This window comes from Bacillus rossius, chromosome 1, assembly GCF_032445375.1.
Source record: "Bacillus rossius redtenbacheri isolate Brsri chromosome 1, Brsri_v3, whole genome shotgun sequence".
NCBI classification, from domain to species: Eukaryota; Metazoa; Arthropoda; class Insecta; order Phasmatodea; family Bacillidae; genus Bacillus; species Bacillus rossius.
Window position 1 is genome coordinate 30,587,555 of NC_086330.1, and position 288,358 is coordinate 30,875,912.

The 288,358-nt window shown below is 38.4% G+C and overlaps 5 protein-coding genes across 15 annotated transcripts; 3 read left to right on the plus strand and 2 right to left on the minus strand.

Moving 5' to 3' along the window:
- Positions 1-9,845: 9,845 nt before the first annotated feature.
- Positions 9,846-114,067, plus strand: LOC134533765 (DNA (cytosine-5)-methyltransferase 1-like). Of its 5 annotated transcripts, none has more exons than XM_063371418.1 (25): positions 9,846-9,967; positions 12,126-12,264; positions 13,667-14,042; positions 15,108-15,226; positions 16,867-17,111; positions 20,561-20,742; positions 23,346-23,505; positions 24,275-24,405; positions 29,307-29,528; positions 32,087-32,236; positions 34,114-34,320; positions 36,342-36,416; positions 41,442-41,529; positions 41,991-42,113; positions 45,678-45,939; positions 53,527-53,717; positions 81,054-81,177; positions 82,954-83,105; positions 84,201-84,332; positions 88,690-88,892; positions 90,906-91,017; positions 99,917-100,066; positions 101,409-101,572; positions 101,837-102,200; positions 106,332-114,067. In XM_063371418.1, the coding sequence occupies exons 2-25, from the start codon at positions 12,141-12,143 to the stop codon at positions 106,422-106,424; spliced, it is 4,149 nt and encodes a 1,382-aa protein (XP_063227488.1). In that variant the 5' UTR covers positions 9,846-9,967; positions 12,126-12,140; the 3' UTR covers positions 106,425-114,067. The 5 variants fall into 5 exon arrangements, 3 of the variants coding, with proteins under 3 accessions (XP_063227488.1, XP_063227497.1, XP_063227480.1); XM_063371427.1 differs by having other exon boundaries at positions 9,872-10,113; XM_063371410.1 differs by lacking the exon at positions 9,846-9,967 and adding an exon at positions 10,127-10,412.
- Positions 114,068-114,308: 241 nt separating this feature from the next.
- LOC134527845 (uncharacterized) lies at positions 114,309-135,281 on the minus strand. 3 transcript variants are annotated; one of them, XM_063360804.1, is made up of 7 exons: positions 135,071-135,281; positions 132,062-132,152; positions 126,771-126,858; positions 125,000-125,174; positions 119,309-119,495; positions 116,876-117,070; positions 114,309-114,601 (listed from the first exon to the last, which is right to left on the minus strand). In XM_063360804.1, exons 2-7 carry the CDS (start codon positions 132,126-132,128, stop codon positions 114,534-114,536), a joined length of 780 nt encoding a protein of 259 aa, XP_063216874.1. In that variant the 5' UTR covers positions 132,129-132,152; positions 135,071-135,281; the 3' UTR covers positions 114,309-114,533. The 3 variants fall into 3 exon arrangements, with proteins under 3 accessions (XP_063216874.1, XP_063216883.1, XP_063216892.1); XM_063360813.1 differs by having other exon boundaries at positions 135,067-135,256; XM_063360822.1 differs by having other exon boundaries at positions 114,311-114,601; positions 116,876-117,089; positions 135,071-135,264.
- LOC134531021 (probable cytochrome P450 304a1) lies at positions 134,245-164,254 on the plus strand. The gene is made up of 10 exons (XM_063366903.1): positions 134,245-134,252; positions 139,039-139,154; positions 140,863-141,111; positions 146,400-146,701; positions 150,654-151,106; positions 155,935-156,055; positions 158,369-158,549; positions 159,706-159,823; positions 161,471-161,612; positions 163,085-164,254. The coding sequence occupies exons 1-10, from the start codon at positions 134,245-134,247 to the stop codon at positions 163,273-163,275; spliced, it is 1,881 nt and encodes a 626-aa protein (XP_063222973.1). The 3' UTR covers positions 163,276-164,254.
- Positions 164,255-185,628: 21,374 nt separating this feature from the next.
- LOC134533815 (ribonuclease P/MRP protein subunit POP5) lies at positions 185,629-199,756 on the plus strand. 4 transcript variants are annotated; one of them, XM_063371507.1, is made up of 4 exons: positions 185,629-185,783; positions 190,632-190,780; positions 194,191-194,360; positions 199,165-199,756. In XM_063371507.1, exons 1-4 carry the CDS (start codon positions 185,764-185,766, stop codon positions 199,285-199,287), a joined length of 462 nt encoding a protein of 153 aa, XP_063227577.1. In that variant the 5' UTR covers positions 185,629-185,763; the 3' UTR covers positions 199,288-199,756. The 4 variants fall into 4 exon arrangements, with proteins under 4 accessions (XP_063227577.1, XP_063227595.1, XP_063227585.1 ...); XM_063371525.1 differs by having other exon boundaries at positions 185,648-185,783; positions 194,191-194,341; XM_063371515.1 differs by lacking the exon at positions 185,629-185,783 and adding an exon at positions 185,890-186,121 and having other exon boundaries at positions 194,191-194,341; positions 199,165-199,357.
- On the minus strand, positions 199,655-252,480 carry LOC134533806 (protein sneaky-like). 2 transcript variants are annotated; one of them, XM_063371481.1, is made up of 15 exons: positions 252,281-252,480; positions 246,423-246,545; positions 244,377-244,486; positions 240,611-240,844; positions 233,099-233,230; positions 230,524-230,638; positions 228,690-228,830; positions 224,637-224,788; positions 220,573-220,706; positions 215,131-215,326; positions 211,203-211,329; positions 210,282-210,398; positions 206,480-206,622; positions 204,294-204,407; positions 199,655-201,707 (listed from the first exon to the last, which is right to left on the minus strand). In XM_063371481.1, the coding sequence occupies exons 1-15, from the start codon at positions 252,300-252,302 to the stop codon at positions 201,426-201,428; spliced, it is 2,142 nt and encodes a 713-aa protein (XP_063227551.1). In that variant the 5' UTR covers positions 252,303-252,480; the 3' UTR covers positions 199,655-201,425. The 2 variants fall into 2 exon arrangements, with proteins under 2 accessions (XP_063227551.1, XP_063227560.1); XM_063371490.1 differs by lacking the exons at positions 246,423-246,545; positions 252,281-252,480 and adding an exon at positions 250,465-250,643.
- Between the last annotated feature and the right edge of the window lie 35,878 nt (positions 252,481-288,358).

The following is a 288,358-nucleotide window of genomic DNA, read 5'->3' on the forward strand; positions in this document are numbered from 1 at the left end:
TTGGGATGTGGAATAAAGTTGCGGGCGCCTCCCCTGGAGTGACCGGCGGCGCGACTCCCCCTGGCGGCAACAGCCCCTCCCAGTCCTGGTCATCCTGAAACGTGTTGTGTGGGTCGGGATGGCGCGACAACTCGTCGGCGAACTGGTTGTCCCGTCCAGGGACGTGCTCGACCGCGAAGTCGAAGTTCTGGAGCATCAACGCCCACCTCGTGAACTTCGACTTGCGGCCCTGGGCGGAGTCCAGCCAGCGGAGACACTGGCTGTCCGTCCGCAGCGTGAACCGGCGGCCCTCCAGGTGGTGGCGGTAGCGGCGCATAGCCCAAACGACGGCCATGCACTCCTGCTCGTTCACATGGTACCGCCGTTCGGGCTGGCCGAACTTGGCGCTGGCGTACTCCACCACCCGGCGCACGCCTTTGTCCCCCACCTGGTATAGGACGGCCCCCATCCCCTCCTGACTGGCGTCTGTCTGAAGGAACAGGGGAAGGTCAGGCTGCAGACGGGCGAGCTGGTGGCACTCGCGGAACTGCCGTTTCACCGCATCCAGGGCGGCGTCCGCTTCGCTGGTCCACTGAAACCGGAGCTTGGGTGACAGCAAGTCCGTCATCGGGGCGGTGACGCTGGCAAAATGCGGAATGAACGAGCGCAGCCAGTTGAGAAGGCCCATCAACTTCTGCAGCTGCTTGCGGGTTCGAGGGGCGGGTTTGGACTCAATAAGGTTCAGGTGCTTTGGCAGAGGGCGGCAACCCTCCGCGTCCACCATGTGCCCTAGGTACTCCAGTTCAGCCGCGCCCACGTGGCATTTCTGGGGGGCACACGTGAGGCCGTGTCTGGCCAGCCGCTCAAGGACCAGGCCGAGGTGCCGGGCGTGGTCCTCCCACGACCGTGACCAGATGATGACGTCATCCAGGTACGCGGCGGCGAACTCGCCCGCGTACCCGTCTAACACACGCACCATCATGGCCTGGAAGGTCGCGGGGGCGTCCATCAGCCCGAACGGCATGGCACAGAACTGGAAACGCCGGCCGTCAGGGGCAGTGAACGCGGTCTTCGGGCGGTCCTCTGGACGTACCGGCACCTGCCAGTACCCGGACTTGAGGTCCAGGGACGTGAAGATGCGGGCGTCGCCCAGCCCCGCCAAAGCGTCTGTTATGTTGATGAGCGGTGGTGGGGCGGGTATGGTTACTGAATTGACTGGTTTGAAATTCACACAAAAACGCATGGAGCCATCTTTCTTGTTCGCCATGACAATCTGGCAGTTGTATGGCGACTCACTGGGTTCGATGACTCCATCGCGTAACATTTCCGTGATCTGGGTCTGGATGACGTGCCTTTCAGTGGGTCCGAACCCGTATGGTTTTACGAACTGGGGTTGGTGAGGTCGGGTGGGGATGGTGTGTTCCGTGGTTGTGGTACGGCGGAGCATATCTGTGGCCGCAAACACCTGTGGCTGTTGAGACAAGACATTGTTTATGAGCTCTACATGGGCAGCGGGCACACCGTTCCTCAAGTCCGCGAGCGTGATGGGTGTCCCCTGCTCGGCGGGTGGCCGATAGCCCAGGCTGTAAACTGTGCGCCGCTCGTGGTGGCCAACGTGCAACCTCCCCTCCCTGACTTCCACAGTGGCGTCCTCCTGCGCCAGCCAAGGCAGACCAAGGATCAGCATCTCCCGTAGTCCCTCTACTACTAGTGCTGTTGTGTGACTAACATGGTCCCTGATGGAGAGGGTGATGTTCGAGCGGCCAACAATACGCGCTGTCGCCCCCTGCGTCGCTAACTGTACCTCCTCCACATCTGAGACAATGTCCCGTACGCTCGAGCATTGAGCCGACACATACGTGTGGCTGGCGGCCGTGTCGACAAGAGCATGCACCGGCTGTCCATCCATCCTGACGGGAATCCGGAGTAAATGCCCCGCCCCAGGTCCCAACTGCCCTAATTGGAACGACTCACCACACTGCTCCCGGGGCGCTGCCGCTGCCGTCAGGCGGTCCGCAGGTGCTGCCGGTGTCGCCGGGGTCACCTGGTGTCCGGTACTGCTCGCCGACGACCCGGTGCAGGCCGCTGACGAGTCGGGTGCGCCGCGCCCGTCCGTCCTGACGGGGCGTGCCGGTGTATCAGCAGACACCGCAGGTGCTGCCGGTGTCGCCGGGGCCACCTGGTGTCCGGTGCGGCTCGCCGACGACCCGGTGCAGGCCGCTGACGAGTCGGGTGCGCCGCGCCCGTCCGTCCTGACGGGGCGTGCCGGTGTGTCAGCGGACACCGCAGGTGCTGCCGGTGTCGCCGGGGCCACCTGGTGTCCGGTGCGGCTCGCCGACGACCCGGTGCAGGCCGCTGACGAGTCGGGTGCGCCGCGCCCGTCCGTCCTGACGGGGCGTGCCGGTGTGTCAGCGGACACCGCAGGTGCTGCCGGTGTCGCCGGGGCCACCTGGTGTCCGGTGCGGCTCGCCGACGACCCGGTGCAGGCCGCTGACGAGTCGGGTGCGCCGCGCCCGTCCGTCCTGACGGGGCGTGCCGGTGTGTCAGCGGACACCGCAGGTGCTGCCGGTGTCGCCGGGGCCACCTGGTGTCCGGTGCGGCTCGCCGACGACCCGGTGCAGGCCGCTGACGAGTCGGGTGCGCCGCGCCCGTCCGTCCTGACGGGGCGTGCCGGTGTGTCAGCGGACACCGCAGGTGCTGCCGGTGTCGCCGGGGCCACCTGGTGTCCGGTGCGGCTCGCCGACGACCCGGTGCAGGCCGCTGACGAGTCGGGTGCGCCGCGCCCGTCCGTCCTGACGGGGCGTGCCGGTGTGTCAGCGGACACCGCAGGTGCTGCCGGTGTCGCCGGGGCCACCTGGTGTCCGGTGCGGCTCGCCGACGACCTGGTGCAGGCCGCTGACGAGTCGGGTGCGCCGCGCCCGTCCGTCCTGACGGGGCGTGCCGGTGTGTCAGCGGACACCGCAGGTGCTGCCGGTGTCGCCGGGGCCACCTGGTGTCCGGTGCGGCTCGCCGACGACCCGGTGCAGGCCGCTGACGAGTCGGGTGCGCCGCGCCCGTCCGTCCTGACGGGGCGTGCCGGTGTGTCAGCGGACACCGCAGGTGCTGCCGGTGTCGCCGGGGCCACCTGGTGTCCGGTGCGGCTCGCCGACGACCCGGTGCAGGCCGCTGACGAGTCGAGTGCGCCGCGCCCGTCCGTCCTGACGGGGCGCGCCGGGGTGACAGTGGAGGCCGGGCTAGGGTTCCAGGGACAGTGGCCAGCCATGGCACTACCCCCTAGCGGGCGTTTCCCGACGTAAGGCCGCCCGCCCCACGGGCTTGCCAGACAGCTGCCCGCGTGGGACAGACGTCGTGCCAGTGGTACCGCTCCTCACGGCAGTACTTGCAGCGCGGAGCCCCCTGGTTTGGTGCCCCGGTGTTCTCCCTGGGTGCGGTACGTCGGGACGGCTGCTCCCCCTGTTGCCTCGGCACTGGCTCCACGTACGGTACCAGAGCCCTGGAGACCTCGGGGGCCGCCAACATCGGTGGCGACGCACCTGGCCGTCGGGTGGGCGGCTCGCGGCTGCGACGGACAGCTTGCACGTCGCGCTCCACCTCGTTCGCCAACCGCACGAACGTCTCCAGTCCCTTGTCGGTGGCGGCCCTAAGGAATGGCCGCAGTTCGGGCAGCATCAGCTGAACGACTACCCCTAGCATGCTGCTGTCGTCCTCCCCTTCCGCCAGCCGTCGGTGGAGCCGCGCCTTAGACCTGATGAAGGCCTCCGCGCTCTCCCCCGCCTCCTGAGGCCGGCAGAACAGTGACTGTTGACACCGGGCCCGGGCACGGGCGTCGTTGAAACGCTCCTCCAGTCCGTTGGCGAAGTCACCCCACTCCATGCCGTATTCTCCGGCTGTGGTCCACCAGTCAAGGGCACACCCCCTCAGCTGATCGCACGCCTTCTCCGTCCACTCATCTGTAGGCACCGCGTATCGTGCCAGCCTGTCTCGGCATGTCCGCAGGAACTTTGCGGGGTCCTCGTGCTCCTGCCCTCCGAACTCCGGCAGCTTGAGGGTGCCGCCGGGGCGCGGTGCGACAGGGGCCGCCGGCGTCGCTGACGGTCTGTCCAGCGCGAGCTCGCACGCGCGGCACATGAATAGCCCATTCCGGAAGTTAAGGAACTCCCGGGCCTCGGTGCACGAGCGGTGCCTCACGGTGCCGCACTGGTGGCAGAACGCCACCTCATCGGGCCGCCGATGACATCCCCTCGCGCCGCACTGAATTGTAGACGTCGGCCCTGATTTTCTGTCGTCAAAGTCTGTTTTGTGCTTCCTATCTGTGTCGCAGGTACAGGTGGCGAAAACCCCTGCCGCGGCATGATTTATTGGCAACCCTGGCAGAAGGCATGCGTGGCATACCCCTTCCATGTCTATCTTTACCGCTCCGTCACGGCTCATGTTCGTGCTCCTGTTCGGCGCGTAGCAGCTGCGCAGCTGCGCCACCTGATCCGTGTGCGAGGCGCGCGGACTTCCGCTCCCACAGCCGTTATCTCGCCTGACGCGTAACTTGATGCGCGTCTGGCGTATAACTTGACGCGCGCCTATCGCCAGGTGCCCGCTCCTTTGGCTGTCTGCGCGTCGCGTCCGTTTCCGCGCGATTCCCGACTTCCTACGCGAGCCCTTACTGGTACACTAATTTGAAGTATAAAATTTGAAAAATTTGAGAAAAAATTTGAAAAATTTGAAACAAAATTTGGAAATTAATTTTTAGAAAATTAAAGCCACACTAGTCGGGCGCCAATTTGACGCCGTCCCCGCTACCTCTGAGTATTTAGACGTGATTTTGTTCAGTTCGTGATCTCAGGGAAGGTTCGGCCTTGTGGCTAGAGGTAGGGGTCAACGCAGTAGGGCCCCCCGAGCTGTTGAGGCCACTCGGGACGCCTGAATAATAACACAAAACCTCTTCAGATAGTTGGTGAATTTAATACAGCACAGCCCAATACATGGTGCTGCCCGTTCTGGCCGTAACGGTTTGCCCGACGCGACTAGTCACACGCGCAGCTCACTTCCTCAGTGGCGGCTCACGATTCTTATGCGCGTGAGGGGCAGACTCGTATACGTGACGCGAAAGTTACAAAAGACACTCTGACATGGCACACGATATTTTGAAGCACAATACACTACACTAATACCTAGCTCTGGATAAACTGGGCTAGCAACACGTAGGCCCGTGTCTCCGGCGACTCTACGTGGTGACTAGGTGTGTCCCAGGGACTGAATCGTTATTAAGTTTGGTGGCGCACTGCAGTACGACGGTGATACATAAGCCCTGACATGACGAATTACACTTAGGCGAACAACTATTCCGCTAACACATTACACTTGATAAACTGGGCTAGCAACACGTAGGCCCGTGTCTCCGGCGACTCTACGTGGTGTCTAGGTGTGTCCCAGGGACTGAATCGTTATTAAGTTGGATGGCACGTGTCGCCTGCTGGCTGCCCCGTGCGGGCCAAAACTAAGTAGCCTGTAGGCTAGGTTGGGCGTGAAGCGCCGACGTAAAAACACATACTCTCCCCACAGTACTTACGTATGACGTAAACACTCATCTCGGAGCACTGATTGAATTAAGTTAAGTACCTCATGGTAAATTTAGGCCGACCGCGGAACTGTACAAAAGGTTGAAAAGAAATTACACTATGGAAAACTACATGTCGGTGAATGCAAAGGTTGAAGGTTCCGCGTTGCGCGCAGGCTGCCGGCCTGGTTGAGCTCTCGAAGGACACTAGCGGTGTCGCCGCGCGCGACCCCCCTCCCCCGCCAGCCCTCCCGCGGAAACGTGTGAATTTCGCGGGAAACTGAACCGGCCAGGTTCGGGACAAATCGCACATTGAAACATGATTTTGCAAGGACTTAATTATTAATTAATAAAAAATAATGTTTAATAAAATCCTGTGGAAAAACATAATTATAACAATTTGTTGTAGTGCGGCGGAAGGATATGCCACACCCGGCCGGATCCTTGCGCCGGTGTAGCACTCGTTGTATGGCGTTCGCCTCGTCGCACGAACTGCACTTTGCTGCGCGCACGGGCGCGTTCGGTGCACACGCTTTTGCGAGACATTGATGAGGCATAGAGGTCTATGCGACAGAGGAGCATTGGCGGTCGGCGTCACATCATGACATTAACTTCTGTCATAACTGCAGTAGCCACAAGTCATCCAGAACTGTTTTTTTTTCCGCTCCACCGCCAGTCTCCACTCGGGTTTGCCCACCCAGTCAGCCGTTTAAAGTAATTATATTTCTCTAACACCTGAGTGCATGTACTAAGGGATCTTGCAGTTAAGGGGCCATATCTCGTGTACCCCTCCTCGATCTCTGTGGGCCTGTCATGGGTTTGAATGTTGCCCACACTGGGTGCTTTCTGGCTGAACATGTGAAATATCAATTTAACGTCGTCCCAAGTGCTCCTCCGGTTCTCTGAGGCCATTATTGCCCGTTGCTGCTTCAGGCTTGCGTGTGCGCCGGCGCCTGTGCACAAAAGTGTAACAAAGGTTTTGTTTATGTAATTATGTGAGGGTGTAAATATCTATTTGTCTTGTTGTGTACCTGTAGATGTGTTTCCCGGGCGACTGAGTCGCGTCTCCCCGCCTGTGACCATGTGGCTCCACGCACTCGCACACGAAGGGAAGAGGGGGGATTCATGTGCGCGCGGCAAGGGGGAGGCCGCTGAGACGTCGCGGAGCATGGGTCAAGTCAGTCGCCTGAGTGGCATGAGAGAGTGCGGTCGCGAAGTTGTGAGTGAGAGTCGATCGGACACTGTTAGTCGTGTCACCGTTGTCACGTCACCGTCATTCGCGTTGTCAGTCACATCACCGTTAGTCACGTCACCGTCGTTCGCGTCGGCAGTTATGTCATAGTCTTTCGTGTCAGCGTTATTCGCATCACTGTCAGTCACGTCACCATTAGTCACGTCACAGTCGTTCGCATCGGCAGTTATGTCACAGTCTTTCGTGTCATCGTCATTCGCGTCACTGTTAGTCACGTCACCGTCAATCACGTCACCATCAGTCACATCACTGTCGTTCACGTCGGCAGTTATGTCAGTCTTTCGTGTCATCGTCATTCGCGTCACTGCCAGTCACATCACCATCATTCACGCCACTGTCAGTCGCGTCACTGTCATGTCACCGCCAGTCAGGTCACTGGTAGTGTCGTGTCGCGCTCAAAGTGCATGGAGCCGGGCCTCGCCCTGATGGACTGTCACAGAGGGGAGCCGTGACAGCCCATGTACAGTGTGTGACGTGTGCATTAAACCCAGCTTAACATCATAAACTCTTTTATTTCACCCGAGTTAGGGTAGTTCCCTTGCCACGTGGCACGTACCCTCTCTACCGGAGCAGCTGGGCAGCGACTCCGAACCACGGGAACGGCCCTAACGTCGACAAATTATTAATTAGTTTTCAACTTGGGGCTAAGCTGGAGGGGCATGTAACATCACTGTAGGACGTATACCTAAAGGGGATCTCTGCCCAAGCATAATATGTAATTAATATGCTCAGTGTAAATGGTGCACTCAGCACTGCATGTCCATATCAAATGAGTTTCTTGTGTGAACTGATCATCTTTCATGTCCCCACTGTTGGGTAAACGTCCAAGTGCTTTTGTTAAGGACAAAATTCTCTGTGCTCCGTTCTTGTTGTCCAGTGGTGTGAACTTTCTTTACGGACTCCAATCACCATAGCTTACACCACTTTCAGGGTGAGAGTGTTACCACTAATATACAGTGCTTTGGAACGTGCTTTTGCACTCGCACGCGGAAGGCCAGACCCATGGCTAGCAATATGCACAGAGTTGCTGTATGCAGTAAAACAAACATACTAAAAACTAAGTTTACTGTCATTTATCATGGTACTTTTGTCCCCCATCCAGGTGGGCCATACACATTCCTTGAGATACATTGCATTAGCTAGCCGGTGCATGGGACTTGAACCCATGATTTGTCACCTATTACCAGGGTAACAGCCAGAGCACATTAGTGCATCGACTGCTGCCATTAGAAACACTGGAGCAGAGCACCAGGTCGTCGTCCTGGGTCATCGATCAAGAGCCCGGGCTCCGGGCTCGTGTACTGCAGGCTATAATGGCAATACCACATGAAGTGAGTGAGTGATAGTATCATGCTACATTGTGGGCCAGAGTTCGGCAGCTGCCCCTTTGTGTAACCCTACTTATAGTCTCTCAAGTACTCTATCATATTCGGGTAGCACCACATACAGAAGGGGTGACTGCTGTTACCGCCAGTATGTTATTTTATGGTGACATTGGATTGTCCAATTCGTAATCTTGACGTCGACCCAAGTGTCTCCCCGAATCCTTCAGGCCGTTATGCCTCGCCAGCGCCATCTCTTGCGTGTTTAGTGCGACGCAAGTGTAGGTGATGTGCGACGTGTTATTTCTTTACATGATTTGACATATTATTTTATTGTAAATATATTTTTGTTTTACGTTTTTGTATAAATTTTGCTTATATTTTTTATTTTTTTATTTTATTGTTATTAATTTTGTATTGAAGATTTATGTATTTGTGTAAGTTTTTATTTGTTCACCGGGCGCCAAGGCCGTGGCTTCCGCCTGTGACCAATCAGCGTGTTCCGCGGGCTCGCAGAAAGGGGATAGACGCGCGCGCTCATGCGCGCCAGGGGAGTGGGAGGCAGTCGTGGACCCGGCACGAGAGGTAACGGACGCATGTGCGACGTCGCTCCGGGACGGTGAGATTGGAACGGGTGCGGTATTAGCAGTAGCTCCGGACTGTGCCGTGCAGAAGTGATTTCAACTTTTCAGTCGCCTTGTCATTCAGTCGCGTTTCTCATCTTGTCTTTTTCTCACGTGTATTCTTCTCTTAAGTTTTGCGTGTCGCGGAGTATTTTTGTAAACTGGACGTTCGCCGTCGCATGTACTGTGTTTTTACGTGTCTTCCCGGTCATTGTGTTGTACAGTCAGACAGCTATCTTATTACACGTGTCATAACGAATTCAAGTCTTTGCTGCATGGGTAATCCTCGTCATGGGCGGGACGTCCCATATTTTCAGTACAATAAAAGTGCGTGGAACCAGGCTTCGCCCAATAGACATAGTCACAGGCGGAAACGCGGCAGCCCCATGTAAAGTATTCATCTTACTGTGCATAAAGGACCAGGAAACTTTATTCGAGTTGTTTTAATTTTAATTCTGGAGACTAAGTCCCTCGGCCACGCGGCCTGAACCCCCCTCTACCGAACCCTGAGTAGCCGGCAAAATAGTAACATTTCAGGGACAAGTCGACCAGCCTACGACAATCTCACAGGTAGACTGGAGCCCTGTGTATCTAGGTTGGATGTACTGGTGTGATTCTGGTCGTGTTTCTTGCAGACATGTCATCGGGTAGTGTAATGGGAAGCTTGACTTGGTGGCAATTTGTGGCTCAACAACAGATCACTTATGACAGTCACTCTCTGGCGAATAACATATTCTCTTTGTCTCTGACTCCTGGTTGGTCTGGCAACGCAGCCGATTCGGAATCATATGTTTGCAACGTTGATATTGTCTTTGTCTCCGGAACCTTTTCCTCAGAGTCTAGTTCCTCTACTGACATTGAAAAATGCAATCGAACCTAACAATTGCAACTATTAGGTTGTGAACGAAAACTTAGTACACAAATCTAATCAGAAACTTTTTAATATTAAAATGTTAACTTTTTTGTTGTTTAACTGATTTAATGCAATTCCCCTCGATGGCCGGGAGTATTTTGCACGTTTAGGTTTACTCCATGTATATAGGAAATATCTCATGTGTATACAGATTCTTTGGCCAATGTTTGCTTTGCTACTGCTGCTGCGTTGTCCTTGTCTCTATGCAGAATCTGTCTTTTTGCGCGGGAAACCAGGAGACTGGAATGCTAATGTTGTGTGACAAGTTTCTGCTTTCTAAAGAAATAACTGGTTTGTTGACATTCTAGTAGAAGCAATACGTAAGCGGTGAGGCACATCCTAATGTCGTTATTAGTTTTCATTTGCCTTGAATATTTTATGGTTTAATTTATTTTGATAATAATTTCAGAACTGTATGAGAGTGCATTTTTCTTTTGTTCTAGTTCTACAATAGCCGCCTTTTTGGACCCTCGGTATGGGGTTAATTGTTGTGTTTTGTTGTGTACTGTTTTCATGTGTGAGGCACGGAACATGGTGTTTTTTTTTCCGGAAGTGATCCTGAATATTGATTATTGTTTTCTCACTTATGCCCTGAAGAATAGATGATATTTTAGATTTAAAGAAAATATTGTGAATAATAAGTTAATATATTGATACAAAAGAAATGTTTCTGGTCTTTGTCTTAAAGCTGTTGACAGCTAAAAAAAAAAAATTATTTTTTGCTCTTTCATGCTCCAATAAATAATAAGAGACACAAAGTGCTCTTTGTAAGGTAAAAGTACATTAATTATATACACAAGTTTTAAAAAGGTGATTTCTTTGGAAATTGATACAGGGCTGCACTAGCAAGCATACATATGTGATGTATGTTCTTTAAAAACATGTGTATCTTAACACATATTGATGTATCCATAACATAGACATCTCCACGCCCTTAGCAAATGCAGCTACAATGTAAGGTCTCATTATCAAGGGATGAATGGTAAATTAATATTTAAGGGATCCATTAGGCTAGTATTCAGATGCTGCCAATGCCTTTGTAAATTGGGAGTTAAAGGGTAATTAAAAAAAAAAAAAATTCTAATAATGGTATTTTTGTCTACTTCGATTTTTGCTCGATTATCCCTTATAGGGATGTTATCAATTTGGACTGAATTCATAAAAACTCCATACCTAGGGAAATCATTGCATAAAAACCATTAAAAGTTAGAAAATATAAATGGAAAACTTTGAAACTCTTTGTTTGGAAAACCTTTCAAATTTTGAAAATCAACCATATTAAGGTCTTCATATTCACAATGTTGTAGCTGCCACCAGGGGCGGATCCAGGATTGACTCCTGGGGGTGTAGGGCACCGAGCCTGGTCTTTTTATAGTACTTAATTATTACTTCAGTAGTTGCATTATTCAGTTAATATTATAACATAATTTCAACATGGGACAAATTTGCAAGTTGTGTGTTCAAGTATGCACTCCTTATTTTGGGGGGAAAATTATGTACGTAGGGGATTGCGTTACTAACGGGGTCGGATGGTTCGCTTCCCATACGTGAAGTTCCAGGGTATGCCCCTGAGCTGCTGCATTAGGCAGGTGTGGCTAGGTGGTCTGCAGTGGTGGTCCGGGGCAGTTGCCTGGCTTGCCCTGCCCAAGTGCCGCTCCTGGGGGGTTTGGCCCGTGCCTTCACTGTTTGGGCTCCGGAGGTACATTCACTGCACAGTGTGCACAATTTTTAAATAAAAGTTTTCTCCACTTTTTAATATAATTTTTTATTACATGTAACCAAAAAAAAAAAAAGGTACTCTAAAGAATATTCATTTCATTTTGATTGCCCATCATGAATCTAGGCTTCATTGTGTTTTGCAATTTACCAAAAAAATGGTCATTATTGTCCCCTTCTGGAAAATAGTGTTCTGATTTTCTTAGACATAAAGACAACTTTAAAGGATTACTTAAATTCTATACAAATGGAACAAAATATTTTATGAAACTTAACTCAGATGAACTTGAAATATGCCAAACTTAATGTATATAATCACCACTTTTTGATGACCATTTAAAATGACTTGGGATTGGAATCACAAAATGAAAATGTTTGCGTTTTTAACTGTAGCAGCAGTATTTTCCAGCCATGATGATGATTTCAAGGTCTAATTTCTCAAAAGGAGGATCACATAAAGATTTCCTGTTTTCTTTACTTACCGAAATCTGTGAGTTTCATTGAGTGCTAGAATCTGGTTTACAAATTACTGGCTCAGATTCAAAGTTTCAAATTTTCACCAATTTTTCTGATTGTATTCAACTATTTTTTGTGTACATTTTACAAAAAAAATGTCAGATACAATTTAAAGTTTGCAAGTTAACAAGACTGAATAATTTCTTTGAAACTTCACTGTTGAGTACATAAAAATAGACTTTTTATCTGTATGCTAGCAAAATGAACTGTTCTTGATGTAGGCTTTTACGTGAATTATTTGTTAATTTTTCAGCATACGTGGTAAATAATGTCCAGCTCTGACAGACTGTTGAGAGTGAACTTAGAGCGTATTGATCTCACCAACCTAGAGAAGTACTGTAATGGCAGGGTGAGCATCGATGTAAAAGAATCGCCTTCCAGTATTAAAAGAGGTAAGTCATCATACTTACAGCTTCAAAAATTTTTTATCATTGCTGTGTTAATATTATATAAATTAAAAAAAATATATAATGTGTGTGTGCAGGTTGTTTTTTGTTTTTAAGTTGACATATTTATGCAATGCTTAGTGCAAAATTAAAATTTTTACTATTATTACAGTACTGTCCAATCATTTTTATCTAATTTTTTTTTCCGAACCACAATGAGGGTATGTTAGACTCCCAACTATGCATGCATAGGAGTCAATAACAAGGTAAAACATATTAGTGGTCCTTTGTGTTAAGGACACAGAAACACGGAGAATTCACACAGGACACGCTTTTATGTACCTAAATACAAAAGCTGAAGGAGATTACAACAGGTAGTTACAAGGGGATTCCGTCCCCAGCTATTCAGTCATGGATTTCGAACAATAGCAAAGAAGTCAGTAGTTAAAGTTACAATAAATCAACAATATTCATTAAATCGGATACAAGTTATCAGAAATGTTTAATGCCCGGGGGCATGATACCATCACAGCATCGTGCAATATCTTGGTCAGCAGCAAGCGCAGTGTATCAACAAACTTAATTCCGGAACCAAAGTAAGAGGCACGCAATCAAAATTTTTTATGTCAACACATTACTGACTTACTTGATACGAGATTAAGGCCTTTGACCACGAACGTCGGCAAAAAAAAAGTGAAAAAAAAGTGCAAAAAAAATTAGTATAAGTATTACACAATTAATATGTGATTACACAATCAATCATCCAGGAGGTTCATCAACCTTCATGTGTATGACAGGCGGAAAGTTTTAACACAAGGTAAAACATTACCCAGTTCTATAGAAATGGACAAATTACAGTCTCCCTGGATGTTGTAGTAATGGCAACCTCAGTTTGGGATAATGACCATTTTGGCATAGTAGATTAGAAAATGCAGAATTAGAATAATTTGCAATCAACAAGGAACATTATAGCTAGTCAGAATTTAGAACTAAACTAATGGCCACCATTGCACCCATGATAGTCTCCTAGACACATGCACCGTCGTCCCTAACTAGTTAAATGTTGCTAGAATACCACAATGATGAGGCCAGTAAAGGCGCTCACTGCCTTAAGTGCAAATTTGGGCATCTAGTCCACATGTGCTCTGAGCCGTCACAGGTGGGAGGAGAAGGGGTAGGCCAGTGAGAAACCTGCGACAAAGAAGGCGGGTAGGAAGAACATGTTTTAAACAACATTGTACTGTAAGTGTATACGTTTTGTTTTGTTTTCTTTTGCAAAAGTACGTTGACGTACGATAATCTGGCATGGCGGTGGTTCCAAACGTGGCGCATTAAGACCTTTCACTGTACTGAACATTTTTTTGCTTGGTTGTGCATGCTTTTGATTTTTCGAACTTGTTTTTTTCAGAGGGTAGACAAAGAAGGAGCGTGAATGGTCTGAAGGAGGTGGAGGGGATCAGTCTGGAAGAGCAGTTGCTGAGATGGGACCTGAAGAAGAAGCCGGTGGTGGTCCTAGACCGCGTCGACGGCCCGCCGCTCAGGAAGCGGAGCAAGGGGGCGAGCGGGGAGCGTCCGGAAGAGGACCGGCTCTTGAGGCACCAGCGGTGCGCCGAGTGCCGCCAGCTCCTGGGTGGGCCGCAGCTGCGCTGGTACCACGGCCACCCGCCCGGGGCCGCGGAGGAGTCCCTGGCCCTCATCGACCCCCGGCTGTCGCTCTTCACCGGCGAGGAAGAGGACATTGACGAGGAGGACGTCCGCCCGCAGAACAAGATCACACACTTCAGGTGAGCCCCCGTAGTGATGTTTCTTCTTGAGCATGAGTAAGGCACACAGGATCAGAAAAGACACGAAATGACGTGTCGCAACAAGGCTCGACACCATACAATGCCTCGTAACAGCTTAGCACGTCTTCTCGCTAAAGCTTTTAACATCTATTTTCATTTCTCACTTTCTTGAAATCAAACTGCCATAATACTCCTTCAAAAACTGATAATACAAAATAGGTCCTTTCTGTACTAAAAATACAGTAACTATCCCATATCACGTATCAAGATCATTCAAACATTGATCCAGTGGTCTAAACTTGTTCCTTCCGCTGATCACTAGGATCACGGTACTAATAAACCCCACACGCTCCCTGGAGACGTCCAGTATCTGAGCTGTCTTTGTGGTGGATATTTGCTGGATCTCAAGAATCAGCAGCTCATGGACATAGTAGCATGTTGCAGTGTCATTTGCGGTTTAAGGATGCCCACTGCTGGGGGGCTATTTAAATGCTGAAATGGGCAGTCTTGAAACAAGATTTCCAAGTTCAAACAGTGCTGTAGGAAGGAAACGTCTCTCCCAGTGTTGTGACATCTCAGTGGGAATGTCCTTTGCTGACTTTCCCGGGAGAAAAAAAAAATTTATAACAGCCTGTAAATCCAAAAAATGTGAAACTTGGTTGTGACTGTCATCCGAGATTTTACCTGTTATGAAAAAAATTGTATGAATTAAAAAAACATAAAATTTTAACTTCCAAATGTGCTCAAACTTGTTTTTCTATTTCAACTAGAAGGAATCAAAGCCATGAACTTTACAGCACCTCCTGGTATGCGGCTTCTTGTGGAAAAGTTACTATATTTATTGTTTAGTCTTTGATTTATCATCAAATGTACTAGTATTTGAATTACTTAATTTCAATTTCCCAAATATTTTTCTTAGAATCGTTTTCCTTGCATATACAATTTTTGAATACTAAAAATTGAATGGTATTGGAAGATTTGAGAATTTTATTGGCCCACCCTAATGGTTGTGTGTGTCGCGTTGCTAATGTGTGCTTGGCGATGTTTCACCTCGTCATGTTGCAGTGTGTACGACAAGGAAGGCCACATGTGTCCCTTGGACAGCTGCCTGGTAGAGGAAGGGGCACAGTTGTACTTCTCTGGTTACCTCAAAGCCATATACGAGGAGTCGACCCAGCCTGAAGGTAATGTTATGAGGAAATCATCCTTTTTGATTGTGTATTTTTATTATTTTCAAGTTCATGTTCAATTTAATGCATTAAAAAAACAATTGTCACTGTCCTCTGGTGACAGAGCGCAGTGACAGTCCCCACGACATGCTTGGAGCACTCGGATTTAAACGCAGCATCAATAACATTGCAGGAACGTGACCTGGTTCCTCTTATTTTAAACCTTGAGAAGAGTGCGCCGTCGGCGGTGTCTTGCAGTTGTTTCACGTCTCATTGTCCCTGTCTGAGGACTGTAGCCGGCTGCTCTTGAGACACAGTCCGCTGCATTTCACTTATTGTTGCAATGGACACCTGGCAGGTGTTTTGCTCCTCGTGTTGATGGTTGTGGCCCGAGCCCCTAATAACAGTGCCTTCCCCAACAGCACCTAACCCGGACTTCAACGGCGGTCGCGATGACTGGAATACCAGCTCCCAGTCGCGATGCAGAGTGCTGGGAGAAAGACTGGTCACTGGTCACTTCCCCAACTTGTTGGATGTCCACATCTTTCACACTCGTTCACAGTGGATCACCAACATGTATATGCAAACTCCTGTTCCAATGAGACACAATTGACTCAATAGGTCCGTCACGGTTTGGTTATGTCGACGTCACATCGCCAAAGTCAATATCAGATTGTGTTACACGGCCATGTCAGTCTGCCTATGTCCAACCACACTAACAATACCGCTTGTTGCTTACTGATGGCTTGTACCCTTCTTGCATTGATATTCTGACTTACTCGCTCACTCGTACTCGCCTGACCAATAAAATTATGACTATCGTTGGCGAGTGTTTTATGACCTCAGGCCTTATTTCCACCAACCTAAAGGTCCTAATTCTGCAGAGCGATTTTCTTCTAACTAGTCGCTTGATGAGTCCTAACTCGCTGCACGAGTTCCTTGAGCGAGTACACTTACTTTTTCACTTCAGTGTCACTTCTTTGACAGCCACAGGTCCCCCAGCACTGATCGTGCTAAGTCCAAACTGAGCCAGAAATAAAGTCCACATTACCAGTTTGTGAGGCCAAGTCCGTTTCGTAGTTCGGTGGTCAGTCGGGCAGAGTGATGTTTTTGTAGCGGTGGCTGGCAGGGCGACGGTCTTTACGGAGAGCAACTCTCACTCTGCTTGACTTTGGCCAGTCCAGGCCTCTTTATAGTCGGCTGGCTCCCTGCCCCCACTATCTAGATCGAAGCAGGAGGTCCACGTTACTCCTCCTCCGTACTGGTGGATGGAGGGGGTGGGCAGGTCGTGTGATTGGTCACATGGTCCCCTCCCCCCTTCATGTCAGGCGGCACGCGCACAACACAAGGAAGCTGCTGTGGAGTCCTCCTGGTAGAATAGGCAACCGGCGCACATCCTCATCTAGTGGTTGGACAACATTCAGGGGTAAAGTTACTCAATGTCTGGAAAACTGCCAACCGTTGTGGGCGGCAAAATACAACTGCAAGATTTTATTTATTATTTGATAATTTTTTTTTTTACCTCATTTGACTCTTCTGAAGCATATTTGTTAAAAACTATAACTAACTGGATTAACACACTGAACAACAATTTTTTCTGGTTGTGGTCAGCAAGGTAGTTCCTAATTCATGAATAATATTATTTTCGATTGCAGGAGGTGTCCCAGCCAAAGATTTGGGCCCCATCAACCAGTGGTGGCTGTCCGGCTACGATGGCGGGGAGAGGGCCATCATCGGCCTCTCAACGGACTTTGCAGATTACATCCTGATGGAGCCCAGCCCGGACTATGTGCCTTTCATGAATGCCATTCACCAGAAAGCTTTTCTCAGCAAACTGGTCATCGAGATACTGGTTGAACATCCCCAGACGTCATTCCCAGATCTGCTGGAAAAACTTGAGGCTAGTAGATTTTCGTAATCATAAGAAGGTAATCGTTAAGGTCAAAATTATATGGTAAATTGCAGTAAAACTGAAATAAAACTGCAAAGAATGTCCATATAATATAACCCCAAAATGTTAATTCACCAAAATGTAACCAAAAACATGAAATCAAAAACAGCAATTTGGCAAAACTTAACTCAAATTACAAAAAAAGTTAATCTTTTATCATGGAAAATTCATTGAATAGCATGAATTTTGTACGAAAATGTATAACGTAAATAGATTGGAAAAAATCACTATTATATAGTTTGATCTTGTATGTCTTACATAGTAACACATTTTACTTTAATGATGGCATATGTTTCAGACAAACAAAAAGTTTTATATTTATTTTTATTTTTCTGAGTAGTACTGTTCTAGACATGTTTTTGTTATTTCTAATGGTAATGATAGTTCTTTTGTCCTAAATAAAACATAAGTGTACTCTGCTTTGAAGTGAAAATTAAACAACCAATAGTGATCAACGTTACAATATTGTACCTTTGTAAATGATAGCATTTAACAAAATTAAATTTGGTACAAAGTCGTTGGTGGTTGAAACGGTTTTCACAAAATCAATACCCAGGGATAAAAAGAATAGAAATATACAGTAGAATCTCGTTATAGCGAGCACGGTAATAGCGAGAACACGGCTATAACGAGGTATTTGTGAGGAATTTACAGCGTGAGAGCTTGAAGCGCGCTTTTGTTATTTGTCTGCTTTATCTCCACCCCTCTCGCTCGCCACTAGACATCTTGCCGTTGACGCGTCTCATTCTTCAGCCGTGCAGTCGCCACCTAAGTGCGTGGCTTTAAAAATAGAATCCCGTCCTTTCTTTATTTTATCAAACTTCCGTTAGTTATCTGTACCGTGTGTAGACAAAGTTTGATATTGGAACAGAAACAACGTAAGAAAGTATTTTTTACAAATTAGAAATATGTATGTTTTTGTTTTTATAATCGCATATTTTCACGTTTTTTGTTGTTGTTATCTTAAAAGAGATAATATTAAAAAGCCGCTCTAATGAGATTTAATTGTTTCTTGGTTAACAAAAACTATTAATTATCAAATATTGTTAATTGTTTATATTCTATTTATTATTATTTACGCGACGTCATACTGTACGCGTACGCAATACGACTGGATTCGTTGCTGCAACATAACATAGAATGTTATGCGATATCAGAAGTAACGAGTAACGTAACGATAGTAACGAGTACTAATTGTTATAGTAACGAATACATACGGGTACACATTTTTTCGTTACTTTTACACCTCTAGTAGGCACTACCGTATTTATTTCCGAATCGCTAGGACAGTTTTCTTGTAACTTTTGTTTCGGTCAGTTGTTGGGGTATTTGTCCGGGAAAGGGGTGGTGATGGTTTGAGTTTAATCCCAAATATATTTTCTAAAAAAGTTGACAGGTTTCTTTAAATGAAAAAGTACAGTTTTCCAGCGACTGGACTATTTCGTTTGAGGCGTACGTGCTTTGCCGCAGCCGCACTCCTGCTATTTTGTAAGGCATTAAATTGTCGCGCTACACTAGCACCACCTGTTTGCAACATCCCGAACCAACATGGCCGCCAGCAGACAGCCCGCGTCGGCAATAGATAGCAGGACAATGCTGCGTCGGCCGCGGACTGAGATGCTATACTTACGTGGCGTGGTAGGGTATTCTGGTTATTTTGACGCAATCGGTGATCGCATCCGTACTTATGGGGTATCGTTTTAAAGAGAATTCACACATCTGCTCACAGAAATTAAGATTTCGTTAATATAACCTGTTATTTTCCAATTATACAGGTTTAAACACAATTTTTATGCTATTTTCGGTTAATTTTTATTTTTTGGGGGCCAAAATTTGTCCAATTCGGTTATAGCGAGGACACGGTTATAGCGAGGATCAAACCCGGAACCGCGACACCTCGCTATAACGGGACTGTAGTGTATAAATAATTACGAAAAGATAGAAAAATCATATAAATCACTTGAACTTGGAGAAAATATGGACATTAGACAAAATGCATAGTCTTAGCTATGAAGGATTCTTTCCTTTATAATAGACCCAAAAATCATTGTCAACTCGAAAGTGTGTGTGCATATACCGTATATACTCGTGTATAGCGCGCCCTTTTTCCCCCTCAAGTAAAGGAAAAAAATAAGGATGCGCGCTATACACGGAAAAAAAAAGTTTGGGGGGGGGGGGAGGTGGGGAGGAGTGGAAGTCGTTAACTGCCGGGTGACGGGTGACGTTTCTGGCCAGCCCCCACACATACGCACAAGCAACAAGGCCTCTCTTTCACACACAAACACGCACACGCGCGCGCAAGCTCGCACATCATGGTCTCTTGTTTATTTTTAGACCTCCCCCCTTTACAGAAAGCCAGCTCAGAAGCTAGTAAAAAGAGAGAGAGAGAGAAAGAGAGAATGTTGTCACCAGTTCCCCCCCCCCCCCCCCCCCCCCCCAGCCAACTTCTTCGCTTCCTCCATTCCTCACCGGTGAGTCATATAGTTCTCCGCGCCAGCTTAGCAACGTAGCGCGGCACGCCTCCCTCCCTTCCTCCCTCCCTCCAGCCCACGTACCAGTTGTGGCGATATAGCACTTCATTATCTTCCGTTTAGACAGCAGAGTTTATGTATTTTCCTGACGCATCACCACACATCAATTTAAATAATCAGGTACCACAAAATTTTAGTAAAATTTATTTATGGGAAAAAAAAAAAAATTTCAATTTTTTTTTTCTTTGGAATTAGTTGCAAAAATCGTGGTGCGCGCTATACACGAGGGCGCGCTATACACGAGTAAATACGGTATGTGTGAGTACATATATATATCACAATTTTATGGACACGACGATTGCTGTAATTTTTTACATATCACTTCTTAACATAAACATAAAATATAAAAATATAGTAAAGAAAAATCTTTGTCAAGTTAGTTAATGGGCAATATCTAACCAAAGGGGTAGAAATGTGGAAGGTATTTTGAAAAACAGAAAAATCGCTATTAAGCTATTCAATGCTGGATGCATTGAGTTAAGGACATTTAAAAATATTTTCGCTGCGTGGGATTTGAGAAAATATTTCATCAATCATTTTGGAATGCTGGAGAACATAACAGAATGTTGTGACCATTTAAGTTCTTGAAAAATATTCCAGAAGTTTATAGAAGTTTCCAAAACATTTCCAGAAGCTGTAGGCTATGCCGAAAGGTATTTTATCTTAATTTTCTATATATTTTTACCTGTATTATTTATTTTACTTTCATGTCTGTACTTTCACTTTTCCCATACTGTTGTGTGAAAATGCTTGTGTGGTAAAACGGGGGAAAAAAAAAAGAATGAACGAGAGGATTTTAAGAGTTGTCGAGCTTCGGAAAGTTTCGAGAAGCACTGACGTGATGTGGGACGGGCGCGATGCCTGCAGGAATGCGTGGTCCCCGACGGGATGGCCAGGCTGACGGAGGACGTGCTGATGCGGCACGCAGAGTTCGTGTGCAGCCAGGTGGTGGGGTTTGATGCGGCGGAGGCGGAGGACGACGACCCCCTCATCGCTGCTCCCTGCATGCGCACGCTCGTCAAGCTGTCCGGCTTCTCCTTCAGCAAGAGGTCAGCCACACGGTGTGCGCCTGGCCCGCGCGCCAGAATTCAACGCTTTGGTGTCGGGTTCACGACATTCTCGATTATTTTTTTTTATTTTTTTTATTTGGAATTTGTCACATCGCACCCTCAGTACAAGACTATCATAACTCAAAAATCAGTGCAATAATATCACAGCTCAGATGCCATAGTCTTGCACATATTCTTATATAATGTTTTCCAGAGTGCAACACTACATTATTTGCCATAAGTCCCGTAAAAGTAAATATAATATTGCGATGTTCTTGCAGTGCCTAGATAATGATATTTTCCTGCTTATGGTAAAAATATCTCATAAACTCAATTTTTTGAATAACGATAGTCTTGTACTCAGGGTGCGACATGCCCACCAACAGTCGTAGACTTTAGTGGTGGTGCACTACATGCAATAACAGGAACACAGTCATCAGTACCAGTGTATGGACTCCCACCCTCCGTCGGTACCATGGGAGGGAAAACATCTACAGATGGCCAGCAAACGAGAGCAAGAGTGCCACACACTAGCAGCGATAATAACAAAACAGACAAAACACCGACAAAGGTTAAAGAACCATAACACATAAAACATTTAGGTAAAAACATATTATTAAATGTTAAGAGAACAATTGAAGGGGGAAAAAATATAGATATGACAGACATAAATCAGAATTTATAATTAAACACTGTTGGAATTCAAGTATAGATTATTGTAGTTTGTTATAAGTCTATAAATAATATCATTATTAGTATGAAGAGTACACAGAGTAGAGCGTAAGCGGGAATTGAATTGAGGAATTCTTAAGGCAGTATTGTCAAGAAAATGACGGGAAAATAATATTATTTCTTATGTAAATAATAGTCAACTTTACTGCCGTACTGGAAGTTAGTACTAAAATAGTTGCTAGGTATGAACTTGTGATTATGTAAGTACCAACCAAATTTTTGTTAGAACTTGACTGCTATAATTTTGTCTTAAATAATGTTTTTTTTCTCTTTCCCTAATGAATAACTTTACTATCAAAATACATTAAATAAATTTATTATTAAAAACCTTTTTATTAGCATGTCAGAGCTGTATGAAAAGTACCAGGGATTTTAAGGTATCGTGTACCAGAATGTCATCTTCCCTATCTGGCAACACTGTCCATGCATTTAGCGGAGAGGGAATTACTTTCGCCACAGGTTTGTGTCTGTGATACATGTGTGTGTGTGTGTTAGTAACATATAAATAATCACTGTCCTTTATACAATTGTGATGCACAGTTTCTATATGAATATGCCATAATCAGAATTGGCCTTTTGAAAGAGTTTTCTGGGATAATAAAATTTTATTTGAATGAAGTACACTGGTTACTATAGTATAATACATAAAATACTGCTTGTTCTTAAGGTTAAATAACGACATGTTGCTCAGATGTATTACTTTACATTGTGTTTGAAATTATATACATAACATTTTTGTTTTGTTAATGTACTACTAATATTCATAAACCTGTTGCACTGTTTACTGTCCACTGAACTTGATACACATCGTTCTTTTCGAAAGTCTAATGACAATTTTCATAAGTGGTATCTATTTTATTTTATTTGATTGAACTGCCCAGTTATCTTAAACAGGATACAGGTCATATAACCCATTAGTTATGGTCTCACATGCCATGTAGATTTTTTTTATCATAAATTTTATTGAAGGGCTATTTCTAAAATTATAACTCGAAACTTTCCTTGTATTTGTTGTTCTGCCACAAATATATTCAACTGATACTCATTATTTAGGGTAATAATATGGGTGTAAAAAGTTGTGCAAGTCTTGGTAATTATCATTTGTGCAACTTTCTACATTCACAATATTACACTAAATGAATATCTGTTTGAAATATTTGTGGCAGCACATCAATTGCTAGGGAAGTATCGAGTTAAAATTTAAAATTTAAAAATAGTAATGACAGAAGAAACGAAAAAATTGGCATGGCGTCAAGAGTTTTCATTTTCTTTGTTCACAATTCATTGAGGTTCTGTACATTGGAATGTAGTAGCACGGGTAATAATTTGTTGTAAGACTAGATTGATTTTGTTAAAATTTAATCTGTGCTTGATCATTTAACCACATTACTTTTAGAGGAACAGATGTGACAAAATGTTTTCTGTTCAAAGAGATAATGTTGAATTAACTCTACGTATGCTTAGGTTTTACTTTAACTGTGGTGTTAATGTATGATAGATATCTAATTTACGAGCATCCAAAATTTGTGATGATCTGACTGTTCTCAGGTCATGCCAGAAATATATAATGGTACATTTATACCAGCATGCAGGCAGGAGAGAGAACATAGGGATATATTTCTTCCAAAAATTTATTAGATTGCTTGTGCAGTCCCACTTAAAATTTTGATTTATGTTGTCTTTAGATTATTTGTAACAGCACTTTTCAGGCTGTCAAATTACAAACATTTGGTCTAAAACATTATAAAGCTGTTGTAATTTTTTTACGAAGTTTAATTGAAATCGTCCAAGACTCAGTGTCACAATAAATATCATCATACATTGTATAAATTCTAGCCAGTGTTTTAGTACCTGTGAAATTTTTGTTGTAGAAGAAGTCAAGAAATTAATACAGCTGATGAAATGATAAGAAAATATAGGTCCAAACAAAGACCTAAAGCACCAACTAAAACCATTGTTACACCGCTTGTCCAGAATGTTTTCGAGGAATTCTTCAACGATCAGTTAGACAAAAAAGAAAATGGTGTCAAGGTAAAGTAACTATTAATGGATTGTGCATGTTTGTTATAAAAAATATATTTAAAGTGAAGTACTAAAAGAGCTCAAAAGAGGCATAAGTGTAAAAAAAATTTGTAGAGGACAACTGTTGACTGACAGTAAATACGTAACCACCTGTCTCCCGTTACGCAGTGTCATATTTGTCATATAAAATATTCGGTTGTAGAGGTCAAGGGTTTTTCTACACTTTTATATTATGGAAAGAATATATACATTTTGGAACACATTATATAAATTAGCCTGCTATTTATGGAGTCTAATGTTTCAGAATACACTTTCAAATAACATAAACATTTTTATGAATGCATTAGTCGGGCTAGTTGAGGGATTGGTGAATTAATTAGTTGATGGCAAATTAGCAGGCATTTCGGAAAACTCAAATTTATGAATATGAGTAGTCTATTATTCATATTTGATTCCACTTTGAATACTAGCATTTTGAAATGACAAATATTCAATTGGTTACGAATATTTGGCATGGCTTACTTCGTGAGTTTGTCATGTACCAACAGTTTATTGTTGAAGTTATGTCATTTGTGCAATATAAGTATTTTTTTTTTAAACGGGACCACCCGTAAATATAAACATGAACATACTTGGTGTTATAATCACGCAACTAGAATTCAAAGTATTTTCACTACTGTCTCGCAAAACAATAGCGAAAATAATTGCATGGAAAATTTAGAAACACTGACCTTGTTTAGTCGCATGTGCTTTATGATGTGATGTTTGTTGGTTCCAGAACAGAAGCGCGGCCGGCTGTGGCACTTGCAAGGTGTGCCGGCAGCCGGACTGCGGGGTGTGCATCTCGTGTCTGTACACGGCCAAGGCGAGCCCCAAGGGGAAACCGAAGAAAGTGTGCATCAGGAAGAGGTTCGTTTGTTTCGTTTCTTAACAACGGAAGGGAACTGCCCACTTCTTTGAAGCCTACTCTAAAGAAAATGGCAAAAATAATTTATTTTTTCTCCCTCTCCTCTCTTTACATTGTGTGTACTCAAATATTCAGTAGAATCCCGCTGATGCGACCCCTCACAGTTTCCGGAAAAACAGACTTATAAACGGAATGATCGCAATAGAGAATTCGGGCCAATTCCCCCCCCCACGGCCCCCCGTCACCCAAATATATCCAAACACATAAAAAAATCGCCTTTGTTCGCATAGATTTCACATTCAAATAGTCCTTGGTGTAAATAGACAACTTTTTAAATTCATATTACAGTATTTAAATAGCATGATGTCTCCCGAAAAAAACGATACCCTATAAAGCAATTTTGGAGCTCCTGTTGCCGAGAAAAAAATTTTTCAACACAGTGCAATGTGTCCATTTTCGCCATCTTTGTATAGAAAAATCATACGATTTAGTGTTGAAATGATAACTGTTTATTAAAGGTTTATTACCGTATTTACTCGCATATAGGTCGCCATCGCATATAGGTCGCACCCATAATTTGAGGTCTTGAATTTGGTATTTAAGATTCCCCCCATATAGGTCGCACCGGTAATTTAATGACGCGAACGGCCGGCGCGCCGTGCACGAAAGAGTTAACGGGTACTGTAAAACTCCACTACTATGAGAGCTGATAATGGCGTGATAAATTGTTGTAACCACAAGTACTCGTAATAACCGAATATAGAAAATTGAAGTCAAGTTAGATTCCTGACTTCTTAAAAAGTCTTAATTGTAGACTATAACTCGAAAACAGTGCTTTGTATTGAAAAAATGCACAGAATAAAAGTTGTAGTAAATTTAATTTCGAATAAAAAAGGCCTGTTATGATTTTTTATATCTACAGCGGTTTGCGTTTTAAACGTGCGAGTGGTCTGATGCGTGAGGAAGTTCCCGACACAGATAATATAGTGGCTGGGGAAACCATTGCTTCTCCCCTTCCCTTTTTCGACTTTATTGGTGCAACATCGCCCTTCGTTTACCATTTTTTTTTGGCGCTAAGTGAATTTGCGTCATGCGAGTTCAGCTATGCTAGCCGGCTGGTTGTTATTTTTGTTCAAAACGTGGCGAAGGAACTTAGTGTGGATTAGGTAGAAAACATTCGGCTATAAACGAAAGATAAAAGAACAATGCTATCCTGAAATGCTGTGACCTGATTTTGGAGTAGATAATCACAGCGACAGACCGACAGGATGCGCTGCCGCCCTTGCCGTCAGCGATGTTTATTTTGACAGCTCAAGCAATTATCTTTTCCACGACCCTTTACAGCATAAAAAAAAAAGAGAAAAAAAAACACGTTCGAATGCAGATGGAAAAGTAACTATGCAGTAAAATAAATATATTTACGGCCCTGCTCGATTCTTCTATTCAATAAAATTCGAGGTATTAGTGATTTTTCAGCAGAAACTGCTGTGTGACTAATAAACAAATTGTATCATAATAACTTAAACTTATAAAGTATTTATTAACGGCGAAGGACAGTCGTATAAGCCCATAAAAATATTTATTTGACCGAGAATGGACTATACAACCTGGCTTTTGCCGCACGCGGTGTGGGAGGGGAGGAGGAGGATGCTGACAGTTTATCATGCAGAAGGTTGAAATAAGGGAGAGAATGTGTTGAAATGTTAGTTGGAAAAGGGGGGGGGGGATGGTGTTTTTACATGGTTTGTGGCTCTGGGAGGGATGCGCCTTGAAGAATTAGTAGGGGATGGGAGAGGTAACATGGTTGCTACAGGACTAGAAAACCGGGAAAACCGGGAAATGTCAGGGAAATTAAAATGGTCAGGGAATTCCGGGAAATGTCAGGGAAAATTCTACGAATTCTGGAAATCTTAAAATTGCGTATAATTCAAACAAAGCTTTGTTGCACTAGTACCGCTACCAAACGACTCCGCAAAAGGCTGCTGCTTAAGGCACACGGCAACTGCAACTTTTTTTTACTTGGTCTACGATTGTCCGTTGCAATAGGCTGTTACAACCACCCACCATAACTTCTGGCCAATCCAGGCACTCATTTGTTCACTAGCGAACCCAGGCCTTCATTTGTTCGTGTTTTGCTCCTTTTTAATTTGCCCTTGAGACTTTGTATTATGTTCCGTTCCATGCAGTGAACTACAGAATGGGCATGGCGTTGTTTATCTTTTGAAGGCTATTTTCACGTGGAATAAGGTGAGTACAAAGCTTATTACGTGAATTTAAAAGGCGTTGTTTCAGGTGAAGTTAGTTTTTGATGCAATCATAAGAAAATTGCATTTTGATAAAGAGGCAATACCAATTCTCATTTTGAAGACTACCAAGCTGATACGAAAACACGTGGCTTTTGTGTGCGGTTATGTTTTTGCATTTTTTCTACCTATTTTTTTTAATTACTTCTTTTTTCAACCGTTATAATCCGTGAGTTCTGTTGCATGACATTTAGCTACATTGTGTATAAAAAAAATATGCATAACTGAACATGTTTTTCCCCAGAATCGTTAGTTAACATTGTAAGATTAAGAGTATTGCATGTTGTAATGCTGCTATTGTAATTATCTAAGTAGGCCCGTTATATTGCTAGATGTGAAACTGTAATAGTGTTTGTATTTGTGTAGTTATATTTTTTTAAGAATTCATAAACAATAATGTTTTAACCTAACCTGAAAATATTAATATGTACTTAGTTTTTTAGCTTAGAGATGTCGAAGAAAACTACTTTTAAGGAGAATTGGCTCAAGGAGCCACAGTTTCAGCATATCAAACCCTCTGCTAAAAACATAAATTTTGTGTACTGCACTTTGTGCTACAAAAGTATTCAACTCAGCAATATGGGTCGAAGAGCTCTCACCAGCCATGTCGAAGGAAAAAAACACATTCGCAATTCTGCCGTCAAAATAACACAAAAAAAAACTTATTTTACCCCATGTTGAAATTTTTATATTACATTTAATCATATGCACATTAATATTTATGGTATGTACTTCAAAAGAAAGTCAGGGAATTTTTCTCTTAAATGTCTGGAAAACAGGGAAAAGTCAGGGAATTCTAAGATTCTATTTCTGTAGCAACCATGGGTAAGCGTCACGTCACGTATGACGTCAAGTCGCCGCTACCGCCAGCCTAGCCGGACGAGTTTCTTATGCTCTCGCAGAAGCTACCTCAGCGGCTTTTCGTGTGGGCGGGTAAGATAACATGACAGCTGAGACGGCTTTTCGTGCGATAGTGGACGCGGCGAGCTCGGCTAGTCACTGCCCCCAGCTCTCGCCAAGATAAACGTGAACACATAGCGCCCAACAAAGTGTAACAGACTTGTTTTTCAGCTGATTTTACTCAAATTTTCTACTTTCTCTGCTCAAATTTTACACGGTTTCTCAAAAAACGGTCGTATAAACGGAATGGACGCATCAGAGTGGGGTCGCATTGGCGGGATTCTACTGTATTGCAAAAAAAAATTCCTCAAAAATTTTAAAAATTTTTTCTTCACATATAGGTCACACTTCCTTTTTTCCCCATCAAATCTGGTAAAATTGCCGCGACCTATATGCGAGTAAATACGGTATGTCGCTTGCGGGCTGTATTAGTGTGGCGTTTGAAAGGTTGCGTCCCGTGACACAATAGCAATACGTATGTACGTGACGGGTGGTATGGCAGCGCTTATCGCTCTGGTCCGTCCGGCTGACGTGCAGGAATGCGAGAAGTAGGGTAAGTATAGGAGGGGAGGGGTGTGGACAGGTAAGTGAGTGGAAGGAGAGCGTAACTGCTGGCTGTGCACGCATATACTCGCCAGTCGCCACTGTCTAGCGACACAGACACTTGTATTTTATTTACTGGCTGACGATGGAACGTAGCAAAGTAAATGTGTTTGCCGACTTGGGCAGGCAGTAAGTTGTTTAGGCACTAGGCCTGCGTGTCAGTTAGGCATGGTCAGGCAGTGAAATTTGACTTCGGGCGGGCTCGGGTGGATAATTGTCCAAACTTTTCAGGCTCGGGCAATCTCGGTCGGCCTTGAACACTACTTTGTGACTGAGCAGTGAGCATGTGTGCCGTGCGTACGCGTGCGTGTGTGTTCGTGCGTGCGTGTTTGTGTGTGTGTGTGTGTGTGGGGGGGGGGGGGGGGGGGGGTGGGGGTATCAACAAACTTGAAAATTCCAATGACATCAAAACTAAAAAAAAAAAATGAAATAAATATTGGTAAAATTAATGCACGGATGCAAAACTCGGAATTGCAAAGAGTAATTTGGAATAAGACATTAAAATGTAAAATTAATAATTTTGATAAATTGTATAATTTAAAGAAAAATATTCCTTATAGGGGGTCCATGTAATTAAAAACATGTATTTCTTGTTTTGTATTAGTGATATGAATTGTGTTAATAATTTTTTTAAAGTGTATTTACATAAGTTTGGTTATCTCCCTCAGATATATAATTTATTTGCTTTATAAATTATTACATTATTATTTAATAAATAATTCATATTAATAAATTATATTAAATATGAAGCATATATATTCATTTTCATTAATAATTAAAATTTATTTTGATTTTTTACTAAATAAAATAATTAATTTTATACACGTGTTTATATTAATATTGTATACTGAGTATTTATTTAAATTTTTAAATTTTATTGAATTTTTACTTTATACCAACCATATTTATAATATTACTGCAGTCTTTTATTATTTAATTTCTATTAATTATTTGCATGCAAAATTAAAGTAGTTTTTTTATTATGCCAAGTAAGTATAACTTCTAAAGTGCGTACATAACTACACACACACACACACACACTTTTTTCTTTGATTGCTGAGTAGTGTTTGCCTCTATTAGTTGAGTTTGTGATGTAGGTGTCCTCAGATGGCCATCCAGGATACAGATCTCTCCTCTGACGACGAGGAAGAGGAGAGAAAGTGTAAGGCTGAGTCTGAAGACGGTGAAGATGCTGATGAGAAGTATGTCCCGTCCCCAGAAAGGAAGCGAAGATGGATGGTGAAGGAGGTCAAGTCACAGAGGGAGATAGAATGGATCGGGGAGCCCCGGGGCTGCAAAGGTAGAAGAACATACTACAGGTAAATATCTGAATGCTCAGGATTATACCACGGCTTGTTTGTAGCCATACAATTACAGTCAACTTAATGTCTGTTGTTTTCTGGAACATCCAGCACTATACCTGTTGTTAAAGTTCAGGGAGTCTACAGGACACAGTTGAGAATCATCTGTCTGTCTAGAAAGTTGGAAAGATCATAGTTGAAAAACTGCACACCGTGCCTACAAACAGCATGATTTATACCGTTTTGGAATGCTGTTTACAGATTGATTGAAAATTGACTGGCAGTGCCTACAAACTTATACAATATTTGCATACTTATACAATATTTGAGCACTGTGTACTAGCGAAGCTTTGCATCTAATGTGACATTTGGATTGCTGGGGAATGGAGGGGGTGGGGGAAGCATACGTGCGCAATCACATACTTGTGCAAGTGCATGTGTGCACATTTGCATACGTGTATAGTGGCATTCTGTGCAATCTTGTGTACACTTTGTCGCGGTTCGGGTTTCGAGAGGGTCGCTACGGTGTTGTTTGGTAATGGGCGCCACCATGTGGAAGGGCACGGACCCGGCTATCATCCATCTCAGAGCGTGACGTCGCCCGTGTGAGGCAAGACTGGACCCTCGGTAACTCCCGTATTACACTCAGACCTGACCCGCTCTCAGCGTCAGGCATGCTAATGGTATAACACGTAATAGTGGGCTCTCCAGGTGTCCCACTCGCCTGCTCACGAGGTATAGGTCGCCACGTGGTCGGTGAAAATAAATACAAGGAGACAATTAGAATTAATACGTTTAATACTGGCACGTCCTCCCGTACACGGTCTCACGAGGTGCATCTCCAAGATCCCAGGCACCTAATTGGAATGCAGGGAATAAGGCCCACGCACGTGGCCTGCAGAAGCGATTACTTAGGGCCGGTTGCACCAATAACTGTTTGGATCCGAGATCGTAAGATCTTTGTTTCAGTGTGATCTCAAGTCGAGTCTGAGATCCAGTGTATATGTGTTGCACCAAAGTGAACTTACGAGTTCAGACATTCAATCTCACGATCTAGGTTTAGGTTGGTAAAGATCGATTGTAAAATGAAAGCAAGTTTTCTATTGGCTACTGAATTCCGTCTAGTCATAGAGAATTTTATTTAGCATGTTTGAAGTTCTTGCTGTAAATGTTGGCATCGTGATATTTACATACAAGCCTATTTGTTTATTGATTACAACCTTGTGGTCGGTTGTGAGTTTAATGGGGTACACGCGGGTACACATGACGATGGAAAAGAAAATTTCAGTACCTAAAAAAAGTTTTTCTCTGAAAAAGAAAAAAATCATGATTTGGTGCAAGAAAGACTGGATATTTTAGAGTGTAAGAGAACTGATGGCATGTTTTGTAAGCAGAAGGAAGCAGCTTGGCAAAAATTGGCATCATATTTTAAATAACAATTTGATGACAATTACCATACTTCGGGCATACCTAAATATATATCGGCCTAAATTTCCTGTAAACTATTGTAGCCCATTAAAATAGCAATTGTAAACAAACCAGTATCTATGCGAACACGACTACAAAACACAATAAACCAACGAAAAATACACAAGATCTCGGATCCAACTGCTCTGAACCATCAATTTCGGTGGTTCAAACAGAGGTTCACCTCAATCCTCTGTCAGAAGGTGAACTCGAATGGTGCAATCCGTTTGTGTGACGATCCTGGTTCATTACCTCGTATGATCTCGGATCGACCAGCGATCTTCAATGGTGCAACCGGCCCTTAGACGTGAAAAGACTCGTTAAGAGTTGAAAAATGATTATGTTAAACAGTGCCCCGACCGAGACGTAAAAGCGATTTGAAAGAATTAAGCAGAAACGGAATTAATAGTCAGTATACAAAGAGTGAAGTCCCCGGGTGTGGAAGGCAGCGTCTTACCTCGGTCGTTGGCGGCGGATAACTGCCAGAGCGCCGGGCGCCCTTGAAGCAACATGGCGCCTTCCCGCCTTGCCAGTTTACAGTTACGCCTTTCCGATTAAGTGCCTTGTAATCTTATATAAAGAAAGGGGAAAAAATCAAATATGTAATTGCATAAAGACAAATACTTTTGTCTAGATTAAAATTTGATTCAACCAACTATTGGTGCTAAAGGTGGAAAAAACAAGTGTTAAAGAACAAAAAAATTTCCTAATGCTCTTAGTAGGTTTATTATTAAATCTGTTCAGATTTTTTGTAAAATTTCTAAATATTATCTAAAAATCTTGTCTGAAACAATTGTTTTATCTACAACTGGCACTTCTGTTAACGACATACACTTTCTTATTATGCCAACAGACGTCTTCAGCGCTTGTTTCATTCTGTAGCAATTCAATCGTATGGTTAATAACTTAAAACTAGTAACTTAATTGCAGTCAAATGGCATAAGTTTCAACACATTTTAAAAGTTCATTGTTTTTTTATAAAGTACATAAAACAAAAGTACAAATTGTAAAAAACTATGCAAAACATTAAAAAAAAATTTGCATAATCAGCAATGAGCAGTTTTAGTCAGTTTAGCTGACAGTGCATGCCTTTATGAATTGTGTTCCAGTGGTGCAAAGATTGGCGATCTCTTAGTGAGCGTAGGGGATTGTGTGATGGTGGAGCCAAAGAATATGAATGAACCATTGCTCCTGGGCCAGGTAGTCTTCATGTATGAGCTTCCAGCTGGCGACAAGAAGTTTCACTGCTGCTGGTTCATGTAAGCTCTCTTGATTTGATAATTTATTTGTGTGTGTGTTTATGTATATATATTTTTTTCATTTTTATTTATTTAAAATTTTTTTAAAAATATATTTAGTGCCAGCCAGCAGTCACAGCCCAAAATAGTCTGGCTTCATAAAAGTCATAAACAAATTCATAGGCAAACAACACAAACATAGAAGAAAAATAAAATACGAAACAAATGTGAAGATCTGATGCTGGTATCCTAGCTATCATTCGTAAACACATAAAAAAAAAAAATTACAGTTAAAATTAAAAATAAACTAAATTATCATACAAAAATAAGATTCAGTTAGATTCATATTATTTATCTGTTACCATCTGCATATGTTATTAATTAATATTACTAAAAGTGAAATAGTTATAATGATAATAATTAGAAGCTGTAAGTCTCGACTAATGGCTGATAGATTATGGTTCAGCTGGAATGTCAGAACAGTGTTCCTTTGTTTCTTTGGCACTTGGTCTGGCAAATTTTAGAATGAATGCATGTCAAATATATGCACGGGACTTTAGATTTAGTAACTGAAGTAGATTTAGAGGAGTTGAAGAAGCTGTAAACATTAGAATCATTCTGAACTCTTTAGATTTTGTACACAAACGTGTACGTGATGAAACTAAGATTTTCCATTTTTAATTACTCAGAACGTTATTCCAGGACTTAATATTAGGGCGCCAGAGGTCATCAAGAATTAACAACAAAATAACACAAAAAAAACTTATTTTATTGTTTTAATCATAATGAGAAACCTCGAGTCATGGAAATAATAACCAAACAAACAAATATTAAATAAAGTCTATGGGATGTCGTAGATAACCTGACTCTTGAATAAAATACAAAATAAATAAAGTTCCTGAAATTGTTCACTGAGTAAAAGTTTTGGGGTTTTGCTCCGGCTTGCTCGAGCATAAAACGCCTAACCAAAAGACTTCTGGACTTGTGTACATATAGTTTGTGCCAATGTGAGTAAATTTGCTGTTAATCGCCGAAAGTCAATGTTCTACTAATTTTATGATAATCCAAAGTTTATATAATTATAGTTCGCGTATGTTGACGGTAAAATTTACGCCAATTTTAATATATAGCGATGATGCAGACCATACCTTAACTATAGATGTTTAATGTCGTTCGTAAAATACTTCGTCGCTCACGTGAATTGAATGCGATTATTCTGCATTCAATTACAGGGCGTCAATTAACATTGCCCAGTATTTTGACGTAATTTCCAGATCAATAACGCCGAAATTAGCATCGCCACGAACGAAATATTCCCAGAGGGAATACACTACCACACGCACTAAATGGCGTCATTTTCCACTCTTCTTCTTCTCTCTTGCCGAAATTAAATTGTTAATTGAAAAGGGCCAATCACGGCCGCGACACGTTAGCGTCCTTTTTAATGAAGCCAATGAAATGTCAATATCAATCAAGCATAGGCTCGTTAAAGCTGTTCCGAACGCCGCGCGATTATTTATTTTAGCAGTTGTCATGACGACACAGCACGAGATGCGCGCGCCGCCATGCGTGGAACAAAACAAAACACTGCCGAAAGTACCGGGAAGCGGTATTAACCTCGAACGTAAAACAATAATAAACAGTTTCAGTTAGTCTGATAATACCGTAGTATTACAATTTTTTTAAAATTAAAAGTAGTTGTGGAGTTCTTTTGTGGTATTTTGTTCAGAAAAAAATGTTTTATACTTACATGTTATCAGTACTTTATTAAATATTCTTTTTAAAATGTTGGTAAGTTTAGTAGTTGTTTTAAAGTGTCCACCTTATAGACAAATATTTGTGTGATTATTTTTAGGTTATTTTTCCCTGTTTTTGTCAAAGTCTGTATTTTTTTTAAGCCGGGGTGCAGATACGATTTTGGCAGAAACAGCAGATCCCACCGAACTGTTCGCATCAGACGAATGTGAGGACGGCAGTCTTACGTTTATTCTGAGAAAAGCAGACGTCAAGTTTGTGCAGAGACCAGCGAATTGGAGCGAGCTGGGTGGTCAGGATGTGAAGCAAGAGCCTGCACAGATCGGAGAGTCATTCTTTTGCCAGAAAAGGTGATTTTTGGCTCTACAGACAGCAGCTTTTAAATTTTAATATTTATGATTTGTTTAGTGGCTTAATAGAACACCTGTGTTTAACACTCCTGTTTAAGACATTCTGCTGCCTATCAATTCTATCTTCAGTTCATACTAATCTTTCTTTTCAGTACTTAATAAACTTGTTAATACTGTACTTACTCGCAGAAGAGTTGTCCCTTCGTATGAGTCTGGGTCGCAGCTATAATATGAGTTTAAAAAATACGTTTCTGCTTTAAGGGTTGCCCTAAAATATGAGTCGTACCATATATCTGTCTACAGTAGAGTACAAGTGAAGTCTTTGTTGCGTGTCTCAGCTTATTGGTGCGTAAGAAATACAGCACTAGTATTAACTCTCCATCATCATTTTGTCTGCTTTATGTGCCACTTTATTACTATGTAGAAGGGAGTGAGGCCAGCCATGGGCGTCACAACCGGGGGGGGGACACGTCCCCCCTAATAATAAAAGTCTTCAATTTCGTCCCCTCGAATAATATATTGAGTTTCGTAGTTATTTTAAAAATATGATTTCTGTAATATAACCCATATGTTGTGCATTGTGCATTTAGTCCAATCGTGGTAATGTGAGCACTGTGTTTTTACAAATTTGTTCTCTGAAAATATTTTTTATAAAAAATAAATTATGTATTGCAACCAACTATTAGAATATTTAGGAAAGAAAAATGCCTAAAAACCACCTTTTTGCACCTTCAAACCCCACTTTTTTTTCCAGGGGATGGATATGCCTCAACAACTAAATCAATTGCAGTCCCCCCCAAAAAATATATCCTTGCGACACCCATGGGCCAGCCCACTTTTCTCCGGCTCACCCCTGCTGATTTACGACCCCTTCTAACTAATAACAAAAACAGCAGTGTATCCCTTCCCTGCTATCCTATTTTTTTTTAAACCAGTCCTCTTTCAGAATAGAAAAAAAAGGCAACAAGCTACCCTTGTCAGTTTCTTTTATACAAACTAGCAAGCACATCAGTGAGAAATTAATTTTGAAGTGCAGCTTTCAAAGCACCAATCACCAACAATGGCTGTAGTTTTGTCATGGAATGTTGTATTTGAAATCTCACGCAAAAAACAATTAAGTTGGGTCACAGCTGCGTTTAAAAACCTATCGAAATAGACACCTGGAGATTGTGCCAGATCACAGACATTTACAAGTGTGGGAGGGAGGGAGGAGAGCTGTCATGACTGCTACATGGCCACACGCTCTTACAGAATGTACACACACACACACACACACAAACTCACTGGTTTATTTCTAGATTTCCCCTCCAGCCGAATGCCAGCCTAGCAAGTCATGTCACTTGCTGGCGCCAGCTGCCGGCTGGCTGACGATCATAATGGTGCCGTTAATTGAGATTTTCACGCATTCCTGAGATATTTTAACTAAACAATTTATATTTACTTGTTACATACTTATTTAAAACCAACACAGGAGATTTTTACACACATACTCAAGAATCACCACGGTTGTAATTTTTTTTTTTACCCAAAGTTATATTTTCACATAAGAATCGCACTACACTTTTTAAAACTAAAAATCAGCATACAATATGCGACAATATGCTGATAAATACGGTAACTTTACATTCACATAAAGTTTAAATTTTGGGTTCCTTTAAAAATTTTTTGACTGGGTTTCACATTAAAAAATTAATGAATGGCTTATGTATATTCCATGCATGTACAATCTCAGAATTGAGCAGAATGCAGGAACCCACATTGCAAATTTAAGTCTGTTCATCCTGGACTATTATTTTTATGTTGCACATAGAACGTAGTACATTTAAGTTTAAGTGAACAAACTTTAGGACATGAGGAAAATTTTAATTTTTAAGAATTCCAGTTTTGTGTTGGGGTTACTGTACTTGCATGCTGAGTCCCATTTAACCTCAGGCTACATGCCAGTCCATGTTTGTAAGAAAAAAGAGGTCTGGCATTTAAAATAATGACAGGCCTATATTATGTTGGTGTAATTGTTTCAGATACGACCCAGTGCACTGTCGGTTCTCTGACCTCCATTCCAGCATTCAGGTGCACAGCAACAGGGATCTTCTGAGGTGAGGTGTAGCTTCCTGTTGTGATTGCCTCGTGATGCCGTAACAAGTGAACTACAGTGCATTCCAATTAGTCCAAACATTTTGGAATCTGCTTTTGACAGACGTTCCTGCTAACTGTACATGGTTAAAATTAAACGTAACCTGACTTACAGGGGCCCTGCTTAGTCAGATGGGTATTTGTATTATTTACTGTTGGTTTTACTGAGGTGCGATGCTTGCTGATACATACTTCTAGAGCAGCACTCTTAAGTGCAAGGCTGTGGACTGGTGGGCAGTCTTTCCATCGTGCGTAGGGCAACTATGAGCTGTAACCGTAACATTATATGGCAGAGGTATGAAGACAAAGGTATAATGCAAGTCTCTTGAGTGCTTTTAAGAAACCTTACTGGTAGTTGAATTCCTAAAAAATTATTCTGAAATCACATGTTTTAGGCATTTTCATTCATCTAAAAAATATAGTTTAAACAAAAAAATACTAGGGTTATTTTTTTTTCAACCTCCGATCGGCTGTAATAAAAAATCGGGTATGAATTTGGAAATTATTTTAATTTCAAAAGAAACGTACATCTTTACTCTATTTTTCCACATAATCACCGTGCAGATTGAGGCATTTGACGTACCGATGCACCAGCTTTCCAATACCCTCTGCATAAAATGATGCCTCCTGCCTATTCAGCCACGTTTTAACAGTGCCCTGCAGTGTGATTGCAGTTTCATTTCTCCATGGCATGCCCATTAATCGATACCCTAATCGCTCGTACACGAATCGGCACGTCTCGTAGTGTATACCCCCTTCCACCAACCATGTGGAGCGGCCAACTCACACCTCAGTTGAAGCTTGGTTATGGGAATGTCAACATGGCTGCAACGATAAACTGTACGGCGAAATGCGAGCTGCGTGGAGTCATCCGTTTCTTACAGGCAGAAGGGCACACTGCAGCAGAAATCCATCGCCGAATGAGTGTTGTGTACGGTGAAAACTTTATGAGCGTGGCTGAATAGGCAGGAGGCATCATTTTATGCAGAGGGTATTGGAAAGCTGGTGCATCGGTACGACAAATGTCTGAATCTGCACGGTGATTATGTGGAAAAATAGAGTAAAGATGTACATTTCTTTTGACATTAAAATAATTTCCCAATTCATTCCCGTTTTTTTATTACAGCCGATCGGAGGTTGAAAAAAAAAATAACCCTCATACATAAACAGAACTACTTATCCACTATCAGCCAATTCTTAAATGATTTTCATAAAAAGACACCTCTCAGATATCTGTAGCAGTTTTAAAATCACATGTGCACATGCACATGGTGTTTGTGCCCAGGTAGGATGGGCCCTTAACACCTTGTCCATCTATAATCGTCGCATCATTATTCTAGGGCGTCAAAATGGAGGGGGGGGGGGGATTAAAATTTCTTGCATAAAAGTTGCACAATGTTTTTGGTCCCACTGTTAGATTCTGGGCGCTTTGTATAGGTAGTAAACCGTGCAACAGAATGTAACATTCTATGATGGCCTGGCAATACAACCCAGAAAAATAGCAAAAACCTTTTGAACACTTGAAAAGTTTGTTTATATTTAATGATTTTAAGCTTGTTTTTTAAGATACATCTTTCAACTACATTTTTTCTAGTGAGATACCGACGATAACCACCCTAATTTTCAGGACATTGAAAATTAATTTTGTGTTTTTTTTTTAATCACATTAAAATAAAAATCAAGTAATAAACAAAACAATTAATTTTAATAAAATAAAAGTGTGGGTGCGCTCTTCTTTCATTTTCATAATGAATCTGTTCTAAAGAATAGTCATTAGTGGTAGAAAATTTAATCATCTTAAATCATTTGTGCTTTACTCTCATCTTTCATTTTCATAATGACTAAGCCAACGAATATACAACTGGTATCAAGCATCACACGCCTTTTTTCATTAAAATTAGGTAATTGTTTTGTTTTTTACTTGATCCTTATTTTAAGCTTATTAAAAAAAAATATTTTATAAGATTTATAGTTCATTCTATCACTGTTGAACAAATTACTTAAATTTAATGATTTCTTTTTTACTTTTTAGTTCATAAAACAATGAAAGCATATTTTTTAGTTGTTTAAAATGTAATAATTCTATTTTTCAAACTTAAAGTTGCATTTCAATAGATAGCTGTTCAGGTTTTGGTTGTTCTGGCACATATCACCTAGAACTGAAAAACAGTGAAACCTTTGCAAAACATTACTAAGAGACTACGAGATTAATTGAATGTTCACCATTGGCTCTTGATTGCTCTAATTTCGGCTGGCTATAATTGGATAATGGTTACTGTTGTAAGGTAAGATTTCAAAGTACAGTTAATAAGTAAAAAATACATATACAAATATGTGAGTGAATGTTTTTCAGTAGTCGCCAGTGATGTGTAAACATCTAACCTCAGTAATGAGTGGATTCATGTGTTCTCATTTTGCAAATAATTTGGTTTAGTAATAAAATTATACTCTCCGAAGCAAGTAAAGCGGAAGGTAATAAAACAAGGGCGAATAATGTAGAACCTTTGAATATATATACTGTATAGAAGTCGCCAGCCCAGGTTAATATTTCTAATACGGTTTGAGGTAGTTGGTTAATTCACCGCCGCAATCGCCACCATCTCTAGGGCATCGACTTGTGGTGGTCCCTAGTGGACAAGTGTCGAACTCTTCAAACACCCCTTCCCCCTCCTATTGAACGACCTTGAGCTGCAGTGAATGATGGGTGGAGGGTGCGGGGAATGACAGCGGGCGACAGTGCTGCGCTCTAACGTGTAAATAACTAAAACGATACAGGGCGTTACTGCAGTGCACTGCAGCGGTGAAGTTCCCAAGCTGCTCATCATACGCTCCTGAAAAACGTAGAGTAAATCCTATCCACTCGCGACTTCTATACAGTATATATATTCAAAGGTAGAACTAAGAATAACAATCAAAAGAGGGAGAAAAGTTAGTTAGCTTTGGTTCGTAAAAAAATAAATCATTCAAACAAATAAAATCAAGTGGGAGGGTGATTTTAAAAAATTTGATTTATTAGTACCAACCATAACTATTGATATATTTTCACGTAAAATAAGAAAATTGATACCAGTATTATTCATTTCAAATTAAAATGTGATTGTTTCAAAAAACTTCAAATAATGTAGGTGTCTGTAATGAATTGAAAAAGGGGAAGTTAATTTTTTTACATTCTTTGGATACAACCAAATTAAATGGAAGTGGATATGTTAGAGATGACGAAATATAAAATAAAGTTAAATACAAACACGTGTGTTTCACAAATTTTAAAATAGACTAGTTCAGAAAGAAGAAAAAAAGAGAGCTAAGTGTGATTTCATTAAGTTCATATACCTCTGAACACACTAAAACTAGAGTTATAAAATCAGCGTACTTAAACTATTTTTAAAATTAATCAGTATTACTTTTTACAACATTAAAAGTTTCATTGGTCAAGGCGACCGGGGTTCGATTCCCGGTGGAGTGGAACCCGGATTTTCGCAAGTGGGATTTGTGGCGGACAATGCCAAAGCCTGTGGGTTTTCTCATGGTACTCACATTTCCTGCACCAATTCACACCCAATCTCATCTCCCGTCATGCATCTCCCTCGGATAGGGCAGCCGGCTCCTATGAGTGTCAGCCCCATTCCATCCATGTAGACCCTTGCCTCAGACGGGAGACTATGTTTCGATTCTCGAGGTACTTTTTACAACATTGCAAATTTAAACAGTATATAGTTTTTTTATGAATGAAATCTTAAATATATCTAATATTCAATGTGATTTTTTTAAGTTAGAAGTATTGGAATGATTCACAAAAATGTTCGACATTGGTGCAATGTCAGCATTATCCTGAAGTTGCCACGAGGCTAAGGTTTGTTTGTTGGAAGAATTTGCTAACTAATTTCTGCTAATAAGCAAACAAAAATTTCAAATATATACCTATATTATGTGTTTTAAAAAGTTTTGGTTTAATATTTAGTAATGCCGTAGAAGTATAAATTATAATGTGTGCAGAAATTTAGTATTAACAGTTAAATGCAATTTTACAAGATGGGCAGTATTTTAATACAATTCCTTGTCGACAATCCAGTCCAAAGCCAAGATTTATTGGACTTCAACTTTTAGTTTGAAAAATACCTGGAAAATAGAGCCACGTTCGAAATGCTTTTAGAGAAGCAAGATGTTAAGTATCTTGCACGCTATGTTCGTCCCAACACAATTTTCTTGGTTAATAAATTATAGGTAATTTTAAAGTTGCAATTATATTTTATTAATACTATTCAAGTTTATAAATGTATTCCATGATAGTTTCACTACCATAACATTTACTTTGGCACACCAATATGCTTTGTCCATCTCCTGATGTTCATGAAACATGCAGGGGTGCATGTTGCCACATTTGAGTCTGCCGTCTTGATAACGTTGGCTCTTGGCTATAGCAGTTTCTGCATTCATACACATTGGACTTTCTACCTGTCAAATTTCCGTTGTGTAACGTGCGCTTATTTAATTGCATTTCTGGTGCATACTGAACTGTAACCCTCAATCTATGAAGAAGTTAAATCTCAAAAACGCAGGCAATGATAATTCCGGTCTAAGGATAAATGTCACATGTTAGGTGTTGAGCCATTTACATGCGGCATGTTCGGTACTCCTGTTGTTTCGCTAGCCCTGAATAATCAATAGTACCGTCATGTTAAACATAGGTAATTATTAATAGGTTTTAAAAAGGGGAAAAACTTTCACAGTTTATCACTAAAATGAATAATTACTATATATGTATCACGCTCGGTGTTATTTCTAAGAATTCTGAGTTAAATTGGTTTCAGAGTTTTGGATTTTAAGTTTATTTGCAACATGAGAACACATGAATGTGCTACCAAGGTTGGATGTTTACACATCAATAGTGAAAGACTTGCTTACATTTTTAAAAAATGAGAATAAAAAATTACTGTGATGTGTGTTTTATTTCTATTAACTTATTTAGCAGTCCAATATTTGTGTTGCAGCTATTGTCCAGCATGTGAATTTGTTACTCAAGAGTATGGCAAAGAATTGGTTGTGATTGGAAGCAAATTAGACACAGACTTCAAACATGTAAGTTTTTTTTTTTTTTTTAATTTTGATACTGACTTAATGTTATTTTCTTCACTTGGTTGTCTTTAAAGTTTCAACTGCATTTGTGTATTCTTTGTGGCAATATGTTCATCTATCTTTTATCCTTTTATTTTTCTCAACAAATCATTGGCATTGCTGGTCAATCTCAAGTCAGAATTACAGGGATAGCAATTTTTTGATCAATGAAGTGATCAGATTTTCTGATGATGATTTACATCAATAAAATAATTCTGAATTATTTATCATATTACTTTTTTGGTACATTATCTTATCCCATGGATATTCTGTCTCTCTTTATTTCTATTCCATGCTCGAGTTTCAGTACAGTATATTATGGGGAAAAAAAAGCATTTTCACTTGAATAAAGACTTTAATTTGAAGCTGAGGTTAGTATTCCTTTTAGAATTGCACGTCCGTAATACATGTTTTCATGTTTGCAGGTGGTGTTTGATCTGGTGAAGTGGAACAAGATGTTGCTGCACCCAGGCTCTGCCGTTTTCCTGTTGCCTTCTGCGTTTGGCTTCAAGAAAAGGAAATCGTCCAAGAACTATGTTGATTACAAGGTATCATCGTAATTTGATTTTTTTTTATAGGTATTGTGTATTAGTTCATGCTGTTGTCTTTTGTTTACTTGTTTTGTACAACACATGTATGAATTAATCATTTTCGTGATAATGTTTGAATGTGTGTTGCTAGTATAGATGTAATTATTAAATGTTATTTTGCGTAGGTAAGGCTGATTTGTGCTGTAGAATGGTGCACATTCTAGTATGTATTTAGTGAACAAAAAAGAAAGTAAATTTTTTTGTATTTGTTGTTTGGGAGACTTGTAACAATGGAGAGTTTTAACGAAGAATTGGTTGTTATTTTGATAACAAAGGAAGTGTCACTGCCCTTGCTATCACCCTATCCACTTTACAAAAAAAGGGGGAAAGCCAAAGGTAGTAACTAATGGAAGACTAGGATTTAAGCATTAGTAAGGTAAATCAATGCACACAGCATAAGCAAACTAGACAAACAAATATAAATGCTATAAGAAAAATTTACAATAGTCGGAATAGTCCATGATCAAGCTAAAACCAGTTAATAAGCAAGGACTCCTTTGAACATGGGAAAGGAGTAACTTCTGTGAACATTTGGGCAGTAAGCAAACTAATGCCCTAAGCAGTACTGCAAGTACATTCTATTAATACATCTCATAATACTTGTTACACAATTTGCTATGCGTAATCAATAAAAAGGATTAGATGTTCTCTTCTTGACTTCAAGTATTAAAATGGCAAAGATTGTATACACCAACTCACTTACTTCTTACCTCCATGTTTAAAACATGAGGGTCACTGTTTAGGTGAGCTTTCAATAATACCAACTTTTAAAGTAAAAATTAAGGTGGTGCGCAAGTAGTATCAGATAATTACCAGTAAGTACTTTATGTCAGTTCCTCTTTTCTGAGGTCCAAATAATAATGTTGGCATGCGAGTCGAGAGAGAGAGAGAGAGATAAAAAGAGATATAGAGAGAGCAAGAGAAAGAGAGGCAGAGAGTGACGGAGTGAGATAGAAAGGGCTAGAGATAGACAAAGAGAGAGTGAAATAGATTTATAGATATACAGAGGTATAGAGCTAGAAGATATAGAGAGTGATGTATAGATTAAGATAAATATAAATCTATATAAATAGAGGAGATATAGAACGAGATAAAAAAAAGGGTTAGAGAAATAGAGAATTATCCAGCTATATTTAAGTAGAGATAGACAGATGTATAGATATATAGAGATATATAAAGATACATAGGTATAGCTAATTAGACATAAGGTTATATATAGTGAGATATAGAGGTATATAGATTGAGATAGGGAAATCGAGAGATATGGAGTGATATGAAAAGGTTAATGTAAAGAGATATATAAAATTACAGAGAGATAAAGAGAGAGAGAGAGAGAGATGCTTTGCATGTATGTTCAAAATTAAAAAAAATATTAAAAAAATTAACAAAGAGGCATTGAAATGCATGCCAGGCATTAGCTAGTTACTTATAAATATTGTTTTTTCTGGAGACATGGATTGTAATTATTTACAAAAGTATTGAGTCAGTTTTGTATCAGTTATTGTATTGTTAAAAAAATTGATCATTGATTGGATTGCCATCTGTTTTTCCTTTATTGCCTTAACACATGTATTTGTGTTTTTATTTTATGCCACAAAGTAGTGGTATTTTTAGCTAAAAGTGGTGTTTTTTTTTTTAAAAAAAAAAAAAGCTGTAAGTGATGTTATTATATCTGGGGTATTTTGCATATTTAAAGAAATTTTTATAAAAGTATTAAATTTTTTTAAATATAAATACTAGCAGCTAATTTTCACAGCACTACTGCTTACTGCTAGTACTAGCAGTAAAAAGTATGTACCTATTACATTGCTCAGAAAAATAATGTCTACACATCTCATTATTCAATAAAAATGTTACAAATGGTTACAAATGTATATTATGCCCAAGAGTGACAAAGTTCATATTATGGAGATTTTATTTGGTAGAAGGCAAACACAACTGTGATAAGTAACTAAATATTAAAGCTTGTAGAAGATAGTTAAAAAAATAATATTTTTTTCATTGGAGCCTTGGTGTACTAGTACAACCATTATCCATTGTATTTCAGGGAACTAACACAAAAATGATGTGTGTGGGCAAACAACATGTGCTGTCATTGCTTTAAGGGTCAACTGAACTTAAAAAATGTTCAGAAATAAAAATATTTAACCTCTAAAGTTGGTAGGATCTTAAGTGCTTAGTTTAATTAAAAAAAACTGCTAATGAATCTTTTTTTTTTCATCAGAAGTCTTTCATTGTAATTACTGATCCTTAACCTTTCATTTTGAGTTCTCACTTCTTATAAAGGTCTGGTCATGATCACAGGCTTAATAAACAGCACTAGGTAGAAAATCACATTAATAGCTAAGGTTTCTTTTCATTATGTATGCCAGATACAAATCTTACTTATTTTTAATAGTAATTAATTATGAACCTAACAAATAATCTGAATCATGTAAACAAAACACATGTACGCAAGTTGAGAACAAAAACTCCATTGAAACATAGATACCAAAGTTGCACTTCACACTGTTTATAAGCAAAACTCCACATAGAGCAGGGGTGGAAAAGAACCAAGCAACATGTTTTTTTTTTTAAAAAACCTAACGACTTTTTTTTTAAACGAGAATTTTTTTTTGTTAAACCAAGGTTTTTTTGTTATTACATTAATTATTTTGGTTCTGAGCCTGTTCAATTGAAAGCCGTGCAACATCCTGCTTTCTGCCACTCATTTTCAACCAGCAAAGTTATTACTGTACATCAAAGGACTGAAGACCATCAAATCTGCACACCTGACTGGGACTTAACCACAGAAAGGGTATTTCCCCACTGGAGGAGGATTCTCCGCAGAATGGGTGTTTCCTGCAGAATGGGATTTACAGTGCAGTCAAGATTTCACACAAAATAGGATTTAAAAAAAAAAAAAATTTATGTATTTTTTTTTACACTTTTGACTACAATTAACTATTTAGTTAATTTTAGAGGATAGCTTACAACTGATTAAGATAATTTAAGTGATAAGAACTTGATTAGTATATAATTATTTGGTCCCACAAATCACAAGAAAAATTAATGAGCAAACTATTGTTGTTATTAGAGTGGAATTAGACCTTTTCTTAAAATTTATTAAGATTTTCTATTTAAAAATATATTTAAACTATTTGTTTTTTTTTTTTATAAAAATGACTTGTTTTAAACCATGTTTTAAACCATGCATTAAACCATTGTGGTTTAAATCAGCCAACCTTGGTGTAGAGAACTCCATATGTTGACTAAAATATTAATTGTGTAACCTTCAGCATTTGGCTACTGGCATTCATGTATGGAAGAATACAGTCTGTGGTAACGGTGCTGTATTTTTCAACACGCAGATGATGGAAACAATAGTTTAGAAAATCATGTATAGACATTTCTTATTGTTTTCTTGCAATTTTCGGGCCCAAATGTTTATGGAAGGCGATTTCAGTAGTGGATTTGTATTTTAAAAAAAATTGAGAATTTTCAACCATAAAAGTCATAAATTTGCATAAATATTTGCTGCAGGACGAAGACGTGGATGAGGAAATGTTCCCGGAACTCTACCGGCACGGCAAGTCGGGGTACTTGACGGGCACAAACGCAGACACGCCAGAACCCTTTTGCATCGGCTATGTGAACAGGATCTTCTCCTATTCTGACGGTGAATGTGCCTCGGAGAGAAACACGTTTGTGAGTCTGAACCAGCTCTACAGGCCGGAGAACACAAACATGAGCGCTGGCCTGTGCCAGAAGGCAGACATCAACATTGTCTACTGGAGCGACAAAGGTAATTACAGTCTGTTATAACTAAGGACAAGATTATGTAGTGAATCACAATAAAAGCAATAACACCGCAAAGCATGTTAATACAACACCAAAATGCAAGTTAATACATATTTAGCACTGAAATTTAACTAAAATCATTAACTCAATCAGCTTTTTGATAAAACTTAACTGAAATTACAAAAACTCAATGTTTTATCATGATAAAATCATTGAATGTAATCTATTTAGCATGAATTTCATACTAAATTGTATGCCCTAAATGGATTGGAAAAAAATTAATATTATTTGTTCGATCTTTTATGCGTTACTTTAGTAATACTTTTTTTTTTACATTAATGACTGCACATGTTTCAAACACACAAAAATTTCAGAGTAATTGTTATTTTCCTGTTCTAGACATTCTTATTACTAATGATTTTACTGAATATTTATCTTCTTCATAACCTATAGATTTTTTTTTCAACCTTTTTAAGTGTAAAAATTCTGAAATATTTCAATAATTTTTGACATCAAATTAAATGTTCATACATATATTTATTTTAGAGCATAGATGGTTCCATTCCCTGTTCTGTGTTCTGCTGGTTCTCAGCAAGTATATCGTGGAACCAAAACTGTAAATAATATCCCTGTACTATGGATAGCTCAACAGCTAAACCTTTCCCGAGTTTAAATACAATAGACTTCTGGTAAAACACCTTTATTGGGTATTTCTGGCGACAGACATGCACACTTCTTTCTAACTTCACTTCAAGCCAATTATTTATGCTATCTGCACCCTGTGTGACAGTGAAAGTAAATCTTTAAAAATTGCCGGTGACAAGCGGCAGCACGGGGATAATCATTTCAACTAAAAGTAGTACTATGAAAAATAATATGCTCTTAAAACTTACCCTGAAAATAAACAACCGTGATTTAAAATTGTCTAACCCTTACTAAATTGTGTATTTGCTTTTAATTTTGCAGCACTTATAACCAGACAAGATTGTATGGTTTTATTTTTCAGAAATTTTCATATTTAAAACAGGTTATTGTGTTTATTTTTCGAAAAATATGACACTATAATACTTTGTGATAACTATTTCATTATAATAATGCCATTTTACCATATAGAATTTTTAATATCTATGATTAGGTCAGAACTATTCACAAAAAAATATCAAGTATTTGTGTGTGGGAAAATTTCAAAAACATCAGGAATTTAAAAGTATGATAAGGTAAGTGCACCGGTACTCGTCACTGCTCCAATGGTCGTCACTAGCAACTTCAAATGTAAATAATAGAGAAGTATCTCAATATATCGCCAACTTAAATATTGACAAAAATTTGGTCGACGTTCTAGCTGAAATTACCACAATAGTTTTCGGAACAAACACTATTTTCAATCAAAAAAAGTCCGTGCATCAAAAGTTCGTAGAGCAGTGAAGATAAATAGGGGAATTCCTATACTAAAACACTAAGGACGTTAGTGCACATTTTTACTTCTAATTCTGTAATTTTTTCATGTTTATTCGTGATGTTTTGTGCTGAATGTGTTAGTTAAATGTTCTTGAAGAGGTGAAAGTGTTTATTTAAAAAAATTCGTTTTCTTTGTATGATTTAGTTAGGGTGACGAAAACTGGATCAATAAAAACCTTGTATTGCTAGTGTTCGTCATACCTGACGAGCACTGGTACATTTAATATTTTATTTAAAGTTGTGCTAAGTTACACCCTAAAGTTCTTAAATAATATTGGTTCTTTGTTGTTAATAGACAAAGTACGTTATTATGATCAGATCCAGTAGTCGTCACCTATGACGACTTCCGATGCATGTGTATGACGACTTCTGGGTCGGAAATTACTTTACTTTATTGATTGCAAAAATTGTGTAGGCATTGTTGTTTACATTAATTTAGGGGTCATTCGATATATATTTTGACATTAATAAGTAAACTAAACATTGTAATGTGTCTCGTTCTTTAATTACAGGGCAAAATGCCAAAACGGAAAATACTGTTGTATGAAGAGTCAGCCATGGACGCTGCTCTTAAAGATGTAGCGAATGGTATGACTATAAAATGAGCAGCGGAAAAAAATAGTGTGCCAAGGAACACATTGTCCGATAAACACAAAGGCAAATCGCCCTTGGGTAGGAAGATGGGCGGGCCCTGATTCATTTTTATATTTTACTTGTGATACCGCATAACATGCTATGTTATGTTGCAGCAACGAATTGAGTCGTATTGCGTACGCGTACAGTATGACGTCGCGTAAATAATAATAAATAGAATATAAACAATTAACAATATTTGATAATTAAACAGTTTTTGTTAACCAAGAAACAATTAAATCTCATTAGAGCGGCTTTATTATATCTCTTTTAAGATAAGAACAAAAAAAACGTGAAAATACGCGATAGTGAAAAACAAAAACATACATATTTATAATTTGTAAAAAAATACTTTGTTACGTTGTTTCTGTTCCAATCTCAAACTTTGTCTACACACATAATACCTTTAATAAACAGTAAAAAAACTTAGACGAGGAATTTCCAAATTATACTTTATTAATAAACAAACATCGTTCTTTGTATCGTAAATTCATTGAATATGCGCGTGCATGCGTAAAATATACGAGAAATGCGAGTAACAAAATGCAGCCGTGTGTAACGTTTCGTTACTCGTTACTAGACGGCACACCCGTTACTCAGTAACGAATACATTCGGTTTGCTACAGCTCTATGTGCTGTCCCTCTTTGTTCCGTGAGTGCTGTAAGTAAATTCAAAATTTAATGAGGATTATTCATTATATTACTGAACGATCTTTATGAAATGCCATTTTGATGTTTAAAATATAGTACCAAATAAAATTTGAAGCCCAAATAGTTCAATACTATCATTCTGGATCCATGAATTAAAACTAATGCAGCCTAAATCGCACATGACGACTACTGGCACAAACATGTGACGAACACTGGCAAACACGAAAATTTGCATGACGACTACTGGCTCGAAATCACACTTTTTTCAAAATTATAAATCTACAAAAATAATTTGTGTTTATCGAAGAGTGTTGGATAGCATTGTAGAGTAAAGTTTGAGGTTAAAAACAAACATGTAGGGGCAGTAATACACCTACAAGGTTATGTACACAATTTTTTTTTATAAAACTCTTCTTAGCATGACGACTACTGGTTCATCTACCTTACACAGTCTTCTGAAAAAAAGTAAAATTAATTTTTTTCCAAATACAATTAGATGATATATTTTGGTTTAAACATTATGCTGAATATATTACATTCATTGTACTCAGTGTATTAAGAGGTAGAATTTCATGGTTTTTGTTGCGGTTTGGTGATTTATAGTGCATTGTTTTGTTTTATCACAATTTTTTATATACGTATGTATATATATACTTGTTCCTACTTATAACTCAACAAACAAATCATGCGTAAATGTACCCTTTTAACAGATCTCTGTTAACTTGGGGATTACATCCGTCAACCATTATGTACATAACTTGCAATTGCTTTGGTCTGTTGCTACTGCCATATTTATATAATTATTTTTTTATATTTTACATAATTTCTTGTAAACATTTGTTAACTTATTCTCAAACTTTTTTTGACGTGACAACGTCTAATAAATCGATGAACGCCGGCTGCACGCACAAAAAAGTGTCCCACTACGGATGTCCCACTACGGATGGGTTCTGTTTGCTCATTGTACGCATGCGTGGCATCTCTCTTCATGCTCATTGTACGCATGCGTGGCATCTCTCTTCCACTCGATTGGAACAACCATTGATTTCACTTTTCAATCATATTTTCGTCGTTTGAATTATTAATATTATGTAATTTAACGATTGTCCACCAATTTTCAGCACAATCGGTACGGTTATTTAAAAGTAATGTTGAAAATTCAAATATGTTTTGAACCAATGGGGTTTTACAGTTACACATAATAATTCAAATTACACCCGGGATCTTTTGCACAATGTTTTAAAAAATATTGTAACACATTATAAATAATTTTGGTGTATTTGGGATGCGTATTTGTTATAAAATCGTGTTAATATTATACCCCTACCGTGAACAAAGTTTATATATGTATGTGTGTGTGTGTGTGTGTGTGTATATATATATATGTATATATATATATGTGTGTGTATATATATATATGTGTGTATATATATATATATATATATATATATATATATATATATATATATATATATATATAATGCCCGGTATGCGTTGCAATGCCTCAATCAATTTTTTAAACGTATACTAAGCATCTCTCTTTATCTCTCTAATTCTCTATCTCTCTGTGTATATCTCTATAACTCTCTCTATCTTTCTATTTATATCTCAATCTCTATATATCTTTCTACATATATATCTCTATATATCTTTCTAGTGGACCCGACAGACATTGTCCTGCCCAAATATACATATGGCGGTAAGTATTTCTACGCTGGACATTTTGTATCTTCTCATTATACATACCCCTCCTCTTGGGCACGCCACTGCCGTTACCAAAAACCTTTCCCATGGTTACGCAGAAGGCAACAACAATGCAAAAGCCGTTGCCATGGAGGCTAATAATCAACAATGCTTAGTTTTTTTGCTTTTAAAGCGTGTTTTTTTAGTTTTTTCTTAACTCAGAATCGAGATAAAATATCCAATTGTGAATCCAAACCATCCTCGAATCCCCGTGAACTCACACAAAGAATTTCATCAAAATCGGTCCAGCCGTCTAGGAGGAGTTCGGTGACATACACACGCACACAAGAAATATATATATAAAGATATATAACATTTGAAACTACATTACCTTAGTATGGCCTCGTGGGCGTGTGGTTAGCGTAACTAACTCTTAAACTAAAATTTGTCGGTTCGAAACCCGGCAGCTGCGAAATTTTTTTTGTGTTTGTAAAGATAAATATGGCGCACTCAACATTTAAAAAGTAATAAATATATTTGAATTAATGAATGCAAATAAAAGTAAATTTATTAATTCAATTGCACATTTCATTTCACTCCTTTGTATCCATACAAAATAGTGATAATTCAATAAAAATTATTCAATTTTATTCATAAAGGTATGCAGAGGTAGATTTTATAATGCAAAAGATTGAAAAATAAAAAAAAAATTATTCCTCAAAGAATATAATATTTTTATTGCCTAAATGGTTTGGTTGCAAAAACCTATTACGGCTCAGTCTCGGGCCGAATATGATATTTCCTTTTCTTCTGGATCAATCATTTCATCAATGTTTTGTTATGACGTTTTCACGTTAAACTTTCGTCCGTAAAACGACTTTACAGACAACCAATTTTTTTTTGGTGTTCCTAAATTAAATATTGATCTATATTACACTTGTTGGTGTTTGGTTAATGCTAAATTGGGGTGCTGATAAAGTGATAGTATTAAACAAATAATGATACAATTTAGTAGGGCATTCTGTATCTTTGTGAATGGAAATTGTCTGGAGGCTAATCTAGAACTGAGAACCAATTTTTAAGAACTTGAACCAAACCAACAACCAGGAAAAAAGTAAAACAGAAATATCATTATTTGAAATTAATTTAAATTATGTCATGAAGTAACCAGTAGCACTGACTTTTAACATTGAAAGTTATAACATTGTCTTCGACGTATATTTTTGTACAGACAGAAAAACATGGGTTTTTGACAACTTAAAAGTGCAATGAAGTGATATTTTTTAAATTAAATATATTACTTTATATATAAAAATTTCAAATATAATATTTAACATAAGTTTGTATTAAAGAACCCATAAATCTACGTTTTTAAGTCCATTGAGGAACTTGGTAAAGTGGTTTTACATAAGTACAGGATGAGTCTAAATTCGACCCACGAGGTTCATAAAAAAACTTAAGTTGAAAACATCTCTACAATCTATGGGCTAACAAATTTTTTATTGTAAATAATAAAGTATTTAATAATTAACAACTGAGCAACATGAATTACGTTTATTTGAATGATGTTCTACAACCACCACAAATTTTGCCACTGTAGCATAGTTTTTTCATTGAAATATTTGGGAGTAACACTTTTATTTTCGAAAAAAAATATTTTTGTGATGTGTGACCACCCCAAATTATTTTAATGAAATGATTTTGCTAAATAGAAAAAATTTGAGGTGTTTGTAGATTATCATTCAATTAAACATTATTCAGATGCTCGGTGTTCCATCTGAAGCACTTTCTCTTTATTGTGATAAAAATTTGGTTCCTCTCCAACTTAAAAGATGTACACCTGCCTTGTGCAGCCACTTTATACCTTAAGTTGTATAGATGTTTTGAACTTATATTTCTGTGATAAACCAGGACTGTATGTAGTTTGTTGGTTGAATTCAGACTCGTTCTGTACTTAGGTAAAACCACATTACCAAGTTTCTCTACGTATTAAAAATTTAGACCTTATTAAGGGTGTTGGCACCTAACAGATCTTTAATATTTTTGTTAAATATTCTATTATTTGTAATTATTTGTAAGTAAAGTAATTTTTTTAAATACAAAAAATTAACTTTTTTTGCGTAATTAGCTGTCAAAATCCCATTATTTGCTGAATACACAAAAAGATACCCTCTTTTATCGCATGATCGTCGCACTCGCATAATCGTCGCACCCATAATTTGGATGTCAAAATTGGGATAAAAAAACTTCTCGCGTAAACGTCGCATGATGTTTTTGGTCCTGCTGTTAGATGCCGAGCGCTTTGTGTAGGTATTATGTCTGTATAATACGATGTATTGTAAAGTATACATCTAATATTTATTCAGACATTACCACTTATTTAATTAACGGAAATACGAAGTTGTCTGATGTGTAAATTTTCTTTTAAAGACTTTTAAAACATTATAACCTTAATCTGTTCGTCTGTGTCGCCGCGGTTTACCGCTTACAAAAATGTAGCCAGCACTCGTTGCAATCATTAATGTTTGGTTATGTTGCTTCCCGTATAGAGCGCGCACACGTAGTCGAATATCGATATCACGCCGAGTGCATGCAACGCGCACTCTCTATCAGGTGCTGAGTTAACTACATTTGATAGCCCGCACTCTTTCGTGGCAAGCGTGTACTACGACGGTGGTTACGCGTTAGTTCACGTCACAGATTGAAGTCCTTGCGTTCGTGTCACAGATTTAGTTTTTCTATTTAAAGTAGAAGAAAGGTTTTTGTTTAATGAATTATTAATATAAATTGTTTGGCGTGCTCTTGTATACTCCACATTTTTTTAAATAAATGTACTTTCCATGAACGGGTTTTGTTTTTACGAATAACTTTACCTAACAAAAAAATGGTTTTCTGTTTAATCGTCGCACCCCTACTTTTCAAACTTGATTTTAGAAAAAAATGTGTGACGATTATGCGAGAAAACACGGTAAGTCGAAGACAAGATTAAAACTTGAAGGTTTAAAGTCAGTGCCTTGGGAAGCGTAAGTGGTATAAGTGTTTTCCACTTGTTTTATCGTGATGACAACCCTGCAGCAGAGGTTAGCAGGTCGAATTAAGACTCACCTTGTTTAGAATGTATCTGTCAGACATGCAGTGCTGTGATTGTTTTGTTGGTGGTGTGCAGAGGTGGTGCTGCCCTTGAAGAGCGTGGTCGGGAAGTGCTACCTCGCCTACAAGGGAAACATAAGCGTCCCTCTGCACAAGTGGTCCGCCCAGGGCCCCAACAGGTTCTACTTCAGCAAGGCCTACAACAGCACCACCAAGTGCTTCGAAGAGCCTCCCATCTCGGCCATGAGCATCGGGATCCCTCCTGGGGTAAGGACCTTGTGTCTGAGCTCTGTTCCCTGACACTGAGGGTTTCGGGTACCATCATTCTGCCCCTGCCTCGTTCTTTCTGCATTTTGAAACTTTTTTCTAATTTAGTGATAGTTCTATTCATTAGTACACCAATCCCTTACTTAGCACATCTTCAGATTGTAAGAATTCATTTAGCTCAATGTTAATTTTACTGCCCCAGTCATGCATAGCACGTCTGTAAATTTCAGTTAGCACGAAATCGCCACACGCAAAAAAAAAAGTCGGGCATGATACCACAATGTCTGCTTCAGTTTGGTAAACAACAGATATACCGTGGCATACAGTTAGCTAAACAAGAGGGGAAGAGATGTGCGCGCAGGTCTGACTACGCTATCGGCTGTTGTACAAACATCAGCTATGGCAAGTTAAGTTGCGGCTATGGAGTGTAAAGGACCAAATGTTTTTACGTCCGGGCGTATGCCGCCATGCCGTACCATTGTCTTTCAGTATAATCAGTAGCAGGGAACTCGCACAAACACAAGCAACGTCTGCCCTTTCGTCTGCCAGTAGCTGTATGTGTGCAAGCACCTTAAGTTGGAATCATGGTGGAATTGTGACTTCCAGGTGAGAGTATAATGCATCGGGTTCCAGTATTTGACAAAAAACTAGAAAGAAGTATTACAGTGTACAGAATATTATGAAGGCCACATTTATGGCGGTTGAACTTTAGTGTTAAGCAAGTTATTTGTGCACAATGGTACGAAATAAGGACTCTTATCAAACGTCTGATGCTGTTGGTTGTATTAGTGGGAAGGTACTCAATATTAGATACTGGAACAGAAATGAACGGAAGATTAACATGGAAAGGTTGTTAAATGAATGGTACAATGAAAAAAAAAAATAATTCAAGGGCCTGACAGGATAGGTGTGAACCAAGCGGTGATACACGAATAAGGACTTCAATTTTTGAAAAATGATACTGTAAATATCCGGACAGTAATATTGGTTTGGAAAGTTCGCAGAAAGGTACGTGACGTGAATTGGTCACGCCCGGGCAGGCAAGTCAGCCAGCCGACTGATGATAACTATCTCCCGTTACGTGGTGTTGTATTTGCCATACAAAGTATTGGATTTAGGCTTATAAAGATAAATGGTGTGACATATTTAGCATTGAGTGTTATTCTACACATTTATATTACGTAAAGAATATTTCCCTGTACGTTTTGGAGCACATTAAGTAAATAAGCCTTGCTATTAATGGAGACTAATGCTTCAGAATACCCTTTTTGGATAACTCGAACATTTTTAGGAGTGTAGTAGACGTGCTAAGTGAGGTTGTAGCAGCAAACCACGGTCTGATTACCATTTTGGTTTTGCTGGGTGGATCTTTAGGTTTCACAATGTTATTAGTAATGAACAGAAACAAGGTGTGATTCCGTCTGAATTATAATTACTTCATACTGAGTAAACTTATAGCAGATACAAGAGAATATTAACGTACAATATTAATTACATTTTTAAACAGCTCTCAGGTATATTCAGAAAGAAAGAAAAAAATTATGGGCCGGCCGTACATGAAATTATCAAAAGTTTCATTTACTAAAAATACATAAACCAATAAAAATACAAATATATTTAAACTATCCCAGTTGAAGTATGTACTTAAAGTCCGGAAATTATGTTTGTATGATTAACTTTGTTTGACGGCGTAATTTAGGAAAGTTCAAAAAAAGGTTGAAAGGCACAGTAGCGCCGGAGGTCGAGGCTTCGTTTCCCGGAGATCACGCGGGAACATGATGTCAGGGCGCCTGTGTGGTGTTGAGAAAGGGAGATGAAAGTGCCAATTCGGCATCCGGCTCTCTGACCCTGTCTGCGAACAGTCCAAATCAAAACTGATCAGAACTTGTACACAGACAGTATACGGGGCAGAAATGCCCAGAAAAGTTAAGAGGAGGTTGGGGAAAGTCGCGGATCGTCACTCAGCAGACAGGGAAGTTGGCTTCTATTTACAGCTGCGTCGCCAGCCAGGAACTGGATCCCGCGAATACGCGGTTGGCGCGGTCGTTTCTACCATTTCAAAAGAAATAATTTAAAAGAAAACTAACTATCACACTTTGTACTATGCAGACGGACTAAACTACATAAAGAAGATTATAGGGATAGCATCCCTTATTTAAGCGACTACATAGTCGGTTGCGGCCGGATGGAAGTCTTGCAGTGTCTCGTCGACTCGCCAATAATCGCAAATGGTCCGTCTGCAGTCGCGACGCGAAGTGTCTCGCGAAGAACCGCGTCTCGTAATTAAAAGTAAAGGTTCAATCAAAAGTGGGGGGAGGGACTGGGAGTCCGGACCGAAAGGTTCCGAAGTTCCCCGAGTGGGCATCATAACAAAACTCTGACTTAGATGTCTTGAAGTTGGTAGCACTGGCCGACTTTAGCGCTACCTGTTGAGGGGTGTCTGAAACAAAAAAAGAATCGACTCGCCCAAGACGTCTGCTTTAACGTAGGGCTAAAGGGCGCAGTATGGTGCTGTGCTTTGGCGGCCTACAGAGGAAGTTGGCTGGGAGGTTAGCGAGTTTGCCGCTAGATGTCGTGGGCGGTCCATCTTTGCACTCACATTTTTTTATGCAAGTCGTCCTTGGAGATGGTCGTTGTCTGCTGGGGTTTATGACCGGTCATTGGTCTTAGGCGAATTCTTAGAACCGAGAGGGGAGGGGGGTGGGCATAAAGTGCAACGACTCTGGGAACAAGCATCCATGACGTGTTTTTCGAGGAGTGAACCTAAGACGTTTTCGTGACGGTAAAGGCTATGGTCAGCTCGTCTCTGAGAAATGGTAACAGCTCGTCTGTATGCAGTTTTAGTCATGAAGTGAAGTAACATTACAGGTCTGGGACGTGCCTGTAAGTGAGGGAAATGTTAAACGCTCTGCCAACAAAGTCTTAGATCTGCAAAATATCCTATAGGTCTCTGGGAAAGGTGCTTCAGACTACTGGCACAAAGTTTAACTTAGGGGAGTACACCAGCCTAACAAAGAGTAAATCATCCAAAGTAACCAAATTATAAAGAAAAATAAAATTTCTAAAAATAAATTAAAAATTATAGTAAAATTCAAAAAAAAAAGTGTCGAAATTCCTAATTTCCGGCACAAGATATTGGTGTATGGCATAAAAATTTGTTTAATGTTTGTGGGGATAATTTTCTTGGTTAGTCACCACTGTAACTTCCTGCTGCTAAGAATTGGTACCTCGAAAAGGTTTGGAGTTTCCTCTGCAGGCATATTCCCTCATGGAAAATATGTATGCTGGAGAATCATCTTGTGATAGAGGGGCATTCGTTGTGTGCTTTGTTTCCAACCTAATTCTTCATTGTCTCATGCTACCCATTCTTCTGTAGTTTTGGCATATTTGTAAGACAACACTTCATATGATTACATACAAGAATTTATGATTTAATATTCAGGCAAATAATGTTTTTGAAATCATATTTTGGTTTTAATGTTTTTATTACATAAAGTTGGTTTTTTCCTCCACAAAAATATTAGTGTATGTATTCTTTATCAAATGTGACATATTTTTTAATATTTATTTCAACAAAATAGTTTCCTTTTGGCTGACATAAGATGTACGTTTGCAATAAAATATTTTGTAATAAACTTGTCTAGGACAGAACAACTTTGAACAATAAAAATATATCTGAAAATTTTTTTATGTTTGAAAAATTACTGTCAATGTAAAAATTAGTGACTCATAGATACAAATCAACAAAAAATAAACTTATATTTTTCCCTTGTTTACACGTATGAACTTCATGCTCAGTAAATTACATTCATTGAATTTAGTTTACCAGAAAATTACATTCTTGTGATTTGAGTGAAGTCTTAGAAATGCTGGTTAACTTAATAATTTTTAGTTGAATTTTGTTGCTTTGTGGTGTATTGACATGCCATTTTGGTGTTATTTTGGTTTCATCACAATTCACCATGTAACTTTGCCACTAAGGGTAATAATACAACATCTGTTTTTCAGTAATGAAGATTGTAAAATTAATTTGCATCTTCATACAAGACTAGAGGCCACTTGGTCCTGAGGATTGTTTTGAGCTTGTCCACATGCATTTTATGAGGAATTTATTTAAGTGTAGAAAAGCCATAAAGAAAGATTGCTATAGTTTTGCTCATTCTCTGATACACATTTGGGGATTGATAATCGTGATGAACAGGTGTTGCAGTAGTTGGCACTACTGCTTATGCAGGTGTTGGTACCACAGGTAAAGAGGACCGACAGTGTATGTGTCATGGCTGAGCTGTAGAGATGTGGTGTTACTTAGAGATGCGATGTTACCTGTAGTACAAGAGTAATAAATAAGTGAGTGTCAGTCGTGTACTATATTCATTCAGTACTTGTAACAACAGGATAAAATAATGGAAAGAGGAATGAGGTTTTTCTTAATGTGAGATAGTACTAGTTGACCAGCAGTTTTATTAATCAAAGGTGGAAATCTGTTTTTAGTACCATGCTTATAAATTTTTCAGCAGTGAAAAAAAGGGACCACATTATAAAGTAAAGCATGAAAAATAGTTAGAGACTTGAAAAGGGGAAGGTTATTTTTTCTAAAAAGTAGTATTATTTTTGTAAAAATTTTGCCACAAATAGTGAGATTATTTTATATAGGTATGCTTTTGTTTGATTGGTTAGAATTTTTTTTATAAAAAAAACACACACAAACACAACATAACCTATTGCTTGCAAATAACATCGCAGAAATTATATTTTGTAAATGTCTTTATCTTACTGTATTTAATACTAAAGGTGCAGAAAAATTCTAACTGTCAATGTGTTAAATTTAGTCATTGAAAGACACTGTCGTAGGTACTAGGGATGTAAGGGAACGAACAAATGAACTGTCGGAGTGGGTGCCACCACGTGATGTGGGCACGTGGACCCGGCGGAGACTCCCTTCAGGGCGTGAAGTGACCCGTGTGAGGCTAGGCCCGGTTCCCTTAACACGCGATACCGCTCCAGTGGGCTCTTAAGGCGTCCCACACGCCTCGAGGTTCAGAAGCAGGGACACGTGGTCACTCAACTAAAAATCACAAGTTCGACGTACTCCTTTTATTTCAGCAACGTTACAACATGTCTCCAATTGCGCTACACCTACATGCACTCAATGAAACTGTTAATAACGCCAACGGCGGGAGAGAATCAGCTTACAGGCTGACCAGGTCACCTCGTGGCCTGGCCTCGTGAGTTTAAGACGCGGTTCGTGATTAAATGTTCGAAATGAACTTAAATATTTATTAAAACGAGTCGGCCACCCGGAGTAGGCCTTGCAGATACGAAAAGGTTTTAAGAATTATAAATAGTCTGGCGGATGTTAAAAGATCAGTTGATTAAGAAAAATATGAAGTTGCGCGGTGCTCACCAAGCATCCTACCCCGGGTGACGAACGGAAGCGACTGAATAGGCCAGGGCAGCATGGCGGCCGGAAAGCGCTGGATTTACCGTTAGTCTCTCCTGTTATTTATTAATACATATTTAACTAAAATGATTACACTAAAAATTCTATAATAAAATTATACCAAGGTTTCCTTAATTATTTAAGCTGAGTATTGATTATTTTAATTATGATTATGGTTAAAACTACAGTAGAACCCCGATTATCCGTGTTAATGAAGGGGACGAGTGAGTCGGATAATCGAAAATCGCGGTTAGCCGAGTCATGCTTGCCTCAAAGGTCATTAGCCCACAGACAGCCATCTGTGGACATTCGGAGATTACATATATACACATGCTTTGTGTGCGTGTGCGTTGTTGACATAGAAGCGGACTGCTTAGTGTTGGGCAGCAGTGGTTTTTAAGTCTTTCGTGTGCGGAGACGTGGGCACGCGAGTCGTTGTTGCACCGAGGTGTGTGACTAGCCGCCCGCCAGTCCGAGGGCCCAAGACAGCTGATAGCTGCCAAGGTCACGCATTCTTTTCATCGCCCGTAAGCGACGCTGCCACACTTAGCTCATTGCTCTGTTGTCAGTAACACCATCGGGCTGGTTATTGTTTTACAGAACGACTGCCTTCAAAATTCTTTTCGAGATAAGATTTTTCATACCAGTGCATTGAGACTTGATTTGATGGTTTTGAAACGGTGTCTCTGTCTCGTATAATTCACGGTGTTTTTATCCCCCTTTATTTATATGAATTTAAAATGTTAGATTTTTTATTTTTAGCTTGCTGAACGTGGAATTAGTGCAAAAACGGCCTAGACTTAGTGTTGCAGATGGGTCGGAAATCTTATAACGACCACCTCTTTATAACGACCCTAATCTCGGGAACCGTGAGGGGTCGTTATATCTATTCTCCGTTCACTCGCTGAGTTTTGAAATAAACAAACACCGTCGTATCACTGCGCCGCGTCAGCAAGTGAAAGGCTGAATTTATCTTGCGTGCCAAGCACTAGTTGCAACACACACACTTCAGTACAGTCGGTGCTAGTAAAATAACGGAGAAGTAATGTAACAGGAAAATGGTTCTTCTGTCAAACCTAGTTTTTTTAAAAAAAATTACGTCTGCTGTGATAAAATTACGCCACTTAATGCTACACCCTCCGACATTTTCTGTTGAAACCATTCAAACAAACAAGTGTCCAAGCTGCTAAATGTGGATTCGTTCGTCTTGCGTTTATTTAATCCACTTGAAGTGTCAGCCTGTGAAGCAAACTGAAGGATTTTTTCGCGATTTTTTATGATGTCGCGCACTGTTGTGTTACCGACATTAAACTCAGTCGCAAGTTTGCAATCGTTTCTCCACTCTGAAATCTTTATATATATATTTCTTGTGTGCGTGTGTATGTCACTGAACTCCTCCTAGACGGCTGGACCGATTTTGATGAAATTTTGTGTGTGAGTTCACGGGGATTCAAAGATGGTTTAGATTCACAATTGGATATTTTATCTCGATTCTGAGTTAATAAAAACTAAAAAAACACACTTTAAAAGCAAAAATTGCAACGCATTATTAGAAGCCATTAAGTTTTGCTATTGTAAGGAACTAAGTAGAGAGTAAGAAAAAAATAAATATCCTGACAGTTTATAGTGTCGCCATATTTGTTTAAATTTTCAATACCCTTTTTGTATATTACAATTTAAATTGCAGAAAAAAATCATGTTTCATAGCCACACAAATAGTGAGTGTGTGTCATTTCTCTATGTCCACGAGGTCTCGCCGCGTCAATTTTCTCCTTGGAGCGAACCCGTCCGCTTAATTAAAAAAACAGCTTTTATCGTTAAATGATTTCATGATTTATTTAATGAAAATATGCTCTCATAAAAAAATTAGTTAGATAGACATTCAATAGGTGTCTTTCTCTCACTCTCTCTCTCTCTCTCTCTCTGAAATGTATGTAGCTTGCTCGCGGGTCAGTAATGCATACAATCTTTACATTCTAGCTCGAGACGGAAAAAACAGTAAATGTGGTTTACAAAGACATTTTATGAAGTGTCTTCCCGTCATTACATTTGAAAGTAGAAACATATTTACTCAAAATTTAGGTAGTAACATATTTTTATTGCAAAGACTGAAATAGAGGTGAGAAAAATTATCATTTGTGAACATAAGAAAACTACTACAACTGTATCAACTGTTATGTTATAATGTTTAAATTTCTAAATGTTGCAAGATAATACAAAATTCCATGCGGAAAAAGTCGTGGGCAGCAGATACGTATAGTTATAGGTGTGGGGCTATGCATGCTGATTTTTCATATACTGCATGGATGCGAACATGTAAGAATAATCTATCTATCTTACTATAATAAAACAGTACTTTTTCTGTCTGTCTGTCTGTCTGTACGCGATTTTGATGAAATTTTGTGTGTGAGTTCACGGGGATTCGAGAATGGTTTAGATTCACAATTGGATATTTTATCTCGATTCTGAGTTAAGAAAAACTAAAAATACATGCTTTAAAAGCAAAAAAACTAAGCATTGTTGATAATTAGCCTCCATGGCAACAGGCTTTTGCATTGTTGTTGCCTTCTGCGTAACCATGGGAAAGGTTTTTGGTAACGGCAGTGGCGTGCCCAAGAGGAGGGGTATGTATAATGAGAAGATACAAAATGTCCAGCGTAGAAATACTTACCGCCATATCCATATCTCACAAAAAGTACATTTGGGCAGGACTGTGACGTGTGTGTCACGTCACATTTGGTGGCGGTTATTTTTGTGTTCTGGCGCAGTGTTATTTACCGTTTGCCGTGTGGCGGCGCGAGCCGTACCCTCAGATTTGGTGTTTTGGCCGGTGTGGATCTAGGAGCGCGGGCACGTTTCAGATTGTCAGGATCTAGAGCCGCTCGTGCTTTCGTGAGGCTCTGATCGGCAATTTTCGGTACTCGGTGTTTGCGTTTGTCATGTGTTTTCCTTTTGGTGGGTTGAGGTTGGTACCTCTGGCGCGCTGAGTTGTTGACGAGTTTTCTCTGGGGAGGGTCTGTCTGCTACGAGCCATGGCCTGAGTGGGTTACCTTTTACTGCCGATGGAGTGGCTGCGGGAATGAATTTCATGGCTGTAACTTAGTGTGGAAGTTCGGTAAATCCTTGGTGGAATATAAGAACTTAAGTTACGGCAGGTTTTGCTCCGTCGGTTATACCATGTTCGAGTGCAGCAGTGTTCTACGCAGTTATTACCAATGAGGAGAAAAATTTTATTTTTAGTATATCGAGAATTTATAAATTTTGTAGAGTGGGCCTAGTCGCTAATGTCGTGGACGTAAAATGGTGCCGTGCGTGCTGCTGATCCTTCTTCAACCCTGTTAAGGCTTGTCTGCGAGGCTTCTTGATTGGACATCTCCGGAAGTAGATGGCAACAGATAAACTGTAAGTTTTGAAATTTAGTCTTCGTCTATATTACGTCAGACGGACCTTCTGTGGACCTTCGCTGGGTAGACTTTGTGGCCTACGCTACGCCGGTATTTTTCACATTCGAGATAACGTTTGAATATAACTGTAATTTTTTGAAGCAATTTTTTTTTTATTAGACACAGCCGCAAGTAACTACGTCGTCAAGTCTGGAATTGAGTGGTTACCTATTTGGGAGGGAAATTGTTAATATTTTGTACCCTTTATGCGAGTTATGCGTACTGGGAAAATTTGTTTTTTAATGAGATTTTATTGTAATTTTTTGTTGCAATTTTTATAACATTATAAATTTTTATGTAGGTATTTATCAAGTTAATTTCGAAAGGTGTGTACTCAGGTGCTCGATAGGGTATTTTGTGAGGCAGAAAATTGGCTGTGAACTATTATAATCATTTATCGTATATACATATTTTTTCTTTACTGCCTGATTATGAACTTTCGAATTGGACTGGAAAAGTTTGAGGCAACAAGTAATTATTTTGCCAAAAAACATTGAATGAGTAGATTAACTGAACCGAGCACCTAATTTATTTTGTGAAAGGTGGTAATATTTTATATTTCTATATATATATATATATATATATATATATATATATATATATATATATATATATATATATATATATATATATATATATATATATATATATATATATATATATATATATATATATATGTATTTTAGGTTGCAGTTTTAAGTGATATTGTTTTTTTTTTTTAGTAATATTGTATTTTATATTTATTGTGGTGGTTTTTGATGTTAACCAAGTCAGAACAGCATCTAGTTCATGTGCGACACCCGTGGTGCACCGGGGGGGGGGGTTATAGGTATACTTGTTATTTTATAGTGTTATGTACTTCTAGTCAAGAGGGGCGAAGCCTGATATACCCTGTTGTTAATTGTTAAATTTAATATCCTTATATATTGTTTGGCATGTTCTGCTTATATTTGTTTTATGGTCATATAAAGAACCAAATAATACATAACTAACTCACTATTTCGCTGTCTATTCTTTGTATCCTGCCTTCCGCAAATTTTTGGGTCTAAGGGGGGTACAGGCTGCGCCACTCTGCTACAGCGAGAGCAGTGGTGTTAGTTGCGGTTTATCTTGGGTGGTAGTATCGTTGTGACAAATCACCATTTATAATGCCGACGGCGTGGGTTCAGAAACTATCAAAACCAGACTTGAAAACAAACTTAATTGCTGCTGGTCTCACAGTTGAAGAGACTGAAGATATTGATACCTTAAGGAAACGGTTTGTTGCGTACTTAAAAGGAAATAAAGGGGATGTGCAGGAGGGGGCATGCAGTGTGGGGGGCACTGTGGAAAGTACTGATTTCAAAAGTCGATTAGCGTTGTCTACGCTGCATAATGTGCCAATGTTGAAATCTTTTGAACCTTGCGAATTATTGAGTTTTATCGTTGCTGTGGACAGGGTTAAAAGAAGTCTACTGTTACGGTCAGATATGGACCTCATTCAAGGGTTGTTATGTCGAGTCTCAGGGGTGGCATTGGAGGTTTTCCTGGCCGGTCTAGAAAATGGTGATAGTTGGGTTACTGTGAAGAAGCAGCTCTGGGTGGTGCTTTGTCCCACACGTGAAAAGGAGGATTTAATAAACAATGTTGTTAAACGTTTTCAAAGGCCCAAGGAAAGGATGGTAGAGTTTGTGCAAGATGTTGGAGAGGCGGCTTATGCGTTGGGGATGGAATTTTCCGATAATGAATTTATCTCGTTGGTCTTGGAAAACATGGCCCCCGCCATGAGACAACAATGTGCCTTTTTGACCTTGCCAACTACTAAGATTGAGTTAAATTCCTGGGCTATGCAGGTTGACAATCTTATGTATGCTTGTCAAAAGTATTTTGTGCAAGTGTCTCATGGAAAATCAAGCGAAGTTGGTTTGGGTGTCAAGGAAGTTTCAGAACCGGCAGGAAATAGTGGGAAAACAGTGGTCTGTTTTAAGTGTGGCAAAGTGGGGCATATAGCTCCTAAATGTAGGGGTGATAGTGCGATAGGGCGTAAATGTTATAATTGTGGGAAGAATGGACATTTTGCTAGGGAGTGCAGAAATAATAGGGATAAAAGGAGCAGTTCGGAGGCATCCAATGTTAGTGTGGTGGATGAGCAGCATGTTGCGATTATAAAGCATGGGTCTGGAGGGAAGAAAACAAGCAGCCTTTGGGTTGATGTGAATATTGGTGACATCACTATACAAGCCATGATTGATACGGGGGCAACCAATTGTTTTGTTAGTCAGAAATTTGTGAGCCAGGTTGTCAAGGAGATGCCAGAGTTGAAAAATAAAATCATGGTTGAAGAAGGTTTCCGCTTACAGGTAGCAGATGGTGGTTGTGTTCAGGTGAAGGTTAATGTGTTAATACATTTTAAAATAGGAAAGTTTTCTTGGAGTAGAAAGTTCTGGATTCTGCCTGGCCTTCTGTGTGATATGTTGCTGGGGCTAAACTTTCTTGAGGAATCGCGAGCTCTTGTGGATTGCTCAGGGCATAGGTTAATTTTTGGTTTCGACAAAAATGTTTTAATTCCTCTAGCTAAGAAATTAAAGCATGGGGTGAAAGCATACTCTGGTATTGAGGCAAGAGAGAAAGGATTAAATGTGGAACAGGAAAAGGTATTACAGGAACTCATTGATGAGTTTGGAGATGTTGTTACCAAACGTTTGGGTAAATGTGAACTATTGCCCTATAAAATAAAAGTGAGTGACGAAGAACCCATAAAATGCCGCCCATATCAGTGTTCTCCTCCCAAACTTCATGCCTTTAGGGGAATTATAAAGGAGCTGGAACAGCAAGGAGTGATAAAGCACACTCTTTCCCCATATGCTTCGCCAGCTTTTTTGGTGAAAAAGAAGGCGCCCGGAAAATTTAGACTTGTATTAGATTATCGCCAACTGAACCAGAAAGTAAAAGTAGACCCATTTCCGATGCCTAATATCGAAACTCTTTTTCAGTATCTGAGTCAAGCCAAATTCTTTACTGTGCTGGATTTAAATTCCGCCTTTCATCAGTGTGTACTAGATGAATCCAGCAAGATGTACACAGGTTTCGTGACTCCTTGGGGACACTACCAGTGGGAGCGCGTGCCTTTCGGGGTGAATTTTGGAGGACAATGTTTGTCGCGTATTCTAAGTTCCCTGTTGGAAGATTTTCAATTCAAATTTGTGGTATCCTTCCTGGATGATATCCTCATTTATTCTGAGTCCTTTGAAGGACACTTGGAACACATCAAATTAGTTTTGGAGAAACTTCGTTGGGCAGGTCTCACAGTGAACCCTGGAAAGATTGTGTGGGCCAGTGACCAAATCAAATTCTTAGGGTTTCTGGTGTGTGAAGGGAAGTTGATTATGGATCCCGAGAAGATCTCCCCAATAGTGAATTTTCCTGAACCCAAAAACGTAAAGGGGGTGATGCGTTTTTTGGGAATGATGGGTTACTTCTCAAAATTTGTGCCAAATTATGCTGAGCGCTGTGCTCCCTTAAACGCTCTTAAGAAGAAAAACTGCATTTTTCACTGGGGTGAGGAACAACGAGTTGCCTTTGCAGACTTGAAATGGGCCATCTCCCATCCCCCTGTTTTAGCTTTGCCCAATTTCAATGAGAGATTCACTGTGCAAGTTGATGCCAGTAGTCTAGCGGTAGGTGTTGTGCTTCTGCAGGGAGATGAGGGAAATCGGCGTCCGATTGCCTACGCGAGTAGAACCCTAAATGACCACGAACAAGCCTACAGCGCGTATGAAAAGGAAGCCTTGGCTTGTATTTTTGGAGTTGAACGTTTTGCCTGTTATATTGAACATGATGAGTTTGACCTCCTAACTGATAATCAAGCGTTGACTTGGGTTTTCTCCCATCCTAGGTAGTTAGGAAAAATAGGAAGGTGGATTATGCGATTGACCCGTTTCCGTTTTAAGATTGTCCATGTCAAAGGAGCAGATAATAACGTGGCAGATGCCCTGTCGCGCATGTATGACCAAAGTGAGTTTGAGGTGCGGGAGAGTGAGCCTTCTGAGGAAGTCTTATTATTGCATAGTCAGGGTGAATCTGAGGTACAAGGAAAAGTAACAATAGGGGCCTGTTTAGTTCTTCAATCTATTCCAGAGTTTTTCACTAATTTGGGTGAGTGGCAGAGAGATGATCCTGAAGGGGTTTTGCTTCATCAGAAATGTGAGGGAGGCACTTGTAAGAATTTTGTCATATATAAACGGATTCTTTATTTTGTCAACAAGCAAGGTAGAAGATTTGCTTGGGTTCCTAAAGCTGCGAGAGCGATGGTTCTGCGCTATTTTCATGACACCCCGGTGGGAGGCCATATGGGGGTTAGTAAAACAGAGGCCAAGATTCGTAGGGAATTCTATTGGGCTGGCATGCATGAGGACATAAAAATGTATGTGGCAAAGTGTTCCCACTGTCAGTTGGCTAAGCAGCCCCAGAACTCCAGAATGGGCCCTTATTCTGTACAAATCCCAGAGCGGGTATGGCAAAGAGTCTTTATAGACATCTTCGGACCTCTTCCTCGATCCAGTAGCGGAAATAACTGCATCTTATTGTTGGTTGATGGGTTCTCTAGGTTCATCATTCTGTTCCCTCTTAGGGATATGAAAGCCAGTACCATTAGTGGAAAGCTAGAACGTGAAGCCTGGAAAATATTTGGTAGTCCAGAACTCTTAATTTCAGACAATGCTTCCTACTTTACTTCTAAAACTATGTCGGATATGTGCTTTAAATGGGGTGTGAAGCAAGTACACACAAGCCCATATTACCCTTGCCCAAATCTAGTCGAACGGGTGAACAAGACTGTCAAAGTAGCTTTGACCATTTTTCATCATCGAAACCAAAGGTTTTGGGACACAGAGTTGCCGCTATTAAATGTTGCCTTGAATTCAGTTCCTCATGGAGCTACGGGAAAGTCACCTAGCATGGTTCTATTTGGTAGAGAATTACCTCATCCCTTATTGAGTATATGGGGAATTTCTCCCTCCTGTTTTGAGGCCACCGGAAAAGAGTTGGAGGAAATCTGGTCCGAGGTGGACAAATCCTTGGTGAAGGCTCATCAAACCATGAGTAAACGCTACAACAAAGATCGCATTGAGTGCAATATCAATATTGGTGATTTGGTGGTTTGTCGCAAGGTTACGTTGAGCAAAAAGGTAGATTTTGTGTCGAGCAAGCTTAGTTTGGCATATGAAGGACCTTATAGAGTCCAAAGTTTCTTGACCCCAGTCACTGTGAATCTTGTGGACCTTGAAGATGGCAGAGTTGTGAAGAAAGCTCATCTGTCAGCGGTGAAAAAGTATATTCCATCCTAGGAGGTTGTGTGGATTTGGTTGTTGCTTTAGGCACCAGCATCCTCTGTCCTCTTGAGATCTTTCTTTTGGCTCCTTGATGTAGTTTTTGTTGATCTCTTCAGTTTTTGGTTTGTGCATCCTTGTTTGTATTGGTGTGGTGAGTTAGCATTGGAGGTAGTTGACAAATTTGAAGCTTTTGTTTCCTTTGGTTTTTCTTTCCCGGGGGGGTGTGTTTTTAGGAGGGGTGGCTGTGACGTGTGTGTCACGTCACATTTGGTGGCGGTTATTTTTGTGTTCTGGCGCAGTGTTATTTACCGTTTGCCGTGTGGCGGCGCGAGCCGTACCCTCAGATTTGGTGTTTTGGCCGGTGTGGATCTAGGAGCGCGGGCACGTTTCAGATTGTCAGGATCTAGAGCCGCTCGTGCTTTCGTGAGGCTCTGATCGGCAATTTTCGGTACTCGGTGTTTGCGTTTGTCATGTGTTTTCCTTTTGGTGGGTTGAGGTTGGTACCTCTGGCGTGCTGAGTTGTTGACGAGTTTTCTCTGGGGAGGGTCTGTCTGCTACGAGCCATGGCCTGAGTGGGTTACCTTTTACTGCCGATGGAGTGGCTGCGGGAATGAATTTCATGGCTGTAACTTAGTGTGGAAGTTCGGTAAATCCTTGGTGGAATATAAGAACTTAAGTTACGGCAGGTTTTGCTCCGTCGGTTATACCATGTTCGAGTGCAGCAGTGTTCTACGCAGTTATTACCAATGAGGAGAAAAATTTTATTTTTAGTATATCGAGAATTTATAAATTTTGTAGAGTGGGCCTAGTCGCTAATGTCGTGGACGTAAAATGGTGCCGTGCGTGCTGCTGATCCTTCTTCAACCCTGTTAAGGCTTGTCTGCGAGGCTTCTTGATTGGATATCTCCGGAAGTAGATGGCAACAGATAAACTGTAAGTTTTGAAATTTAGTCTTCGTCTATATTACGTCAGACGGACCTTCTGTGGACCTTCGCTGGGTAGACTTTGTGGCCTACGCTACGCCGGTATTTTTCACATTCGAGATAACATTTGAATATAACTGTAATTTTTTGAAGCAATTTTTTTTTTATTAGACACAGCCGCAAGTAACTACGTCGTCAAGTCTGGAATTGAGTGGTTACCTATTTGGGAGGGAAATTGTTAATATTTTGTACCCTTTATGCGAGTTATGCGTACTGGGAAAATTTGTTTTTTAATGAGATTTTATTGTAATTTTTTGTTGCAATTTTTATAACATTATAAATTTTTATGTAGGTATTTATCAAGTTAATTTCGAAAGGTGTGTACTCAGGTGCTCGATAGGGTATTTTGTGAGGCAGAAAATTGGCTGTGAACTATTATAATCATTTATCGTATATACATATTTTTTCTTTACTGCCTGATTATGAACTTTCGAATTGGACTGGAAAAGTTGGAGGCAACAAGTAATTATTTTGCCAAAAAACATTGAATGAGTAGATTAACTGAACCGAGCACCTAATTTATTTTGTGAAAGGTGGTAATATTTTATATTTTATTGTGGTGGTTAACATCAAAAACCACCACAATAAATATAAAATACAATATTACTAAAAAAAAAAAAACAATATCACTTAAAACTGCAACCTAAAATGCAGTTTTAAGTGATATTTTTTTTTTTTTAGTAATATTGTATTTTATATTTATTGTGGTGGTTTTTGATGTTAACCAAGTCAGAACAGCATCTAGTTCATGTGCGACACCCGTGGTGCACCGGGGGGGGGTTATAGGTATACTTGTTATTTTATAGTGTTATGTACTTCTAGTCAAGAGGGGCGAAGCCTGATATACCCTGTTGTTAATTGTTAAATTTAATATCCTTATATATTGTTTGGCATGTTCTGCTTATATTTGTTTTATGGTCATATAAAGAACCAAATAATACATAACTAACTCACTATTTCGCTGTCTATTCTTTGTATCCTGCCTTCCGCAAATTTTTGGGTCTAAGGGGTGTACAGGACAATGTCTGTCGGGTCCGCTAGAAAGATATATAGAGAGATAGAGATATAAATAGAAAGATAGAGAGAGTTATAGAGATATACATAGAGAGATAGAGAATTAGATAGATAAAGAGAGATGCTTAGTATACGTTTAAAAAATTACAAAAAAAAATTGATTGAGGCATTGCAACGCATGCCGGGCATTATCTAGTCTTTCTATAATTTTTGTTTTGCTGTCGATGGACAGTACCACTCGCTTTCTTTTCTGTTCATTTGATGACATGATGAAATGTTGCGCTCAACACTTCCGCACAACACAACGGTATAATCCGTCGGAATGCAGATCACTGTTACAATACATAAATATTATCACCACCTTCACGCTTCAACAACGTACACTAATGGAATGGACTGTCTCCATGCGCCGGGTAATCTCTGTGGCACGGCGCCGTGCTGCGCGCGGGAGTGTTAAGTCCGGTCATGCGGACGTGGAATCGCGCACCAGTGTATAATCTATTCACGTAACACGGAACACAAAAATATTATGTACATACGTATGTATGTACTAGTATTTTTTTTTAAACTTTCTGTGTATATAAACATAACTGAGTCAAAGTACTTTGACCAACATACATTTTGCAAAGTATTTTAACATTTACATACATTTTGAATCATTGGTTATATGTAACTAAAAAATTGGACTTGATGGACATAAATCGCGGTTAATCCGCGAATCGGATGATCGAGTCGCGGATAATCGGGGTTCTACTGTAGTTGCAGGTAGTTCCATTGCCTGCCGCGTGGGGCGCTGCGCCGTCCTTACAACTAGCACTTAAGGCTTATTAGGCCCTCGGCTACGAGAATAAATTTCCGATGCTAACACATCTGTTGGCCGTTTTCAGAAACACAGGGCAAGAATGAGAAAAAAGTTCAACTGTTGTCCGTAGGACAGCGCGTCAGTCGAACCTTTCCTCCTCCCCATCTCCCACCCCTCCCGGGTCTAATCTTTATCTTTGACACCAAACACTCGTGTTGATACCCGATTCTCAGAAATGCTGAGCTCGTCCCATCCCTGGTTGTCGTCCTCTACGTTGTTGCCAAACTGCAGACGGAGCGATAGAGTTGGAGTGCAGTCTACGGCATTTTCGGCTCTGTCAAAATGCCAAAGTGGCGCAAATTTATTTATTTAGTTATTTATTTATCGTCTTCATTGGTGGCAAAGTTAAGGCGGTAAGCCTTTTCTTACACTTAACCACTTTTCTGCAATTACATCAAATAGTGGAATATTAAAAATTAAGCATTATATAAGCAGATGTTGACTAAATATTAAGAGAAAAAATTAAAATTTTAACTTAATGTTCAAATATTAACTATTACCAAAGATTCAACCATAACTAATTTAAAGTAATTAAAAATTAAGCATAGACATACATAAAAAGGGAAGTGATTAAACATACAGCAAATAGTATTTAAAAAAAAAAAAAGGTGCTACTACATTAAAACCAGTCACTCGCACATTCACACACAGATTCAAGCAATAGGGTAGCGCCGATGGTTAGCAGGTGTTACAAAGATGTTTTTTCAGCCTGTACTTAAAGGAAGCTAGATTTTTTGTTTACCTTGTCGCTTGGTCTAGACAACCAACCTTTTTTTTATCAAGAAACTGAATAACGGTGTTAAAAGTAAGAAATCGTTGGCAAATTTGGTACAGACATCAAGAGTGGAGAAACACGGGTGAGTTAAAGCAACACATATTATTTAAAACAGTTAGACAAATGGGTAAAGCTCTCAGGAACATTGTATTTAAATGTCTCTTAATGCGTAACAAAAAAGACACATTTCCGGAGAACAATCGCATATCCAAAAAAAATTGGTTGTCTGTAAAGTCGGTTTACGGACGATAGTTTAACGTGACGTTATAACAAAATAGAAATGATTGCATACTTTTATGAATAAAATTGAATCATTTTTATTGAATTATCACTATTTTGTATGGATACAAAGAAGGAGTGAAATGAAATCTACAATTTAATTGATAAATTTACTTTTATTTGCACTCATTAATTCAAATATGTTTATTGCTTTAACGAAGAGATTATTTTAACTACAACTTTTATACATGTTTGCTATTTAACTTCTTCCAATCTGTGTTATTCTGTTAAGGATAGGACGATGATAGGAAAAGTAAAAGTAGGAAACGAATGTGAGTGTTTCAAGTTTAATGTGCCTCGAAAAAGTTAAATCTATGATTGTTCCGATCGAGTGGAAGAGAGATAGATGCGGCGGAAGCGTACAATGAGCGTAACGGGACACAGCGAAACGGGACAATGTGCGTTACGAGCCTTTTTTTCGTGCGTGCAGCCGGCGTTCATCGATTTATTAGACGTTTCCACGTCAAAATAATTTATTCACGACTAATAAGTAGGGCCATGAAGTTCGCGAAAAAAATTCTAATGCCCATTAGACCGCAAGAAGGTATGCCCACGCCAACGGTTTCCTCCTTGTGACTGGTGGCCGCCTGCAAGAGAAGACAGCCCTATTTCACCGTGCCGTTCAGAAAGCTATGTTACTCCGCACCTTCAACTTTGATATCGATTCATATCAAAGTTGAAAAGTCAAAGCCCATAGAAACAAACACTTCTTCTAACATATACTTGGTCGGTTTAATGCAATATTTAAATGTACTCTGAATATTAAAATTTGAGTATAGGGTAATAAATTACTTCCGGATTCTAGGGCGCCAATTTACCTTCATAAACTGTAGGCCTATATCATTGTCCTGTCCAGCCAAATCTACCATGAAATATAAATATTAACTTTGTCAGATCTATATTTTTAACAACTATCTGGCCAGGTTTCATTAAAAACATATGAATACAAATTCCTGCATCATAGTCGATCAGCAATATCTTAACACATAAATACTTATTTACATAACTTTTTAAGATAATACTAATATAAGATTTGATATTCCGATTTCCATCGGTGGAGATTAGCCGGTTTCAGTTTGTGATAAATTGAGTAGGTTAATAGATATATATCATATAATTAAGTCAAACAATATTATTCTGACTAAGCTCAGTGTGAGTAAAGCAATTGCAAGAATCTCTTTCTCTCTAGGGTACTCTAATAGGCTTTTAGTTAGTACAGAAATAAACTGAAGATTGACATTAAAATTGGTCAAACAAACCATTCAACAAGGCAATTTAAGTTAGTTCAAGACAAGTAAATATGAAGTAATATGGGAATGAATAATATCAATGTGTGGAGATGGAATTGGGAATATCACAAAATTACATAAACACTTTCAAAGTAAACATTTACATACACAATACACTAACTTGAGTACACACCGTTTGATGATACATAAAATTGGACAATAAATTAATCAAAGGATAAATTGACGATTTTTTACGATGCTGTTCAAACGTCACGTACAAAAAGATGCGTCGCTGTACAAGCTGAGTTGAAACAGCTCACAGAACGATGGAAGAAAGTGGAAATTGCAAATATTTTCTTAATTCCTAAATGTTACTATCCGATTTCTACTTTCCTGACAATAGGTAAGGAAGTAATTTCTAAATAGTGTAGCAATGTGCCCACATGAGGGCTGTTTAATATAATTATGTTAATATAAAATATGTAAATATATGTAACTATAGAGAATATTAGTTCAGTTATAACCAGTTATTTGTGTGTTTTGCAGGAGTGTTCCTAGAGAATTCCTTTCGTTTTGGTACTTTTAAATGGTTTCAACCAAAAGTTTGCAGTAAATGTTATTGAGTACAATTTAAACATGTTTTCAATTTAATGATAGGCCGATTCAGGTGTGTGTGTGTGTGTGTGTGTATGTGTGTATATATATATATATATATATATATATATATATATATATATATATATATATATATATATATATATATATCTTTCATATTTTTTAAACAAAGGCATTTTTAAAATTTTACATTAATGTTACCTAAGCTCAACTCGTTAACGGAAACAATTTTTTACTTGTTTTCATTATTGTCATTATTTTCATTATTACTACATACAACTTGTCAAACGTTTTAATACAACTTGCACCAAACCCTATGCCTAAGCGTTTTTGAGTTATATTTTTTTCCGCTCACCCATTTGGTAATATTCCTCAAAAAATTAGCGACGATGTCTCGGTGGCGTGTGACGTAATACGTTAATGGCATAATCCACGAACTTTCTTAATCTTTGTCCTATTAATTCAGTACTACATATTTTAATATTCGTTCGAATGAAAGTCATTAATAGTTTTCTGTTTACACAAATACGTTACATTGACTTCCTTTATGTCCCCAATTCCCCCCTATCCCATCGCCGGTTAAATGTTTTTCATGAACAAACCTTAAACGCAATGTATTCAATAAAGAACAAAATTATTTCATGCATTGCCATAGATAAAATTTATTGCAAATATTTTTTGAATTGAGATATTTAAGATTGTATCTCACTTTGAAAGATGGTGCATAGAAAAACTCGAGTCAGTTGAAAATCTACAAAAGAAAAAGGTCATTCCACAGTGCGTCACTATAATTAAACTGCTTAGTACACCTTGTATTGAATGCCTTACACTTGTATAACTAATTCATGTCATTTTGGATGTTATTATATTACCCGAAGTAACTAATAAATCCATTTATTTATCTCCATATCTTGCCTGGACCGCTCATATAACTGGACGCCGCACAGTGGGGCCAAATCCGAATTCCCTGGCCAAAAGTCAAATAGGTTTGACAGTTGGCGCGAATGATCGTACTCGGGGGTTTTCGGGGTCGCTGAGTTCAAATCCATTGTTGTTACATCGAAATTCGAAATATTAACTTCGAAATTACTTCGAAAACGGCGAATATATACCTTTGACGCAGAAAACTGTATTTGCTGGGATTCTGAGGTCCCTAATTGTACATCTTTGAATGTTACGTCAAAATTTAATAACATTACTTCGAATTTTAATCAAAATTACTTCGAAAATACCACAACATTGATAGTAGCGTTAAAAAATTGTCCCCTGAATGATTTCGAGGTCGCTGAATTCAATTTGTTTATTTTTACATAAAATTCGAACTAGTTACTTCGAAACTACTTTGAAACAGCCAAAAAGAAGCGTTTGACGCAGAAAACGGGATTTGGTTGGGTTCCCAACAAAACTGATAGCAAATCTGTTAATGTTGCTTTCAAAATTCGAGATGAATTCTCCGCAATTTGTTCGGAATAACTTCGGAAGTGTCAAAACATTATTTGCACGTAAAAAGTAGAGCCTCGGGGTTTTTGAGGCTGCTTAATTCAAATACCATAAAACTTATTTTTAGCTCGCAGTTTTTACCTTTAAATGTGAAGTGGTCATTTGGAAATTGATTTGAAGTATTGAAAAGCATAAGACTGACGAACGAAAACCGGATGTGATTAGGCTGAAGGCAGTGATTAAAATTTCGACAGGAACTTTTCTTCTCCTCTCTGAACGCTGTCCAGCTTAGATTTAAATTTAGAGACCTCGCGGGCTACATCCTTTTTAATTTGTGCTCGTACCTTCTCCGATTTATCTTCTATGCCCGTGGCTCGCTCGACGAAGGTAAACGCGTGATAATGCTTTAAATTCCACATTGTTTGCACTTTAATGACTTTGTACAACTCAATCCTAGTTATAGAAAACATTTTGACTCGTAAAAACGCAGCCTACTAGCGTCATGCGCGACCTGCTCATTGCTACTGTCAAAAGACAACTGAATCCAGGCCCTTGCAAAAGGACAAACAAACAACGTTTCTCTGTTCACTCTTAGCTGAGTTTCGAAGTAAACAAACACCGCTGTATCACTGACCCGCCGCGTCAGCAAGTGATAGGCTGAATTTATCTTGCGCGCCAAGCACAGGTACAGTCGGTAATAAAAAAATAAGGAAAAAGTAATATCACAGAACGCCCGCGCAATTCACGCCAGTACGCAAAAGCAAACATAGATGTTTTGTTTATTACATTATCTATAATATAGTATTAACATTACGTAAGATAATATTATGAAAGAGTTGCAATTTGGTGTTAAGAAATAACAAAGGTATTGTTCTAATAGTTCAGTGTTTTGAAATTTCAATGGTTCCACGTTTATACATTTTGTGTTTGTTAATTTAATGATTATGACGGAACAATTACATGCATTTAAGTGAATAGAAATTACAATAATGCTGCCAGTTATCAATATCTTATGCAACAAGCATGTAGGTACTTATTACGCATTTAATTCTGTTAAATTATATTTGCAATAATAAGTGTGTGTGTGTGTATATATATGCTCGGTTATACCTTACTGTTTGTAAATAACTTTTTCCGTTGAGAATACGAAATTTCATGCTATATTGCTGTTTCATAGTTTCGCTAGTGTTTTGCTTATCATATTTTAACCAACATTTGTGACTTTTTTTCATTGAAATACAATTTTGAGAACATTTACTTGTGGCTAGAGTCGTTAACCTATTCCGTTTTGTTAGTTCGAAACTTTTAAATTTCTTCACTAGTCGTCAGCAACTTTGCGTAAGTTTGGAAATATTGTCCTGATTCCAAACGATAGATAAGGAAGTATCAAATAATAGCGTAGCTGTGTGCACAAATGAAATAATGTACATAGGCCCTATCTTAAAATATTTAAATAATGTAAGTTTTGTCTGAACCAATTATATTCGTATTGTGTACGAGTCGTATAAAATTTACTTTCATTGGGTACTATTAAATTATTTCAACAAAAATTTTGTACCTATTGTTCTTGAGTACAAGTTACAACCTGTTATGTACAATTTAATAATAGGCAAATCATGAAATAATTTATATATATTTTTTGGATTCCTAAATAATTTATTTTTAAGAAATAAATGCATTTTTAAAAGTTTACAGTAATGTTACCTAATATAAAATAGTTATCGAATTATTTTTTCCACATAATTCCACTATTTCACATTAGCTTATTACTTTATATATCTTGTCAAACTTTTTCAAACAACTCGCACAACATCCTAAATCTGTGCGTTCTCGAGCTATATTTTTCCCACTTTGCCAATTGGTAATATTCCCCCATAAATTACCAACAATGTTTCGGTGGCGTGTAACATCATGCGCGCATAGTGTAAAGCCCGTATCAGACGATGGAAAGTTTCGTTTGGATTCCGCTAGAAGCTTCCAACAAAACTGCTAGCTGACAGCTAGAAAGGTATGTTTCTCTGAAAGAAACTATCACACACACGGCCTAATTCACTCGTGGTGAAATTTAATTGAAATGAAATTAAATAATGTTCAAAAGCCATCACGTTTTAAAAATATATAAACTATATTTTATCTTCTACCTACAACATATCTCGTAATTTTAATATAGGCCTATGTCTAACTATACGATGGTCCAACTAGTTGAGTATTTAAAATTCACTTTAAATACTCTTATTAACATTCATAAAACGATCGAAAATGGGTGAGCATTTACATTACAAGTTTCAACAACAAAAGTTTTCGAATAATGCTTGCCGTAACTGCTTAGATTTCATTAGAAATTTATGTTCACCGTTATTTTCAAACAATCAAAACATTTCAGTTCCTCCAACGTTAATTACAGATTTAAAAACTAGGGGCATTCATTCTGATTGGTTAAAATATTCATCAAGTACGAAACCATCCACATAAATTCGAACACGGCCGATTAAAAAAACATCCATGAAAACGGACAGCGCTCTGCTATTTCAACTCCTAAACCATCATACTAGCTGGCATGGATGACCTTCCAAGGAAACTGCCATCGTGTGATACGGGCTTAAGTCGTGAACATTCTTACTTCTTTTTTCTATTAAAATTGTACTATATATATATATAATATACACACCACCTTCCCTTCCCTGTGTCAATGCTTATCATAAATAATACTTAATTAAAAAACACTGTACTCAATCAAGAACACGGCTATGATGAATCAAGTAAAGTTTACTGCCATTTTTTTTTTTTTTGCATTAAGAGTTCTGAGGTTGTATTTCACTTTGAAAGATGGCGCATGGAGTGACTCGAGCCATTTGAAAATCTGGAAAGAAAAAAAATGTCCTTTCCAAACTGACATTATAATTGAACTGATTAGTACATATTTTTGTATTGAATGTCTTACACTTTTAGTATAACTAATTCATCTCATAACCATGTATATCTGACGAAGAAATTTCAGATGTTGCTTAGCATTAGGCCTATAGTTTTAAATTTAACCAATAAATACATTTATTTATTTACAGTTTTTGGGCGTTTGTCTCTTCCCTTTCCCCCTCCAGACGGACCCGTACAAGTTTGTAGTTAACAATATCTCGACATCAGACATATCATTACTACTTATCACAATATGTAAAAAAATAACTCTTACAGCAATGTAAAACATAAAACGATTCTAAGCAAATACAAAAGACGATAAAATTATCGAAGCAAGAAAAAAACCATTGCTTTTCCTTCATAAACTTATTTTTTTATTTGTTTTTGAACTTCAATCGATAACCTAAGTAATGAACGCAATGACTGATACAAAAATTTAATTGGTGTTTATTTAGTTAATTGTTTGGTGTAAGCTGTAAGTTTTCGCGATATCACACATATTTGACTTGTTAATTAGTTCATTATGAACTCTTCTCATTACCCGTTGCAAATTACGACCTCACACAAGATTAGTAAAAACTATTTTATATGCACAACGCCCCGTGCCCAGTATCGCTCGGAACTGCCACTTGCCTTTCAGCAGTCTAGCCCTCGGCCGTACAGGCTCGTGACTGAGCTGTCCCGCTACAAGGACATCAGGCAACGCTGTTCTGTGCATTCCCTACCTTCCACCCCTCCCTCCTACCCGTCCACACATTATCGCAAGCGAACAGACTAAGTGATTCACCACCACCGACAGCGCGTCATGTTACAGTCTGGCTCCATTCAAACAACCAAGGTGAGGGGGCAGAGGGTGAAGGCGTGGCGAGTCCAAGTAGTTCTTCTCTTTGGCGCGAGAGGGCTGCACTGCACGGTATTTGAATGTTAGATCTGTTTGAAGAATGCAAGCCTTTATCTTAGCATCTCCAGCAAGTAATTGAAGGAATTAAACTTCAGAATCAATGAATATATGTATTCGTTAAATGCTGAAGAATACTCTGAGCTAAAGTTTTTCTAACATTTTGATACATAACTCGTTTTAATTTAGTGTTGAAAGTTGTTGATTCTCAACTTGAAAAAGGAGATTTACAGATGCATTTAAAACTAGATATTTTTACATTTTAAAGCACTATTTAAAGAAAATCATTATCTCATGGCATTCCATATACTTTATTCTTAATAAAAATAAAGTTTCTACAAGAAAATTTTTCACCTGCTTAAAGCTGGAGTTTCCAGCAAAGTATGAGTCAAATCTCAATTAAAATGCTTAAAAAATATATAAAAAAAATGCTAATAAATTTTTTTGTTAAAAGAACATACACTTTTAATGTAAGAAACACTTGAACGCAAGGCAAGCATTATCTGAGCACATTTAACTTAGGGATCAATACCCCTTAAAACATAAACACTTAAGGAATATTATTTAAAGAAAAGACAGGTAGGTAAACATAAAAATTGAATAATAAAAATAAAGGGGTCGTGGTACAGACTCTAATCTCGCCTCTTGTTGGTGCCTCACATGCACACACACACACACCTGCACACGGGGCGGGAGGTTTGAAATAGAGGGTGGTGATGGGAGGATAGGGGTGGCGAAGGTGTGAGGCACATCGGGCTTAGGGAGGGCGTAGACCCGGTCAACGTCAAAACCACAGTGAAAACTTCACTGGTTTCTTTAAGGTTTAGCGGTATTTATTAGAACTTTTCTGGTGTCACTTACATCATGATTTACAAATGCATCTTTTAAAACAGATAGGATGCAACGAATATAAAAAAAATGAATTTTCCATCACGGAAGAAAAACCATGATTCAGAAATAAAGCGTATGTATTAAAATTTAAAAATGTAGGATAGAGACTGGTCGTCTGGGCAGGAGAAAGAGAGTGAGTTGAAGGTTGGGGAAAAAAAAGGGGGGGGGGGGGGGGGCCTTCGCTAACAAACTAAGAGTGAAGAGAGGAAAAGGACTGCAACAAACTCCATTAGCGCTCCCTCTCTCTCTTTTTCCACTCCCCCATGTTTTCCAAAGTTTTCTCTTGTCTAATCTTCCACGCCCTGCCAGTTCACAAGCCAGTCAGAAGTGGCGTAAGTGCTGCAGTTAAGTGGCAGAGAGAGTAGTTTTTTTAACAAACTCTTTCCATAATACGTAGACAGCAAACAGCAGATGGTAGTCAGAAGAGCTTCGAGTTACAGCTAAAGTACAAAACAGCCACATAGCAGGGCATATGGAGATGTGCCAATAAAATGAAAAATGATTAAATATGAAAAATTTAGTATAGATTTTTTTTTTGTTCATAGTTAAATTTTTTAACAAGTTTTATTCTGTGCACTTATTCTCTATGATGCACTGTTTTCAATTTTCAAGATAATTTTGCAGAGAAAGTAGTGAAAACTTAACATTGTTAAAATGAGAGCCTATTTCAAGGATATTGTGATTGAAAATTTTTCAGTTCTCTACAAATACGTGACACCAAAATTTGGAGATTTTTGATGTGCATACAGGTTTGAAAATAAAATTGTTAAAGCTAGTTAATTTATCATAAAAATAACTCTCCCTATACTTTGTGCAATAGCTGCACAAGTACCACTGAATATGCGGACTCCATGTAGCTGCAGCATAAGGCAACTTACATACCTGCACATTATATGAACTGTGAAATAAGACAAGTGGCACTTGTTTTACTTGTAAAATAAGTACATCTGGTGAGTTGAGTGTATTTCACATATAGGGCAAGTGGCTCTGGTTATCAGCAGCTATTTCAAATATAATTAATCAACAATTTGGACTTGTACAACGGTATAGCATAGCACTTAGATTGTGGAGGACAGTGGTGCACATGTGTGTGTAGTTCTGTACTGTTTTTGTATCCTCTGGATGTGCTGTGATTTTTGTGTGGTTATAAAATTTGTGTCTTTTCATGGTGTTGTGATATTTTTGTTGTAATTTTTCTCAAATGTGTAGATATTAACTTTTTTTTTTCTTGTGTTTCTTTTGCAGTTTCAAGATTTAAAAAATAATTCGTCATTCAAAGGAGAATGGAGCATAGATGACGAGGCAGAAGGCAGCTGGCCGGTAGTCAACAGAAAACTGAAAGCTCTTGATGTGTTTGCTGGATGTGGAGGTAATTTATAGAATATAATTTTATCATATTTGGTGTTTTTATAAAGGAACTAATATAAAAAAATTGCCTTGAAAAAATTAGATTTTATTGTTTTGAAACCAATTACGATACTATTTTTTGTCGCTTTCTGAATGGGTAGCTTTACTTTTTTTTTAAAGTTAGTTAGTTATGACTTGTAAAAAAATTAGTAGGGGTGTGCAAAAACCATTCTTCGTCTAAGGCTAAGATAAATTATGCTACATTAAGAAAAATCCATTTATAAAACTTTTGAGTTCTTGTGTAGGTGTTTTGTGGGCACAGCTTGCATATCACACACTACATAAATAATAGTTTAGGAAACATTTAGCAGTCACTGCTTATAAATAAAAAAAATTAAATTTTTTAATAGCATAATTAAATTATGTAACGACATTTGAAACTCCAAACAAATAATCATTATTGCTTCTAACTTAGCATCTTTTTAAAAATGTTTAAAACCAAGTTATTCTGAAACAATGACATAATTATTTTCTTAATGTATAAGTATAGAGCACCAAATGAAAATAAAAAGTCTTAAATTTTCATACGAAGAATCTTGCTGTCTCTCCCTCTGATTTTGTATGTACAGCTTAATGAATTAAACAATTTTTGCAGTTACATGCATTAAATAGAATCTTCCTAATTTTAACAAACCGTTATTAAGATGACATGAAATAACTTGCTGTGCAAGGATTCCCCCTTGTTAATAGTGCTCTCTCTGGGGAGTGAGAGAGAAGGCAAATAATTGTCTCTCTGTTTAGGATGAACAGTTGTCAGAACATCACTTTTTTTTTCTATTGCTGGTTCGCAGAAATGTAAAACTTATTGTGTATGTGATAAAATGAAAAAGTTTAGACACAAGTAAGTACATTATGCAAGTATAGTATGTATCCAACATTTTTTGGTCTTATTTTCTGATTTAAATTAAATGTTGGAAGAAACAAAATCTAACGCAGTTCATGATAAGGTGAGACTTTTTTTGAATGCTTCATCAGCAATTTCAGACTTTGACAGATCACTGTTATCACCAGACTAGCTAAATAAATATTTATTTATTTGTTGACTTTTATGGCTGTGCTGGTATAAATTTTTCAGTTTGAAAAATTTTCAGTTGGAAAAGAATTATTTCCCATGGAAAGTGGGACGGGTTCTGAAAAAAAAAAAAATTGTGGAACATGCAAATCTTACAATTTTTGTATAATCAAGATATTTCCTGAAATGTCCTGTGTAAAATTAAGGCATTTAGAGAGTTAGGAAACCATCACCTTGAGTCTAAGGTGTTCAAAGCTCACAGTATTGGGGCCAATATCTCAATTTTAAACATAAAAGTTACAAGTTTTGCTGCGAATAAAAAAAAATTAAAGGGTCAGTTTTCAACGAAATCTTTGGAGGGAGATACAGACTAACTAGAATATGCTAAGCAAATAACAGCTGTAAAGATAAGTAGTTGTTGCAATCCATTTTCCTTCTGCACGATCAGTAAAACCTTTGGAGTGTGGTTTAAAATAGAATGTAGACTGAGAATCTTTAAGCTGGATTACAAAGTGATGTAGCTCTAATAAATAAAACTTTTTCATTTAATTGTTTATTTTATCCTGTGAAAATTATTTTTTTTTAATGTTATGTTCTGTCTAACACTTAGGATTTTATCTTTTGGTTGGATGCGCCCTTACCTGCAGTGGCACAACAAATTCTTACTGGCCAAGACGTTTGGCACAGATGGTGTTTGAAGCGGTGGACTGTCTCTGCTTTGCGCAGGGCTGTCGGAGGGCTTGCACCAGAGCGGCATCGCGGAGACCCTGTGGGCCATAGAGAGGGAAGAAGAGGCTGCGAAAGCCTTCAGCCTGAACAATCGAAAGTGCACCGTTTTCACGGAAGACTGTAACTATCTCCTCAAACTGGTCATGGCTGTAAGTGAAATGTTTCCCGTTGTTTTAAACGTTTTCCTCAGAATTCACAGTGAAATTTTCATGTTTGAACTTTTAAGATGACAAGTGAGCATGATGCAAAATGCAGGATGTAAAAAAAATAATTTAATTTGTGCAAAATTGTTATAATGTGAGATCACAGATAACCAAAATCAAATAATGTTGTAGCTCACTTTAATTAAGAAAATACAGTAAAACCCTGTTAAGAAGTTTCTAAAGGCATGAATTAATTGAGATAATGTATTAAAACAGAAAAAATTGTTTATGTTTATAGATCAGGTACATAACTTTTTTGACGTGTAATAGCTTCGCTCTTGTACACTGCATATTGTGGGAATAATTTTGTGAATGCTATGGGAATGTGTAACAGGAAGTTGTTGTCGATGGTGCTGCTATTTATGGTAGTTAGTGCAAACCAAAGTTCACAGTGACAAAGGGAAACATTATTGTATTAGCTATTTAAAGAATTTTAACAAAATAGGCAGTATTTTAATGACATTCCTTATCGAAAATTAGGTCCAAAGCTGGAGTTTAGTATTTTATCAAGTAATTTTTGCTTTTATCGTAGTCATTTCATTATAGTTAAAAATTTATGTGTGATAATTGAATGGTTCGATACTTGATGTAGCAAACATGCTGCTTTTTGCGCGTCATAGTGGCAAGCCACTTTTACGATTCAAGTAGCAAATACTAATGGTGGGTGCGGAAAGTACATATGATTTGCATTCATAAATGTATTTGAAAACATATTTTGTTTACATTTATTTTGCTCTGCATGATTATTAAAGAATTCTACGTTAAATTTTGTGTCTGATGCTCGAGTTTTGTATTATAGGTGTATTTGCAACACACATGAATTTACGAGGTATCAAGGTTAGATGTTACATATCTTTTTTTTTTAACTGATTATTCAGGAAAACATTTTTAGTGAGATTATCTCAAGGGGTTTTTACTGTAATGTTTAAATCATACAGGGAGGCAGGAGTTCTGCGTAATTTTGAGCGTATGAGTTTCTTCAGCACGTATGAATCATGCTAGCAGGTTGTTGGAGAAGTGTTTGCTCGTTGGCTTGTTCAGGGCAAGAAGACAAACGAACACGGCCAGAAACTGCCGCAGAAAGGTGACGTGGAGCTGTTGTGCGGGGGGCCTCCGTGCCAAGGCTTCAGTGGCATGAACCGTTACAGTTCAGAGCAAAGTTTCCTTCTCAAGGTAATGGACCTCAGCAACAAACATATACATATTTTTATATTATTTAGACATGCCTATCTAAATGATGATACAGGAGAATCCTGTTATAGCGAGAATGGTAATAGCGAGAACACGGCTATAACGAGGTCTTTTTGAGGAATTTACGGCGTGATCGCGTGAAGTGTGCCTTGGTTATTTGTCTGCTATATCTTCACCCCTCTCGCTCGCCACTAGACATCTTGCCGTTGACACCTGTCACATTCTTCAGCCTTGCAGTCGCCACCTAAGTGCGTGGCTTTAAAAATAGAATCCTGTCCTTTCTTTCTTTTATCAAACTTCCGCTTGGCTTCAAGTCCAAGGTATGCTCAACTCGAATAAACCAAGCCTTTGAATATTCATATACTTGTACGCATTTATTATTTAGAAAATAGACGAAATCTATTTTTTCCCGCCATTAAACATAACAATGCACAATTTTTAAAAAAATATAAATGCTCTTAATTAATTTGTTGGGACATTTTCATTAACAAATAATAACATTGTTAATAACTATGTTAGGGCAAAAAAGTTAGAGCCGTCTTTATACTTGTTGCTAATTGATCGCGTTAATAATACACAAATATTTATAAACTTGTTTGGAATTATTTGTCGTGACACGTTTACAAACACGTCACGTTATTTATTTTACTATCTGACAAATAGTAGGCACTACCGTATTTATTTCTGAATCGCTAGGACAGTTTTCTTGTATTGTTTCGGTCAGTTGTTGGGGTATCTGTCCGGGAAGGGGGTGGTGATGGTTTGAGTTTAATCCCAAATTTATTTTCAAAAAAGTTTACAGGTTTCTTTAAATAAAAAAAGTATAGTTTTCCAGCGACTATTTCGTTTGAGGCGTACGTGCGTTGCCACACTCCTGCTTTTTTTGTAAGGAATTAAATAGTCGTGCTACACTAGCGCCACCTGTTAGCAACATCCCGAACCAACATGGCCGCCAGCAGACAGCCTGCATCGACAATAGATAGCAGGACAATGCTGCGTCGGCCGCGGGCTGAGATGCTATACTTACGTGGCGTGGTAGGGTATTCCGGTTATTTTGACGCAATCGGTGATCACATCCGTACTTGTGGGGTATCGTTTTAAAGAGAATTCACACATCTGCTTACAGAAATTAAGATTTTGATAATAAAACCTGTTATTTTCCAATTATACAGGTTCAAACACAATTTTTATTTTTTGGGGGCCAAAATCTGTCCAATTCGGTTATAGCGAGGACACAGTTATAGTGAGGATCAAACCCGGAACCGTGACACCTCGCTATAACGGGACTCTAGTGTATTTTGTTTTAGCAACTATCCAGGTAATACGGAAATTTGCGACACCTTAAATGCAAGTGATTTTATGAGAAATGGCTGAGATGGCCTAAAATTTTCAAAACTTCCTTGTAATAAAAGAAAACTGATTATTTCCAGTTAAAATTGGGGACATGACTTTTAAAACATTTAAAAACATTGCAGGGTGTCTACAAATAAAAGAAAACTGAAAATTTCCAGTTAAAATCTGAGACAATATGACTTTTAAAACATTTAAAAACATTGCAGGGTGTCTACTGGTAACAAAAGCCTCGAAAAGGTCCCTAAATAAACAGTGCTGGAACTCACAAAACCTTTATTTCCAGCTGCATTTTTTCTAACCTGCATTTTGTTTTTCACACTTTTTTTTTCTTTCCACAAATGAAACATTAATAGCTTGGAGACTGTCTTCTTAAATCATGCATAAAATAATCTCTGAAAAGTTTTTAGTTTTCTAATTTAAAAATGTAAAGTATCTATGAGGGGGACCCAAAATAAAAACAAAATTTTTGTCATAAAATATTTATTTATAACTTTTTTTTTTTACAAAATTCCTTCAGTCACTTTCAAAGTACTCTTCATTAGATGCGATGCACTTGTCAAGTTTGTTTTTCCACTGTTTAAGCTCCTCTGGAACTCTTCAACTTTGATATCCTCCAGTGCCCTTTGCGAAGCTGTTTTTAGTTTTACCACTTCCACATCATAAAAACGCTTCCCTTTTAGATATTTCTTCATTCTCAGAAACAGTCGCACGGGACTAGCTCTGGCAAATACGGAGGGTGGGGAATGACAGACCACCCCTGAGAGGCCAAATAGTGGTTCACTTGTAAGGCTGTGTGTGCAGGGGCATTGTCGTGATAAAGGAACCAGTCACCTAATCACCAAAGTTCCGGGCATTTCCTCCTCACATCAAACATCCAAAAAGACAATGATCATCATCTTAACATTTGAACTCACTTGTCTTGCTTATTTTGGTCTGGGGGAGTTGGGAGTCTTCCACTGGCTTGATGCTTGCTTGGTTTCTGGGTCATACCTGTTACACCAACTCTCATCACCTATAATAACTTGGGTTAAAAAGATTGGATCACTTTCAATTTTTTTTTTTTAAGTCCTGGCTCAAATTCAATTGAATGTTTTTTTCATCCTGTTTGAGAAGGCGTGGAACAAATTTAGCACCAACACATTTCCTTTGCAAATCCTTAGTCAAAATCTGCTGGCACGAGCTCCATCTCACTCCTGTCTCTTCTGAAATTTCATCAATCGTGAAACGACGATCCTAGTTTTTTTTGGCAGATTTTTCAATGTTTACATCGTTTCGAGATGTTGAAGGGCACTAGAACGAGCATGGTCTTCAACACTCATCTCACCATGTTTAAAGCTCGTAAACCACTCAAAAATTTGTGTGTGGCTCATAGTATCCTCCTTGAAAGCCTGTTGGAGCATTTGATAAGCTTTCGTTGTCAACTTTTATACCAGGAAACAAAATTTCAAACACTCTTTGTTCTTTTAAATCTGCCTTAACGACCTCACAGGTGTAACACAAGAACAGTAAGAGAAAAACAATACTACGATCAAACGTTAAGCTACAAACTGATGCCGTCTGGGTAGCTGTTTAGTGAAGGTATCTACTTACCCCCAACGCCCCAACCAACGGGAGAACACTTTACTATGTCTATGAATGGTAGCACGCTTTCAGTCCAGTTTTTTTTCGGGTCTCCCCTTGTATATTGTATTATGTTTTCATTTGTTTGTTATACATATTTCTAAAAATGGCACTGGCAAAAAATAAGAACATTTTTTTAAAGGTGTAACAATTCACAATTGTGCCTAGCTAAAACGACAATCGCTCCTTGCACATACTTAAACCCTTCAGAAATATTTCATCTGAAGTGGCAGGTAGTTGGGTGTTAAATTCTGTATATGATTATTTAATTATTCAAAACTGTTACTAAAAGAATGTACATAAAAGAGTTCGAACTGAATTTTGAATTTTATTCTTCTTCCGAGGAAAATACATGTCCTTTACACTATTTGCTCAAACATACATTTGCCGATAGCTACTCGCAGACCTGTGCCTTCACGAATTAATGTCCCCAGCGACGTAGCCTAGCTGGGTACCGAATACATGTATCTAAATCCCGGTGGACCATTAGACCACCTGGGCCTGCGCTGAACGTCTGAGGTCTAATTTATAGTTCACTGTGTCTGGAAAATGAAGAAAAACGAAGGTTAAAACCTAATGCAGGATGGCCCTGGCACCCAGATGTAAAAATTATCTGCCCTTAAGGTTTTTGCGAGCTGCTGGACTGCGCAACCTGTCGCTCACCTGTCAACTTTTACGGTTTTGTCGTAATTTGTACGAAAATAATCTGCATTACGGTTGTACGGAAATTCTAAAAACGTTACGCTTTTCAAACTTACGTTTTATTTTGACATTTTTCCTGGTAGTGTAAATGTTTTTACTATCTGATTTTTATTTCTGTTAGAATATTGCAGCTCATCTTGATGTATATTGCAATCTAAACAAGAAAAGGTGAAAAATATTGGAGAGAATAAAATAAAGCTGACCAAGTGGAAAGCATATATAATGTTGTGAATATAATGCGGCGAAAAACTGGGTTTGTAAGGGATAGCCCAATTAATTAGTACCTTTTTTTATTACTAATGTCTATACTATAAATTTAATTACTGCACACAAGAATTCTGTCCAGTTCATTGTAATGACCAAATTATCTGGTTAGTCACATCACTGGGCTTGCCTGTGCGTGTTTGTGTCGTGTTGTCCTGATTTTATTGCTATTGTTGTTGGAGGTGAGGTTTTTTCTGTCTCTCTCTTATAATATTTGTTGTTAGGTGTTTATTAGATCAGTGTTAATACTGATACATTAAAATGGGAAAAGTAAAAAAGTTATTGATTATCAGTCTAAAACTATAGCTGTTGATTGTTAGTTGGCATACTTGCACTCCAGGTAAGGGCTGGCATATAACAAGACAATGTTGCATTCTTTTGTCGATGGGCATTGTTTCAGAACTCCTTGATAGCGTCGTTTCTGTCGTACTGCGACTTCTACCGCCCGAGATTCCTGGTGCTGGAGAATGTTCGGAACTTCGTGGCTTTCCAGCGCAACATGGTCCTGAAGCTGACGCTCAGATGCCTGGTGAAGATGGGGTATCAGTGCACGTTCGGCGTGCTTCAGGCTGGCAACTACGGGGTGCCGCAGACCAGACACAGGTGAGCTCGCTGTGCAGTGGACTAGCGTCCGAGCCACCTCCCGAGACACAGCATTTCTTACTTTCAAGAGGAAAGTACCATATTTACCCGAATATAATGCAGCTCTGAATGTAATGCAACCCCAAAAATTTTTTTTATAAGTTAATGAAAAATACTTTATTGGAAAAAAATCACATTTCAAACACACATAATTTAAAAAATTATTTAAATTGGTAAATTTATACCTATTTACTGACAGCTCTTCTGGTGCCACTTTCTGTCAATAATGTGATTTACATGGCTTTTTTTTTTAAACAGCAAGTGGCAATTTGGAGAAAATACTAATTTTTTTGGCTGAGGTTCAAAAGCAATCATCAGAAAGTAAATAATGCTGCGATATACTGTGGTCGCCTGGGAGGGTGAATGAGGAGGGCACAGGTTGTTCCTTGGCTAGCTGCTAGTGAAGTGACTCCCCCACCCCTTTTGAGGCGTTCCAAAGTGTTATCCTGTCTCATCTGTCATGCCTGCTGACAAACAACTCCCTTCCACCCAACTCTTCCTTTCACCTAGGTTTAGAAAGCCATAAACAAGAGTGGACTAAAGTGGAATACATGAGGCAGTTCATTGACAGATCACGTAGTTTTTCAACTAAGCAGAGGTTCAGGAGGCAGTAGTTAACAGTGGTCTATAAGTGGCTTAAGTGATGCAGTTACGAGGCAGAGCGTGTTGTTTTTCAACTAAGCTGTTCATATCGCTCTAAATTCAAATCTTCCAGCTATCAAGGTACAAGTTTGTGATTATAATGCGACCCTCACTTTCAGGTTTAGCAGCTTTGGTAAAAACCATCATATTACTGTATGTATATTCAGGTAAATACGGTATGAATAGCACATTTTAACATGGTTCTGAATTATAATCTTTGTGTAAGAGGTTTTTTTTTTTTTTCCCCCTTTTGTGGTTTTGCAGAGAATAATTTTCATAAATTAAAGATTTGTATTAAGTGTAGTCCAGAAACCAACTGATCACTTCATAATCGTCGATAGTTGCATGACTTGTCTGCCGAGTCGTTGGTTCATTTTATGCAGGTGTGTGTGTATGAATCCTGGGTGCCATGTCGCCATGATTTCTAAATTTTCCTTGTTGATGACTAACTTCTGCCAAGATACTAAGATATATAGCAAAACCCCTTATTTATACTTTTCAGGGGGTATGGAGAAAAAAGTTTAAATCGCAGGAAAGAGAAAATTTCAGGAAAAATTCTAAAACTTATACTTAATGTATATAGATATATACCTCATTTCGGGTATCTATTCCTTCATCAAAAATACTTTAACTTTACATCAAAGAAATTTTTAATTTATATTAGCCTACTAATATACCAACAATACTCAAGCAATGCCCTAAATAAACCACACAAAAATTTTAACTTATTATTGAATAGGTACATTAATTCTTACTTTTACATTTAACAGAAGAAAAAAATTCCTGACATAGTGTCAGAATTTGCACAACAGCCTGTTTTCAAAATTTTGAAAAACATGCATTTTATGCAGTACCTAATCGTTATGTGTTCAAATTTAACTATACTTCATAAGTTAAACGCACTATTACAAATATTGATTCTAAAAATTTTGTTTTTTATTTACAAGCTGTGGCAGTTAATTAATTTGCTTAATGTTTCCTATTTTTTTTATTTAATGTATGGTATGCATGATATGCTGATCAAAAACACACTCAAGTGGTCAAAGTTGTATGTATGGATTTTTTGTAAAGTTGCAAAATATTTAAGTGATCTTCGACTTTGTCTGTGTTGAAGACTGAGATCTTCATCTTTGACTTGGATTCTGATTGAAAAAAGGGTCTTTGCACACCCCTAATATTGCAAGCACTGTACCTGTATGACAGTGTGGAAACCCTAGTCTGATGTGCAGATATCTTAAGAGGTGCCAACCAACATCAAACAGCATTCAAAATATTTTACATTAGCTTATGTTCGGCATCATTTTGTTTTTATAACGACTGTACTGTCCGCAGAGTGATAATACTTGCAGCGGCTCCAGGAGAGGTTCTTCCGAAGTATCCAGAAGCAACTCACGTGTTCAGTCCGAGGGCGTGTAAGCTGACAGTCGTGGTTGATGATAAGAAGGTGAATATTCTAGTTTCTTTCTTCATGCGTTTGGACCTTGTAATTGTTTCTTAAGTTTTGAATCGCTGAAAACATTAAGGCGTTTGTCGCGTTACAGGTCATTAGTTTATGTGTATGTTTAAATGTTTTTTGAGTGTAAATTATATATGTATTGCATGGTTTTTATTGCATAAGTCAATGCCAAAGTTGCATTTATTGAAATTTTTAATAAATACAGGTATAATAATCAAATGTATTACAGAACTAAAATGTTGTAGGTTTAAAGGCAATAAATATACTGCCTTCTTTCTCCTTGATATGTTTTGAACTTAATTCAGAAATTTTTTCTTGTTTTCACTTAGCTGTCAAAATTCCCACATTTCAAGTTAGTTTCTGTAAGATTAATGAAAATGCACAGTTGATGAAGTGAAGTAAGTCTGGCTTAGTATTTCCCTACATAAAAAGTATTTTATCTTAAACAATTTTTACTTTGAGTTTAGAGATTTAGTTATAAATTGAATTAATATGTTTGTGATTTTTCAAGCTGCTAGACATTACTGGTGGAAATCATTGAAAATTCTGTCCTAAACATCTTGGTAAGTTTCTGTAGTTTATAAAAATGGCTTTTACAGTAATTTTTAGTGTGGATAACATTTTCACTGGCTAATTTGATCTTAATTTTACTTTTATCTCTACATTTGCATTATATTACCTGTTAAAAATAAATGTTAATGTTTCATAACTAAATCCATAACACTTTTTTTATGTGTTATTTAAAATTGTGATGATGTTTTTAATTTTATATTACAAATTATATAATAATTGTTACTGCATTTTTGAGAATTAATATAACTAATGATGGAACAATTCCACATTTTTTCAATTCTGATTCCTGAGTTTCCCCCAATTTCAGGTTTGATTCAGATTCCAAGACCAAATTTCACTTCCTTTCTGAATGAAATTATGGGAATTCAAGCAGAAAGCAAATCTAAAGAATTACACTTAAAAGTCTTAAAGTATATACATTTTCTGACCTAAAATGAGTATGGTGACTCCAAATGTATTTCCTTTTGTAGAAAGGTTTTGTACTCTTTTACTTGCACAATTTAGCTACATTCCTCTGAATTTAATTTCCAAATATGACAGAGTTAGGTGCACAATAAATTAAACAAAAAAAATTACAATTTAAAAATTGCAACTATTAATTGAAGTATTTCTGTTACCTCCTTCCCCCTGCCAAACAGCAACACATTATCAGCAACTAATAATGAATTAAACATGTTTAACCTACAACTTATAAATTATTTTAGTATCTGTTTAGCTACACAGTTCACCATCAACAAATATGTGCAAAATACATAAGGACATGATTTTATGGTTTTATTTTTACATCAGTTTCATTTTTAAAATAGGAGATTTTAGTGTTATTAAAGTTTTTATTTTTATCATTTTTTTTTCTTCATAAAATGTGTTTTTACAAATACGAAACAAAAATATTTCTTAGGAGTTATTTCATCAAAATAGTCTCATTTTGACTGACACATCATGCACTTTTACAATAATTTGTAATAAGCATGTCTCTGAAAGAACAACTCAGAAAAATAAAAATAAATCAGCATAATTTTTAGTATTTGAAAAATGTGTTAAAAACATTTTTGTAAAATATGTTACTAATATAGATGCAAATAAAAAAAAATTATTAATTGTTTCCATTCCATTTACCTAAGTCATGCTAAATAATTACATTCATATTATTTACAATAATATAAAAAAAACTTTATTGTTGTTAAAGTTAAGTTATGTTAAATTGCTAATTTGTTTAATGTTTTTATTAATTTCGGTGCTAAATGATGTATTATCTACCATTTTGGTGTTATGTTTTTCATTGACGTGCCTTGGGGTGTTATTTAGTTTTATCTCTATTCACCATATAACATTGTTCCTAAAAATACATCATTAAAACAAATTAAATCCATAATTTAGAAATTTCTTGTGAAATCCTCTCTCCTGCTGTGATGTTAAACAGTCCTGATTGTTGTGTTTCACTTTATTTAAATCCATGAATGTTAAAATTTACATTAAAACTAGAGCTGGGTGGAACAGGGAATTTTAGTTCCGGAAAATTTAGGGTTGGAAAAAGTTATTCCCATAGGAAACGGGACAGGATCTGGAATTATTTGAGGTTACATTTTTTTAAATATTTCCATACTGTTTTAAAAGAAAAATGTTGTCTTTTTTTTTTTTGTACAGGCCCAAATCTAGCTACAGGCCCAAATCTAGTAATTATAGATTGATATAGGCAGGTAATTTTTAAGGACCAGAAATTATCATGAAATAAGGGTAACCATATTTAATTTTATTAGAGATGGACGAGTTGAGGTTTTTTGGCGTCGAGTCGAGCCGAGTTTAGCAATTCATATTTCGAGTCGAGTCGAGTTGAGTTCCAGTCACAAAAAGTCGAGTCGAGTTCCAGTCACAAAATTTTTGAAGAGGTCGAGTCAGTTCGAGTTACATAATTTTATAATTTTTTGCGTCGAATATGATAAATAAAATATTACTACACCCATTGATATAAAAATTGTGTATCCAAGATGCATCTGCATTATTTAAATATTTTAAATGATTAATTAGCAAATCATTATGTTATTTAAATATTTTAAATGATTAATTAAAATCATTATGTTATTTAAATATAAAGAACTAAGCTTTATTTCAACATGATTTCACAGTATCTTTAATGTAGCTATCCTAACCAAATCAACCGTCCACAATGTTTTAAAGTATTTATAATGTAGCTAACCTAACCTAATTGACCATAGTTATCATGAGTTGTCCAAAATAAACATTCACGGACACACTGCAAACGAAAAATATGGCAGCGTACAAATAAATACTGTTGCCTTGTTTATAGTACTTATTTCCTTTTATCAACACCGCCATATTTATTTACAATGGACAAAAAAAAAACGAAGATGTACGATCGGGAGTTTGGCTCTTTCGTCCATAGAGTAAGTCTGTGAAAAGAAGGCTTCCCGAGTTACGTAACTTTTTTTTTCCGATCCACTGGCAGATCCCCACATGAACAAACAGCTCAAGGGATATAGGCCTTGTCACATTGTCACATTCTCAATGTAAATACACTTTCCGCGGCAAGATTATTCGCCCGGAACTTGTTACAACTACAAGATTATGAATATGTTTTTAAATAAATATTTCATGCATTTGATTTGGCGATCAGTAACTGATTGCCAAATAAAATGCATGAGCGTTGTTATTATTATATTTAGGGATGGGTCTTACCGATTCTCCGATTCCACGATTCCGCCGATTCTGCTACGAATCGGGATCGTCGATTCGTTTTCAAGAATCGGCTTAGTATTTTACTATGAGGCCTACGAAAATTTTGTGTTTTGTTTTTTCTTGGTACTTATCAAGAAATACATTAAAAAATTCACGCCCTATTTTTAACATAATTGCAATATTCCATTCATCTTTATTTGTTTCCATATTTTTATCCAAATTTTTATATGAAAAAATGCCGCGCACGCGATGAACACGTCCAAGTAGGCCACAAAGCAACAAGTCTACTGGTCAGATCCATCAGTAACGATGAAAACACTCGAATCGTCAATGATTGTGCAACCTAACAGTGGCAAAAGGTTCTTTAATATGACTGAACATGTTGCCGTAACGTCTGTAAAACAGCGTTGTGATTTACCACGGTAATTACAAACAAAAACATTTACTTAACAAGGTGGCCATTACATCAACAAATGCATAACGCAATCAATAACTAGCATCACTAGTGCTACTTTTACGCAGGCTGCCGCAAAAGTGATTATCATAGTGGCCAACGTAGTGGAATTATGCTATTTTCGGTGAAATTTAGCCAAAAAAAATTTTTACTGGACGGGCAGGAAATCATTATTATTACTTAATTGTCCAATTCCAATCCCCCTCTTTTTATATTTAGCATAGATTTAGTAAACATTTAATAATGATTCGACGGATTTTCAAAACTGGAGTTGGCTACTCTGGTCACGTTTTTCAGTTCAACTTTTGTTTCCAAACAATGAACATAACCGTGTTTTGTTCACTTTTTTCGAAAATACTGAAGTAGTTCCGCACAAACGGTAAAATACGGTTCTTAAATTTTTCACCACGATTTACTGTTTCCTATCTATTCGAGCTTTTTTTTTTTTTTTTTTTTTTATCTTTCCACTACGCCTACGAATATTGCTTCTTGGACTTGCTTTTTTTGCTGATACAAGATTTTGTTTTTGCCTTTTTTTTTGTACGCCTACTCACGCAATGAGCTATAAAGGACAACCAGTTTTTCTGTTTACATGAGAAATTTATTATTGTTGTGAGTTTTAATCAAATTAAAAAATGTCGGAGGTTTGGAACCATTTTACAGTTTGCCAAGACGATGAGAAATTTGCAAGGTGTAACTACTGCAGAGCTAAAATATCCCGAGGTCATTCAAAAACTACGTCAAACCTAATGAAACATTTTCGGAACCAGCATAAACTACTTGCGGCTGCAGCAACAAAAAAATTCAAAGTGGATTCATCTGAATTCGATGATCCGAGTGTGGTTAGGCCTAGCTACAGTCTGCCTGATATTTCAGTCCAAGGCCCATCACACCAATGCCAAGCAGCTGATATACCAATTCCCGGACCATCACACCAAGACCAAACACCTGAAACTGAAATGTCTTGTTCTGATTCTCTGTGTGTACAGACAGCTGTAACTAATGAACTTATTAGACCTAAAAACTTGACTGTTTTTTCATCAAATACATTTCCAAAAAGTGTTAAATGTGTACAAAGTACTCTCCCAGCAATATTTGATGCTAGGATGAAATTTAAGCCTGGCGACCATAGAGCAGCTGACATCACTCGTCTGATTGGAGAGATGATTTGCTTGGACAATCAGCCTTTGTGTATTGTTGAAAACAAAGGGTTTCACCAACTGATTTCAAAGTTAGAACCTAGGTACACAATTCCCACTAGGAAAACATTTTCTCAGAAAATCATTCCAGAAATGTACGAGAAAGTGAGGGATAAAGTTGTTTCACAGTTGAAAGTGGTTGAGTTCATTGGTGTAACAACTGACATGTGGTCTTCTTCATCGAATGATGATTACATGAGCTTGACACTTCATTACATGGACACATGTTTCAACCTTCAACATGTGTGTTTGGAGGTCATCCCTTTCAGTGAAATAAGTCACACAGCAGAACATATTTGTGATTTCATTACAAAAACTCTGGTAAAATGGGGATTGAGAGAAAAGGTTGTTGCTATTGTATCTGACAATGCAAGAAATGTACAAGCTGGTCTTGAAATGTCACAGTTTCAACACACTTCATGCTTTGCACATTCCATTCAACTTGTCTTGAAAAATGGGGTTTTCTCTAACAAAGTCATAACAAATTTGGCTGCAATATGCAGAAGGATTGTTGGAAATTTCAAACATTCTTCGAAAGCCAACAAAATCCTGCGCAAGTGTCAGGAAACAGTGGGTGTTCCACATCATAGGTTAATTCAAGACGAGCCTACGAGATGGAATGCGACACTCCACATGTTTAAAAGATTGCAAGAACAAAAGCTTGCAATTCTTCTGGCAGCAGGAGAGCTGAAACTACCAAATGAACTGACCGCTGCTCAGTGGAATTTACTGGACAATGCCATTGCAGTTCTACAAGTGTTTGAGTCTGCGACACTGCAAGTGAGCTCAGCCAGTGCACGTGTTTCTGAGGTATGATTTCTTGGTGCCATTGATTAATTTTATTGCTGTATGCTATTATTTATAAGTGACTATAATTTGGGTTTTTATTTACTTGTCTAGGTAATCCCATTGCTGCAAATAGTTGATTATGAACTTAGCAAACCAGCTCCTGTAGGTTCAGGCCTACAAGGCATGAAAAATGATCTCCAGGCATCATTAAAACTTCGTTTTGAAGATGTTTACAAGCACCCTATTTACCAGATTGCCACATTACTCGACCCAAGATTTAAGGAAGTCCCATTTAAAGACAAAGATGATTTGGCTATGGCAAAATCACATCTTCTGGTGGAAGCAAACAAAGTTTTTCAAAGCACGGTATGTAATGATAAATTATATTTTTTATTCACACATTCTAACTTATTACATAAATTCTTACACACACAGCTATTTGTAAATAATTTTTATTTCAAATGTTTTAGGCAGAGGAAAGTTCCCATTTCGAGACCAGTGATAAATCAGGAATTCCAACAGAAATTTGGTCACAGTACAGCAGCTTATTTGGCCAAGCTGAAAGAACCTCTCCCTCGCAAACAGCTGAAAATGAGTGTGATACCTACTTCGCAGAAAAAGTGTCACCCAGCACGTCTGTTGCAGAGTACTGGAATTCAAGAAAAAACTTTCCAACTTTGCAGTTGCTAGCAAAGAAATACTTGTGCATTCCCTCTTCAACTGTTTTTAGTGAAAGACTTTTCAGCACGGCTGGAAACATATGTGATGTTAAACGTAGCAGGCTTGATCCTGAGCGTGTGAAAATGTTGATTTTTTTAAACAAAAATTTGTAAACTGTTTTGTCCACTGTATACTTTTTTAATTTTCTTTTTGCATGTTACGAAAACATCTTAAACTCAGATTTAACAAATTAAATATAATAGTATTATGCATTAAACTTAAATGAAAAAGTTATTTAACTTAACTTTTCTTTGGATACACAATAAAATAAATATAGCTTAATAGTGACTTGTGAAGCTGTAAAATTACAGAATCTTCAATAATGGGGAATTTCAATATGGAATCGGAATCGTAACTGGAATCGAAAGAAATTCTAGAACTGGGATCGGAATCGAGGAAACATGGAATCGACCCATCCCTAATTATATTTTAATCAAACAAAAAGAAAGTAATTTTATCCTAAACGTTATTGACACGCAGCGCTGCGTAGCGGATCACAGCTAAATTTAGTTCCAAAATGCAAGGCTGGTTGGCCTAACACGCAGCCATTTTCACGCATCACGGCTTGGTGTTATTCACTAAATATTACAATATAATTATTTTATGTTTTTATGTTTAGGTTACGGAAATCTCTTGTTTATACGAGTTATTATAAACGGGGCACGATAAACATGATGATTATTAATATATGTGCGTTTTGCAACAAATTTTTCTTCAGTGAAAATCCATTGACGTATTTTGTAAACAAATGCGGTACCGTATTTGAAGTAAACACAGTATGAAAAACAAAATGAAAACAGTGCACGCTGTTTTCCAAGTATTTTTTTTATATAAAATGGTCATGTGACATAATTTTGTCCTATAAACTGTCGCCACTATCGACAAAATCACGTTACGACGTCACGTTCATAAATGAAGGTAGGCCTAGGTTTGGTTGCACTTGTACCTATTATAGCGCCGTAGCACGGTAGCGGGCAAGGTTAGGTTTGCACGGGATTTGTTTTGTTTAAAGGTCATTATCATTTCTTGCTGTATTAATGATTTGGCGAAAACGTTAAGACAACCTATAATAAAGTGCTATAATGTCACGATGCTGGTACTTAACTCGAAACGTGTTTCGAGTCTCGAACTTGATAAAATATGTGACTCGGTTTTCGAGTCGAGTCAATCTGACCCAACTCGGCTCGGCTCGACTCAACTCGATAAACCAAGACTCGACCCATCTCTAAATTTTATGATAACTGCAAAATTAAAACAAAAAAACAATTGGAAAAACAGTGATGAATATAGCGCACATTTAACTCAAATTACTCACTCGTGTTAGTTATGTACGATGGCCACACACCTATTTAGCAATTTACAAACATATTTACAACAAATTTCCACTCAATTCTGGCAATTCTTTTTTTGGATGTTTATTTTGCTTTCCAGGCGTAAGATAGATGGATAAAGCAAGTAAGCTGCTACTGTGTGAACGTGGTAGTAGATGGATTATAACTATGAATTTAAACATTGTTTCAAGTATTGTTTTCACATTTTGTAGCATAACAGTTCCACTGTTTTTGTTTACGTAGTTTATGGTTACCAAGCCAAACGTTGTTTATTTATTTCTGATAGTGGTGCATGATATGAAACAAACAAATAACTGTTTTTTGTGGTTTGCATCATATCTAATATTCGTATTTTCAATTATGAATAATTTTTTTTCGTGAAAGTAGTGAAATTAGCAATTTTTTTAAAGTAATGTCATGAGTGGGAAAATGGGTTCGTAAGGATAGCCCAATTAATTTTTATACAGTTTTATTTACAATTAATATTTACATTCAGAAATCACTAAATATCTGTTAAGTCCACAGCTCACACTCCGCAATGGAGCTAGGCTTAACAGTGGTTCGCCCCTTACCTCACACCTGTCTTCACACACAGAATCGCATCACTCGTTCACACACGCATGGACCTGTCGCTTCGCAAACGTGCCTTTTGCCGGACACGCATTTCATTCTCTCGCCTGTTGGAACTCCTAAGGAAGCCAGGGTCAACGCTTTTATACCAGTTTGCCGTATTTCTGGAACAGACTGGAGTGGTTGTGATGCGTCGCGTCATCCCAGCCGACCCGACGCTCGAAATATACAGAATAGACATGCTTATTCATGCCATCCCATGCGACAGTCTCTGTAACCTCAGTGGAATTTCCAGGCCACTCAGGGATAGATACCACAGCGCCGAGGAAGGATGATGCGGGGGCAGGGGAGGTGACAAGGCCGGGCTGCTATAATAATCCCCGAAAATATGCGTGTGACGTCAGTGGCAGTGCGGGGCCGCCATTGCCTCCTATGGGTGTAACACTACTATACCTATGTTTTATTGTATGAATAAAGCGAGTGTAAACTGCAAGTATACGTACACTGGTTCACTTAAACTGGGTTTGAAGGAAGCGGTTTGTGCGTGGTGATTACAGTACGAGTCGAACTGCAAATGGCTGACGAGTGCACCCTTCAGAACCATCACGGTTCAAGATGCCATCTCAGATCTGCCTCCCATCAGGAATGGTGACCAGGTTCTGGAGATGAAGTATGGTGGGGAACCTGAGTCTCATTTCCAGATGAAGGTATGTACATTTTTCTTTTTATCGTAAGCATCAACGTGCTTGTTAACCAAGTGATTTAAAACTTTTTTTTTGTTTTGTTTTACTTTATTCTAGTGATGTGCGAGTCTCGGCATCATCGAGAACGAGTCGAGACAGAAATTTTCTCGATCTCGTCTCGAGATAATTTTTTTGGCTCGGAATTTTCGAGAATTTTGTAAAAAAGAAATAGGTTAGGTAATATAATATATTGAGGCAGCATTTTGCGTTGCGTGTTGAAATAATTAACATATCTTCAACGTAACGTAGATCGAATAAAATAAAATATACTTGTTACGATAGTATACACGATAAATTATTAAAAAGTTAAAAATGAACAACTTCCGTTCACAAGTCACTACATGAAACGGTAAACGTAAACAATGAATTGTGCTGTGGTTATCACATTAAATTACAGAAGAAAATGATTATTTTCCGTTAATAAAACCAACATTAAAGTAAAAAATAAATCATTTTCGGTATCAATATCAAGTATCAACGTAAAACGGTACGGTAAAAAATAAAAATATAAACATGACTGCAGAATTCTTCCGCGATTGCATTTTGTTTTATGGCCTTAGGTTATACACACGGCCAGCAGTATATAACAAGCAACATGATGTTTAAATTGCGGTCCGTATCGATAGTGACATATCGATAGTGGTGAATGTTCAGACTTTCATGATTAAGTACCGTCCATGGCTCAAGGAAACTGTATAGACTATGGAGTCAATAACGTATGTTTACATACGACAGTAGGCAAATAAACTGTTGAGTGTAAAGGTAAAGTTGTAATTGCAATTGCAATTGTGGATACTTGATAAAATTATTGAATAATTATGTATGTTTGTCAGATTATTGAGTTTTACTTTTTTGGATCATATTATCCTGTTAACTAAAGTACAGATTTCTCGATCTCGACTCGATTCTCGAGAATTTTTAAATTGCTTTCTCGATCTCGTCTCGAATTCAAAAAAGTCTTTCTCGCACATGCCTACTTTATTCTTGCACAAATTTATGCTTTCACGTTTCAGTTTTCACTAAAAATTTAAAACAAATAAAGCAATATTGCTTAGTAATGATACAATGTTGTATGGACTGCAAATATATATCAGTTTATTAAATGTCTCACTGATCACTAAACTTTCACTCCGTTTTGTTTTTAACATATTTTTCAACTCGTGGAGCTATGGTTGTTGACCAATTAGATCAATTCCCTGCCATCAGTGTGATCCGTGTTAGATTCCCCGCAGAATCAAAGTGGATGTTGGCGAACGTGGCTACTGTTTTGTATTAGGTGGTAATGTGAAGCTGCGAATGTTTTCAGATGAGAACGGGCTGCAATGGAGTGTTGCGCGACCACATATGCAAGGAGATGACTCCACTTATTGCAGCTCGCATGGCCCATATTCCCATCACTCGAGGCTCGGACTGGCGCGACCTCCCGAACATCGTAGTACGTCTTAGTGATGGCACCTACACCAACAAGTTGTGAGTTCTTTATGTAAAGCTTTTGTTTTTAGCACTGCTGCGAAAGATTTTTTTTTTGGCACATTTGGGATCATTGCTATTCCGGATTAGCGATTTTGCTAGATTATTCAAAAACAACATGTATATTTTTTAGCAGGAATACCAAATGTGAAAATGTGAATTACGAAATGTAACCCACTAGAAAACGGGAAACGTTGTTCTGGAATGATGACCAACGGTGGGTTTGTGGAGCTGTGCCGAGCGGTGACGGCGGTGTGTCGGCAGAGTGTACACGTACGACGACAAGAAGAACGGACGAGCGGCGAGTGGGGCCCTGCGCGGGGTCTGCGCGTGCGCGACGGGCCCCGGGAAGCGCTGCAGCGCCGTGGACAAGCAGAACTACACGCTGATCCCGTGGTGCCTGCCCCACACGGGCAACCGCCACAACCACTGGTCCAACCTGTACGGCCGCCTGCAGTGGGACGGCTTCTTCAGCACCACCATCACCAACCCCGACCCGCTGGGCAAGCAGGGGCGTGTGCTGCACCCCGACCAGCACCGCGTGGTGAGCGTGCGGGAATGCGCCCGCTCCCAGGGCTTCCCCGACTACTACCGCTTCCACGGCAACATGCTGCACAAGCATCGGCAGGTAAGCCCCGCTCCTCGGTGTCGTGGCGCCGTGGCAGGCACAGTGGCTACCCACTGGACCCGCGGTTCAGAGGTCGCAAGCTCAACATGTGCTCATGTTCATTCATTTAGATACAGTGAAATCTCATAATAAAAACTCTCATTAATACAAAGTGTTTTCACATTCCATAGAAATTACGAAGGAGATACAGTGCCTAGTAATACAAAGTTATTTTTGTTCGAAGGGTAAATAATTACATTCAGTAAAGAATGATTAATAAACATCTATCAGATTAATGTAAAGAAACAATGTGAAGTTTCAACTAAAATAATACTGAGGTCATTTCTTTCTATAAAATTCTACAACAAAATGTTAAATTTCAGATGCAAAATTCTAATTAATAAATTTCAAAATGCTCTTTACATGTACCTCTACTGAATACAGTAGAATCCCGCTGATGCGACCCCCCTCTGATGTGTCCATTCCGTTTATACGACCGTTTTTTGAGAAACCGTGAAAAATTTGAGCAGAGAAAGTCGAAAATTTGAGCAGAGAAAGTCGAAAATTTGAGTTAAATCGGCTGAAAAACAAGTCTGTTACACTTTGTTTGGCGCTGTGTGTTCGCATTTATCTTGGCGAGCACTGTACTGTAAGCAGGCAGGCATTATAAAGACGGCTAAAAATAGATACCACTCCTCTAGACTGTCTACGCTAGCTAATACTGGTAAACTGCGCGCGTCTATTGCTGTTCTGGTCCTGTGCCTTTGTCTTGCGACTGGTTAGTGTGTTCTTGCTCACTTGTGGATACGCTACTCTCGCTTGTTGATTCGGATTACTTTTGGTTTTTATTAGTGATTGTTGACGACTTATTAAGCTTTGTTTCTTGGACGCCGATTTGGTTACACTACTGGTTTGGTTTTGTGAATAATTGTTGACGACACACACATTTGATTTTGGATTTTGATTTGGTAACATTGTTGGCTTGATTCTATGAACGATTGTTGACGACACACGCAGTTTTACAGTTGGATACATACACGTGAATGCCGCTCGAGCAGTGTCTAGCCGAGCTTGGCGCGTCCACTAGCGCACGAAAAGCCGTCTCAGCTCTCATGTTATCTTACCCGCCCGCACGAAAAGCCGCTGTGGTAGCTTCTGCGAGAGCATAAGAAACTCGTCCGGCCAGGCTGGCGGTAGCAGCGGCTTGACGTCATACGTGACGTGACGCTTACCTCTCCATCCCCTGCTAATTCTTCAAGGCTCATCCCTCCCAGAGCCACAAACCATGTAAACCCTCCCCCCCCCCCCCCCTTTTTCCAACTAACATTTCAACACATTCCCTCCCTTATCACAACCTTCAACTGTCAGCATCCTCCTCCCCTCCCACACCACGTGCGACAAAAGCCAGGTTGTATAGTCCATTCTCGGTAAAATAAATATTTTTATGGGCTTATACGACTGTCCTTTGCCGTTAATAAATACTTTATAAGTTATTATGATACAATTTATTTATTAGTCACACAGCAGTTTCTGCTTAAATCATTAATACCTCGAATTTTATTGAACAGAAAAATTTAGCAGGGCCGTAAATATATTTATTTTACTGCTTAGTTACTTTTCCATCTGCATTACAACATGTTTTTTCTCTTCTTTTTTTTTACGCTGTGAAGGGACTTGGAAAAGATAATTGCTTGAGCTGTCAAAATAAACATCGCTGATGGCAAGGGCGGGAGCGCATCCTGTCGGTCTGTCGCTGTGATTATCTACTCCAAAAACATGTCACAGCATTTCAGGATAGCATTGTTCTTATATCTTTCGTTTATAGCCGAATATTTTCTACCTGTTCCACACAAGTTCCTTCGCCACGTTTTGAACGAAAATAACCACCAGCCGGCTAGCATAGCCGAACTCGCGTGACGCAAATTCATTCACTTAGCGTGAGTATTTATCGGAACCCATTGTTTGGGGTATGCGAGTCCGAGGTGTAATATGAATTATATGAATTAAAATTTTGTCTTTTTATTACCATAGACTATTTGAATATGAAATCTATGCGAACAAAGGTGATTTTTTTTTATGTATTTGGATATATTTAAGGAGAGGGAGGGGGGGGTGTAAAAATAGGCCCAAATTCTCTATTGCGACCATTCCGTTTATAAGTCCGTTTTTCCGGAAACTTTGAGGGGTTGCATCAGCGGGATTCTACTGTATTTTGAAATTTAAAATGGTGAAAATGGAGTGCCGTATGCCTAGGGACCCCAGAAAATGGTAAATAAAACTGGCTCATTTCGGTGTAAAAAAATGATAAAAGCGGTGCAAAAAATCTGTATAAAAATAAGCAAGCGGTGCAAAAAATCGGTGTTAAAATAAGCAATCGGTAGAGACCCCAAAATGGTGAAAAAATTATGCCATTGGCGGTGTAAAAAAAACCTCATAGCGGATAGGCACTACAAAGTAGCAGACTCTGCCTTACATCGGCCCACTTTGTCTGTCGTTTCATCACACAAGAATACAATCTGTTTGTCTTCTACAGCGTGCCTTACTGCTTCCTTATTTGCCTGGCCAATTTTTGGGACATAAGTTTCTCCAAGAGTGTTGGCTGATGGCAAATCCCCTGCACCTAAAATGTATATATAACTTACAATATACTTATAAATAGGTAGCATTTATAAGGTTATTGCTGAAAATATTAATGGGCTAATTTACTCAAAACAATTCTAAGCCAAGCCAAACCTAACCTAACCTTTTCAAGATTACTGCTGGATTACAAAGTCAAACCATCAATAGGATGCAATCCATCCTATTTATGTTTGTTAATCTGAGGTACTTGCATATTTATTTGAAGTAAAGGTAAATTGGGCCTAAAGGTAAGTTAATTGATAATATTGATGGCTTTCGTATGCTTATGAACTTTTATTAGAGGGGGAAAACATTTCTAAATAAATAAGGCTAACCTTCAAAATGTGTATGAAACCATTCCCTCATAATTGGATGACCAGCTTTTTCCAAAGGAATGTTAACTTACAGCATCATATTAACAAAATCAGAAACAAATTCTTGTTTTCTGCACTTTCAAGCTTGTTTTCACGCTGTCGCCTATCCAGATTTGTTTAGACACGGTAGAATTTGCTTGACAAAATAATTGTCTTTTCTGTTTTGTTTTGTGTGTGTCATTTGCCACATGCTTTTTACACGTGTCTTTCTTTGTGTTCCCAATCAACCCGTACGTTGCAGAACTTGCACATCATAATTTTGTCCCGCTGGTCAAAAATATAAAATCCAACCGATTTCATTTCTTTTGCGATCAAACATTGTCAAAGTTTTCGGCATCTTAGCCATAAATTCAATTGTATCACAAAACTTACAAAATGTGGACGGAATTTGTAAACACTCATAGATATGTGCAAGCAAAAATGACTGCCATCTTAGCTCCATGCGATTAAATTAGGTTAGAAAAATCGACACCAGTGCGCCTTGTGGCAGAAACGACCATTATTCAAAACACGAAAACTGTGGACAGTCAATTTTGTTATGTTGGTAGTGCGTACATATCGATTGTTGACATATGTTACATTTTGTTTTCATTTGCGATGGCAATATTTACTGCTTTTAAACAGAGTAATAAAAATACGTGGATTTCAGTAACGTGTCAAAACGAAGATAATATCGCGGCACTAGTCTTTCAGTCTATGTTTATTTCACGCCTATGTTTATGATGGCGTAAATAAATGGAACTTGCGACATAAGGACATTATTTTGTGCGAAAAAGCGTGAATTTCGCGTGAAAATGTGTGAATTTCGTGCGAAAATTCGTGAATTTCGCGGCTATGTCGAAATCAAAGGAAAGTCACAAAATTCGTTTAAAGTATCAAATTTTCGCGTTATTTCGTGAATTTCGCGCTTCACCATTTTTCGGGGTCTCTACGTATGCCTTATAGGCACAACATGTATGTTAAGTACCCAAGTTCGGTAGCAAATAAGAGCCAAGTTACACAAACTCAGGAATGCCTCTGTTAATTTAGGTTATAATTGTTGTCACTCACTTTTATTTTGCTTGTTATTCGACTAAATTAGATATTTATCTTTCGCTAGCCTTAAGAACATTTGTGATTTATTTCCACATGTGTTTATGTTTGAACTTTTTCATTTCAGATTGGCAATGCTGTTCCTCCGCCAATGGGGGCGGCCTTAGGTTACGAGATCAGGAAAGCAGTTAGTGCAGTCGAAAACAGAAAATTTGTTTGACAAGATATATTTCTCATATTTTATTTAGTGCTGGCCCGGTTACAGTGGTTCTGTTGAGTTGCAAATTTTATCTGTTGATTTTGCTCTTTGTTAAGGCAAATATGATTTATCAACTACGTGTTTTACAATACTTAGTCACGAATTTTTAAATGTTGATTCAGAAGTTTTTTGTTTTTATACATTGTTTAGCTGTTTTTTTGTATTTAGTTTTTTTTTTTTTATCTGTGAAGACTGATTTTAGAAATGACATTCTCAAACTATGAGTTATTATTTTAGAAATGACATTCTCAAGCTATGAGTTATTCATCACAAAAGAGAAAATACAGTCTTGCTAGAATGTGAAGAAAAATACGTGTAGCATTATAGGTTAAAAGTATAATTGCTTTTTTTAAAAATAATACTCTTATCTTATCTTAAATGCTGCCCGTCAGTTCTACTGATTTCGTTCATCACTTCTCGGATGCAAGTTATAGTGGTGTGGCAGTCTCGATTTGTTTCACAAGGTTTTTTATTTCTCTTTGTGTGTGCCCTATTTGTGGGTTGGTGTCGTACAGTTGTCTGTCAGTTGGTATTTCTTTCTCCCTCTCATCTTGTATTCCAGTGAGTTAACTTGCAGAGGGTGTGGGCACTCATAAGGAAGTTAGTGCAGCTCAGTGAACGGCAGCTCAAGGAAGTGTAGAGCAAGTACCCTTCACTCATCTCTTTCCTCGGGGTGGGGGTAAGGAAGGGCTGTTATGAAGACGGAAGCAGAAGCTAACGCAGTCAAGCAGCAAGTGGCGGTTTCTGCATTTCTCCAGCATCACATTCTGTTGGTAAAATTATGGCACCAACATTTTTTATTCACACCCACTCGATTCTTGAAATCTGCTTGAAGAGGGAAGACCATTCCTCATACCAGAAACTCCTTGCTGCAGCATGTACAGATCAGATGGTTTCACATAGGGATTCGGATTCCAAATAAAAAAAGCACACAGTGTCTACACTCACACCTCTTGCCATATCATAGTTACCTGATGTGTTGAGGTATATCTCGGTAGTCAATTGCAACTTAAAAACAAAAGTAAAAAAAAATTATATTGTATTTTTCATATATTTTTTATAGATATAATTATGATAATGTTGACACGGTTTACCTCACAGTTAAATTACCTAAATTACAGTAATTTATTAATGCTGTACAAAAGATATGTTACTGGCTGCCAGTGAGAACCTTGCATTTGATCCCAGCCCAACTGGCTGCAGATGCACATGGTGGCTTGCTGGAGAAAAATATTGTTCTTGAACTCGCTATCATTGTGATGATATGATTGATATCTTGGAGCTGTGAATTACCTACTGTTTTCAACATGTTGTGTTCAATCCTAGGTGTGCCATATTATTTTTTAAAACCTTCAAAAGTGATAAAACGTTTTTTCCAGGCTTGTTTTTTTAGTATTAACATAACACAAATTGATGATAATTCATTGACAAAATTTAACAGCCTGTCCATAGAATATACAGATAAGGCTTGTTAACTTAAGTTAAATTTTACTGGGAAAAGTTTGTTGTATATCAAACACATCAGTTTTATGTGTTCTGTATTTACAAGAATTTTTTTTTTTACTGGATAATATGTTTGTCGACTGGAAAAGTTGGACCAAGCCATTTTCGAATGTAGCAGAAGCTAACATTTTGAAGATATTTTTTCTTGCATGACAAAATTCTGTGGTTTTTATTGGTTTTATTTACTTACTGAAAAGTAATAATTTTAATATTATAGCTTTTTTTTATGACAGGATTGCTACAAGTATAGGGAATGTTAAAACCAATTTAAAGTTACGGTATTGAAATGAAAATAGTTAAGAAAAAAATACAAAATAGTTCAGAAAAAATTGATAGTGATATAAAAGTGGAATAAAATGTACCGCTTTCACAAACGACTAGACACCTTAAATGGTCACGTGAAATATCAAAAAATATATTTGGATTTATCCTTTTTGCTAAATCGTAGGCTCTTTGGTGTAAACCATGAGTTTGACAACCAATTTTATTCCCGCAATCGATGCATACTTTCCGCAAGGAAATCCGGCCATTAGAGTAAGTCAAGGCAATGACATCATCAAAGTATAACGAAAATAGGAAACAAAAACTGTAGATAATGCCATCAAGTGACTCTTCATTACTTTTATTGTGCTTTCTTATTTTTCATAATGTTCCCACAATCTGCTTTCATTGCTCAATTTTTAATTCTTCCTGCTCCTCAATTTCACAGACTGTTTCTCGTTCTTTGAATGGTTCTCTTGTCTTATGGTAAATAAAAGACAATATTGAAAATTATATTTTTGTAGGTTGAAACCTGAGTAAAATCTCAATGTAGCAGGCATACACAATCTCTGATCATAGCTAAAAACAAGTTATTAATTTTTGCAGGGATGTGAAAGTGATGTTTGTTTCTAGTGTTTTCTTATGAGATAAAACGTTTTGTAATGTAAGTATTAATACATTTTGGTAGTCAAGCTTTTTTTGTGATTAAAATTACACTTTGAACAGCACATACAACCTCCTTTTCCCCCCAGAAAAAGCGTCGACATCAAAGTATATCGGCATGTCCATTCTCAGCTGGAAGTTCTGGAAAACTAGTCCATTTAGGTTTGGAGTTTTGGAATTCCAAGCTTGAAGCAACCCTGTAGGAAAATGTGTATGAAGTAAAGGTAGCACGCAGGGCTATCTGATCTTCTTAATACTACTAAAACTTGGGTTAAAACAATTAGGCAGTAGTGAGTTATCAGGTGTTAATTTGTATTTTTAACATTCATGGCAAGATTCATTGAAAACAAAAAGAAATTGTTTTAGAATCTCTGGTTTCAAGCAACTACTGTTGTGTTTGTAATGTAGACCTGAATTTTATTCATGTGATCGTACATAGTTTATGTAGATGTTAAACATTGTATTTTTACTCTATGAAGTTTTGTAAGTGTAAGAAAGGATTTTTTGTGTTTTTGTTTCAATCCATTTTCTAGTTCAAATGTATTTTTTGCAGCCAGTTTTTTTTTTTTTTTTTTTTTGCTGTTGAAATAAAAATTTTATAGCATTTATGTTAATGTACAGTAGAATCCCAATATAATGTGGTCGTTGATAAAACCTCCATTATAACATGTATTTTTTTTTTTTTTACAGAATAGGCATGATACCAGTGTATATCAGTTGTGTAGTTTGAATGGAATTTGAATATAAATATCAAAGTAGTTTTGATTACTAATGTCAGTTGAATAATAATAAGGTGGTGGGGGGAGGTTTTAAAAACATTTTTATAATGCCTAAAAAAAAAATTTTTAATGCTAATTTGTACATGGTTCTGTGCATTGGCAATAGACATGGGCAGTAGACAATCTGTAGGATTCTGGCGGGGGGAGTTATGTTTAATTATTCTCAAGAACAAGCAGCCCCCCTCAGAGAGGGGCAGTTGGTTCTAGGGTGGTCCTGCCCCCCCCCCCCTCCCCCCAGGGTTCTTGCCCAAGGCAATATAAAGTTCACGTTTGCAGTTATAAAAACTTGAAAACAATTACATAAAAACTATTATTTCAAATTTTTAGAAATAAATTTGCATTATTTGCAATCTTCTTATTGTTTGCTAGTTTCGTGCCATCTGAACTTAAGCCGTTCTGTTGTTGACTGTGCATGTGTTGAAATAAAATATGGCTAGTTATAGCAGGATGATGATATTCATTATGCACACACATTTATATTGTTTAGCCATGAATCAACCCCAGTGTTTATAGTTAATTCAAGTAACATGCAAATAACTTTGAATTAAGTTTAATAATATTTATTTTGAAGTGCATGTACATATTTGAAATCAAGCTAAATTATTCATTTTGCTGTCTAGAATTTTGAATATTCGCACATGCCAGATAACCATAGAGTTTTGTAGTTATTTAAGTGTACACTGCTTTTTAATAATAATTGATTGTCTTAATTAGGCCTAAGGGTTCTGATATATGCATTTGAATTACAGCCTCATTTAGTGGTCAGAGAAAATGTACTGAGGATATTTTGATACTTAATGTGACACTTAGTATGAAGAAAAGATTTAGTAAATTGTACGGAACTCACTCACAGTCATTTCAAGGAAAATACAAAATTGGACTAAAGTGAGATTTTTTTTTAACAATAACAGATTAAAGTAGCTTGGCTTCTGGGTTGTAGCAGTGTCATTGGCAAATAATTCACCAACATTTCGGTGAAATTAGTATTAAGAAATACTATCTGAGTATATTATTTGTTAGAAAACACACTATGAATAAAATAAATTTATAAAAGTAATAACACTGAAATCACGTGTTTTAAAAACAAAATTGCCTTAAAAATAATATATACCTACAATCTTGTTCCTACTGATCATTAATCATATGACATATTTTTTTGTAACATTTTCAATTTATCTTCTATTACACTTTAATCTCCTCTATATGAGATAGTATAATATTATGATTGGGATTCTACTGTTGGTTAAAGTTAAAGTAGTTTCTTTGTACTTAGAGAAAATGTTAAATAGTTATGTTTAATTATATTTTAGCACTGTAGTTACAAGTTCTAACAAGATAGTCGATAATATATGATTTATTAAGTTTTTTTGTAATTAACCTTAAGTTTTTGACATGTTATAGGTATAGGAAAAAGAAAATTTTTCTTTTCTTTCATAACATTGGTTTTATTGTTTTCTGTTTAGTTTTGATTATGTGATTTGAAAGTTGTAATGGTTAAAAAAAAAAAAAAAAATAAAATAGAATGAAATTTTGTTTGAAATTCCATTTCATAAATCTTTTTGTTATTACATGAAATAATGCTTAATGCTTGCATAGCATGTGCATTGTACCCACAATAAAATTGAAAACAAATATAATATTTCTGTATTTTATTGCTGTGTTAGTTTTCTAATCTATACATTAAGATTGTTTGAAATGTTAATTGTTCTTTCTTGGTATTGCTTGTGAATTGGTATTAGTATAAGACATGATTTATGTTTTTTTTTGTTACAGGAGAATTATAACAAGTAATTTTTTAATATCTTCCAAAATTAATTTTTTAAAAAATAAAACAATGTATTTTTCCTGTTTTACATATCAGAGAATGACACACATTAGATTTACCATATTATTATAAAAGTATGTGTGTACTTGACAGTTTGTTTACCTGAATAACAACTTTCCTTGAATGAAACTTTTGTTTTAACTGTATGTAACAGCATACAAAGTATAAACATGTCCTATTGAAGTTGTTTGGAGTGTCATTTAGAGAGGCCTTTCTTTTCATTTTAAATGTGTTTTACATGGTCATTTTACACTAAAGAATTATTTGAACAATATTTATAAATATGTATTGATATTTGGAAGATGCTTTATAATTAACAAACTCATTTATTTTAGGTTTAATTATGTACTTCTCAATTTTATTGGAACGAATTACTGATACAAAAATTATTCCAATTTCACTAAAATTGTGTCTCAACATAATTTGGAATTTCATAATCTCTATCCTCCATTTCATGTAACAAAACTTATTTTGATAACAAATGTTTAAAGGTATGGAAAATACTACCAGAAATCTTTTTTTAAGTTCATGACAGTTTGTGCCATAGTAAGTTCCTACTTTTTTGTAATCCAGTTCTGTTCCATAAAACCATAAACTGAAATGGGTTCTTCAATTTCATATTTAATTTTAATGCATTTTATGTAAGTTTGTCTTAACAGTTTCTGCTATCCTAGCATAAGTTTACTTTCAAGTTCAAGATTTGTGTATTTTGGTGCATAAGTGTTTAGAATGAGAGTCAAGTATTGTGACATATGTCTGTGATGGTAGCATGAATCATATTGTTGCAGTTCGGGTTTTCGGAGGGTCTTAATGGTGGTGATAGATAATGGGCGCCACCACGTGGAAGGGCACGTGGACCCGGCTGAAACCTCGTCTCAGGGCGTGAAGTCGCCCGTGTGAGGCAAGATTCGACCCTCAGTTACCACACGTGATTCGCTCAGACCTGGCCCGCTCTCAGCGTCGGGCACGCTTATACTATATGAATGAATCGAGGGCTCTCAAGGCGTCCCACGCGCCTGCTCACAGTGGATAGGTCGCCACGTGATCGGTAAAAATAAAAGAAGTAAGGTAGTTTAATACTTAAGGTATTTAATGTATACACGCGCTCCCATACATAGCTTCGGGATGATACCGTTCAAAGGCCTAAGGCAACTCAATCGGTTTAGGGGAGTAAGACCCACGCATGTGGCCGCACAAGCAATTACTAGAGACCTGCAAAATTTGCGGTTTCGATGGCCTTCAGGATAGACTGCACATACCCCTGTACACTCGGGCAAATAACGCAAGTTCATTGGCTGCCGACTTGTAAGTCATCTCAGCTGGTTTGTCTGTGATTCGATCCTTCTTTGGTTGAGGGTTTAAAACTGGTTGAGATTCGTCCAGATGAACAGTAAGCCTATAGCAAAATTATTTAAGAGGTATATGTGTTTGAATTCTAGCCTATCACCAAATGAATCCACAAATTTTTCAGGTCTCTAGCAATTATGTATTAAGCTTTTAAAAAGAATCTCGTTAAGTGTTAAGAATGATTTAATAAACAGTCCCTCGCCCGAGGCAAGCCCCAGAGATAGCGCCAAAGTGATTGAGAATAGATTAAAGATAAAACAGAGAACTACGGATCAGAGTACAAAGGGTGAAGTCCCTGGGGTGCGGAAGGCTGCGTCTTTCATCGGTCGTTGGCGGCGGAGAACTGACCGAGCGCTGGGCTCTCTCGGAACAACATGGCATTTTCCCACCTGGCCAGATTACCATTACTCTCTTATGATTAAGTGCCTTGAAATCTTAACGTAGGACAAATACAAAACCCCTTCTATCATTATGGCACGCTCACCCACGGCTCTGCTATTATGTACTATACAAACCGTTATTAATTTATTAGATTTAAATAAATGCCGTCTTAGGCTCACGTTCGGGTCTGATCTGGTTTGCCGGGTAACGTCTTTATATTACATATTAAACAAAAACAAAACCCTCCCGCCCGTCAGTGGCGACACAAATTAACGGGGGGAAAAAATAAAAAAAAACAATGTATTTATTATGAATATAGGGGGACGTCACACTGCTGCTACAGCGCCCTATTTACACACACACACGACTATGTACTTTTGTGACGGTGCGACTAGACTGAGGGAAGTGGGACGATGGCGAGGGGAAAGGTGGCGGAGGCTGACCAGGCTTCTGGGTCGCAGGCCCGGTTGACGTCAATATGAAAGCAATTTATAAATCTGTGATTTTGATTGACCGTCACAGACATCTGATGAGAGTAAAACTAAATTGAAAGTGAATAGACTACCTATTATTTTCAGTGTGATTATTTTTATGTTACTAAACCGGTGTATAATTTTGCTACGTGTAGTTTACATTATCATAAAAGTGTCTCTTCTCTCTTAATGTACTATCATTATATTTTTAAAAATGTATCATGTTACACTAAGAATTTTTATTCTATGGCATTGTGTATACTGTTGTAGTACAAAAAAAAATTTGATAAAAGTTTTTGTAACCAAGCAAATTTTTTATATAAGTAGTTTTAACTTGCAATGTTTGTAATAAAAAAAAATTTCGTTACAATATAGAATGGGTTTTGTTCGAATTTCCATTAATAATCATTTTCGAGTATTGTTGGTTTACAATTTTTGATCCGTTTCCTTTGCCCTTATACAATAAGACAGTTTATATATATATATATATATATATATATATATATATATATATATATATATATATATATATATATATATATATATATATATATATATATATATATATATATTTGTGGTGTCTGAAGTTTTGATAAATTATTAACAGTATAAATATTTTTTTAGAAATATCATGTCATAGTTTTAGTTTTTTAAAAGTAGTATACAAATACATGAAAAAAAAGCTATGACTAATCAATAAAACAATAAGATTATAGCTTACAGAAAATTAACTTTCCACAGTAAAAATACATAAAAATTAATCAGCATATATATGAATCCACTCAATTTAAATTTAGATTTTTTTTTCAAGCTATAGGCATATTTAATTCTTGCTTGGTTATGGGATTTGTGAGGTGTTAGCATCTGATGAACTGTTAAATCCAAATCCCAGTGGTGTTCCAATGGCTGGAAAAATAGATAGATAAATAAATAAATTAACATGCAAGTTTGGAAAAGCTGTGTCACACTGCACACTACCTACAGTTTTCATAGGTACATCCATACCTTTAAAGTGATAAATTTACATACCTAAAAAATATGAAGGGGTTGATTCTTCAATTCCGATACCACAATTTCCCTTTGATTTCAGATTCTATTCAGATTTTAATTAGAATTACCAATCTTACTTTCATTCTGAATGTAATTTTGGAATTCAAGTGGAAGGTTAAACCAAAGAATAACACTTAAGAAATCAAAACATACATACATTTTCTAAAAATTTACATTTGAAAAGCTTGCAAGTACTGCGAAATACATATTTAAAACTGATCAAAATCCATGATTTTGTGTTCTTGTGTAATTCCTCTCTCTTGCCATGATTTTTAACAGTTGTGGTTGTGTTTCAATTGATTTACGTCCATGTACGTTTTTATTGAAATACTAACTGATCATGAGATAGTTTCTGTTTATCGTGATTCAAATTCACATTTGATTTAATAATAATGCAAGCTATTGTGGTATCGGCAAATGAAACATCAACACAAACGTAAAAACAGTGCATTTTATACAAAAATTTGTTTACACATGGGAAGCAACATGTAATGCTCAAAAATAAATCATTGGCATTCAATTTAATGACTTTATATATGTGTAAATACAATTTTTAAAAGACTGAAAAAATGAAACAAATGTTTGTGAATAACACAGTTGGCCAGCCTGCGTTAAATTATTTACTTCAATATGACGTCATGATTGCTCACCGACGTTGGAACTGAAAAATTACGTTAATGAAATAAAGCTGTTATACTTAAATTAGTTTACAATGTTTTTCCCATAAGTACAGAAATCTAACTTTGGTTTGTACAGTGTTTTGGTTAAATATAGGTGATTGCGGTTAAGGTTTAACCATAACATAATTTACTGCATTTTTAATATATTAGTGCTTGGTGAGTTGCGTATACATTGTGTACTTACTGGCAGGAAAATATGCAGTTGTGGCAATAATCAATTTAAAGTGAATCTATTTTACATCCAAATTATTGACGGTTTGTACGACCTACCATTCTAAAAATGATACAATTCCTTATATGGTACAATTCCTTTTTACAGCTTGAGAATACAGTTCTGATTCCAGGTAGAATCAGTGGAATTGAAGCACTGAAGAAGCTATGTGCCCATTCCTACTAATAAATAAAAATAACTATGAAAGGTGCAATTAAATGCATTCAAGACATTACAATGTGTAGGGATTTTGTGTTACGCTTTAGTCGAGGGACCTGGCTAGTCAGCCATATGCCCTGTAGTAATTATTTAGGGTGGAGTAAGAAGTGTGATTTTATCTCTACTGCTATTGGACTGATCAATTTTGGCACTTTCAGTAGCGGAGTGCTAATGTGCCTGGCAAGTTTTTACAGTGTATGTATTTAAACAAAAGTAAGGTTGGGATGTAAAGTAAGTGTTTGGATGAAGGATTTGTGTCCTAACTGCATTTCGCCCAGTCAAATTCTCTTATACAATTGATAATTATTTTGGCTTACCAACTGGCAAATCGCAAAATACCATTTGCCTTCATGACAATGGATAGGATTTCAGTTGCACGTAAGGGTATAAAAAATTTGTTGAATTTAGGCTAAAACAGGAGTTAGTGGAGTAATGTATTTTGTGTAGGGACGAACCAAACAAATCCTCAAATACCATCAGATCCTTAGTACTATTCAATATTCAAGAAAACAGATGTAGAGAAAAATAATAAAGAAAATAAAGTTAATTAAAAAATTCAACACTGATAACCTCTGAATTTTTTCTTCATACCTATCTTGTTAGCATTACCCAAGATAGGATACTTTTAACGTGTAATTATATGAATAAAATAATATGTACTGATTCTGGAAACAGTTTGTGAAGCAAACGTTTTAAGGGACAAATGTTTCAACATCATAGTTATGTTTTTAAAATTTTTGTACAGTACCTATTTTATTTTTGACCCTTGAGACCTAGATTTGGATTCAAAGAGTATGTTTGATATACTCTTCGGGATTCGAATTCGAGATTTGGAATTGGGAATTTGACGCATCACTAATTTTGTGATTAAATATATCTTGTATTCTATGCCCTGATCTCGTGTTTCGCTGTTCTTGGGTTCTTACATTCATCATTGGTGTGTTTTGAGCTGTTTAGGTTCAACACAATGTGATTCCAGCGCCGACTAGGACCAACTCACGACGTGAAGGAATGACGTACCCGGGAAAGGGGTCGGGCCGCGTTTCGTGCCCTGGGGACAGGGCTCTGGGGAGCGTGGACCGCGGGGCTCGGGGGAAGCGCCCCGAAGGTCGTGGTAGCGCTGCCGTTCCTTCTCCGCGATGACGTGGAGGGCTTGCGCGCGCGCCGCCAGGAAGACGAACGAGCTGTTGGCGCTCCGCAACGCCGAGTGCACCTCTGGAGCACACGTGCACAGCTGCACTTCTGTCGTCATCCTCCGCACAGGGTTGCCACGTTGGGAAAAATATCTCCAATTGGGCTACTTTTTTTTCCGAGTAAAATGGCACTGTAACTTACCATTTGGTGGCTGGTGGGAAATTTGAGCTATCTTCGCAAACAGAGAACTTGAGAAGGGACTCCAATAAATTTCTGAACCTTAGCTTTAGATTGTGATAAGAAAATAACTATCGATGCACGTCTGCTTTAGCCAGGCATACTCTATTAGTGATAAGATACTATGGACTTGCAGACGGAGAATGTTATCGATTCACCTTTTGAGAGTTATGGTTGAGTGATTATAAAAAAAAAAAATGGGGAGTGATCAGGTGATATAATTTTCTTTTTCCAGGATGAGTTCCGCCTGTTTTGTTGAGTTGTTGACCCATTCTCAAAAACGTCCTGCTGTCGACTCAAGATGGTGACCATAAGAATGAGATACTGCCCAGTGTGCGACAGTGGATTCGTTTTAGATAATGAGGCGTTGGCATTCTACTAACAATGGGCAAGTTACGTATTCCCGAAATTTCAGAAAATTTTGTGAAAAAGAGAAATAGTTATACATTTATTCAAACACACTACTTGAAGTAACCGGCATTGCTAAGGCTTTAGACATCTTGAAGAGGCTTCTTTTAGTGTGGTGGGAATGTATATATATATTTTTAATTTTTTAAAAAGTCTCATGTAGATAGTAGGTATTATTTACATAGAAAATAAAACAACGTAACAAACTTTTGTCTATCTGAAGTGCTAAAAACAAACTATCCGCTATCTGGCATACCAACTTTTTGAGTAAGCCACTTATAGCTGTCCCGTGTGAAAAAAATATGCCATTTCCAAACTAATATTTGCCCCACAAAATGATTGGCCCTGTGCATTTTATAATGGTTTTTCTATGAATAACTTATTCCTATTTTGTCGAATATTCATTGTAAGTTTAAAGTGTATAGATCATATGGTGACAAATCACAAAAAAAAATTTCATTTTGATTCTTCCATAAACCCTTATGAGAGTAGATTAAAAAAAAATTTGTTTTAATAATATGTAGGATGAGTGTTGGTTTGAGTATTGCACCCAGGGCCGTCGTGAGAGATTGACAAAAAAAAAGTGGGGGGGGGGGGTTGGAGGATGAAGAGAAAAAAACCTTGTGGCTCCAGGAGGGTCCCGATGGAGTTTTGGATTTTTCTTTTTTTTTAATGCTTGGACTTAACCCCGATGGAACGAAAATTACAAAAGAAATATGTTAAAAAACATTGTTATGCAATACCCTCAGATAAGTTTTAAAGTAATGGCTCTAGTAACATTTGTAATCTTTAGATATATTTTTTAAAAATTGTGGTGTTTTAAAAGTTTTATGTTAAATAATAACCGGTTGGTGAGGGGGGAGGGGGGGTAGGGGGACAAATTGGATTGCCCCTGAGCCCTTGGTTACTCTGGACGGCCCTGAGTGGCACAAGAGTGTGACCAGGGCCGCAACTAGAGTCTCTGGCACCCGGGGCATGAATGGATTCATGCGCCCCCACCCCCTCTTTTTTTTGCACATACCACACCAATAAAGCGGGGGGGTTCGGGGGCCCGCCCACGGGAAAATGGTGCTATGTTGAGACGTTATATTGTAAATCAGATTAGACATTCCTGGCATGCAAGTTAAAAAAAAAAAAAAAAAAAACTTTTTACCAGTTACCAGTTGTAGAAGGAAGGAATTACAATACAAGCGATTTCGGCGTCCCCACAGCTTTGCGCCCGGGACGTATGCCCCGCTTGCCCCCCCCCCCCCCCTAGTTGCGGCCCTGAGCAGGGGCGTAGGAACCGGGGGGGGGGACAGGGGGGACGTGTCCCCCTGCACCTTTTGGGTGGAGGGGACTGTCCCCCCCAACTTCCTAGACCGTGATATTTTTATTTTATAATGTTATTCTGACCAACTTTATTTGTAATTTCTTCACTCATCAAATTTTATCTTAAGGAAACAATAATAATTTTAACATCGATGTATCCAATGGTTAGATACAAAAAATGCTTAAAAAGCGCTATTATGCACTTATAAAATCAAAATTTTCCGGTGGAGGACCCCCGGACCCCCGGACCCCCCGTCTTAGTAAGAGGGGAATGGGTTTACATGAGATCAAAATCATTATTTGTCCCCCCCCCCCCAACTTTATGAACACAGCTACGCCAATGGCCCTGGGTGTGACGCCCACCTCCTGGGGTCAGCTTCTCCGGCGGGTCGGACAGCTGCGCGAGCAGGCGCCTCGCCGCGGCGATGGAGTCGCAGTCCCGGGCCAGCTCCGCCTCCAGGCACGCGGCCAGCCGCTGGAAGTACCCCAGCGGCGCCGAGTCGCCCGGGTGCAGGTGCGTGCGCAGCGCCATCTCCGCGTCCCGCCGGAGCTGCGGGGGCGCGCGAGACACGCCATCTTGGCTACAGCCCGGTGTCGACACCTACTGTCGCCCGCAGGGGCGCAACAACTAAATTTCCAAAAGGGGGGGGGGGGGCAATATACCTATTTATAAAGAATCATCGATCCCCCCTATTGAAGCGGGGGGTCCGGGGGTCCTCCCCCGGGAAAATTTGTATTTCAAGGTGGAAATGGTGCTATTTAAGCTGTTTTATTACCTAAAAATTGATTACACAGCACTTTCTTTGCTCCCGTTTGCCCCCACTTCAAGGTTTCAGAGGTGGGGGGGGGGCAAAATACCCTTGCCGCCCCCCCCCCCCCCCCCTTTTGTTGTTGCGCCCCTGGTCGCCGGGAAGACTTCTTTTCACAGACGAGAGAGCAAAACGCCCGATCGTTAAGAGTCCCGGAAATTTCGCGGATTCCTCTGGCCTCAGGATAGAATTCAAAGTTGTAGGTGTGCTCGACCCATGTTCACTTTCCCATTGGTTGATTTCTTAGCCGAGAACATTTTTTTTTATCCTTGTTATTTGGCACTACCTGATTCGCTTACTTCTCTCCTAGCTGGACATGGTTGGAACACGGTCGTAGAGGGGCGTGTCCAGAATAACTGCGGTCCAATCATGAACACAGTGCGACAGTGTGGAGGTTTGCATTCTAGCTTGCGACTAAATGAATGCGCGAAAATTCCGTGGCTCTACGCGATCGTGCATCTTCGGGATTTTTTTTTGTTCATTGTAAATAAATATGGCGGTGTTGATAAAAGGATACTCATGGTCAATTAGGTTAGGTTAGCTACATTATAAGTACTTTAAAACATTGTGGACGGTTGATTTGGTTAGGATAGCTACATTAAAGATAAGGAAAAAAAAAAAAGCATGAACTTGGGGAACTTCGGGTTTTGGCTCTCTCGTCTGTGAGTAGAAGGCTTCCCTATTGTTGCCCTACCCGGGCACACGCGCGGTGTGTAAAGCTTCAGGGAAAAACAACGCGATTTGAAAATAATCGAAACATCCGAGTGGGGTCTGTTTACGAAAAGCACTTCTCTGGGGGCCGATACGTAGTTTGATTTCCGGATTAAGTTGTTGAACGCTATTTTTAGAAGAGCTAACGTGGATAAAAGGCGTTTTTTCAGAGTAATATTTCGACATAAAAATGCGCGTCAGTTCAGAGCCTTGCGCTTAGAGGCGATACCGCGCTAGAAGCACCAGCGAGCGTCGCAATTATCATCCCGCCTCACTACACAGATACACCCCTGACTAGACGGGGTCTCACACGCATATCGATTTTCCCCCCCTTCATTTTATCATCTTTACTAATAGCTGAGGCATGTTTCTCTAAATTTAACACCTTGCCTATCTTGCATTTGTTGTTCTGTCACAAATATTTCCAACGATATAATTTCTGTACACATTTTGGTAACACTTATTAACTATCGGTTGAAAATATTTATGACAGAACAAATACAAGGGAGGTATAGTGTTAAATGAAAAAATAAAATAATTTTAACATGGTGCGTGGGACCCCACATAAAAACATTGTATATAATTCATAAGAAATCAGGGGCGTATGCATTCCTAAAAATCTATTATTCCCACCAACAAATGTAAAGAATGTGAAAGCAATCAGCAAGCAAAGTGGTTCTATCCCCACCCCCCTACAAAATAAAATTTTGCGTACGCTCTTGAGAAGAATACTAGAAGTTAATAGTGACAGGCTGCTTCAAATAGTTATCTCTGAGCAGTCATTGGCGTTTAGTAGTGAAATAATTTTTTTGGAAGACACTTTGCCACGGTCTTTTAAAATATTTTAATATGTGGCATCTTCCTCAAAAAATAAATGTTTTCAATGTTATACTATTCAATTTATTTTATTACATTAAACTGGTTGAAATCGATATGTCTTTCGTCTTTCTTCTATCCCTCCCTCCTTAAGTAGTCAACTTACCTCAGGTTGGTTTAATGCAGTTTTTTCGACATATGCAATTGCAGTTTTGCACTGTTTGTCATGAAAAATTGCGAAAATCAATAAAATAAATAATACTCATGAAGATATAAAAATCCACAGAAAACAAGACTGAATCAGCTGATGGACAAACGGAACCAACGATGAAACTAAACAAGTATTATGGACAACAAAACGACGACAGCATGGACAAAAAATATTCAACCCCTAAATATCAAACAGCACAAGAATTCCCTTGAAGGAACTTAGTCATTAAAAATACTATAACAACACAGACGAACACAGTGGGCTAAAAGCTATGAAACAGATTAAATGCATGTAGACAACAAACCTGGATAACGTAGCAATCATAAACTCAACGATAAAGATAAACAAGTACTATAGACAACATATATTATTTTTCATGGCTAAGTTCCTTCAACGGAATTTTCGTGCTGTATGTTATTTAGAGGTTGGACATTTTTTGTCCACGCTGTCGTCGCGGTGTTGTCCATAATACTTGTTTAGTTTCATCGTTGGTTCCGTTTGTCCATCAGCTGATTCAGTCTTGTTTTTTCTGTGGATTTTATTATTTTCATATGTTTTATTTATTTGATTGATTATCGGAATTATTCATGACAAACAGTGCAAAACTGCAATGGCGTACGTCCAAAAAACTGAACTAAATAAAAATACCCCATTTCACGAATCATTTAAAGAACTTACCTCAAATTGGCTTAAACTTACTAACTCTACATTCTGCTGGGCAATGAATGCAAAGTAAGAATGATTGTTTTGTACCTCCTAAAATGGTTTATTGCATAAGCGACAAGGAAACTTTCAAGCGACAGGAATTCACGCAATTGACCAATTCATATTTTTAAGTTTTTTATATATTTTTTTATTTTTACATTATGATGACAATATCGTGTAGGTAGCTGGAATTTGAATGCTTTTCATTCACCGAACACTTATATGCTGTTTATTGGCTTCTATGTATTCCATTACTGACCAACACACAAGTGCATATTATTTCACTGACGGGAGATGCAAGCGTCTGTACTGTTACGACGCGGCTAGCGACGAGGCCGGTCGGTCGGCTGGCACGCCAGCCTGCGAGAGAAGTGGCGATGCAGGTGGCGCCCGCCCGTCTTCTGCCAGCACGGTAGTCCCATCAGCGCGACGCCTCTCTACCCCTTCCCCCCCTCCTCCAGGGTTCGGCAGGTACCCAGAGCCCCGTCTGCGTGACGTGGCGTACCTGGGACGCCATTGTTCTCGCAGCTTCGAGAGTCAAGTCGGGCATTCTGGTGACGCGACCCTTCGGAGGGCTACGAGACCTCTCCATGACGGCGAGAGCGGTGAAGTGAAGAGGGTGAGCGAACGCCTTGGCGAGCGATGGAGGGCGACGAGCGGGCTCCGTGTGCAAAAGTTGGTACTTTGGGGACAGTGTCGCGGCGCGGACGAGTGAGTAGTGCGAGGCAGTGTGTTGGGACCCAGCAGCAGAGAGAGCCACTGTCGAGCCGATCTTCAGTGGGGAGCTGAGATTGTGGACTTACGAAAGTGCGGTTTATATGTGGACAGACAGTTAATTTGTTAGAATTTAATTAATTGTGTTGATATTAGTTAATATATGCACATGTATTTAATTAATCGGGCTATACTTTGGACCTATTTTTCTTCAATTGTAACAATACATGGGTAAATATTACGTTCTGATGTTACTTCCCAAACTATGTACCAATAAGAACTATATTTTATAGTTGTACATTTACATAAACTATAGCTTATACATTTACATAAAAATATTTGTTCTTTCAATTTAAGATTTTATTGAAATCAAGAAATTCCCGCTTATTTCAGATGTTTAACCTGGGGGGGGGGGGGGAGGGGGGGATTTCTTCACTCTTAGGTGAAATTTGTATTATTCAAAGCCAACTTTGCACTAACTACTCACTCACTGCTGCCAATATCGGACTGTGCTTTGCATTTCAAAGGTATTTCAGCTAAGAAAATATACAATACATTTGATTGTGAACTACCATGTCCCAGAGAAGCCACTTTTCTTAGGACATAGTCGTGTCTTCCACTGAGTGGAACTTCTTAACTCCTTTGAGGTAGACCTTTCTGTAACTTGAGCTATATAACTTTATTAGAATGTATCAGACTGCTTTGATGTATTGAATATAAGTTAATGTATTATGGCACTATTCAGACTAGACATTCGCAATTAGACTGTGATTTGGATTTGCAATGTAACGTGCTTCATCTTGGTGAACTAAGACAAAAGGCTGTAATAAATAACCACGCGTGTGCCAGGTGCAACGCTGCATGCTTACGTGCAGTCTCCCGCAACGAAGGAGCTTGTACAACTGACTTCAGTCGTTCAAAAACGCAGGTTTGTAGCCCGTCAACATCCGAAACGAACCAAGTTAGGTCGGGTTCGTAAACTGCCTCCCCTAACCTGGACCCTCCCCTTACACACTTAGAATAATTTATGCTAGAAAAAAAAATCGCGCAATTAACGGAACACGCAACAAACGCAAGAAAATCTTTGTCTTTTATGAAGCACGGGAGGAGGGAGTCGCAATAAATCACCAACCCTACAACTTAAAATTGTAAAACATGGCTTCTTTTGTTAGTTCATGTTTATCATTAAAACATATAAAATTGAAATTGTCCATAACTTTATTTAATAGTGTTATTTTCTTTCACTGTGCGAAACTTAAAACTAGTGAAAATGTGATGTATACGTTAAAAACATCATCACGACCTTCTGTGCATATAACGTCTGCGTTTTTTTTATTTTTAAAAAATTGTTTTCGGAACATCTACTTCAAATATGGAAGGTGGAAACGGAAGCCGAAACTCAAGAAATCGAAGGTTGGGCGCTGCTTGCGTTGCGTTTTTGCGTGTTAAGGTGGTTTTGTAAACGAGTACGGTATTTGAAAACTCCGTCAATGAATTTTTTTTTGCATCTCGCATTTCTCACGTTTTTTTCTGTTTCTTGCGTAGTTTACAATCAGGGCCCCCACATGGCCGGTGCTACCGTTGCTACGGCAACGGGGCCCGTGAGTCTAGGGGCCCCGCGAAGGAAAGAAGAAACAAATTTAAAAAAAAAAAAGTAGATAATTTTAGAATAAATAATAGAAAACAAACAATCAAGCCTAATTTTAGTTACCGACGAAATATCACACCAGAGCAATATGATTCGGAATATGCTGTGCGTACAGAACGTGTCTGAATCTACAACTGTGAGTAACAAAACCACCAACATCCGACGTGACACCATGTTACACTCATTTATTTGCCATTATTCAACATAAATTTACGTTTACAATCTGAACACTGACTTAAAACTAGTTTCAATGTGTGTTTGAAAAATAATTGTGATTAAGGTAAAGAATTATATGCATAGAAGCCAAAAAATGTTTTAAATCTTTTTAGTATAAAGAAATGGCAAGGGGGGGGGGGATCATCATGACCTCTAGCAACGGGGCCCACGGAATGATGTGGGGGGGCCTGTTTGCAATACACAAACGCGGCCTCGACACTTACTCTGGCCACCTCTTGCTTCAAGTAGTTGAAGAGGTACGTCTGCTGGGCCACGCCGTTCGTCAGCTCCGTCAGCTGGTATTTCACGTTCCCGATGTCGGCTGTGACCTTCAGCATCTGCTCCGGGGAGTACGAGGCGACCTGCGTGCTCAGGCCGACCTGACGCTGCACGAACTCCCTGCGCAAACAACAGCAGACCAGTCCTGTGTTGAGCCATTATAGAGACCTGCAAATTTCGCGGATTCATTCGGTGATAGGATAGAATTCAAACACATATACCTCTTAGATAATTTTGCTATTGGCTTACTGTTCATCTGGACGAATCTAATCCAGTTATAAATAGAGACCCGTGAATTTCGCGGATTCAATGACCTCCAGGATAGACTCCAATATCCTCTACACACTCGGGCAAATGCCAACTGTTCATTGGCTGTTGACTTGTGAATTGTCTCGACTGGGTGGCCTGTGATTTGACATTTCTATGAGTGAGGGTCTCTAATTGGCCCTCATTCCTCCAGATTAATAGAGAACCAATGAAAGAAGCAGCACTAAGGTATAATTATTTGAATTTTAGCATAACACGAAATGAATCCGCGAAATTCACGGGTCTCTAGTTATAAACCCTCAACCAAAGAAGGATCGAATCACAGACTTACAAGCCGGCAGCCAATGAACTTGCGTTATTTGCCCGAGTGTACAGGGGTATGTGCAATCTATCCTGAAGGCCATCGAAACCGCGAATTTTGAACGTGGCTCTACGAGCGTGTCGACACGTGATGGCCCATCACGTGTCGACGCGCTCGTAGAGCCTCGTTCCTTGGCACAGCCCTCGTCACCGGGGCGGGACCAGGGGAACCCCTCCCTTTCCACGACTCGAAAACCAACGCGCGAAGACATAACAAGAAAACTACAGAAACTTACCTACATCAGATTACAGACAGATTATTTTAGAAGAACCGTTACAATACTGTATTTTCTTCCCAATACAAGATTTTTTCATGAACAAAATTGGCTGATGTTTTCAAAACCAATTTATAGTAATATCTCGGTTAGTCGCAAGCAAGGAAAACTACGGCATCATAGCGACCGGGATTGACGATGTAAGAAGGCGAGTCCTGCAGTATGTACCTGAGGAGCGGCTGATGAGCAGCACCGCTCGCAACGGTGGAATCGCATTCCTAAGTGGACTGTATTTGGTGCTGGTTTACACGCATGTTACTGTGAGCATATCTCTCTTACAAACTTGACATGTGTAATTGTTGTATTTAGTAACATTTATACAAATATATGACTTGTTTTAAAAAAAAATTATTAATCAAATTACTTAATAATAAAAAAAATTTAAAAGTTAACTATACACCCAAATATAATAAGATCAGTTTTATATTCTCAAACAAAATCTCCAGTTAAATTCATATGTGTACACTGTTCCCTGAGATTTTGGTGTGACAATATTTTAATATTCAATTATAAAGAAAAATAACTCATAAAAAATGATATAATTGTCATACTGGGCACCCTCCATCACAAAAGTCTGGCCGCGGCCTTGACTGGAATAAAGAGAATAATATTATGATGGGTAGCTTATTTCTACACTATATATATATATATATATATATATATATAATAGGATTACTTCGCACGAATTAACAGTTTTCATAACCGAGTTAAGAGATGTTACTACCACGACATCTCAAATAATAACGTCCTCTGTCCCCCTGCAAGTACGTTACGGCACACCAATCGTGAAAGTTTCACAGGGTGACTGTCTTACCTAAACACATCGACTGTTTCCATAATTTCTCTTGGAACTGCACATTCGTTTGGAGGTTTTCCTCCCTCCGGCGATGTGCCCAGCAAGCCTGAAAACCATTAGCGAACAGTTGCCCTGAACATGGCGCTCGCAGTTGACTTCTTACTTCCATCAGATAACCGACAGTAAAGCGATGCCATCAACCGTTGGCACTAAAAGCTGCTGAAACGTCCCGGCAAGACCCAAAACGTTCCAGGTGTGGCCAGCGTGGAAAATGCACACGCATGGGGCTTTTCAAGTGCCAACATTGTGGCAATCATGGCCCTGTTCTTGCAATAGCACGCAGGTGCAGACGGACCCGTACGATTTAGCTCGGCAATGCTGCTCAGACTGTTCGCTTAGCCAGAGAACACTGCAAGCTGTACTGTCGTCATAGCTACTGCGGGCCTCGTGCAATTGGGGCCTTCAGGATGACTTTTCGGGAGGGGCTATCGCACAAAGAAAGGTCGTAGTTGCAAAAAAAAAATGAAAGTGTTCAGATATTGGCCTTGGAATATTATTTACAAATTACAGGTTTCAAATAGCTACAGAACCTTAGTGGCCCCATGCAACATTTGATGAGATAAAAGTTTAACGTACGAAATTAAATATTTAAGTAATAAATGGACATAGTTATGCAAAAAGGAACCAACCCACATGAAACATATTCTGAGTATTTTGAAGTTAAAGTTAATTATAAATTGTAATTCTCGTATTGATAACATAATGCGGGTATAATTTTAATGGTCTAGTATAAATTTTGATATGATAATAGCAACGACGACGGTACGATCCAGGGGGGAGCCGATTTAGGGGCTGGGAATAACGGTACTTGGCCGCCCGGACCTGTGACGTAGCTCGGAGCAGCAGTCTCTTGCCCATGTTCGAGGAACGCGGCCTACGCTTGCCCGGTAAGCTCGCTATCGCAAAGGCGCGTTGTTTACCACAATCTTTCTACGTATTCTGTACAAACTGTAAGTAGGCTCTAATGTTTGATGATAACATCATTACTTTATAATGTAGAACCTATTGCGAAACCCATCAAACGTAAATAAGTGAAAACAAAAGTACGGTGTAAATACTTCAGTTACAGATAATACTTTGAGCTCTTTTTTTTTTTTTTTACTGAATTGTGACATAGTATGGTATGCAAATAGCTGTTCTTCAAGTTATAATTTTCTAAGATGCCCGGATGTGCAGTGCAAAATTGTAGAAACTATAAAGACAAGACAGGCGCAGCTATAAGTTATTTTAGATTTCCAAAACACGATGACTTATTAAAGAAGTGGATTTTTTTTTGTGTGGTAGGAAGGATAAATTTGACCACAAAACAGCACGACTTTGTTCCGAACACTTTACCGATGAAGATTATCAAAGAGACTTGCGTGCCGAATTAATGGGCGAGAAAAGGCGGAGGTTGCTTAAACATAATGCAGTCCCAAACATTAATTTGCCAAACAACAAAAAAGCAGTTGATTCCACGAGGAGCGATAGACTTCAGTCTAGAACCGTTAAACGAAAGCTTGTTGACGAGTTGAACACATCTAAATCAAAACAGCTGCGGTCTATTGTCGATGTATCCGTATCACAGGAAATACTACTTAACAGTTCTCATTGTGAAAACTCTCAAATTGAAAGCTCCAATACAAACACTGAGGCAACTTGCCATCATGATTTTACACAAAATATACATTTACAAAAACATTTAGATTTACTACAATTGCGGATTCTCTCTCTGGAAAAACAAATTGAAAGTAGAAAAGAAGGGGAGAAAAAATTACAAAAGCAAAATGAGCTTCTGAAATCTCAGTTACTGTCACTGAAAATTGTTCATCCAGGCAGTGCAAGAGGTCTGTTAGGGATGAACTAAAAAATATTTTAGAAAATATTTTTACTCCCAAGCAAATAGAACGGCTTTTAAATAAAAGTAAAAGACAAGTGTGGTGGGAAGATGGGGATATAGCTGCAGCAATAACTTTACGTTCAATTTCCCGCAAAGCTTACCTCTACTTGAGGAAAAAAGTCGGTATTCCTTTACCTGGTTTATCAAATCTCCGGAAATGGACAAGGAACGTGAAATGCTCTCCAGGTATTCTTGAAGAAGTCTTGACTGTTTTGCATGCAAAATCAGGATCAATGATGCTTACTGAACGGCTTACAGTATTATCTTTAGATGAAATGAAAGTAGATGGAAGATACTGTTATGGCCAAACAGCAGACCAAATTTTATGTCCTAGCAAAAATGCACAAGTTATAATGGCTAGAGGTCTGGCTTCTAAATGGAAGCAGCCAGTTTTTTATGATTTTGATGTCAAAATTACTCAAGATTTGCTTTTTAAAGTTATTAATAAACTGGAAGAAAGGGGTTTTATTGTGGTTGCAATAGTGAGTGATATGGGAGGCAGTAACCTAGGCCTCTGGAAAAGTTTAAACATATCACCGGAAAATGTTTCCTTTCCAAACCCTTCGGACGGAAAAAGAAACGTATGGGTTTTCGCCGGCATTCCTCATCTCATTAAGCTACTGAGAAATAACTTCCTTGATTTTGGAATACGGCTAGGTAATGGAACAGTAATCCTCAAACAGCACATAAATGACATAATAGAAGACAAGGAATGGAAGTTGTGTCCTAAACTGACAGAGTTGTTTTTAACTGTCAAAGGAAGTACAAGGCAGAAAGTTAAATATGCGGTACAACTTTTTTCACACCATACTGCTAGACGTCTTCTGGAAAACTACAAAGATCACCCAGAAATCGGAAATTTTTTCGAAACTGTTTACAAATTCTTTGATATTTTGAACTCCAGATTTGTCAGAGATTCGAAAAAACCGTGGCACAGTGCATTTGGTCTAAATATTGACAACCAGCTTAACATACTACAAGAAATGGAACATCAAATATCAAGTTTAAGAATATTGCAACACAAAGGCCTCATGCCATTTCAGAAAGGAATTTTGGTAACAATAAATTCGCTTCGTGAATTACGCAATTTTTTGAACGCTAAGTATTCACTGAAATTAATTCTCACGTCTCGTCTGAATCAAGATGTTTTGGAAAGTTTTTTTTCGCGGATTAGGAGTGCTGGACACGCAAATCAAAATCCGACACCTGCAGACTTTAAGTATCGTTTACGTTTGCTGCTTTTAGGATGTGAACTACCTCTGCCAGCTGGTGCTTGTGTCACTGATGAAAGTTTGGCTGACAAACCGTATTTGACAAGCCAAATGTTTATTTCATTAAACACTGCGAAAGAAGAAAGTGCCCAAATCCCGACCCCAACACTTCAATCTTCCGACAAGTCCTTTTCTGATATGACAACAGAGGAAAGTGAGGCACTGCGATACGTTGCTGGCTACTTGGCCCATGGCACCAATGACGGAAATCTTATCGCAGATTCGGCTGTAAACGAAGGTATGTCAAACTTTTGAAAATACCGGTACTTGCTGTTTTATTATCAAGGTGTGAGTGTCCTTTTATTCAACACGAGAGAGGGCTTAATGCAAATGTTATAAATGTTATACACAAACAGTAGCTGATATTGTAAATTATTGGTTCTGGTCATATTGTTGTAAATGGATTCATTGGTTTTTACATACAACTATTTTGTGAAGCAAAAAATGGTTTTTATAGTTATTGTGTAAAGAATAATTATTTTAAATTGTGTTAGTACGGTAATTAGCTAACATCAAACTGTTTATAATGTCTCAAAATATTATGACAGCTTCAAAGAGTCAGTTTGAAGAAATATGGACAAAACAACAATTTACAATATTGGGTACTGTTAATGTTAAAAACAATTATTTCCCTCACAATTATAGAAATGAAAGACCACGGCCTTGAACATATTGCTATATAAGATTTATGTTAATTTATAAATGTGCTTTGTTTATACAGATGGATGGATAGAAAAAATTAGCAGAGGCGGTTTGACGATTCCATCCCAGGCATTCGTAAATGCAGTGAAATCAGCGGAAGAAGTGTTTACGAGTCTTCACGGTAAAGGAATAAACTCTCAGCCAAGAATTATACGAGCATTTTTTAATAATTTGGTGACGAAGTTTCCTGAAATAAACTCTAACGTTTTAATGAAGCTTGCAAGAACTAGGACATTTTTTCGACTAAGGCATTTGAATAGAAGAGCAGAACAAGACAGCAATGCAAAAAGGGAGCAGAGAAAAAAGAAACAGTTCACCCAATAACTTACGTAAGTAAGAATAATTGACTTCCTAAACGTGTATGCACACACACACACCAACACACACACACATATATATTGCTTATACGTATGTTCGATGTAAACCACTGTTTAACAATTGTTTTGGTTAATGTTAGATAATTTATTTTATTAATCATGCGCGTAGTTAATCAATTTCTATACGTCTAATTTAATATGTTGCGTTCTTATAGATCACAGATTTTCATACTTTTCCCATAAAAATAAACAATTATTATTCTCTGTTCTTTATTTTTGAAAATACTCCCACTTTTCTCCAGTTATTATTTTTTTACTACTTTATTTTGTACCAATAACTTCGGTGTGAAATTATTCTACTATGCACTATGGTTGTAAATAATGGGAACACTCTCAAAAACGATTTTTTTTTTCACTTGATAGATTTACGCTTCTTCAATCAGAGCAGCTGTATACGAGTCTATGAAAAGTATTTTTCAGTCATTTTTGATGCGTTACTAGTTATTTTGTGAGTTAGAAATAAAATAAAATTTTCAATAAATACTTACTTTACTTTCCAAGTAAAAAAATATATATTTCATAGCCTTAAAAAGTCTTTAAGATTTAAAACCCTGCGCTGCAGTATAAAAATGCGTGCCAATAGAAGAAAAAAATATGTTTTTACTTTAAATGTCGATAATACTACATTAATATTGAAATGTGTGTATTTTGTTATAAAATGAGCCAACAGCGCATAACAGCGATACTAGCTCGCAGTGCATTGTGCATGCGAAGCTACACCCAGCGCGAGCACACAGCCGGACTCTGCTCCCAGCTACGTCACAGGGCCAGGTCACTCCCCCTTCCACTTTCTCCCTTCAAATCGGCGCAACCCCCCTCTCTCTAGTAACCTTGGGTACGATCAACCTTGTACTATTTTAATTTATTTTCAAATAAAATATAACAAAATTGTGGGTTGGTTCCTTTTTGCATAACTACGTCCAAATACACACTAATCAATATAATTGGTCTCGGGAGGGGCTATCGCCGCGCCTGGCCTCGTGGCGGGACGCGAGTGGTGGGTGTCGCGGTGCGTGGTACCTGGGGGAGAGGCGGCGCAAGACTCCACCTCCATCCCCTCGCAGGCGGACCGCGGCTGCCCGGACATCGCCTGTCCCCTCGCGCGCGCGTCCTGCCCACACACCAACCAAGACAAGGCTGGAACAGCCAGCCAGCAGCCACTGTGAGGGAAGGAGCCTGTCGCCATTTTATTTGCCCTCACTGGGTTCGAACCGAGGACTCCAAGCTCCGTGTCGAAAGTGTAAATTTTTTAATTTTTTTAAAAATTTTATTAATTGATTTTTTTATAAATTTTAAATGTTTTTCTTTAAAATCGGATAATAAATAAAGTCCAATCGCGCATCTTCGTGTTTTTTTTTTTTTGGTTCATTGTAAATAAATTGTAAATAAATATAGCGGTGCTATTCATTAACATGCATCTGTACATTGGTGCGGCCGTCGCAATATTTTTCGTTTGCCGTGCGTCCGTGAATGTTTATTTTGGACAACTCATGATAACTAATGGTCAATTAGGTTAGGTTAGCTACGTTATAAATACTTTAAAACATTGTGGACGGTTGATTTGGTTAGGATAGCTACATTAAAGATAGTACCCTACTGTGAAATCATGTAAACTGTTTCCTAGCGCTGGATAGCTACATATTAAAAAGTTATTTGCTAAGCAACCATAAAATGATTTGACAATATTTTTAATGTAGCTATACTTACATAATATCCGTGAATTTCCCCCCCCCCCACAAATAAATACACCTGTTGTGGTACGGAAAAAAAGAAAGCTAGCATATGAACTTCGGGGAACTTCGGGTGTGGCTCTCTCGTCTGTGAAATGAAGGCTTCCCAGATAAAGCTGGCATCACGACTAAAAAAATTTCAAAGCAGTCAGGACTGCTGACAGAAGTGAAAACGTTTTCGCAATTTTTACGAAAAAAAAAAAAAAAAAAAATTATCACACAACAAATTTGTTTTATCACGTTAGTAAAATAACTCCTAAATTACTATTAAGTACGCATTTCATCGTAATTGTAGGTATTAAAAAATAAATAATGATGTTCTTAATTTTTAGGTGATATTGCTACAATCTATATATCTATATGAGAATATTAGTATATTTTATACTCACTAATTACTGCTCAGAAATCGAATATTTAAGACTTAAAATAAAAATTGAACAAAAACACAATTTTAACACTGTATACACACATTCGATTCACATATGCACAGCACTGATGTACAGGGACTGAAGACGCGTACTGGCTGCGCGCGTACCACTGAGCGTGTGTGTGTGTGTGTGTATGTAGAGTATATATATATACACATACATTCACGTCACGTGACCATGTCGATGACGACTTACATGAATTTACTCCATATCCAAACCTTCCTATAAAAGCATTCACTTAAAAAAAATAATAATAAGCACGAGTGTGTGTTTCACAATTGAAATATTACTATTGATTTCAGCCAATGAAATCGTCCGATGCATCTAACGTGTAGCATAACGTAAGCTAACGTGTAGCATAACAAGGCGTTCCATAAAATTATGTGCTATGCTCAAAAGTAGGGTGGAGGGAATCCACGTCTGCATGTTTACATGCTAAGTGTGTTTGAAGCTTTTTATTTTCTTCAGCTAATTGTTCTACCAAATTGATTAGACGCTCAAAACATTGGCTGAAGTGCAGTGTTTGCATTGTAGAAACAGTTTTAAAACACTTTTTTTTTTATAACGAAAGTGATAATTTCTGACTACGGAGATCCTAGTTCATCATCAGACGTGGTCAAATATCATTCTCGCAAAGAAAATTTTTTTGTTGATGGCGAGGTTAAAAAGTGACCAACTAATCCCATGCTCAAAATAGCAAACAATTTATATTTTAAATGTTGTATTAAAAAATTGTTGAAAAAAAGATTGTGTCTTTCAATAACCACTATTTAGGAATAAATATGGAATATTATCATATGATGCTCACAAACATTTTTTCATTACATTTCAAAGTTGGTCTAAAACTTTTTTTTTTCTCTAAGTGCTGTAGATCTGGTAACAGAGCACACCGAACCAAGAACAACGCTAACAGCGTTAGAAAGAGAGAGAGAGAGAGAGAGAGTAAAAGCCTATTAACATGCAGACCGCAATCCAAGGATGGAACGTACTATAGACCACATGTCCCCTAGTACACCCTAACAGGAACTATATCTGGTGTATTAGGATGTGGCAGTGAGTCAAGCCAAAGGTCGCCGCTGAGACGGTTATAACGACGCCACCGCCGCTGCTGACCCAGCATTCAGTGCGAGCGAGGCCAGGAACCGAGCTTTCATACCTTACCGTAAACTACCATTTTCGATAATTAAATAAAAAATATATATTACTTACTATTCGTTCGACTAAAAACAAAAGATAATCAACAATTATCAACAACATGATCCATCTCGTAGGGTTCAGCCAGCGTTTGCAATGTAAGCACAAAAAAATGCGTTTATTTACATCACATTAGAAACCTCTAAATCACGACCGTGTTGTTTTCTCTATCAAAATTTTATCAAAGAAAACAATTTTTTGTGACAGTGAAATTATTTTTCATTGGTTACCATTCGTTACTTATTCGTGAACTTTGGAATTGGCAGACGTAGATATTTTGCGGTTCCGTGATCCATTTCCGTTTTTACGTTATCGCGTCATTCTGGAACGGACCTTATTCCGGGTTCATAAATTACGCAAGGACGCAATATTCTTACGACGAAATAATTTCAGTAAAGACTTTTTCAAATACCCGTTTATAAATAACGCAAGGCACAAAAACGGAACGCTAGCATGGGCCAACTTTCCAATTCTTGCGTTTCATCCTTCTATATTTAAGTTAAGTGTTCCGAAAATAATTTCAAGATGCAGGAGCAATTTATACCTTTCGCACGCATCACGTTTACACTTAATAAACTTCCGCACAATGACAGTACTTGACAGTAATTGACGCTTTTAAATCAGATTAATATTTCCAAAGACTATAAGAAAATAATTAAAAAGTAACACATACTTACCTTATTCGTTAATCAGAAAGCTGTATGCACAAAGCATGGAATAGCATGCTCGTTGAAGAAAATTTATTACATTTCTGAACACAAATAAATTTTTTTTTATAAGTATAACCTATTTGAATTTAAACATAGCCATGATAGGTTCTTGCACAAACAAAATGAATCTCGGATTCTTAAACGCTAAGAAGTAAGACAGTCATTTGTTTTATTTTTCTGCCAGTGAAAAAAACATTTTGAAAGCTCAATGTCTGGTTTAGGCTTTGGAGTTAGGGGTTGTCAGGAAATGGCATGTGTGACGTAACTGAAGTTACTTTTAACCTCGCCAAAACACTTCGGAAATGGTGCTAGACCACGTCAGATAATGGTCAGTAAGTATGAATTACAATCCCCATCTTTAAACACAGTCGCTTTCATAAAAACATATGAGAGAGTCTTTCAGTACTCGCCAGTGATGTGTAAACATGTAACTTTGGTAACGAGCAAATTCGTGTGTTCTCATTTCACAATAAATAAATAAAAAAAATAAAAAATAAAAAATAAAATAAAATAAATGTTGTTTGTCAATCCGTTCCAATAAAAAAATTTAGGCTCAAACACATACAAAGATGCCCTGTAGTTTCGGTACTTGTATTGGGCCATCCATCTTGGATTTTGACGTGAAAAAAACTAATAAATCGATGAACGCCGGCTGTACACACGAAAAAGTGTCCCGTTACGCACATTGTCCCGTTACGCTCATTGTACGCTTGCACCGCATCTATCTCTCTTCTACTCGATTGGAACAACCATCGATTTGACTTTTTCGAGGCACATTAAACTTGAAACACTCCCATTCGTTTCTTACTTTTCCTATCATCGTCCTATCCTTAACAGAATAACACAGATTGGAAGAAGTTAAATAGCAAATATGTATAAACGTTATAGTTGAAATAATCTCTTCGTTAAATTAATAAACATATTTGAATTAATGAGAGCAAATAAAAGTAAATTTATCAATTAAATTGTATATTTCATTTCACTCCTTCGTATTAATACAAAATAGTGATAATTCAATAAAAATGATTCAATTTTATTCATAAAAGCATGCAATCATTTCATCAATGTTTTGATATGACGTTGTCACGTTAAACTATCATCCGTAAACCGACTTTACAGACAACCAATTTTTTTTCATCTTTTTGCTATAGTAATAATGTTGAACTATTTATCCTATTTATCCCAATATTTGGCATGTCAAGGCATAAATCACATCTCCCAAAACTATATCTAGTCTGTAAGCGCCGCGAGGAATGAACTTATTATTTCTCGCGGGCGATTATAACTGTCATGATGACCACACCAGTTCGCAAGTGTTGACTCCCACAAGTAGTCAAATCTAAGTCCTATGAAATATCAAACAAAAAAATAGTAGCACGTAAGCCTTACTGCAAACGCTATTAAAATATTTGAAATTGCAAGATGGCGAGGTCTAATTCCCCTTAAAACGTCACACACGCAATCAGTTGGCGTATCCAGAAGCTAGTGAACAAGACGGGACTCGTTTCTAATTTATGACGCGTTGTCCATTTTCTCCCAGTTTGTCAAGGTTTCCTCCTCCCACTTCCATTCCCCCCCCCCCCCCCCCCCCCTCGACAAACTACTTTTAAAATTTCGCCCCGTAACTGTTTCCGCAGGTCTGTCGACACATTTCTCTATCTCAGCGAATATTGATCTTAGGTTCCACTTAGTAGAGGGGATCGATTACATATTAACTCCTGTTTTACAGATTCCGATATCAGTCCGTTTTTTCCTCTATGACGGGAGCAGATGTCAGTTCCCCAAACGTCGCAACTGTTTTGTGATAGGAAGCCTACTGTGCTTGTTTGTTTTGTTGTGTTGTCCAGAATATCTGTTTAGTATCATCGTCTGTTGATAGTTGTGTTTCGCTAAGGTTGTTTGTTGTTTGTCTAATGTACTGTTGTTGTTGCAACTGTCTCGTCTTTTTCAGCCCACTGTGTTTGTCTGAGCTGTAGTAGTTTTCTTTTTTAACTTAACTCCTTCCACGGAATTCTCTGTGCTGTTTAGGCATTTAACAGCTGACATAAGTTAATTTTGACTTCCTCTCTTAGAGTTTAATTATTCATGTTTTTGCTATCCATACTTGAGGTTTTCCTTTTACATACAGTAAACCAGCGCAAGTCCATAAATTGTTTAAAATCAATCTTCCCCCATTTCAAAAATCCTTCAAAAAACATATGTGGTAAAACTTGATTACATTAAGTAGTCATTCGATGCTTCTTTCACATCTGCAACTTTACATCTCACTGCCAAGCCTTTCCGGGCTTCATGATTGACTGGTAGCTCACTGGTCGTCAAACAGCACGATGCTTGGATTGTTACTGAACTTTGCCCGACCCAGATCACACAAGTGATATCTCATCCGAACTATCTCCTCGGTGACTAATGTGTAAACGAACTACACTCCAACAGCAGGCTTGTGCGACACAGCTTATTTCATTCCAGTGTACCGAGCATCCTACCACCAGGACTGACGTATCCACTTCATCATTTTCACCCAACCTTGATGATATTCATAAAATTATCTTGAACAAACAACTCCTATTTAACTGAAACGCTTTTAAATTACTATTCTATTCAACAGTTTATTTATTGTACTTTAAGATATCCTGGATATCAAACCCGTCAATAAATCTTTGGTTTGTTAAATTTAAGGCTATTTTTTTTCTATTCTGGTGTTGTAAATCTTGCAGATGTATCAAAATACAAATTTCTTGCGTGAAAACTTACAAAAAATATGTACATATTTCCCAGGTATATCAGCTATTTTATTTATTGGTGTGGAAATATAATACGCCTTTATTTTAAATTCCAAAATTTCTTGCCACTGATTTGTATTCTGACCTATCTTAGAAACAATTTTTTTTCCTCCCTAGATTTTTATTTCAAGGTATTCGCTGAAATGTGAATATGGTTAAAACATGTATGTATCTTACCCTCTAGTCCCCTCTGGACAAATAATTAACAAGGGTAATACTTCCCGTATAGGACATTTAACTTGCCAAAGCAAGGAGTATTGCACGTCATGAAATGATGACGTCATCTCTTTCAGTTCCGGAGGCGCCTATTGCCGGACGAAAAGACTGCACATCGGCTGATCGCCGTCAGAATCGCGCTGCAGAGTGCATTTGCTGTTGTCGCTGTTGAAATAAGAACGAAGCTCTTGGGACTACTTTAGGCACCTGCAGTCAAGCCATTTCGCGCCAGGTAAATATTCATTCGAAGGCCTTAAACGCAGCCAAGATTGGCTAGTAAGTTTTGGCTACCCGCTAAGCCTTTGACAAAGTCGAAGGCTGCGTGCCATCAGGTGCTATTCGTCACCTGAAAATTTCCCAGGTTTCTAATCTTTTCGGCTACCCAAATTTTGATTGATTTACAAATTAAATCCCAAGAATAAAGAGCTTGACGACAAAGTATACACGCAATCCTTTAACTACTTACGTTAAATTTTCGTGTGCGAGTTTCGTATTAAAAGTGCATTTGTAACATAAAGAACACATGAATTTGCTCGTTACCGAGGTAACATGTTTACTCCATCTCTGACGAGTACTGAAATACTCGATCACTTATTTGTTTATAATAATGGCTTTTGACCTGTGGCTGGAATGAAATGTGCTATGTCCTGGGGAGAGGGAGGGAGGAAAGTAGTGTGTTTTTTTTCCGACATTTTTTATGCGTTAACCCAGATAGTAGGCCAAAAATTACGTGTAGAAAACATTGGAAACATTATCAAGTCGTGCGACACGCGTTCTACGGCCGCGGTAACCTTTGCTGTCTTAATTGTTGGTTTGCTGAAGACGTTGACCTCCTTGGAGCCGTGTCGCCCGAGCCGACCCCGGACTTCGCCCCGGCGCTGCGGTCGGGCGGAAGGAGCAGGAACCGCGGCCGGACAAACACGCGGCGCGTGTGCACAGGGTGGCACAGGGTCAGAGGACGCGCCGCGCCATGCTGCTGTGGCTGGGCCTGCTCTGCGCGCTGCTGCTGCTGGCGTGGCGCTACGCCACCGCCAGGCCCCCGGGCTTCCCGCCAGGTACCCGCCCTCAGTCCCGTTCCGCACTTCACTGCAGCGGGATTCGGCCTCGCCAACGTGGGTGACCAAGGGCGCAACAACAGGGGGGGGGGGGCAAGGGTATTTTGCCCCACCCCCCCTTATGAAACCTTGACGTGGGGGCAAACGGGGGCAAAGAAAGTGCTGTGTAATCAATTTTTAGATAATAAAACTGCTTAAATAGCACCATTTTTCATCTTAAAATACACATTTTCCCGGGGGAGGATCCCCGGACCCCCCGCTTCAATAGGATGAATCGATGATTCTTTATAAAAAGGTATATTGCCCCCCCTTTGGAAATTTAGTTGTTGCGCCCCTGGTTGCAACAAGTTATGGAAAGTCTGCGGAATATGGTTTATGCCTTTGACATGCCAAGAATTGGGATATATAGTCCAAAATTAGAATTACAGCAAAAAAAAAAAAAAAGGGAAAATACAAGATGGCGGAGCCTAATCCCACGTAATGGTTTTCGCCTCCCTGGGAACACATACGGTGTGCTGTGGTAAAAATAAAAAATATCACGCTAATTTAAAAGTGCACAAGATCTCCGCGTGGTGTCCGTTTACGGAAAGCGTTTGAGAATACGCTGAGGGCAAATGAGTACTTCTGTTTCCCTAAACTGTAATTTTACGCGAGTGAAACTGGCTCAAAGGCGTGGTTTCGGAATCAGTTTTAGGCCCGAGATACCCGGTGCACATTCTTGAAAGCATGCAAGGGACTCAGACATATTTATATTCTTTTCTCCGGCATATAATGTTATGGATAACACCCGTTAACACCAACTTGACGTTTAATATAAGAGGAAATTTTATGTTTACTTTTAATTAACATAGGTGTCATTTCCTACAGGCTGTATCGAAAAACCACCCTTTACCTCTTTTCTCACTTTATGAGCAAAATTTTGGTAATTATTAATAACATTTTTTGCACATTTGACATTAAAAAAATGAATAACAAGAATGCTGTCAAAGATTTAGAGAAATTTCACTGGCTGCATAAGATTTCAATCTCAATTTCTCCACTCATTAAGACAGATTTTTTTTATAGTACTGGATGTTTAAAAGTAAGTGGAATATTACTTATTTCTATATAAACTCAATCCATACCCTTTAAAGCATAATTTTGGTACTGCTTGATGAAATTTAGCGCATTTGATAATCTAAATAAGATAAAAAAAATAATGTAGACATATTATTTCGTTAAACAAGACCAACACAAATACACCCCTATGCTGTCGCACGATGACCCGGTGATGTCTCAGAACCATGGGCGTAGGAACCTGGGGGGACAGGGGGGACGTGTCCCCCTGAACTTTTTGGGTGGAGGGGTCTGTCCCCCCCAACTTTCTAGACCGTGATATTTTTATTTTATAATATTATTCTGCCCAACTTTATTTGTAATTTCTTCACTCATCAAATTTTATCTTAAGGAAACACTAATAATTTTAACATCGATGTATCCAATGGTTAGAAACAAAAATTGCTTAAAAAGCGCTATTTTGCACTTTTAAAATCAAAATTTTCCGGTGAAGGACCCCCGGAACCCCGCGTCTTAGTAAGAGGGGAATGGCATCAAAATTATTATTTGTCCCCCCCCCCCCCCAACTTTATGAACACAGCTACGCCAATGCTCTGAACTCGAGGCCGAGTCTGGAGGAGCTCGTGTGTACGTGTGCGCGTGCGTCGCGCAGGTCCGCCGCGGCTGCCGCTGTGGGGCAGCTACTGGTTCGTGTACCTCGCCGACTACCGCTACGTGTACAAGGCGCTGGCGGCGCTGGGGCGCGCCTACCGCACGCCGGTGCTGGGGCTGCACGTGGGGGCCAGCCCCGCCGTGGCGCTGCTCGACCTGCGCTCCATCAAGGAGGTGTTCGACGACCCGCTGTGCCAGGGCCGCGTCGAGACCTTCCTGACGCGCGCGCGCTCCATGGGCAAGCAGCTGGGTGAGCCTCCCCCCCCCCTCCCGTGGTTCACACTTGCCAGCAGGGGCGCAACAACAGGGGGGGGGGAAGGGTATTTTGCCCCCCCCCCCACCCTCTGAAACGGGCAAACGGGGGCAAAGAAAGTGCTGTGTAATCAACATTTAGATAATAAAACTGCTTAAATAGCACCATTTTCCACCTTGAAATACAAATTTTCCCGGGGGAGGACCCCCGGACCCCCCGCTTCAATAGGGGGGGATCGATGATTCTTTATAATAAGGTATATTGCCCCCCCCCCCCCCCCTTTGGAAATTTAGTTGTTGCGCCCCTGCTTGCTAGGGGTCCATGGAAAGCTCCGTGGAACCACGGTGCTGCCATCTGTGGCGGATGGCGCCGACTAAAGTTCGCAGACACAAAAGGGAAATGTTCTAGTATTAACGGTTTAATGCATTTTAACAAGATGGGTTAGTATTTTAATAAAAAAAATCTTTGTCGGTATTTAGTATATTATTTTTCGAGCCTTTTTTTTGACGTGATAACGTCTTATAAATCGATGAACGCCGGCTGCACGCACGAAAAAAAAATTCTCACGTTCCGCCTGAGCCGAACGTGCGAGAACCGGCCAACCACCGTGCGAGAAAATCTTATAAAATATCAAACAGGTCGAGGCGGACTTTTTAATCTAATTGTTCGTGATTATATTTAAAATAATTATTCAAATTAAATTTGCAAAAAAACTGTAAATAGAATTTGAAAATTAAAAAAGTATGCAATTTTCCATCAATTTTTTTCTTACGACGTTATCACGTAAAATTATCGTCCGTAAACCGACTTTACAGACAACCCCCTTTTTTTTTTTCGTTTTTATCGGAGCCATTTCAATATATCTAAATTTCGGTCTGCGAATCGAGTAGTCAACGTAGCTGCTTCGGCAGTGAATTCTAACGGTGGTTGTGGAAACTGCGTGTGATGATGAAGTTGAAAACACGATTATCGTGTATCTATCACGCTCAGCATTATTTTAAAGGATTCCACGTTAAATTTAGTGTCCGAGTTTTGAATTATAAGCATATTTGCAACATGAGAACACATGAATTTTGTTTGTTACCGAGGTATAGATTTTTACACATCTCTGGCGAGTACTGAAAGACTGGCTCACTTTTTTTTTTTAATCGCGGATATTAAAAATATATTGACAAGAATTATTCGCCCCCGGGTCCTGCTCATGTGTACGACAACCCAAGTGGTGCGGAGCCAGCTATGACCTTCTTTTTTGTTTTTAAATTTATTTTTTAAAATATGGGTCACCAGTGTGCCAATCATCTCCCCCCCCCCCTCCTTAACGTTGTATTGTTATGTCACCCCGAGTCATTGTGAAATTGTAGTTGTGATTGATGGTGTATTAAGACAACACAAATTACAACCATGTCTTACCCGGGATTCGAACCCAGAGCCCCCGCACCGTAGCCCGGTGCGTTATCGACTACGCCACGGAGGCCGACTTAAATTAAATTTACAAAATCACCTTCGAGTCCTCGAAGCCAGGCGCACTTGGGTCCGCGTGGCGCATCAATGAGCAGGACAAGGCGGTACTGTTGTGCGCGCATATTGGACAACGGGTTTGTGAGGCAGTCGGCGAAGAACCTGCCTTGTGTTGAGTTCAAGTTTTCGAAGTAACAAAAACATTGCGGAACCATCCTACTCCATGCCATTGACGGCATGTTGGTGTTGGCTGACTGAGTAACAGGCGATTTGCCTAAAGGCGGTTTGGCTAAACATGAATTCGTGACGGCGATTTGCCTAAAGTAATTTCGCCTAAAGGCGTTTGCCTAACGTCGAATTGCCTAACGGCTATTTGCCTAAAGGCGATTTGCCTAACGGTGTTTTCCCTAACGGAGTTATGCCTGATGGCGATTTGCATAACGGCGTTTTGCCTAACGGCGATTTGCCTAACGGCGTTTTGCCTAAAATGTTACTATGATGACAATACCTCGTTTTGCCTAACGGCGAATTGCCTCACGGCGTTTTGCCTAACGGCGTTTTGCCTAACTCCTATTTGGCCAATGGCGTTTTCCTAACGGCGATTTTCCTAACGGCGTTTTACCTAAAATTAGGCAAAACGCCTTTAAGCGAAACGACACATGCCCGGCTGACTACCTGTATTTTAGCTCTTGATTGGATTCGGACGTCAAGTTAAGCACCTAACGTCTTCCAAAAATATCTTTAAAAAAAAATCAAATAACACAAACTGAGATACGTTCTTTGAATGGGTCTTGCAATGGAAAATATTATGGGCATACGCCTTTATTGGTTTTCATTGGTTTGTCTTTGGAGAATACATTGTATTCGTCTGTGCCGTCGTCGTCGTGTTGTCCAGATGACCTGTTTTGTATCATCGTATCATCATTGGCCTCGCCTGTTGTCCTAGGTTGTTGTTTGGCAGTTTTGTCTTTTCTTGTTACAACTTTCTCATCGTTGTAAGCCCAGTGTGTTAGTCTGTGCCATGACAATTTTTTTTTCTTAAAATTCCTGACATGGATTTCTCTGTGCTCTCTATTCATTTTTTTTACATGTGACATCAGCTGATTTTGGCTTTTTTTTTTGCATGTTTGTGTATTCATATTTCTTGTACATCATTGGGGTTTCTGTACGACATAAAGGGAAAACCAGCAATGGCGTTTAGTCCATAAAAATGTTCTAAATCCCAAAATAAGATACGAAGGAAAGCATGTCACTCAGTTTGTGTGTGACAAGAGTACTGCAGGACTGCCTTGAAATGCTCTGCGTCTCAATTTTAGTTGTTCCTCTCCCAGACGTGTGTCGCCTACACCGCTCAACATTTTCACCTTAAATTTACGTAGAACATTGGTTACAAATTATCCAGTGATCTTCGTAAATTTATCGTTTTCTTCGTGACTTTACGAGTGAAAAGTCACATAGTTGTCATTTAGTTTGAACCCACAAGAATAATCTTGGAATACACACAAAAAAAACTGTAACTTGATAAGACTAGTGCAAAAACACACTTATTTCTTCCACTGCTTATACCTAAAAACATAATTCGGAAGTTGAAATACGGCGTAAATTCTACGAAGATCCAATATCTATCTGAAATTACGATGATCTCTTCGTTAGTTTGAGGTGAATGCCTAATTGAAAAGTTCTTACATTTACTGTAATTTCTACCAGTGTGGGCACCAATGAACCTCTGGCTTGAGGGTGTCCCATGATCCCACAGGGCCCTCGTGTGACGAGTGTCCGAATGTCGTGGGTTCGATCCCCACATTCCGGCATGACTCAAGTTGACGAACACCGTGTCGGTACCCAAATGGTTCGGGGATAACTATAACCTTTTGGATATTCCGTCGTCTCCAGCCTTTGTGAATAACTGTGTCATGTTTAACCTATTAATCAAAATATGTAAGCCCATATTGAACGACAAGACCACTGTGCTTGTTTTTATCATTTGAACATTGCCGTATATATAAAGAGAATTTTTTGTCTGCACGTAAACAAATTTGTATTCTTTCAACTGTAGTTTTTTTTAGTTCAACAATTTAAGGAGTGTGTATATATATGCATATATATAATATATATATCGAAAACTTACAACTTAAAAATAAAATCAGGACAGACTAGCTATAGTTTTCTAGGCAAACACTTGCCAATTTTTTTTGTAATATATAACACACGTCGTTCAACTATTGGACTTTAAGAAGCTTAACTACACGATAATCATCTGTCGAAATTACTTTTGAAATTTTTTGGGACTTACTAACTAAAAATAAAACTAAATTGTGTCCAGAATTGATAATTATTTTCAGGTTTAAATTCATCGCTACTGGCTACAAATTTTATAGCTTGAATAAATTTCAAAACATTAAAAAAAAAGTTATAAGAAACAAAAAAAAAAAAAACATTGTATAAAGAAAATGGCTGATTTCAAGACTTCTTTCTGCATGAATCACTGTGATAGCGTAGTGTTCGTGACATGACGCAATTGTGAATGGACAGTGTGACCTTAACAGGACTCGAACCTGGATACCCTCGCGCCGAAACCAGCGTGTACTTCAACGAATATTCAGGCTTTTACAGCTAAATGTTCTTTAAAAAAAATATTGATACGTGATTAGCTTGTCTGATGCTATTTGGATATGCGTTAGCTCTATTTATTACATCATAATATTCAGCTTTCAAAGTGTGAATGTTCACTGAAGCACCTATAAAAAAAACACCTTAACTTGAACAAAGTGTACTGTGCTGATAGTAGGCTTTGTGGCCAGAGTTTTTAACTACTTATTTTTGGCTCTTTGGTTGAGACCACATCCGAGAAAGGTAATGTTTCTCCTGACCGCCGCCGTTTCTTCATATGCTCGGCCGGGAGCGTGTGACAGCGATACCAGGAACTATTATGTTCCCATAACTCGCTATGTGGGAAGTCAATACAAGTTTGCGACCCCGTCACTTTGTTCGAATCATTAGAAACGACGGCGGGGCGCGAAGTGTGCAATTTTAAGATTAAAGGTGGCTCACGGTCCAGAAGTAGTAAAATAGCTGTCGCTCTGTTGCTTGGCTGCAATTCACAACCGAGCTGTGATTGATCTATGTGAACGGTTATGATTGGATGATGAACTGGCCAATCAGGATGAGTCTGCTAAAGAGAAGCTGTCAAATCAAATGATTCAGAACTGTGTGAGGGTTTCTGTATCAACTACCCAGTGAGCTGTGGAAGCTTTGCCTCTGGTACCACGACACACAAAGCCCTCCGAGGGCATATGGGTATTCGGCGGCAGGCAAATCATTATTTCCTCGCAGGGGCGGCTCCAGGGGTGGTGAAGCGACTAGCGGGGCCCCGCCTCGGTTTTTTTTTCATTTTTGTTTTACTTGTTTGTCCGGTGTCATGTTAAAAACACACACTAAAGGGCAAAGGAAAATCAAAATTTTATTAGCATGTAAGCTAAAGTGCTGGTCATTACACATTAAAAATCATGAATCTTTTATTAAAAACCCATTATAAGATTTATATTGTCACGTGTGATTACGCAATTTTGAAGGAATTTTATTTTAAGCATTTATAAAACTGATCCAAGGATATAATTTATCGGGGAAGACTATCAAAAGTTATCAAGATAAAATTAGAAAAAACTATCGTCACAATTTAAGTTTAATGTTTGGGTTAATTTTTTTTTTTCGATTTAGTTATTTTTTTTTACATAATTTCAAGGAAAGTCCTCCAGGGCCACAGTTTGCTCGCATGGGGTCTCTCAAGCCAGGGCCCAAGAAGCAGCTAGAAGGGTGTGCTGCCGCAGGTCTGATTTTCACGGACGGGGAGATGTGGAAGAACCAGCGCAGGTTCATGCTGCGGAACATGCGCGACCTGGGGTACGCGCGCCGCTCCAGGGACTTCGAGCGGGTGGAGCAGGAGGAGGTGCAGGACCTGCTGGACCTCGTCAGAGGCGCCAGGGAGGACGAGGTGAGTCGACCACGAGCCCCGCTCACCGGCACCCTGCGCCGTGCCAGGGGCCCTCGGTGGGGCATCTCGCCGGACCTCCTCCAGTCATCTACATTCCACTGCAACTTCCTCGCGTGTATCCTCGATTCATCCGCCTCGGTGGGGCATCTCGCCGGACCTCCTCCAGTCATCTACATTCCACTGCAACTTCCTCGCGTGTATCCTCGATTCATCCGCCTCGGTGGGGCATCTCGCCGGACCTCCTCCAGTCATCTACATTCCACTGCAACTTCCTCGCGTGTATCCTCGATTCATCCGCCTCGGTGGGGCATCTCGCCGGACCTCCTCCAGTCATCTACATTCCACTGCAACTTCCTCGTTTTTATCCTCGAATCATCCGCCTCGGTGGGACATCTGGCTCCACCTCCTCCAGTCATCTACATTCCACTGCAACTTCCTCGCGTGTATCCTCGATTCATCCGCCTCGGTGGGGCATCTGGCTCCACCTCCTCCAGTCATCTACATTCCACTGCAACTTCCTCGCGTGTATCCTCGATTCATCCGCCTCGGTGGGGCATCTGGCTCCACCTCCTCCAGTCATCTACATTCCACTGCAACTTCCTCGCGTGTATCCTCGATTCATCCGCCTCGGTGGGACATCTGGCTCCACCTCCTCCAGTCATCTACATTCCACTGCAACTTCCTCGTGTTTATCCTCGATTCATCCGCCTCGGTGGGACATCTGGCTCCACCTCCTCCAGTCATCTACATTCCACTGCAACTTCCTCGTGTTTATCCTCGATTCATCCGCCTCGGTGGGACATCTGGCTCCACCTCCTCCAGTCATCTACATTCCACTGCAACTTCCTCGCGTGTATCCTCGATTCATCCGCCTCGGTGGGGCATCTGGCTCCACCTCCTCCAGTCATCTACATTCCACTGCAACTTCCTCGTGTTTATCCTCGATTCATCCGCCTCGGTGGGACATCTGGCTCCACCTCCTCCAGTCATCTACATTCCACTGCAACTTCCTCGTGTTTATCCTCGATTCATCCGCCTCGGTGGGACATCTGGCTCCACCTCCTCCAGTCATCTACATTCCACTGCAACTTCCTCGTGTTTATCCTCGATTCATCCGCCTCGGTGGGACATCTGGCTCCACCTCCTCCAGTCATCTACATTCCACTGCAACTTCCTCGTGTTTATCCTCAATTCATCCGCCTCGGTGGGACATCTGGCTCCACCGCCTCCAGTCATCTACATTCCACTGCAACTTCCTCGCGTGTATCCTCGATTCATCCGCCTCGGTGGGGCATCTGGCTCCACCTCCTCCAGTCATCTACATTCCACTGCAACTTCCTCGCGTGTATCCTCGATTCATCCGCCTCGGTGGGGCATCTGGCTCCACCTCCTCCAGTCATCTACATTCCCATGTAGCGCCTCTGTTCCACTGCAACTTCCTCTCGTTTATCCTCGATTCATCAAAATCATCATTGCATATCGTCATTTGGGGCTAGCATCATTCATCTTCAATCATCATCCTCACCACCATCACCAATATCACAGCAATATTCATCATCCTAGTAACATACTCATTCTGTACCTATCTTCGCAATTACCACTGCCACCACTGCCTCTTACATCATTGCCATATTCTTCAAATGTCTTAATCTATCGTCATCTAAGAACTATTGATGACCATTAACTAGAAACTCTTCGGAAAGGAAATAATTAATTGTGAAGCTGGCTGTTATCATTAAACATCGTACCTACGGAACGTGAGTTAGATTAACAACTGCGTGACCTAACACATGCTCGGCTATAGTTTCTATTTACAATATTTTGTGGTATAAATTTTTCCTTACCAGATTACATCTCTCTTGTTCCGATTTATTTCCCTTATTAGTAGAATATCTAGCCTATCACTACAATCTAAACGCTCCACTCACCAACGCTAATTTTTTTCCTTTTATACATATTATTGTTTTGTTTTGTCCTATAAATTAGAATGTACTAGTTTACATCCCGAATATTTTACCCGATAGAATCCCATACCCATGGGTTCAATGCAGAAAATGTGTAGGTGTCTGGATAAGAAAGCTTCACATCCTTAGGAAAGAGACAGCCTTAACTTACCGTTGCTTTCAACTGTGAAGTACCTAGTTCAGAGTTGCGTACTGATTTCATGTTACCAATTTTTTTTATTAATTAATAAGGTATATTCTGATTTTCAGTGAAGAAACTTCAGCTGTTTTTTTTTTTAATTATTCACCCTATATCTCCATAGTATACCTGTAATATACATATTTACATTTGTGTTATTATTTGTTTGCACAGTCTGGCTATTTGCTTGTGCCAATAGAATACTTAGTTTGTGAAAAAATAATTGCATATAATTCTAATTTGAAAGTTTTAATATTCATGAAAATTTCTTGAAACTTGAATATTTTTATATCATCGATTTAATAATTATTATTATAAAATTTTAATTTTGATCATAGCCACAACTCTGTAAATTATATATCCCGCGGACTTTTCAAAGTGCTCACTTATTTCTAAAGGAAATGAAATGGAGCAATATTTTCCCATATTTTATTATTTAATTTTTGTCTTTAAAAGCATGTGTATATATCTGAAATCAATCAAAATTAATATCTAATCATTCACAAACAAAGCTAGAAAATAATTTAATACTATTCAACGCTTAATAATTTTATTGTAAAATTTTATTAAATGTTTTTAATCAAATAAAAAATACATTCTAATGAACCTTATGTTTCTGCAGATACTTTTTAAGATATTATTCACTATATTAGATAACTACTACTGTCTTTATTGGTTACAAAATTTTGATTAACTATATTGTCACGTTTCAGAATTTGTTGTCTTTAGGCGGCCATATTGGATGACCATGACCTTGAAATGTGACTGAAATACGATATAAAAAGTGTAATTTAACGACTCGATAATACAGTACCTATGACCATAAAAGTTATAAATTTTAATATTATCATCTGTAAGCATAGTAGTGTGTTAGTTCAAGGTCACAATTAAAGAATAACGCAAACACTTTTAGATAAGCGCATGTGCGAGTAATTCTTTGATGTTTTCTCGCTTGCAGCGCCACCTACGCAAAATGGCGACTCCTGAGCGTAAAGCGTTTTGTGTTCTGCAATAATTTGCTAGGAGTAAATACGTAATTTCAGCCCTTCCCATTAGAATCTCTTCGTACGAGAGTGGTTGAACGTCAAAGTCCCTGACCGGTTTGATCGTTCGTTATGGTCAAGACGACAGAGTTCTTTTTAGCTGGCCTCCACGTTCACCTGAAATAACGCCATGCGAACTGTTTTCCTTTTGGGCTTCATAAAATATCGTGTCTACGTTCCATTGCTACCTATAATGATTTGCCAGAGTTGAGACACGGAATTGAAGAAAGCCATTACTCCGAATGTTTTAACCAAAGTGTGGGAAGGAATAATTTGACTTAAGTGTTGGATGTGTGTGGTATAACTAAAGGATCACAATTGTAAGAAGAAGAAAAAAACTAGGTTAGTTTACCTTCAATTCGATGAATGAGTTGTTGTAAATAGTCTAAATGAAAGTGTTGTAATAATATACCGTTTAAACTGGAACTGTGAGGCATGGGCGTCGCATTTGGGGGGGACGGGGGGGGGGGGGGGGAACGCCCCCCCCCAATAATTAAAGTCTTCCATTTCGTCCCCTCCAATAATATAGTTAGTTTCGTAGTTATATTATTAATATGATTTCTGTGATATAACCCATATGTTGCGCATGGTGCATTTAGTCCAATCGTGGTAATGTGAGCACTGTGTTTTTTTACAAATTTGTTCTCTGAAAATATTTTTTATAAAAATTAAATTATATATTGCAACCAACTATAATTAGAATATTTAGGAAAGAAAAATGCCTGAAAACCATCCATTTGCACCTTCAAACCCCAAATTTTCCTCTTTTTTTCCCCCCAGGGGATGGATATTCCTCAACAACTAAATCAATTTCAGTCACCCCCTTGCGACGCCCATGTGTGAGGTGCTGGTGACGGAGGAGGAAGGGACGAGCACGTGACGGCAGGGCGCGCGCGATGCTGCAGACGGCGCTGAAGGACGGCTGCCTGCGCCTGCCCCAGGCGCTGAGCGTGGGCGGCGCCAACGCGCTGTGCCACGCCGTGCTCGGGGACCGCTTCCCCCCAGCGGAGCACCAGCGGCTGCACCGGCTGGCGGAGCAGTGCTGCGAGGCCATGCGACAGGTGGACGCCACGGGAGGCTCGCTCGCCGTCACGCCCTGGCTGCGGCACCTGGGCCCGCGCCTCTTCGGCCTGGAGGGCTTCCTGCGCGGCACCGGGGCCGCCACCTCCTTCTTCAAGGTGCACTGCTCCTCCCGAGCTCGGTACACTGCTCCTCTCGAGCTCACAACCTTCTTCAAGGTGCACTGCTCCTCCCGAGCTCGGTACACTGCTCCTCTCGAGCTCACAACCTTCTTCAAGGTGCACTGCTCCTCCCGAGCTCGGTACACTGCTCCTCTCGAGCTCACAACCTTCTTCAAGGTACACTGCTCCTCCCGAGCTCACAATCTTCTTCAAGGTGCACTGCTCCTCTCGAGCTCACAGTTTCTTCAAGGTGCACTGCTCCTCCCAAGCTCACAACCTTCTTCAAGGTACACTGCTTCTCTCGAGCTCACAATCTTCTTCAAGGAACACTGATCCTCTCGAGCTCACAACCTTCTTCAAGGTACACTGATCCTCTCGAGCTCACAACCTTCTTCAAGGTACACTGCTCCTCCCGAGCTCACAATCTTCTTCAAGGTGCACTGCTCCTCTCGAGCTCACAGTTTCTTCAAGGTGCACTGCTCCTCCCAAGCTCACAACCTTCTTCAAGGTACACTGCTTCTCTCGAGCTCACAATCTTCTTCAAGGAACACTGATCCTCTCGAGCTCACAACCTTCTTCAAGGTACACTGATCCTCTCGAGCTCACAACCTTCTTCAAGGTACACTGCTCCTCCCGAGCTCACAACCTTTTTCAAGGAAACCTGCTCCTCTCGAGCTCACAACCTTCTTCAAGGTACACTGCTCCTCCCGAGCTCATAACCTTCTTCAAGGAACACTGATCCTCTCGAGCTCACAATCTTCTTCAACGTACACTGCTCCTCCCGAGCTCACAATCTTCTTCAATGTACACTGCTCCTCTCAAACTCACAATCTTCTTCAAGGTACACTGCTCCTCTCGAGCTCACAATCTTCTTCAAGGAACACTGATCCTCTCGAGCTCACAACCTTCTTCAAGGTACACTGCTCCTCTCGAGCTCACAACCTTCTTCAAGGAAACCTGCTCCTCTCGAGCTCACAACCTTCTTCAAGGTACACTGCTCCTCCCGAGCTCATAACCTTCTTCAAGGAACACTGATCCTCTCGAGCTCACAATCTTCTTCAACGTACACTGCTCCTCCCGAGCTCACAATCTTCTTCAAGGAACACTGATCCTCTCGAGCTCACAATCTTCTTCAAGGTACACTGCTCCTCTCGAGCTCATAACCTTCTTCAAGGAACACTGCTTCTCTCGAGCTCACAATCTTTTTCAAGGTACACTACTCTTCTTGAGCTCACAATCTTCTTCAAGGTACACTGCTTCTCTAGAGCTCACAATACACGCATTGTCCTCTAGTCACTCTACAACGTCTCAACTATAGCCTTACCTCATCCTACATAAAACATTACAGTTTTTAGAACACAACGAATTATGAATGTTTGATAGTTACTTTTTAAAGCACGAACACTCTCTGAGTCAATGCAAGGTTTTATCCCTCCGGGAATCCTACATTTGTTGTCAGGCTACACGGCTACATTTGTTGCCAGGCTACATTTGTAGTTATGTTAGCAAGCTACACTGCTCCATTTTTAGTTAAGTTTGATGGCTACGTTTGCAGTTAGGCTAAATCTGTAGCCAGGCTATATTAGTATTTGGGCTACATTTGTAGCCAGGCTATATTTGTATTCGGGCTACATGGCTATATTTTTAATTAGGCAAGATTTGTAGCCAGGTTTAATGGCTACATTTGAAGTTAGGCTATATTTGTAGCCAGGATACATATCTTACTCAATATAACATGTGGCGACATCTATTGGTAAAACGCAGGACTGCTCGGTCTTTCAAAATGGAAAATTAAATCTCGCTGATGGTTTACTGAAATTCGTATTTAAGTATTTGTTTCAATATAACACTTTTAGCATGTATTTGGCATAAGTCTCAGAAGCTGATATGGATTCCGAATCGTTGCCTGTAGCGGTATCGCAAGGTCACGGGTATAGTTACTGCAGTAACCAGTACGGAGTTTACCTTAAAAAAATAATGCCTAACATCATGAGAGGAGTGAGTGCTTTTTGGGTCCTTACATCAGCAGAAATTATTACAGATCGTGGAAAGATCCAAACATATTGATGGACAGGTAGAGACCTATACTTGCTTCGCAAAATGACGAAAATGTATCTATCATCAAAGAAACATGGACTATACTTCTTGAACTAAGAGGTGCGTGTACATATAATAATGATTTGTATAACTTGCGTCTGATGAAAATCAGTCATTTGGAACAATGTCTCTTGGCTACAATTGTAGACGGTTGGAACAACATTCAAATATGATTTGTAAATATTCTTTACTTAACACTCTCCCGACAGTTACTTGGCAGTGTTAATCCTTACTCGGACTTGAAATCTGCAGACATCGATGAAATCTGTACCATCAGAAATTGACGAGTCTTCGAAGCAGTCTGACCTACCACCTGAAACAACAGCAATGTCCATTCCATCGTCGACAGGTATCCGGACTAGGGAAGCCTAAGATGTACATAAAGTTCTGTCCCTGCCCGAACACACCCGTATATTCACCTTCGGCCAACCTCGGGTTTATTTATATATATTTATATTTCTCTGTTTATTTTAATGTAGCTATACTAACCTAACTAAACGTCCATAGTGTTTTAAAGCGTTTTAATGTAGCTAACCCAAACGACCACTTTTAATATTTGAAATCATTTTTCCTGCGCAAAAATAAAACAAATTCCGATGTTGGCCGAAGGTGAATATTCGGGCGTGTTCGGGCAGGGACAGAAATTGATGTACATCTTAGGCTTCTAATCCCGACTGCAGCAACGACGACAGCGACGCTAACAGCTGCAGAGATCCCGGTGGTAGCGAGGCTCACATCTCGAGGAATTTCAGTTGAAGGTGCCGCGGAGCCCACTGTCTCCCCGTGTGGATGGGCGTGGGGCACTATAGGGTTCTCGGGGTCGGTGTCGGTCACGTGACATTGGCTCGTGAGCGGGGGAGTTTCCTGGACTGTTGTGACCGTCCAGGACACCCTTTGCTCACGGAATGAAACTCGCAAATAACTCGGCGGATGGGTTTTATTTGTGATCTCCGTTCTGTACACGCCGCTACCTGTACCGTAGCTTGATTCGCTGCGGAGTAGGGATCTCGACCTCATGCACTGTGGTCTGTTGGCAAGCAGAAGTCCGGCTTACGGGTCACACGCCAGTGTGATACAATCAACACTACAAGTTCACTGATACGTATCAAAAGGGGGAACACCGAAAAGTGGCGGACTTTTAAGGACTCTGGATCCGCTATATCACGAGGCGGGCGTGATACATACGAAATTACGTTAGTAGTTTCTGACGATTGCATATGGAGCACTGAAATATGCAGAAAAACGCCTGACGGACTACTAACACTAATTACACATAGGAATACAAATTACTAATAATACGCGCCGATGACCTGAAGTTGACAGCACCGTCGCAAGAAAACACGTGGCCCGTTTTAAACAGTTAAAGATTACGTGGACTTCATAACTAATACCGAAATATCATCAGCATCTTACTGAAGGCTGGCAGATTAGGAATTTACACCACTTTTAGGGATTTTTGCCATATTTAATTGAATAAGTATTTTTAACCTAACATTAAATTTTTGCATCGAGTAAGGATCGAAACATGGACTTCAATCGATTGACTCAATCAGTATATCAATAAGCGATTTTTCTTATGATTTTTGGAATTTTTCCAAATTTTTAGGTTAATAATCAAAATGGCGGCCCAGATTGCCGACAAGATAGCGGGTACCATGGTAATAAATACTATTGCACTCTTGCAGGTAAAAATAAACTAATATTGCAGAAGCGCATTCTGGCAGATGCTATGGCGAATGTGACATTAAAATTCCAGATGGCACACACGAGCCAAGGCCGTTATGTCATCGTAACGAAAAGTGCAACGTTCGTGAGTGAGCGCTCGATTTCAAGATGGCAGAAGTCAATATGGCGAACATGAAGTTAAAATTCAAGGTCACTGTCAAAGATTAATGTCATTATGCCGACAGTATCGAAAAATGCAACGTGACATCATAATTCAAGATGGCCGCCGTTGTGTCAGATGCTCCTCATTGACTCCTTACACACAATACAGACCCTGTCCCCGGATCGGCTACGCATATTACTAGTGTAAGTTTTCTCGTGGATTTATTTAATATTTTGTGATTTAAAAAAAAAATTATATAAAAAAATTATGCAATAAATTTTAATATATGTAGCGTATCAATATTTATGTACAAAAACTTAAAGGAATATTGCTTGCTGCTCTTTAGTTTTAGCGTACATTTTAAGTCTAATTTTTTTATTACTCTTTTAGTATTTGTTCATAAGCCAAAATAAAGAGGTTACCACCTTGTTTGTTGGTTTAGTTTTTGGTCATACTGTCACTTGTATAATAATTGTTGCTGCGCATTTATGATTAAATACAATAATAACTTTATAAACGTCATGCTTGCTTTTGGTGAACTCAGAAGCTCAATAATATGCTCCCTAACTTTGCTTTGTGTTTGCTAATGTTTTGTTTTTTGTTTTCGTGGTTCTCAGGCGTTGAAATATTTAATAAATTCACTTAGTATTTATTAAAATACAGGTATATGCCACTCCAGCGAGAGAGCGACGAACTTGTTCACCTTTGATGGGCAAGTTGGTATGTTTACAAAAAATATAATGTTTTAAGAATAATTAACCCATAAATATAATTAGTCACTCAAATGTTAAAAAATATCTGATTATATTAATATTATAAGTTATAAATATATTACATTTCATAGTATATATCAAAATTGATACTTTTTATGATTTTAAAAATAATTTTTGGCAGCTTTAATTAATTATCAATAAGTAAAATCTTGTAAAAATGATTATTTTATCCGCTTTAAGTTATTATATACCTATATATAAATACAAAAAACAAATATTTAAATTTTAAAATAAACCATAATGTTTAACATCCACTGTTTTGGAGCACTATTATTATTTGATTTTCTCACTGTGAACATTATTGCAGGAATACTTAGAAGAACGCAAGTCGTCATATGATGAGAACAGCCTTAGGGATTTTTTCGATATCTACCTCCACAAAATGAATCAGAATGGTGAAGTCAATGGTACTAGTGATTTCTTTTCAGGTATGTACAGATAATTTTTCTTATTTGATTTTATATTGAACAAATGTTCTATCCTTATTTGTCTCCTTAGTTTTTAATAAAGATATATTGTTATGATTATTTATACCATAAGGATTTTCTTTCGACATTCGTGATAGAGTTAAAAATACGTCTACACTTTGAAAAATTCTCTACAAGAATGGAATACTTACATGATTTAAATTTCGTTTAGAGTACAAAGCAGTTTTTGTCTCAAATACAGCTAATTAAACTATTATTATTCTATATTTTTTAAAAAATTAGTATGTTACCTAAGAGTGCTACAGCAAACAAAAATTTACAAGTATTTACCTAAACATAGGTTCGGCGGCAGGGTCCAGGTTAAGGTGTCAAAGTGCCGGCCGCAATCTTGAATACTTTTACCCTAGCCGCCATATTGGATTTCAGAAAGTTTGCCATTTTTAATTCGGCCATTTTGGATTATAAAAATCTTACAGTGATTCTATAATGAAAAAGGAACGAAATCTCACACATTATCCAAATCAGTGTAATTTACTTAGATAAAAATTATTGTTATAGTTATTTGTTAACTCTTTTATTTATTCTTTTAATATCAATATATATCGTTTAATACATCATGAACAAACAAAATAGAGGTTATTAATTTTTTTATTGTTGAAAACCATAAAATTTGGTGCCTAACTTTAATTACTATGAACTCCTGTACTTTTTATGTAAAGTTAATTTTTCAGGCAATTCCTAGTGTAGGTATCTGACACAGTAACTTACAGGCATAGCTATCATCACACCTTTTTTTAATAACAATATATACTTTTAAGAGTATATGTGACAATGAATGCTGAGTATATAAGTAAAAGAAATATAATTTTAATGTCACCAGGAAAAGTTTTTACAAGTTTTGACCATGATGTCTACATTGCGGAGTAACGTAAACATTGAACCTCTGATAGCGGGTCATTTCAATAAAATGGTTCAGAATGTTTCGTATATTATTGTGAATGATATTCCAGTAAAGAAAAATAACTGTAGTTCCATCAATAAGATAATTAATCCATTTGACGTGAAAACTCAGTGCCTTTCGGTTCCTTCAGACCACCACGAAGCTCCATGTGCCCCGCCTCGTTGAGTTGTTTTTGTGCACAGAAAATAATTTTCTGCACTTTTGCAGTCGGCCCCCCTCCCCATTATTTATAATACAACCTTTCAAAATCTAAGAGTTTAAAAGTAAATCCAAAGATGGTAAATTTTTGGGCCATAAATGTAACCATGATCTGCGTGTATTGCTTAACTTGTAAGGTTTCCAATAAATTCTATTAATGGTTGTCTTATGATTATCTCGCGAATCAAAAAAAAATATCTCGAAATTTAACCGGGCCCCCTTAGTGTTCAGGCCCAGGGGATTTTGACCCCCCCCCCCACCCCCCCAACCCAACCAGAACCCTTCCCAAGTCGATAGCCCTGGCAGATTGTAGAGCACAACCTGAGTTTGGCACGTGGAGGTATTATCCTATGGAGTGGGTGTCTATTATAAATTTGAAGTCAGTCTGGTTAGCAATTGGTTAAGCCTGTATCACAAGATGGAAGATTTCATACAGGCTCCACTACAAGCTACCAGCAAAACTGCTAACAAAGCCTCTATAGCAGCAGGTATGGATGTTTATATGGGAGAACCTATCGGAATTAGGATTGGGGCTGGTGGAAGCCTAGCTTGTGCGAATGGTTTTGTTATGTTAGTTAACACTTTTTGTATTGTATAAACATGCATATTTCCCATAATTGTTGCAATAATGCTATAACGGCTTCAATAGACCACATGTTCACTCCGTTCTGAATCAATAATCAAGAAAACTTCAATCCATCCTAAATAAATTACAGTTTTTAATAATAGGGACACACTAGCACTTCATTCTGATGGATAAAAATTCCACTTTCTACGAAACCTTCCACAGAAATTCGAACACTACCGATTACAAAAAAACTTCCATAAAAACAGCCAACGCAGTGCTAATTCTTCAACAGAACCATCCATACCTGCTGCCATGGAAGACCTTCCAAGGAAACTTACATCGTGTGTTAGGGGATTTAGCAAAACAACCATAGCTTAATTACATCTAATACTTGTTTACTAGCCTTAAAGTAACGCACTAGGAAGAATTACAACATTAATTACATGTGTTAAACACATGGGAAAGGTATTTAGAGGTTCTTTCTCATTGTGACTTCAATTATTAACATGGAAAAGACCGTACACACCCACTCCCTGCCTTATTCTTAACTTCCATAGCTTGGCACATCGGCTGTGCTTCTGTGCAGAGGACAAGCTGCTGATGATAGCCACGGACATGATGCTGCCCGCCATCGCCAGCATGGCCGCGTTCATATCCTACATCCTGCTGCAGCTAATGTACCATCCAAGAGTGATGGCGAGGGCCCAAGATACCCTGGACTCGGCTGTTGGAAAAAACAGGCTGCCTACGCTGGACGACAGGCACAGGTGCGTCATCTATGTTGCCCACGGTGGACGACAGGCACAGGTGCGTCATCTATGTTGCCCACGCTGGACGACAGGCACAGGTGCGTCATCTATGTTGCCCACGCTGGACGACAGGCACAGGTGCGTCATCTATGTTGCCCACGGTGGACGACAGGCACAGGTGCATCTTCTATGTTGCCCACGCTGGACGACAGGCACAGGTGCGTCATCTATGTTGCCCACGGTGGACGACAGGCACAGGTGCGTCATCTATGTTGCCCACGCTGGACGACAGGCACAGGTGCGTCATCTATGTTGCCCACGGTGGACGACAGGCACAGGTGCGTCATATGTTGCCCACGGTGGACGACAGGCACAGGTGCGTCATCTATGTTGCCCACGCTGGACGACAGGCACAGGTGCGTCATCTATGTTGCCCACGGTGGACGACAGGCACAGGTGCGTCATCTATGTTGCCCACGGTGGACGACAGGCACAGGTGCATCTTCTATGTTGCCCACGGTGGACGACAGGCACAGGTGCGTCATCTATGTTGCTCACGGTGGACGACAGGCACAGGTGCGTCATATGTTGCCCACGGTGGACGACAGGCACAGGTGCATCTTCTATGTTGCCCACGCTGGACGACAGGCACAGGTGCGTCATCTATGTTGCCCACGGTGGACGACAGGCACAGTTGCGTCATCTATGTTGCCCACGGTGGACGACAGGCACAGGTGCATCTTCTATGTTGCCCACGCTGGACGACAGGCACAGGTGCGTCATCTATGTTGCCCACGCTGGACGACAGGCACAGGTGCATCTTCTATGTTGCCCACGCTGGACGACAGGCACAGGTGCATCTTCTATGTTGCTCTATTTGGCGCTTCCCTTAATTCTCAAGGATAAAAATAAAATATAACCATCTCGAGAGGTTCACACATGACCCGTCAAAATTCCTCCAAGGCAATCATAAACCATTCCAATAGTACCTATACATAGTCTTCTGTTAAGTACACGAATAATTCTTAATTTTCAATCGTGAATCAGCTGAACATAGGTCTGGCAACTTCCTATCCTATGAAAATGTGGCCACCTTGTGGTAAGAATGGCCAGAGTCGAGGTAATTTTTTTCACGAAAGAAAATGGTGTGGTATGAACTCGCTACATGTTCCAGTTTGCCGTACATCGAGGCGATAATCCGCGAGGCGCTCAGGCACCAGACCACGGCTCCACTGGCGGTACTGCGCAGAGCCACAGCCGACACCACCGTCGCAGGGTATCCCATCGCCAAGGTAACCACTGCACCCCTACCGGGTGGTCGTGAACGCTTGCTGGGGTTAAAATGTACCATCAATAGGACCGCACGCAGGTTTCTTGGGACAGGGGTGGACCCATATTCAAATTTTGAGAGTGGCGATTTGAAGGGGGGAGTGGTGGTGAGGTGTTGGGGAACTAGATGACCGGAGAGTTTTAAGCATATAATTCCCCTCCAGTTAAATGTGGATTCACAAATTTGAAAACGTAATAGCATTTTAGGCTATTCAAACCAATTTATGATGTCTTGAAGAGTAATATTATTATATCTCCCTTTCATAAGTCCACAACTGCACTTAAGAGCCCAGGGCAAAAATAGTGAATGTCTCTACCCCCTTATTTTGCAAAATTTTATCTAATTAAAAAAAATTAATACATTTTCAGCATATTTTAAACATAATTTGTTAAAATATGAACATATGCAAAGTTACATTGCTGCAAACAAAAAAAAAAGTGTTTTAAACATGTAGGCTACCAGTAGTGAAAATAAGTTTACATTATAATTAAAATTTACTTCGACAATTATTTTAATGGTGAAGTTAGTTGCTGTAAAGCAAAGATTGTATTACAAATCAAAGTATTCAATTTTAAAATTGTTTAATATAAACTAAAAAAGAAGCCGTAGAAAATTTTTATTTTTTACAGTTTCAAAAAATGGTTTTCACTGTGAATATTATTTCTGACGTTCAGAACGTAAGTGGGAATTAAAATTAGTTATATTTAAGATGATTTAATTTTTTATTTATTTTATATTAAATTGGCTTCAGCAGGTCCTTTGAAGTGACATAAACCTACCTTAGTTATATATTTTTAAAATTAAATTAATATTTTTTTTTTAGTTTTAGGTAAAAAAATAATAATCGGGGTGTAATTTTTCAGTTATGTAGTTGAAATTCAGTCGAGGTATCGTATTTCAGGGAAAGGTTCAAGGTTTAGACCTCGAGTCAAGGTCAAGTTCACCGGAATCCAAGATAACAGACTGCTGTCCCTGGTCACTGACCTACTCACCCTCTCATCTACGCTCGTCTTCCCATTTATATACACACTACTCATACTACAACATACTACTCATGTCTATAATACAGTAGAACCCCTCATATCCGACCTTCCCACAACCGACTCCTCCGGATATCCGACCTAGTCTCCGTGGTTGGCGAGCCTGTTCAGACTTGAAAAAGTGACGCATCTACAATATGTCTTCGTGTCGCAAACTGTTCAGTTCAGCCGTGATTGTTGGTGCAGAATGTGCTCCTACTATAATCTTGTACTGTTCTGTGTTTTTTTTAAACGTAACTTAATGTATTGAGGGACACTTCTGCAAAATCAAGATTTGGCAAAACTGAAACAAAAATACATTACTGAATTCTTTAAATAAGGCATGTTTACATTGTATTTATCGTCTCATTTATAATTTAACAAAAGTAAATGTTTGAAATGTATACAGCAACATTTTTACAAATAAAGTTGTATTACTGTACACACTGTATAGCTGGGAAAGGCGTTTTTTTTTTGCTCCTACGGATATCCGACCTTTTGGCCGTTCCGATCATGGCCCGGTCCCGTCATGGTCGGATATGTGAGGTTCTACTGTAATTAAATTAAATGCATTTGTTTTGTTTTAACAGGACACAATTATAATTCCAGTACTATGGGCTGCCCATAGAGACCCCAATGTGTGGAAGAATCCTAACGATTTTCTTCCCGAAAGATTCCTTGACGAAGATGGAAACCTCTTGAAGAGGGATTGCTCACTGCCATTTGGAGGAGGCAAGTGACTTTACTGTTGTATTACCTAAATTCTACACGTATTTAAATTCCATCCCGCACCCTGCGCCGGCTGCACGCACGAAAAAGTGTCCCATTACGCACATTGTTCCGTTACGCTGTGTCCCGTTACGTTCATTGTACGCTTGCGCCGCATCTATCACTCTTCCACTCGACTGTTTATAAAGTGAAGTGAAAAGTTAATGTAGTTTTCATTGCTTATTACAACGACAATTTCGGAAATAAAGGTTAATTATTCTTGCATTTTAAAAATCTGATTACTAGTATAATTTCAAGTATTTATTCTTTTATTGACGTGACAACGTCTAATAAATCGAAGAACGCCAGCTGCACGCACGAAAAAATTGGTTGTCTGTAAAGTCGGTTTACGGACGATAGTTTAACGTGACAACGTCATAACAAAACATTGATGAAATGATTGCATACTTTTATGGATAAAATTGAATCATTTTTATTTTAATAATAAAAGAATAAATACTTGAAATTATACTAGTAATCAGATTTTTAAAATGCAAGAATAATTAACCTTTATTGCCGAAATTGTTGTTGTAATAAGCAATGAAAACCACATTTTTTCACTTCACTTTATAAACAGTCGACGAAAGAGTTCATGTGTAGATGACTTGTAATTAATTTTAAAAACTGGCGTTTAGCTATAAAGTTTAAATATAATTATGAACAAGTTTTCAAATAAAAAAAACTGTAATCAAATATCTATCATCAATTATATGAATAACCATAATTGTTTAGTCAATTGTAACATTACCTATTATTACTGCACTCGCCGACAGCGTAACGGAACACAGCGTAACGGAACAATGAGCGTAACGGTACACAGCGTAACGGAACAATGAGCGTAACGGGACACAGCGTAACGGAATAATGAGCGTAACGGGACACAGCGTAACGGAACAATGTGCGTAATGGGACACTTTTTCTTGCGTGCAGCCGGCGTTCATCGATTTATTAGACGTTGTCACTTCAATAAAGGAAGGACTTTATGTGACAGTTATGAACATGAGTCAAAATAGTCCGAGTTTGTAATGGAACTGAGGATCAGACTTTATATTAAAAAATTAAGTCATGCCAAAAGTTAGGATCGACAATTCCAGAATTTAAAAAAAAAATTGGGGGTTAATTTTATAGGCGGCGGGCGGAAGGAGAATATTTAAGCCGATTCATGTGTGAACGTTGTATCCAATCTGTATTTAAGAAAATCCTACAGAACTGTGAGAAACACGAATGGTGTCAATATACATTTTCATAACTAAGTTAAACTCCCGAGAGAGGCAGATAAAAATATTGCAGTCTGAAAGAGCTGATATTAATATTAATTGCTCATAAATGGTCTGCTTCGGTCTAGGACTTGTAAAAGGTCACGATCAAAATGTTTGGGAATCACTGAAGTCACACGAATGCTATGCAAACGAGTTACTTGTGAATGTTGTCTGCAGGCAAGCGCGTGTGTGTGGGCGAGACATTCGCCAGGCACCACGTGTTTCTCTTCCTCGCGGCCCTGCTGCAGAACTGCAGCTTCGCCGGTCCGCCGCCAGGCTGCACGCTCCCCTGCCCTGAGCGTGACGTCATCCCCGGTCTGACCGTCACGCCGCCAGACTTCCAGCTGCGGGTCTCGATGAGGCACTAGGCGCCTTCGGACAGTGTTCCACACGTCTTTCCCTCAGTTCCTGTTCCACAGACAGATCGCGACGTTACTATGAGACCTCCAGCTGGAGTTACCACTCAACATCCTGCCTTGGGCCTCAATATAGTTCCTAGCTAATGCCACACCTTCCTTCCCGCAGTAAACGACTTTTGCCGATTCCCTGAGCCACTAAATCACCGTGAGGCCTTAAGGTTGAATATATTCCCCTGTGAGCATCACTAGAATTTCTGTCATCCATGGTGTGATATTACTTCCAAATGATTTCTTCTGCGAGTGTCCATCAGACACTAAGATAAGATGACACACATCTCAGACATGTCAACAACTCTGTCCCTTAGTTCAGTATCCACTAAAATTACTAACATTGTTAGCTATACCCATCAGTGTGGCTCAATCTTCTATCGCATTAATCTAACTTCTTCAGCGATGCAGATGTATTTATCATCCACTAATCAAAGCCGACAGCTGAAGAAAATATTCTTCAATTCTGTCACTGAGATCTCATGTCCCTAACATTACCTCCAGACCTCCAGCTCGAATTCCTTCCCCCAACTGCCTGCTAACTGTGGATCTCCGTAAGGTACCAAGCTCAAATGACACACGCACCATGGACCTGTTTCCGATTTCCTGGGCTACCATAATTACAGTGAGATCTCCAGGATGTGCCTAAGACCCTTCACCTGCAAGCATAATACTTCTAGTGTACCTGTATTATGCCAGCTTGTTCACTAGCAGCCTTCAACCAGATTTTGATCACTAAAAAAATAACAATAATTATTTTTGAAGTTGCTGTTACAGCAATCACAGATGTGTTTACATAATCAGTTAGCATTGCGTATGCAATGAAATGAGCTTGCATATTGCTTACGACTAAATTCGTTTTTTATGCCTTAATGATGTATTGTTCAACATACTGTGAGGGAAGAATGAGTCTTAAAATAAATAATATTTGCGATACAAACGAAGATTTTATATTATGCAAAAAAAATACTGCAACATCTTTTAAAGAACAGAAAACATTGACAATAATAGCACACAGTATTCCCTTGTAGCGTAGCAGATCACTGAGATGTGCATAAAATAACCAAAACCATCATCATAATTCCAGATAGCTGTAATTATTAGTCTTGTAGGTTCCAGTACTTGTACATTTATGTTTACGAAGATACCTGGATATTCTGTAACCAGTGTTCGTCATAAATTAAAATTAAAATTTTTAACATTGTACCTAAGTATTCAAAGACACCATGCCTACTGAAGAACTGAAGACATACCCTTACAAAATATTATGCTGTCCATACACCCATTTTGTAACAATTTCTCAATTTTTTTGGGAAGGCGGAGGCAACAAGTTCCAACACGCCTAGAGTAGAAACATTAATTAGGATGGGACCAACTAGTACCAAAATTGACCACCGGAGAGCGTGGGTTAGCCATGAAAGCGGCAGGTGCTGTGTGACTAGAGCTTCTAGAAGTAATGGAAACGTGGGGTGGCGGGGAGTAGTGGAAGGTGCCAAAAGCAGAAGCCAGGGAGTAGCCTCAGAGAGGCAGAGAGTAAGGATAGGTGGAAGGGTGCGAGAGAGCTAGAGAAGCCTGCGATGCACGGTAGGAGAACAGGGAGGAAAGAGGGCAGAGAAAAGCTGGTGTGGCGTAGAAATGTGCAATGGTGGCACACCGTTATTAGTAGGGACTGGAAAAATTCGCGATTTCAGTGAACTGTAGGATAGACTCCATAATCCCGTACATGCCCGGGCAAATGCCACCTGCTCATTGGCTACTGACTTGTGAAACCTGTCAACTGGGATGCTTGCGGTTCGATACTTCTGTGGTTGAAGGTTTTTCGTTGGCTCAGATTCCTTCAGATAAACTGTGAGCCAATCACAGAAGCAATATGAAAGTAAATGCGTTTGAATTCTAGCACAACAAGAAATGAATCCGCGAATTTTTCCTGTCTCTAGTTATTAGGCGTGAGTGCTCCCAGGCACGGCCACACCTGTGGCGAGAGCTGACCACCGCCGACGAGACGAGCCGGGATCAAGCTGCAGCCACGCTATCGGGCAGCACGTGACTAAGTGCAAGCACCTGAGTCGTGCTACATGCAGGCATGAGATCTGGTGCGGCTGCTGCACCCAGGGTTATGATAGGGCATGAGTTATTGGTTCCAACTGCTAATGCAAGCATCTGGGCAGGAAGTCCTACAGGTCCATGAATACAGTGGACGAACTGTACCACTTAGGCCAGTAACAATAATTAAAATCACACAGCCGTAGAGAAAATTAAATAAAGACCGAAACTATAAAGAGGCATGGAGGAAACTCTAGTTTAAGAACTTTGAATTTTAAAAAAAATTTACTAATTTATCGGCACTGTAACTATGTCATTTATGTTCAGAACGATCTGTCAAAACACAAAATTCTAAACAGAACTTTACAATATCACGAGAGCAGAAAATTAAGTTTATGACACATGGGTCAATAAGGTGGCTTTGAAGGTCCTCGGCATTTTTTAACTGTAAATGGAAGATCGTCTGCACTTATCGCCTAATGATCGCGGCCGTGTGCGGTCTAAACTTTAAGTCACGATACATAAGTCTAATACCTATGGCGAAGCCTAGGTTGCAAACCACAACGAGGCAGTGACGTCACGTAGTTTATGATTAAAGTCCGCCGGGACGTGTAATGATTATTAAAGAGGCAGCCTAGTCATGGGTATATTTTCGTTAGTGAGGCAGAATGCTATGTATGACGTGCGCTGGTGTTTCTAGCCCCGTATCGCCTCTAAGCACAAGGCTCTGTCTTCTCATCCATCGTAAAAGGGAACGTTCTTTCGTCGCACCACGTTGGTAAGGCGACGATGAGGCATAATTTCATTTGCGAGCAGAGGTAGAACCAACAGGTGCTGTCTATATATATATATATATATATATATATATATATATATATATATATATACATATATACATATATATACACATATACATATACATATAATATATATATATACACATATATATACACACATACATATACATATATATAATATATATACATATATAGTAGTATAGGAATGACGGACCTGCGCCAGGCGCCAGGCGCTGGATTGTGATTGTCGGTCCGCCATATTGGATTGTGACGTCACGGCGGCCATCTTCGAGGAGTGTAACGGGACACAGCGTAACGGGACAAGCTTGACCTTGACCTTTGACCCTCAAAATTCGCCAAAATTGGGCAAAATTTGCCCAAAATTCCTCAAAATTCGTCAAAATTTACATTTCTGTGAAAACAATTCCGCCAAAAATTCTCAAAAAATTCCACAATCCAAAAATTAGAATTTCGAAAAATCCTCAAAAGTCGGTTTGCCCTAGAAAAAACCCAAATTCCTAAAAGCGGCTTAAAACTCCTAAGAGCTAGCCGCTCTAAGCCGCCGAGGTCATGACCTTGAAAACTAGGATGCCACGACAGCCATTTTGAAATATGACACCATAGTTGCAATTTTCGGTACGACCGCCATCTTTAACTTTTTTATTTATTATCCGATTTTAATGAAAATTTTTTTAAAAATTATAAAAAAATTCAAATAATAAAATTTTAATAAAATACTTATAAAAATATACTTTTACGACACGGAGTTCGGAGTCCTCGGTTCGAACCCGACTAGTGCAAAAAAAATTAAAAATGGCAACAGGCTCCTTCCTCAATGGTGGTTGCAGGCAGACTGACTCCCACCACTTTTTTCAAAGCATATATATCGTCACCTAGTATGACGTCATGTCCGCCATCTTGTCTTCATTGCTGGAGACCACCATCATGTTTTCGTTGGCGAGAGTGCGCTGACACCATGTTAGTTTAGTTCTTATCCGCTAGAGTGCAGTAATCATTTATTACTGTGACACCCGCCATCTTGAAATTTGGCCGCCATCTTGAAAATCCGTAATTATTTAGCTAGAAATTCGGGAAAAGTTCCAAAATTCATTAAATAAATCACTCATTAATTTACATATTGATTCGATGGATTCCTGTCCATGGTTCGACCCTCGATCGTTGCAATAATGTTTAATTTTATGAGAAAAAAAATAATAACTTCAATAAACCATGTTCAACATATTTAAAGAGACTTTAAATCCTCTACTACCATCATCCTATCAGACATCAAGACCACCATATTGGAAATTCGTAATTTTAATGCTAGAGATTCGGGAAAAAGTTCAAAATTCATTAAATAAATTTGTAATCTATATACTGATTGATTAGATCGAATAAGGTCCTTGGTTCGATCCCTGACCGATACAAAACAACTTTAATTTTAAAAAATACCACAAAAGCGACAGGTTTGAGAAAATAAAAACACCGCAAGTTCTTTTAAAAAATTTTATTACATAAATTCAATACACTACTACAAGTACAAAAAAACACTGACAAATTACTAAAGCCTTTTTGGATTCCTCGGTTCAAACAGTCTTCTTATTGTACGGACTAAGCCTTTTACATGACTTTAAATGTCTATCCGATCCGTTCATCACCACAACCAGAGACGGACGGAAGTTCATATCACTTATATAGTTTCATTAGACGGTACAACACATGAGTCAAATCAATAACCATGTTCATTATACGTCTCGGAGCATTTTTTATAATGACGATGTAAGCTATCGAGACGTGAAATTAGTTTATTGCACTTATTGCACTGAAATTGTATTCTTTGAACATTATTAGAACAACCGCTTCTTTCATGTCTGCGAGCATTTGAGGTGATAGTAAATGATGCACCACAGTATTTGCACTGATGCGAAGTACGCTCTTCATTAATTGAAGTATTCAATGCTGACGAAACTTCAGATGATGGTGGATCAGCACATATCGAAGTCTCCTCCAGTGTTGTCAGAGGCGTTGTCAACGGGATCTGCTCCAAAATCGTCGGCGCTGACGTCATGGTTCCCGTAGTCGATGGTGCATCCTCCATCGAGTTCGACGTTAAAGTCGGTAAAGATGCCATCGAAGTCTCAAGAACAGGCAATTACACGACTTATTCACCAGAAGAAACAAACTAGGTGATCCGTACACCGTCGACGGCAGTAACAAACTGAGCGTCCTGCTGTCTAGGACCCGCTTATATACATGCACCGGCTGGAATAATACGCTAGTCAAATCAAGAACAAGTTATTATAATACTAGAGTCAAAACAACATTAAAAAAATAGAAGCACCATCAACAAAAAAAAGGAAGCACATTTAAAAGCACCATCATCAAAAAGGAAGCACATTTGGAAGCACCATCATCAAAAAGGCAGCACATTTGGAAGCACCAACAACGAAAAGGCTGCACCATCATCAAAAAGGAAGCACATTTGGTAGCACCGACAACGAAAAGGCAGCACATTTGGAAGTACCGTCAACGAAAAGACAGTCCATTTGGAAGCACCGACAACGATAAGACAGCACATTTGGAAACACCGACAACGAAAAGGCAGCACCATCATCGAAAAGGCAGCACATTTGTCATTAGCACCAATATTCATTGGCTCTAATATTCATTGGCTCCATTATTCATTGGTTCCATCAGTCTATTGATTCCATCAGTCTAGTGACTCCATCAGTCATTGGCTCCTACAGTCATAGGCTCCAACTGTCTTTTGTATCATCAAATCCAAATATATTCGGCTAGAATTCTACGTGTCTAAGAGACTATGAGACCACAAGGCTACGAGTCTTAAAAAATCTAGCTGGTTAAGAGTTATTCATGACCGCGAGACTGCATGACTAAACGAGCGCATGGCTACGAAACTACAGTTCTATGAAGCTACATGGATACAAGTCTACTCGGCTCCAACACGCAATGTACACACAGTACACACAGGAAACGGAACGTACACACAGTACACACAGGAAACTGAACGTACACACAGTACACACACAGGAAACGGAACGTACACACAGTACACACAGGAAACGGAACGTACACACAGGAAACGGAACGTACACACAGTACACACAGGAAACAGAACGTACACACAGTACACACAGGAAACAGAACGTTCACACAGTACACACAGGAAACGGAATGTACACACAGTACACACAGGAAACTGAACGTACACACAGTACACACACAGGAAACTGAACGTACACACAGTACACACACAGGAAACGGAACGTACACACAGTACACACACAGGAAACTGAACGTACACACAGTACACACACAGGAAACTGAACGTACACACAGTACACACACAGGAAACGGAACGTACACACAGTACACACACAGGAAACGGAACGTACACACAGTACACACACAGGAAACGGAACGTTCACACAGTACACACAGGAAACGGAACGTACACACAGTACACACAGGAAACGGAACGTACACACAGTACACACAGGAAACAAAACGTACACACAGTACACACAGAAAACGGAACGTACACACAGTACACACAGGAAACAGAACGTACACACAGGAAACGAAACGTACACACAGTACACACAGGAAACGGAACGTACACACAGTACGCACAGGAAACGGAATGATCACACATACATTAGCGGAAACACACAGGCTTAGTTGGAAATCAGAATACAAGAAATAAAAACATTAAATTTTTACTTTCAATATTTAATTACTTCTCAACATTACACAAATACAAGTAAAGGAAGCCATTATTGTATGTAGCCAGCTTTCCTCAGTTCCTTGAGTATGAAGGATATTTCTTTGATGCACGAATAGTTTCCTGCACAAAGCGAGCCATGTAGAAGTCTTAGCCGGTCAACCAATATGTTTGGATCTTTCCATGATGTGTAATCAATCTCTTCTACCACCATCTTACTTGCTTGTTTATTATAAATAATTTTGATATCACAATCGTCCCAGTGATCATAATAAGCATTATCAGATTTATTTATTATAACACGTCGTTTCCATCGTTTCGGTCTCAGGACATCGCCACATTCTTCGATCTTGTCAGCTCTAGGTGCTTCATCACAGTCTATGCCTTTGTCAACAGCCTCAGAGTCACTGTAACAATCACTGTAGAAGACATCCTCTTCACCCAGATTACCGTATGAATTCGCTATCGATGATGTCGAAGTGTCTTCATCGTCTTCATGCTTCCTTTTTAGGAGTCCATCATTTTTACAAAGAATGGAGGATCTACTGAATATAGGCTTGAATGTATTCTCACTTTTCACGGTGTTGATACTTCCATTAGTTTCAGTCTTCCCGAAGCCATTAGCATCCTTCAATTTATGTTCTTCCTCACGATCGGGTGAGCTAATACCATCACGCTCAGGACAAGGAAAATTATTGTCGTAATGCAGATCACTCTTCTTTAGTCTAGTGGATCCATCGGTGTCCTCTATGCCGTAAGTAGTCTTGACTTTACATGTTCTACCATGTCTTTTTAAGCTGTCAATTCGTGTTAACAACCTGCTACAACGATTACAGCTTAACATGTTGCGTAGTGGGTTTCTAGCACAATCATTCTTCTCATGACGTCTAGCATTCCTTCTCATGGCAAAATCCTTGCCACAGTATCTACAGCGGCTTCCTTCCGATTCAGCTGCAGATAACAAACCACGATCCATGGTAGCTTCTGTGACTAATGTTAGATACAAACTGTCAGTTTTCTCCAATTGGAACCATTTCTTAAATAGAGTTTTTGAAATATTTCATCAGCGAGAGTTAAGTTATCTAATGCAAAGCAAATTGATGCAAGTAGTTCTGGCTGTCGTCAACAGATGTCGCCACGTGTTGCTTGCAGGTAAATAATATCTATTTCATTAATGTGGGATGCGGAACGCTCACTATCGATCGCAAAGGGAGGTTGGCTTCGATAGTATCCAAGGAGAAAAAAGTTCGTCCTTCCTGCTAGTGCTTCTCAGATTTCTCACGGTCCGCCATCTTGGATTGCGACGTCACGGCGGCCATCTTGGATGGGTGTGACCTTGACCTTTGACCGAAACCGCAGGAGTGATCGCAAGAACACGGAGAAAACCATCATAATATTGGCCAGAATAATCAGGAGCACACGGAGAAAACCGCCACAAGTTTTCTTTAATATCATGAAATACAAAAAAAAAATAATAAAAAATTAAAAATAAAAACGAAAAAAAAATTCAAACATTCTGCTAGCTTGTGAACTTCTCATTGTTGAGCAAAGATAGAGTTCTAGTACAAGCCAGAATGTTTGAATTTTTTTTTCGTTTTTATTTTTAATTTTTTATTATTTTTTTTTGTATTTCATGATATTAAAGAAAACTTGTGGCGGTTTTCTCCGTGTGCTCCTGATTATTCTTGCCAATATTATGATGGTTTTCTCCGTGTTCTTGCGATCACTCCTGCGGTTTCGGTCAAAGGTCAAGGTCACACCCATCCAAGATGGCCGCCGTGACGTCGCAATCCAAGATGGCGGACCGTGAGAAATCTGAGAAGCACTAGCAGGAAGGACGAACTTTTTTCTCCTTGGATACTATCGAAGCCAACCTCCCTTTGCGATCGATAGTGAGCGTTCCGCATCCCACATTAATGAAATAGATATTATTTACCTGCAAGCAACACGTGGCGACATCTGTTGACGACAGCCAGAACTACTTACATCAATTTGCTTTGCATTAGATAACTTAACTCTCGCTGATGAAATATTTCAAAAACTCTATTTAAGAAATGGTTCCAATTGGAGAAAACTGACAGTTTGTATCTAACATTAGTAACAGAAGCTACCATGGATCGTGGTTTGTTATCTGCAGCTGAATCGGAAGGAAGCCGCTGTAGATACTGTGGCAAGGATTTTGCCATGAGAAGGAATGCTAGACGTCATGAGAAGAATGATTGTGCTAGAAACCCACTACGCAACATGTTAAGCTGTAATCGTTGTAGCAGGTTGTTAACACGAATTGACAGCTTAAAAAGACATGGTAGAACATGTAAAGTCAAGACTACTTACGGCATAGAGGACACCGATGGATCCACTAGACTAAAGAAGAGTGATCTGCATTACGACAATAATTTTCCTTGTCCTGAGCGTGATGGTATTAGCTCACCCGATCGTGAGGAAGAACATAAATTGAAGGATGCTAATGGCTTCGGAAAGACTGAAACTAATGGAAGTATCAACACCGTGAAAAGTGAGAATACATTCAAGCCTATATTCAGTAGATCCTCCATTCTTTGTAAAAATGATGGACTCCTAAAAAGGAAGCATGAAGACGATGAAGACACTTCGACATCATCGATAACGAATTCATACGGTAATCTGGGTGAAGAGGATGTCTTCTACAGTGATTGTTACAGTGACTCTGAGGCTGTTGACAAAGGCATAGACTGTGATGAAGCACCTAGAGCTGACAAGATCGAAGAATGTGGCGATGTCCTGAGACCGAAACGATGGAAACGACGTGTTATAATAAATAAATCTGATAATGCTTATTATGATCACTGGGACGATTGTGATATCAAAATTATTTATAATAAACAAGCAAGTAAGATGGTGGTAGAAGAGATTGATTACACATCATGGAAAGATCCAAACATATTGGTTGACCGGCTAAGACTTCTACATGGCTCGCTTTGTGCAGGAAACTATTCGTGCATCAAAGAAATATCCTTCATACTCAAGGAACTGAGGAAAGCTGGCTACATACAATAATGGCTTCCTTTACTTGTATTTGTGTAATGTTGAGAAGTAATTAAATATTGAAAGTAAAAATTTAATGTTTTTATTTCTTGTATTCTGATTTCCAACTAAGCCTGTGTGTTTCCGCTAATGTATGTGTGATCATTCCGTTTCCTGTGCGTACTGTGTGTACGTTCCGTTTCCTGTGTGTACTGTGTGTACGTTTCGTTTCCTGTGTGTACGTTCTGTCTCCTGTGTGTACTGTGTGTACGTTCCGTTTTCTGTGTGTACTGTGTGTACGTTTTGTTTCCTGTGTGTACTGTGTGTACGTTCCGTTTCCTGTGTGTACTGTGTGTACGTTCCGTTTCCTGTGTGTACTGTGTGAACGTTCCGTTTCCTGTGTGTGTACTGTGTGTACGTTCCGTTTCCTGTGTGTGTACTGTGTGTACGTTCCGTTTCCTGTGTGTGTACTGTGTGTACGTTCAGTTTCCTGTGTGTGTACTGTGTGTACGTTCAGTTTCCTGTGTGTGTACTGTGTGTACGTTCCGTTTCCTGTGTGTGTACTGTGTGTACGTTCAGTTTCCTGTGTGTGTACTGTGTGTACGTTCAGTTTCCTGTGTGTACTGTGTGTACATTCCGTTTCCTGTGTGTACTGTGTGAACGTTCTGTTTCCTGTGTGTACTGTGTGTACGTTCTGTTTCCTGTGTGTACTGTGTGTACGTTCCGTTTCCTGTGTGTACGTTCAGTTTCCTGTGTGTACTGTGTGTACGTTCCGTTTCCTGTGTGTACTGTGTGTACGTTCCGTTTCCTGTGTGTGTACTGTGTGTACGTTCAGTTTCCTGTGTGTACTGTGTGTACGTTCCGTTTCCTGTGTGTACTGTGTGTACATTGCGTGTTGGAGCCGAGTAGACTTGTATCCATGTAGCTTCATAGAACTGTAGTTTCGTAGCCATGCGCTCGTTTAGTCATGCAGTCTCGCGGTCATGAATAACTCTTAACCAGCTAGATTTTTTAAGACTCGTAGCCTTGTGGTCTCATAGTCTCTTAGACACGTAGAATTCTAGCCGAATATATTTGGATTTGATGATACAAAAGACAGTTGGAGCCTATGACTGTAGGAGCCAATGACTGATGGAGTCACTAGACTGATGGAATCAATAGACTGATGGAACCAATGAATAATGGAGCCAATGAATATTGGAGCCAATGAATATTGGTGCTAATGACAAATGTGCTGCCTTTTCGATGATGGTGCTGCCTTTTCGTTGTCGGTGTTTCCAAATGTGCTGTCTTATCGTTGTCGGTGCTTCCAAATGGACTGTCTTTTCGTTGACGGTACTTCCAAATGTGCTGCCTTTTCGTTGTCGGTGCTACCAAATGTGCTTCCTTTTTGATGATGGTGCAGCCTTTTCGTTGTTGGTGCTTCCAAATGTGCTGCCTTTTTGATGATGGTGCTTCCAAATGTGCTTCCTTTTTGATGATGGTGCTTTTAAATGTGCTTCCTTTTTTTTGTTGATGGTGCTTCTATTTTTTTAATGTTGTTTTGACTCTAGTATTATAATAACTTGTTCTTGATTTGACTAGCGTATTATTCCAGCCGGTGCATGTATATAAGCGGGTCCTAGACAGCAGGACGCTCAGTTTGTTACTGCCGTCGACGGTGTACGGATCACCTAGTTTGTTTCTTCTGGTGAATAAGTCGTGTAATTGCCTGTTCTTGAGACTTCGATGGCATCTTTACCGACTTTAACGTCGAACTCGATGGAGGATGCACCATCGACTACGGGAACCATGACGTCAGCGCCGACGATTTTGGAGCAGATCCCGTTGACAACGCCTCTGACAACACTGGAGGAGACTTCGATATGTGCTGATCCACCATCATCTGAAGTTTCGTCAGCATTGAATACTTCAATTAATGAAGAGCGTACTTCGCATCAGTGCAAATACTGTGGTGCATCATTTACTATCACCTCAAATGCTCGCAGACATGAAAGAAGCGGTTGTTCTAATAATGTTCAAAGAATACAATTTCAGTGCAATAAGTGCAATAAACTAATTTCACGTCTCGATAGCTTACATCGTCATTATAAAAAATGCTCCGAGACGTATAATGAACATGGTTATTGATTTGACTCATGTGTTGTACCGTCTAATGAAACTATATAAGTGATATGAACTTCCGTCCGTCTCTGGTTGTGGTGATGAACGGATCGGATAGACATTTAAAGTCATGTAAAAGGCTTAGTCCGTACAATAAGAAGACTGTTTGAACCGAGGAATCCAAAAAGGCTTTAGTAATTTGTCAGTGTTTTTTTGTACTTGTAGTAGTGTATTGAATTTATGTAATAAAATTTTTTAAAAGAACTTGCGGTGTTTTTATTTTCTCAAACCTGTCGCTTTTGTGGTATTTTTTAAAATTAAAGTTGTTTTGTATCGGTCAGGGATCGAACAAGGACCTTATTCGATCTAATCAATCAGTATATAGATTACAAATTTATTTAATGAATTTTGAACTTTTTCCCGAATCTCTAGCATTAAAATTACGAATTTCCAATATGGTGGTCTTGATGTCTGATAGGATGATGGTAGTAGAGGATTTGAAGTCTCTTTAAATATGTTGAACATGGTTTATTGAAGTTATTATTTTTTTTCTCATAAAATTAAACATTATTGTAACGATCGAGGGTCGAACCATGGACAGGAATCCATCGAATCAATATGTAAATTAATGAGTGATTTATTTAATGAATTTTGGAACTTTTCCCGAATTTCTAGCTAAATAATTACGGATTTTCAAGATGGCGGCCAAATTTCAAGATGGCGGGTGTCACAGTAATAAATGATTACTGCACTCTAGCGGATAAGAACTAAACTAACATGGTGTCAGCGCACTCTCGCCAACGAAAACATGATGGTGGTCTCCAGCAATGAAGACAAGATGGCGGACATGACGTCATACTAGGTGACGATATATATGCTTTGAAAAAAGTGGTGGGAGTCAGTCTGCCTGCAACCACCATTGAGGAAGGAGCCTGTTGCCATTTTTAATTTTTTTTGCACTAGTCGGGTTCGAACCGAGGACTCCGAACTCCGTGTCGTAAAAGTATATTTTTTATAAGTATTTTATTAAAATTTTATTATTTGAATTTTTTTATAATTTTTAAAAAAATTTTCATTAAAATCGGATAATAAATAAAAAAGTTAAAGATGGCGGTCGTACCGAAAATTGCAACTATGGTGTCATATTTCAAAATGGCTGTCATGGCATCCTAGTTTTCAAGGTCATGACCTCGGCGGCTTAGAGCGGCTAGCTCTTAGGAGTTTTAAGCCGCTTTTAGGAATTTGGGTTTTTTCTAGGGCAAACCGACTTTTGAGGATTTTTCGAAATTCTAATTTTTGGATTGTGGAATTTTTTGAGAATTTTTGGCGGAATTGTTTTCACAGAAATGTAAATTTTGACGAATTTTGGGCAAATTTGGCCCAATTTTGGCGAATTTTGAGGGTCAAAGGTCAAGGTCAAACTTGTCCCGTTACGCTGTGTCCCGTTACACTCTTCGAAGATGGCCGCCGTGACGTCACAATCCAATATGGCGGACCGACAATCACAATCCAGCGCCTGGCGCCTGGCGCAGGTCCGTCCTTCCTATACTACTATATATAATATATATACATATACATAAGTTTTGGGGGTAGCATTTGAAATACTGTCTGCACAGGTGAAAATTCACAAGTTATCCTTACACATACATGAATAATTCTCTCCCAAGCATTGTGAACTTGTGCTCTCATTCTCTATTTATAAGATTTATTTTGCACTCTCCTAAAACAGGATATATTTTTAAAATTTAAATCTTTGTACTTTGATATCCATTTTTGAAACTTTACATCAAATGTGACAGTTGCCATACTGACATGTTTACAATACTACTATACATATCCCGTAGCTGTTTCAGTAGCTGCCACGCAGGTTGAACTATTACTATTTACATACTCGTTGGCAGAGGTTTGCAACAGTGTGACTCAAGCCTCATCCACCGCTGTAACCTCGTGTGTTCAGTCGGGAGCATACGACTGCGAACACCCGGTACTAACATTTGTGGCCAGACATTTAATAGTGGTCTGATATTATGTTGTGCAACAAAGCAATATGAACTAGGGGATAATATGACTGCATGCTATAAATTATCGTTACATGTAAAATTCAAGACCTATATGTGTGTAGATAAGAGGTTGACTAAAAATAACCAACAGTGTAAGTAAAATATTAAATCATTATTGTTTTAAAGTGGTCGTTATTAGAATAAGTTTCAACATTAAGATATGCCACTTTACTTTGTGTCATTGTTAAACTTTTAATAATTCTTATTAAAGAGAAATTTACATCATGATTGTCAGTAAAGTTTGTAATATTTGTTATAATATAATTGTATAAATCATAATAAAATGTTTGTTAAACCAAATATATATAAATTTATTTTTTTAATTTGAAGGTAAGAAATTATAAAATCAAACATGTAATATATTAAATAAACATTTTTGTAAAGTGCAGCCTATTGCCACAAAATAATGTTTATCTTTGATATAATTTGCGAGAATCTTATCTAGTAGGTTATCGATATAAACTACATAATAATTATCCACTCACAGAATAATAGCATTTAAGATATATGACCTACCCGTGATGCTGAATGATTTGTCACTTACAGAATTATTTTGCAATTACAGCAGTAAAAACAGTTTGCTTCATTTTTTCTTGTTTCTTAATTTACAGACACTGTTCAGTACTATGGCGAGAAATTGCATCTGTTTTAAATTGTAACCATCCTCAATATCGGCGAATTATTGTTATTCGTTATACTATTGTTACGAACGTGAGCAAGGCCACGACATGTGCGGGTACAGAGCTGGCTGGCGGCTGCCGCAACATGATATGCGCTGCGCGCGACTGGAAGATAACAATGATTGTCGCTTTCCCCCCTCCTTCCCACCACTCCCCGCACGGCGCCCTGCCTTTGACACGTAACTGAAACCTGACAGCTGCGGAGTTACGCGAGCCGCCGACACGTGTTTCGAGAGATTTCTGCCGTCGTGTCGGCGCGGAATGACGCGACTGGCCCCGGCCGCGCTCGTGAGTTCTAGAAATGGCGTCTGATATATAAAAAGAGGACGTCGGCTTCAGCAAGAGAGTTCAGATAGTCAGTTCAGAGTTCAGGCGGGATCTCTCCCGCGGCGGAGTTCCGAGCGAAGTTCCGAGCGAGGCGTCGAGTGGGATCTCGGCGAAGGGGAAGAGCGACGGCGGCGGCGGAGTGCGGCGACGGAGGTCCACGAGGGGTGCTGCGGCGAGAGTTGCGCCAGAGGTGCGGCCCAGCGAGGCGTGTGGATTGTGAGAAACGAGTGACTGGAGGCAGCAATATTTTTTAAGTACAAATGATTAATTGGCATTGTTTAGATTATTAACTAGTAATGTAAATAGTGGCAATAAATAAAACTGTTTGTGATAAAAACCTTTAATTGGGCTATCCTTTAAGAACCCGCAGTAAATCGCAACACTATTATAATTACATTGATTTCACTGCCAACACATATAGGTATAATAAATGGTATCAATCGATAATCTTAAAAATTACTATGTATGAGTTAATGGCGCCAGATGTGGGTCCACCATCTGGACGAAATAAATGAAAAAGTGAGCTCTGCGCATTCGTGAAATATGGAAAACAGATCGGCAAAACATAGGACATCATATTCTGTACCCCAGGGCCGGAACTAGGAGATTCGTTAGGGGGGGGCAAAGCTTAAATTGCCGCTCCCTCCTTACCAACATTATAAAATACCCTTTTTTGTTAGAAGCGGTGGTTGAAATGATACCATTCACTTATACATAATTGTGAACTTTTATTTATCAAGTACACTAATTGGAAAACTAATACAATTACATTTTTTACTATAATGCAGTAGACTGTTATCAAACTATTGTTTATTGTTTGCACAGCAGTGAAAATTAATTTCTTACCAATAAGTTTATTAAGTACTAAAATTACATAAGGAACATGTGTTTCTGAATTAAGTATAATATTGTATTGATAACCATACAAAGAAATTCAGTTCAAAATTTAATTTTTCGAGCATGATTAGCTGCAAAAGTGTTAATAATATCATCAAAAATGATCAAAGCAGCTTGTTAGTGTTCAATAGATATACTACTTAGATTTGTTAATCCCTGCTGGCCCATCGTGCTTCTCAGATAGCTTTTAATAAGTTTAAGTTTACTAAAACTTCTTTCACCTGACGCAATTGTAACTGGAAGGGTGAGAAACATTCTCAGAGCAGTAGTAATGTTAGGATGTGCCTCCTCCAGTTTATTTTTGTAGATAAGGCTCAGCATTGTTTACGCTGTAGCATCTTTTAATTCATAGTTTACTGTTAATGCATGGTGCTTAAAACTTTCAATTTCAAATACGAATTCTTCTTTGTTAAGATCGGCACTGTGTTTCCTAATTCTGCTGCTTTGACTTTTAAATCTTCTATTTCCATTTTATGAATTTGAACACCACTAAAAAATCCAAACTTATTGTTAATGTTCTCCAAAGCCTTAAACCTGTTACTCAGTTCCATAATTAATCTGTCAATGACTTTCAACATTACTTGATGTAAGTTTTTTGGACATACGCCATTGCTAAGCACTTTTTCTGTAGAAGAAAACTAAAAAAAAAAAGTAAAAATAACCAAAAGACAAAAAGCACAAAATAAGCAAAAAATTGCTGTTGTCAACAGAATATAAACACCACAAAATATTCCGTAACAGGAATATGGTCAACAAACAAATAAAAACAAAGAAAAACAAAGAAAAATGTACTAAGAGAACGAAAAAAAAAAAAAAAAACACAAATCATGACGACACAAAAATATTGAACCCAAAAACAATTCTGCGCAATGGTTGAAACGAGACAAAAACACGACAAAACAAAAAGACGAAACAAACACAATAGTTTTCCAAAACAGAATAGAACGATAAAAACCCCACAAATGATGACAGCACAAAAATATTGAACCCAAAAAAATTCAGCACAACAGTTGAAACGAGACGATAACACGACAAAACGAAAAGACGAAACAAACACAATAGTTTTTCCAAAACAGAAACAAGCAACGTTTCGGGAACTGCTATCTGCTCCCGTCCTCAGGCAGAGACGCACATGGTACGAAAACACAGGAGCGACTGAGTAGGAGCTGGAAAAATGAGGGTATTTATCAGAGAAAGGGCTACATCTTGCTCAGCCAAGTGATCACCCGCGCAACGGGTCCATGAGATACCAGCTCTCATCGCAGTGGTTTTACTCACTCTAGACAACGAATTATGGTAATACTTGTTTCTTAGAGTGATGTAACGCATTTGAAGTACGAATATATTTACAAATTATGCATAATCAAGTTAAATAGAATTTCTTAATTTCTTGGCTAACTTATTGGTTGCGATACGTACACTTTCAAAACTTTTTTTAATGACTAGTTTCATTTTGTTTTAGTGAACCACTTTTCATATTTTGCCGCCCCCTGATATTTGACGCCCGGGGCACATGCCCCCCATGTCCCCCCTTAGTTCCAGCCCTGCTGTACCCTTAAAATAAGAGATTGGCATGTCCTATCTTGCACTAGGAATACGGTTAGGCTAAGTTGTAGCATATTCAGCATCAGAACCATTATTTTTGTGTCTTTGAATACCGTCTTTAGTCTATTGCTGAGCTGTCAGGGTTGAAAACGGCGAGACACTCTGTGGTGCGAGAACGCATCTATCTCCGGTGCGAGACGATGACGTATTGCGACCTGCTGCCAAAAGGGGTTGCTTTCATGCTCAAATGTGCAGTGAACTGTGGAGTAGTCTAGGTAATTTTTTCAGTGAAATTTCCACATTTTTTCAATGAAATTGCACCTGACATAATTTGCATATTAATTGAATTATTAATGTTAGTGGTGAAAAAATTCCTTATAATATGTTACAAGAAATGTTACATAAATTATAATAAAAAAAATTCTGATTGGATTGCAGCACGAACGACAATAGATTCGCATGCGGTTGGGTCTGTTTGCTACGTGGCACTGCGCTGCACTTACACTGCACTGAATGTGTTCATATAACACCTAGTGTCGCACTCGCCATGGTGAGGCGGTGATGAGGCATAACGGCCTGTGCGAGTAGAGAGAGGACCGGCGAGTGTCGTCAAATCTATAACTGTGTAAAATCTTCCACAATATCGTTCGTTTATGCAGCAGTCTACCAAATGTAGTTTCTCTGAAAATATACAGCTCCAGCACCCATGGAGAAGGTAGGTACAGAAAATGTCTCTATTTTCATTTCTACCACCTATTACAGCTGATGCGATTATATTTTTCCATCAAATACCTTATAACTATAGCATTGTTTCCATGCGAGGATGTCAGCATTGTCGTAATCCATGCCATCCTGTTTCCATAACGATAATTTTACGTGATGTCATAAGAAAACATTGATAAAAAAATTGGTTGTCTGTAAAGTCGGTTTACGGACGATAGTTTAACGTGACAACGTCATAAAAAACATTGATGAAATGATTGAATACTTTTATGAATAAAATTGAATAATTATTATGGAATTATTGCTACCGGGTATTTTGTATGGATACAAAGGAGTGAACTGAAATATACAATTTAATTGATAAATTTACTTTTATTTGCACTCATTAATTCAAATATATTTATTACTTTAACGAACAGATTATTTTAACTATAACTTTTATACAAAGAAGGAGTGAAATGAAATCTACAATTTAATTGATAAATTTACTTTTATTTGCACTCATTAATTCAAATATGTTTATTACCTTAACGAACAGATTATTTTAACTATAACTATATCTGTGTTATCTGTTAAGGATAGGACAATGATAGGAAAAGTAAGAAACGAATGGGAATGCTTCAAGTTTAATGTGCCTTGAAAAAGTCAAATCGATGGTTGTTCCAATTGAGTGGAAGAGAGATAGATGCGGCGCAAGCGTACAATGAGCGTAACGGGACACAGAGTAACAGGACAATGTGCGTAACGGGACAATGAGTCATCCTTTTTCGTGCGTGCAAACGGCGTTCATCGATTTATTAGACGTTTTCACGTCAAAAATTGCATACTTTTTATTTTTTAAATATTATTTACAGTTTTTTGCAAATTTAATTTAAATAATTTGTTTAAATATAATCACAAACAATTAGTTAAAAAGCCCGCCTTAACATGTTTGATATTATAGAAGATTTTCTCGCACGGTGGTTGGCCGGTTCTTGCACGCTCGGCTCAGGTGGAACGTGACAATTTTTCGTGCGTGCAGCCAGCGTTCATCGATTTATAAGACGTTATCACGTCAAAAATTATCAATTTTAGGCCTCGTCAAACAATGCGTGTTATATATTTGTTTAATTATCTTACAAATAGTATATGCTTTGCAGTCAAATTTGCAAATGCAATTTCATTATATTAGATATTCCGCAAAGTAGTAGTTTATCTCAACTAGGTACTCTTTAAGATTTAATAAATGATATTCCTACTGTAATCGGAATTTACCAAGAAAAGATGATGTAAAAAAAAAGAAGGAAATAAGTTTGTGAAACTATTGAGCAAGATATTTCATCTGTCCAGATCTGTTTTTCAAGTTAACAAATGTCTCTGAATTAAGATAGCATTTATTGTATAACATTTAGTAAAACTAACTAATTCAATTAATTAGACTTATCACATAGTAAGAAATGACATTAAACATGGTGTACACTTTTAATATCTTCGAGTTATAGTGGATGGCAAGTTTTTATTTTTCACCAACATGTAGATAATACTATTAGTTGCACTTGAAGATCTTAGGTCTTATTAAATTTATTACTTTCTCTGCATCAATACCTGATTGTATACCTACTTTGTTCTTCAAATTGATTAGCTATGAAGTAGAATATTGTGTCGTAATTTGGAATTAAATAACTAATTTTGATTGTAATGGAATTGAAAGTATGCAGAAAAAGGGGGTTGTCTGTAAAGACGGATTACGGTCGATAATTTTTTTCGTGAAAATATGGCAGAATTCCGTCTCGTTATTGCAGTTTTCTGTTATGATATTTTTTTTCGCCTTTTTCGAAGAGGCCAGGCGGAATACCAGCATTATGGTAGTTTTCTAGTATGGCAGTCTTCCGTGCATTGGCGGATCCAAGGGGTGGGGGGGGGGGGGGGGCACCAGGGGCAAGTGCCCCCCCCCCCTTCGAAAAACCAGTTGTTTGCTACATTAATATTGCCGACAAAAATGATTGTTTCTGAAACCAATAAAATATTTTAATATAATTGCCGTCCGCCGCGGTCTCGTGTTCGAGGTCGGGCGCAGGTCCTAGCGGGGTGGCTGGCTTTCTTAGAGATTTCTGTTCCGGGAGGGCGCCAGGCTAGCTCGGTGTCTAACCGTGTGATGGTCGTGGGTTCGTTGCCCCAGCGCGGCCCGCTAGAACCGTCGGCGGTGATGGAATTTGTTTCCTGATTAGGTTGGGTTGTTTAGGTTAATTTACATACACTGTTCTGGTTGTTCTACGGGTCGCACGTCGCGCACGGGAGGTGCGTGGTGGACGTTTTATTGTTCACGATTTACACTGATTCATTACATTGGGCGCGAGGTCTACTCGGCGGTACATGACTGCCAATGAGGCGTCGGAACACGTAGAAGTTTTGATTACACTATTATTGCAATTACACTTGACAAAACGGCACCCTGTGGTGCTCTTACGTACACGATTACACTCCACACGTTATCTGAGAGGGACACCTGCGTGCCTCTACGTGTGTTTACTTATTAAGCCCTTACGCCAGTCGCAGTTGAGGGAGAGCGTTCGATTAGCGTCGCCTAATCTCGTAATCGGTAAATTGCGGCGCGCGGGCCCACCTGTGTGGACCGCGGCTCGCTACTAAATTAAAAACACGTTTAAGCTTGGATGTAGCCTGTGCCTGTGCACTGGGCGATTAACTAAAGTTCTGGGGTGGCGGGAGACGGCCCGTGCCGTATACTGCACGGCCCCACGTAATGCTTTGTGTGGGGCATGTTAAATTGACGCGGCTGGGTTAGGCCCTACACCGGAAAAGGACCGGGCGCACACGGGGAGTATTAAAAAAAAAAGGTTTTGGTTGTGACTATAATTACCAGATGGACGTTTGGTGAAACAAAGAAATGCTGGCTCCCCGTGGGACGTGCGTCCGTCCCGGTCCGCGAGTCGCGCTGTACTGGCGTCTGGCCCTGGCGTGAGGGGAGGGGTGAGCTCCCAATCGCGCCAGAGTTTCTAAAGTTCCGTTATTCGTAAAAAATTACATTAATAATAAAAAGCAAGTGGCTCTAAATTCATACAATAAAACTTAATGATTAACTTAATATCTATATATGTTTTAGAATTGACATTTAATAAGTTTGTCTAAAATAAGTTTGAATATTAGAGTCAAGCTGGAGACTGTCTGTTTCTTGATAACTACTCCAGTGGCGAATGATAATGCTAATTTGGGGTGGTTTGCATTACGTCACACGTTTCTCTACTGAATTTAGGCTGAAGGCCGCAAAGGTTGCATTCACAGCTGTTTTAGTAGAAAGCTACACGTGAGTGACCCGGGCACTCCTACGTCGCACTCTATTAATTAGGAGCTTTTGTTTGTTTCTGATTACTTCATTATTGTGTGGGGAATTACGTAGGCACGGGGAGTGCGTTGCATGCGTAGTTAAAATGGTTCGCTATTCTCTACCTTGGGCTGCGGTCCGCTCACTTGACTCAGGTGGGCCATGGCTAGGGGTGCTTTCCGTTAGCGGAGCCGAGTACTGGCGGGTGCAGGTCGGGCTTAGGGGTGGCCTTCGGCCGTACGATGTCATAATTAATGAATTTATCGTAGAATCATAAAATCTGGTGATTGGATGTTATGTGTAGTGTGAGTAGATTAAGCACAAATTTAGTAATTTTAAGACATTTTTTCTCTGGCTACTCTGAAATCTTAGAGTGCCCCCTCCGAGGTGAACCTCTGGATCCGCCACTGCTTCTGTGCCCCCAATTATTTTGGGGAACAATTTGTGAAATGGAAATCTTGGGAAAAGTTTTCGGGAAGAAAATTTTGGTACCGGGAAAATTAGGGAAGTATTTTATCTGTCTTGCCTTACTACTAATGCCATCTCTGATACCTAGTTAGGCAAATAATAAATGTCACTTTCTCTCTCTAACTTCAAACCAATCGATGAATCGACACACCTTTCCTTTTCTCTTCCGACCTCCGTAGCATAGCCTGATACACATCAGCTTACTGTGCGAGGGGTTCTGGGTTCGAGTTCTGGGAAAGGCATGGGTGTAAATCTACGTATGGATATTTAATTAATGATGTGATAAAAAATGGGTTCAACTGCGAATAGGTATAGAATGCTGGTTGTGGGCGGAAGCCAGCAACCAATTAAAAAAAAATCCCTTTTGTATTATCTTTTCTGTGTCTGTTAAGATTGTTGTTGTGTCAATGTTTTTATTTTACTCGTTCAGGACATGTTTTGTTAATAAAAATTAAAAATTTTAGTTTATGTACTCAGCCATTTTTTGAAATGTACGATAATATTACAGCCCTGAATACATAATTCCACTTCTTCAAGCCGCTAACACTGATAATAAGTAATAGTTTATAGCTATAGGTAGATAAAGCAGTTTGATGTAGGAAAGCTGCCGAAATTATGGGGAATTATTTGGTTTGACGTGAGGGATTTTCGAAATCTCAATCTGGAAACCCTGGGCGCGTAAATTATTTGTATTTGTTTTGATTTTAAATCAAGTAGGATTGAATTATTTTGAACAATAATGGTTAGACATAAGAATAGGTGTGTATAAATAGTTGTTATGTGTTTACTTTAGGTGGTGTATTTCATTTACCTATTACAAAAATTTCTTAAGCTCTGAAGGATTTTTATGTAATAAAACACACGTAATTAGGAATGTGGTTAAATTGACTTGACCACGAGTTAATTTATATCCGTATCAAGTACACAATATATATTTTTATATTATAAAACAAAAATGTTTTGGATGGATTTTATTAACGTGACATGTTTTCCCTGATCAATTATCAATGTTAAGTAGTAATGCATTTGTGTACATGTGTATTGGGTAATTCTAAACTAAGGCTGTTTGTAAAAATAAGAAAGCGTTGTGGTAAAAGGTTTGTGGTACTTTTAGTAGTTGATTATTTTAATAAGTGATTATGCAACGTTAGGTACATTCAAAATAGTTTAGGATCATGAAAACTGTTGGTTATGTTCGGTTAACTACATTAAAAATACTGTAAAATCGTGAGAATAGTTGGATTGGGTTAGCGGTAATTGTACATTCCTTGATGCTTTATCATTGATCCCGTGTTACATGATGCTTGCTGTTTTAAGCTAGTATGTCTAAAGAACCTGGCCAAACAAATAGGTACAAAAATATCTCAGTACATAAAAACAAATTATGTCAGGCCTTGTGGAAATTTTTTCATTTGTATTTAACTTACTTACTTCAGTGTTATATGATAAGTTTTGTTATATCCAGGATCTTTCGACATACTTAACAAAAAGAGCTAGCATTACCACATTATCAGTATAAACGATCATGCCATCAGGCTTAAGAGACATGGATATGTGATACAGAACTTTTACCAGGTTAGCTACGTTTAAATTACTGGAAATCCTTTAAACGGTTGATTATGAAATATCTACGATAATGTATTCAAAGTAACCAAGTGTCCACATATATTTTTAGTAATTTTAATGAAGCTAACTTTGCCAACCATTCACACTATTTTAGAGCATTTTTAATGTAGCTTATCAAACTTAACTAACTGTTCTCACAATTTTACATGTTTTATGTTTATCTGAACATTATTGCAAATCTTATGAAATAGAACAGATTGTAATCCCTGGATATAAACTTGCAAGTTTTTATAGTAGAAATGAGACTACTGGTGGAGGTGTATGTATATACATTCAACAAGATGTCAAATTTGAATTAGTTAAATTTGATAAAAATAAATTATTTATTGAAAAGGATTTTGAATGTACAATGGCTTCTATAGTTTTGCAGGATAGAAAGGTCTATATAATTGTCACTTATAGATCTCCTTCTGGCAATTTTTTAATATTTTTAAATGGTTTAGAATCTGTATTAAGCAAATTAATCAAGATTAAAAGTAAAAATTCTGACATAATTTTACGTGGTGATTTTAATGTAAATTTGATGTTAGGCAGTGTTAACAAACATAGATTATGTTCATTGCTTTTAGTATATAACTTTATACCTACTGTTGATTTTCCTACCAGAATTCAAGGCCTCACAGCAACTGTAATAGATAATATTTTTGTTGAGGCTCATAATGTTAAAAATTGTTTTACTATACCTTATATTAATGCCTTGTCAGATCATGATGCCCAACTATTATTTTTTAGTAATCCTCAGTTTGTTATTAGTTTTGAAAAACCTTTTAAAAGTACAAGGATTAGAACTATCAATAATACAACAATTTCATTTTTTAGAGCTAAATTACTTTTGGAAAATTGGTATGATGTTTATACATCAAATGATGTTAATTTACAATATAATAAATTCCACTCAACTTTTTGTAAATTGTTTGAAGAAGCCTTTCCAAAAAAAGTTGTTAGAGTTAATTAATAACTCCTCTCAAAATAAATGGATAACTACTGGTATTAGAAATTCGTGCAATAGGAAAAAGGAACTCTATATTCTGGCTAAAAATGCAACTGATACCAGTATTAAGACATACTATAAAAGATATTGTATAATTTTGAATAAAGTTATTAAAAAGGCCAAACAGCTTTATTTTGACAGACTTATCAGTAATTCAACAAATAAAGTACTAACTTCGTGGAAATTAATTAGAGCGGAAATGAACCGTGTACAAAATAATTCCACTTCTGTGAAACTAACTGTGAATGATAGAACTGTTCAGGAACCAATTCATGTTGCTAATATTTTTAATTCATACTTTCTTAACGTTGCAAAAAAACTTAATAATAAACCTAAAATAGGCATTCAGCCAAATATAATTCCTCATCACGCTATCAACAAAACTAATAATGAGTTTTTCATAACACCTACTAACATAATAGAGATCTGTAAAATTGTAAAAGCTTTTAAACCTAAAGCATCCTCAGGAATTGATTAAATTTCCATAAAATTATTAAAGCAATGCATTGACATAATTAGTGAACCTCTTACTTTTATCTTTAACTCTTCCATGACATCAGGTATATTTCCTGATAGATTAAAATTTTCTGTGGTGACACCTCTTTATAAAAAAGGTAATAAAGATGAAGTATCTAATTATAGACCTATTAGCCTAATCTCATCTTTTGCAAAAATACTGGAAAAATTAATGAATAATAGATTAACAGATTATCTTGAAAAAAATAATATTTTATCTAAGTCTCAATATGGATTTAGAAGTGGGAAATCTGTTAATGAAGCTTTTTTCAAATTTTCCTCCACTATTCTTAAAGCACTAGATAATAAAGAGAATGTGGCAGGTATTTTTTGTGACTTAGCTAAAGCTTTTGATTGTGTTGACCACAAAATTTTGCTAAATAAACTTCAATTTTATGGTATTAGAAATACTGCGCTCCACTGGTTTACATCTTATTTGTCAAATAGGTATCAACTAGTAAAAATTTCTGATAATAGACATAGTACAGTTCACTCAAATAAAGGGTTAATTAATCTTGGTGTGCCTCAGGGGTCGATCCTGGGACCATTATTATTTTTGATTTATATAAATGATCTTCCTTCTTTTATAACTGATCAGTCTGAAGTAATTTTATTTGCAGATGACACTAGCATATTGTGTTATAACATTAAAAATCAAGAATTAATTCAAACATTAAATAGTGTATGTGATAAATTAAATCAATGGTTTAATGCTAATAATCTTACTCTAAATATTGATAAAACAAGTATCTTAAAATTTCACTTACATAAACAGTCTAACCCTGTAGTTCAATTGAATTATAGTGATACTAAAATTACAGAAGCAAATAGTGTTAAATTTTTAGGTTTGCATGTAAACAATACCTTGTGTGGCAAGGAACATATAGTTAAAATGATACCTAAACTATGTTCAGCTTGTTTCGCACTTCAATCGTTATCAGCAACTGTATCTGTTTTTTATTAAAAACAAATATATTTTTCGTTTTTTCATTCTGTAATGTCATATGGGATCATTTTTTGGGCATCATCACCCTATGCTAATGATGTTTTTTTTACTACAAAAAAAAATTATTAGAATAATGTCTAATGTTAATCACTATGATTCTTGTAGACCATTGTTTAAGAATCTAAGGATACTTACTATGATGTGTCAGTATATATACTCATTAATTAATTTTGTAGTTAAAAATAATGATAGTTTTGATAATAACAGTTCAATACACACTTATGACACCAGAAATAAATCCGACTTGCATGTGCCAAGTAATAATACATCAAGGTATCAAAAAGGTGCACTGTACTCTGGCATAAAACTTTTCAATGCACTCCCTCATAAACTAAAAGCAATCTCCCATTGCAACCCAAGACTATTTAAAGTTCTACTCAAAAACTATTTATTAGAAAATTCATTTTATACATTAAATGAATATTATAATAATGTTTAGAATAACTTATGATGATTTGTTTGTATATTGATGTATTTATATTTTTGTTTTAATTAGTATTAATTTAATGTGATATTATGATTTAATTAATTTGATTGTTTGTATTGTTCATTTTTGTTGACTTCATTGACATGTTCTATATTCTTTTAAGAATCTGTTGAACGAATTTTGGAAATAAAATAAATAAAATAAAATAAAAATATGTAATGTACCTACCTAACTACAAATTGCTTAAATGGTAAACTACTGGTAAACATCTTGAAGTATCACAGTGCTCTTATATGGAATAGTTACTGTTAACTATAGAAAGTAAGTAATAAATCCATTTTCATGGTTAGAATTTTCTTTTAGAACAAAGCCCTGTACTTATCTGGTATTACTACCCAGTACATATTAGTATTGAGTAGAGTTCGCTAGATGTTTATCGCTTCCTGAATTAAAGTACACAGTAATGTACTGCAGGTAATTCTTGTACAGAGGGGCTTTTCAAACCACTAATCTTTGTTTGGCTCACTAAAAAATTTTTCTTAGTTCCGACTTGGTTCCAAAAAATCTCATTAGTGAGGATGCTGATAAAATCCTGGGAAATTATAGAGTAAAATGCTTGAAAAATTTGAAATTATTGAAGTAGTATGATTGTGAAGACTCAACAAATTTGTGCAATAAAAGTGAAAGAACCAACAAAATGCTTAAAAAAAAAAACTTGGGATTTATTATGTAATTTAGTTATTTTTAAGAACAAATTATAAAGCTTCCTCCCTCAAGTATGTACTGTTAATTAAATCATTTGGTGCATAATTTTTTGCTACTGCAAAGTAAGTCTTAGCAAGCTTGGAGCTTGTTCAGAGGATGATTCCATGGCCAAGGGGGAATTTGAGGAGTTAAACACTTCCTTATGCCCTTGTAATTGCAATTTGCACAGAATAAAATGACTTATTTAAAAAAACTATAGCTGGGGAAGAAAAAACAAGCTCTGAACACAGGCCTCCCTCCCTCAAGATTCTGGATCTGCCCTGGGCTTGTTCGCAGATACGTTGTCTTCGAGGTCCGCCCTCAGGGCCAGTCGTGCGAGGCAGTCTTCCTTCTGAAATCTTATTCAATGCGAACGGCGATACTGAAGAAAGTTGAGCAGCTGTATGGGGACTTTGGAGTGGCTGCCCTGATGACAGGCTTTTCAGGTGAGCTTACTTGTCAGTCACATTTAGTTTTAGATGCTGGCAGCCAGGGGTGAATATTTTCTACAGAACCTAGATACCGTAGGTGCCCTTATTTTTAGGAGAGATAAAATGTCTGTTTTAGTTAGATTCTGAATCAGTGTTTGGAATATATATTATTACGGTATTAATAATTTTCAAACAAACACAAAATATTTTAGACAGTATTATTCATTCTACTCCTAATGTCATGATCTATTGTCAGTTGTCTGCTTCTTATGCCAAGACTCAGAGCTCGGACTATCTTTGCGTTTTCCGCTCATGCCCAAAGCCAGAACGTGACCAGACTGCTGTAACGAAACCTTCGTTCTGCTTCCCACGTGGCAATTGATATTTTGTTAAAGAATGGCGTGTTGTAAAAACAGTGTTTTTAACTAATGACAGAGGAAGTCTTTTGGATCCTTAATACACAAAATAGATTGTTGAAATGTAATGAAAAATATAAACTTGTCCTTTGGTATGTATAATCCGCACTTATACACGGCAAGGAAACTGTGGCGTGGCTTGGCTTCGGGATTTATAGAGTGATGGATATCTGTCCCTATATCTGTTTTCAGAGTGAAGCAGACGAGATGTGAAGAAATTATTTTTGCTTTGGAAAATATCTCCTGGGTGGTCATATGCTACAGGTGGAGCAACTGTAGGTCCTTTCGTTGCCAAGCATATAGTCTCCGTAGAATGTTCGGAGAGAAAAAAAGCTGTTATATATTCGTAGCATGCAAGGTTAGATGTGAATGTCATTTATACTCACATTCTATAATAATGTGACTGCTTTTTGGTAACCCCCGAACCTGAATGCCCTCTGGCTTTGTTGGTCACCATTGTATTTTAAACACTGCCCCTATCTGTTTTTGTAGTTATTATTTGTTTAAGGGAGTTTCCATTTAATTTATTTAAAAAAAGGGGGGGGGGAGGAGACATTAAAATACCAATCATCCTATTGGTAGGGGAAGTTTGTGAAATAATTTCAGTAGGTAGGCCTATGTGAATTATTTATGTATTAGAATTTTCATTTTATTGGAAGAGCTCATAAAACAATAATACCTTACTGCTGTCAGAAATGCATATTTTTTATTTTACATAAACCAAAACTATTACCAACTAGTATTGAAAATAAATTGTGTAAATAATGCTGAATTGCAAGGAGATTTCTATAATAATTTTTTGGAATTAATATAAAAGGAAATATATTATTGACTCATGATGTCAAAAGTATTTTCAACAATTAATTGACTGTTTACAATTAGCTATAAATAACAAACATTATTGAGTTTATTGATAAATTTTTTTCTAGAAAAAATGTTGTTGGATTAATTTTAAAGGTTTTAAAAGATTGAATCATAATGATATATCTTTTTTTGACGTGACAACGTCTAATAAATCGATGAACGCCGGCTGCACGCACGAAAAAGTGTCCCACTACGGATGTGACGTGTTTGCTCATTGTACGCATGCGTGGCATCTCTCTTCATGCTCATTGTACGCATGCGCGGCATCTGTCTTCCACTCGATTGGAACAACTATCGATTTGACTTTTCAATCATATTTTCGTCATTTTAATTATTAATATTATGTAATTTAACAATCGTCCACCGATTTTCAGCACAATCGGTATGGTTATTTAAAAGTAATGTTGAAAATTCAAATACGTTTTGAACCAACAATGGTGTTTTACAGTTACACATAATAATTCAAATTACACCCGGGATCTTTTGCACAATGTTTTAAAAAATATTGTAATACATTATAAATAAGTTTGGTGTATTTGGGATGCGTGTTTGTTATAAAATCGTGTTAATATTATACCCCTACCGTGAACAAAGTTTTTATAAATATATATATAACGTTTGAAAATACATTATCTTAGTATGGCCTTGTGGGCGTGTGGTTAGCGTACCTAACTCTTAAACTAAAGGTTGTCGGTTTGAAACCCGGCAGCTGCGCAATTTTTTTTTGTACTTGTAAAAATAAATATGGCGCACGCAACATTTCAAAAGTAATAAATATATTTGAATTAATAAATGCAAATAAAACTAAATTTATTAATTCAATTGCACATTTCATTTCACTCCTTTGTATCCATACAAAATAGTGATAATTCAATAAAAATTATTCAATTTTATTCATAAAAGTATGCAGAGGTAGATTTTATCATGCAAAAGATTGAAAAATTAAAAAAAAATTCTTCCTCAAAGAATATAATATTTTTAATGCCTAAATGGTTTGGTTGCAAAAACCTATTACTGCTCAGTCTCAGGCCGAATATGATATTTCCTTTTCTTCTTGATCAATCATTTCATCAATGTTTTGTTATGACGTTGTCACGTTAAACTATTGTCCGTAAACCGACTTTACAGACAACCAATTTTTTTTACAAAATTAAATTACTGTTCATAGTTATTTATAGATGGCAAAAAGTATTACTAGTTTTTTATTACTGTCTAAAAACTAATGTTTGGGATTAATTTGAAAGATGTTTAGATGATTGATTATAATGTTGTAATTAATTTCAACATTAAATTGATTATTTATAGTTAGATTATAAATAACATAACATATAATCAATTTTATTGCTATATACTGTCTAGAAAATAATTATTTGAACACAACCACTGTGTTGTGCATTTGTAGTTGTGTCATCTGTGTGCTGACAGCACTCTAGGCTAAAGACAGGCTCGTGTTTGTTTATCTGTGGCCTACTTACTGAGTGCAGGGCTGTCTAGAGAAACTAAGGGCCCTGGGGGCAAATAATTACTTAAAACGTTCGCTAACGACTGTCACATATATGTGACTCACAGTTTCTGCATAGAAAAAACACTGTCACATGTATGTGAGGGATTGATATCAGAAAACTGCTTGGTCTGAGTAAGATGTTATTTGATTCACATAGTGGGTAGTGAACGTGTTAATATGCAATTTTTTTTAAAATCCCAAATTTAAAAATTAGGAATCTACCATGACCGTAAAGGTAAAGGTGATCTGTGCTTAACACATAACTTGTAAGGTTTACAGTTTTACTAGCAGTAGAGTATTTTGTCCTAATATCATGGTATAAAATATAGTGGAACAGGGCCGGACCTTCCCCTCCCTTGATGGTCCGAACTTGGAGACTGTGCTTGCACTGAAAGAAATTTTTGTATATTTTACAAGGAAAATCCTTTGGAAACCATGTTGCCAAGGATATTACTTGTATAACTACAAGGCAGAGCTTTGTACCGTGTGCGATTTTTGCAAGGCTCTGCCTTGTAGTTTTGCAAGAAATATCCTTGGCAACAGGGTTTTCCAAGAATTTCCCTTGTAAAAGTACAAAAAAATTTTTTTTAAGAGTGTGGGGTGGCAGAGCCCTGTAAGCCGCGTGGCTGGTTGCGTTGCAGCCAAGTACTGCAACGCGCACACCGGAGTGGCCATCGTGCGGGCTCGCCACGGCCCACACCGCCTGATGGCCAGCTGCCTGCCGCTCGTCACGCACGTGGACAAGCACCTCGTGACCTTCCGGACCCTCTACACCGGGGCCACGCTGCACAGGTGCTTCGCTTTCCTGCAGGTAGTCGCTCCACTCCACTCCATTCCACTCCACTCTCGCCGCATTCTCGTACTCTCCGGTCACCAGAATCACCTCTTACATGTAACATATCGCATTTGCTGATCAAAGATTCGCCTCTCCTGATTTCAGTTACAGTGTTTCCGCGTCGTTGTTTCGGCTCAAACACTGCAAATTTTTCTCGTTGAGTAAGCATTGCATATTATGCAGGGACCGGAAAGTTACTTTTAAAAAATAACTCAGTTACAGTTACAAATACTCCAATGGAAATGTAACCCTGTTACAACTACAAGTTACACTACTGAAAATAAACCAGTTACAGTTCTGAGAAAAGTAACTGTAAGTTACTTTAACAGTTACTTTGTGAAAAACTAAAAATGTGATACGTAATATTGTTATAATTAAAAGCTACTAAAACATATTGTGTTTTGTAAAGATATATGTTTATTTAAACTGAAAAAAAATTAAATAGATCTTAATTTACTTTGAGTAATTAGTTCACATTTCAAAATTGTTTGCAGCACCACACAACAAGCACTTCACAATAAGGTTATTTTTATCACTCGACCGAACTTCGAAAAAATTAGAATATGAAGGCCACGGCAACGAAAATTCTGGACTGCTTTCTAGGCTTCTCGCTTCATTAGATTCTGTCATTGCTTTCGCGCATGTGCACAGCAACGAGCACAGGTAGTTTAATTAATTAAACAGCACAGCAGTAAACCCGCATGTCGCAAATATTAAATAAATGACAATCAAAATACGAGGGCAGGCTAGCCAACAGCAGTTTTACAAGTACAATAAATACCATCGCAAATAATATGCTTGTCGGGATTTTCATTCTGGGATTGAAAAAATCAACAAATCGTTGTTCGTTCAATAAGAAATACATTTAAAAAATGTAACGCAAGAAGTAACGACAATTATCGTTACTTTAAGGCAGAAAAATGTAATTCAGTTACAGTTACAGTTACAGAAAACTTAAAATATTGCGTTACCATGATCGTTACCATAAAAAGTAACTGTTACAAATAACGTCGTTGCTAGTAGCGCGTTACTTCCAGTCCCTGATATTATGTCATGTTGATAATTTTTGTCAACACATACATATATGCCAGACGTTATCAAGCATATACTGTACAGCTTGCGTACATGTCAACATATTGCTTTTCAGTTTAAAATTTGGCGAAAAAATTTTGGTACATTAAAAAAAAACTGCTTACAAATAATCTAATGTACTTCTTGGGAACCCTCTGGTTACATGGTTACACATCTTTAAAACATAGTTTGTACACAAAGTATTTTACTAGTTAGTGGTACACACCAGAATTACTAAAATATTTCTTTAAATGAAATTTTAAACTTGAAACGAAGTGATAAGAACTTAACAGTTATAGTTATCAATCATTATCGCCACCGCTGTAGCTCATACTCTCTTCACTGCTGGTTGTATGTTCTTCTCTGCTGGCAACATACTTCCGGCAAACAAACAGCTTGCAACTCATCAGTTTGTACAGACATTGACTGGGGCTGCCCCCTTGAGCCCGATATATCTCCACCTCCTTCTCTTTCTTCCGAGAGACATCCTTTCCGCTCTGTTAGCGCGACGCAAATAGCATGTGCCTTGAGTGCATTTGTATTACACGCCACCAGCTCGGAAAGAGGGAGTGAGTGACAGCTTTTAGACTCAGTGCCACGAGCCCTTAAATAACTAAAATAATATTGTTTTTGCCCTAGGTGGGTTGTTTCTTTCCACAGCGTCCCAAAATATGTCCCATTGCTTTTATTTGTAGTAAATGGTTTTTCAATGAGGCCATGTCCTGAACATTTCCAAATGGAAGCTGAGAATTCCAGAAGTGGAACACTTTTCAATTTTTTAATTATGAACTGGCATTATTAAGGGGTAATTTTTATTTTATTCTAAGTATATTAATTTTCAGGTATATTAATTGCATGCATTAATTCTCAAATTTAAGTGGCATGAATGTAAATAAAATACTGGTAACGGTAATCACGGGGGGGAGGGGGGAATTGGCTAGTTATTCGTCATTGTCCAGTATCCACTCCAGTTTGAATTCATCACCCTACATGACAGACAGCTTTTGCACCTGTTCCCGTATTTAAATCATTTGAATAGTTTTCTTATTTTTCTCTGGGGTCTGTCTCCATCGGCGAGCAGTTTTATTTATTTTTACTCCGTGATGTTTGAAATAAACATGTGCAAGTTTTCGGCTGTGAGGGTGACTGACTTCAAATTATAACGATTCATTTCGCGAGGATTTTTACCTATTTTATAAAGCTTTGTGCGAGAGACGTGAAAGCTCAGTAATAAATCGTGTGAACTGTGGTATGTTTCTTTCTTCATTTTTTTCACCACATGTCCATGATGGCTGATACCAGGTGTGGGCACTTGAGAGCCCATGGAAAAACAGCTGTTTAAGCATGTCCAGTGCTAAGAGCGGACCAGGTCAGGATTGGGGCAAATACCAGGGAGCAGAGTTCGAGTCTTGTCGTACACAGGCGATGTCGCGACCCTGGATAGAGAGTTTTGCCGGGTTCAACTGCCCTTCTGAGACATAAAATTGTAGGTTTTTTTCCTTAACTTGCACTTTTCTGCATGGATGTTTAATACGAAGTGACATCCAATACTATAGCTGGCTTTGTACCTGTTTGATGCTCAAAAAATAAGTTATCTCGAAGTTTAAGACTGAACACATGGTGATCGTCATATGTTCGTGCTGCTTCAGCAAGCCCATAGGAAACAAACTGAGAGATAAGAAATTTAGTCTGAAATATAGATGTTCACAGGCAGTAGTTTTGATGAATTAATGCCTCAAGGCAGACCTGAAATGGGGGGGTGCGCCCACACGTTCAGGTCTACTAGAGTTACCTTGAGGCGTATGTGTCAGTAGTATACCTGCAATTATGGCGTAAACAGACAATGCTCTCGTTGTCATTGGATTGCTTATAGCAACGGGGAAAATGAAGACACAGAAAGTGAAACGAAAAGTGTGGTGCAAAGACTGGTTAAAAAGAAAAGACAAAAATATTCACACATAAATTTGTTGAATGAGCTGAGATTCACGCCAAAAGATTGGCATGATTACTTAAGGATGGACGAAGATACATACTTGAAACTCCTGTCGCTTGTGGCACCAATCATTGGGAAATATGACATCCAACAGGAAATCAAACAGATGGAAATACCACAATGTTGGCTCATAAACTTCGGCACCACTTCCACTTTTCTTTGAATTCTTCACTTTTTTTTGCTTCTTTGCGGATATTGCTTCTAAAATTATTAATTTTTTTAATTACTACATCTTTGTTGGCAGTAGGCTCTATTTCTTTCATTTTTTCCACTAATCGTCCGTATGAAGGCCCCCCCCCCCCCCCCCTCTTCTTTCCACGATCATGATATTCTTTCGCTTTACTTGCCATAAGCAAGGAGAAACCGTGTAAGCGTGTTCGAGAAGAAATGGTTACCACAGAAAGTATTCGGACTAACCTCACTCGCGGATGTAGGGGGAGGCACTGACAGGTCGCCTCAAGGTCTGCCTGATCTCTGGTCCACACGCACCGGAAACGTGTGAGGAAGGGGCGTACCTTGAGGCGAACGAAGGTATTTTCGATTTTCACTCCAGTCACCTCTTTCCCGGAAACCTCAAGGTACAATAACATACACACACTCTGGTCTACCTTAAGGTTCTGTACCTTGAGGCAGAACTCTGAGGAAAACCGGAGCGTGTGGGGCTGGCCTTATACTTGGTTACGTAACATTTTTGCAGCACAGGCCCTTACCCTCCAAAATTATTAAACATTTTATTGAAGAATTATGGTGTTTTAATAATCAGAGATGAATCTTGGTTAGGTTTCATGGTAACATGTAAATAATAAACAGCTGTTTGTCCATTTTAGAAGAATTTGTGTGTTAGCAACGTGTTTTGATGATAATACTATTTTACATTAGTTCATGTTTTAAATAATATTTCTGATAATTGAATTTTTGTAAGTTAACAGAGCCATTTAAAGTTATTTTAATATATTTTTTTACTTTGGTTTGGTTTTCATGTGTTTTCAGGTATTTTTTTTTAGGTAGAGTTTGTTATATTTATTTTATTTACGAGTGCTTGGATACAGGGTTGGTTCTAGAACATTTGGATGATGTAATGGTAATTGGAGCCCCTGGAAATAAAGATTTGTGATGTACTTTGTGGAAAAGGTAGTATTGTTTTGAGATACTTTATTTCATTAAAAAATTATCGACAGTAATATTTCATACTTAGTGTTTTCAGCACCCATAAAAATTTTTTTTCCTTCATCCTTATGTATATAGACCATAGGTAGCTGGTGAGATCTGGATTGTCATAAACTTTGTGTGTGTCTAATAGGCAGAGGTTAATTTTCAGTTATCTACTATTAACTGTTAACCTGTTCACCATAAAAACTGTAAATTGGTCTTCTGTTACAATCCAGAATAAATGGAGAGTGCTCCTAATAGACAAGAAGTAGAGCCATGATTATTTTGGGAATTAATTTCACTCCAGGCCAGGCTAAAATTGTCTACATATAATCAAGCCTTTTTTTTTGTTGGGTTACACGCAATTAGGTAACCACTTCCTCTCCTTGTTCATAACTTGCCCAGGGTCTTCAAGGTTATGTCAAGAGCCATGTTTGATCAATAACGTGAAGCAGTAGTATATGTGCTTCAAGTACACTTTGCTACCCAATGAATGCATGAAACAATCGTGGCTCTAATCTTAAGTACAAAAAAAAACTAAAATATTCTGTATACATTTTGTTTCAGGGTTACCAACTAAAGTACTTAAATAAATTGTACTTGACATTGGAAACGGACCAAGAGAGGGAGGAAATGAAGAAAGAGTTTCTGAACCTGAGGTGGTTTAAAAAAGAGCCGGTAATAATGTGATGAATATCTTATTTTTCTAATTGTATGTAAAATATTATGTTACATTAAAATATTGAAAGTTTGTATGAAATTGACTAAATGAAATATTTTATATAAAATTTTAATTAAAGTTGGTTTAATACTTATTCATCTTAAATTACATGCACATTTTAGTACAAAAAATAAACAAAACTATTTTGTTAAACTAAATGTGATTACAGTGAAAGGTTGTTAATACGGCACGTTGGGGATTGTGGCCATGCTGGGTTAGTAGAGAAAAGATTTCATGGATTAATTTTTGGACCAATTTGGTTTTTAAAACAGGATTCTGGTGTTATTATTTTTATTTTTTTATAAAAGCTGTTTTGTAATACTTTCTCCACCAAAATAATGGCAAGATTTATTTGTTGATTTTTTTATGATAAAATTATTTTTAATAAATCTTTTTAAAACACATACTTTCGGAACAATAAAAATTAATTAGGAAGCATTTGTGGTTTTCAAGTTATTCAATAAGAGATGCAAAATAAGCAATTAAATTAATATTTCTGATCCATGTACTTTGGTACAGTTATTTGTCCATAAATAACAGCATTCCTTGGATTTCAAACATTAAAATATTACTTTTTTTACATGATTTACTTTTTTTTAATGAGTTGAATTAATTTATGGTTAAATGCTACTTAATTCCATGATATAACTTGCATTTTGATGACTATACAGTGTATTAACTTGCATTTCAGTGATGCTGTGTTTTGATATTCTTTTCAGTGTTATTTCGGTTTTATCTCCATTCACCATGTAATCTTGTCACTAAGGATTGGTGATTTTATTACGTCAGCATAGTTTTAAAGGTAATTAATTTACAGTTCTGGCATTCAAACAAATTGTTAAAAAGCTGCTTTATAAAAAGAAAAAAAAAATTATAAATTGGCTGACATTACATTATAAAATGGCTGACATTTTGTATGTCATTGTTCAGGGTATTAAATGTGTCAAAGTACAGGTCAAAGGAACCTTAAAATTCCAGTTAGGAATAAAATCAATGGGGCCTCTCCTCCAAGCATAGGAGTAACATTCTTGAAAGTAGAATGAGTACATGTTAGTTTCATCTCAACACACAAAGGTAGGTCATCAAAACAATATAGGCCATCTTAATCTATGTTATTTGGAAAGAAGCGATTCAGTAACAGAAATTGCCAATCATTTTCATTCAATGCAATTATTAACAAAATATACGTTATTCAGTTTCAGATTCAAATTTGGATAATATTCACTTCCTAACCACAAAATACATACTTATAAAATATGGAACAGTAATATGTACAGTCTGTGAGGTGCTTCTGTGACACACAAATTCAATGTAACTAATGTGGAGGAGTGAGTAAGGGCAAGTAATATATAATGTGCATTGTTTAACAAGCCTCAAAATACAGTCACTAAACTGCATTCTGAGTTAAAAATGATTTTGTCTTAATTGCAATGAACAATGCCCAGTGTTACTCACTGAAAAAAATGTGAAAGTGACTAGGTATTTGTATCAATGACCCATGTTCTTCACAAATATGTTACTTGTAGATGACATGACGCAGGATTTTCCTTGCATATTTGTAATTGTAATATTGAAAATAACAGACCAAAATAAAAATTAGCACAGTGGTTGAATCTTTCAAGTTTAATGGAAGATAAAAACAGGCTGACGTGTACAAATGTGGCTGAAATTTACTGCATAGAAAGTATTTTGTTTTGTTTCGGAGTGTTACACCTTGCTGTTATAAAATGACTTTATAGTGATTCAGAAATACATGATGTTGGTGCATACCTCAATGAGAATTACATTTAAAATATTCAACCGTGGGCATTATTATTCAGTGTAAATGGAGGCATTAATACAAGGTGTGAATTAATAAATGTAAAAAAGTTGCCACTACTGACTACTGACCTGGTGACGGCACATGTCAACTGTTGCTTGCCCACTTACGTCGGTGATGTGACGTGTTGCGATGAGGCAAGGTGAGACGCTGCGTTGGTGATGATGGAAGACCACCAGCAAATAGGGCCTCGACAGAATCAGTGATTCACAGTTGAAATGGCCGGATTGATGTCGGCAGTTTATCCGTGGTCTCCGAGCGTAGGGCTACAGGACGGGGTTGGATCGCTCACTCGGTGTCGGTGTGGCCCGGGGGCTCTGTGGCGTTGTCCTCGCTCGCCGGCTCGGCGCACGCGTGGCAGACGGCCTGCATGTCGCGCCAGCACTCGGGGCAGTGCTTGAAGAAGCAGAGGGGGTTGCCGCACCGGAGGTACCGCCGTCCCTCGGCGGCGCGGAGGGGCTCCAGCTCCCCGCACACCACGCACTTCTGGCGGGCCACGCTGAACACCCGCAGCCAGGAGAAGTAGCGCGGGTATCGCAGCTGCAGCACCATCAGCACGTTGGCGTCCATCTGCCGGCACACGCCAGCGACCGGCTCAAGGGGGCCCGCCCAGTCAGGGGCGGACATGTACTCATTCCACTTTCAAGTTTGGTACTCCTATGCTTGGAGGACAGGCCCCCATTGATTTCATTCCTAACTGGAATTTTAAGGTTCCTCTGACCTGTACTTTAACACAATATGTAATACCCTGAACAATGACATACAATGTCAGATAGAATTGTCAGCACATTATTTGGAACCACTTCCTTCCACATATCAAGAGTAAATTTCAATTTCAACATTTTGCTTCAATTTCACAAAAATCCTTGAAAGAAGAACACTTGAGAGGTTGAGACTTATGTATTAGTTATGAACTCGGTCAATGAACACTTTAAATGTTTTTGGAAATATTTTCTGCAAAGTGAGACTTCTGTTCATGGTAGCTTAGTTCCCAAAAAAACAAATAGGTAAATTGTCTAACACAACATTTGTACTTGGTCAGGTTTTTCTTCTGTATACGGAAAAGACACATTGTTGAACTCATCAGGATGTTTTTTTAGTAAGTTCTGACGAATATTTTTCTTTTAGTGTGTTAGTGAGACAGGATGGTATGTGCGACGTTCGCTGGTAACGCAGTATCACCTCTAAGCGCAAGGCTCTGAACTGGCGTGCAATCTTCTCGTCCTGCATAGGGCAACTATGAGATTTAAGCTGTGACCATAGCATTATTTGGCAGGGAAATTAATATAAAGGTTTAATGTTGGTCCCTTAGTACTTTTAAAGAGTCTCTTGCAGGATGTTTTAATGTCTAAAAGCATTCTAAAAGCACTCATTTTAAACATTTTCCCCCCCATCCCCCTTCCAAATATACACTTTAAAAAAGAAACACAAAAACAGGTCCCACTGAGATATCTTAAAACAGTTTTTAATTCGCGTGGTTTCTTGAGAAGTTCACACATCGTACGTGGGCCCAGGTAGAGGCGGGGCTCTTTAACATGCTGTCGATATCAAGGTTAATAGAGATGACAGATGTTGTGATGGGACTGGAACATTGAGTTAATGCACAGGTCAGAGAAACAGGAGTACACCTTGGAAACATCTGCCATATTTACCACTTGTGAAATATCTGTGTTTAAATTTCTTGTGGCTTGCCCTACATTCAAAAATTTTTCCCATGTTAATATGATAGTGATGGGGTTATGCATTATTATGAATTTGAATGATGTATAGTGTAGATACAATATCTTTGTTCCTAGTAATTGGCAAGGGCATAATCAGCTCGAAATGGAACAGGGATTATTTTTCGGAAGTCAAACTCTTTCTTAAGGAAGAAGGGTACATGTTGCCATACAAAAATAAACACTAACCAAAGGAAGAACATCATTTACTAATTATTTTTATTGGTTTGTAAGGATTAGTTAAAACATTTTCAACTGCAGCACCTTGCTTCTTGTTTTTCCACTTCGGAAAGGGTGAATGCTGCCCATCAACCTTGGTAATGTGTAACACTATGATGATGACTGATGTGGGATGATGATAATAATAGCAGCCCTCTTGAACATTCTGGCATGGATGGTGGTGTAAGCAACTACTGACGTTCACATTTAAATGAACAGAAGCTTACTGTGTTTATTTTATGTATCTTTTCGGCATGTGTTTTACTATCTTTGTCATGATCCTAGTTACATGTAGGCTTGCTTAGAGCAAATCAAAATTCTTACATTTTTAGATATACAAAATGGTTTTCATCCTAATATAACGCACAGAAAAATTAGCAGCCACAAATATCAAAATAACAGCGAGGTCATCATTCACAAATACAGTCAAATTCATAGTTCAAGGAAACTTATGGAAGAATCCTACTATCAGTACCTTACTCCATTAGATGGTAAGTTAAGGAACTGCTTTTCTTCATATGCCTTCAACCTAACTGGGTGTAAACCAAAGTGCAAACTCGCTCTGTCAGTTCCAGTTCCCGGACAGTGTTTTTTCAGAGTTACTACAGCTAACAAGATTAATTCAAGAAAATTAAAATGGTTGGAGAATATATGGGAATGTCAGGGAAATCGAATTTTTTTGTAACAGAAAAATTAGGTCAATGGTAAACACAGCTTTTGACACCTTTAGGCATCTTCAAAGATGCTAAAACGTTTAATATCATGACATTCGGTTGATTTTAATTTTCCTGAATCCGGGGCTTTTTACAGTAAACACAAGGGGTGAAATACAAAACTTATTTCCATTTGTTTAAATACAAATTCGATAGCCTACATTTGATAGTTTTAGGTGACTAAGTAGAAATTGTTTACAAACCTGTGTATGTATCTAAAATGGCATTAATTTTACTAAGGTGAAATTTGAACAGCATATGCTATCCATATTTCCCCCAGAAAGCCACACTAAAGTGGGCCATTGAGATTATTTGTGTCTGAAAGGTCAGGAAAACATGTCAATTTAGATCTGGGAAACCCAGGAAAGTCGGGGAATTTTGGAATCCACAGCTTGTTGCAACCGTGTTTTTTTTAATTATCCAGCTGTTGATTTCCAAGTGTCGAGATAAGCTTGAGCAGACTGTAGCTGGGATGGTGTGGTGGATACGACCGGCCTCACACTCACTTCAAGGCGCTGCTCCCTGACCAGCTTCTGTATCCTGTTCTTGGCGAACTTGAAGAATCCCCTCCGCCTCTTCAGCGCCTCGTTGTACATGTACCGCACTCTTCTTTTCTCGCGCTGGAACAGCAGACATTCAGGTTGCTCCGTCCCTGTACCTTGCAGTCGGCAGGGACATAGCCAGGACTTCAGTCACATAGTGTCATTTCCTAAGATACCTATCTTTTCAATTTTTGATGAGTAACAACTTATCTCTTGGTACACAGCATTTGGTAGGAGTAATTTCTTGAAAGGAATGGAAGTCGCACGGAACAGAAATGTGCAACCACGGTGCTGCCGTCTGTGGTGTATGGCGTGAACTGAAGTTCACAAAGTCAAAGGTATTCTTTATAGTATTAACTGTTTAATGAATTTTTTAACAAAATGGGCAGTTTTTGAATAAAATTCTTTGTTGAAAATCAGGCCGAAAACCAGTGTTTAGTATCTCTAAAAGTATTGTTTTTTTTTTTGTTTTAATAAAGTTTATTTTTATAGTTTAACCATTTTCTCTGCAAATCTAATTATTCAATAGTCAACGTAGCTGCTCCGTCAGCTAATTCTATTGGTAGGTGTGAAAACCAAATGTGATTTTATGTAGTAAGCTATAATTATAATTCATAAAAAATATATAATTTTTATATTATAAATAATAACTTAATATAACATTTATTTTCTCAGCCCTAAAGAACGATATCGACTAGAATGTAAATCACACCATGATCGACATACTGAAAGTTTAATTAATCCATGTATCACTATAATATAAATTGTCCACTTCAGTTGACAAATAGACTGAAAAGTGGAGAGGGTTAAATTTTTGTTTTGGATATTTCTGGCAATTTACATCACCTTTCATTAATTTTTTTAAAGTATTTGTTTTTAATTTGGCATCATAGTTAATATATAATCATATATAATGCATAATTTGAAACAGACAAAACAAATTGCAAAAAAATGAAGCACAAAACCAAAGCCATGGGTGCCCCATGCTCTTGTACATAGGTGGTGGGGAAGCCTACAGTTTTACTGTTCACAAGGTTGAGAACAGAGATAAGTAATTTTACTTATCTCTGGTTGAGAACCACATCTGAACAGTTCCTAAGTTCTCCGAAGTTTGCCGATCGCTCGTGAAAAACAACATATAGCAAGTATTTATATATTTTATGGTCATAAGAGTATTTTAAATAACGCCAACATAATCTACCCCAACAATCTTTAATTTTATTTACAATAACCTAAACTAAACCAACCTAAATTCTCGGGAAAAATAAAGAACTATTTTTATTACACTGAAGGAACCTAACCTAACCTTTTACTTCGATAAACTTCGGAACTGTTGTGATTGTGGTTGTGGTTGTGGTTGTGGCTCTCATCCCTGTGAACTGTAGGCTATCCTAGGTGGTGCACATAATATGAACTCGGTTTCTAGGTTATTCAGTACACACTATTGCCCCTTTAATAAATAAATTTTGCAGTACATACTACTAGTGCTGTACACAATAATTTCAATCTTGCAATGTTAAGCACCCCATGTTGCAGGCCTTCTATAGCAACTGGTCATTGCTTAGCTAAAACTTGGCAGCCCTCCAAAGTTAATGCCCTTGAGCTAAGGTAACAAGTCCCACTAGTAATTGGAGTCAAAATTTAGTAAGCTGTACACATTACTTGCGTGAAAACTTGTAAAGGTGTATTAATAACCAAAGAATTTATTAATGGGCCACAAAAGTCTAGGAGATCATAAATAGTTTGTTTAGAATTTACACACATTAATTTTTTCATGATAGCCAGACCAATGATAATTTGCTCACTTAAAGACCATTTAAGTTGTACTAGCTTATAGCACACAGTTGTACAAAAATTTCTTCAGCTATCTAATGTAGTTAAACAAAATAATAAACAGAATTTTGTGGTAAAAGTGATTCTGTGAATCAGTGTTGTGTCAACATTGTGATAACTTAAATGTAGATAGTGATTGTGTGCAAATGGTCAACGATGTAGGCTGCATTTTTTTTAAAATACTGATTAATTGTTCTAATTTTTTTTATTTGATTAGAAGTGAAAGAAAAGGTTAATTTGAAGATAGTTATTCGGAGATGGAATGGGGCAAGTGGCGTGTGGTGCAGCTCTGTTTTGCACGCTCGGTGTGGTGGTACCTCGGGGTAGAAGTACGCGCAAATACCCCTGCGCAGTCGCTGCGTGTACGCCTCCAGCAGAATGAGCAGCCACGACAGCAAGAAGACGCCGTAGATCGCGCACAGCTCGGAGACACCCACCTTGCTGGGCTGCGGCAGGCAGGCTGCAACACACGCCGCCATGTCATCGGGCCATCTTCTCTGCCCGCCGTGATTTATTCAGGACTGGACCCCAGTAGGTGCATCACTTGAGTAGAGCTGGGATAAAACATCTTCTCAACTTCCAGTAGGTACTTTTTGAGAGGACCGGGAACTGGCACCATCAGTCAGGCACTGGGGCCATCCTTCCTTGACGTCAGTGGTGCCCCCGCCGGGGCTTTCCTACATGGGATGGGTGCTGAACCTTCAGGTAACCAATACTCCAGCCAATAGAACCCACTGCACTGGCCCTTATCCCCATCACAGGCCGACTGCAACTCCCCGGATCCTCCAGTCCAATCCTGAGGAGACTTGCTGGTGGTTGCCTCCCGCCAAGGAGACCCAGGTTAATTTCCTGAGCAGGGCGTTGCCTGGATTTCACACAAGTGGGAAACCTGGTGGTCATTGGATTGAGTCGGGGTACTTCTCAAGGTACTCCCGTTTCCCCCACTTATAGCCTGTCTCTCGCTTAGCTTCCAGTACAGAGCAAGTGGTGCCTACTGTTGCCAGATTGACACAGCCTGAAGACTTGTTAGCATTAAAATTCTTATTTTGTATGCCATCGATAACTATAATAATATATATTTTTTAAATTTTACGATTTGTTGATTTTTGTATGACCACAAAATTGTGTCTTTTGAAAGTATTAGTACAGTTGTACACATAAAGAAAGAAAAAATATATAATTTCTAAAAAAAACTATTTGTAGCATTCGGTCAGTATTAATAACGAGGCATTTCATTAATGATGCGCAATGGTCAAAGAGAGAGAACATTTTAAATATAAAATTATATAAAAAGTCTGATGACAAAAAAATTTTGAAACCACGTTGGTGTCTTTATGTTGTGTTTTGAGTAAGAATTTAATAATAGTCTGAGATGACACTATTGATGAAATACATGAATAAAATGTATTTCCCAACATTCTCATTTCATTTTTTTACTAAAATATATTTTTAAAGTACATTTTAAACAATTTTCAATACATTACAAAATTGTGGTTAAAACGTTTGTGCTCTGTGCGTGTATCTGGCAAACAGAGCACACCGATACAAGGACAGGACTAATATCAGATATTGTGCATTGGAGAAAGAGAGAGAGAGAGTAAATGCTAAACAAGGACGAGACATGCTACAGTCATATAGTCCATCACTAATCAGTTCTCATCGCACTATCCTTCATTATGACATCATTTTTAATGTTATCACGTCAACGAAGCATTAAGCATTCATTTTTCCAGCCCACTGTGTGTCCTTTCCATCATAGTGTATCCATGGAACAGAGAAAGAAGGATGAATGAATGAATGAATGAATGAATGAATGAATGAATGAATGCGGTATCTGACCTGGACTTTGGGGCACGTTAGGTCTTTTCTATTTGCGGGGCCCCCCGTAAGATTTGAGAGAGGTCCTAACGAGGGTTCTGGGGGCATGGAACAGCCCCCAGAGAAAACGAGGGTTTGAGACCTTTCCTCAGAAAATTTGAAAATATAAATTATTTATAAAAATTTTAAAATCCAACTAGGAACTAAAATTTTGACTATGGTTTTGCTCATATATTTATATGTGAAATATAATGAAATATAAAAACAAAAAATATAATTATATAATGATTGAAGTAAGAATACGTTACATTTACATTATAAATTGAATAGTATTCTACAATGTAACATGCCAGTTACGTAGGTACTAAACGGGCAGGCACGAGCCCTGGGCGGTTGCCCGGCTTTCTCGGCCTGGAGCCGCCCCTGGATCTGGATGAGTGAATGAAAGAATGACATTTTAACATCTCGTCGATATTTAAGTGTTGTGATTGGAGCAGGAACAGAATGCTATGGTAGGGGAAACAAGAGTACCATGAGAAACCTCACCAGCTCACTGCGACACACTGCCACGTTTCTAGCTTACAAAAAAAAAACATTGCGGGTTTGGATCCCGCTGGAAATCGAACCTGGATTGCCTTGTTCTCAACCACTGAGGTCACTTGGTATACACGTACCCAGGCCTGAAGCCAATCCAGTCCAATAGCTGACCACAATAACTGTCTATATTTGTGTTTTAAACACATTTAAATGGTATTTCACTTAAAATTTCTCCATGCAAAGGGCACAAATGGAACTTAACAACAGTCTGAGCAGTAACTAGTCTCAATATACCATTCCTCAAAAGTAGTACCTATATTTTTGCCACTGCTGTTCTGTCAAACAACTTAATGTGTTTGTCTGTGTCCATAAACAAACACTATGTGTTTGTTGTGTTGCATGCGGGTTCCACTGGTTATACTTTTGAACCATCAAATTTGAAATAATTTACATGAAACCTCCAAAATAAAATCCTGTCTGCAGCACAGATGAGTCAGTCGCATGGAACAGTTTAATTGTTGAAAATACAGCTGTATTAGTAACAGTACATTTACTGAAAATTACCAGGACTATATATCTGTATTCTTTAAGTGGTAGGTAAGGATGCAAGGAGTTATTTTGGTTCAGTTGGTCAAAATACTCATTGTTTAGTGTTTTGTATACCTTATTATATAGAAATGTAGACTTACATGTACAAGTAGAAGTGGAATGGGGTGACATTTTTTTTCTGAATTATTTTTATTTTATTTTATTTTTAGTCATGAATAAATGACAAGTTTCTCCTGGTATATCAATTTTGAAATGAATTTCTGGGACACTCTACGCATGTTCAAATCTTCAGTTATAATTTACAGAACCGTGTAGAAAATTAAATTCAATTCGTCATCCATTTCCCGAATTACAACTTTTTTACTCTCAGAGCGCACTAAGTGCGAACTTTCGTTGGGTTTTGGTGTAGAAGGCCAATTTAATGGCGGCCATATTTGAATCAGTTGAATCATATAAAATAACCTGACCAGCTCAGACATTATCCCCGATGGCTGCTTTTAATATTTCATTAGTTTCCGTAGCTAATCTTCCGGTTTAGAATGAAAATTCAGCACTTGTTTACAAGGTCAAAGTAGATACTTCTTGTCGACACGGTTCAGTTTTTTTCCATTCATTTTGCGAAATCAATAGAAACAGAACATAAAAAAACTTATTTGCCTACTCGCTAGGATGCCACTCTCTAATAAACAAAGATGTCTGAGTGATTTATATCAGAATGTATCAAGGACAATAAGCTTCCCCATCCACACCGGCAGGTAAACCTAGTCCCTCATATTTATAAAAACTTCACATTCACATATAAAAGTATTGCAGTAAAGAGATCAATTCGGGTCAAAGCTACGTGGCTGAAACTATGAACTGTAATCATGTGAGCGCCATGCGAATAAAAATGTTAAGTACAGTAAACGCTAAATAAAAAAAATGCATTATTACTTGTAATGATTGAATCAGTGGCAGACGCAGAGAAGAAGGGGGTAGGAAGGATATATTACCCTACCCCTGAAGTTAAGGAAAAATATACTAGATAATGTAACTGTCCAAACCCCTTGCTGATTTAAGTATTTAAAAAAAACTAATTTCTGTATCCATCACTGTTGCGAATGTCTTTAAAAAATTATATCCGATGCCTTGTCTTCAGATATAAAATAAGACCGACGAAGGGTTGCTGTGTGTTCATCACACTGTTGTGTCCGGTTAAGACGATGTTTCACGCACCTTCATTGGAGCTTGCCGTCTTGATGCGTCTCTTGATGTTGAACCCGTGCAGAACTGATTTAACCAGTTTTGCAATCATCCCCGTGCCTTGGACCACCAGCCGAATGTCGTGATGTCCTGTAAGTCATCATGCAGGAACTATAGAGAACCGTTTGACGTTATCATATTAGCACTCAATTATAAAGTATGTGTGTGATTAATTTTGAACTTTTTAATTCCTTGTGAGCAGTTCTACATTTAAATGAATGAATTAATCAGGGCCTACCGTTTTTGCGACATCATTAGAGACAACGAAGGGGTATTCACCTGCCCAGGCTCAGGAACTTAGATATTTTTATTCCCCCTCCCTTTTTTCTCTCCCCAATTTTACCCCGAATTTCTTTTATTTTATTTACGGTGTAAGTTGCAATGCAATGGTAACAAGATAAAAAAGGGACGGGGTGCATTTACACTTTCAAAGGCACCTATACTCCCTTGGGTTCCTCTACAGCTCGGAAGACTTCCGTTTCCCCCCGTCAATCTATCCTTCATCAATTAACATCTCTAACGGCTCCACTGTCAAGTGAATTTCAGTAATCAGAACACCTTTTACTTCTTGATATGTGCTTTAAAAAAATTGAAGGCATTAAATGAAAATATCTTGAACGCGTCTGTCGTACAGTTTTGACAGGTTGTAAGCCCGGCTATGTGTAAGTAGAATTTTTTTTTGAGCAGTTACGATATGAATGACCTCGATAATGATCTTTAAGAGTATATTTAAAAACGGTTCATTTTAAGCCGGATGGAATACAACATTGTGTTCTGCCAGAGAGACGGCAGGCAGGAGAAACTGGCGCGGGGCACAACAATAGAGTTGTGACGACGTAGACATCTTTGCCCTCTGCGCAGTGCTAATCAGTTGCTTGCAGCGCGGCGGCTCACCCTCCTGGCGGTACTCTAGGGCGCCGTGCAGCCTCACCAGGTCCAGCGCCACGTAGAAGATGTGGTCCATGAGGACGACCGAGGTGGCCGCCACCAGCTCCAGCAGCAGCTGCATGCTGTGTCGTCCCTGCGAGACATGGCCGTCATGGGGCCCCGGTCCAGGCTACACACCTTTTTAAGGGATTCCAGATTTTTTCCCCCCATCTTTTGACGTGTCAACGTCTAATAAATCGATGAACGCCGGCTGCACGCATGAAAAAGTGTCCCGTTACACTGTGTCCCGTTACGCTCATTGTACGCTTGCGCCGCATCTATCTCTCTTCCACTCGATTGGAACAACCATCGATTTGACTTTTCCGAGGCACATTAAACTTGAAACACTCTCCCATTCGTTTCCTACTTTTCCTATCATCGTCCTATCCTTAACAGAATAACACAGATTGGAAGACGTTAAATAGCAAACATGTATATAAGTTATATCTCTTCGTTAAAGTAGTAAACATATTTGAATTAATGAGTGCAAATAAAAGTAAATTTATCAATTAAATTGTAGATTTGATTTAACTCATTCTTTGTATCCATACAAAATAGTGATAATTCAATAAAATGATTCAATTTTATTCATAAAAATATGCAATTATTTCATCAATGTTTTGTTATGACGTCACGTTAAACCATCATCCGTAAACCGACTTTACAGACAACCAAATTTTTTGCTATATTCCTAAGTTTGAAATATTTATTCATATTTTTGGCATATCAAGGCGCAAATCATATAATAACTTCCAGACCTTCTATTCTTTCTTGCAACCACGTATTTACTAACACTCTCTAAGTCTGTAAGCGTCGCGAGGAAATAACTTATTTCACGCGGCCGACTACAACTACCATGATAATCGCACCGGTTCGCCACAAGTGTTGACTTCCAACAAGTAGCCAAAGCTAAGTCATACGACATGTCGACCAAAAAAAAAAAAAAAAAATTTGCTCGGAGTTGAAACCCAGAAATGAATACGACAGCGAATGTTCGCACGCAGGTGAAGTGACTCGGTTCCAGCGCGTCCGTTGAGCTGCGAAGGTCTGGGCTCTGAGCCACTGTTCTAACCTGCGGCTGCGACAGCTCGCAGCGAAGAGTTTGGTTTTCGGAAGGTCCGTTAGAAGACCGAGAAGAAACTGATATTTAAGTCTTCTTTATAACTCAGTGTTACGCAAACTGAAAAGGGATAATATTTTATTAGTATTAACCTTTACTTTCTGCAACAGTTTTGTTTTACTTTATTTACTTTTAATTTAATTTTGTATAAATTTTTATGTGTCTTCCAGTTTTTAACATTTTGAAGAAATGAAAATATATTTTATCTCAACAATTAAGGTAGCTTTTCTCAGGTTCCAATTGCACCCGACAGCTTTCAGAAAACTGTTCTGGGGTAACACCGTAACATTAGTTATATTCTTAATTTGAAAATTTGTCCTGATCACGAATTCTCCCCGGGTCCTACTTTTCTGTAAATAGCTGCTTTTCGGTAGCTTTCTATAACACAATGTTTTAATTATTTTGTCTTGTCAATCATCGTAATCAGATCCTGAAATACCGTCGCCACATCCACTGCGGGCCTCGAGGTCCGACTGCCAGCCCCGGGCATCGAACCACGGGCCCACGAGGAGTTCCAGGCCGCGGGTTTCCGCCCTCTACCCCTAGTAGCTAGAAACTCGGGAAAAATTTTAAAATTTATAAAAACATCATTAATAAAATTTTAAAACAAAATAATTCCGACATTTTAAAATGTGTCCACGATATTGAATATTTTAATTTTTTTAAGCTAGTAAATCGGAAAAAAAAAAATTAAAATTCATAAAAGATTACTTAATTAATTTTTGATGATAAAACTTATAAAAGGTACTGATTTGAACCCGGTGAGGTCATTCGATTAACAATGGCGATGGATCCTTCCTCCTAGGAAGCTACCGGCACAGACCTCCAACCACTAATGCCAAAGCAGATTACATCAGCCAGTATGACGCCATGGCAGCCATCTATTTAGTAAACTAATATAGTCATGATAAAAAAGTAATCACACGTTTTAAAATACCTAAGAAAACTGACATTACACTCAGTATAACATATTATACTTGCATGTCGTTTATCGGGTTGCTCGTCACCGATGTTAGATGTTTACACATCACTGGCGAGTGCTGAAACACTCGCTCACATCCACAACACACATCCACAGAAAAAACCCGAGATCCCAAGGTCAGCCATATTTAGCAACTTAACGAGGACCAAGGCATTCAAATGTGTACACGCGACAAAGTCTCTAGACCTATATACTTTGTCTACATGTCTTATGGACAGTCCCTCTAAAAGTATGTATTATATATAAAATCGCTCGGCTTTGTATGCAAGTGTGTACAAGGCTTTAAACATGAAAAAAGAGCTATTGAAAACAACTTTTCCAAGCCAACCTTTAACGTAAATTTCGACGATGGTTTTCCTTGAGGAATGTTGACGTTGCAGACGCTCGGGTGATATAAGGGCTAGACGCGAGGCCCCGGGAAACAGCCTCCTTACAGCCGGTCCCGTTGACACCACACACCCTGCGCCCGGCCTGCGCTCTTCCCACCAGCACTAGGGTATCCGGAACCGTAGCCTAGTCTCATAACTAAGGACTGGAAAAATTCGCGGTTTCAATGACCACTAGGATAGACTCCACGATTCTCTATGTACTCGGGCAACTATCACCTGGTCATTGGCTACCGACTCGGGACACCTGTTTACTGCAATTCTTATGATTAGATACTTCTTTTGTTGAGTGTTTGCCATTGGCTCGTAGTCCTTCAGGTAAATTGCGGTCCAATCACTGACGCAGCATTAAGCTAAACGAGTTTGGATTCCAGGATGTCTCGAAATGAATCAAATTTTTCCGGTCTCTACTCATAACCGGGAATTTCGGCACTAGTCTTCACTGGAAACGAGAATTACCGGTTGTTTCGGTACTAGGTATTTTTTTTATTCTTGGTGCAGCCGTCGGTGATTGAAGTAGTAATAGTTTCGAACGATTAAACCAAGGTTTAGTGACCAAAAGTAAAAAAAAAAAGAGATAAACAATTGTGTTGCGATTTATTATTTTAAAACGAATCTACTAACGTGAACAAATCACTTTTATTCTCAGTCTTACTCTTATTCTGTAATTTTAAAAGAAATTTTTTTTAAACCAAATAACAGTTTTAACAATATTCAAAACCACAGAATTGTTAACTTGAAATAACATTTGTTCTTTTTATAACGAACTGAAAATAAAAGAGTTCGTTATTCAAGGAATATTGGCGCAACGACCACAGACACACACACACACATGCGGCAGTCCGGACACCGACTGTCCGCAGAGATCGCCGCGCCAGAAGAGTGTCAGCGCCAGGGCCGGCGCGTCCATGCAGGCGAACTAGGCAACCGCCCAGGGCGCCAAGTAGCTGGGGGCGGCGCAGCACGACACATAACAGCTCATATAACATGTTTAACGATTATTGAAACTAGATGAAAATGGATTTTTGTAACAGTTTGGAATGTTTATGTTGATATAAGTAATTATTTAAAGTCCACGGTGATCTGTTTATGATTTGTAATAAGTAAAAAAAAAAAAAAAAAAAAAAAAAAAACGCAAGCCTGCTTACATTTGATTGTTGACAAAATCTTAGGCTTACGTGATGTATTTTGAGGCAAGGAAATTTTTTTTGTTTTGGGGTGTCCGGCCGGGAGGGGGGGGGGGATTATGGTTTTTCGCCTAGGGAACCAATTTACCTTGCACCGGCCCTGGTCGGCGCGCAATAAAAAACGAAATTTTATGCCGCGGATGTGGAGTCCCGAAACCGCCGAAAGAACCGGGACTCGACATGAAACTCCGGGATTCGCCCGGTCGTGGAAGCAGCTCACCACGCGGCCCGACTCCTTGCTGGACGGCCACACGGCGAAGGGGTCGACGAACCGGACCCGCTCCGCCTTCCTGAAGGGCAGCAGCGCGTGGCGGCCCTGCAGGTGGCGGCGCGCGTCCATGCGCCGGAACATCGCCGTCACGTACACGTTGTCGAACTCCACGTCGTCCAGGTAGCTGTCGTGGTAGCCCTGCGACCTGCGGCCACTTTACTGGTGCGAACCAGCGGCCGAGACACATTCCGCGAAACTACAACAGAGCTGTTGTAACTTCCAACAACACACGGCTGTGGTTATTCCTGCACGTGTGAAATACGCTTCTCGATAATACCGAGTTTTTTTTTTGACGTGACAACGTCTAATAAATCTATGAACGCCTGCTGCACGCACGAAAAAAAAGTGTCCCGTTACGCACATTGTCCCGTTACGCTTTGTCCCGTTACGCTCATTGTACGCTTGCGCCGCATCTATCTCTCTTCCACTCGATTGGAACAACCATCGATTTGACTTTTCCGAGGCACATTAAACTTGAAACACTCCCCATTCGTTTCCTACTTTTTTCCTATCATCGTCCTATCCTTAACAGAATAACACAGATTGGAAGAAGTTAAATAGCAAACATGTATAAAAGTTATATTTAAAAAAATCTCTTCGTTAAAGTAATAAACATATTTGAATTAATGAGTGCAAATAAAAGTAAATTTATCAATTAAATTGTAGATTTCATTTCACTCCTTTGTATCCATACAAAATAGTGATAATTCAATAAAAATTATTCATTTTCATTCATAAAAGTATGCAATTATTTCATTAATGTTTTGTTATGACGTTGTCACGTAAAACTATTGTCCGTAAACCAACTTTACAGACAACCAATTTTTTTTTTGGTTACGAAAATTGGCGCATAATTATGTATTGTAATTTATGTCTGGGAAAAGATAATATTGTACTCAAAAATTTGTTTCTATTTGGTTTTGTTATGCTTATTATGTGCGCATTTAATACTGTAAAGTTATTCAGGGAACAGTTTACAAATACCTTTAACCACTGCAGGTACTGGGAAAGCGCAAAAGCATAAATTTCCAGGTATGAATCGGAACCCAGCATTATTGCGAACACTGTATTTTGTAAGGAAAAAGTTGTTTTCATAACCATACAAATTTACAAATAACTGTAAGTTTACAAGGAATATTCCTGATCCATTAAAAAAAAAAAAAAACGTTTTGACTCGTCTTTTTTTGCTCAAAGTGCTTTTCCCCCCAAATTATGGCACGAATCGAAATTTTGCAAGGGCAAGACTTGTCTCAGAAACTGCCCGAATGGTCTCCGACCGAAAAATTCCGGCGAAATACAATTAGGCCAAAATTTCGGGCAAGTCGGATTTTCGTCAAAAAAAAAACGCCTCTCGCGGGCAAACGCGGATGGATGTCAGGACCCCGCCGACGCGGAACGTCTCACATATTCACCCCGGATGTCTCGGAACCTGCAGTTACGGGATTAGCCAAACAACATTTCTGACTATTTTTTTTGTCCAATGTCCTTTTACCGTCAAACTATGGTTCATTTCGACATTAGTAATGGCGAATAAAATACTGATTTCAAGCATTACATAAAAATAAATTGTGACATTTAAAAAATTTTATGTGACATACAGCCCGGTTAGGACACCTGGCAGGCTTCGTTTCTGACTCACGAATAAATGAAACAAAAAAAATGGATAACGAGAAGAGATAGTATTTACTAGGGGAATACCATAACACTGGAACTGAAACACTGTATATGGAATTGGATAAAACTGCGCCATGGAGGTAAAAGAAAATCGTGGACCATTCCTGCTTGCTCCTCGATGCGTGTCTTGCATTGCACGTAACTCCGATGGCCGTGTTTTCAGAGCCGGGGTGTGTTCGTGAGGAACTGCGGTCACCAGAGGTCCTGTCGCGGTCAGCACATCCTTCCTCGGCGTGTGTTCAGTTATAACTACATTCGCAACAGCTGTCTCGAATATTCTTACGTCGATGTTTTAGGCAATTAATAATAAAATTCCGAAAATACTTTTTTTTCGAACTCAACAGACGTTCCTCTATCTACCCTGAGAACAATGTCTTTAAATTCCTACTGGTTTTATGAGAAACCGCCGTTTACAGCTGCTTACATTTTAATACCTATGCATTGACGCAGCCTTCGCAATTTTTTTTAACGTTCCTTTATATGGAGAATCACGTGATCAAAAAACCTAACATTCACAACAGTCCGTTCCAAGACCGCATTTGTGCATGTTCGATATAAATATTACAAATTTGTCAGGATGGTCGTTTATGATTAGGTTAGCTCCATTAAAAATAATTTAATATATTGTGGATATGGTTAGGTCAGTAAAGCTACATTAAAAGTACTGTAAAATATTTTTAATGGTTGCTTAGTAATTGCAACGTAGCGTAGCAACCAGTTCACACAAGCCCATTCCGAGGCCCAAACAGTTCCGAAGTTCACCGAAGGTTCCCGAAGTTTGCAGGTAGCACGAGCAACTTAAGTAGCCGATAAAAACGCGCATAAAAGATGTCCATATCGTCTTTCATAGACTAAAGTGACGGAGAAATTAGAGAATAGTCGAGCTATATTTCAAATTACTTAAAAAAGTGTGAACGATTGATTAGGTTAGGTTAGTTACATATTAAATTGGTAATGCATAAGAAACCATTAAACATATTTTACAGTATTTTTATTGTATCTATACTAACCTAACCAACCGTTCACAACGTTTTAAAGTTGAAGGGTGCTGGGTTAGATTCAGTGCTAAATCGACCCAACAACCTCCAACTTGCGCTGCAAGGCAAGGGGGGAGTAAGCGCAGTATTAAGAAAAAAAAAATGATATAAATAACCTCTGTTCCTTTACAGAGATCAGAGCTGTGTGTTGTCCGTCGCCACAAATTCAAGAAGAAAATAAATTTTTTAACATCCATGTGTGTATATATATAATTATGATAATCAGGTAAACACGCCCTCAGGAAAGTCGCAATAGACAGTAAATAATGGCATTACAATATTATCATAATATTTTCAAAGGTTTAACGTACATAAATGTATTTATTAATATAGAAATAAAGCGTACATGTACTGCTTGCTACCACGTTAAACGTGTTAAAAATGAAGCTTACACGATCTTCGACCATCTATTTGGCAATGCAATCCTCAAAATAGTGGTAAAGCAAAAATACAATATAAACATACAGCTTGCATTTAACTCCATCGGGCTTGCCCAATGCAAAAGGGCCATACTAAATACAAACGTGAGGAACTCACGTACATGTTTACAAACATTAATTCTGGATTAAACAAAGAATTATGCACTTACGAAAACAACTGACCATTCGCAATAGACATGCAAATAAACTTAAAGCAAACTAGGATCAGAAAGGTTACTTAGAAACGCCAGCTCACACGACGCGGTACGACGGGATATGGTTACAACAAACTTTAAAAACTATCAAAAGCTCACTATAACAGTTAAAGCCAAAGATAATTTGATATCGGCCTCTGAAAGCTAACAATTAAAAAAAACCTTTAACCAACTCGAGGCCAAATAACATACGAGTACCCACCATGTCGCGTCGTCCTTACACGTTGCACATTTACAATCGCGAAATTATGTAAACGGAAAACTACATGATCAGGGCAAGCTACCACCTAAACCTAACTGAAAATATAAATGAAGGATGTTTCTGGAAGAAGAGTTGGACCGAGTAGAAAAGAGTCTACCGTGCGGGGGATGGGGGGTGTTGGGGCCTGGACATTACTGTCCGCATTGGTTTGGGAGGCACTGGTTGTTTCGGGGGCGTCGTTTTGTCGTTTCCCGCCGGCTGCCAGCCAGCCCAAAAGCTCGAAGGAGAGGTCTGGAGACCTTATATAGTAACGCCCTGAGCCGGGAGCGCATGCGCACAGACCGGAGGAGGGGGGGAATCCAAACAAGAAGGAGAAGGGAAATTATATAAAAATACGAATAAATCCTTGAGGCCATGGTAAGGGTTTTGTTTGTAAAAATAAACAAAGACATTCATACTGCAAAAGTTAAATCCAAGACGCTTATTCGTAAATATTATTTTTTTTTATTTAAGTACTGTATGTGTTAATTTTTTAGTGAATAAAATTTGATTAAATTACCACTATGTCTTAAAAAATGTGGGTTCCGAACACTTGAGTGTTTATCGGTGTTTTCTCAGAGGGTGGTGTCGATGAGGAGCTGTGGTCATCAGGACGAGAGTGCGGCGGAGGACTGAGCCAGGACACAGGTCCTGTCGCGGTCACCACATGCTTCCTCGGCGAGTGTGGCTCGGCAGTTACTGACTCCAAGGTCATCACGTATAACGCCACAAGTCATCAAGCTATAAGTTATTAAGTTACAAGTTTTTTTTTTGAATGTATAATTTTTGTCTGTATCGTAAATGAAACTTTTCAACTGGCGATTTAGTTTTGCAGAAAAAAAAAAAAATTCTTCTATATTAAATGGGTCATGTCGTAAGGACACTCACCGACTTTAAGACGTGTTATTTAATTTTACCTACAAGTCAAACAGTTACATTGATTTTAAAAAAGCTAAGTTTTACATTTACAAGCCAATGTCTCTAGAAAAGTTGAAGTAGCTCCCCCGGTTATAAAACTACGAGTGATTCGCGTCCAGAAATGTAGTGGAAAACACTATTTTCGTACATCTATCATTCTCGGCATTATTATTTTTAGAATACTACGTTAAATTTCTTGACCGAGTTTCGTATTATAAGTGTATTTGCAACATGAACACATGAATTTGCTCGTTATCGTGTTATACAACTCTGGCGAGTACTGAGTCTCATTCGCCTTTTTTTTTTAGTAAGTTATTAACCAGTGTTTTAAGAGTGAATAATTATTTTTGAAGTGAAACTTCTAATGCGACTTCCAACAAGGTTGCGTTAAACGTTTAACGCTACCATGGAGGGGGTATGAAAGCACTGTTGCGTTAAACGTTCAACGCACCTGGGGAGGGGGAATAGAAAGAGACAGAGCGAGAGTGAATGCGTGGCACTCGAACGCATGCGCGTAGTATATACCTGTTACAGGCCAGCGCGAGCGTTAGCAACGAGTAGCGTCCAATATTCCAAGCACATGCGCATGGTATTATTGCTATGCAGCGAAGTAAACAGTGTGAGCGTCGTGAAATTAGCTGAAATACGTACTTGTTGTTCTATTTTAATTTATAATATTCATTATTTCATTTTTTAAAGTTTGATTTGATACAATATGATTTCACTAAAAATCAATTTCTACCCCTTCATATTTTCATTTCCACATTACGAAGTTTCACTTCTTCCGCGCGGAGGGACTCCAAGCACTATTATTATTATTTTTTTTAATTCTTTGAGGCGACGGTTTCTGTTCGCCCCGTTTCGACGACGATGTTTTCAGCACTCACGCGAGGATGATCTTGATGAAGAAGAAGGCCAGCAGCCTCTTGACGTAGACCAACAACACGTCCATGATCTGCTTCTTGGCCTCGAACTCCTTCATGATGTCGTGCGCAGTGTCCACCGTCTGCCTCACATTGATCTGCGAAGACAACACACACGTGTGTCCACCAGGTTTTCCTCCGCTACAAGAGTAACAGAACAACATTACAAACCGAGCAGCCAAACTGTAAAAATATTTTTCGGCGAAGTCACTAGTAACACTGGTGGCAAATTCTAGACTGTTAAAGTAAACAAGAATAAGTCAAAAAGATTTTTTTTTCAGGAGAGTTATTTTATTCTTTTAACACACAGAAAACCATAATCTGTAATTCTGCAAAAGTTTTTTTTAGGAAGCCAGTTACCAAGAAATATTTCGTAATACTACATAAAGACATTGTAACTTTGTACAGGACATGGCTATGGTTATTTTTTTTGCATATATGAAATACGTTTTCCGAGATAATACTGAATATTTCTAACGAAAATGGCGCATTATTTTATATTATAATTCAATTTTCATTCAAGCACAATTCTTTTAAACCATGGTAAAGATAACCGAATATTCAACAATTTGATTTTATTTTGTTTTGCCATGCTTATTAATATGCGCAGTTGACTGGAAAGCTATTCAGGGAACGGGTTGAAAATAACTTGAACTATTGGAGGTGCTGGGACAACACAAAGCAACACAAATTCTCGGGTAAGAATCGGAACCCAGTATTACTGCGAACACTATCTTGTAGTGATACAGTAGTTTTCTTGGAAATGTACCAATTTGAAATACTGTAATTTTATTAGAATATTCCTGTTCCCTTAAAAAAAATCACTGTGCATTTTCCTGTACAATGTGTTGTACGTTTTACCTAGTAGAATACAAAACAACATTTCTCAATATACGACACATAAAAATTAGTTTTATGTATTAATATATTGTTAAAATTATTACATTTTGCCAATGTTTGTCTAGAATCATTCAAGAATTTTCGTAAATTTACGGATATCTTCGTAGAAGTACAGGCTTTGAGTTAACTTATTTTGAACATGACTGAACTCACAAGAATTATTCTTGGAGCAGTGACAAAATTAAAAAAAAAGTGAGTCATTCAGTACTCGCCATTTATGTGAATGTGTTAACATCTAACCGCACTAACGAGCAGATACATGTGTTCTCATTTTATTTTATTTTAATTTGTATTTTTGTTCCGTTGATCCCACATGGAGTCCAGTTTCCGGGATATAGAACATGTCACGTTATACATGTAGTTCCCTTTACATACAAATATGTATGTACAGACATTAATATTTACATGATGCAAGTTACAAATAAAATACAGAACATGTTACACAATTTAACTGTTTAGTGATACTTGATACTTTATGCAAAACATGAAGCAGCTGTTATCACAATTCCATTCAACAAATTAACAGTTCAATTTCTCTATGATCAATCAAATTAAAGAATTCCTTCAGAGAGTAGGTAGGATATTTATGTTACAAATAAACGTATAATACGAAACTTGCACACGAAATTTAACGTAGAATTATTTAAAATAACACCGAATGTGTTAAATTTACCGATAAAAAAATATTCGCTTTTCAAGTACATACCAAAATTTCTAGATGCGAATAACACAGTTACTTTCTGCGCCCACCTCTTGAATTCGATGCCTGAATCGTAAATGACGCTTGTAACCATCGCTCGTAGATAGCAGCACGAAACAAACCAAAATTTTAAACTATTAGCATCGCCCCGGTAAAAACTAAAAACTTGTTAAAATCCTAAGCCCCGGTTTTGGACCTGATTTTCGACAATGAATTTTATTAAAATACTGTCCATATTGTTAAATTTCACTAAAAAGTTAATATTTAAAAAGTTACGGCACACTTTAGAAGTTATACTTGTATGGCATCACTAAAATATTAACGTGAAACATTTTAAAACACACATTATAACACTAAATATGGGTTTGTACACTTGGTTTTGCTGAAGCGACTGAAATAAGGCTGTAAATAATTACTAAAAACAAACCTTATTCAGATGATAAAACATTATTATATAAAAATGTTATTAAAAAGTAAAAACATTTCCAGTGACGAGAATTCGAACCATGACCCTTGGGGATAACAGGCACACGCTCTACAACTGAGCTACCAAGCCCGTTGACATAGTACACGTAGAATATGTGTTATGTTCAGTGTAATGCCAATCTTCTTAGGTATTTTATAACTTGTGATTACTTATTACTGTGACTATTTTAGTTTAACAAATATATTCCGGGGTATAGTTCCACTACCATGAAGTTTCATTTGGTACACCAAAATGCGATATTCGCCATGGAGAAAAAAAAAAGCGCATGCCACGTGTATGATAAGTTCAATGCCGTGTCTCTGTGCTATGAGCCTGCGTGAACATTCAAGCGAATACACGAACATCAGGCGTTTCTGCACGCTCCTGTGTTGGCAATCGTGCACTGGGTCCGTGTGTTTGTTCGCGCGCCACAGGCGACCACATGGAGGACACGTTAAAGGAATCGGCCAATGGTCAATGATAAAGAGGTATCCCATACATTTTCCTGGAGAAATCTTGGGACACCGTAATACAAATTATAAGGTTGAATAAGCCGAGATTTCAAACAGAGTGCTGTTCTTTTTTTTTTTTTTTTTAAAAAAAAGAGTCCAGTGATTTAATTAACACTACGCAAACCTACTCGGAAGCCTAGTCCTTGAAATTCATTAGGGTCTTCATTCATTTTGGAAATATACGTTTAATTGTTTAATTGTTTTGTTATTATTTTTATTTAAATGCCCGATAGCGGGATAGAGAAGATGTCAGTTCCCGAAACGTCGCAACTGTTTTGTTATACTAAACAGAAAGTGTTCATCCTTTCTGTCGTTGTGCTGTCAAAATTATTTATTTGGATTCATCGCTGGGCTCGTCCAAGTTTTTCTTTTCTTCTGTATTTACTGTTCCAGTTGCAACTGTCTCTTCGCCGTCAGCTGACTGTAATCGTCTTGTGTTCTGCTCGAGTTCCTTGCACGGAATTCCCTGTTCTGACCAGGCACGTAACATTTGACATTACCAGATATCGGTTAGTTCGCCATGTGTTTATGAGTCCCCCCCCCTTTTTTTTTGGTACAACAAGTGTAAACGCATACCCATGAAATTATTTGAAATAAACATTTTCCATTGAAAAAAAAAATTGGTTGTCTGTAAAGTCGGTTCACGGACGATAGTTTAACGTGAAAACGTCATAACAAAACATTGATGAAATGATTGCATACTTTTATGAATAAAATGGAATCATTTTTATTGAATTATCACTATTTTGTATAGATACAAAGAAGGAGTGAAATGAAATCTACAATTTAAATTTACTTTTATTTGCACTCATTAATTCAAAAATGTTTGTTACTTTAACGAAGAGATTATTTCATCTATAACTTTTATACATGTTTGATATTTAACTTCTTCCAATCTGTGTTATTCTGTTAAGGATTGGACGATGATAGGAAAAGTAGGAAACGAATGGGAGTGTTTCAAGTTTAATGTGCCTCGAAAAGCCAAATCGATGGTTGTTTTAATCGAGTGGAAGAGAGATAGATGCGGCGCAAGCTTACAATGAGCGTAACGGTACACAGCGTAACGGGACAATGTGCGCTACGGGACAATTTTTAGAGCGTGCGGCCGGCGTCCATCGATTTATTAGACGTTGTCACGTCAAAATAAATTGCAAGTATGCTAGCGCTAAATTACGCTATTGCACAAGTATGTAAGAGTGAAAGTCTACAAGTATGCAAGTGTGCGAGTATGCGAGTGTGCAAGTGTGTAAGTATGCAAGTATGGAAGTGTGCAAGTATGCAAGTGTGCAAGTATGCAAATGTGTAAGTGTGCTGCGTCATTTCTTCCTCTCCTCTGCCGTCTCCTCCTCCACCACGTACCTCATGCGATCGGACGCCCCTCAGCAAAGAAGTCCCACTCCAGGACTCGAAAGAGGAGAGGAGGAAGGAGAAGGCAAGTGCGGGTACTCACGACGGGCGGCAGCTTCACCACCTGGTACTGGACCCTCACGCCCGCCAGCTGGCCGCTGATGCTGTCGCCGTAGCTCTTCAAGGAGCCGTACGACCCGCCGAAGCCCGGGTCTATCACCTTGGACACGTCGCACGTGCGGGCGCCCCCGATGGCTGCGGGCAGAGCGAGCACCCCGCCGTCTGTTCGGCCTCCGGTCTTGCGGCGACTCACAGAGCCTCACGCGGGTTTCACTTAAGGGGGTGCCTCCCCTTTCAGGTCAAGATTTCATATTTATAGTAGTTACAGATAAACTTGTAGACTTTTACAATTGTTTAACTTGCACGAAATTAAAAGAAATATGTACAGCGCATACGTTTTGCATAATTAGCTGCCAAAGTAACACTTTTTTAAACGTTTTTGGGTTGTACAAATAAGGAGAACTTAATTTATTGCAGAACTAAAACTTTTTAGGTTTTACTGCTATGCCACTGGCTGCTTCAAGAAAATATTAATTAATTTTACCTGGCATTTCAAAATTCTCAAATTTGTTACGATTTTTGACAGCCCAGAAACATGAAATGAGTTTTTTTTTGTGATAGAAATGCAAACCATATCATGAAGTAGCCAGGGGCATTGCAGTTAAACGTAAAAAGTTTCAGTTCTGCAATAAATTAAATTCTCCTTATTTGTACAATCCAAAAAACGTTAAAAATGTAACTTTGGCAGATAATTAAGCAAAAAGTATGCGCTGTATATATTTTTTTCATTTCGTGAAAGTTAAACAATTGGAAAAGTCTAAAAATTGATGAGTGACTAATATAAATTTAAAATCATGACCTGAAATGGGAGACACTCCAACGTCTCAGCTCACGTTACACGACGTGTGCTAGGAGTGATTTCGTGAAAATGGAGCGGGTCTACGTCACCAGGTCACCAGAGCCTTGGAAGGATCGGTAAGGTCGCATTTTGCATGAATGACGAGAATAAAAAAAAAACAATAATATAATCTTAACCACTTTACAGAATTCTACAAGGTTGCTTTAGTCGGCGAGATTATTTTTCATTACGGAGACATCAATGTAAGAAATAGTCAAAATGTATAGTTAAAACAAAATGCAAACTTTTTTCTCATAAAATAAGGGCTTGAAAACCAAAAATAAACAAATATGAATAAAAATTGCCATAAAATAATTAAAATCACACAAGAAAAGCCTCTATGGTAACCAAACCCTAGAATTACATATATTTCAATGATTTTCTTTTACATTTGCAAATGAGAATATTTTTTAGTAAGTTAAAATAGCTTCATAGTTGTAATATATATTTTTCGTTCTGATATTTGGTTAATAAAGAGGTTTTTCCTTGTGCTATTTTAATAATTTTCAAGCAAAACGTTTTGAATATTTTTTTTTTCTGTTTCTAGCCCTTATTTTATGTAAACCCGCTTAAATTATTTCAAAAAATAAACTGTATTGGTTATTCATGTGCATTAAGGTCTCCGTAATGAATATATATATATAATATATATATTATATATATATCCAACAAAACAAACCTCATTGTATTATGTCAAGTTGTTCAAATTTCTATTACCCATTCATTTTATCTATTCTCGTGATTCACGCACGGTGCGAGCTGTCCCAACCTCTTGGGCGACAGTGGTCTCACAACCACTCGGCACCGACTCATGTGCTCATGAGCGTGGGTCGCGCCTGGCTGCTGGGATCGAACTCACGACCCTCGCCTTGTGAGCGCGACCCCTCAGAGAACAACGGCGGGCAGCCTTCTTTTCACAGACGAGAGAGACAAACCCCCGATCGTGCATCTTCGGGTTATTTTTTTTGGTTCATTGCAAATAAATATGGCGGTGTTGATAAAAGGATACTAATGGTCAATTAGGTTAGGTTAGCTCCATTATAAATACTTTAAAACATTGTGGACGGTTGATTTGGTTAGGATAGCTACATTAAAAATACGGAAACAAACATGAACCTCGGGGAACTTCGGGTTTTGGCTCTCTCGTCTGTGAAAAGAAGGCTGCCCGAACACGGCCGCCTAGAGAGGCCGGCGCCCACTTGAGAGTTCTGTGTTGGCGTGGTAACTGTCACGGCAGTTGATGTTCGTGAACGAATATCTCGACCAGTTGATTACAGTAGATCAGATGGATACGTTCCTTCAAGAGATGGATCAATCGAACCCTCGAATCCTCAAGTAACATCAAATATCAAGTACTTGATAGATTTTATAATCAAGAAAAAACATGTTCAAAGAAAAATATTTAAAAAAAAAAGTGATATTCAGGAGTTCAAGCACTATCAATTGTGCAATTAAAATGACTTAATATAATTTACCGAAACTACCAAATACATATCTGTGTTCACTAGCATCTACATGTTTATTTAGCACTTCAAGACACATTTGTATAAAAAAAAGTATATATCCTGAACCTATATGAGTATGCTTTTTTATTTAAAAAAAGGTGATTTGAAAGTTTTTAAAATCTTAAGTTATTGTGTTTTTGATTAAGCATATGCAGTCAAGTATTTTATTCTTGGCTCTTGAGATCTAGGGCTGTATTCCAAGTCGTTTGGGTAAAGTAGCGAATAAGCACTGCTTTGTACAACTGTAACCTAACTCGCGGACCGTATTATAGATAGAGACCGAAAAAATTCGCGAATTCATTTCGCGATAGGCTAAAATACAAATAGTTATACCTCAGTGCTGCCTCTGCTATTGGCTCACAACTCACCTGGATGACTCTGGGCCAATGAGAAACACCCGACCAAAGCTTTATCGAATCACAGGCTGCTACGTTGGGACGTCTCACAAGACAGCAGCCAATGAGTGGATGGCATTTGACTGAGTGTACGTAGAACTATGGAGTTCATCCTGGAAGTAATTGAACCCGCGAATTTTTCCGGTCCCTAATTATAAAACATGTCCAAACCTATTCGCAGTAAGGTATCAGATCACAACCGTTTTAGTAAAGGTGCCCTGCGCGAGGCTAGAAACTGGTTCCAACGCATTCTAGCGGACGTTTCGCATCCATCGATACAATTGTTACGACAATTTCTAATTTTCTCAAGTGCTTTTTCAATTTGATACTATTTTTTGTTATGACCATAAAAGTGTACAAAAGGTATTCCAGGATAGTTTCGCTTCCGTTGAAGTTTCATTTGGCACACCAATACGCTTCGTACGTCTTCCGCGTCGGAAGCCTACGATGTACATTCTGTATTGCACAGACCCGAATACTCACGTTGGCAAGCCTTCTTTCAACAGACGAGAGAGCTAAACGGCCGATCGTGCATCTTCGGTTTTTTTTTTGTTCATTGTAAATGAATAAATATACAATTCATGATAACTAATGGTCAATTAGGTTAGGTTAGCAACATTATAAATACTTTAAAACATTGTGGACGGTTGATTTTGTTACGATAGCTACATTAAAGATACTGTGAAATCATGTAAACAAAAAAGCGAGCATGAACTTCGGGGAACTTCGGGTGTGGGTCTCTCGTCTGTGAAAAGATGGCTTGCCAACGTGAGTATTCGGGTCTGTGCAATACAGAATGTACATCGTAGGCTTCCGCTTCCGCGTAGTACAAGAGTTAATGGCGCTAGACACGGGTCCGCCGTCCGGACGACATCAACGAAAAAAGTGAGCTCAGCGCATGCGTGGCGGTTTTGGCCACAGACACGTCACCTGAATCCGTTCCCTAAAAATAAATAGTTTGGGAGCTGTTTCAGAGCATTTGTAATACTGTCAGGGTGAAGGTGTAGCATATTCAACACCTGAACCCTTATTTTTGTGTCTTGGAATTCCGGCCCAAGATTCTATTTGAGTGGAAAAAAAAAGTTTCGGACCAACTTATATAAATAATTTATAATAAAGGTATTTATATTTAATGCTTAAGAGTAACTTTCTATTCGCGAGGGATAACATTATAAAAATGAGGGGGTAAAGGGGGTGATAACGGTCTATGCTGATGAAGCAGCGGTTGACCAGGTAAAGATGTCCGTGGACGTGAACTCGTGTGAGTACTTGGGCCTCCAGAGCGAGTCGGGGCGCACCTTGCCAGATGTTGCAGACGAAGGTGAGCTTCATGGGCCAGCACAGCAGCCAGGCCGCCACCCACGTGACCTTGTTGTAGCACGTGCCGTAGGCGTCGCTGAACGCCTTCCTGCACGACTCGGCGCCCTTGGTCAGGATGCCTGCGGCCAGAAGGGAGCGCCTGTCACGCCACACGACGGCACACGTCGGCGAGTCCGAGCTGTGTCCGAGCACATAGCAGCACACCCGTCCTTGCGTTCCTTGGCGAACGCAGCCACAACGTAGAGGACGCAGTTCTAAAGGATGGACGGAATCCGAATACTTTTACTGCTAGCACCACCTGTTTACTATTGGTCGTACTAATGTGCACGCGGCCATCTTGAGTCTGTGATATGTACGAATATTCAGAAAAAAACGTAAATAACAAAGACCAATAAAAAAAAATAACGTTGTGTAACTATTATAAATATCAGTGGTAAACATTGTGATATGAATATAAAAATACTAAAAATACCTGTAATGAGAATTAAATACCCATGTAAGATTAAGTTCGCTTTTCGGTGATTTTTATTAAGGTTTTTATTTTATCTCTATTTGATTTTTCACTTATGCATATAACATTTTAAACAAATCTTATGCCAAAAATCTAAATTAATATTATATAAATACATAAAACACTATTCCGTAGATAATGGATGTAGGAACGCAGGCTACTATTTGGAAGCAGCTCAGACAACTAAATCAAATCGATATCTCTGTCTGAGAGTTTTGAAATATTACATATGAAGTATCTTTCCTGTAAGCAAATTATATACTTATCCCAAACATGACGTTAAAAACATGTAATTCTGTCTAGCTTTGAACCACGTACCTTTAGCTTGATGACCGCGTAAAATAGCCACTGCGCTACGAACCCTAACGGAAAATTGTGTGGAGAATATGTATTATAGTTGTTGTAATGCCAGTATAAATTATGTCTTTTAAAACTTGAAATCACTCTTTACTATGTATTATTTTAGTTCACCAAATATATTCCAGGGCAGTTTCACCATCGTAAAGTTTCATTTGGCAAACCAGTGCGTTTGGTATGTCCCAAAATTGTTATGTGTGTGACTATATACGTATGTTTTTTTTTATGTTCATACTCGTGGGTAAACCATCTTTCTGTGAAAATTTCGTTGCATGGTGCGCGCATACCGTAAAAAAAAAAAAATCACTCTCCTAATTTTTTCATAACGCGCCTAAACTATAGATATGTACATGAAAGCACGGTTACAACACTACAGTAGATAGCTGATGATATACTTTTTTGACGTGACAACGTCTAATAAATCGATGAACGCCGGCTGCACGCGCGAAAAAGTGTCCCGTTACGCACATTGTTCCGTTACTCTGTGTCCCGTTACGCTCATTGTACGATTGCGCCGCATCTATCTCTCTTCCACTCGACTGTTTATAAAGTGAAGTGAAAAGTTAATGTGGTTTTCATTGCTTATTACAACAACAACAATTTCGGCAATAAAGGTTAATTATTCTTGCATTTTAAAAATCTGATTACTAGTATAATTTCAAGTATTTATTCTTTTATTATTAAAATAAAAATGAATCAATTTTATTCATAAAGTATGCCATCATTTCATCAATGTTTTGTTATGACGTTGTCACGTTAAACTATCGTTCGTAAACTGACTTTACAGACAACCAATTTTCTTTGTGGTAGTCTTTAGGGTGGTCGGGGGGGGGGGGTGGGGGGGGTGGGGGGGCACGGCCACGCACGGGCGCGCCCCAGGCACTGCAGCCAAGCGCCGGGTTGCGGTTACCACCCAGTTGGGGGGGGGGGGGGGAAGAGAGTACCTTCGCACTTCTGCTCGAGCTTCTGGCGGTACTTCTTCTCCACCCGCACCTCCCTGCTGTCGGCCGCGGCTATCTGGTTCCGCTGCGCGATCTCCTCGGAGCGCTTCGTGTCGCTCTGCGGGAACACGGGGCGCGCGCCGGCATCCAGACACGTCCGGGCGAGCCAGAGCGAACCAGCACTGTCCTTGTTGGGACACAACTATGACTCAAGGACGTGTCCAAACCGATTCCCAGCGAGGAAAACGAAGTCGGCAAACGTCTCAATAAACGCGAGGCTTCGAAACTGGTGCCAACGCATTCTAGCGGAGGTTTCGTAACCATCGATAACAATCGTCAGGGAAACCAATACTAGAGATAGCAGCACCACCGCACCAAGTGGAACTGCCTTTCTAATTATCTCAAGTACTTTTAAAAAGTTGCTATTATTTATTGTGTGTACAGAATGTATTCCAGGATAGTTTCGCTATCATAAAGTTTAAATTGGCATACCAACACGCTTGGTACGTCCTCCAATGACCACAAAAGTGACTATATACGAGTTAATGGCGCCAGACGTGGGTCCGCCGTATTGACGGAATCATCGAATAAGTGAGTTCTGCGCATGCGCGGAATTTGGGCAACAGATCGGCCACGGATAGGACACCAAAATACGTTCCCTAACAATAAGGGACTGGCCGTGTCCTGTCGCGCACTGGGAATTCGGTTAGGGTACAGGTGTAGCATATTCAACACATGAAACTTTATTTTTGCGTCTTGCAATACCAGCCTTGGACGCATACAAGATAGCGCTAATAGACAAGCACGAATCACTGTGCAATGCATTCTCGAAATGAAGCCCTAGAGGACCGTTGCTGTGCTGTGAAACAAGGAGAAACAAAACAGAAGGAGACTGAATGACAGAACAGTGATAAATTTAAGGTTCGGTTTTACACGTAATATATATTATTTTATTATTACTTTTATTTAAGGTTTAGTTCTTAAAGTTTAACTCGATACCAACCTTGAATTCGTTGTTTTGCTACAAACATTTTTAACAGATATTTACTAAGGGTGATGTCATGGATGTGAAAAGTCGTGCACGTAATAATAATTACGAAGACTTGCGAAGACATGATATTACCTTAAGGGAATATCTGTTGAACATATTTGTGGCAAACCAACAAATGCAAAGGTGGTACCGAGTTAAAATTAAAAAAGTACTTTGATAAAAGTTAAACGACGAAAAAAAAATCAACATGCATGTGAGACCAAGCCTTAAGGGGCTTCTCTAGTAGCATCAGAAGTTAGCGGAACACTATGTTTTTTAAATAATGATGGGACTTTATTAATCGACACTACGAATCTGAAAATTTTTCACCCACGAGAAGATACTACACGAATTGTGTGTATACGTTGACAGCTTCCAACTATGGAAACCCCACATCACTGCAACTGCTCGAATTTGCGGCCGACAACAGTGACACAGGCTTCTCATCGTCGATGTAGTGACCGCCAGGAAGTGCCAGCAGCAAAGGACTTCATCTGAATCGACGGGCCTTACATCCACAACCCAGTTGACGACAATTGCTGTGAACATCACATATCTTTTGCTGGAAAGCGTCCTCTAGCGCTTCGCCGGTTGAATGCAGAGCATACATTGTACTGTGATCTGCGCTTGTATAGTTGCGTTTTATCACGCATGTACCACGAATTTTGCAACATTCTGTATACAAACTTGCTTGTTTCTACTTATATTTTTGACTACTGTTTGAGGGCTTTCACTCTGTGGTTCGCCATGTTTGTCCCTCAGCGGCGCCTGAGATCCCGCTTTTCTGGTGGTGACTCCGGCTCAAGGTAGTATTCTGTGAAGAAAGGACAGGCGAAGGAAGGGAAGCGCTAAACAATTTATTAATGCAGTTTTTTTGGCTTTCACGGTCATTATCGGTAGGCCGTAGACTCCTGCGCTTAAGCCAAGCCAGGATGTCATTCATCACCGATGTTTCGGTGCACATTTCAGTCGCTGACAGCATCCTGAAGATGGCGACTGTAATGCGTGGTGAAACTTCAGTGATAAACGTTCATCTTGAGGCGGATAAAGCCCAAAAATCCGTAGAATACCATTCTGGTAAAAATGGTTAAAATGTGTAAATATAATTTTTGTTGGGAATTACCACCTACATGGTTAGACTTAAGTGGTATTATTCCCTGCTATCTGGGGTTCTTTTTACCTTTTTGATATAATTCTAATTTTGCACTATTAATATCAATTTTTGGTATGAGAAGGTATAAATCATATCTCCTAGACCGTTTTGAAACCACAATTTTCTAACAGTCGCTAATCTGTAAGCACCACTACAACTATCATGATAACCACACCAGTTGACAAGTGTTGACTTCTACAAGTAGCCAAAGCTAACTCCCATGCCAGGTCAAAACAGAAAATTTAGGACGGAAGCTTTATTGCAAGCGGTATCAAAATAGTTGAGATTGCTTGATGGCGAGGGCTAATCCCTCTTAAGAGGAAAAAACTGCACATCATGCCACTAGGACCTGCTGACAATGTGCACCAACACCTGGTACACGACCACATACGTACGTGGAGCTCGTCCAAGTAGTCGTTGTCCTCCTTAATCTTCTGCATCTCCTCTTCGCCTTCCACTTCGCTCGTTATCGGCAGGCTGGCGTCCTTCACCTCGTTCGCGGCGGCCTTGACCTCGCTCGCGTCCCCCTGCGCCCACCGACACCGAGCACCCAATCGCACACGAGGGAGACAAATAGAAACCACAACATACCGTCTTGGTTTCGAACATTTTTTTTTCAGTCATAACTATTTTTTGTCGTTTAAATTTTGACAATTTGGCTTCGCATTAGTAATGTTAAACGTGGGAAATACACGTACCTACGGATAGGATATCCAAATTAATTGCAGTTTTAGTTATTAGCTAATATGTATACTATTAATTTAAATACAAAAATTAAAATGTCTGTCCACAGGTTAATTACACTTTCATAAGTCCACTATTCGCTCTCCCCACTGGAGCTCAGCTCTACAGAGGCTCTCTCTGCTGTTCGCGCACCTCTGTCTCAACACACTGCCTCGCACTACTCTCTCGTCCGCCGCGTCGAGACTCACGATCTCCGCACTCGAAGCCAGTCTCTCGTCGCCCGCTATCGCTCGCCAAGCGGTCACTCGCCCCCTCTTCGCTTCACTGCATCTCGGAGATTGGTTCCACTTTCATACTCCTGGATTCGGCCGATGGGAAATGTCTCGTAGTCCTCAGAGGTGTCGCAACATCAAAAATCGACTCGACACTCGAAGCTGCGAGAACAATGGGGTCCTAGTCACGCCATTTCATGCCACAGGTGCTCTGGGAACCTGTCGAATTCTCGGTAAGGACGAATAAGAGACGTTAAGGCACTGGAAGAGGGGGAAAATGGAAGGGGGTGAAGGTTCGTTATATCTACGTCGCTTCCCTCCAGGGGGCGGGGCCATTCTTAGAACCCCCGCAGACTGATTCGTCGACCTGGCTAACAGGCAACGACTCTAGTAGCCTTGCAACAGTATAATATAATATAATTAGAAAATTGTCTTTATAATGGCATATGTCACAAACATTAAGAGGTTTTCAAAGGCACTGACATAGTGTCTATCAGAGAATTTATTATTTCACTTCAAGTAATTCAAATGAACTCAATGATAAACGCTAATGACTTCACAAGGGGAACTATTTGTAGCAGCTAGTCAGTTTTGATTTACATACTATGATTTAACAAACAAAAATTTAGAAAAAATAATTATATAAAATTGTTATGGCTTACAATTGTTGTAATTAATATTTCGTTTTTGGTCCCTATCTCTCTCATACTGTATCACAACTCCAGTTCTTTCTACATAATGCTATCAGAATGATTGCATGAAAACATGCTTCAAAGATCCGACAGGATCAGGTCAACGTTTTGATGCCAATATTGTGCACTGAAAATAAATTTTTTAACGTTACTAAACATGTAATAGTTCTTATTAACCTGTGTGTGCCACACGTAAAAGTCTTTCATTGTGGCAAACGCTGACAGTTACTTGCCAAGAATTTAGTTTTAGATTTTATCATTGTGTTATGATTCCTCATTTTCCTACCGTGTGGAGTTTATTGATGTGATGACGACTCAATTACAAGTTAGCTGTTTACTAGTATGTAAATATAGAGATATAAAGCAACTTGAAGAGTTAATGAAAAAAAAATCTTGCTCTCCTTGTCACCTATTCGCAACAGAAAATGTTGGAACAATATACACCTGGAATTGTGCTGACGAACGAGGAGAACATAAACTTTATTTAAACTAATTATAACGTTCAACTGTCCTTGAAGATGCGCATAATGATTTTCAATTGTGTGTATCGTTGCAAGTAACTAGAAATATCGTTATTATAATTAAATGTGACCATAAATTTCCACAGCCCTTACGTTAACACCCTGACTAACTAATAATGTATATTAATTACTAATTATATCGCAGTTAGCAACCCACTTGGTTGTACAAGAACGCCCCTGAGAACATGTGGTTACGGGCAGTGTGGCCCCTGCGTGTATAGGCAATGTGGCTACTAGTAACGTCTGGCGGGTTTGCCTACGTTTCAAAGTGTAAAACAAAAAAATTAATTCACTATTAGCTTCCTCCGAATTGTGACTTTTGCGATGTTCCGTTTTTTAGTGACTTTGTAAATATTAACTCCATAATAACTAATAGCTGGTATTCGCAAGGCAATCGACAACCTAACAACTAAATAATACGAAACGTAGATAATTGCGCAAATTTCTAAAATGCAAACGCAATGAATACATTCTTACATATGTAGTAGATATGACTCAGTTAAATTTAATTGCTTTTTATTTTATTTAATCTATTGATGCATACGAAATCATGATCTCTATGGACTTTATCATCTTTGATTTCCAAGCCAGAAATTAAAGTATTGCGTTTGATTTTGAAAGCTAGATGTGTATTTATTAAATACTAGCTGACCCGGCGATCTTCGTATCGCCTAACAGTCAATTAATGTCGTATTAACTTTCAGCTATACTTAATTTAGGATTTTATTAACGTAATAAAATTAATAATAAAAATTCAATAAAAGTACAAAAATCAAGTATTTCAATGGCGTTTCAGCAAGACATTTTCTTTATTGAAGCTATGTATTTTGCTGCATGGGTTGCACTTGGGTTGATTCTCTTCTCTCTATTCGTTTTATTATCAGGCGCCAGAACAAATAAAGTGGATGGTTTGCCGATATGTGAACATGCCATGTACAATTGACCTTGAGAAAAACATGCATTATCTAGATTAAGACCAAAAACACTTGAGGATTTTCCTTGTGATTTGTTAATCGTCATGGCAAATGCAAGACGAATCGGAAATTGAATTCGTTTAAACTCAAAGGGCATATCGATTGGGATCATCGTAATCCTCGGAATGAGAACTTACACACCTTTGAATTTCCCTTTGAGTATCATCGCGTGAATCACATTGATCATCAGTTTTATTATTATCACCAAACGCGTTCCATTGTATACTTTTGGTTGATTTAGATTTCGAAGCATGATTACTACCGAGCCAAACTTCAGTTGTAAATTGTGCGGTGGTAAGCCAGGCACATCCAAGGAGTTTAAAAATTAAGGTTGAATAGTAGGTGGCTGCATCTTCATTTGTTACACAGTCAATATATTTGAATGACTGCAGAGTACCAACGATTTGATTCTGAATTACAAAGTTTAAGTCATCGACATATTTGTTCTTAGCCACCAAAATTGCTCGCTCACTCAACCATTTGTTATTTTGTGGTTACCAATGATGTTGGGGATCACTTTGTTGATGAGGTCGTCTTTCAATGAGACGAAATTGCAAAAATTCGGAGGAAATGTAATCAATCCGCTCGATTCGTCTACATAAAAACGGTCATTACCGATAGTCAGCAATTGTTTGGAGAAATATTCAGAAGATGGATCGTTCAGCAATGCAACTCTCATGTTTGCTACCAGCTGAAGTTTCTTCACATAGCGCCACAGAATTGATGATTTTAGTCAAGCGTTTATTTCATAGGCAGCAGTCGATCTTTGAGTGACTGGCAGTGTTTGGCGGAAATCGCCAGGCAGTAAAATCATTGCGCCTCCAAAACATCTCTAGTCATTCCGCAGATCTTTCAATATTCGGTCAAGTGCTTCCAGTGCGCGTTTGTGCGCCATTGTGCATTTGTCCCAGATTATTATTTTAGATGCTGCTAAAACTTTGTTCATTGCGGAGTGTTTCACAATGTTACATGTCGGTTGTTCAGTAGTTTGAAGGTTTAAAGACAATTTTAACGCTGAATTAACCACACGGCATCCTTCTAACAATGTGGCCGCTATTCCAGAAGAAGTAACTGCTACCGCAATGTCAGATCTCACACGAACAGGTGCCAAATCAATGACATGAGGAATGTGTTCCCAGTTTCACCGATAAGCTCGACGAATTCTCATTGCCAACCGAGCCGTTTCACGGGCTGCCTCTCGTTGGTCTTGTGTTTGAGAAGCATGAAGACGGGCCATACTAACGTGGTGCTCTTAGCTTGCGATCTCTCGTTCTTCTTCAGTGGATTGGTTCGCAATGTTCCGAAGCTTAATTGCATTACGACTTTGTTCGGTAATATATTATCTTCTTTTTCGCGGCATTGTTAATAATAAAACTCGCACAATAAGATTTATTAAAAACACTCGCACAAATAAACAAATCGACCGGTAACCCGTATATGCTTTTTTCAAAACAAATCATAAACATGAAATAAAAAAATTTACACTTTCTCGACTTACAGCTTATATACTGACAGGCAGCGGCACTTGAATGTTCCGAGAGTTTCTCATACATCTGTGTTAGTGCTGTAGTGTTAATGTAATTGAATGATTCATTTAAATTAATTTTAATTATAACAGTAAACAATAAATCACATATTGGGTAAAAACAATTGTCCCAAACATGGCGACAACAAATGGTTTAGAGCTTTAGTTTTTCATACTCTCTCTACTTTATTCGTTAGAATAGCTTCGCGGCTATTGCTTGGCGGGCATAGAGAAATAACACTCACAGTTTGTACGTCTGTAACTTTGTATGTCTATGGCCAACCTGCATGACATGAGCTGTAAATTGTGGAATATGGTGGAGTTCCAAACCTTATTTATTTAAAAATGATTTTTTTTGAATTTAATCAATATTTTAACAGTTATTCTGATATTTGGGGTGGAGACGAATCCAACAATAAAGAGATCGTTAAAATCGGTCCAGCCGTTCTTGAGTTGTAAATGGTGTAACTAACTCGACTTTGTTTTACATATATTTTAAAACTATTATTTTTTTTCTCCGGGAACAGGATAAAAAGTATCCTATGTCCGTCTCCTGGTTCTAAGCTACCTCCCTACCAATTATCAGCCAAATCGGTTCAGCCGTTCTTGAGTTATAAATAGTGTAACTAACACGACTTTCTTTTATATATATAGATATTAAAAATACCCAGACAGTTTTTGCCCATACATGAACATAAAAACTCTATTGGGCATAACCTACCTATAAAATTTTATGACAATATAATAAACGGTTTGAAAGTTATCGTCGAACAAAATCACGCCGATCGCTTAAGTTGTTACGGAAACCTCGCTTCGCTCATAGAAGTGTGATTCGTACAGTGTAAACTGAAATCATATTTTGCGTGACATGTGTTGCTATCTGTTGGGATGGTCCATAACTGCTGGCAAAAGAAAACTCGGGCGCGAGGTTCTCGTTGGCTTTATAGTGATAATGAAACTACTTGATGACTAATTGCTTAGTAGAAGAGATTAAAACTGTGAAAAAATTCACGTTATGCTGTTATTTAATAAAGAGCATTTTCTACATAAATGCGTAGTAGATGCAGTATTTCTAGTTTGCCAAACCAAAATAAAAGTGTCAATCAAAATAAAGTGAATTAATTATCGCTGGTTTGTTTGAGTGATAATAGCTGATGCATTTCTTCTCACAATCAGTGTAGCTATGTTAGTAATATATTATGAAAGCTACTTTCTAGCGGGTGTGTCCAAAACTACTTCAAAAATTACGTTTCAGGCTCGGGCGATAATTATGACGTAACAAGAAGCGCTACACGTATTATTATCCTATACAATACAAAAGGACACGGCGGGGTCAACACAAATCGGCGTTGAAATAATGAATGGGTTTTTAATTCTTGCATTTGATCGGATCCGTGATTTTAAGTCCGTAAAAAACTTTCCAGGCACTATTACCAAATTAAAAAAAACATTATGCAACACTTTCTTTGCAATTACCTTATTTGGTATAATGTGTGCTTATAAATTTTAAGAAAGTGTTTGCGTGCAGCCGTTGCATTCACACAAACGTATTGACTCTTTGATTGAAGGAGTTAAATAGCGGTAAAATTAATATGACGTTTATCTCAGAAGCATAAGTTGAACATTATAAGGGCTAAATTTAGCTATCTAATCAAATGTTTGTGGCATGGAGTTTGAGTCACTTTAGCTTCGGCAACCTAAGACCTTCGTGTTCCCAATAAAAGTATCTTCATTTTGATATACATTTCAATTAAATAATATATTAAGGTTAATTGCTCACGCAACTTGGTACTGGGGCCAAGAAAAAGATAGGTAACCTATTTCATTTTATTGAAAAGTTCTGAAATTTAAAAAAAAATAGAGGAGTTTTAAAAATAAATATTAAATTCATTTTAACGAAGAGTCAAATGGCCAAGAAACGATTAGGCAGCCTATTTGCGATTAATTATTTTGTTTGTTATTTTGTGTAAAAATACCTCTCAGTCAAATAAATCACGAAGTTAGGTCGATTATTGTTGGAATATTAGACTGTTTGTTTTGAGACCTGCAAATAACTTCAAACTAGTAAAAGAATAGAACTCTCTCTCTCTTCCTTGGCTGGGAAAGAGAACTTAAATGTGTCTGCATGATTTACGAAATAGAAGATGAAGAACACGCCAAGGTTGTCACCCTGAAGCCAGACAACCGCTGGAAGAAAGTTTTTGTTTGCAATGATTAAATCAAGATAAGACTACTTGTTAGCAAAATAATGAGATTACTTCCAACACCATTTGACTTTGGACGTGCATATAGTAAACGTTACCAGTTACTTTATTCATCTCCACTAGAATGTTGATGGAATACGAGCTGTGAACACGAGAGCAATCTATTAGAAGTCTTATTAAGCCTTACGTAAATTGTTTCTTATAAAATATTTTATTTTCAACTTTTTAATATATCTTTTGGAAGCCAAGTAGTATTTATTAACTTGTATTCCCCCTATAGCCACTTTATCTTCTTGTTTTAGTGAATTTCCACAACTAACACTCATGAAAAGAAGAGTGGGCACTACTTATGCATTTTACTGGCCTCTAATGAATGTTTCCATTTTTCAAGTGGCCACTACTAGTGCAAATCAGTTTTTTAATGAAAAATAAAGCCATAGGATCTTACAAAACAGCAATTCTGAGGCTAGGAACATATTCGTTAAGAGTTTATGTGTAAAAAAAAAATGAAAATAATTAATTCTACTGACGGAAAATGTGCTAAATGTTCCTTAAGGGCGTCGCAAGGATATATTTTTTTTTGGGGGGGGGGGGGGGGGAGAACTGCAATTGATTTAGTTTTTGAGTAATATCCATCCCCTGGAAAAAAAAGCGGGGATCCGGGGGTTCTCCCCCGGGAAAATTTGGGGTTTGAAGGTGCAAAAAGGTGGTTTTTAGGCATTTTTCTTTCCCAAATATTCTAATTATAGTTGGTTGCAATATATAATATATTTTTTATAAAAATATTTTCAGAGAACAAATTTGTAAAAACACAGTGCTCACATTAACACGATTGGACTAAATGCACCATGCGCAACATATGGGTTATATCACAGAAATCATATTTTTATTATAACTACGAAACTAAATATGTTATTGGAGGGGACGAAATTGAAGACTTTTATTATTGGGAGGGGATGTGTCCCCCCCGTCCCCCCCGGTAGCGACGCCCATGCCACTACCAGTGGTAGACTGATAATGTGTGTTGTCACTGACCTTGAGCGAGAGGATGGCCTGCTGGAAGGGTCGGAACATCATGTCGAAGCGGTTCTTGGTGAGGTTGAAGGTGAGAGAGACGCTGCAGCAGAAGACGCGCGCCACCTCGCGCCCGTTGGCCGCCATGTTGTTGATGGGCCCCGACACGAGCATGGACAGCACCGCGGCCTTGAGCACGGCGCGGCCCGTGCTGCCGCACAGGCTGGGCACCGTCAGCAAGGTCAGGCAGCGCACCTGCGGCCGCGACCAGAACTAGAGCAGTGGCGCGGCGGCGCAGAGTGGACACTCGGTGCTGTTGAATCTTTGCCCGCGGTGCGCGGCGTTTGGTGGGGGGAAGCCTACAACTCACGTAGTTTCGGTTCCCTACCACGTTCGTGCAACTTCGGATTTCTCTCAAAAATTGAAATTAAAAAAATCGAAGGGTTAGGTTAGATTAGGTCAGTCACAACATACTTGTTTTCATTGGGAACTTCTGATTTAGCGGCTGAAGTGGCGTTAATACCAAAACGCATAACTTCGGAAATCTTCGGAAATTCTTGCAGGGAACCGAAACTACGTGAGTTGTAGGCTTCCCATTTGGTGGGAGCAATTGGGAAGCCTTCATTTCACAGACGAGAGAGCCACACCCGAAGTTCCCCGAAGTTCAGGGCTAGGAAACCGTTTGCATGATTTCACAGTATCTTTAATGTAGCTATCCTAACCAAATCAACCGTCCACAATGTTTTAAATTATTTATAATGTAGCTAACCTAACCTAATTGACCATTAGTTATCATGAGTTACAATGAACAAAAAAAAAAAACCGAAGATGCACGATCGGGCGTTTGGCTCTCTCGTCTGTGAAAAGAAGGCTTCTCGGAGCAATTTCGTGAATGGAACGGTAGTCAAGGAACGGATCTGCGGTGGATGGCGCGAACCAAAGTTCACAAAGACAAAGGGAAACTGTTTTGTAACTTTTAACAAGCTGGTCAGTATTTTAATAAAAAATTATTTTCGAAAATCAGGTCCAAAGCAAGGATTTAGTATTTTCTCAACTATTCATCGCTTTTATCGGAGCCGTTTCATTTTACAGTTTAACCTTTCACTCTGAAAATCGAATTGTTCTATAATCGACGTAGCTGCTCCGGCAGCGAATTCTAGCGGCGGGTGAGGAAACTACACGTGATTCGTGTTCAGAAATTTAGCTGAAAACCTCATTTTCGTACATTTATCACGCTCGGCATTATTTTAAAGATTTCTACTTTACATTTCGTGTCCGTGATTCGTATTATAAGTGTATTTACAGCATGAAAACACACGAATTTGCTCGTTACCTAGGTTAGATGTTACACATCTTTGGCGACTACTGAAAGACTCGCCCACATTTTTTGTTTTTCTTTATAATTGTGCTACTAGATCGCAAACTTGACGAACATGAATGCAGTTTTGTCACGATCTTAATTTATAATGAACAGGTCGCAATTCAATAAATGATGTGTGTTATTCACAGACTATATTCTTAAATACTATCCTACTAAATATAGTCAAAATGTGTTTAAAATAGGTTTTTTCGTTATCATGTGGAGTAGAAGACCTGCAATTTGATTCAAGGGCTTTGTTACATTTTATTTACCTGATATAAAAATAATGGGAGAGTGATAAAAAAAGGATATCAATGTTGTTTAGTTTTGTGACCTTGTAGCATACCACACACAGAAAGTATCAAATTCTCGCAAATTTCACAAAAAAAAAATCCTATTATTAAATGAGAACCCTTGCAGCTAGCACGCCGATCACTTTCACTACGCCATGCTGTCTTCTTCGTTTTGCCGAGATCCTGGTTCTCATATTTAAAAGTAGTATCAATTGGAACGTTTCATAAATTTGAAAAATAAATAAAATACTTAATGTCTCAAATTTAATTAAAACACAATAGCTTGAACAGTTTTATTTATTTTTCAAAGGTTTGTACAGCGTAAAGCTATAAAAAACTGACTAATTGCTCCCTAAAGAGTGCCCACCACCTGGCCACAACAAAGCAGTCCATGCCCCACTTGTAATACCAATTCGCCGTTCCACTTCAACGGTAGGCTGATATCCAGGTACTTGTACCTTCAAGCTTTTGCGATTGGCATTCAGTTTACCTGAAGAACGCTGAACAAATTCATAATATATCAATGGGTAATATTAAGTGTTATTTCATAGTTGGGAGAAATTTTAAGACCAATATAAATTCCAATCCTAGGATGAATAAAGAGCATGCAGTCGAGTGGTAAACAATATGAAATTAAACGTTTGTTTGTGGTCTTGTTCGTAAAACTCTTTGTTATTAGACTATCGTCGGTAAATAAAATTGAAATTTCTGTTTAAAAAACCTATAAAAATGAAATTCTCACATGTTTTGTAAAAAACTGAATTTTATTTATTCAAGAAGGATATAAAATCAAACAATTTTTCGACAAAGGCTACATACAAATGGTTATTTAAATTTTCATAACAGAAGATTTTAATACTCTCAATTTATGGTATGATTGAAATATTCGTTGGCCTTAAAAGTTTCCAAAAGCATCAAATAAGACAACTAAAGTGATAAAACCAATTATAGTTGTTGTCTTGAATCAATAACCTTCCCAAATAGAAAATGAGAAGTAAAAATAATTAAGGAAACTGCCACCTGAATACATTTTCAAGTGAGCAGTCAATGAAAAAGCGAAATTTGCTCGATTACGTAGGCGACATTGGAGTGTATCCTAGAGGTGATTGAATCCGTGAATTATTCCAGTCCCTATCTATGATAGATATTCAGGAACTAGAGTATTTTGTGCCTTGCTTCGGCAACAGCAAGAACTATAAACCCTTGTATGTCTGGACTGCTTCTCCATTGGGCAACTCTGGTAAGGTCTGGAAAACATTCTAGGGAACAGTAACCCCCAAGACAGAGTCTACAGTCCTCTGAGCAAAGCAAGGGCACTCATTCCCGTGGGAAAAAAGAGGGCGAGCTCTTTCCTCTTCCGTATAGCGCTCAGAGAAAGGAAAAAATATAGTGTGGTCAACTGTTTTTCTTTCAAGAAAATTATTTTAAAGTACCTTGGCCTAGTAATTTAGTTACAGGACTAAGCTTTAACAGAGTCGGGACTGGAACTTTTGTATGGCTACTTAACAAGTCGCCAGTCGCCTTCCAAAATATTAAAAATACTCCATACCCTAAGGTCTAGGCTCCCCCCCAATTACAAACAATCATATGGGCGCTCTTGGAGCAAGGTAGATGTCTCACGTTCATTGGCTGCCCACTCATGAGACGTCTCAACTGGATTGCCAAGTGTTCGTTGCTTCTTTGAATAACAGCTTGTAATTGGCTCGCGGTTCTCCAGATTAGCTGCGATCCGATTGCGAAAGCAGCCCAGGGGTAAATTAGTTTATAGTTTTATTCTAATTCAAAACAAACTTCACGAATTATTTCTCTCTCCAACCACTGGACACGATGCAACGTATTTCAAGGCTCTAAGCCGATGGCAAACCTAACACTCATCAAGTTACAGAAATTAAACTGGTCAACAGCAGGGACAGGAAACGTTCGCGCATTTATTTCGCGATTGGCTAATATTCAAATAGTCATACTCCAATCCCGATTCTGCCGTTGGCTCACAACTTAACTGGAATACCTCTGGACCAATGAGAGACACTCAACCAAATGTGTAACGAATCACAGGTTACTAAGTTGGGACGTCTTACAAGACCGCAGACAATGAATAAAACTAGCACGTATGTACATAGCTTGAATTACATACCTGAATTGACAAGGCGTTACCGAGACCAATCAGCAGACAGATAAGTGTTCCCAGACCAAGACGCACGAGCGGGGAGAACTGCAGGTCCACAATGACCATGTAGTGAAGGCCTAGACCAGAACAGGAAACACTTTAATGCTAAACAGTTAAAAAAATATCTTCACAATTTGTGTTGTTAAATATTACTGTTTAGAACAAATACTTCTCATCTCACGGATACATATTTGTCGACACGTTAACGAAAGCTTAAAATAAATCCGTGACTTTAAGTCCGTCAAAATTTTTCCTGGCACATTAAAAGTATTATCACAGAACTTTTACCGAATTAAAAAAAAACCTTGAGCAACACTTTATTTTTGCAATTAACTTATTTGGTATAATGTGTGCTTATAAATTTTAAGAAAGTGTTTGCGTGCAGCCGTTGCATTTACACAAACGTATTGACACGGCATTTTCACTAGCCTTCATGGTATGCAGCTCAAAAACATTGAAAATTGAAAAGAAAAATGCGTAGTAAGTGATTAGGTACGCAAAAGCTTTATATCTCGAGATCCTTACATTAAGAATTCTGTACGCAAGCGTCTGGCACGCAAGTTGGTTTTGTTTTTGTGTGAAATGCCGTATAGATGTATCACACAGGACGGTTTGTATACTACAGTTGTGATGGCTTTCCATAGAAAAACCACACAGCACGCGCTATAGAGTTCACTAAAGGAATCTAGCAACTATAAGCTACGTTTCTAAACCTACTTCAACGTATTATGTATTCGTGCTCTTGTAGCACAGCACGTTTCTCCATTGGTTTGTCATTTGGTTGTGTTAACGTTTGTTAGAAGTATTAAGTTGATGGATGTTTGTCCTAGCATGGAGTTGGAACCTGTTGATACGCCTTACCAGACACGCTGCGAGAGCATAGTTTTCCCAAACTGCTTCCAAATAGCGTATTAAGTTGGCACGGATGGCATATCCTTTTAAATACTGCTGGAATTAAAAGGCAGAAGTAATAACTGAAATATGCCAACATTTATTTAAAAAGATTTTGCACAATACAAATGCTTAAGTTTTAATATTGGAAAATTGTTTTCGTTAAGGCATAAATCCTATATTTTAAAAGCTCATAAAAGAGTGTCTTTTGACAATTCAGGCTTCGTACGCCTCCTTAATTTCCTTAAATGTCATTGAATTGATTTTCATTACTTAAAAACCCGAAAATGTCCTATTATTTCACCTATAAAACTCCTTAATAAACATGTTATTCAAGTCTCATAAAAATTAAAAACACATTGTGCTGTGTGTATTTTCACACACGCACTTTGTGGGTGTTTCCATTGGCATTCAGCTACTCAAATACTCTTTGTGCCTGCTTTTATTGTGTCAACTGTATAGCAGCTGAATTTTAAAACATTTTACTTATTGTAAAATATGAGTAAAAAAGAAACATATTGATATTGGTTTTTTCCTCGAGACATTTAAAGCCTTAAAGAGCTCCTTAAAAATCATTAATTTGTACAAATATAAAATAAACTAACCATAAACAGTATTGCTGCAGTTGGAGTTACCCCCAAAAAATTAATTCAAGACTTGCGTGACACAACAAGGAAAACTATTTGTAGTAGCATGTCACTAAGTATTATACAATGATTTATATGCTTTAACAAAGCCAAATTTTCAAAAGGTTTCGTATATAAACTGTTCAAACACATATAGTATATTTCGGTTCCCATTTCTCCCTCTTAAAATCAGGAACGTCATTAAGCCCTGTATATAAAAAGAAAATAAATTACTTAAAATTTTCTTTGCTTGATCACGAATGTTCACGTAATTTGTTCAAGGACTTTGTAGGTGACTGAAAGGTACTCTATCACGTTATTATTGACAAAAACTTTATTTTTTTATTTGAAAATTAAATAAACGAAAAAATTTGTTTTACAACAGTTCAGATAACAGTATTTATGTTGCTAGACAAAAATGCGATACTACTTATGTAGTGGCCGTTTAGTTAAAGTTATTTTGCTAAAAAATGGGTACATATTTGGAAATACTCACCCATTCCAATAATTATACCGTAAAAGAATCCCAAAATAATCTTGGTTTTTCTGTACACTTTTCGCTCTGTGAAGAACAACCAACATATCAACGGGAAGTACTTCGCACAAATTCTCTCGATACCTGGACATACATTAACACGTAATAACTACAAACATGCTGTAAGAGAATGTCAGATAACTGTTTAATATCAAAAAATCCACCCACACTTAGAAATTAATAATATTAAGTCTATTATGTTAATTTTTATTAATGTGTCCAACTTCTACACCCAATTTATGCGTAGATTTGTTGCTTTTTACCTGAATTCCTAAATTTTAGTAGAAATATAAAATTAAAAGCTAGACCACTGATAACAGACACCAATTTTCTTGTCTTTACATACACCAATGTTCTTGTATTTCAATAGTTTTCAGCTGAAGTAACTAACTGAACATTCTGAAATGTGCTAAAATTTTATTCTAATGTACAAAAAAACACAAATGTCAATATTAATTTGTATATGGACCACTTGAAAAACAAATCTCAGCCCGTAAGTGCTTAAATTATGAGCTAAGTTTGATAAAAACGTAGTCATTCATGCCACATTTATTTTAATTGAAATGTTTAAGTTAGCCTACAATTGTAAGTACACATTAGCTGTGTCCATGTCAAGAGTTTTAATGAAATTATTTAAAAAATGAGACAGAGACTTTTAAAAGGGACAGAGACAACATACATACATACATACATACATAGATATATGTTCTTAGAAGTGGAATATCGTGTCAAGAGAAATATATTCTGTACCTACTTCGATTTCGTTAATTTTTTTTTGCTTTGTAGGACTGTTTCTCAAATATGATATTATTAATTGTAAGCAATTCACTATTTTGTTTTTAAGACACGACGTTAAAATTTCAAGCTCCTACTAAGTTACGGTACCGTAACCAGCAATTACTACTTAATGTATGGAAAACACTGTTTAGCCAACAAATAATTGCAAATATTCTTGATACACCCCGAGGCTCCCAGACGAAAAACCTGAGTACACTTCCTACACTGTTAAACAATTCTGAATGCATATTTACGAAAAGGATTGATTTGCAAATCACCTAGAGCTCTTGCCAAACACCGGGTACTTAGTTCGTTCACTTTCAAAATTAACTCTTTAGAATATCTTAGCGTGTTAAACTAACACTATAAAACATTTATAATACGCGAAGCACACCTGCCTATTCGCTCTATTTCCAACGAAACACAAGAACCAGAGATTCACAATCCACAGTTGTTTCCTCAAAGAGCTACACTAATTTTTTTGCAAACGAAACAGAAATATTAATTTAAAATTAAAATATTTGCAAATTTGTATATTTATTTAAAAACAAATGTTTCACTACATAACAGTGTTCACAGTTATACTGGGATATGATTCTTACCCGGTCATTTATTATGTGTTTTGTCCCAGTACTTCCAATTGTTAAAGTTATTTGTTTGCCGTTCCCTGAACAACTTTCCAGTATTAACTGGACATATTATTAAACATGGTAAAACGAAATACATTCTGGTGGTTGAATATTTGATTTTCTTTCCCATGGTTTAAAAAATTATGCTTGAATGAAACATTAATTAAAATATAAAATAATGCGCCAATTTTCGTAATAAATACCTTACTAATTATTATCTCTAAAAACGTATTTTATATGGGTATGCAAAAATAACCACAGCCTTGTGTTGTCAAAGCTACAATATATTTCTTGTAGTATTACATACCATTTCTTGGCAACTGGTTTCCAAAGGAATTTTCTGTAAAACTACGCAAAATGTTTTTCGGTGTAGGTATCCGTAACTAAAGATAACCCTTTGTTTATTTCTAACAGTGTAGAAGCCTTAAAAAATCATTTGTTGAGAGGAGTGAAGTGTTGGGAGATCAGGGAAGGGATGCGTTTAATTGGAAAACCTTCAAACAATTTATTTTACATTACTGCACCACCGCATACAACCATGATTGTGATTTATTACTGAACAAATGAGAGTTCCTGAATTTAACTGAATAAAAAATTACGCAGTAAGCCATCACAATATTGTTACATTTATGAATGGTAAAATTAAGAGCAAAAAAAAACCCATTATTTTAGCATTTCTGGCTTCGGTGTTCAATGCACGTGGGTTAACCAAAAATAAAGTTTAGAAATTATAGGAACAAACTTTAAAAGGGACAATTATTACTATAAATGTAAGGAACATTATATCCTCTAAGAAATTATTTTAAATGCTAGGCAATTCCCACGATACCAATATACAATAGATTGTTTAAATCTTGAAAACACTTATCCCTTTCAATAGCTCCACGAGACTATCGAGGCATCATTCTTTAGCAAAGTATTACTTACGTATTGTATATTCAACGCTACGGATAAAGAACGCAAATTCACTAACATATCTACATAGGAACCTGAAAAAAATCTTAAAATATAATTATTCTAGGTTTCTTTTTGAAATGTAACTTTGAAAATTATTGCCAATTAAATAATTATCACTCATTTCAGCTAATTAGTCAACCTAAATAAAAATATTTATTTGAAATAAGTATCAATAAACACCATAATTTCTTCCTAACATAGAGTTAGAAGTGAGTTGTTAGGATCTAGAGTTAATAGGTAAAAACTAATACGCCATGGCAACTACACTAGAAATACACCAAGTAACTGTCTTGTGTGTTTACGCAAAATAACATGGAATGTGGAAATAAACTCGTTACAGCTATTCGTCCCCATGGCCCTAGACAGGAAGTATTGGTTCCAACTCCAAGGGACATGACGCATGAGCGTCTTGAGAGAATTTACATTTTGGAGTCGGCACTCTGTAATACAGAATTTTACCGGGTCGCTCATTTTTTAATCCAGTATGTTTGAGCTACTCACATTCGAAATGTTTCGGGTGAGTTCGGGCGCCAATTCAAGCGACTGCGCTGCCCGAGTTTCTAGTTCACCCAGCGTTCGTTTCACGATTTTTTTGCTCCGTAAATCTTAGCTCTCAGTGTACGGCATCTGGTAGGAGTAATTTCGTGAATCGAACGGAAGTAGAATGGAACGGAAATTTGTAACAACGCTACTGACATCAGTGGTGGATGGCGCGAACCAAAGTTCACAAAGACAAAGGGAAAATTTACAGAAATAATTGTTTAGTGAATTTTATCAAGATTGACAGTATTGTGTGTGTGTGTGTGTATATATATATATATATATATATATATATATATATTCCTTGTCGAAAAACTGGTCCAAAGCCGGGGTTAAGTATTTTCTCAAGTCATTTTCGCTTTCATGTGAGCCGTTCCATTATATAGTCTAAAATTTCGGTCTGGTAATCAAATTAGTTAAATAGTCGACGTAGCTGCTCCGGCAGCGAATTATAGCGGCGGGTGCGGAAACTACACGTGATTCGCGTCAAGAAATGTAGTTGAAAACACTTTCACGTTCGGCATTATTTTAGAGAATTCTACTTTAGATTTCGTGTTCGAGTTACGTATTATAAGTGTATTTGCAACTTGACAACACATGAATTTGCTCGTTACCGAGGTTAGATGTTACACATTTCTGGCGTGTACTGAAAGACTGGCTCACATGTTTTTTATTTTGTTTTAAGAAGAGTTTTAAATCACGAATGCAACGCGATAACAGAAACGTGTTGAAACATATACGCCTATGATAATTTTTTATTGCCATAGTCCTGCTAATAATGTCTTGTTTTGAATATAAATTAACAGTTTTAAATTTTTATTTGGTTTCACAATCAATACTATGCTGACGTTCGATAATCCGGCAAAATGGCTAATCCAGCACGCTCGTGGTCCAGAACCTACCGGACTAAAGAGCTAAGTAACTATTACTGTATCAATTACTTCTGTAAACCTATACCAAGAATTAGCAATTTTGCAGGTTTATTTAGTGAAATAGTTAATTAAACTTGTAATTTCTACTGAGAGGCACGCACATTACACCGGAACAAACATAAATAATTGATATGTTACCTAACCCATGATATGCTTGTTAACACTTACACCAAACGATACGTTCATAAATCTTCAAACATGTCAGACTCATGTTGCAGTCGAAGTAAAATGAAGCTTTTCAAGCAGCTTAAATTCTGCGTTCTCTGAACCGCGCAAAATGAAAACTTATGTTCGTCTTCACGGCCTTCACATTTGAATCACAGATTATTGTATTGAACCCTCATGTCAAAACAACGCACTCTTTGAAATCATCGAATAAAATACGCATGGAGGCGTTAGTCTATGGAGTGGACGTTTGTTCTGAAGTTCAACTCAACTGGTTAGCATCAAAACCTATAATATTTTGTCAACAATTGGTTATCAAAAAAAAATCATAAAAATACAATCTTGAAGTGAGTATTGTTAAACTAAAATGATAACAACACATTTCCAAGTACTTAGCGTTACATTTCATTATAATAAAAAAAAGGTCATGCTATCAATATAGGAAAAGGAGTGAGAGACGTACTCATTTTGACATCGAATATTAACATGGCAAAGATTACACACACCAACTCTCTTACATTTTACTACATTACTTATGTGGTATATTTTGTGTGTTGGTTGGTGTAAATTATGATTATTGCGGTATGAGAGCCACACCCGAAAAGTTCCGATTTTCTCCGAAGTAGGCCGGCCGCGCGTGAAAATACACCATTTTACAAAGAGTTATATATTTTACGGTCATGGAGTATTTTAAATAACGCTAACCTAACAAACCATTCATTTTAGTTACGATAATCTAACCTAAATTCGCGGGAAAAAATTACACTATTATTTATTATACTGAACGAATTTTACTAACCTAACATTTACTGCAGTAAAGTTCGGAAATGTTCGATTGTAGTTGTGGCTTTCATTCGTGTAAATTGTACGCTAACACTTTTTTTTTCGATTTATTTATTTATTGCCAAAGAGTAAATACGTTTACAAGAGTGATAGTGTGGTAATTTTTTAAGTTTTAAATCCTATCTTTACCTATAACCATATAAAAAATATTCAATTTTAATCCCTGAAATATTGTCTGTTAACACCACTTTTAACATTGGTTAATACGAGCGATTGTGCTGCAATGTGTGTGTGTGTGTGTATCTTTTATATATATATATATATATATATATCACTAGTATATTAATGTTCCTTCTGCGCCAGAGTTTCTCGTTAGGTGCAGGGTTGGGTTGAGGTGCTGACCGCCATCTTGAATTCTGATGTCATGGCGGCCATCTTATATGACATTGACCTTTGACTTCGACCTTCAAAATTTGCCAAAAATGTCCAAAAAATTACTTAAAATTTGCCAAAAGTTGCCAAAAATTCACCAATATTCGCCAAAATTCCCAGTCTTTAAGAAAAAAAATTTCACCAAAAATCTTTAAAAAATCAAAATTTATAATTTTACCGATTTAGAGGGAATTATTCCTGATTTGAAGAATAATTTCCCGTTTTAGTCTCCAAAAATGCTAGAGGTTTGATAATTTCTAAAAGTGGCTTAAATTTCTTATTGACAAGCCGCCATTAGCCACTGAGGTCATAACCTCGACCATTAGAATGTCATGACCACCATTTTGAATTGTGACGTCACCGTTGAAATTTAGTTACGGCTGTCATCTTGAAAATCCGTACTTTTATGCTAGAACATCGGGAAAGAGTTTTGAATTAATAAAAAAATACTTAATAAAAGTTTAATAAAAATAACTCACCATTTTTTAAATAGTCCGCCATCTCGGAATTTCGTAATTTTTATCAGAAAAATAGGATACAATACAAGGGAAAGAGTTTTAAATTAATAAAAAATACTTAATAAATTTTAATAAAAATAACTCACCATTTTTAAAATAGTCCGCCATCTTGGAATTTCGTAATTTTTATCAGAAAAATAGGATACAATTTCAAAATGTAAATAAAATATTAATTAAAATTTGATAAATAATGTACCTGTGCCATGGATTTCTCGGTTTGAACCCGGTGAGGTTAATCGATTAAAATGGCGACAGATACTTCCTCCACGGAAGCCACCGGCAGACTGACCTTCCAACACTAATGCCGGGGCAGATATTACGTTCAGCCAGTATGACGTAACGGCGGCCATATTATTCACATCTGCTAGAGTATGCTGCCGCCTTATTAGTTTAATTTTTACTCCCTAGAGTGCAGTAAATATTTAATGCCAGGGCGCCCGCCAACTTGTTGGCCATCTTGGCCGCCATATTGAAAATCTGTAATTATAAAGTTAGAATTTCGAGAAAAAAATCTAAACTTCTTCATCAAAAATCAGCAATTAATATAATGATTGCACAGATAGTGTACTACAACTATGTATATTTCCGGCCCAGATTAAGTAATTACTTATTTTAATTTATATTTATTCGTTCCATGTATATATTTATCTTTATTATTTGAAAAATATTTTTATTTGATGTGTATGTCTATGTTATTGAAACTCAATGACCTAAAACGAACGTTTGAGACAAACAATTGCAAGGACCCCTCTAGGAGCAATTGAAATTTAAACGGTAAACTGTTAAATTGACACCGGGTTTATTAATGTAAAATGTTATTCCTATATGTATTAATTCAAATTTAATGTGAAATTTTGTGTTCCGCGCTATTTGTTGCGCGCGGAATTGATGTGTTTTATTTAAAATAATGTAACTATCATTAGTTATCAGCCAATCAGGAGCCGTATTTTAAATGTGGCACGCATTGTTAGATGACTTATATTAAGAAGGTTTTTGAAAGAGTGTAAAGGCCTATTAATGGACGAACACATATAACACGTCGTCGGAAATTTATCCTGAAAAATAGCTATGAGAAATAGGCATCCACATCAAAGGATGTAATAAATGTATTTTTAAAGTGTCAGTAAATATTATTAGGGCTTTATCCAAAAGGATAAAGTTACTAGGAGTGTATAAATACGTGAGTAAGAAATGACTGTGTCTGTTACTACATTTCGTTAGTAAGAAACACGTATCACATCCATACTTAGCTATTCTGCGGCCTAATTTCAAGAAAGACATTGATAAACTGAAATATTGTAAAATTAACTACGTGAACCTAATTTGACACACTATTTTAACACACAACTGTAAATACCCAGTGGTCTGAGAGAGAGAGCATCAGAGCTCTACCGACTTAAGTTTTTTGATCTAGCCGAGGTAAAGACTTATGTAAATCTTAATTATATACTAAATCTGTGTATGAGATTTTCGAACCAGAACAAAAGAGACACTTGATTAGTTAATAAATGTGCGCATCGTCACTTCAGACATTTTTTCAATATTGTGCCGTTTTGCAGCATTTAGCTGGGCGTACACTCGTTTTGCTTAACTCTTTGTGTGTTTATTATTTTTTTGTTTCGGCAAACTGAACGCTGTTTTTATTTATTTATTTATCTTTTTTTAAGAATTTCTGTTGTGGGGGTAGTTTATTTGTAATTTTGTCTTTAAGTGAAGGTATGTTTAGTTCAAACCATTTGTATTGTATTTTTATTATCACATAATTACTATCTAATTTAAGTACATCAAGAATCAAAGAAAAGAACTCTGAACCAATTTAATTATTTTATAGTTTAATTAATTATTATATTTTGGTCAAGGCAGTGTGCTATTCTAATTTCGGAACTATTCTTTAAATTGCGCATTTGTGACAATGTTTTGTTAACTGTGTAATGCCATCTATGGTGACTTCCTTCTTCTTGGCGACCATCATGTTAATAACAGCGTTAATTATCTGCTCTAATTTATCCACCGCATCCATGCGGTAATTTCAAGTTTGGTTAACCGCCAATTGGGTGAGTTTTCGCAGATTTCTCTGGAAATCATGCTGGACATTTATTTTTAAATATTTCATCATGTAATTAGTCTTTGAAATGTTTTTATAGTGGCCCACGAGTCATGGATCAGGAGTGCTTTCCTATGCCGGCCATGCTATGAACAACTTGTAACCCTTGTTTGGAGTAGAGGATGTTCTCCTCTACCTTTACTGACGGCTACGGGATTAACTCACTCATGAATTCAGGAAAGTGATTCTTCGTTTTCATACTTCGCATGAAGCATGTGTTCGGCAATAAATGTGGACAACCTACCTAAATTTATTTTATAAAATTTTCATCGTTTGTTTTTTATGCTAACATAAATTTATGAATTAAAGTAACGTTAATTATTTATTTAATGTATTGGGGCCCCATCTTTTAAAATTTAGGTACCAAATGTAACAAGTAACAAATGTAACAAGTAACTCATGATATTCTATTTATTGTTTATGAAGATTTATAAATAACTAAGTAATACTGTAATACTCACAAAGTTTGTTTTAATATCAAATATAAATGATGGTCTGAAAATGAGTTAGTTTCTATTTTTTACTATACTTAAATATTACCTCCAAGTTAACCTAAAACAAAATATTTCTTTTAATTTTGTGAGCTGGTTGTTCAGTCGGCCTACTTTTCTGCCTAACTACTTTCCACCTTGAGGTAAGACACCATTGAACCTAAGGTTCAAGGCAACTTCCACTGCGGGCCTTTCTCGGAATGGTTAAACCTAGCCAGGCTGGGAAAGGTTGGCAGAATATGTGTTCTGCAGTGCCAACAATGGTTAGGATTTTTGGAAGCAATAAATAATTTTACTTTTTGATATAAACCCGAGATACTTTGAATTTCATTAATAAATAACTGACAATTACTATTGTGTTTTTATGATATTGTAATCTACTCATTACCAACTGTATCCATACCTATAAATTATATGTGTATACCTATCTATGTGAACAGCAGTTGAGTTAGTAGTAACTGCACATAATAAATTGACTTAATAACTGAGTGACCTAATTTAAGGAAGTATACACACATATATAAACTGACTTTACCAACGTGGGGCCTTCAAAAGCTTGCTCTACGTGTCTATACACTAGAGAAACTCGCCACAGAGTGGAGCCCTTTTGCAGAAGGAGTATCTCTATAGCTCTACAATAGGTTCCTGCTCTTAGTTCGATACTTACTCGATGCAAAACAAATTATTTTAGGTAAGAATATTGGTATATTTATTGCTGGAAGAATGGCAGAAGACACCTACTCCGACAGAGCAAAAATATTTTCTGTATTTTAACAAAAGATTTCTTTGGAAACCAATTGCCGAGAAATAGTTTGTAATAAAAGAAAAATATTGAAATATTGTACAATATATGGCTATATTTATTTATGAAATACGCTTTTCGAGACAATAATCAGTAGTATAGCTTACGAAAATTGGCTCATTATTGTATATTTTAATCGATATTACAATCAAACAAAATTTTTTTAAATTCATGAAAAATCGAATATTCAGTAATTGAACTCTATTTTATTTTACTAATGCTTTTTAATTTGCGCAGTTAATACTGAAAAGCTATTCAAGGAACTGTTAACTAACAACATTAACTATTGGAGGCACTGGGACAACACAAATCATGAATACCCGGGTAAGTTACAGCGAACGATGTTTTTGTTGTTATACAGGCATTTTCTTGTAAATGAACAAATTTGGAAACATCTGTAATTTTACAAGAATATTACTGTTCCATTTGCAGAATAGAAAAATTGCAGTGTGGTGTTACCAACCTAACCAGGACCTAGGGGTGTAGATACAGTAGGGATACATCCGCGACCAACACACCGCGCTGTGTTTGTTCCAGCGTGGAGGGACGAGCTCCAACGGTTTTGTTTACGACCGCCGCAGACCGCGAAGAAGGGTCGTGTGGGGCCGAGAACCACGTTCCTTCGGACGGCCAGAGGTACGGAGTGAATTATGACCCGATATCCACGAACAATAAAAAGAGTTACTTAACCACAGCCTCGTTCCAGATCCCCGTTCCACGCGGCCTGAATTCTCAGGAATCTCCTTTCTTTAATTATTTTTTTTTCTCTTAGGTTTTTCTTGAAATATCTATGATTCAGACAGCAATCTCTACAACTGCATTTTTTTTCTTTTATTTGTTATTTCCCATAACATATTGCGTTTATTTTATTTTTTTCAAAATTATTTTTAATCCCAAAGTTGTGATCGGATGAAAGTTCGTGTTTGAATTAACTCGTCACAAGATGTTACACGACATCAGGTCAAGTATAGTGATTCCAGTGTGCAGTTTTGAAGGACAGTGACTGTTTTTACGAACGACATTCTAATTCACGCTTGATAAACATCAGACACGGTCAAGCAGCGTTACACAGAAAAACAAAAATTCTGAATTATAGAAAAGATTCCTATGGAAACCAGTTACCACGGAATAGTTTGTAACACCACAAGAAAGATATTTGTAAACTTGGTTATTTCGCATGTATGAAATACGTTTTTAAAAACGATAATGGGTATTTATCACGAAAATTGGCGCGTTATTTTATATTTTAATTAATGTTTCATTCAAAATTTTTTTTTAAAACCATGGAAAAGATAATCGAATATTCTAGCACATTTACTCCAATTTTTTACCATGCTTATTAACATGCGCATTTAAAACTATTCAGGAAACTGTTTACAAATAACTTTAACTATTGAAGGTACTGGGAAAACACACCATAAATGACCGGGTAATAATCCGAACCCAGTTTTACTGCGAACACTATTATGTAGTGATACAGTTGTTTTCACGTAAATGTACAAGTTTACAAATATCTGTATGCTTACAAAAAAAATACGGTGTGTTTTGATGTGACTTCAACTACACGTCACAGTATGCCATCTCCTGAAACTAAACTTCTTGACGTCAACAATCTGCCATCTGCGTTCGCCATGTTGGCGCCACGAATTTGTTTACTGCGCATCTTGTGTGCTGTGTCTACTTTGTCATTAGTCTACGGTCACATTAGAAAATTGTAGATCACGATCATATACAGGAGGTGGTAATGTCTGCTTGATTACGTGCTAACTGCGTGAAGCCGTTTTATTCCCCCTTCAGCCAATTGTTGCGCCATATCGCTTAAACTCCCAAAACATTGGTTAAAGCATAGTGTTTCCAGTGTGGAAACAGTTTTGAAGGTTTGCGTTTCATTCTGATTCACACATACTAACCATTATCAGACATGGTCAAGAACCATTCCTGCAATGTTTTGGGCGCATGCAATGTGGCAGTGGCGAGGTTAAAAAGTAACTTCACCTACGTCACAGCATGCCGTCGCCTGGCAATTCCTAACCCCATGGTAATATAGATAGGTCTGGCAACTTATCTTTTGCCTTAACGTGTCTCGTCCGCTCGGTGAAGCTCGCGGCGGCCTGCGAACTAACGGCGCTAGTAGTAGTAGTAGTAGTAGTAGTAGTAGTAGTAGTAGTAGTAGTAGTAGTTGTAGTAGTAGTAGTAGTAGTAGTAGTAGTAGTAGTAGTAGTAGTAGTAGTAGTAGTAGTATGTTATTAGCACCGATGTCGATGATCTGAGTATTGGGTAACTCTTCGCTCGTGGCTTATCTGGTAGCCGCCGCTGTAGGAAAACAACGCGAGAAAGGCAAATCTAATTATGCGTTCCCGACGGGCGCAAGAACGGGCGATCCCAGAATGCAGACAAACGGCGGATTTTTTTCTTTTTGTAACGACGTAACGGCCCGGTCTGTACCCGCCGATCGTTTGGCGAGCGAACCGTAAGTTTTTAGGAATAGGGGGGGAGGGGGGTGGCAGGCTAAACTCGGCCGCGGGAGATGAAGAATGACAGGAAGGGGAGGTTGAACAGAAGAAGGGGTTGAAATGATGAGAGGACGATGGTGGTTCCTTGAATATTTCATGGCGACCCGGCACATCGCCGCGGGGGCTGCGAGCGTGACGCGACTCGGGGGGGTGGGGGGGGGACGTCACGTGGACCGCGCGTCGCGGGGTCGAACCCCCCCCCCCCTTTTCCCTCATCGTCCTGATGCACGGGATCCTTCGCAGGCAAACCGCGGCCCGCCTCCCCTCACCCTCTCACTCCTCATTTCCCCGCCTTGAATAATTCATCACTTCCGCCCGACCCGCTCCAAGAATGTTCCAATCCGTCTCCGCATCCCGCATCATTCCAAAACTTTCCCCCACAACCCACCCCCTAGCGGACAGTGTTTTCCTCTCGGCAGCGGCGTGGAACCTACATACGTACTTCTTATATACATTTTGATTTAATTTGTTTTATATACTTTGAGAAAGAAACCACAGAAACTTGCCTTCGAGAGTACCTAGAGTACGAACCCCCTAATTGGCCATTTTCTGCGGTTTCGGTTGTTTTTTTTCGTGATTTTCTGTATCCACCGATTCCCCCCCACGCAAAGTTCGACTAGTTTTCTGCAATACCTACGTTATGGTCGGCTGTTTCCGCCCGTTATTTTCGTTGAAGAGATCCCCGAAGGAATTGGGAACCAATTTTATTCTTCAAAGCACATTCATAGTAATAATTCACAATTATTTCTGAGATCTAGCGTTCTTAAGGGTGTTAAAATTATTTGCGCGTTATTGTTACAAACATGAAATACTGAAATTATTAATTAAAAAAATTGGTTGATTTATTTAATAAAAAAAATTGATTTACAAATACAAATATAAATACTTTTGGAAAAACTACTAACCTTGGGTTATTTTGAAGAGAATAGAATGAATGTGAAAGTGTATTATCAGCAATGATGTTATATATATATATAAATTATGTAAAAAAACATTTTTCTAATTATCTTCTCCAACTAAACCATAAATATGTTGAATCTACCATGATAAACTTTATCACAATCATAAGGTTTTTCCAGAAACAATAAATACTTCAAAGTAATAAAGTTAACACGTAATTTTTTAACTTATTTGCGAGTCGGAAGCTAAAGTAAGTATGGAATCCTAGATGAGCCTAAAATATATAATTAGATATTTACTAAAATTTATTTTGGATATTTAAATGGGATAAGTGGCATTTTATCGTTATTAGATGATGTTTAGTAAATATATTTTGAAAAAATATGTAGAAAAATAAAATGTGAGATAGCTATCGTGGTATGCTTACAGAAAAATCCATTGTAAAATAGTATAGCAATAAAAAAGTAAATAACCAACCCGATATTTAGACTGATCCGTAATTCATTGTGTAGCCAGTGAAAGAATACTGATAAATCAGCTACATCATTCACAAACATAAACTGTACAAAATTCACAGATTTTAGTTGACGATTACAAAGAGATTTATTGCAACTAATTTTAAGCAGATTCAACTATTTCCAGCTCAGAGTATATTTTTTGAAATATCGAATTTAAAACAGAAACTGTGAGCGGATATTTCAGTTCTCTCCAGTGATGTGTAAACATCTAACCTCGGTGGCAAGCAAAATCATGTTGCAATAAACTTATGGTACAAAACAAAAATTTAAAGTAGAATTCTTAAAAATAATACCGAGTGTAATAAATATACGCAAATTGTGTTTTAAACTACATTTCTGGACGCGAATCACACGTAGTTTCCGAACCCGCCGCTAGATTTCAGTGCCGGAGCAGCTACGCCGACTATCGAATCATCCGATCACCAGAGCGAAAGGTTAAATTATATAATGAAACGGCTCCGATAAAAGTGGGAAAAAGACTTGAAAAAAATAATACTAAACACCGACTTTCGAATTGATTTCCGACAAGTAATTTTATTAAAATATTGCCGTCTCGATAAAATTTTAACAGCTAATACTATACAGCTTTCTTTTGCCTCTATGAACTTTTGTTCGCGCCATCCGCCACGGATGCCAGCACCGCGGTTACACATACGCCGTTCCACGCGACTCGCGTTCTGTTCGCTGAATTACTCCCACCGAATGCCGTGCCCCGCGAGATAAGGTTTCACACATGGAACAGCGGACGCGCTGTGGGTATGCGGGTGGCTCCGGTCTCGCCGCGGCCGGCGAAGGGTGGAAGGGTTGAGGGGGAGGGGAGGGTTGAAGGGGCTGGAGGGACGCAGGGCGTCGGGACGCCAGTGGCTCGGCGAGCGTCGCAGTGGCAACATCGGCAGGCGTCCGTAGAGCAGCGCTCGACAATCTTGGGTGAGTGGCGACCCGCGCTTCTTAGTGACTGAAATATTTGCTGCATATCCGTACCCAAAAAAATACACACATCTTTAAAAAAAACATTTCGCCCGTTATTTTCAGGGGTCATTGATAATTCATTACAATCTTAAAAATCAACTTTAAATGTTGCCGAGAACTCGTATCCCGATTGAAATATTTGGCTACCACCGTTGGGGGTGTACTCAACCTCCGAAACTTCGTTTTCGCAGTCTCGAAAATACCTTCGTGAAATACGTAAATCAAGAAAACATTATTTAACATAATACCATGCCAGTAATATCTTCGTTTCGGTGACTCCGGACAATGGTTTAAATATGTGTTTTCACTTGCCGATAACACAGGTGTTGACTGGATTATTAAGTTGCTATCAGAAAGTCCGATTAGGACCTATAACTGTATACTGTATTTATTTTCTGTTTGCCCTGCTCTTGTAAAGGTACAAACTGTTAATCTTTTGATACTTTTATTACAAAACTTTATTCAGCCTTACTTAACGATTTGATTACTTCAAAGCGCGAAAAAATAAAATAGATTTAAAATAAGCAGACATGCAATCATTACTATATACATTCGATTCCGTCGAAAAAAATGAGTAAAGACGACTGCATTTAGTGTAAAAATTTGATTGTTTTGTTTCACAACTATACACTAAATGAATATTTTGTACGATTTGTTTTATTGCTAGTTGTGTTCGGCTGAGATGCATTGGGGCGTTTGATCTAGCTAACGAGAACACAGTTACTATATAACAATGTTAAAATGCTTACAAGTTATCCATTATCCATAAATTTGCACATATATTTGTACATTTATGGTTGCTTATTTATTTTATCATGAACGCGCTAGAAAAAATTTAAATTATTTTAACAGAACTTTAAAATATATATATTTAAGTCTACAGAAAAAAAATTTCTTCTGTTTTAATCTTTGTGTTTACCCAGTTTACAACAGAACAGAGAACTTGGAAGTTCTGAATCGGGTGTAGTTAAAACATTATTCTGTTATCTTGAACTAAGAAAAACGCATCATTTATTGGAGGTGCAGTCTAAGTTGTAAAGGCAGTAAAATAGGTGCAAATATTTAACAGCGCAAAGAGATACGCCATGTTGAAAATCATCCCACCAACAATAATATAAAGAAAAATCTAGAGTGTTTTGAAGAAACGTCTGGACGTGAAACCTTTTCGCGAAATGCAGTCGTATCTAGCAACGAGTGTTATTTTCCAGATATTGTTTACAGACTTCACGGTACAGATTACAGCTTTATTTGCCACCGTTAACAAATAAATGATAAAGTCAATGCATGCTTTCGATATCTGTTTCCGTACATCACGCTCTTAATTTTTATATGAATATCTGTATTATGTTTGATTATACATACATTCAGGGCAGACATTTTACGTTAAAAAAAATCTGAACGCTCTTTAGACTGCAATATGGTATGCCTGCGCCAGTGGTTTCTTATTGCAAATGGCAGCAGTCAGCAAGAAAAGCCATTGTCTTATTTGACCAGACCTTTCAGGATGCATTTGCTTCTTCTCTAGATGGCTCTAATTGGTGTGCTGACAGAGGAAATGTACCTGAAATAAACCCAGCCAACCACTAAACACAGATGGTGCTACAAAGTTTTGAACCCACAGCTCGACTGGCAATATTTTTGCGAAAAATTGTATGGTCTGGCCATCGTTCATGGACTCACGTCCAGTTCTGGGAACACGACCGCTCCTAACAACACACTGTTAACAATTTCCATATAAAATATTTACGAAGAATACGGGGTACGATTTGTCTAGAGATCTTCGTAAAATTACGTTAATCTTCGGAAGTTCACGGGTGTTGGGTTCACCTTTTTTCAGCACGAATCAATAATAATCTTGTTTTATCAACAAAACATTCAGTAACGTGTTGGGTCTACGGAAAAATCCTTATTTTTTCTTCCGCCTGTGTGTTTACCTTGTTTACAACGAAACATGGATCTCGGCGTAGTTTCTACGAGGATCCAGTTATCTGAAATTAATAAGAACTCTTCGTTTATTTTTAGGTTAATTATTCTTTAAAATTTACTGTAGTTTCTAACAGTGCACTCACACGTGCTTGCCTGACTCAAATAGACCTGACTCCTAACTGTCGAGTCACGCACACAGAAAAAAATAGTTTGTTCGATACAAACAAATAATCGTTTTTACTTGACGAAACAATTATTTACATGCTGTAACAAAATATTCTGTTGGCCTAACCAAATTTTACGCGCAGCAAAATTGATTTTGTACACCAAAATACACAGTTGAGTTGACGAAACAATTTCTTTGGGTCTAGAAAAACTTTCCTACATAAAAATATTTTTGAATGACTCAACTGTGTATACATATTTGTTTCCTCATACGCAAGCAAATATATTATTCAGGCAAACAAACGTTTCTCTAAGTGTACGCAAATTGGCTTTATTAAACCTGTTCCACGACTCGAAAACGTAACAAACAGAAACGAACCACGTACCCGCAAGATATTTACGTTACAGTATCCGTATGCCGCTTCCACAATGACACAGTCAACCAGTGAGATTGAATATCACGAAACGAAAAATTATTTTAACTAACAATTTTCAGCTTCGAAAACACTGCAGTCAGGATTTCCGTATAAATTATAAAGAAATGAACTCCAAAGTAATGATTAGAACACTAGATATTATTATACGTGATACAATTTATACCGTATTTAAAACATGAACAAACATGGCTAACACCGCGGCCAAACATTCTTCTTCTATTGGTCGCACGGAGCAACGTAAACGGAATAGCTCAGTATTGCCGAGCTGATCCGTACGGGTCCGTCTCCGTCTGCGTGCTGTTGCAGAAGCTCTGTTCCGTGAGATCCGTCTCCGTTTATGTGATCCGTCTTCGCTTTCGTGACATGGAAGATCAGGCCTTTAGCGGAGTGAAACACTCAGCACCCGGAGTAACGCGAAGCAGCGGAAGATTAGGTGAGATCACAATGATAACACCCTTGTCAAATCAGTTCAGTTGATAAGTGATTGGGGATAAATATTTATTTCGATTACTAGCCAAGTTACCGTCGCGTTGTTTCTCTCGGACATAGTCAGCCAGCTCCTGTCAAACCTGAAACGGAAGTTCGTTAGAAGGTCTCAGGAACCTTCTCGGACATTCTATAACATCTCGATTATACTATGTATAACATTTTGGAATTTTTTTAGAACATTCCAGAACATTCAGGAACATTCAGGAACATTCAGGAACATTCAGGAACATTCAGGAACATTCAGGAACATTCAGGAACATTCCAGAACATTCAGGAACATTCAGGAACATTATAGAACATTATGGAACCTTCTAGAACATTCAGGAACATTCTGGCCAGTCTCGGACACTTAGGCGCTCGATTCCCAACTGCTCCACCGACTTCCCATAAGTCCATTTGTGCGATGCTCTCTTTAGACACCCATATATTCGAACACAGCCCCTGCAGTTCCAAACCGAAACCTTCTTCATGGATGTGGGATGGAGAGCTACCACCATGCCATATAACCCCCACGGGGTGGCGGGAGTGGTTTGCGGAGATATAGTGGCACGCACTGACAGACGAAGCTTACATTTACTATAATTATTGATTGGGTCGTCAAGATAGCGTCAAGTGAAGAGCACTTCAACGTGAAGCAGGCGTGTCTCCAAGTCTGCTTGGCTACCCAATAAATCTGCGAAATTATCTCTGTTTATATCCTTAAGGTTGAGTGCAGAAAAGTGCAGACTGATCCACTACCATGCGCTCCTCAATGTCCAAGGTAGAGTAATGTCGTAGTACACACTTTTACGTGTTAACATAATACATATTCGACTGAAAGTGCGGGTACGGGAATTACTCCTACCAAATGCTGATAGCTAAAATGTTTATACATCAAACATTTACAAACAAAATATTGGTCAGCATGTCATATTCACTAGAATATTAAAAAAACAAAAATAAATTATTAAGAAAACGCAATATTTTAAAAGCTAAAATATTTGAGTTCACTGGACAATGTACTTAAAGTACCTACTTAGTTATTAGCATATCTGAATTGTTTTAGTTTTGTGACATACAAATTTGTATTAAAAACCAAGCACTAAATTTAATACATAGGTATATGTTTCATAAAATGATTCAAGGGAGCTGTACAAACTTAATGTAAACATTGCTGAACATAATTATCTTTCGTAACGTATTTATGCCTAAATATTATTTTGTTTCAAATTTTGATCTCAGTTTCTTAATGTTTTGTAATCACGATATGATTTTGTATGCAATTTGTAAATACCGCAATGGTTCAATGTAAAACCGAATTTTTCAATAGAATTATTGTTTCTACCATAAAAAATACTTCACGGAATTTTTCGGTTGAAGTGTTTGTCTACTATATCCACAAGGTGACCGCGTGTGACGGCATTAACCTGTACATATTCGATTTCGTGAACATCGAAAGACGTACCAAGCGTATCGGTGAGCGAAATATATCTTTGTGATAGCAAAACTATACTGGAATTGCTACCATAATGTTTAACAGTCACGAAAAGAAAAAAAACAAAAATAGCAAAAAAAAAAACAACTGTATATGCGACACGAGTACAGGAAATAAGGAAACGCATAAACAATGGACTTTGTAAATTGGGTAACCACTCATGCCATTGGTTGAGTTTTGATTTTGATAAACCTTTTAAAAAAAATGGGGATCATGGTGGCAGTAGTGGGGTTCGAACCCAAGTCCTTGCAAACGTGAATCCATCGTCTTGCCACCTAATTTAAAACGATTTTTTGTGTCATTTTACAATTTTAATTATGTCCATTCAGCGACGGTAACAAGAGTGGTGGCTTACAACCGCATCGCCGCGCTGAGCTTAAGGGAAAACCACATAGCTTGGAAACTGCTTAAGATATACGAATGTAGTTTTTTTACTAAAAGCATTTAAGTAGGTACACACGAAATGCAGATGTGTTATGTCTTTAAACTGTGTTTTTTAGAAGAGTGAAAATGAAAAAAAAAAAACAGCGTGTTTTCAGAATAATTTCCAGGCATGAAATATCCGGTACGGATTCTTAAAAGCACTCCAGGGACTCGTATTAAACATTTATATTCATTTCCCTTTCATATAATGTTATGGTCACCGCTCAAAGCTCATATACCTAGTTGTCTTATCCACGACGAGAAGAATGCGCGCCAGTTCAGAGCCTTGCGCTTAGAGGCGATACCGCGCTAGAAGCACCAGTGAGCATCGTACTTATCCTGCCTCACTAACGCAGATACACCTATGACGAGGCGGGCCCATTATCAACAACGATGGAAATTCCGTGTATGGCCTAGGCCCAGGGGCAGATTCCTGGCCTACGCTGTAAACATTTTTTTTTTTTTTTTTGTAATTTCACTGTCATCTTGGTGGTAAGAAGAATCTCTTGTAATTTTGTTACACCTACATGCGTATGTGTACTTCAACACAAACAATCGTAAAAATACACTGAATTGGTTAGTGTGAATTTACACCAACAATTGTAAATTCAGCCTTATTAAATGGGGTTTGACACATTCTTAATGAAGAATTACAATTTGTGGAAAATAAGATTTTTTTTAGATTAATCAAAAACTTCTTGTAACATTACTCCAACATTGGCAGTGTATAATTTGATTATAATTTTATATTTTAACATAAATTGCATTTAAAATCACACTTACCCTGACAGTGTAAATTTATACTTAGGGCCGTTGGGTGTTCGTGGCCTTTGAGACTCGTCCTCACCAACATGTTTAGAGTATTGCATCTTTTTGACTATTTGTTTTTCAGAGAGATTCCTACAATTCCTACAATACCTGCTTCTATATATTCGCTGCAAATGCAGTCACCAGACACGCCGCCACATGCCGTGTGCTGCTGGTGAAAGGTTACGCCCAGTGAATGCCCACATTGCTTAAAATCTCCGAGGATCGAACCCAGATCGCATTGATGGGAGGTCGGCATTTGTGTGAAATATATTATCATTAAATAAATCTGGTTATCATGAATGAAGTTCCGTGGGGACTTTCACATGTTTGGTCTTAAATAATACCAAGTTTGATATTGTTTCTACTAGTTTATACACTTCCAAAAAAACAGTTTTATCATTAATATTATTTAAAGACTACAATTTCTACAATAGAAAACAATAAACTTTTTTATAATAAATAAGTATATTTTGCAAAGTGTATATATATGGTATAAATTAATATATGTGAAAATTTTGTGAGTTCAGCTTATTTAGACCCGAAGTCTCACCAAAACGTGTTGCGCTAAATCCACCATAATTTTCTTGAAATATTTCAGTTAAAAAATAATTAAAAGTTGACATGAGAGAATTCCTGCTTCGTGGAAACGCGCAAACAAAGAAACGAAGTTAGTAACTCAGCTTGGAGTGGGTAGCAGGGTTGTGGGCGCTACGAATTGCTATTTGGAGAACGCATTTATTTCCATGTCACCGCCTGGGAGTTCGCGGAGCCGGCGAGCTTTCGGAAGTCTTCGTCCGTCTTCGGAAAGCTTCGTCCATCTCCAGCGCCCGCCTTCGCGCCCCGTCTGTGTCAACGACCTCCCCGCCAACACACTTCGCGATTACGTCACATCGCTGTCCGCACGAACTAAGAGCCGTTACACAACTGCGCTGTTCCATCCATCTGGTTCGCGTGGCAATCTATAGAGGATATCACTGTAGCTTGCGATCTGTGGTGTTAGACGTACCAACTTGTTGGTATACATGCCATTTTTTTAGGGTCCCGTACCACGTATCATCCTAACATTGCCCTGGTACGCAAAAATACCAACTTTCTACCATCGACCACGAACTAATATGTTTTTTATTTATAGTCCAGAATACATTTCAGTAATTATAATTAAAATTTGCAAAATCGATTATAATTATTATTCACGGCTTCAAAATAAGTTATTTATAAGCTCTTAAAGCTTCTATTTCATTTTCATTTATTTAGTGATTGCGCGAACTAAACACTAGCCATGTGTTGAAAATATATTGATACTATACTTAGTCGATAATTATATATTGTACAGACAACAACAATATATTTTCGTTAGATAATTGAAATAATTTTTGCTTGAATTTGTTGTTTTATTTATTTTTAAACTGCTATTTATGTTAGTTCTGTTTAGTAGTTCGAATTCAAATTTGCGCACCAATAAAATAAAATGAATATTGTCACCCTATCCATTATGTGGTATTATTTGTTTATAACTGTGAAACACACCCTTAGTTTGTCTAACATTTTTATATTATTTAGGTGTCATAACATAATACTACATTCATAAAACACATTATATTGTATTCGTACAATTATAATAGTGTATCAATTTCTTTTATTTAAAATAACAACTTTTAGCAACCACTGTACCAACATTACCGGACCACTTTCTAACATACCTGCTTGCAATAGATGTTATCTTGGCATTCCTTGTTAGCTTCAGACAATATATAGATAAACGAAAATGAGTATTGAATTGGAAATGGAATTTCTATTCATTCCTCAAAAATTTTCACTGATATATTTATGCGTTTTGGGTCAAACTCGTTATTTTAACGTGATTTTGCAGTTTGGATTCACCATACTTCACACTGGCGAATATTTTTCATCACGTCAGGTGCAGATGGTGCTGTCTGACCTGTCTGACATTATAACGTCAAGTTCTCAAGCTATGGAGACAGATCCGTCAGACAGATCAGCTTCATGGGACTCCATTATCAGCACCTGACGTCATAGGTCGCGTGAACCAATCAAATACCATATCCGCATCGGCATTATCAGTTCCGACGGATCAGACATATTGGCTGCGATTGCGGCAGGCCTTTCAACCAGAGATATCCATCCCTCTCAAGATTTGTAAATCACACCCCCACTTCATATATATTTACATGTGTGTATTTAGTATATTAAAAAATATCTGAGCACTCTTGAACTAAAAAAAACAACTAAAAAACCTGTTTTTATCGTTTAATGAACTAAAAATTTTAAAATAAAATTTAGAAATAAGTTTTTTGTCCAACAGCTGAATAATGTAACAGAACTCTGTATAACTAACAGCGTAGGGTGGTTGATATCATTTGTCTTAAATTTTTTATCAGTAATAACATACTGATTTGTAATAGATTTTATATCACAAATTTTAGGATATATTCAATACGAAAATTTTTGGATATAGTCATTTCGAAATTTTTTGGCTACGATCGTTAAGAATATAAATATATAAACTTCATTACAATAATGAACTTAAAATTAGTAGTGGGGTGCTGGATAACATTTGTCTTAAATTTTCTATTTGTAATTTTAGGATATAGTCATGACAAAATATTAAGGATATAATAATTACAAAAATGTAGGAAGAGAGCACCCCACAGTTTAAGTATACAGAGATGAGGTGCATTATTCAGCTTTAGACGAAAAACTTAATTCTAAATTTTATTACCATACTTTTATTATCTCCAACTGTATGAATGTATTAATGGACTGTGTAATAAAGGACTTTCAGAATAATTCAATTTTTACGCACTTTTCGACGTTCGAATGTGTAGAAACTTTTCATACATATAAAGAACCTCTGGCAATACAATATTTTGATAATTTAAGACAACATTGTTAAATGGCAATTGGATTGGGTGGGGGGAAGTTAGAGGGTTCATAAAACCACTAATTTCTAGCTATGGGTAATAACCAGGCTTTTTGTGTATCCATGAGGTCGGGGTATGATGGGAATTTGCTCCGGGGTCGACTGTTACCCTAGGGGAAAAGGGGGGGGGGGGGGGGGGGAATATGTGCCTAAATTTCGAAAACTTCAAAAATATATTATTTTCGATTTAGAGTGTTTCCGAGGTCGGGTTATGGTGGAAAATGTTCCGGGGTTAGTTAATGGCAATATGGGTACTACAGTATATCTGTAATTATCTAGAGTAGTATATGATAGCCGGTCCGGAAACAGGATTCAGGTTGTGGTGTGTGGTGGGGTCAATGACCGACCGACCTCTGACGTCACAGCGGCCATCTTGGATGACCTTGACCTTGACCTTTGACCTTGACCTGGAATTTGATCCTCAAAAATCGCCAAAAATGACCAAAATTGGGCAAAAATTGCCCAAAATTCCTCAAAAATCGCCAAAATTTCAATTTTTTTGAAAAAAAATTTCCGCCAAAAAATCTCAAATAATTCCACAGTTCAAAAATTAGGATTTCGAAAATCCTCAAAAGTCGCTTTGCCCTAGAAAAAACGAAAACTCCTAAAAGCGGCTTAAAACTCCTAAGAGCTAGCCGCTTATAAGCCGCCGACCTTGAAAATAAGGATGTCATGGCAGCCATATTGGATGATGATGTCACCGTTGCAAATTTTGTTACGGCCGCCATCTTTAACTTTTTTATTTATTATCCGATTTTAATGAAAAAAATTTTAAAAATTATAAAAAATCCATTTAATAAAAATTTAATAAATTATTTATAAAAAATGTACTTTACGACACGGAGCTCAGAGTCCTCGGTTCGAACCCGGTGAGGGCAAAAAAAACTAAAAATGACATCCGATCCTTCCCTCGTGGAGGGCGCTGGCATACTGACTCCCACCACTTTTTTCAAAGCATATATATTCACCTAGTATGACGTCATGTCCGCCATCTTGTCTTCGATGCTGGAAGCCATCATCATTGTATCGTCGGCTAGAGTGCGCTGACGCCATGTTAGTTTAACTCTTACCCGCTAGAGTGCAGTAATCATTTATTACTAAGGTGCCCGCCATCTTGAAATTTGGCCGCCATCTTGAAAATCCGTAATTATTTAGCTAGAAATTCGGGAAAAGTTCCAAAATTTATTAAATAAATTTGCAATCAATATACTGATTAACCCGGTCAGTTCCTATCCTTGGTTCGACCCCTGGTCGATACAAAAAAATTAAATATAACATCAATTTAACTTAATAGTAACAGGTTCGAGGAATTAAACACCGCAAGTTCTTTTACAAACAGAATATTTATTACATAATTTCTATTCTACTACAGGATCACTTACGAAAGCTAGTAAATTTATAATCAATCATTTAGTTCCGCATCGGTGTGAAATGACTTATTCTTAGCTCCAATCGGTTTATACTAGACAGAATCCAACCAGATCCTTTACTGACATAGTTCTCCTCTTCTTGACAGAGTTTCTGGATACCGTGTTTAACAGTTTGCTTCACATCGTTAGAACTGTAAATTACTGTAGCCGATGTCTTGAATGCACACTTTTTCACTTTGTCATCTAACGGATATGGCTTTCCATATAGACAGTCCAACCACAAGTTATATTTTAATGGTCCGTTTGTTGCTACGTTATCAGTAAGCTGATTGATTATGTCCTGTCTGATATCATCAAGAAAAGTACAAATATCCTTCGACTCACCGAACGTATTTAGATAATAGTAGTCTTTCAACGTTCCACGAAATGCAGTCTGCGCCAAGTAGAAGCCATTATCGTTCACTTGTAATGCTCCGAACACAGTCTTAGGTTTAGGTCCATGTTCAGTCGTCATAGCAATCGGTTGCTGCGCATCTGTTTTTTTGATTGTACGCTCACGAGCCTTCAATCTAAAGCGAGGAGTCGAAATATCTGCAGGTAGTTCAGCAGTAGGCACACGGACTTCACCTTTACATATTTTCGCATGTCGTCGCAAACTATCAATTCGAGTAAACCATTCATGACAATCATCACATCGAAACTTTATACGAGAAGGATTCTTTTTGCATTTGCTCCGCTCATGTCTTCGTGCATCATGGGAAAATGTGAACGACATATCACAGTAGCTGCAAGGATACCGTGCCGATGTAGACGAACCTTTCAGACCCGATCCAGATATGGACGTTGCAACAGTAGTACCATTTCCAGGCATACTCTTATGAACATCGACGCATCGCTGTTGCACCGAAACCTTTACTTTCTGCCGCACAGCAGGACCTTTACATGTCTTCATGTGCGTTTTCATATTATCTTTTCTGGCAAACTGCTTATGACATTTCTCACAAACAAACATTTTACGATATAGGTTCTTGGCACATTCTCTCTTCTCATGCCGTCGAGCATTGCTGCTGTTTGAGAAAATCTTGTCACAGTAACAGCACCGATGTTCGTTAGTTGTTGTCGATTCGGCATCCATTGAAGTCTCCATCGAGGGCGAAACGAAGTTCGTCGAGTTTTCCTGCACAGCCAGCACTACCGGGATTAAAGTCTCTTCTGCTGGAGGTATCGCGTCTGTTGAAATCTCCTCCAGTGTTGTCGACGTGGTTGTCAACGGAATCTGCTCCTTCTCCGTCGTAGCTGTCGTAAAGGTTCCCGTAGACGATGCTACAACCTCCATCGAGTTCGACGTTAAAGTCGGTAAAGATGCCATCGAGTTCGCAAGAACAGGTAATTACGTGATTAATGCACCAGAAGAAATAAACTAGGTGATCCTTACACCGCCGACGTCAGTAACAAACTGAGCGCCCTGCTGTCTAGGACTCGCTTATATACATGCACCGTATGGAATAATACGATAGTCAAATCAAGAAACATCTACAATAATACTAGAGTCAAAACAACATTAAAAATAGAAGGACCATCAACAAAAAGGAAGCACATTCTGGAAGCACAATAAAAAAAAAGGCAGCACATTTGGAAGCACCGACAACGAAAAGGCAGCACATTTGGAAGCACCGACATCTAAAAGACAGCACCGCCATCGAAAAGGCAGCACATTTTGGAAGCACCGACAACGAAAAGGTAGCACCGTCATCGTAAAGGCACGGACCGCAAGTCCGGGTCATGTCAATATCAGACATATAGACCATGAACACAGTACACACAGGAAACGGATCGTACACACAGTACACACAGGAAACTAAACGTACACACAGTACACACAGGAAACGGATCGTACACACAGTACACACAGGAAACGAAACGTACACACACTACACACAGGAAACGGAACGTACACACAGTACACACAGGTAACAGAACGTACACACAGTACACACAAAAAACGGAACGTACACACAGTACACACAGAAAACGGAACGTACACACAGTACACACAGAAAACGGAACGTACACACAGTACACACAGAAAACGGAACGTACACACAGTACACACAGAAAACTGAACGTACACACAGTACACACAGGAAACTGAACGTACACACAGGACACACAGAAAACGGAACGTACACACAGGACACACAGGAAACGGAACGTACACACAGTACACACAGGAAACGGAACGTACACACAGTACACACAGGAAACGGAACGTACACACAGTACACACAGGAAACGTAATGATCACACATACAGTAGCGGAAACACACACAGGCTTAGTTGGAAATCAGAATACAAGAAATAAAAACATTAAATTTTTACTTTTAATATTTTATTACTTCTCAACATTACACAAATACAAGTAAAAGAAGCCATTATTGTATGTAGCCAGCTTTCCTCAGTTCTTTGAGTATGAAGGATATTTCTTTGATGCACGGATAGTTTCCTGCACAAAGCGAGCCATGTAGAAGTCTTAGCCGGTCAACCAATATGTTTGGATCTTTCCATGAAGTGTAATCATTCTCTTCTACCACCATCTTCCTTGCACCTTTATAATAAATATTATGATCTCTGGTGTCTTCCGTTTTACCACCAACCTCAGGGTAACTTTCATGTTTGAGATGGTGATCATCACAAGATTGATCAGATTTATTTAATATATCACGTCGTTTCCATCGTTTCGGTCTCAGGACACCGCCACATTCTTCGATCTTGGCAGCTTTAGGTGCTTCATCATAGTCTATGTCTTTGTCAACAGCCTCAGAGTCACTGTAACAATCACCGTAGAAGGAATCGTCTTCACCCAATTTACCGTAATAATTCGATGTTGATGATGTTGAAGTGTCTTCATCGTCTTCATGCTTCCTTTTTAGGAATCCATCATTTTTACAAAGTAGGAAAGATCGACTTGAATTCGGCTGGAATATATTCTCACTTTTCACGTTAAGGATTCTTCCATTGTCTTCATTCTTCCGTAAATCATCAACCTTCTTCAATTTAAGTTCTTTGTCGAGATCGGAAGAGCCAAGAAAATTATTGTCGTAATGCAGATCACTCTTCCTTAGGCTAGTAGATTCATCATTGTCCTCTAGCTTGTACGCAGGCTTGGCGCTACAAGTTCTGCCATGTCTTTTTAGGCTCTCTCTCCGCGTAAACGACTTGCTACATCGAACACAACTTATCATATTGCGCAGTGGATTTTTAACACAGTCATTCTTCTCGTGTTGTCTTTTATTCTTTCTCAAGATAAACTCTTTACTGCAAAACTTACACCTATGTTCTTTCGATACAACGTCAGATCCCAAATCGGAATTCATATTAGTTACTGAGACTAATGCCAGATACCAATTGAGTGTTTTAAATTAGATTCAATACTTAAATAGAAATTTTTTCGTATTTCATCAGCGAGAATTAATATATCTCATGCAAAAGTACTTTATGCATGTAGTTCTGCTTTTCAACAACAGATGTCGCCACATGTTGCTTGCAGGTAAATAATATTTAGTTCTTTTATGCGGGATGCGGGATGCTCACTAACGATCGCAAAAGAAGGATGGCTTCGCTAGACTCCAAGGAAAAGCAAGTTCGTCTTGCATGTTGGTGCTCCACAGATGTCTCATGGTGTAATATTAATTTGACTGAGTAATGATATTTGTTAATTCCACCTGATAAAAATATTGCAAGTTTTGATTTAGTAGCAGAAATTATCGAATTAAATGTAACTCCAAATAAAATGACATGTCTCATTAGACCAAAAAAAATCCATGCAGAGAGCGGTTTCTCAGAATAGTCAGAAACACTTGAAGAAACCACAGGAATGATTGCAAGAACACGGGAAAAACCATCAAAATATTGTCAAGAATAATCAGGAGCACACTGAGAAAACCACCATAATATTAACAATAATAATCGGAAGCACACGGAGAAAACCATCATAATATTGACCAGATTAATCGGAAAGCACACAGAGAAAACCACCACATGTTTTCTTTGATATCATAAAATTACAAGAAAAAATATTTAAAAATAAAAATAAATTAATAAAAAAATAAAAAAATAAAAAAAATTCATAAACAGTTTCTGCTAGCTTGTAAACTTATCATTGTTGAGCAAAGATAGAGTTCTTGTACAAGCCAGAAATTTATGCATTTTTTTTAAAACGGAAGACACCAGAGATCATAATATTTATTATAAAGGTGCAAGGAAGATGGTGGTAGAAGAGAATGATTACACTTCATGGAAAGATCCAAACATATTGGTTGACCGGCTAAGACTTCTACATGGCTCGCTTTGTGCAGGAAACTATCCGTGCATCAAAGAAATATCCTTCATACTCAAAGAACTGAGGAAAGCTGGCTACATACAATAATGGCTTCTTTTACTTGTATTTGTGTAATGTTGAGAAGTAATAAAATATTAAAAGTAAAAATTTAATGTTTTTATTTCTTGTATTCTGATTTCCAACTAAGCCTGTGTGTGTTTCCGCTACTGTATGTGTGATCATTACGTTTCCTGTGTGTACTGTGTGTACGTTCCGTTTCCTGTGTGTACTGTGTGTACGTTCCGTTTCCTGTGTGTACTGTGTGTACGTTCCGTTTCCTGTGTGTCCTGTGTGTACGTTCCGTTTTCTGTGTGTCCTGTGTGTACGTTCAGTTTCCTGTGTGTACTGTGTGTACGTTCAGTTTTCTGTGTGTACTGTGTGTACGTTCCGTTTTCTGTGTGTACTGTGTGTACGTTCCGTTTTCTGTGTGTACTGTGTGTACGTTCCGTTTTCTGTGTGTACTGTGTGTACGTTCCGTTTCCTGTGTGTACTGTGTGTACGTTCTGTTACCTGTGTGTACTGTGTGTACGTTCCGTTTCCTGTGTGTAGTGTGTGTACGTTTCGTTTCCTGTGTGTACTGTGTGTACGATCCGTTTCCTGTGTGTACTGTGTGTACGTTTCGTTTCCTGTGTGTACTGTGTGTACGATCCGTTTCCTGTGTGTACTGTGTTCATGGTCTATATGTCTGATATTGACATGACCCGGACTTGCGGTCCGTGCCTTTACGATGACGGTGCTACCTTTTCGTTGTCGGTGCTTCCAAAATGTGCTGCCTTTTCGATGGCGGTGCTGTCTTTTAGATGTCGGTGCTTCCAAATGTGCTGCCTTTTCGTTGTCGGTGCTTCCAAATGTGCTGCCTTTTTTTTTATTGTGCTTCCAGAATGTGCTTCCTTTTTGTTGATGGTCCTTCTATTTTTAATGTTGTTTTGACTCTAGTATTATTGTAGATGTTTCTTGATTTGACTATCGTATTATTCCATACGGTGCATGTATATAAGCGAGTCCTAGACAGCAGGGCGCTCAGTTTGTTACTGACGTCGGCGGTGTAAGGATCACCTAGTTTATTTCTTCTGGTGCATTAATCACGTAATTACCTGTTCTTGCGAACTCGATGGCATCTTTACCGACTTTAACGTCGAACTCGATGGAGGTTGTAGCATCGTCTACGGGAACCTTTACGACAGCTACGACGGAGAAGGAGCAGATTCCGTTGACAACCACGTCGACAACACTGGAGGAGATTTCAACAGACGCGATACCACCAGCAGAAGAGACTTTAATCCCGGTAGTGCTGGCTGTGCAGGAAAACTCGACGAACTTCGTTTCGCCCTCGATGGAGACTTCAATGGATGCCGAATCGACAACAACTAACGAACATCGGTGCTGTTACTGTGACAAGATTTTCTCAAACAGCAGCAATGCTCGACGGCATGAGAAGAGAGAATGTGCCAAGAACCTATATCGTAAAATGTTTGTTTGTGAGAAATGTCATAAGCAGTTTGCCAGAAAAGATAATATGAAAACGCACATGAAGACATGTAAAGGTCCTGCTGTGCGGCAGAAAGTAAAGGTTTCGGTGCAACAGCGATGCGTCGATGTTCATAAGAGTATGCCTGGAAATGGTACTACTGTTGCAACGTCCATATCTGGATCGGGTCTGAAAGGTTCGTCTACATCGGCACGGTATCCTTGCAGCTACTGTGATATGTCGTTCACATTTTCCCATGATGCACGAAGACATGAGCGGAGCAAATGCAAAAAGAATCCTTCTCGTATAAAGTTTCGATGTGATGATTGTCATGAATGGTTTACTCGAATTGATAGTTTGCGACGACATGCGAAAATATGTAAAGGTGAAGTCCGTGTGCCTACTGCTGAACTACCTGCAGATATTTCGACTCCTCGCTTTAGATTGAAGGCTCGTGAGCGTACAATCAAAAAAACAGATGCGCAGCAACCGATTGCTATGACGACTGAACATGGACCTAAACCTAAGACTGTGTTCGGAGCATTACAAGTGAACGATAATGGCTTCTACTTGGCGCAGACTGCATTTCGTGGAACGTTGAAAGACTACTATTATCTAAATACGTTCGGTGAGTCGAAGGATATTTGTACTTTTCTTGATGATATCAGACAGGACATAATCAATCAGCTTACTGATAACGTAGCAACAAACGGACCATTAAAATATAACTTGTGGTTGGACTGTCTATATGGAAAGCCATATCCGTTAGATGACAAAGTGAAAAAGTGTGCATTCAAGACATCGGCTACAGTAATTTACAGTTCTAACGATGTGAAGCAAACTGTTAAACACGGTATCCAGAAACTCTGTCAAGAAGAGGAGAACTATGTCAGTAAAGGATCTGGTTGGATTCTGTCTAGTATAAACCGATTGGAGCTAAGAATAAGTCATTTCACACCGATGCGGAACTAAATGATTGATTATAAATTTACTAGCTTTCGTAAGTGATCCTGTAGTAGAATAGAAATTATGTAATAAATATTCTGTTTGTAAAAGAACTTGCGGTGTTTAATTCCTCGAACCTGTTACTATTAAGTTAAATTGATGTTATATTTAATTTTTTTGTATCGACCAGGGGTCGAACCAAGGATAGGAACTGACCGGGTTAATCAGTATATTGATTGCAAATTTATTTAATAAATTTTGGAACTTTTCCCGAATTTCTAGCTAAATAATTACGGATTTTCAAGATGGCGGCCAAATTTCAAGATGGCGGGCACCTTAGTAATAAATGATTACTGCACTCTAGCGGGTAAGAGTTAAACTAACATGGCGTCAGCGCACTCTAGCCGACGATACAATGATGATGGCTTCCAGCATCGAAGACAAGATGGCGGACATGACGTCATACTAGGTGAATATATATGCTTTGAAAAAAGTGGTGGGAGTCAGTATGCCAGCGCCCTCCACGAGGGAAGGATCGGATGTCATTTTTAGTTTTTTTTGCCCTCACCGGGTTCGAACCGAGGACTCTGAGCTCCGTGTCGTAAAGTACATTTTTTATAAATAATTTATTAAATTTTTATTAAATGGATTTTTTATAATTTTTAAAATTTTTTTCATTAAAATCGGATAATAAATAAAAAAGTTAAAGATGGCGGCCGTAACAAAACTTGCAACGGTGACATCATCATCCAATATGGCTGCCATGACATCCTTATTTTCAAGGTCGGCGGCTTATAAGCGGCTAGGTCTTAGGAGTTTTAAGCCGCTTTTAGGAGTTTTCGTTTTTTCTAGGGCAAAGCGACTTTTGAGGATTTTCGAAATCCTAATTTTTGAACTGTGGAATTATTTGAGATTTTTTGGCGGAAATTTTTTTTCAAAAAAATTGAAATTTTGGCGATTTTTGAGGAATTTTGGGCAATTTTTGCCCAATTTTGGTCATTTTTGGCGATTTTTGAGGATCAAATTCCAGGTCAAGGTCAAAGGTCAAGGTCAAGGTCATCCAAGATGGCCGCTGTGACGTCAGAGGTCGGTCGGTCATTGACCCCACCACACACCACAACCTGAATCCTGTTTCCGGACCGGCTATCATATACTACTATCTAGCCACTCTTCCGGCGTGATCAAGTGTATTATACGAACATTCCATCAGTCCGTGTTCATTTCGGCCCAGATAGCCATTCAGTTTTCAGCGAAATGCAGCTATGTTTCCACTAATACTGTGTTGGGCATCTACCGTGCATAAAATACAAGGCTGCGCTGTAGATTATGCAGTTGTTTATTTGCGATCGCGTTTCTTTGCTGCCGGACAGGCTTATGTAGCTCTTAGTCGCGTAAAGTCACTGGATGGTCTCCAAGTAGAAGAACTTGATTGCTCTAAGATAACAAGAAAAATTACATGTTATGTTGACGCATTAGCTGAAGTGACTATATTAGGTGATGTTTCATGACTGATTTTAAGTTCATTGTATCCAATAAATTCTTTAATTACTCATATTTAGTATTTTTAATTTGTTTAAATTACTCATCTTCAATATTTTTATTTTATTTTGAGACTAAAAAGAATAACATTATGATTCAAAAAACTAAAAAAAAAAAAGCTTTTATTGTTGAATGAACTAAAAATTAAAATTAAAATTTTAGTTTTTTGTCCAACGCCAAAAAAAGTGCCATAACTCTGTATAACTGAAAGCGTGGGGTGCTCTCTTCTTTCATTTTTGTAATGACTATATCCTAAAATTAGTGATAGAAAATTTAAGACAAATTATATCAAGCAGCCCCCGCTTTTAGTTATACAGAGTTGTGGTGCATTATTTGGCTAATCGACAAAAAATCTTACATTGATTTTTAATTTTTAGTTCATTCAACGATAAAAGCTTTTTATTTAATTTTTTTATGAATGATTGCTATCCATTTTTTTGTAACGCTCCACTAGATAACGTTACAGCGCATCAACTTCTATGCCATTGAATCGATCGCCATGGGTAAATAAATTTTTGTAACAGAGAATCATAGGTCAGAGACATACAAACAGTGAGTGTGTGTCATTTCTCTATGTCCGCCACACGGTCATATAGTAAGGTTTGGCAACTTCCTATCATTCTCCTTGGTGAGACCTATTCCGCTTAGTTAGACAATTATTACTGTCTACATACATCTGATTTCGGAAAAATTTCCCTTCACGCTGTGTCCAGCCCGGGAAACACAAGGATACTGCACTTGTCTTATATATATATATATATATATATATATATATATATATATATATATATATATATATATATATTGTGACGTGTCTCCGTCAGACGTCCTGCGTACACCTATACACATAACAATAAATAACCTATAGCATTGGGGGGGGGGGGGGACTGTAGCTCTTTGGTAGGCATGTTACTCGAGATCAAGTCTTCTCCCTATACAGGAAGTGTAGGGTATAATTTATGTACTGAAAAGAGACGTGATTAGTTCATTCAAGCACAGATTTTATTTACTAGTCCAAATATGAGAAGCACAATAAACAAACTCTGAGAAATAAAAAAAAAAGAATTAATAACAAATAAGTTATCAAGTAGATTCACGAATAAATAAATACATTAAATACACATTAAAGTGCCGTCAGCCGGCAAACAATTATCACTACAACAACATGGCCGTCGCCGCAGCTCTGCTGAGGAACAGTACACTTCCCAGTTACCACTACATACATGCTTATAACCAGACGTCGATTTTTCCCAAAACCAAATAATAAATAATAGGGATGGAATAATACTACATTATTTCTTAAAAGACTGAGACGAAGATCGTCCAAGAAATGGTCGTGGCGAACGAGCCATGGCCAACCACTTACCCTCTGACTTGATGCGAAGCAAAGTTGTTTCAAACCGACGTGGACCAGGCTTCCAGAGAGGTCCCCAGGCAAAAAGCCTCGGCCCCTCCCTGGAAGGAGGTTTTAACTACAAAACTGGGCCATGCCGGGAAAAAAAACACGAACACCGGGAAAACTTAGCCAGGGGGAACTCGCTGTCCCCCCTCTCCCACAAGGAAAAATGAAAAACAAACGAAGACGACAGTTCCTTCTGCGCAGGCGCGAGCGAGCTCTCCCTCCCCCTCCTGCGCTGTTCGATTATTTCTGTCTACGTTTCCAAAGTCGGACGCCAGATGGCAACACTAATCAGGACAGAGTCCTCGAAACGAGTACACAAAAGCCTCGCGTGGCAGAACAGACAAAATCGACGTTACACAGCGGGTTTTTCTGGAACGGCGTGTTGCAACCTCTCAGCGGGCCCTGGCCAGCGACCCGCGAGAATTAGCTAACCACGCAGCCTCGCAAAAGCCCGCGGTGCCTGTAAACTAATGTCGCAGCAACCTATATTCCAATACCCGCGTGTCGAAATCAACCGGCCGAGCCTGGAAACGTGCACGTACACCAACACGTAAACCTAACGAGATACAAAAGTAAAATAAAATTTAAAAAAAAAAAGTAATGATTTTTCCAGACCGCGACAATATATATATATATATATATATATATATATATATATATATATATATATATATATATATATAAATAAACTGAATAATTGTGTGTTCGTCTTTTATACATTCACGCAACGTTCATCCGACTGAGTTTAAATTTGGCACACTTGACCTTTGAAACAGGAGGAAGCTCACTGTCTAGGCAAGATTTCGAGAAAACCAGTCCTTTGAAGCAAAATTAAATAATAGTTTACGAAATTTTCGTCATTGCATTGTTGATGCTTTGTCCGTCTCCATGGCTACGGGCTTTTATATTGTTGACGCTTTTTGCGTACCCATGGCAACGAGAATTCTACTGTTGATTATTTTCCCCCCACTCAAGGCGCGACATTGTCGTACACCCTACGAGGAGAGGCATGCATAAATATCGGTGCGAGATTGTTCTGCCTGTAGGCTGCCGTGGCAAATCACGGGTACATACATTAACTAGTTTTCAAATGGTTTAAATATAATTTTTAAGCAGACCTAATTGTCAAGAGTTAAAGGAACGAAATATTTTATGTTTTTGACATGACGTCTAATAAATCGATGAACGCCGGCTGCACGCACGAAAAAGTGTCCCGTAACGCACATTGTCCTGTTACGCTGTGTCCCGTTACGCTCATTGTACGCTTGCGCCGCATCTATCTCTCTTCCACTCGATTGGAACAACAATCGATTTGACTTTTTCGAGGCACATTAAACTTGAAACACTCCCATTCGTTTCCTGCTTTTCCTATCATCGTCCTACACAGATAACACCGATTGGAAGAAGTTAAATAGCAAACATGTATAAAAGTTATAGTTAAAAAAAATCTATTCGCTAAAGTAATAAACATATTTGAATTAATGAGTGCAAATAAAATTATATTTTTCAATTAAATTGTAGATTTAATTTCACTCCTTCTTTGTATCCATACAAAATAGTGATAATTCAATAAAAAATGATTCAATTATTCTCATAAAAGTATGCAATCATTTCATCAATGTTTTGTTATGACGTTGTCACGTTAAACTATCGTCCGTAAACCGACTACATACAACCAATTTTTTTTCTTATAATGGTACATAAAAATAAGGAAAACTTAAATTGTGAACTGTTAGTAGTGGCTGGCCTCTAAACCCATTATTATTTTTTCGGAAGAAAAAAAAAACTTGTTACTTACTGCTGCTGGCCTTTGGAAGATGAACCACCCAGGCTGTCCAGACCCAATTCTGACGGTCGCTCCGGCACAGAGAGTTTCGGAAACTTGAGCTTCTCCCGTCAACCGGGAGGGAAGATATTTTTTTTTCTTTCTAAATCCCTGAAAACTCCGTCGGGGAAGGAAGGACCTTCTACGGTTGACGACTCCTCCGCTCCCGGGGTCGACCTTCCGCAACGCGGGACCTCGTTGAGCCCGCGGAGACTGCTCGTCGGCGAGTCCCGGGGGAGGGGGGGGGGGGTCGTCACGCCGCGCTGCGCCCCTCGGTCCCGACCCCCGCACGCGGCGTTGAACACGAAGCTTCTCCGGCCACGGGCCGGCGACCGCCGGCGACTCCGGAGGGGGAGGTGTCTCCCACTTCGCGAAAGGGCGCGTTCCTTTAAGAGGTCTTCCCCCGCCGCCGCGGAACGTTAACCCCCGCGAGGCCGGCATGACCTCGAGTCGCCCGGACACGCGCAGTTGCGGGTCGTTACCACAACGCCGCAATACCACAACGCCGAATGTCAAATTGACCGCAACGCCGTCAGCTAGAAAACTGCTGTGTACCACAACGCCGAAATAACAACTGAATGAATTTGTATGTGTTTCTTAAATGTACCTTAACGCCGAAATACCACAATCAAACCTAACCTTACCTAACCTAACCTAACCTAGCGTAATATAACCTAACCTAACTTAGCCTATCCTAGCCTAGCCTAGCCTAACCTAGCCTAACCTAACCTAGTCTAACCTAACCTAACCTTACCTAACCTAACCTTTGTGGCAGTCCTGCAATGACGTTTTTCGGCGTTAATGTATTTCGGCGTTGTGGTAATTCGGCGTTGTGGTAGGGCCTACACAGCAGTTTTCTAGCTGTCGGCGTTGTAGTCAATTTGGCATTCGGCGTTATGGTTTTCGGCGTTATTGTACGTTCGGTGTTGTGGTATTTCGGCGTTGTGGTGCGTCCCCCCTCAGTTGCCCTTCGCCTCACATGAGCCCGACCGGGCTCGCGGGCTCCAAGACGCCTGCTGCTTCCACAGAGCGCGGGAACCCGACCAGTGAGGTTCCAGTTACATGTTGCGAGAGCAGAAAGAAAACTTAAACCATATACCTACTGGAACGGTTACGATAAAAACCGAACACGACTTGAAAAAAAAAAAATCTAAACTTTGGCTTTGGACCTGATTTTCGACATGGAATTCAATTATAGCTAAAATACTATCTATTACCTATAGCTAAAATACTATCAATCTTGTTAAAAATCATTAAACCGTCAATACTTTAAAGTTTCCCTTTGTATTTGTGAACTTATTTTCGCGCCATCCGCCAGAGATGGCCGCGCCGTGGTTGTTATACACTTCCGTTCCTTGACTTCCGTCATATCCAATATCACAGAACAGGCAGAACTTACATCTATGTATATAAACAAAAATGTAAATGTTCGTTCGTTCAAAATCTTAAATCTCAGAAAGTTCTTCGCACGATTGCTTTGAAAGTTTGACACAAGGTTGCACTCGAATATGCGCTTGTTTTTATATAAATATTTCACACCTGTGACGGGTAAAAAGATAGTTAAAATATAGATAGTAAAAAAACATAGATTTTTAATATTTTCTTTGCTATAGAGTGACATATATATAAATATCTAGAGATACATATATATATATAGGTATATAGAGGAGATTTATAGAGATATAAAGGTGTAAGTATATATAAATAGAGCGAGGTATGTGTATGTAGACAAAGATATAGAGAGATAGAGAGAGATATATCAATATACATAGAGAAATACAGAATTATATAGACAGAGAGATTTTTTGTGCATGTGTACTACTTCAAACAAATTAAAAAAAAAAAAACTGATTGAGGCATTTGCGACGCATACCGAGCATTAGCTAGTATGCGATAAAAAAAAAATAAACCACCTATATATTCTTGTGCTTCAATCATTTTTTAACGTGTTTGGAAAATAAAACAAACATGACTACCACCGCAGCCTGTTGGTCGCACGGAGCAACGTAAACGAGAGAGAGCTGAGCATTGCCGAGCTGATCCGTATGGGCCCGTCTCCGTTTACGCGATCCGTCTCCGTTTCCGTGTCATTGCAGAACGGGCCTATGCACCGGCTAGGGAACATCACGCCTCACAGCCTCTGCGCGCCAGGCACAGGACTGGATCATTGCAGAACGGGCCTATGCACCGGCTAGGGAACATCACGCCTCACAGCCTCTGCGCGCCAGGCACAGGACTGGATCATTGCAGAACGGGCCTATGCACCGGCTAGGGAACATCACGCCTCACAGCCTCTGCGCGCCAGGCACAGCACTGGAGTGCAGTCTCGCGTAGGTAGCGCGTCTCTGTGGGACTTGTAGCGGTGACCCAGTAATATCATAGCAGAACACTCAAGGTGAAGACTTGATGTAAGCTTTTAGACATACGCCATTGCTAAGCACACGTATGTCTGTAGATTCGCTGGATTTTTTTTTTGGGTTCAATATTTTTGTGGTGTCATCATTACTTGTGGTTTTTTTTCGTTCTTTTATTCCATTTTTCTTTGTTTTTCTTTGATTCTTGACCATATTCCTGTCATCGAATATTATGTGGTGTTTATATCCTGTTGACAAGAGCAATTTTTTGCTTAATTTGTCTTCTTGTCTTTTGTGTTTTTTTTTGTAGTTTTCTTCTAAAGACATACATGTGCTTAGCAATGGCGTATGTCAAAAAGCTTACATCAAGTCATGCACTCCCATTGCACAAATCTTTCAAAGACAATATTCAAGGTGAAGGTTTCCTGCGCGTCCCTATACCACTATTACGTTTAGAAATTTCCATACCTAGAAACGTCCGAGAAAACACACGGTTTTAGCCTTTGTCAATGCCCCCCAAATAACATTTTAAAGAAATCCCAAAAGGAAACTTACATAGACAAATGCAATGTTATTAAACGCTATTCCCGACCAGATACTTTCAAGTGATCTCTAACGGTTTGTAAATGACGCGCCAACAAGTAGATCGCTACACGCCACTTGGATACCCAGGACGGCGGCTACCTTAAAGGGGAACATTTAGTAACGAAATATCCCGTAAAGGTTTCACCAATTTTCGTTAGAGAAATTTTGTCTTTGTGTAGGCAGAGATCATGCATTAAGAGGTTTTCAAACACCACAAAAACAGAAAATAATATTAAACTTTAAAGGTACGTTCTTTAAATGATTAATGCAACTGAAAACTTTGATTGAATACAGTTTTCTGGACATACGCTATTGCAGTTGGGCAGTGTTTTTCGTGGAAAATTATTCAATAATGCAAAATAAGAAATAAAAATAAAATCATGTTATGTGATGTGGCTGATGACTTTGATATTCGTTTCTGCCCTTCACATTTGTTTTCTTCTTTTCCCTTCTATGTGTATATTGTTTTGCTATGTGTGTTTTTTATATTAATATAGTCTGTTAGCTAGTACTTAATAAATAAAACCTGTTGTGATATAATACCTATAGCACTGTCTGTGTGGTTCCAAGTACTGCATTTTCGCCAGTTTGTGGTTACATAGCTAACCCTAAGCTGTATATTTACATATGATAGTATACTTATTCGAAATAATACTTTTTCAACTTTCTTATTTTCTTTTACATATCGACAACTTAATCCCGACAAATCAAAGTCTGTTTATACATATAATTTTTAGTGTACAATAAAAGCACTTCTCTCAAAGAAGAATGACTGAATGGTAACAATAATAATTTCAAAATATAAACTCAATGATGTATCAGATTTGTCATCGTTCTGCCATTTCAGATTACCGGATGTAGTTATCGACTCCCTTAGATTTCTGCAGTATGCTTATATCTCAATTTAAAAATTTTGTTGTTTGAATTGGTCGCGTTGAAACTCTTTAAGACCGCTAGTTCTCCAATGATGTATAATTTAAAGTTTTTTTTTTAATGTTGTTAGCTCTTCACTGCATCCTACAACGTCTACCACTTATAATGTATTAAAAATAACTGACGCCCAAAAATATATTCAATCTTGTTTGAAAATATTTCCCTGAAAGAGAAAGTGTCCTCTGTATTTCCGCAATTTATTTTTATTTATTATTTATTTATATTTATTTTTGAATATCAAACAATCCTTTTCCGCCCCCTGTAGTCCTTTGTAGGAGGGATATTTTTGAGAGGATGGAACAAAGAGAGGGGCGAAAATACTCGGCCGTCAGTAGTCGCCTTCAAAGGCTCCGAGGAAATAAGGCTGGCCAACCCTCGGCTGTGATGGCGCAGACAACGCGTCTCCCAACACCTCTGTTCCAACATCTCTTAGACCGTGACCGAGTACTTTTTGCTGCCCAGCGTACTAAATCTACCCTTGTGGTGCACTAGAGAAGTTCACTCGTGTGTCATATTTGACCTCTGAAAATGGCGTTAAGCCAACTAAACACATTAACATTCATTATTTTTCAACAAATAAATTAAATCTTAAACGCAATTTTGACCGGAAAACAGTAAATGTTTTACTTAATAACCAACAAAAAGATTTATAGCAAATAATTTATTTCTACTTTTTTAAAAAAAAAAAACGAACGTTTAAAAAATACCCTATAAAAGTATCAAATTATTATTCTTTTCATTTAATACATTAACCCTAATAAAACATAAAGTGACAATAAGTTTACGAATATTTTAATTTCTAAAGTGTTCTGTCATTATACGTAAGTGGAGTTTACAACCTGGTCACAAATTACTGCTGATGCATAATTATCTTTACGCAATCAGTTTACCTGAACGAAGCCCCAAAGCGTGCCGTTAAGGGGACTGGGAATTATGAAATTGTTAAAAAAAAAAAACATTTTTTATGTTTTGCAGATTATTTTTCTTCAGAATGTTAGCTTTAAAATTACATATTACACTAAGGGTAAATACTAAAATAATTTAGTTAAAAATAATAATTTAAAAGTTGTGATTTTCAGGAAAAACCATCAAAGTACGAAAACAATTACAAAATTCAATGTTCAATAAATTTTTATTTTAAAATGCTATTATATTGGGACTTTTATAGTTAGAAAGATATTTTTTCCCTCTTTCGATGTTGGTATTGGAAACCATGTTGAGGCTGTTGCTTGTTTTTTTATAGCAGCTAATACACACTAGTATTTTCAAGTAAAATTTTCAACTGTTTTAGGTGTTTTTACATTTTGTATATTTTCAGAGTCCTTCTTTAGGGTTTAAAATGACTAAAAGTAAGAAACTCTTCAAAAAGAGGACAAATGTAGGCAAACAAAAGCCTATAGTAATTGGGAAAGGAGGAAGAGCTGGCGAGAAGCTTTGTGGTGCCCTGAACTTACCCAAACCTCCATCGAAGTTTCAACGCTATGTAAGCATTTTAGGTTATGCTGTAGAAGAAGTATGCAAAGACTCAATGAAATCAGCTATGGAAGAAGCAGTGGCACAAAATAATAATGATCGTGATTTGACAGTTGCCCTTGATGGGTCGTGGCATCGTAGAGGGCATGTTTCACTGCATGGTGTTGTAACATGTACGAGTGTTGATACTGGTAAAGTTATAGATGTAGACATTTTATCAAAGCACTGTACATGCAAGGATAAACTAAAAGGTCAGCATGAAGAAGCATGCACTGCAAACTACAAAGGCACTAGTGGTGGCATGGAGGTTTCTGGTGTTATAAACATTTTCAATCGATCCATATCACAGTACAATGTACGATATACAAACTATTTAGGTGATGGTGATTGCAAGGGACACAAAGCTGTTCTTCAGGCTGCCCCTTATGGCGATAAAACAGTATCAAAATTAGAATGCTTAGGGCATGTACAAAAGAGGATGGGTACTAGGTTGAAAAATTTGAAAATCAAATTTCAGGGAAAGAAAATAGAAGATGGCAAAGTTTTTGGTGGCCGAGGACGAGTTACTGATTCAGCCATAGCGGACATTCAAAAATATTATGGTTTGGCAATAAGAAGAAATTCAAATAATCTTCAAGGAATGAGAGAGAGTGTATGGGCAGAGTATTTCCATTTACTATCATCGGATGAAGACCCCCAGCATGGACTCTGTCCTAAGGGTTCAGAAAGTTGGTGTAAAGCGTGCAAAGAGTAAAGGAGAATGTTATGAACATGCTGATCACTTTCACCTTTCTCGTGTCGTGGTTGAAGAAATGAAACCCATATTTAGAGACCTAAGTGAGCCCGAGTTGCTGAAGAAATTTTTACATGGAAGGACACAAAATCCAAATGAGAGTGTAAACAGTGTTATCTGGAACAGACTTCCCAAAA

What these genes read in the sequence shown, in the direction of transcription:
- LOC134533806 (XM_063371481.1), bottom strand. Translation starts at nt 252,302, where the DNA reads ATGGCGGACTATTTTAAAAATG. An exon ending in CGGTATAATTATTGGAATGG is followed by an intron (nt 244,487 to 246,422) that starts GTGAGTATTTCC and finishes GTTCTGGTCTAG; the next exon opens with GCCTTCACTACATGGTCATT. An exon ending in CGTCTGCAACATCTGGCAAG is followed by an intron (nt 224,789 to 228,689) that starts GTGCGCCCCGAC and finishes CTCTGCCCGCAG; the next exon opens with CCATCGGGGGCGCCCGCACG.
- LOC134531021 (XM_063366903.1), top strand. An exon ending in TCCTCGATTCATCCGCCTCG is followed by an intron (nt 146,702 to 150,653) that starts GTGGGGCATCTC and finishes GCGATGCTGCAG; the next exon opens with ACGGCGCTGAAGGACGGCTG. An exon ending in CTCACTGCCATTTGGAGGAG is followed by an intron (nt 161,613 to 163,084) that starts GCAAGTGACTTT and finishes TGTTGTCTGCAG; the next exon opens with GCAAGCGCGTGTGTGTGGGC.
- LOC134533765 (XM_063371418.1), top strand. Translation starts at nt 12,141, where the DNA reads ATGTCCAGCTCTGACAGACTGTTGAGAGTGAACTTAGAGCGTATTGAT. An exon ending in GCATCGGGATCCCTCCTGGG is followed by an intron (nt 53,718 to 81,053) that starts GTAAGGACCTTG and finishes TTTCTTTTGCAG; the next exon opens with TTTCAAGATTTAAAAAATAA. An exon ending in AGTCTCATTTCCAGATGAAG is followed by an intron (nt 100,067 to 101,408) that starts GTATGTACATTT and finishes GAATGTTTTCAG; the next exon opens with ATGAGAACGGGCTGCAATGG.
- LOC134527845 (XM_063360804.1), bottom strand. Translation starts at nt 132,128, where the DNA reads ATGTCCGGGCAGCCGCGGTCCGCCTGCGAGGGGATGGAGGTGGAGTCT. An exon ending in TTGCGCCGCCTCTCCCCCAG is followed by an intron (nt 126,859 to 132,061) that starts GTACCACGCACC and finishes AATGGTTTTCAG; the next exon opens with GCTTGCTGGGCACATCGCCG. An exon ending in GGAGAAGCTGACCCCAGGAG is followed by an intron (nt 117,071 to 119,308) that starts GTGGGCGTCACA and finishes CGTGTGCTCCAG; the next exon opens with AGGTGCACTCGGCGTTGCGG.
- LOC134533815 (XM_063371500.1), top strand. Translation starts at nt 186,045, where the DNA reads ATGCATTTGTGTACATGTGTATTGGGTAATTCTAAACTAAGGCTGTTT. An exon ending in AGAAAGCGTTGTGGTAAAAG is followed by an intron (nt 186,122 to 190,631) that starts GTTTGTGGTACT and finishes GCTTGTTCGCAG; the next exon opens with ATACGTTGTCTTCGAGGTCC. An exon ending in CCTGATGACAGGCTTTTCAG is followed by an intron (nt 190,781 to 194,190) that starts GTGAGCTTACTT and finishes GTTGCGTTGCAG; the next exon opens with CCAAGTACTGCAACGCGCAC.